The following is a 246,326-nucleotide window of genomic DNA, read 5'->3' as shown; positions in this document are numbered from 1 at the left end:
TGCTGTAATATTTGTTGCATGAATTTTTTCTAACTTTGTTACTTATGTTTTAACTGGTTAAATTATTGCTCAATTGATTTTTTTTGTCAATCAGAAAATATATAATTAAATTAGTTATGTAATTCTTTCATTAGTATGTAATTCTTTTACATTATTTACCCATTTTCTTAACACAATTCTGAATGACTAGGCCTCTTGCTTAAAGAAAAAAAAAACTCAAATTTTTGCCCACTGCTAATCCTGATTTATCAGAACAAATCAGTAAATTGCAACACAAAGCGTGTTTAGTTAGTTGTCTTGGTGGGCTTATACTTTTGTGCATTTACATTTTAGTGTGATAGATCAAATGAAAGCTGAATAACGTTTTATGGGGGGTGCAAAACGTAAAATAAATGTTTTTTATTTAAAACTACCGTATAGAAAATGTTTGAAAACGTCTAGAGTTGTTCAAATTTAGAGTTCCGTTGTGACGTCATGTAAGACTTCAAAATAAAGTACAATTGCGCGACAGCGTGTCTTTTGGATTAGATAAAACTTTATTGTCAAATGTACTGGATATATAACATACGGCACAGATGACATTTCTTTCCTGTCGGCTATTAGTGCTAAATATAACTCATAATAACAACCCTAATATTTGATAAAATCAACATTGTACTCGTCTCTGCCCGAGAGAGCGACAGCCGCTACATTAAGGTAACTTATTTTGAAAAGACCATGACTTGACTTCCCATTCGTTGGCCAGACGCGACCTATAGACTTCCGGTCCTGCGCGTTGTCATCTCGTCCCTCGTCCGGCTCGCTTCGGCGGGGATGCTGCAAGAAGCGATGGAGTTCAAGTCCCCCAAAGACACTCGAGCGTCGGCCGGGGTTTGAGAGATAAAACGCGGACGCCGACCGGATACGAAGCCATTAAGACAATTAAAACAAAGATTTTGGAGATGAAGCTACTGAAGCCGAGCTGGGTCAGCCACAACGGTAAGAAAGCGAATCTCATGGATCAAGTTGGTGCTTTTGTTGTTGTCGGCAGAGGCTTCCTAGGGAAGGAATGGTGTGTTAGGACACAAATGGACGTCGACACCCGGCGCCGTTTCCAAGTTGCAACTGCGGCGTTAATTTTAGGCACCAAACACCTTGGCGGTTTTCCCTCGGAGCACAAATGTTTTCATACCCCAGCTACTAAGCTAGCTACCCCCTTCCCGGCTAGCTTTTGGCGTTAGCCAACATTGCTAAATGCTGTCACTTGGCTTATTTAGCCATTAGCATGCCTAACGGATGACACGTTTGGGTCGTTTTCGGTAAAAAAAAGAAAAGCTTTCATCTATGTGTCATAGACATGGATAGTTTTCTCCTATTGCAAGTGGTATCTCGACAAGTGAAGTACACGTGACACCGCAACTCCCAAAAAGGACAGCATGGATTGCATTTTCCCTAATGGAGGCAGCACTTCATGCTTGTCAATCTGTGCTTTGCCACATGCAGCAGAACTCCATCCCTTAGCAATCAACTTCGGGGCACTCATCATAAGCGAATTCCATTACCCAGATCTTGTCTATGCACACTTTTAGTGTTTTTTTTTAGCCGCTTCCAGGGGGAAAGGCTATTAGGAGCTCCTTTTATTAGCAGTTTCTTAACAAGTGAAGCACAGATGTCCCCAGCCCCAATTCCACCCTCTCCCCAACAAAAACAACAAATGTAGTCAACATAGCTTTGCTACTAATCACTTCCGATTTTTGCGTCGAGCTATGAGTGTTTCTCCTACCTTTAATTAGGGTGTTGCGACTAGGTGAGTAATGTCTTCACCTGCTTGCAGAAGTTGGGTGGGTACGATATGTACATCGAGACAATAAAATCATTTGCAACCATTTCTTGCTTAAATCAAAACTCCTGTTTCGTAAATCACAATATTCTGTGAGCTTGCAAGGGCCAGAATGCTCTAAATTGATTGTTTTGATTGGTTCTCTTTTCGTAAAGTGGCTGGAATTACAGGAGTATTTTCTCCTTTGTGTTTGCTTTGACAGGCAAACCCATCTTTTCTGTTGACATTCATCCGGATGGAACCAAATTTGCAACCGGCGGGCAAGGTAACTTGTCAAACGCGTACATATGAGGCGATTCAGTCCGATCAAGGAATAGTGTCGAAAATCATTTGTGATCACCAGGGGAGGACTCGGGGAAGGTGATGATCTGGAACATGGCGCCTGTCCTCCGCGAGGAAGATGAGAAGAATGAGAACGTCCCCAAAATGCTTTGCCAGATGGACAATCACCTTGGTAATATTTTTATGAAAAGTAATTGGCAATGTTGTTGAATCGCTAAAGACGACAAATACAATATTTGAACTGCAGTCTTCAAACCCAATGATGCGTTCTCGCCTGAAACCACCTTTGGTCCGCTTGTCTGGTCCGGACCTTTGTTCTGGTGGTGGCGCTTTGGGGAAAAAATGGGATTGAAATAAGCATTTCTTTAAAAAAAAAAAAAGGAAAATAACATTGTAACTCATATTTGTGTGCAGCATGCGTGAACTGCGTGCGCTGGTCCAACAACGGGCTGTACCTTGCATCCGGAGGGGACGACAAATTGGTGATGGTGTGGAAACGAGCTGCGTACGTACACACAAACAAAACAAAGTTGACAAAAAAGTGACCTGATTTCTGCCCATTTTAAAATCATCCGGAACCTGGCGTTGATACTGACGTGATGTTTAGGTTCATCGGTCCGAGCACGGTTTTTGGCTCCAGCAGCAAACTGGCCAATGTGGAGCAGTGGAGATGCGTCACCATTTTGAGGAACCACACTGGAGGTGACGCACACAAAAAAAACCACAGCATCTTAAGGAGGACTTCTAGACCAGGGGTGGGCAATTATTTTTTTGCATAGGGCCACGTGAGAACCAGAAAATATTCTGGAGGGCCGGATCAAAAGGGTGAACTAAATTTGACATCATATGAATTGGATTTCTTTATCTAAAAAGCAGTATTTTGCATTTTTTGGCACGTTTTTCAGACTTTAAAAGTACATTATTCCGTCGTATCGAACGGGATTGGCTTGACTCGGCGCTACCGCGGGCTTCCGTATCGTCTCCCGCTTCCTCCCTATGCTCTGCAACTTTAAGTAACTGCGCCACCTGGCGTTGAAATGCCCGTCATTACAAGTCCAAATGAAATGAATGCAGTCGTTGACATCGAACTGTAATTGTGTCGCAATCTTCGGCGGGCCGGATTAGAAAGACCAATGGGCCGGATTTGGCCCGCGGGCGGCAGTTTGCCCACCACTGTTCTAGACGCTATTGTTGGAAACAAAAAGTCTCTTTGGTGTAATCATCGCGGCGTGTGCGCATAGATGTCATGGATGTGGCCTGGTCTCCCCACGACGTGTGGCTGGCGTCGTGCAGCGTGGACAACACCATCGTCATCTGGAATGCGCGCAAATTCCCCGGTGAGAGAAGGCGAATCCGGTGCTGCCAGCGCCACCGGCAATCTCCAAAACCCGCGTCGTTCGAAAGGAACCTCAAAAGTGGCTAACGTTCTCTCCACTGTGCCGCCTCAGAGATGGTGACGTGCCTGCGCGGCCACACGGGCCTGGTCAAGGGCCTGACGTGGGACCCCGTGGGCAAGTACATCGCCTCGCAGGCCGACGACCACAGCCTGAAAGTGTGGCGGACCCTCGACTGGCAGATGGAAGCCAACATCACCAAGCCTTTCAGCGAGGTGGGCGGAAGGACGCTTCCAATCGCCAGGCCAGGCTCCGCCTTTTAAAGCCGTACACGCACTCAAAGTCCTCGCTATTCAGTGTGATTGCGGGTTTGGTATCGTTTGTCCATTCTACAAATATTTCATGTTCCAGTGCGGCGGCACCACCCACGTCCTGCGTCTGTCGTGGTCCCCCGACGGCCAGTACCTGGTGTCGGCGCACGCCATGAACAACTCGGGGCCCACGGCGCAGATCGTCGAGCGCGACGGCTGGAAGACCAACATGGACTTTGTGGGCCACAGGAAAGCTGTCACGGTGGTGGTGAGTCTCGGCATGAACGCAGCATTGTGTGTGTGTGTGTGTGCTGGGGGGGGGGGGCAGATCCGGCCCGCCACGTTGGTCATTTTATACGGTTCGCAAATGAACATTTTTTTTACTAAAATACCCAAATTGCATTTTGTCTTTACTTTCAAAAACATTTCAAACAAACATTTTTTGCTACCAATCTGCCATTTGTGGGCCACGACAAAAATGAGCGTGACACCCCCGATTTCGGTATAGACATCGGCCCACCATGTCAGTCATTTTATACGGTTCGCAAATGAATATTTTTTTTTACTAAAATACCCAAATTGAATTTTGTCTTTACTTTCAAAAACTTTTTAAACAAATATCAACCAACATTTTTTGCTACCAATCGGCCATTTGTGGGCCACGACAAAAATGAGCGTGACACCCCCGATTTCGGTATAGACATCGGCCCGCCACGTCAGTCATTTTATACGGTTCGCAAAGGAATATTTTTTTTACTAAAATACCCAAATTACATTTTGTCTTTACTTTCAAAAACTTTTTAAACAAATATCAACAAACATTTTTTGCTACCAATCGGCCATTTGTGGGCCACGACAAAAATGAGCGTGACACCCCCGATTTCGGTATAGACATCGGCCCACCATGTCATTCATTTTATACGGTTCGCAAATGAATATTTTTTTTACTAAAATACCCAAATTGCATTTTGTCTTTACTTTCAAAAACTTTTTAAACAAATATCAACCAACATTTTTTGCTACCAATCGGCCATTTGTGGGCCACGACAAAAATGAGCGTGACACCCCCGATTTCGGTAGAGACATTGGCCCGCCACGTCAGTCATTATATACGGTTCGCAAATGAATATTTTTTTACTAAAATACCCAAATTACATTTTGTCTTTACTTTCAAAAACTTTTTAAACAAACATTTTTTGCTACCAATCTGCCATTTGTGGGCCACGACAAAAATGAGCGTGACACCCCCGATTTCGGTATAGACACACTCAACGCAAAAAAGTTAGCGATAGCATGTAGCCGAAGCCAGATAACCCTCGCGGCAAGCGACCGCGTGCCGCTTATCGGAAGCCGCGGCCTGTCGTTGCGCAACACGACCGGCCCCGCTCGGCTTTTCGGCTTTTCCTGCATGTCGTCCACTTGAACATGGCGGATCTTCACAAACGCAACATTATTTGCCTACACGATATGCAAATTTTTCTTCTTCTTCACCCGTCCACACGTTTGCTCTTGAGCACATTCGACTTTTTTTCAAAGGCATTTTTGTGCGTGTCTGCGTGTGTGTAGAAATTCAACCCCAAGATCTTCAAGAAGAAGCAGAAGAACGGCAGCTCCTCCAAGCCCAGTTGTCCGTACTGCTGCTGCGCCGTGGGCAGCAAGGACCGCTCGCTCTCTGTCTGGGTCGGTAAAAGTTTGTCTACGCGGGCAGAAGTCGAGCGATACCAACCGATTTGATTTTCTTCCCTCGTGCGCGTCTACCAGCTGACCTCCCTCAAGCGGCCCCTGGTCGTCATCCACGATTTGTTTGACAAATCCATCATGGACATCTCCTGGTGAGTTTTTTTTCCCAAACGTGAAGAATCGGCGACATTCTGTTTTCGCTTCCTCTCATGGCTTTTTTGTTTTGTGCGCCGGGTGAAGGACTCTGACAGGCTTGGGCATGTTGGTGTGTTCCATGGACGGCACGGTGGCCTACTTGGACTTTTCACTGGACGAACTGGGAGACCCCCTGAGCGAGGAGGAGAAGGTCCGATAAAGTGGGCGCCGGCGCTCGTCTGGCGGAGTCGCGCAGACGCGGCCAACGTGCGTCTCCTCTTTCCCTCAGAACACCATCCACCAGAACATCTACGGCAAGAGCCTGGCCATCACCAGCACGCAGGAGCCGCAGCTGGCCACCACCATCATCGAGAACCCCGAGATGCTCAAGTACCAGCAGGAGAGGCAGAACACGGCCCAGAACAACTCGGCGGCGGCCTGCGCCGATTCCTCGGCGCCCAAGCTCAACAGCGTGATGAACGGAGAGTCTCTGGAGGACATCAGGAAGGCGAGTTGCCGAGCGCCCCCCCCCCCCCACCCCCTCGCCAGCTCGGGTCTTGACCGACTTGCCGATGTTCTCGCAGAACCTGCTGAAGAAGCAGGTGGAGACCCGAACCCCCGACGGCAGAAGACGGATCACGCCTCTGTGTATCGCTCAGCTGGACACCGGGTAATTGGCTTTTTTGACGACCCCCAACCCCCCCCCCCCCCCCCCCCCCCCCGCCGCCCCGTGTGGATGACGAGGGAGGAAACGGGGGCTCCTTATTTCCGCCTTGTCTCCGCCAGGGACTTCTCGCCGGCGCTCTTCAACAGCGTCCCCATCCTGCCGTCCTCCTTGTCCAACCAGCTGCCCCCTCAGCTCGGCGCCGACCCCGCCCCGGGACAGGCGGGGCTGCGGCCCGGCCTCGACGCCGCGCTCGCCCTGCCGCCGCCGCCCGCCAACGCGACCCTCAAGGGCCCCGAGGACACCAAGGACCAGGTCCTCCCGTCGGGCGTCAAGGCCGGTCTGCTGCTGGCATCCGCCTCCAAGATCGAGCCCATGAAGGCCTTGGACTCCAGGTTCACGGAAAGATCCAAGACCACGCCGGGCGTCCCCGCCGCCATCTCCTCGACGGTCGGTCTGCCGCCGCTCGACAGGTGATTACCGTCGACCGTAACGCTTGGAAAGAGCAAAGTCTCTGATCAGTGGATCAGAGAAGATTGGCTCACTTCTTCTGTCCCACGCGAATCCGCTTCAATTCCAAGCCACGACTCTGAATTATTTTGGGTGCCGCTTTAAGAATTTCTGGGAAATTGGGAGGAACGTGGGGGAGGATAAGCCAAAATCGTTGCATTTTGAAGCAAATCATTTCAAACCTGTTCCATCGATCAAGTTGTAGGCGAACGGCGATTCACAATTGCATCTCGTAATAACGTTGCGGTCCCGATGGGTCGTTCAGGCCCAAAGACGCGTCGGCGTCCGTCCTGAAGGACGCCAAGGCCAAAGACGACACCAGCAGCGACAGCGAGGACAAGATGGCCTCCATCAACAAGAACCTGGCTCTGTGCAAGCGCAAACCCGAGCCGCTGATGTTGGACGCGGCCGAGGTGGTGGAGAAGCGCAAGAAGGGGCGGCCTCGCAAGGACAAAATGGCGCCGCCCATCATAAGCCAGTCCTTCACGCAGGTACAAAAAAAAAATTGTCATAATATTGCCTAGCGCTAATTCATTTGATCCGCTTTAGATCATTTCTCCTCCTGAGCGGGAGCCCATCAGGGCGCCGTCCGTGGCGGCGCCGCCCACTCCGGCGCCGACGGCCGCCCCCAAGCTGCCGACGCCCGGCTTACAGAAGGCCTTCAACGTGCAGGTGACAAAAAAGGACGCCTCATCCGATGTCTTCTGGTGTGTGTGTGTGCACGCCCGCATGAACGTGTCTGCGCTTGCGTGTGCGCAGGTGAGCGTGGAGCCGGCGGTCTTCCTGGAGGTGGACAACGAGGTGACGTCGGCGGCCGGCTCCAGGCTCAGTCAGCTGCGGTGCTCCCGAGACGGCCGCGAGTGGAACACGCTGCTGCCCGGATCCGTGGTGGCGGCGGCGGGGAGCGGGTAAGGCTTCGGCCCCGCCGGCCGAGCGCTTGGACGTCACGTGACCCGCCTTCCTTTTCCGCGGTGGTCGTCCTCAGCGAGGTTCTGGCCGTGGCGTGCCAGGACGGGATGTTGTCGGTGTTCTCGTCCTGCGGCCGCCGCCTCCTGCCATCCATCCAGTTGCCGTCGGCCGTGTCCGCCCTCAACTGCTCGGCCCACTTCGTCATGGCGCTGACGGCCGCCGCCACGCTTTCTGTCTGGTCAGTGTCCGCCGGATTGAGATGCGGAGGAGGCTCTTTGATGGTCAATGATGTCGTGACACTTGTGGGCCAAGTGTTGTCTGTGTCTCTTTGATCCCACGGAAGTTGATTGCTGTGTTGAGGCCAATGGCTAACAATGTCTTTGCCGTCCCGGTTGGTGTCTCGGATGCGTTCCGTGAGCGAGACGCCCCGCGGTCGAATGAGTCTTGAATCCCGCTCGCCCCATGGGGTCTTTGTGAAGGAGGCACCCGGAGATGGCCCAACTGTAGATGGTCGATGGGATCCTGAAGGCTTTGCCTCGCGTTGTGGTCGTGACGTCTGTTGGTTGAGAACGTCTTGTTTGACGATGTCCCCGTTTTGCGCCGACCCGCAGGGACGTCTACAAGCAGAAGGCTCTGGTCAAAAACGAGTCCCTGACCGCCATCTTGTCTGGTGAGAGCACCCGCTTCTCGTTGTGTGCCCGACGCGCCGCCCGGTTTTGATGAGGCGCGGCCATGTGGGCAGGTTCGGAGGTGACGGTGTCGCAGTCGCTGCTGACTCAGCAGGGCGTCCCGGTCGTCGGCCTGTCCAACGGCAAGTCCTTCTGCTTCAGCTCATCCCTGGAGACGTGGTGAGCCGCAAACGCCGGCCCGGCTCGACGTAGTTAGCCCATTGTGACGCCCCGGCCCGACTGACTCTCGTTTGACCGTCGTCACGCTCAGGACGCTGATCGCCGATCGAGGAGATTGTCTGGTCCAGTGCGCCGATTTCCGCAGTTGCCTCCCTACCCAGGATGGACCCGGCTGCTCCTCGGGGCTTCTGGCCACCCTGCAAGGACGCAATCTCAAGTAAGGGGGCGGCAACCAAAAGAAAAGCCAAAAAAGTCCGAGCGCTAAGTTGTCGTGTCCCTCACCTGTCTGGTGGCAGCGCCGGCCGCATGGCGTCGCGCCTTGCGGCCGCCCCGCACCGCCTGCAGCAGAGCATGACTTTGGCCTTCCTGGAGAACCAGCTGGCGGCGGCTCTCGCGCTGCGCTCGGCGGCCGAGTATCGCTACTGGCTGCTCATCTACGCGCGCTTCCTCGTCAACGAAGGTAAGGAAAACGTTTTCCTTCGGCTGGCGAGCGCCGGCCGGTGTTCTCCGACGGATCTTGGCGCCGGTTCGTCGACGTTTCCAAAATTTTGATTGACTCTTGTCGACGTGTGGCTCGATGAGAAACCGTGCGTCACGAGACGCAGCAAGGCGGCCATTTTGGCTCGGAGCGGCCATTTGAGGCCATTTTGGCAACGCGGTGGAATGATTTGAAATTGTCGTCTCACTGGTTCTCCTTTTGAGGCTCCGACTTTCGGCTGCGGGAACTTTGTAAGGAGCTCCTGGGTCCCGTTCACAAGTCGGCCGCGACGGCCTGGGAGGCCACCACGCTGGTAGGACGCAGCGGGCGCTTCTCGCTCGGCTCCGACGCTTTCTCTTCAAAAGTCAGACAAAGTTGCGATTCGGGCGTCGCCGCCGACGTTGATCGCGTCTCTTCTCCTCCCCACCCCCCCGTCTGGCGTTCAGGGTTTGCACAAGCGGGAGCTGCTGCAGGAGGTCCTGCCCGTCATCGGAGAAAACCTGCGATTCCAAAGACTGTTCACCGAGTATCAGGACCAGCTGGAGCAGCTACGCAACAAATAGCGGGCACCTTTGCGTTTGGCTCTCTCTCCTCCACTTGGGACTCTGCCCCCCCCCCCCCCCCCCCCCCACGAACGGGTGACGTCGGAGCTCGTCGCCCTGTCAAAATCAGCGCTTCGCCGGGAAGCTTCTTCGTCCTCGTCTATGCACCGATCGTCATCTCGAGCGCCACGCGCTTGAGCCAAAAGCGACGATGACTTTTGAGTGTGGAGGGGGCGTCCGCACTTGTGCCAGTCATGAGCGGAACTCTCATTCTCTGAAGACCATTCTCTGAACCCCCCCCCCCTGCCCCCCCCAACTCTTTTCACCCTAATTATGGCGCCTTTTGTCTTTCTCCCCAAGTGTGACTTGTGTCCATATCGGGTGCAGATGCATCTGGAAGCGCTGCGAACTCGTCCCAAGCAAACGCAAGCGCGTCCAAATCGGCTGTTGAATGTCACGCGAACGTATCACAAAGAGTTGACACCCCCACGCCGAGTTTGAACTCTTCATGTCCATGGCGGGTGCGAAGACGCCCCGACGTCCACCCGAAGCCATTTTTTTAAAAAAGTCAAAACGTCCGCCGTGCGCGTCTGTTATCAAGTAGTCGACGAAGGAAGTAAACCGCCGCCACTGACGAGCAGTAACGGCGCGCCCTCCTATCGCCGAAAGTCTGCCCCCCCCCCCTCAATGAAGGACAAGCGCTCTGGAAAATGAACACATTGAGACGGACGGGCTCCTGTTTTAGAGGAGCCGAGTCATCCCGACCTTGTCTTTCTTTTTTTTTTTTGTGTCGACCGTGACAATTGACTTGTTTTGGTGGGTCAGTTCACACGTGACCGGCAATGACACCCCCCCCCCCCCCCCCACTTGCCCCCCGCCCCCCAGTGTACTTGTGTGAATAACACCACCTTTGACTTTTTTTTTTTTGGTGCCTCATCCGTAACAATCGCAACAGTTTGATTTGTTGTGTAGTTTGTGAATGTGTGTGTTTGTAAGGGGGTTGGGGGTTGGGGGGGGGGGGGACAAAGCAAGAGTCCTTTTTAAATGTTTGTACATTTTTTTTTGTATTTGGAACAACAAGCAAAAAAAAAGAATTGAAGTATTGCTTGAAAGGAAAATTAAACTTTTTTTTTGCTACTTTCTGGTGCTTTTATTTTACGGACTCGAGTCGGAACGAGACGTGGTCGTCCGCTTTTATTTGGGTGTAAATCGGGGGGGGGGTTGACAGTAGAAAGGTTTTCTGTTGATGACACGGTTCTTCCCATGTAAGTGCTTCTGGAATATTGAGGTCAAAGTTCACAGGTTGGCAGCCGTGCCGATCCAGTGACGCAGGAGCTGGTGCGCGATGGTCTGCTTGGGCGGGAGGACCAGACCCGATTGGACGGAACCTGGGCGGGATCCTGCGCCCAGCAGCGCCTCCGTCACCTGAGTGCAGAACACCCGGAAAAAAACCAATCGCAAACCACAGGGTAGGGAGGCTCTGCGCGGGCTCGTTTGTTTGTTTGCCTCACCCGTTGCCGCGGAAACCATCCGGCCTCCTCGATTTCGCTGCGGTCCACCGTGATGTCGGTCGCCACGGCGACGCACAGGCAGCCAATCATGAGCTGCGAGGGCATGGGCCACGGCTGACAGCAAACGTAGCGGACGGCGCCCACCAGCACGCCGCTCTCCTCGCGGACCTCGCGCCGCGCCGCCGCTTCCAGCGTCTCGCCTGAGATTTCACTTCCCCGTCAGCGCCGCTTCGCCGCCGCGTGTGCGGTTTTTTGCGCGCCTTACCCGGTTCGATGAAACCGGCCAGGCAGGAGAACATTCCGGCGGGGAAGACGCTCTTCCGGCCCAGGAGGCACTGGTTACCGTCGGGGTGGACCACCAGCATGATGACCACGGGGTCTCCAAGGAAGCAGAGAATGTGAGCATACATGCGTGTCATCGTCCCCCCCCCCTCCCCCTTTTAGCGTGCGGGTGTGTACCAGTACGCGGGTAGCACGTGTTGTGTACCCCCTTGTTGCTGGGGCACTGTTGCTTGCGACAGCTCCTCTTGTGTCCTCCTTCCTCAGAGACGGTGGCGCCGCCGCACGTGGAGCAGAAAGCGTAACGCTGGTGCCAGGCCAGCAGGGCGCGAGCTGGAGCCAGCACGCCTGAAACCACACCAATTTGAGAACTCCGTCGCTCGCCCACCGAGTTCTCGGTAGGACATACCGGCATCTTCGTGGGTGAGGAGAAGCAGGTCCCGGTGCGGCGTGGAGGCGAAGGAGCACTTCTGCTCCCCGTACGGACTGCGGCCGAGCAGCGCGGCCTGGTCCTCGTTGCTGCTGATGGCGAACCAGGCCGGGAGCTCCTCGGAAGGATTTTCCGTTGCCGTTGGGTTCTTCCTCCTCTTCTCCACGCCCAAGAAGACCAGCACGGGCTCGGGCTTTTCCAGGAGATCTTTGACGGCCTCGTAGCCCAGCCGACACAAATGCTGCACGCCCTGCGGGAAGTCCGGAACGGGGGTCAAAAACCACATGGCGGTCAAGAACCAAGCGCCGAAGTAAAACACGTAAGCCCCGCCCCCCAAAAAAATCCCAAAACTCGTTGCAACCTGCTGGTCCTGATGCAGCATGGGGCTGAGATCGGAGAAGAGCAAGAAGACGGAGGCGGGATCTTTCTTCCGGGCCTCCAGCCAAGCGGCGTCGCTACGCTTGGCGCTCAGGCGGTCCAGCGGCTCGCTCCCAAAGTAGTTTTCCACCCCGGCGCCGTCTCGGTCGCCCAGTAAGGCGGAGACGTGCTGGTGACCCCAGAAGGCGGCCACGTCGGACGCGCTCTGACCGCTGCTGTTCACTCGACTCTTGTCGCTCCTCCAAACAAGAAGACGAAGAAGCAGGTGCCCCGTTATCGCAGGGTGTGCGCACTTGCGCAAACACATCACAGGTCACATTCATGGTGGGAAATGTTGGCAAAATGATTTTTTTTCTTCCTTGTACCCGTGTCGGAGCAACGTTTGGACCACGCCGGCGTGTCCGCTCCTGGCGGCGAGCATGAGCGCCGTCCATCCTCTCGGGCCGGTGCGCTCCAGCAGGGACGGGACGGCGGACAGCAGGGACGTCACCTGAGCTTGGTCGCCGCGAGATGAGGCGTCCAGGAACTTGGCCACGACTTCCTCCTCGGGCGCGTCGGACATTTTGCCTGCAGACACACACATTACACCTGGAGCGGCTCTTGAGGTTGACGCCATTCATTCATTCATCTTCCAAACCGCTTGATCCTCACTAGGGTCGCGGGGGGTGCTGGAGCCCATCCCAGCTGTCCCGGGCAGTAGGCGGGGGACACCCTGAATCGGTTGCCAGCCAATCGCAGGGCACACAGAAACGAACAACCATTCGCACTCACACTCACACCTAGGGACAATTTAGAGTGTTCAATCAGCCTGCCATGCATGTTTTTGGAGCACCCGGAGAAAACCCACGCAGGCCCGGGGAGAACATGCAAACTCCACACAGGGAGGCCGGAGCTGGAATCGAACCCGGTACCTCTGCACTGTGAAGCCCACGTGCTAACCACTGGACTACCGGGCCGCGTTGACGCCATTGTCAATCTTAAATATTTTCATTGACGGATTGATTTGAAAATATTTGACCTTCAATTGTGTTTTCATTTGATTTGTCAGATTTTCATACTTTGTACGTTGCACTTTCAATTTCCGTATTTATGGACGAACTGACATTTTGTCTTTTTCATTTTAGAAAATTAAGGAAATGAAAAAAATGCATGGGTGTAATATTTTAATCACGTCATTAAAATATTTATTTTTAAATGATTTGACTCGGGGGAACTGAAAACATGAAAGAAACAGAAAAAAAAGTATTTTCAACTTTTATATTACGACCGCGGCCCGGTAGTTCAGTGGTTAGCGTGTCGACTTCACAGTGCAGAGGTTCAATTCCGGCTCCGGCCTCCCTGTGTGGAGTTTGCATGTTCTCCCCGGGCCTGCGTGGGTTTTCTCCGGGTACTCCGGTTTCCTCCCACGTTCCAAAAACATGCATGGCAGGCTGATTGAACACTCTAAATTGTCCCTAGGTGTGAGTGTGAGTGCGAATGCTTGTTCGTTTCTGTGTGCCCTGCGATTGGCCGGCAACCGATTCGGGGTGTCCCCCGCCTACTGCCTGAAGACAGCCGGGATAGGCTCCAGCACCCCCCGCGACCCTAGTGAGGACCAAGCGGTTCGGAAAACGGATGGATATTACGACCGGGGATTCGAACATCCGCGGTCACCTTGCAACAAACACAACTACGGTGAAAGTTTACCCGGAACAACGAATATTCTGCCAGACATTTCGGACTTGACGAGGTGAAACACAAATCTTCCTCATTTTGTCCTCTTGCACAGGACTGTTTTAAGGAAGGCCAAGCTAACTCGCTCGTTGTCACCGCGTTGAGAAGCTAAAGCCAAGTGAGTGCGTGAAAGCAGAATAACTATTTAATTAAGGTTGTTGATGTTCAATAATTCCTAAGAAAAGTCACCTGAAACCGTCGAACGACAGGACGAACTCGACGATCGCCCTGTTGCATGACGGGTGACGTCACGACGAGGTGCGTTCAAGTGCACAGCCATGAGAAAGGGACACCTCAAAGATAGCTGACTTGAAGATTGTTGATTCATGTAGCGCTCTCGCAACAGCTTTATCCGTAACAGGTACGAGCGGCATTTGGTCCTTGTTTGATGATATTTTTCATGCGTAAAGGATCAGGAGTGACTTTTGTTTTACCTCGACAAATGATTATAACACTATCGGTTTCTTAACTCATATTGACAGTTTTAACTGCACTCTGAAATATCCGAGGTTCACTGAATGCATCGTTGTACTGTTGAACGCAATAAAGTAGGTGTATTTAATCAGATTATTGCTTAAAGTTATTTTTTTTATTCGAAACGTCTACCTTCGACAAGAATATCGGATCAAAAGAGGGATTGGAAGGAAATATGTACGCATGAAAAAGTCTAACCTAGTAACTGATAGTGTATTTTCCGAACAAACGCGATTGCACCGTTACTAACTTCGGTTTTTGAATAATCAATTTTATAATAATTTTATTGCAATTACGTAATAAAAATCTGAAGAGAGGAATAACGGGTGAAAACACAAAATGTCTCGCCATTATTGTTGCATCCCGACCGTTCAGAAATGTTTTCAAATTTAACTAAAGTCAGCCAGACCTTTTGTAGCATGTATCGTTTGTTTTTGCTTTTACTTTAAAAGATTTGACTCCAAGACAACTGTATACTTTGTAGTTTATTTATTCCACAATGTTAAAAATATAACATGACAACATAGGGACACATTCTTTCTCCAATGCAACGTTGATTCATGTAAACAAACCGTTAAATGTAGATTGGGTCAGTTTGTTATTACAAATAAATATTTTTTTTTTTAAAAAGCGGACCAAAACACAGCAAGTAATGCTGAAGTAAAAGTTTTTTGTGTGCGTGTGCCTGTGTGCGTGTGCGTGTGTGTTAGGAGTAGAACGTGAGCACGCTCTGGTGGTTTCCTCGCACCAGCAGAAGAGGAGGAAGTTCCTTGGACAGCGTTTCTAGCCAGCACATGTAGAGGGCGCTAGAAACCACGCCCTTCCTTGCCAGCGGCATCGTCCTGATCAATCGCAAAAGGAGCGGACGCTTGATTAAGGATGCACAATTACAATGACTCAATCAATTATCATCATAATAATGCTGTGACTGACAAGTACTAAGGAGTGACGTCAATTTTCACCCCAAAATAATAATAATAATTAAAAAAAATAATAATAACAGTAATAATAATAATAATAATGACAATGTTTAGAAACAGATGGCTGGATGGAGGGAATTTTTCGAGATCAAAACATTTTTGAAGCAGTCAGATTCTTTTCAGCACATTCAGGGTTTGATCTTTTTGAAAAAGAAAACGACAGACGACATTTTTTTGTTCTCGTTTTGTCGTTTAGATCAGGGGTCCCCAACCGCCTGGCCGCGGACCTCGGGGCATTTGGTACCGGGCCGCACAATAAGAACTTACATGAATTCCGTCCTATTTATTTTGGAATACGAAAGATATTTTATTTTGAAAAATCACCGGATTCCCCGTTACATCCGGCTGTGTCACTTGACACACGTCAAACCACGCTTCTCCGTCACGTGACTGATTACGCTAAAAACAAAACACCAGAGCTTGCTAAATGAGTAAAATAAACTGCTGGAGATCGCAAATGACGGCGGCCTCAAAAGTACGTTCGAGACAACAACTCTGCCGGTGTTCTGGATTCAAGTTATGGCTGAACACTCTGAGATGGCCACAATAGCACTGTTGCCATTTCCGACGTGCTACCTGTGTGAGGCGGGGCTTTTGTGCAGCAACGGCGACTAAAACAAAATGGCGAACGGCGACTAAAACAAAATGGCGAAGTAGACTCGACAAGAAGCACGCATTTCAGGTGTCATTGTCTCCCATTACCCCGAGATGGGACTGCCCGCTTACAGAAAATCAAGCTCGGCGCTCGCGCTGATTCAGCATTATGGTGAGTTGAGATTTTCATACACTTTGAATTTGTGTTGTATCGTATTTTGAAGATATTAGCATATTATTTTGTAGTATTTATCCGCCACACCTTAAATGCCGGTCCGTGAAAATATTGTCTGACATAAACCGGTCTGTGGGGCAAAAAAGCTTGGGGACCCCTGATTTACATGTTTGTAGACATGAAGTTTCCTCACATGACGATGAGCTTGGCGTCGCCGGAGTGTTCCTTGAGGAGCTCGTTGAGTCGAATCTGCCGATTGCTCTGAACACAAACGTCGCCACACGGTTGTCGTCACGAGCAAGGAAGGCCGCGCGTGTCGCGGACGTGCTCGGCCTCACCTTGGCCTTGTAGAGCTCCAGCTCGTTGTCGGTGATCCTCCAGGGCTCCTCGGCCTTCAGACGCTCCGCCGCCTCCTGGTCCATGTCCTCCTCCTTCAACCTGTACGACTCCACCAGGGCCTTGAACCACAATTTACTACGTGCGCGCACACGCGCAGTTAGTGAGGGCGGGTTGGGGGGGGGGGCGTTGTGTACGCGTGTATACGTACGTAGGTGTGCCCATTGTAACTTACTTGTGTTTCTTGGGTTTGGTGTTGATGTCTCCGAGAACGTTGATGTCGGAGAAGTCGATCCGAAACCTGCTGAGGAGCGTCGCCATCCTGTTTGCGCGCACACACACACACACACACGCGTCAGTGTGCTCCCCCCCCCACGAGGTGTCGGACACGTGCGCGCGTGGCTGACATGCGTCTGTCGTGGTCGATGCGGTTGATTTTTCCTCCGATGAAGACTCGAATGCGGCAGTCGGCCCACTTGCTTCGGTTGGTCAGCAGGTAGGGAAGCAGCAGTGTCAACCCTAACCCCAACACACACACACACACACACACACACACACACGATACAATCTTACAAATGATTTGTAGCTACTCGGTATTATTTGCCTCATGTTCTTGGCAATGGCAGCGACATCATTTTCTCTCTAAATAAAATGACTCAAGTCATTTTCGTCTATCGCGGGTGGTTTTGGTCCTCATTAACCGGGATAAACGAGGGATTACTGTAGTAGTATTCAAAAAAAAAACTACACGAACATTCATCTAATATGACATCAACTTTGTTCTCATACGTTTTCTTGTAAAATACCACAATTTTTTCCCCCCACGAAACTGTCATTTACAACTTCGACCACGAGATGGCGCCAAAGTCTAAACTACGGGAATCCCCCAAAGTTAACCGTAGGAGGGCCAACTCACTTTTCTCTTCTCTGACCGGCTGGGGTCAATTAGTCACAAAAAGTGTGACAATGGCACAGGCGTCGAAACGTCAACATTGCTTGTTTTCCAAAAAGCCTGACATAACCACACGTATGAACCCCCCCTCAAAAAAATCAGAAAATAAATAACATTATGAATAACATAAGTACTAACCGATCAAGTTTTCTCTGATTGAATCTTTTCGCAATGATTGCACTTTTTTTGGGTGGGGATGTGCCCAGCTTGGCTTGGCAAAATGTGGAGGCGGGCTGACATTTGGGGACCGTTGAGAGACGCCTTCGAAAATGTCGGCTACATTTCGATAAAAAAATAATAAAAATAAAACAATAAATAAAATGACCTCCGTCGTCAAAGAGCCACCAGACGTCGATGGTTCCTTTCCCTTGTTTCTTCTTGAACTGCTGACTGGACTCTTGGAGGCGCTGGTCGCTCGCACTCAGAGTCGCTTTGCCATCTACACACACACACACACACACACACACACACACACACACACAAATTGATAGACTTGTTCAGTAACCAAGATGGGGACTCGGTCTGCCTTAAAAGTTGTCACTGGTAAGTTATAGTTGCGTTGGGATACTAATCATCACAATAATAACAATAATAATTGGTCCATCACCTCCGATGATGAGCGGGCTGCTCCAGTCGCGAGCCCCCTTGGACGGAGTAGAGTCTGAGTCCGAGTCTTTGGTCAGAGCGAAGGTCACCGGGGTGTCCTTGCTGACCGGAGGCTTCTCATGGGAGCAAGACAGCTCGTCTGCAAGGAACGCAAGTTTTTCGCTCAGTCAAATCGGCAAATACGCCGGCCGGGGTTAGTTCATGACGAATCAATCGGACATGTCGGCGACACTCTGGTTCCAACTGGTGCGCCCGCCCGCGTAGCTCTAAAATGTACCGGAGGACATTGCGATCCGGCGGTCATCACTCTGGCAATGGCATGGAGGTCAACGTGATGACTCTGTGATTGGATGATGAAGCTCTGCTAAATTGGGGACCGATTGATAAGACAGAGATTTGAAATCGGTTGTGTTCAATCGGGCTTCTTTCAGCTAGCGAAAGTCAAGTCAAGTCCGTTCTCAAGAGGCATTTTCAAGCAGCCGTTCGTGCCTTTGCCACATCTGGGCTGCATGACTGTCACGGACTTGGGTTTGGAGTCAGCCAATCCTCCATCGAGCTTCTCCAGTTGGTCCAGAAAGCCGCCGCTCGCCTCTCGAGCCGGACGCTATATTCGAGGTACCGAGCGGACTGAGCGGAGGCTCGGAGGCGATGGCGCTTTCTCAGTTGCCGGCCCTTCTCTTTGGAATGAAGATTAGGCAACTGCCCCCCACCCCCACTCCCCCTAGCACTGCCCATCTTTCAAACTGGCCTTCAAACTCCTTTTAAGTCTTTGGCATTTTGCCTCAGCATGGGACTTGATTTTGACTTGGTCTGTTTTGGCACTTCTTGCCATATTTGTTTTATTGTTTTGGCCCGTGAGTCCGAGGTACCCCAAATCCGTCGCCGGGTGCCGCTGTCTCGGTGCCATCGTTGCCACTGACCTTGTCCTTGGATGTGAGAGACGTCCAGACCCTCGGGAAGCCTCAGGATCACCGTGCCGAACTGCAGGTCAAAGGCGTCACTGCGCAACGACACCCGCGACGCATCGGTGAAGACGACGACGACAGAGAAGATGAACCCGGAGGCGTTTCCTACTGGATGATGTTGATGTACGTCTCCACGTCGTTCATCTGACCCTCCATCCAGTTGTTCTTGAAGCCCAGCACCAGAGTGTTGGGTTTCAGGCGGCCCAGACCCACCGACTGGACAGGGAGACACCGGTGTCACTCAACACTCCAATCCATGAAACAACGAGGGTGGGGGTTGGGGTTGGGGGGGGGATACAGGGAGTGTCGTCAGCCACCTGCAGCAGGAAGTACGCTCCGTGTCTGAGCGTGTCGGAGAAGACGGGAGCGTAGAAAGCTTTGATGCGCTTCTTGTTGAGCCAACGCTGATAGCGCGCGTGCTCCTGAGACGCCTCCTTCGCGTTGGGACGTCGACACCCCTGCAGAGGGGGGGGGCGCGGGGCTCGTCTTTTAACTCATTCAGTACCAGCCAATTCGGAACCAAGTACTGGAAAGACGTTTCAAAACGTCTTTGGGAGGGAACGAGTTTAAAACGGGTGTACGTACGATCCGGACGTGTCCGCACACCATCAGGCCCACGTTCTTGGTGAAGGAATGGACCAGCTGCAGCAGAGCGGGACGAGCGCTCGGGTACCCGGTCAGGACCAAACACTGAGGCCTGCCGGCAGGACAAAGCGTCAACGCCCGACGCGCAAAGACGCTCTGACAAATCGGCCGGCGATGTCTGCGGAAGCGGCCGACGGCGTCTTTGAACGAGCTCACCTGAAGTTCTTGACGTGGTCCTCCACACCGGTCAGGTTGAGACATTGCGTGAGCGCCTGGTTGTAGATGAGAGCCTGAGTGGACGATCCCCAGTTGACGTCTTGCGCACGAGAGCACGGGAAGAAAGCGGCGGCGGTGAGCGGCCGGCGAGGGGCAGCGCAGGCGCGCGTAAGCCGGAGTGCGGCGGACGCTCACCGGGCTTCCTGTAGCTAACGTATATGTAAAGCGCCAGGACCACGAGCAGCGTGACGAGAGCCGCCCACCAGTTGATGACAAACATCACCACGCAGCACAAGATGGCGCCCGCCAGGGACACCCACATGTTGTAGTACTTGAAGCTGGGACGCCACCCTGGAGGGGGGGAACGGGACGGCGAGGCGTTAGCCCCGACCGACGCGCAAGAAGTCAAGAAAAGTCGCTTTTCTTGACTGCATGCTCACCTGGAGAGTTGGCCAGCGAGGCGTGGAAGACGGAAAAATTGATGAGCGCGTAGGACGCCAGGAAAAAATTGGAGATGATCGGAGCGATGATGTTCAACTCGGCTGAGGGGGGGGGAGGAAGAAAAATGAGCCACGAATGGAGCGCCACGTCGCCTGATATCGAGCGTCGGTGGGCTACCGATGAGGATGAAGGCCAGGCCGATGCAGAAGGTGAGCACGTAGCCGCGCAGGGGCTCGTTGTTCTTGCCGTAGCCTTTGGCGAAGACGCGCAGGCCCGGGTAGATGTTGTCCTTGCACAGCGCCTATGACACCCCCACACCACCCCCCCGCGGACACAAACACAACTTGACACATGCCCGCGACGCTCCTGAAAATAATCGGCTCACATATTGGATGGATTGTTCAAAAGAGTGATTTTCATTTTGATTGGGCTTTTTTTCGATCTAATGTCCCTAGCGCCCTCTGTTGGCCGGCTGCCAATTCCAACGTGTTTGATGCAATCTCGTAAATAGCAAAGACTCAATAGAGGGCGTTTCGTGACATTTGCTTCAACGCAGATCAATGCTAATTTTTTTTGTCCTTAAAAAAAATGGAAGCAAGGTGTACACAAACGGTTGAGTGGTTTTGTCGCGGTTTTTCCTACCTGGAAGACTTTTGGAGCGCTGACCAGCGAGGCCAGGGCGGACGACAAGGTGGCCGAGAAAATTCCCGCCGTGATGAGAGGCCCGAAGGCCGATGCCAGACTCATGGCCTGCAAGGCAAAAAACGACGTGACTGCTCATCATTTGAGTGGCGCTTTGCTGAATGGACATTCTACGAGGTCCTCGTGCAAAGACCGTCAACGTTCCTTCAGTCCTTGTCACGTGAAAAACAAGAAGCCAGACAAAAGGCTTGGCAACAATCCCGCCAAATGTGAATGCTTAGAACCTGGTTACTCAAAGCCTCGAACAAAATCGAACAACAGGTTCGTTTTCTTCACTCTGAAAGGTTGCGGTCGTTGAAACCACGCCCCCTCCACGGGAAATCCAATGCCAGTCGTCGCCCAGGGTGGATGCTACTTTGTCTAGCATCTTTCTGATGTCTACGCATGGAATCAACACCAGCTTTTTTTCACGCCGCAACAACGAGGCGCTCTAAAGGCCGTGCCGGCGGACGATCTGAAGGGAGGGTGTATTCTCGGCGGGTTGGTATAGCTAGCTTGCTAAGTGCATGACGCGCTCCCCCAAAATCAAGTCAAGCTTAGATGAGTGCTTCAGTAGCAACGATTATCGTCCTCTGATATATTTTCAAACCAATATCGGAAGTCACTTGACAGGATCTTGAGAGACGTGTGTCAGAATCAAATAGCGGCACGTTAGCTCATCTCACACGGCCAATCAGAAATTTCAGTCGCTTGTGTGTGGGAGTGCCTCAACAATGTGTCGATTCATAACTACGAGAAGCTTGTGACTCACAACAACTGTGACACTGTTGTGGAGACGGGCCCGGGTGGCCATCTTACCTGGAAGTCGTTCATGAGTCCGTACTGGCATCCTCCCTCTTTGCAGATGGAGAAGTCGTACCCCAGCGTACAAGCGGCGGCGTCCGTGCAGTTGACGGTGTCGCTCAGCGTGTCATTGACATCGCCCGTAGCGTCTCTCACCATGCACGAGCCTGAAGGATCGTTGCCAAGCGCCTCGGTTAGCGTAGCGTCGCCATGCTAGATGATGATGATGATGATGTCACAGAGCGGTCGCCTACCTGCAGAGATGGCCACGCCCACGTAGGTGAGGCCCGTGATGAGGATGGCGAGCAGCGTTCCTTTGGGGATGGCGGACTGGGGGTCCTTTCAAGGATCGACAGACACCACATCAACGGTTGGACCCGTGTTCGCTCGAATCGAATCGCTCCCGACCCACTCGATAGTAAACCCAAAGTACACATCGCGGTTCATCGTTTGCGACTCGCCGTCCAGGATTCTGAAGTGATCGTTTGGATGAGTTTTTGTTGGTCACACTTACGCTGAGGTCCCCGGAGATGTTGGCTCCCGCCAGGATCCCGGTGGCTGCCGGGAAGAAGATGGCAAACACGGAGAAGAAGGTCTCGTCGTCCCGGAAGTCTGGGCCCAGGTTTTCCACAAATATAGCCGCTGCGGAAATGACAAGGAGTCTCAGGCGAGTTCAAAGCAGCAGCTGGCGCGACGCAAGACCATTTCAACCAATCGGTAATCGTAAAAGTCAATGACTAAATCTGGGTTCTTCCGATAACGATGTTGAGCTCGGTCGGCAATGTGGCGGTCATCCATCTGGGCTTGACCGATGACATCCGCATGAATCTGAGATGTCAGGAGACATTTTGGGACCGGCTGATGACGTCCACGTGGAACCGGTGTGTCGAGTGAGACGCCGGGATCTGCCGACGATGTTGGTATTTGCTCTGCGACTTGAGCCCGCGGGACTTACTCTGAGATCGGTTGGGGATGGCTGCATGCAACGCATGTGTCGGGACACATTCTGGGACCAGAGAGGTCCCAGAGTGGACCAAGAGTTACTCGATACTCGCTTGACGATGTCTGCGCGGCTTTGTAGCTCGCCGGCAGTGAAGTCCGGGATCCGCTGATGTTGATATGAATTTCAAGTGCAGGGGTTAGGGAACGCCGGTTCCTTGAGAGCCATATCCCGCCCGCCTGGTCGAGATCTCTCTCGACTGATTCTTCAAACGCTTAGCTCAGCGGTGAGGTCTGTAGAACCTCAAAACGGTCACGATCAATGGGATCGGGTGTGTTCCAGGAGGCAGCGATCGAAGACTGGGCGCGCTACGGCTCTCGTGGAACCGCAGTACCTGACCGCTGCTCAAACATTCTGAGATCATCTTTTAAGGATCTCTCACGTGCCAGGAGTTACTCTGCGATCGGCTGCTGGTGTCTGTAAAGAACGCTCAAAGATCGATTGGCGGCGGTTTTGAAATTTGCCTGACTTTGATATCCAAAGAACCCTCTGGGCTTCTTGTCCTGGGCGGCCATCAGGCTTCCGACGAAGTAATTGGCGATGGCGGCCAGCAGGACGATCAGCAGCACGATCTGAGCCTTGGCCTCCCACTCCATCCCGGCCACCGAGATGCCCAGCAGCAGGATGACGGTCAGCGTGCCCACGATGCGGATGTCGTTCAGCTCGTCCGTCATCAGGGCGTCCACGTCCTGGAAACCAGAGGAGAGACGATGAAGAAAAGCGGCCCGAGCGCCACCGTCAAAGGCCTTCCTCACGTTGAGCATCTCCACCACCGTCTCGGCGAAGCCGACCACGTACATGGCCACCGCCACCGCGTTTGCAAAAGCGAAGATGAGGCCGATGGAGCCCCCGAACTCTGGACCCAAGCTCCTGGAGATCAGGTAGTAAGCGCCACCTGCAAACACACAACACACGCTGCGCGGCGTTACGGGGACCGAGGTCGTCCGCCTCTTCGACGAGGCCAAAAATGATTTGGGAGACTTTCACCTCCCCGGACGAAGCCGTTGGTGGCGATGGCGGAGGTGGACAGACCCGTGATGGTGGTCACCAGCGAGGCCATCAGGATGATGGCGATGGTCAGTCCTGCGCACAAAGGGAACGTCGGCTCATCCCGGCGCTGGCGCTTCGGCGACGAGGAAACGCGAGCGACGGTGTACCGATGCCGGCCTGTCCCACAATCCACGACATCCGGATGAAGAGCATCACGCCCCAGATGTTCAGCATGCAGCGCACCTGCAGAAAATGCCGCGTTAGCAACTCCGCCCCGGCCACGCCTTTGCACTCCTGAATTTGGAACACCTTTCATAGGTCACGTTTCGGGCCCGATCAGAGGGACGGCTGCCTCGAAACGCGCCTCACCGCACGGGGAGAGTCTTCTAGGATAATGCTCTGCCATTGGTGGTCTTTCGTAAGGGGAGGGGCAAAACGGCACCAAAAGCGGGCGCATCGTCTTTGCCGTTACCGCGAAATTGAAACTTGAAGGGAAGGATATTATTCTCGTATGGCTGATCGTACCAGGACTCCTTTGACCCAACCGAACTTGATGGCGGCTCCTTTGGTCTCCTTGACCGCCCGGGCCGCCGCCTCCTCAGCCGCCGACGGCTCCTCGCCGTTGGCCACGCCGTCGTCCAGGGGATCCTGAGCAACGCCAGCAGAAAACCGTGTCACAGGGCAAAACGCATTTCGCAGAAGATGGCGCCGGGCCAAAAGCCGAGAGCCGTGCCAGTCCCGCGCTGGACTCGCGTGCCTCGTTGTGCGTGTACAGTGGCGTCATCAGTCGCGCGCATGCTAATGACGTGCGTGTGCGGGGACTGAAAGCACGTTGAGTCACACTGACTCGCTCCTTTGTGCTCCCTTCACTTGGTCCACCCGAGACTTTAGAACAAGGGTGTCAAACTCAAGGCGCAGGGGCCATGTCCGTGATAAGCAAAGTGTAACTAGTAGTACCTTCAAAACAGATTCCAACGTCCTAAACGGAAACCTCGAGAGATCCAATTTTGTTGTAAAATGTGCCGCGGAGTGGCATTTTGCGGCACCGACCTTGTCGAGTTGGTCGTGGAGCTCGGCGAGCGAGGGTCTGTTCATCTTCTCGCCCAGCGTGGCGTCCGTGTGGCGGTAGAAGTCGATGTTGGGCACGGCGTCCACCGTGTTGTGTCCGAAGGTCCTCATGTAGTACGTGTTGGATTGCGTGTCCGACATCTGCGTCTGCCCCGTGCCCGTCGAGTGCAGGCTGACCGAGTCGCCCCGGGGCCCGTCCGGCTCCAGGAAAACATCCGGCGGGAGCCCGATGTCGTCGTGGTCGCACAAGCCCGGCCGGAAGCGGGCCCGCGACTCGTCCTCGCGCACCACGTCCACGTGGAAGCGGCTCTCGGACGGCTCGCCCGCCCCCGCCGTGCGTCCCGACATTCCGGCGAACTGGCCGGCGGACAAATCCCACTGCGGCTCAGGAGTCCGGCGAGGGCCACGGCCTGCGCCGACACGTACGTGGTTAGAGAACGCGGTGCCGAACGTTACGGGAGTGATGGAAACTTTTTGTTCCATAAAAGTACTTGTATGTATGGGGTAAAAGATCGCAATTTTGTTTGAATTCATTTTTCAACATGAGAAATTTAAGATGTTTTTTTTTTCAATAGTGTTCATTTTTATAATATATGAAAATGAATAATATATAAAAATGATGTAGTATGAATATTTTTTTCCCATGACATCGACATAAAATAATGATCGTGTATTCTGATTTTGACAGTATTTTTCCTGTAAATTATGAACCTGTCAAAAAACATATACAATTATTCTAAAATTACAATTCAAACTACTTGAAAAAAGTTTTTGGAGTAATAAATCAAGCTTCAAGCTGCGAGAATGATTTTCTATTTCGGGAGATTTTTCTTTTTTTTGTCATCTAAATAGGCTGTCCTTTGTTTTTGTGGCTTCAAAAATCAAACAATCACAACTTTCAGATATCAAAATGGAAATTGACGGCGTAATGGAAAGCTGGATCTTCTGTGAATTAAATCAAGTTAGTGCAATTGCGCTGGTGGACTCCCTCGAGTCTGCAAGAAAAAAATCTTCGAATTGAATGTATTCCTGTTATATTGTCTTGATTTTTTCCCCCCCAATAATTCAAGACAGTAAATGGATGAAGCAGAGTTCAGTTTTTGTGTGTGCAACTCTGAAATGGGCTCCAATCAGTGTTCCAAATGACTAGTGGTACATGGGCTCCCTCTAGTGGAATGCTAAGGAATCACTGAGTTACATGCTCAACTTGTGCATAATGTTACAGTGGTTTAATTTTTTTTTTAAAATCTAGGAGAGTATACAGTTCAGTTGTATTTATCTTTGAAGAGCTCAAAATCCGTGCCTGCTATGAAGAAATAAGAACTAGCCTAGCTAGCGGCGATTCAACTGCGGTGAGATGGGAGTGTTTGCCGGTTGCCAAAATGCCTTTGGAATGTTCCCACCTGAGGATGACCTTGCGGAATAGCCCCACAGCGAGACGCGCCGGCTCCAATCCCAGCAAACGAGTTTCCCGTCCAGAGGTTTGTCCGATGTCAGTAGACACTGGACTGGCCAGTCCAGCAGATGACACTGGACTGGCCTTCAAGTGGCCTATTGTCATCAGCGACCCCCCCCTACCGGCACCCCCCTCATCGTCCTCAAAGAACAAACCACCGCGCTCCCTCCCATGGACGTCCTTGCCGGCTTTTTGCTTGGGTCGGGGGGATAAAACCAACAAACATGGACTGAATTTACTTTAAAAGAAATTCTCAAATTGAAAGTAATGTCATTTATTTCAAAATGAGTCTGCATTTTTTCATGAAAATGCAGTTTGAAGATGTCCTAAAAAGAATGTAATTAAAATAATTTTTTTGGGGGGGGACCCCCTTTTATTAAAAATATTGGGAACCAGGCTAACATGATTTCACAGGCTGAAATGATTTTCATATCAACCGATTTATTTGTAGTTCATTATATTCTTTGCATCATGTCTAGAGATGGGGGTTGTTTTTAATTGGATTTTTTTTTTTGTATTTGCTCCTGTCTTAGAAAACTTGTCAACCATAAATGAAATGCTATTTAAAATGTGATTTTTTTTAAAATCATTTGATTTGTAGAACATATTTGACATATTTATGTGCTGAAATGAAGATGGGGTCTTTCTGACAAAAAAAATGTCCTAAAACAAAACAACTTTTCAAGAGTCCTAAAGCCAAAACAAATGTGTGTGATAAAATTCCAAAAAAAAAAAAAAAAAAAAAAAATCAAGTAACAAAGTATTTATCAAAAATGTTGTCAAAGGAAATCATTTTTGAAATGTATACTTTCCGTTGTCCCGCCCGTGTTGTGACTCTGCAGGTCACATGCTGTGCTGTCACCGTCAAGCGCTCTATTGTTTGTCGTTCATCCAGCTGCCCCCCCGGCGCCCCCAGCCTCCCTCAGTCCCTCCGCCGCGACGTCCCAGACGAGCATGAAAGATGTCAGTATTCAAATCACATTTTATCTTATTGATATTTTGCTAGCTCGCTGATGTTCACGTACCAACTATGAGCATGTTAGCAATTTTAGCTACTCTTTCACCTTCGTTTTTTTTTTTGTCAGACGGTGGCTAACTTGCTACATATTAGCATACCAACTATTAGCATATTGGTAGAGGGCGCTCAAAAGTGGACCTTTGTTTTCGGGAGGTCAGAGTTTAACATTTGCACTTGACATTACATTTGCAGTCAGCACGTATACATGAGACATCAACAGCAAAGACGACTAATTGTTCTACCGGTGACGTTTTCGTTGTGCGTGTGCGTGCATTAGCATGAGAACAACAGCTGCTTTCAAGCGGACAAGCAGAACCAAACGCACGAGATCATCTTTAGTTTTTCTCCATGCTAACATGGAGTCCTCCTGGCTTCAAATCTCCTGTGCGGGGACCCGAGACTTGAAATTGTCCAGAGAAATTTGAATGTTTTTTTAGAAACTATCTGCCCTCCAATTGGCATGTGACCTGTGTGGGGTTTTTGTTTTGTGCCTTAGCATTAGCTGCTGAGCGGTCCTTTGCGTCCCCCGCTTTCTAATGAGGACAAGTGTCAAGGCCATTGGCTTCAAAAGGTGTGGCAAAAATAAAAAATAAAAAATGTCCCCCACATAGGAATCAGTGGTTTGGGTGCAGTAGCACATGTTCCCAGCAGAGGGTGCCATCCCTGCTCAGTTGAGGATAGTATGCATCTGCTCGGTGTGTCTGCGGTGGAGGTTAGCGGAAGACGATGGAAAACAAATCGGTTTTTGGGTCAGGGCTCGGGGTTGAGTTAAGTCTTTGTGGGGGGGTCGGTTTACTGCTGGTGCAATGTGGGAAATTGCCAACTGGAAAATATCTATGACATCATTGAGAAAAAGGTCTGTGGATGACATCAGTGACAGGAAGTTGACTCTTTTCAAAACGTCACTCAATCTTTTTAAGTGACACGTGACAAACACATCACACAATCCATTATTTAAAACAATTATATCTGCAGCTAAAAGTCACAGTAAAAAAAAATTAAGACCACCGCAAAGTGATCAATTTTGAAGATTTTGCTATTTAAGAGTGAAATCATAATTTTTGTTTTGGAAACTACTCGCAACCTAACTCACAAATTCCAAATACAAATCACACTTTATGAAAATGCTCCAAATTCCCCAAAATGTCCACTGTGTTTTTGGTCTCTTCATCTACATATATTTAAGTATGACATTGTCTAAATATTGACACAATTCTTTAAATAGCCTCGTCCAAAAGTCTCTGAAGATTCTTCTGTACCTGAAACACAACAAAACACAAGCTTTTAGTCTCACATGCTAATGTAGCTACATGCTAGACGTGAAACACAACAAAACACAAGCTTTTAGTCTCACATGCTAATGTAGCTACATGCTAGACGTGCTATTCTCTCAACTCAACTGTATTTATAGAGTGCTTTAAAACAACCACCGCTTTTAAAGTGCTGTACATGGAGCAAATATCATATGTACAACAATAAATTAATAACAAAGACCGTAGAAAGCACAAGCCGTCCATCTGCCAATGGAGCACACACATTTCTAGCCCATTTACACTCTGGGAATGCTAATATGCGTGCCTAGCCACTACTGGATCTACTTTCCACCATAAATGTACAACTGTAGCTAGTTTCTAGCCGCGAGTAGAACTACACATCAACATGCTGCTAATATATACGCTGATGTTAGATCATCACCGTTTATGCTAATAATGCTAATGTAGCTAGCCTCTGGCTGCCAATCCATCTCTGCTCCATATAAGTAGCTGCTAGCCCATCAATTTTAAACCACCAACATTCTAAAGTAGCAACCGTCTAGCAGCTGTTTAATAGTTAATGTTGAGATTAAATGTCCATCAAATTTTAATAAGCGTTAGCTGGCGTACGGTTTCACTGTGTCATGTGACTCTGTGACCAATGCAACACGATCGTCAGCGACCATGTCTCACTAACAACGACAATATGGGGGAAAGCTGATTGATGGATTCAAAGTTGAGACCTTCTCCAGCTTCTTGAGGTTGAGGCTCAGCAGTTCGGCGAGAAGTTCTCTGTTAACGTCGTCAGTGCCTCTCAGGAAGTCGCTGCAGGAAGGGAAAAAAATGTTGTTAACATACTAACGTGGCAAGATGTGAATCCTACTCCATTAAGACATCAATATGCTAGTGTGGCTTGTAGATAATCAAAGCAAAAATGAAATCGGCGAGTACTCTGACTATACTTCATGCTGCTTTAGCTGGCTACTCGCCTATCTACTGCGTACCATTCACAATGCGATATTCGCGTGCAGATGCTAATGCCCATTTGGAAGATGATCAACATGCTAATATAGCGAGCTACTACCCCTCAAGTGGCGCATCGGCGCAACCTAAAATCAAGATGGCCATTTTAATTTGAATTAAGAAAATAACAATAAAATGCGAACACACTGTAGCTAGCTCCCAGATTTGTGCAGAGGGATATTATCCACGTGCTAATGTAGCTAGCTAGCTCACTGGGAAGGCCTACTTTGGGTTCTTTTAATTAATATTAATATAATAAGTTACTAAAAAAAATAATAAGAAAAAGACAAAGAATTTATGAGTAAGACCACAGTGGTAAGATATAGGCAGTAGCCGCTAGCCCTGCATGGGGATATGTATTTTTTTAATATTTCTTAAGTGGAAACAAAATAACAAAAGCCCTCACTCACTTTTTGAGTTGATCTTCAAAAGTAAACAATAGGTTAGCAACGGTAACATCCTGTCACGAGCCGCTAAGCCGGCATTGGCGCATTGAGACGTGATCGACATGCTAACGTAGCTGCTAGCTGCTTGCCGCGTGTGAACTCACTCTGGCTGAGCTAAGTCCGTAATGGAGTCGAGCGCCGTCAGTCGATGCTCCAAGGAAAGCATCTTGACGGTCAGGAAGCAGGACGACATCATCAAGAGGCACACTCTGAATGCGCACAGGGGATGAGCGTGTGTCAGAATGTTGTCTAGTTTTGGGGGCGCGACACACACCGACACACACACCCACTCACAAAAAGAGGTAAACAAACAGCAGAGTGTTGAGGGAGAGCGTTTGTCCGCATCCCGCCTCCTCTCGCTTCACTTCCAAAGCCTGCGGCTTGCTTTCCTGCTTGGGAATCTTCAACGCTTTGGGATGCTTGGGATGAAGAAGATTTTTCACTTGATGCTCAGGAGGTGCTGCCACGTCACTGCACTTGAATGCGTCCAGGTAGGGAGGAACTGCAAAGTCTGCAATGCGGTGGAAGACATGGGAATCATCGAGGGGGAAACCAATAACGAGATTGGGTTCGTTGAGGGCCGCAAAACCATCAGGATCAGGATTCAGACCGAATACCGAGGAGTTCATGACCGGAATTTGCATTGGCGCGTTGGTATGATTGGCGACTGTTATATAAAAATCCAACACAAATAGAATTGCGACGGACTCGTGGCACGATTCCTGTCGGGAATCTGGTTGGAAGAATCGGTAAGAGTTTTTGGTGGGAAATGAAATCGGAAATAATCCTCGAAGTTACGGTTGCAATGGTGACAGGACGTTTTGGTGGGATTCGGACCGAAGAAAAATGAAATCGGAAATGATCCTCGAAGTTACGGTTGCAATGGTGACAGGACGTTTTGGTGGGATTCGGACCGAAGAAAAATGAGATCGGAAATGATCCTCGAAGTTACGGTTGCAATGGTGACAGGACGTTTTGGTGGGATTCGGACCGAAGAAAAATGAAATCGGAAATGATCCTCGAAGTTACGGTTGCAATGGTGACAGGACGTTTTGGTGGGATTCGGACCGAAGAAAAATGAGATCGGAAATAATCCTCGAAGTTACGGTTGCAATGGTGACGGGACGTTTTGGTGGGATTCGGACCGAAGAAAAATGAAATCGGAAATGATCCTCGAAGTTACGGTTGCAATGGTGACAGGACGTTTTGGTGGGATTCGGACCGAAGAAAAATGAAATCGGAAATGATCCTCGAAGTTACGGTTGCAATGGTGACAGGACGTTTTGGTGGGATTCGGACCGAAGAAAAATGAGATCGGAAATAATCCTCGAAGTTACGGTTGCAATGGTGACGGGACGTTTTGGTGGGATTCGGACCGAAGAAAAATGAAATCGGAAATGATCCTCGAAGTTACGGTTGCAATGGTGACAGGACGTTTTGGTGGGATTCGGACCGAAGAAAAATGAGATCGGAAATGATCCTTGAAGTTACGGTTGCAATGGTGACAGGACGTTTTGGTGGGATTCGGACCGAAGAAAAATGAAATCGGAAATGATCCTTGAAGTTACGGTTGCAATGGTGACAGGACGTTTTGGTGGGATTCGGACCGAAGAAAAATGAGATCGGAAATGATCCTCGAAGTTACGGTTGCAATGGTGACAGGACGTTTTGGTGGGATTCGGACCGAAGAAAAATGAAATCGGAAATAATCCTCGAAGTTACGGTTGCAATGGTGACAGGACGTTTTGGTGGGATTCGGACCGAAGAAAAATGAAATCGGAAATAATCCTCGAAGTTACGGTTGCAATGGTGACAGGACGTTTTGGTGGGATAACGATGACAAATGTTTTGATGTAATTGAGATGGACCCCCGATCAAATGGTTCACACGAATTCCGATCACATTTAGTGTGATTACGATTACCACGACGTGAATCCGATCAAGAATGCTGTTTGGAATTGACGCAAATTGTGACAAATTTCGTGAGGTGTGTGACTCCGGACTCGTGATCGGATTGTTGACGGGAATTCTAGTGGCAGAAATTTTGGTAGAATCCTGAAGGAAATTGATCTACGGTATGGATGGAGGCCAAGACGATCCCTTGACTGGATTTTGGGTGGGATTGTGACGGAATTATGCAAATGGGACATTTCAACCAAGATTCCAACAAAATCTGGAGTGGAATTCCGATCGCAAACTGGAAAAATGTGACGAATGAGATGGAAAGCGCCGGAACTTCTCCACAAGCCTTCTTGCCGAGATACCTGCCAACTTGTCGTCATCCGGCGTCTGGGAATCGGAAGTGCTGCTTTCCTCCGTGTCCCGACGACTCTTCCGCCGCGTCGCGTCCAGGTCGGCGAAGTCGACGCGGAAACTCTAACGGGATACAAAGGCTGGTCAAAAACCACGCGTGTCGCGGCGGCGTTTTCTGCGGCCGTGAGACTGACCAGAGGAAAACGCGGCGAACGAGGCGACGTCCGACCTCGGAAGTTGATTTGGGATGACGACGGAATGGGGCTGTTGCACGGACTCTTCTCCTTGGCAAACACACACGGAGTCAATCGATTGAAGTCTTCATGTGTTCGCCTTTTGGGGGCGTGGCCTCGTGGGCGGTACCGGCAGCTGCGATTCTTATGTCTTTAATTGTATGTACTGGCACAGTTGTGTGCCGTTATACTGCCTTATTTTTCGTGTTTTTCTGTACCAGCCAATTCTTGACCAAGTCTGAAAAGACGTTTAAATACGTCTTTGGGAGCGAAAATAGATGTTTTGGGGTTTTTTTTGTCTTTGAGTATGACGGCTAGCTCGCTAACATACGCGCAGAAGCACGCTAACTATCGCGCTGTCCGAAGAGCTAGCCTGCGCCGTTCAACCGGCGGCGGAGGTGATTTTTCTCTCTCACCTCCAAGTGAAGACAGACGGACATGAGGAACCTGTAGGTGTTGTCCCGGGCCAGGAAGGACACAAAGACGTACTGGAAAGAAGAAGAAGAAGAGGAAGGAGCAAAGTCAAGGCGTCAGGGAATTCGGGAACGTCGCTAATGCTAAATTTTCGCCCGCCTCACTCTGTCGTTGGCTGTGGCAATCACCACCGCGTTGGGCACCAAGAGAGCCGTCTTGGTCTTCTTCACGTGGGTCACCGATGTGACCGGGATGGCAATCTGCCAGGAACCGGCATCGGGGTTTTTGTTTTTATTTCAACCAAAGTGTCCGTGAAATCGTCGAGCGGTCACAGGAATGAGGACGGGAACGGAACTTGCGAGCAAAGTCGGGATGCCGGCTAGCGGGAAGCACCTTGGTGTCTTTTCCAAAGACTTTGGAGTGGAAGCAGATCCAGTGGTCGGAGACGAACATGCGGCCCTGGTACAAGATGTCCTTCTGCAGAGCGCACGTGTAACCTGAAAACACAATACGGGCGGGGGGGGGGGGGGGGCAACACCTCCTCAGCTGGCTGCCGGTTGCCGGTCGCCGCGCACGCCCAAGTCGGCTCACTTTGCTTGAGTTGCTCCTCTTTGCTGATCTCCTTGAAGAGTTTATGGTACTGAGAGTCGCCCTTGGACAGCTGGAGGACGAGAAACCACGCGAGGGGGGGAAATTGCGGACGGCGCTGTTTGGATGCGGCACAGGCATCGACGTGTCGCGTGGGTGTGTCACCTGACTGTAGGGAGGCTTCTTCCTCTCCGGCTTTGAGTCCAGCTCGCTTTGCACGGGAGTCAGCTCGGACGCGTCGAACGTCTTTGACCTGACACACACACACACACACACACACACGTATTGTGTGTGTGTGTGTGTGTGTGTGTGATTGTGTTTCGTCATCGCCGTTGTTGTTTACCTGGCCAGCGCCGCTCTCCTGCACGCCGACGCCTCCTGATGTGCCTGATTGGGGTTTTGTTGATTTTGTTGTTGATGCTCCAACTGGCAGTTGTGCGGACGCTCGCCGGTCGCGCGCGCCGGACTTCTTTGGCGCCCCCCGCAGGCCGCGTCCGCCGCGCAACTGAACAAGACGCCTTGTCATTTCATTTCTTGTCATTTTTTTTTTAGCTTGATGCCTCACAGTCTGGAAACGTTATTCTTCATCCACAGACACGTTGTCAGGACGTGGCGCTAACAACCCCCCCCCCCCCCCCCCCCCCCCCGCTCAGAGTGTCGACTCTCTTCTGCATTCAGCCCTGCTCTCTGTAGCAACTTTGTATTTTCGTAACAAAAGATTTTTCATCTTGCGGCTCCTAATTCCGCTCCTCGCCTGACGCGAGCAAAACAACGTATTAACGTAATACCTTCCCAGCTTGCTAACTTACTAACAAAGGAAAACGGATATTTACTTTAGTTTATAGGAAAGTCGTGAACTTGCCTCTAAAAATGGCCGACTTGCCGTCTCGGGAATGAACTAAGCAACATCCGAATAAAATAATGATTCGTTCAACCACGCTAAGATGGAAACCGAGCTCTGACCTGCCCGCCGCATGTTTGTCCTTGTTGTGCGTCCCCGCCGGCGTTCTGCCGCCGCCGTCTTCCTCCAAGGCCGCGCCGGTGTCCGTCATCTCTCGCGCAGCCGCGGCCCCCAAAACCCGCCGCCAGCCACGGGCGCTCCTTCACCTGCACGCTGGCTTGTCGCCCTGCCCCCCCCCCCGCCCACTCACGCCACTGGATGTGTGCGTCTGTCGCTGCGTGTTTGCGGGTGCCGAGAGGGGAGTTGGGGGGGGGGGGGCTTTGCGACCTTCGGCCCGGCCGCGTTCTGTGTGTGCTTTTTTTTTGAATAAATAGAAGATAAAGAGAAGTTTGGGGAGCGCTGCTCAGGACAGCCCGCAGGAGGTCATACGACCCCGGGTGTGTGTGTGTGTGTGTGTGCGTGTGTGTGTGTGTGTGTGTGTCATACGATGCCACCATAGGTGTGTGTGTGTGTGTGTGTGTGTGTGTGTGCGGGCGGGCGCCTGTTTCTGCCCGTGTGCACGTGCGATCTTATTCATTAATTTGCTCAGTGAATTTAATTTAATTCAGTGAATGGAGTCGTTAATAATAAGTTGGCGAGTTAATTAGTTGGCTTGTTAGTAAACCATTGTAATGAGTAAATGTGTCGATTTGATGAACGTTAAAATGTTACACAATGGTCTTTAGAAGGAAAGAAAAAAAAGGTTTCGGGTGACAAGTTGTCATCTTTAGTGGACGTGTTGTAGCCCCGCCCCCCAAGAATCCAATTCATGCTGATTTCTCGAGCAGCGGCTGTTGTGCAGGCGCTTCACCGAACGGTTAACATCAAGTAAAAATCGCAAAGTCGACACGTAACGTAAAAAGACGGGCGGTCTCGTGCAACCTTGGCCACTTTTCCCTCAGGCGCTTTGTTGTTGGAAGCAAAGAAAGAGGAAAGCGTCAAAGTCCTTTCGCCGGTCGATCCAAGACATCACGCTCAAAATGTGCACACGTCGGCCGCAAGCTTAAGTTTCAAAGTCAACAAGCCGTAGCGTCCAACAACAAACGCGGGCGCACCGCAGTTATTTGTTTGCGCGTCAAAGTCCGGAGCGGAATGTTTGACAAAGAGTCAAAAGTCAACAAGCTGACATTTTCCGCAGTAAACACAAACAAGCATCTGTCATTTCCACTCCACCCCTGTAGGTGGTGCTAATGGCAAGAGAAAACGTTTTTTTTTTTTTTTTTTTTGGTCCTGCACTTTTTCTGGAACTGACGCGTCATTGCCCCCACTTGAACCGGAACTAAAAGTCCAAATAGGATCTGAACTACCCGCAGTGTAGGACTGTCCGTGCGGCACGGTGCTCGGCCGTCTGCAAACTTCCTGTGAGGAATCTGCAGGCTCTCCCCCCCCGGGCCGGCGTGGGTTTTCTCCGGGTAGTCCGCTTTCCTCCCACATTCTAAAAACATGCGTTGCAGGTTCATTGGCCGCTCCAAAGTTGTCCCAAGGTCCAAATGTATTGAATGGCGTTCTGATGTTGAACTCTTCCTAACTAGCCAACCGCCCGACTTGCTAACTCGCCAAGCGGCTGAAGAATGAACTGAGCAGCAGATGAAGTGACTCGGAAGTCACCGGAAATGACTGACTTAACCAACTTGCCGACAAACCCTGTCACGAATTGATTGACTGACTGACTGAATTACGAAGCAACCAGTTGACAGACCGAACGACTCACTAACTGCGAGCAACTCGCGGGCAAGCCGCGGGAGTCGCTCATCGACTAACTCGCCGAGTGAAGCGCTAATGAACTCATTCGCTAGCAGCCGATTCTGGACCAAGTCTGAAAAGACGTTTAAAAACGTCTTTGGGAGGGAATGAGTTAAGCCATGACTGACTAAGCAGGTCACTTGCGGACCGACTGAATGACCAACTAACTTACTAGCAAACCACGTAGTAACTGAGCAACCGGATGACTCACTGGCTGACTTCGAACTGACTAAGTGACAGACCGACCACTTGTCTAACTGCACAAAGGAACTCGGCGCAACGACGAACGGAATGACTTACGGACGAGCCCAATGAACTTGCTCGTTTTGTGACATGAGCATCTGAAGGAACGAGCTAGTTAGCGGCATACGCGCTAACTAATAAGCTGTGTCAAGAGCGAAGGAACAGACCGACGAGCCAAGCCAATGTTTGTGATGTTTAAAGTTGACATGATCAATAGGTCAATAGGTCAGCGTGTGTACATCATCCATCGCCCTCTTCCTGTCCCACTTACCTTATCGGCCATCAGTCATTGACGACTACACACACACACACACACACACACACACACACACTAGACGTGATTCGACGCCGTCGCAAATAACGTGAGCGCTAGTTGTATGATGTTGTACCGCGTACGGTAAACCCGGGCGGGACGCGGTGATCGGCGGCTCAGCACGTCCGCCAAGCGGTGCGGCAGTTGCAGGTTCAATTCTCCGGTCCCCCCCGACCCCCCTAATTTTCAAAAACAATGCACGGCAGGTTCGCGAAGCACTAAATTGTCCCGTGGTGTGATTGTCAATGCGACCGTTAAGTTTGTCAGCGCGTGGCCTGCAATCGGCCGACAACCGTCTCAGCATGTACCCGAAGACGCTTGCGGGAGGCTCCGGCACACCCGCGCGTCCCTCTTGAGGCTCAAAGGAGGGATGACAAACGCCGACGAACGCTCACGTGAGCGCCGCCGCAAAGGCGGCTGACGTCGCAGCCCTGCTCGTGCGTTAGTTACGCAGCAGCACCCCCCGGTGGTAGACACTTTCCTGCGCGGGGTGTCCTGACACAATCTGACCATCTGGAGCTGTAAAAACATGTGAGACGGGCGAAACCGGCCATTCTAAATCCGTGTACTGTACGTGAAGAAAAAAACAAAACAACGGTGGTGTTTGCGCTTCATCTCCGAAAAACGTTACTCGCCGCCGCCGACTCACGGCGTCTCGGCTTGAGCCCCCCCCTTTCGAAAGAGAGAGGCCGTTTCAGCCTTCGCGGACGGCGAGATTCGCTTCCATTCGCCAGACATGTTTTGCGGATCGCGTGCGATTGCGCGCTTGGGACGGCAGGAAGTACAACAAGGCACCCAGTCGACTAGCGGTAGCGTTGCCTAGCAACGCAGCCGAATCCCACGCTGTCCCGTTTTGTTGCGGCGGCAGTTGGCTAACCGCGATTCGTTGTCGCCAAGGCCTTTTTTTCACTCTTTGGTCCTTCCAACAAAGTTGACGTTTCGAAAAGTGTTTGTTTGCGCAAATGGAAAATGAAGGACCTGAAAGCGGCGAAAACCTGCCGAAAAACCCGATTGGACTTTTCCGCAGCGAAAGTGGTGAAGAATTCGGACGAGTCCGCTGACGAGCGCTCTCCTTCTCCTCCTCTTTCTCCGCCTCCTCGTCGGTCTCGCTTTCTCCTCGCATCTCCCTCCTCGGCCGAGCGAGCGCGCTGCTCTGAGAGCGTCTGGGAGGGGGGTGGGAGGGGGGCGTGGGGGAGGAAAAAAAAAAGATACACATTCGAAGAAGAAGGCGGAGGAGGGGGGCCGGGGAAGCCGAAGCTGCGCACCAGGACGCCCCGCACCTGCACGACAACATCCATCCGATCCCCCCGCCACCCCACCCCACCCCCCCCCGTCCTTCCTTCCATCCGCGGATTGCGGCTTTTCGACGCTCGGACGGCCGCATGACGACGTCAGCCGCGCGGCCAAGAAGCACCGAGGAGGAGCCCACACGGTCAGTATGAGGGGAGAAGGAAGAAGCCTGAGCTGGGGGGGGCAGGGGGGGGCTATGAAGGCCACGGCGGAGGTGAGGCTTCCTCCTCCTCGTCCTGGTCCTCACACGATGCTGTGCTATTGTTGTTTGGCACGCGCGCTTTGTCTGTATCGAGGAGGCGGCGTTGTCCTTCGCTCTCCTTCCACGCCGCCTTCTTCTTTGCCTCACTTGACATCCTGGCGTGACGTCACGGCTCCAAAAGCACAAGAAGGCGAAGCGGGAGGACGCGCGCGAGAGACGGAAAAGGGGGGTGGGAGGGGGGCAAGGGGACGTCGTTCTTTTCATTCATTGACTGAGCGAGGAAGCAAAGATGGAGGAAGACGCGTGGCGGGAATGACAAGTCGCAATTCGCGCAACAACACGGGACGGGGAAGACGTGTGCCGTTCTGGGGCCGGCTGGGTCCCCGCTACGCATGTGAGCTGGCGCGTGTGTGTGTTTGGTGCTACTGTTTGTTTGTGTCCAGCACAAGTTTGTCTGCGTGTGTTGTCTGCCAGTGGCGGAGGCAGACATTTTTTTTTTGGGTCCCGGGCTTTGGCCAAGGTGAAGCCACGACTCAAATCGGGGTGGCCGAAACGGTCCCGGACGCCGACTGGTGGTCCGCACGAAAGAAAGTTCCAGTTCTGCTTGTTGTCGCAATTGTGCGGGACGTTACTCGGTTTCAAAAGAGCTCGGCATCATCATCATATCTTGTTGCGCCAGTACTGGAATCATTGCTTGGCAGCATCAGTAGTGTCTAAAGAGGTCTTGATCTGTGCAGGTGGGCCCCAGTTCACAATCCCGAAGACTTGGGCTCCACACGGACATTCAGTGCTGAGTGAGAGTCCCCCCATTTATAGGTGTTGTTGTTCCCAGTCTTGCCTACTCTGGTTCTTGCTCGATTTAATGTCACCCAGTTCTTTCTTTGGAGGGCAGTTCCACTTGGAAGATGTTGGTTTTGGGCTTTGGATCGCACCATTTAGTGCAGAGCTGTCCCATTCTCTCCATTTTTCGAGCCTGTGGTTTGTTGACCGCTCAGGATCTAAACTTTGGACGGTCATAAAGCTCTTTCTGGTCTTCTTATCAAGTCACTGTGACCATAGAGGGGGTGTCATTTTCTTGACTATGCTTTTGTGTCCTTACATGAACGTCTCTACGCATGTGTGGTGGTGCGATGGCCGCCAATCTGTAGAGTGCTGGCAGTGGCGTTGGTTTTAGCGTGCCGCTAATTATTCTGCATGTGTTGTTCAGCTCAGGATCTATTTTGTGAGCATGACACCATCTTGCCCATGCTGCCGAGCAATATTCAGCAGTAGTGCTAGAGTTCTTGTTCTCAGAGTTTTAGGATCGGTTCCCCAGTTAGAGTTGGCAAGTTTAGCTAGGAGCTTGTTTCTTGTGGCAACTTTGGACTTGAGTTTCCTTACACGTTCTGCGAAGGAGAGCGTTCGATCTAATGTGACTCCAAGATAGACGGGATAGTCTCTCATTATTCCAGTGGATGCTTCATTTTCTATTTGCCTGCTGGTTATTTAGGTGGAATGCACACACCCGCGTATTTCCTGGATTGGCATTAAATGAGTTTTGTTTATAGTACTCTGTTAGGTGTTGAAATGAGCGCGATTGGGTGGCGAGACACAAATCATCGGCATATATAAATCTTCGGATGTTTTCAAACTCTGGCTGGTCATTTGTATAGATGTTAAAAAAGTACTGGAGCCAGAACAGAGCCTTGTGGGAGACCATTTTTTTTGTGTGTTCGATATCTACTTTTCTTGCCATCCGTTTCGACAAAGAAGCGTCTGTTTGTAAGCGGCGATTGTATGATTTTCGCAATCGTTGTATTATGAACAGCTTTGGCAAGTTTCAGTAGAAGAATTCTGTGATTTCGTATGCGGCGGTCAGGTCTACAAAAACTGCACCGGTAATTTGCTTGGCCTCAAAACCATCCTCAATGTACTGAGTGAGGTTTAATATTTGGCTAGAGCATGATCGCCCTGGACGAAATCCAGCCTGGTCAAAACATAACAAACATAACAAATCCAGACCAGTAGCGGTTTTCAAACTAGGGCTTAGGGGCGTTAAGGCGATCACGGAAAACCCAAACCAGACACGGCAAGGTGCCGTCACCGGTCCGGAACGTTGCAGAAGCCGTACTCGGCTACGCCGCTGGCTCCTCCCGCGGTCGGTTGCGTTCGTCCGTCCGTGAAATGGCTCCGTGTGGAAACGGCGGAACTAAAATTGCGCAAGGTCCACAGCGAGCCGCGTTTGTCTATCATCTCACCTGTCACACCGGCTTGACGGGAGGTGGCCGTCGTGGTGGTGTCGTGGTTTTATTGCGGGTGCGTTCCAGCGGGAATCTTGTATTTGCTCTGACGATTGTGTGTCGTGACCGACGAGGCCTCGCGTTAAGACCGTTGCGATCGTGCCCCGATGGCGGCGGGATCGCGCGTTTCCCGTTGTGCGATCGTGACCTTCATTAAGATGGCGATCGACTCTTGTTTTGTGTTCTGCTCATTGCGTTAGCGTCTATTCCGTCATCCCTTTTATTGCGTTCAAAGTCATTTTCACTTCAGGAAGAAGGTGAATAGTGTGTGCGCGTTTCGCATACCCGCGAGAGGTCGAACGCGGCTATACAGGGAATACGCAAGAAAACACACACGCACACACACACACACACGTCTGGTGTGTGACAATGAAAAGGAAGATGATGGCGGAACAAAAGGGAATGTCAGGACACCGCGCGGGGGGAAAAAAAGAAGAGAGGATGAGGAAGAGGAGGATTTGGGGCTCTGGGGGGTGGGAAGAGGTTGATTGACAGGACAGGAAAGCCGATGAATGCAAAGCGCAAGTGGATGAGAAATACATCGCTGAGCTATTATGTTGCTATGGTTACCGTGGCGGTGGCAATCATGACATTCCGATAACAACCGTTTGTAAACAGATCAACAGCGATAGGTGACGACCCTTTTGGATGAATCTCTTCACCATTTCAAATGGGCACGTTTGGAGAAAATCACAATGGCCCCGTCAAGGGTGACATTATTATTTTAACACTTAAATATCGCCAGATGTTGACATCACAATGCTTGCCCGCACTTGGATATTGTGACGTTTTGATGTCACGGTCATGATGTCACAGTATTTTTTGAATTGAGAATACGTTTATAAACAGTCGTTTGCCTAAACGATATTTTTGTTCGGTTATCACGATACAGCCGCTACATTTTGATATCATGATATTTGGATACCACTATATTTGCTCTCATGATTTGGAATGTCACAGTGATTTGATATCATAATATTTTGCTCCAAGATACTTTTATACCTCGATAATTTGCTACCGCGATGCTTTATATATTGCAATGCACCGCCATGTTTTGATACATTTTCATGCTTGCAATGGAACCTTGATGGCATTTTTACATTGTGATATGATGATCTTGATATTCTGTCTCCATACAAGCCCGGAAACATGAAAAATAATGCTTGACTGTCACACTATCAGTATTTCATAGTATTATGAGTACTATTGTCGAAACATCATGCATGTGTTGCTGTGGCCTGCAGGTGGAGTCCATGTTCACTCCACCTGGCGGGGCCCCCGCTCCGGGCCAAGCAGGGCCTGCCGGACCATCGCTGCCTTTGTCCGCCACTTCCTTTGCACCTGCTGTGGCCCCGCCCATTTGTAACGCCGTGAGGACGCGCTCCGTCGGCACCAACACGCAGGAAGTGGTCCCTCCGTCCGTGGCCAACTCGGACGGCGACTTCTTGGGCCCCTGCCAGCCGGGCACCAGCGTCAACCTGGAGGGCATCGTGTGGCACGAGACCCAAGAAGGTGAGGCAACCCGTGGAACATCTGCGCTTGTGTTAATCAATCTATCAAGCTTTATTTATATAGCACTTTACATACATCACACTGAGCAAACAATACATTTTTGGCATCCTTTCTTGTCACGATAAATGGATATCACGATACATTGATATCTTGACCTTTTGATACCACAATAGCACAACAGCTTCATCTCATGGTTTGATATCACGATATCTTGATTACTCGATTTCATGATCCTTTGTTATGATGACATTTCATATGGATGTACTTTTTTGATATTTTATATCAATATCCTTTCATCTGACCATAATTTGATATCATGATACTTTCATATTGCAAAACTGTGTGTGCGTGTGCGTGTGTGTGTCAGGCGTGTTGGTGGTCAACGTGACGTGGAGGAAGAGAACCTATGTGGGAACATTGTTGGACTGCACCAAACTCGACTGGGCTCCTCCCAGGTGATGATGTCACATGTTTGTCAAAATGAGGTCAATGATTTTTTAAAATGGTCTCCCAATACTTTTGCCCAAACGTCATGATCTGTTCTTTTAATTGCACGTGTCCCTTTTGTTCAGTCAATATTTTCTTTCTTTTCAGGTGTCCCTTTATTTCATTTACGTTCCAAAACCTTTGGCCAACATGCCACTCCCACCATCCCCATTCCTTTTTCATTTCCTTTAGGTGTCCACACATCCTATTGTCCAGACATCACTTTCCGTTGGTGTCCCAATACTTTTGTCCAAAGTCCACACTAATTACTGTCGATATAATTGCCTTTGATTATTTGCGTTGACTGTGAGAAAGGTTAGTGTCTGATCTCAATTGTCACTGGTTGGTTGCTGCCGCCGGTCGGTGGCTGTTGCCATGGCGATGACAAATTCATCCGTGGTCTGAATTGCTTTGTGGACGTGCGGCACATAAATAGCATTACAACTCCACTTTGGTGATTGACGAGCACAATTAAAGTCCAGCGCAATGTCGATGAAAACAAACAACACCGAGATAGGATGAACAACAGTTTCTGCTTCTGTAGGTAGGTCAGAAGGGGGAGGAGTTTGTTGGTAGGTAGGTCTGGGAGCTGGTCAAAAAAAAACTTGGGAGTTAACTAGTTTTTCCCACTTTTGGTTTGGTCAGTAGGAAAAGTCGTTGGGTCGTATTGGTCGCTACTGGAAGCCTGTAATCATCTGGGGAGTATCGAGAGGGTGGGTAGGTAGGAAGGTTAGGGGCATGGGTTGTATTGGTAGCAGGTGGTATAGTAAGGAAGGTTGGAAGGAAGGTAGGTCACGGTTGCATTGGTAGGAGCTGTTAAGTAGGTAGATTAGGGGGCGGTCGGTAGCTAGGTAAGTATGAAGGGGTTGGATAGGTTGGCGTTTGTAGAGTGGTACAATGTCGGTAGGTAGGAGTTGGGTAGTTACGTATGTAGGAAGCTACATTTAGAGGTAAACGGGTTGGTAGGAGTTGTCTAAAAATGTAGCTTGAATGTGTAGAAATGGGTAGGTAGGTAGATATTATATGTAGGTACTTGTTTGCATCGGTCTAAAATAATATGACTGTATGTCCTCCTGTTTCTTCAGGTTCTGCGAGTCTCCGTCCAGCGACCCAGAGATGGCAGGCGGGCGCGGCCGGGGGAAAAGGTTGCGTCTTGCTTTAGCAGAGCGACCCTGCGGTGATGCGCCGCCACCGGTCAAAGTGCGAGGCCTGCCGCAACACCGTAGCCGGGGCGGCGGCGGCGGCATGGCAGCCTCGTCGGTGCACAGCAAAGGTCGGCGTGGAAGCCTAAAACTCCTCGCCACCTGCAGAGCTTCCCCGCCGTTCTTCACCACAGAGGAAAGTAAACCTTCCAACCGAGCCTCCGTCCTCCCATCCGGCAAGCGGAAGAACAAACCGCCCGCCGACTTGGACCTCAGTCTCGTTTCCTCGGCGGACATTAAAAACGGGAATGGGAAGAGGATTCGAGCCAAATCCCGCAGCGCCCCGTGTACACCGCAGGGCAAGTCAGACCCCTCCTTCCTGGACCCAGGGGGTGGATGCACCTCCTCACCTCCACAGATCCTCATCGACTGCCCACACCCCAACTGCACAAAGCGCTACAAGCACATCAATGGCCTGCGCTACCACCAGACGCATGCCCACCTGGAGGCAGAGGAGCAGAGGAATCCCGACACCGAGGAGCGACTGTCGGAGTGCGAGGACGTCATCTATGACCTTGCGGAGTCCAACAACAATGGCACCGCTGCCAACCCCTCGTCCAAAAAAGCCGCCCCGTTGTACAAGGTGACGACGGTGGGCTCGCCCAAGAACCGGCGGCTTCTCCTCAGCACCAAAACCAGAAGGAGCTCCCTACTGAAGGACGGCCTGATGGACGACCTCAGCAACCTCCCCATCATCTCCAATATGACGGTGGTTCTGGAGAACTGCATGGTGCCAGACCGTAGTACCACCGTGGAGATGCCCAAGCTGGAAGCCGAAGGTCTGATCGACAAGAAGATCCTCTCTGATAAGAACAAAAAAGCCAATGGTAAGGTAGATAAGCTATCCAAGTCGCGGGCCAACCGGCTAATTGCTCCAGCCCCCACGCCACCGAAGCTCGTTGCCATACCCGCTGCGGCGTATCCGATGGACAGTGTCCCCTCACAGCAGCCTTCCCCCGTGGCGGCTGTTGGCCTAACGAGCAAGAACTCGTCCTTGAAACCGATCAAGCCCAAGCTCAGCGCAGTCGTGCAACCCAGCCTGGTCAAAGCCACACTGCTGACCAGCAAAGAGACCCGCAAGAAAGAGAAGCGACGACTCAAGGACAAGCACAACCGCGACACAACCTCTCGGACGGCAAACGGTGACACCATTAAGGCGGAAGACGGTGCTTCTAAAATGGCCACCAAGGAGATCCCGGGTAGCCTTCTGAAGGAGCACCTGAGCAAGCAGGACGTGACGAATGGGCACAGCGAGAGCCAGGAAAGCAGAATGGCGAGTATCCGCGCCGAGGCCGACAAGGTCTACACCTTCACAGACAATGCCCCAAGCCCCTCCATAGGAAGTTCATCGCGACTTGATGCCCCCAGCGGTTGTCTGCTGTTGGGGGACAGCAAGGACAACAGCCCCGCCTATTCCGACATCTCGGATGCGGGAGATGATGGCGTGTCCTCCGAAAATCGCCTGGATGGGCTCAGATCCAAGTCTGGCTCCTCCGTATCGTCTGAAGTCAACTTCAATGGTAACCATAGCAGCGCCAGGAAGACGCCGCCCACGGTGCCCGCCCCGCCTTCTACAAAAGAGCCCCTGTCCCCGTACTACCACAGCTTTGAGCCATACTACCTGCCGGGTTGCGTGAAGGCGGACAGGCAGAACATATACCACAAAATTTCCTCTCATGATTCAAAAAGTAAAGATCGAAAGGAGGAGGCTCATGGTGATGTCGACTTTACGGACTGTAAGAAAGGTGACGGGCCGGTTGCGCCTTCTCAACTGCAGCTTGCCATGAGTCAGACCCAGACCGCCTTAGCCCAGTCGCTGTATTATGGACAGTACTCACGAGGACTTTACCTGGACCAGAAACTCCTAATGGGCTCCAAATGCTGTGAGCTAAAGCAGCGTGCCGAGCGGGGGCCAGCCGGGCGAGATAGTGACGGGGACATCAGACACACCGGCGGGGCTAAAGGTCCAGAAGGTGCTAAAGCCTGCTGTCCCAAAGCCATCCTGTCCTACTTGGAGGAGAGGGGGGAAAGAGGGCTGGCTTTGAAGGTGGACCAGCACCACGTCTCGACCAAAGACTGTGAGGACATCAAGTCACCTTCCTCCTCCTCATCGTCCTCTTCCTCCTCCTCCTCTTCATCGCACCACAACCCCAACACTCAGACAGATCTGGACTCAAACATTTCCTATTCCAGCGTAAGTTTTTCCCTCTGTCTCTAACCGCCGTCCATACTGTTGTGCTTTCATGACCAATCGTTCATTCGATGTGTAGAGACGCTCACGCCCAAGCTTGAGACTGACCAACTGGGCCGTTGTTTTGTTGCACGTGTCGTCTGATCACAGGTAAATGTCAAAGGGCAACTTTTTCACGGGTTGCCATGTGCTGCCTGTACAGATTCTTAAGCATCCCTTGGGGGACGTGCCAATGGGCACCCGCCATCATCCTCCTTGCGGTCAAAGCGCCTGACAGGTGGTCTCTGATCACGCAGTGTTTCCTATATAGATCATTTCGAACAGTTTGTCACGGATAAATGCCAGGGTACTTCCAGATGGCAGACAAATGAATGGCTACCGCTGATCTGATCTGACGTAAAAACAGCAAAACCTGTGGGGGGAGGTGATAAATACTGTGGATAACACAACTCTGTTTAAAGGATAACGGCAAGTAGGTCATCATACCAGAGTACATCACTAGACAGCCTTGACTTGGCCAGACCCTCCTTGATCCTACGTCTGTATTTACACCACGTCCATGTTTGATGAAGTATAAGTTACAGATGCGGTTCCGTCTCGCCTTCTGGCACTTTACCTCGACAAACGTCTTTTGGCTGAGGCTTCACAGATTCAAACCAGAGCAATAAACCAGAAGGCAAAATCAAATCATCGCCGAAGCCATTTCCCCTGTTTTCCTAAAGGCTCTGCTTTGATCAAATGACATACACTACACGGTTTTGTTTTGTTTTTTTGTGGGTTTTTTTTGTACTCGTGGCGCTGTCGAAGCTATTGCCGCCTGGAAGTACGAGTGACATTATCATGAAAAGGTCTATAGTAGCAGAGGTGGGCAGAAAACCGGAGGTGCCAACCTGATCCAAAAAACATAGATTTCTGTCTGACCTTGATGAAGGTCTTTGGTTTTTGGTTCGGCTCCCGGACAAACATGTGGACTGACCTCAAATGACTCCCGCCCACCATTGTTAAAGCAGACTTATAGCCTGGCACCAGCACCAACACTTGTCCCCATCAATTTAGCCCCCAGACGGCTCCCTGTGGCCCCACCGCCTGGCTCACAGCAAATTCCCAGAGCTGCAGAGTCCTCTCGGCGAGGCGGCCGACGAAGGGGACACGGAGAGGTCAAAGGAGTGGGGAAGTACTACCGAGTTAGCCGGGCCCAAAGTGACCTCAGCGGGAGGAGGCATCGCTCGCGATGCTAAAAAAGTCCACGGACCGCTCAACCTGCCACCCGCCGCTGACCCAGACGACTCCGATGGCCTGGATGGGCTCCAGGAGGAACCCATGAGGATCCTGTTGGGGGAGTCTCAAAGTGCACGTGCGGCCGTGTCCCCTCCAATGACCCCCCAGAAGCCCTACATGTACCAGCACTGCTCGTACCCGCCCTACCTGGCTATGTGTGAGAGCGGCGGGAGTTCCTACAGGGGGCCGTCACCCACCCTAGTCCACAACTACCCAGGTAAGGAACAAAACTGGACACGTCTGTCCATTTTCTTTCCTACCCGACTTGACCATTTTTCTGGCATCCGGGGTCATGTCAAATGTATAATAAGAACCAAGACGGTCAGCGTGAAGAGTTTAGTTCCCAGCGCTCGTTTTCTCCAACCCTGTTCTTGCTCTACTGTGTCAAAGACACCAAGATCAAATTAGGGGTTGAAGTTGATCTGACTTCGAAGGTAGGATGATATGGTGTCAGTATTGCAGCTGTGTGAAAGGGAATTTTGGAAGTTCGGGACTGGGACTGGGATTGCGGTTTCAAGTTGTACCACCTGACACTTATTTCTGAGGTCGCTGATTCGTCTGAAAGACACCGACACCAAATTGGGGATTGTGGAGTCCGGATTTTCCCGGCTTCCGAGGTGGTATCTCTGGTGTAACAGAGGCAGAAATGTTGGCTGTGAGAAATGGAAAAGCTCGCCTGTGTCATTTTAAACACACAACACTTCACCTGCGGTGGCAGTCCTGTGTGAAAGGCATGATCCATTTTGCGGCGGATGTGTACTGAACCTTGAAATGTGTCCCTGAAGGCTTCCACTACCCTTTGTACGGCAAGACGGCGGGCCGGGAGGAGTCCGAGGTAAGATTTTTTTTTTGTAATTTATTTTTTAGTTATTTAACGCGGTCATGGCAGAACTCTATGTGTGTGTGTGTGTGCGCCTAGCCAAACGATAAAGGTCCCCACGAGGCGGAGCGCGAAGTGGACCAAAGCGACCGAGGCCACACGACGTTGGGCCGACACCTTCACACGCACCATCACACACACCTGGGACTCGCGTACAACCTGGTGGCGGGACAGTACGACATCTACCCGGGTAGGCGCAGCACAACACAACGAAATACACGTCAATAAACAATATTCAATAATTAAGTACACGGCACACTAGGTCGGGTCGCCACCTTGCAGATCTGACTGAGCGACAGAAAAGGTTCTCAGGCGAACTTGACATTTTGTGATACTATTTTGTGCTGTGATCGGTTGATCTCCGTTTCGTGGGTGTAGCTTAGCAATTTTACAATAAGATTGACTTGGTGCCATTTTGTGTTAAAGGTTTAAGCTCCAGGTCGCTGGTGCCTGGTCCACAGGTGGCAGGACGAACTGCGGCTGGTAGGTTTCGCACACGCACACCTTCATCAATTGATTTAATTATTAATCATTAGCTTCTTAGCGCTGGCTAATGATGATTTGACCATAATCACTCCACGGTTGTTAGCATGTTGAACAAAATGCTGATGTACGCAGTGTTCTATAAATCATTTGTTGACCAAAATGCTAAATGTGCTCCCAAGGAAATCCTCATAATGTTGTTTCCTCTTTTGTCAATTAATGTGCGAGGGGAGAGCTCGTGTACATCAAAAAATAAAAGAAAATAAAAAACCTACATTGAGTGTATGCGCTACTCATATATCTGTTGGATTATATAACATACCCTTGTCATGTTTCCACAGAGAGCGAAATGAAGAAGTAGTGACTTGGCAGAAGGAGAAAAAAAACAAGTATCATTTCTTACTAGCGCCACCTACAGTACGTACATTGTTCCGTACCACACCGGAAGTGGACTTTGGAGAAGGACAAGTGTATAGCGGTGTTTGGAAAGGCACATTATTGTACTGACTGAATGTACTGATGATGAAGATGATGACAATTAATGCTCCGTTTGTATCGCTAACCGCTAACTCTACGTGTTGATTATATCGTCCTGCTGTATGTGAGCGTAGCCCTTCTCCTTCACGCCGCTGTACATACGCGTTTCATAGTCATGCGCTCATTAGCATGCACTCACCGCCACTGGATGTGCGGGAGGAGGGGGGCGGGGCTTCCAGGGGATGCTGCGTTCAACAAAAGTGGGAATACTGATTTCCCATTACGAAAAGTGAGCTAATTGAGCGAGGTGGCCTTATGTCACGTTACAAAACAATGCCGATAGTATTTGGAAAAAAAAAACAAAACGATGTATTTGAATTTACCTGATAAATAGAGGTCCTCACCACTGCAATTACAACCGTGCAGTACTTTGAATAAAGCAGTTCGGATTGCGTTAAATGTGACATTTCCGACTTCTCAGCAGCCCGTGAACGCACCATTAGATAGCGTCAGCATATAGGAATAGAGTAAAATAAGCTTTGATAAGTAACTTCAAACAAGGGATCTTTTTTTTTCCAGAGCGACATATTCCACCATAGTTTCAGCAAAGCTCCTGACGCCCATGGAGGAGCGTGCCCGCATTCTGATTGGTCGTTTTTCTTCGGCCGGTGTGGTTTCTTGCAAATCAAATTAGAGCCGAGTGAAATGTTCGGCCTCAGGACTGCATTTATAACAGCACATCTCGAGCAAAAGCGGCACATCTGAACTGGGACTCCCACAATCTTTTGCTGTTGCCCTGATCTCCCCCCCCCTCCCCCCCAACCCCAACCGTAACGTGCACCCACCTCTTCCTCCAGTGAACTACCTGAGCCTGTGATGCTGGATTTCAAGTGGCCAATAGTGATATGAAATACAAGATGTGGTGCTACTCTTTGACTTGAGCCCCCCCACCCCTACCCCCACCCCTCTCCCTTTGCAGCCATACTCCCACGTCAATGATAATCTTTAAAAAGTAGCAAAATGTAATGAATCCAACTTGAAATGATCATGTCATGTGTTATGATGTAATGTGTCCTCCAGCAACAGCTCTGCCTCACTCCATGCAAACGACATGCGTACAAACGATGTCGTAATAATACGTAACGGTACATACATACTACTTGAACATGGTGATACGATGTCTGTTTACAAAATGCTACCACGGGGGGGCACTGTTGTCGTCGTCATCCAGTGGCCGTGGTATATCCACTGAATATAAATTCATATATTATAATTAATATTGCTCTGAAATCAACATACAACCTGCTGTTGCTTTTTTTATACTGTATATGCCTTAATTCATATGTTTGGCAATCACGATTAAAGGATGTTTATGTGTGCGTGTGCATGTGCATGTGTGTGTGTGTGTGTGTGAGTATATATATGTATATATATATATATATATATATATATATATATATATATATATATATATATATTATATATAAAAAGAGAGAGAGGAGTGTTTTTTTCTACTCAAAGCATCTTAATCAAATTTGCGGGTTTTCGCTTGCATCTCATCTAATTACAATAGTTATTGTTGTAATTGATTCCAATGTTTAATTTTAGGATCCTGCAATTGGCTGGCAACCCGTTCAGGCCGTCTCCCACCTGCTGCCCGAACACAGCTGGAACAGGCTCCAGCACTCCCGCGACACTTGTGAGGAGAAGCGGATCACAAAATGGATGGATGAATATTCAGATTAATTCTATTTCAATTATTTGTATTAGACTGATGGGAAATGAAAGATTACGATATGTTAAAATGTTTCTACAAATCCAATAATGTAGAATGTAAAATCTCAACCAAATGAAAATGTCCCACATGGAAAAAAATACTTCAGTAACATTTATTCAGTCATAATCCGAGGCGCTTTTTCCTCACGAGGGATGCTGGCATGCTGGAGCCTCTCCGGGCTGTCTTCAGGCAGTCAACTTGGTTGACGGGCAATCGCAAGGCACACATAGACAAGCCACCATTCACACTCACAGTCACACCTCTGGCCAATTTAAAGCGTTCAAACAACCTACCGTGCGTGTTTTTTGGAAAGTGGGACGAAACCGAAGTACCCAAAGGTAACCCACGTAGGCACAGGGAGCTCATGTCAACGCCACACCGGAAGGCTGGACGCTGGAATCGAACCTTGGACCTCCACACTGTGAGGCGGGTGTGCTAAGCGGTCGAGTCTCGTGTCGCCTACAGTAACTTTTATTTTTCTATTATATTTGTTATATATTTGTATTTATTGTTACTTTTATAAGTCTTATTATTAACATTATTCAATCATTTTCAAAACCTATAATGACTTAAAAGCGACAAAAATAGCGTCAAAATGTCTGACACATATTATGTGTATCCATCGTATTATGTCTGCAGTTCCAACGCCAACCAGTTGAGGTCAACCTAACCCCGAGAGGCTCCACCTCTAACTTCCGTCTCCAAAACCCAAAAGGAGTGGCGCCAAAGCTTGACAACAAGGCGGCTTTTCGCTTTTTGCAACGGGCGATCCCTAGAAGTTTTCTTTTCTTCACAAATCTCATCCTCAACGAGTTGTCCCCCCCCCACCCCTCCCCCGTTTTCTTACACTCCCCTCGACAAATGCGGACTTTATAGCGACAAAGTCTCGCGAGTGTTCCCAATCTTTCTGCCCGTCCAGATGTCAACATGGCTCGGAAGAGCGAGCAACTTCTCATCGTGTTATCCATCCTGGAAGGTGAGCGAGCGGCAATTGTCAGCGCCACTCCAACACTTAACACTTGGACCCTGTTAAGTCACATTTATCTTCTTCTTTTCTTCGTTTTTTTATTAGTCGTGCGTCCTTCGTCGCGCGTCGCTTTAGCAAGCTAACGCGCACAGCTAATAACTTGTTTCGAGTGTTAAAACTCTCATCCTAAAAATAAAAAAAAAAACACGACAGACGGCAATTTATTACGACGAATATTGAATATCGGACAATAAAGTTACAGCATTTTTAAACGGTCTTTAAATCGTCAATATGTTAATACTTAAGAGAGTTACACCGTTTTCAATAAACGACATGAATTTGTTAATATTCAATTAGTTAGCCGCAATTGAGTTGACATCACTTTATCGGCGCGGTCTCCTGGTGGACGGCTCTCCTGCGTCCCCCCCCATTTCAGATTTGGCAACACACAATTGGGCAATGTGCTCATGGTCATGGTCATCAATGTCATGGTCTTCGGCACGGTAAAAATTGGATGTAACTTGGTCTGCATGCCGCAAACAGCCTCTTGGTGTCAAATTCAAACAAGAAGGTCAACACATTGCTGCGTGGTGTTACAAAGTTGTCCGTGGCCGTAATTTTGACCTTGCGGACAGGTCGCGACTTCCCCAAGTGCCCTCGGCTCAGCCTGGAGGTTCAGGCGAGCTTCGACGGCGAGCAGCTCACCACCGACCCTGTGGAGCACCTGGACCAGCCGCGCTTCAGTACCGAGCTGGCCTGGGAGCTGGACCGCAAGATGCTGCACCAGCACAGGTGTGTGTGGCAGTGTCATGATTTGGTCTTGGGGGGGGATAATGGACTTGGTTGGAGATGGAGATTGATGAGGAACAAGGTCGAGAATGAAATAGAGTCAGACCCCCAGATTAAAGTCCTGATCTGAAGCTGACAGTATATTGTGATGGAGGTCTGACGCCATAACGTGACTAATCCCGTGTGCAGACTGCAGAGGACCCCCATCAAGATCCAGTGCTTCGCCGTGGACTCCAGCAGCGACAGCAGGGACAACGTGGGCTACATCGTGCTGGACCTCAGATCCGTTCAGGAAGTCCCGCAGGTTCCGTCAATCGGCCGTGGCGACCCGTCACCGCGCCCCTTTGACGTCGCTTTCGCCGCGTGTGTCGTCAGGACCCTCGCTGGCACACGCTGCTGAGCAGCAAGTACACCAAGAAGAAGCCCTCGCTGCTCCTCAGCATGGTGCTGGAGAACGACGGCAAGGCCACGCCGCCGCCGACCGCTCCCCGAGCGTCCCGAGACAAGAAGGCTGTAAAAGGTGCTACTTCCTGTTTGTTGTCTTTTGTTAAGCCACACCCCTCTTTTCTGTCTTGAAACGTCATTGCGCATCACCTGTCCGCTTTTGTGCGTGAAACGCCTTCAAGTGTGTATCCACTTGAAAAGGATGACGAAGGCGCCGTCGTGTGGCATCTTTGTGCCAATGAACTGTGTTGAAGTTTTTGAGGAGCTCCATTGAATCAACGATAATTGTTTGCAGCACCTCATTTGGGGAGGGGGTGGAGGGGGGGAGTCGGTTGAAGTTAGGAGTGCAATGAAGGATTGTGTTCATCATGGATTCATTTCTTTTGGTTTCGAATGACTTTTGCTCGCCCGTCTATGGCATTTTGTGCATTAGCATTTTAGCATTTAAGCTACGCAAACTTGGATGAGACAAAATGACTCGAAATTGGCAATACGCGAACCGAGAGTGGCACGAAACCACTTGAAGCACTTGCTCGAATCCAAACTTGAGGTGGGACTAGGAATTTTTCGGATGGCCGCAGGGAAGAACGCGGAAATGGACTTTTCAAGGGACAAAAGAAGCCCCTGCTCTCGTGGGGGGGGGTAATACTTTGGGCCAAACCAAGAAAGTTTTTGCCGCAGCCATGAAGGGAACCCGTTTTAGTTCAAGCGCTAAAATGCTTTTGTCATCCCATGTCCCGTCCGCGACCCCCCCAGCGCCCGACTCCGGCCGCCCCCCCGCCCCGCAGCCGCTCCCGGACAAGCTGGAGGCGGTCCTGGTGCCCGAGCGGGGTTACCATCAGGTGGGACCCGACAACGTCGCCAGCGACATGTTTGTGCTGTCCGTCACCGTGGCGTTTGCCGCCAAGTTGGAACAGGTGAGAAGGATCCCGCGCCTGCGGCCGGCAACTTCCTGCCGCGTAATCGTGAGCGCCGTGACCTTTGAACTTTGCCGCGCTTATCCGTTTGGCTCGCTGGTGTTCGCAGTTAATCCCCGGCACGTTCGAGCTGTCATCGGAGGACGCCGGCTTCTTCTTCTTCTACACGTTGCTGGGCAACGACATCACCACCGAGCCCTTCCGGAACATCCTGGCGCCGGACTTCCAGCCCGAGCGCGCCTCGTTGCGCATCCGCAGCAGCGCCGGCGCCGTGCGCGCCTTCCTGTCTCAGCAGCCCCCCCTGCAGATCCACCTGTGCTGCGGCACGCGCTCGCTGGGTGGCGCCGACGTGCCGCTGGCCGCGCTGGCCGGGCTCCCCGTGGACCTGCGGGAGGGGGCAGCCACCGTGGAGGGCGTCTTCCTGCTGCGGCCCCCCGCCGGCGTCGGGCCGCCAACGCCGCTCGCTCACTTGCAGTCCAACGTCAGCGTGGCCGTAACGCTGCGCCGCGAGGACGTGGCGCCGCAGCTCCAGGTGAGCGGCGCTCGCTAACGGATTCTCTTTTTTTTTAAAAAATAATAATGCTGCTCCCGGGTGGAAGGAGCAGCACGATTTTCACTGAATTGAAGCAAAAAATAAAAGATATTTTCTTGATCATTTTTTGGCTGCTGTAAAGTTTGAAAAAAGCAACTTTTCTTCTCTCCAAACACGTTTCCATTCATTTCAGTGACTTTGCTCGTCTTTCCGCCTCCAGAATTTGCCCCCCCAGGAAGGATGCAAGCCAAACTCATTGACGCTCGCCGCGCCCTACGCCAAGGACCAAATGGCCAGTTCCACTCCGATCCGAAAGCCTCCCGACGCGACGGCGTCACAGAACGGCCACGGTGGGTCCCGCTCCATCCGCTGACCTCTCGGCCCCGCGACCCCTCTGACCCCCGAGCGCGTCTCCGGCAGACGCCGAGCCGCTCGCTCCGAGTCAGGCCCGGGGCGACGGCGCCGCTTCCTCCGTCCTGGCCTCGGCCCCCAAAGCGTCCATCCCGCCGTCGGCGCATCGCTTCTGTTTCTCTCTGGATCTGTGCGGGCTCAGGCAGACCGGCCTCCCGCACCCTGTGGCCGCTACCGTCAGGTGAGGGCGCCGCGCGCCTCGCGGTAGTTTCCCCTCGGATCAAGAAATACACGTTTGCGGAACGGCGCCAGTCTCGTGTGTGTCCCGGCCAGGTACTCGTACGAGTTCTTCGGCAGCGCGGCGCCGGTGACGACCGGCCGGCCGGTGGAGCTGCGCAGGAACGCCGACGTGTCTCCGCCGCACTCGTACTGCGCCTTTGACTTTGCCGCCGTGCCGCAGCAGCTGCAGGAAACCTTCCTCAGGTGGTGACGCAAACGCCAGCCGCTAGCGCTTCTGCGAAAGCAAAGCTGCGTTTTTAGCCATCCAAATGTTTGTCCCGCGTCTGCGCCAGAGTGCCTCTGGTGTTGGAGCTCTGGCACAGGGACGGCGACGGCGCGGCGCCTCTCCCGATTGGCCGAGCCTCGCTGCAGCTGTCCCGCCTGCTCGCCGCCGAGAGGACCCGACACCCGGCCGGTGCGAGCGAGGCGGCCTGGCGCAGATCTCACCGGGACCGAGTGCCCTTTTTCTCCACCCTCAGGTGCCTGCGCCACGCGACGTTCAGCGCGTGACCCCCCCCCCCCCCCCCCAACGTGGCCTCCGGCGGGCGTACAACTAAGCGCCGCCGTCTTCTTCCCCGCGGGTTAGTCCCAACGAGAAAGTGGCCGAGTTGAGCTTCGTGGCCACGCTGGACGACTTTGGACTGGTGAACGCCGCCGACCTCCCCGTGTGCGATTCCGCGCCGAAAGAGGACGCGGGCGCGCTGCCCGCGGATGCGCCTGCGCCCGCCGGCCCGCCGCCGGCCCGAGATACCGCCGAGTACCGCGCCGCCCTGGAACTGGAGATGTGGAAGGAGACTCAGGAGGATCTGTTCAATGATCAGGTGCGCAAACCAGAAATCCGTCCGAACCAGAACTTTCTGTCACGCCGCGTAAAAAGACGAACATCTGTCGCCGTCGTTGTGCCCGCGCAGCTTCGGAGGAAAGAGTTCAGCCACATGCAGGCTCTGGCGGAGGAGTGGCTGCGACGGGAGAGCGAGAGAGAAGCCTGGGTGAAAAAAAAGGTACAGGCCACACATTCCAGTGTCGCCAGTCATGGCAAACCCCCCCCCCCCCCCCAAAAAAAACGTCAAACCGCTCACAACTCCGGCGGTCCGAACTTTGGACATGTGGGAACGGAAAGGTGACGGGACAGAGGCCGTCTGGAGAGTCGTTCACGCCTTCCCCCGCTCCCTCGTCCTTTTCGGCACTCGCGTGTTATCATTGAACTAAGTTCATGATGTCATCAGCACCAAACCCCCCCCAACCCCCCCTCCCACTTCTCATGGTGACTTGGTGTGCCGTAGGAAATGGAGTGCAGTCGTTTGGAGGAGCAGCTTCACAAGACTCTGTCCGATCTGGAGACAAAGGAGAAAAATCTGGTGGAAGCCGAGCTGAAGGTGCTCCTTCTCTCTGACGCGTCCTCGGCGATGTTTATGACCCCCCCCCCCCCCCCCCCCCCCCCCCCTGTCCGCGCTGACATCTCGGCCGCCTCCTCAAGACGCAAAGGCTGCAGCGGGACCTGCACGCCGAACACAAGCTGGGCCAGAAGGAGGCGCAGGAGAGCGTCAAGAGGCTGCAGCTGGAGTGCGACCACCGGGTGGCGCTGGAGCGCGACAAAGTGCGCCTGATGGAGGAGGAGCGAACGCGGCTGCTCAAGCAGGTACCGCCAAGAAAACCGGTTTGACACCCCCACGAGATGGTCACGTCCATTATCTGGTTGTTGAGAAAGAAATTGTGTTGGGGGTTGCGTACGTGTTCTTCAGATCACCGACGGCGAGAACCGCTACAAGCAACTGGAAAAAGACTTCCATCACTTCAGGGAGCAGCAGAGCGTCAAGCCCCAAGCGCGCCTCCAATCCGAGATCAACATCCTGACTCTGGAGAAGGTAAGCGGCCGCCGACCAGGACGCCTGAGCGCGGGCGGGCCGGTGTTGACTTGGCGATTCTTGTCCACAAGGTGGAGCTGGAGAGGAAGCTGGAGGCCACCACCAAGTCCAAACTTCACTACAAGCAGCAGTGGGGGCGAGCGCTGAAGGAGCTGGCTCGCTTCAAACAGGTACCACGCGAAGGTTTGCTTTCGTCTCGCTCCTCCGCCCGGACACGCCCCTTTCCCAAAACCTCGGTCAAGTCTATCCTTCCCGCTGTCCCACAACTCAACCGGCCGCCCCCCCCCAAATGTGATAAAAGGTCCACCTCCGTCTGGAGATCTGCACCGCAATTCCGCAACTCACATGAAATATATTTTACTGCCACAAGATGGCGACAACCCCCCCACCACCACCACTCCCCCCCCCCTCCCACAACTGTGCTGGCTTTCACTGTTCCCCCCTTCCCCTCGCTCTCCATTTTTCACGTTGGACGCGTTGTTTTAGTTTTCGTCATCTCGCAGCGCCGTCGCCGAGGTTGCGGCGGCGGGACGAATGTTGCTTTTCCGCGCGGGAGGCGGCGGGATTGAACGCGCGGATGAAAGCCCCCCCCCCCCGGAAAGCTTTTCAATCCCAAATATTGGGACAAGCGGCGCCGGTCCATCTTCCCCGAGCGCAAATATTGGGACAGTAACGAGGTCCGGCATCCATCTTGTTATTGTTCGGGCCCCCGCCCGCTCGTTCGGACTTTTTAACGGGCAGAAAGTGTTGAAAGGAAACGTGTTTAGTCTTCTTTTTATGGAGCCGACGGAGCGCCTGCGCCGGGACCACACAAACATTCCAAAATCGTCCGCTGGCCATTTATCTTCTTCTGAGCGCGTCTCCTTTTTGTTTTGCTGGCGAGTTGACTTCTGGGAAGGGCGCTAACGTCTGGTCGCCGAGACCGCGCGCCATCGCCCGTCCTATTTCGGCGGCCATTTTCGGGATCGACCGCTAGTGGGCTATCAGGGGAGAAGCGAGGCCTTCTCTGCTGGCCCAAACGCGACCGCCAGCGTTTCCCACTTCCAAGCCGACGCGGGGCCGCCTTTGATGCATCGCTGCCATCTACTGGTGGTTGTGGGCCAGTCAAGTTAGCTTGAGGAAAGCCTGAAATTCCAATTGGAGCAGCATCAGACCCGTCGAGTCAAGAAAAAAACAAAATGAAAGAAAATTGGGTTTTGTCACTATTCTTGCCTTCAGCAGTAGTATTTGCCCCCCCCCCCATCGTCTCTGCGTCGGTTGCGGCCATTGAAGGCGCGGCCCGCCACTTGGCTTGACCTCGGTGTCCGACAATGGAAATTAGTCCGTCGGAGGGGGGGGGTCGCCGCTGTGAGATGAATGACTCGATGAGTTTTGGGAGCTTTTGTGCCGGCGGAGGACGTGACCTGGACTTGTCCTTGGCAGCGCGTCTCGCCAGCGTTTGTTATTCCAGCAATTAGCCGTCGGCGCTGGCTAATCCAGACGGCCGCTGGCTCCTCGGGGAGCCGCTTGTGTCAACACGCGTGTGCACGTGAAGCATGTTTTTCCTCCGTTGCCCCCATCCCGCCGAGCTCCACTTTTCCCATCCACCGTCGGGCTGGGGTTTTTTTTTTTTTTCCTCTCCGCCACATGCTGACAAACTTGCTTCTGTCCCACCTTCACTGTCTGGCTGGACCCCGCCCCCCACCCCCCTGAACATTATCAGATTTTTTTTTCTAAATTCAGTCCAGGCGTTTCCATGTCATGCAAAATAATCGCGTGTCGCCGATTGAAATCGCAGTCGTGCTGTTTGAGACGATCAAAAGGAGTCGGTGTGATTTCTGGAAGGCATTGGCGCGCCGCCACGTTGACCGTGGTCAGCCAAAAGCCAACTTGAGGCGCGAGGTCAAACTTTTATGAAAAGGCCGACTTTTGGAATTTATGCGTCGCGTCGGCATTCAAACGCCACGGAGCTTTTTTTTTTGTTTTTGCTCGGGTGATTAACGAGCGACTCGCCGAACGCCGAGCGAGCGAGACGACAGTTATATGGCTTGGAGGCGCACCCCCCCCCCCCCCCCCCCCGGCCCCCTCTCCCCATCTCGTCAGCCGGCGTGAGAATGCCTCGGCTCTCGCTGCATTTTTCTCACGGAGGTTTCCTGAAAAAAAGGGGGGGAAAATTGTGTACGGTGAACCCTCGTTTATCGCAGGGATACATTCCAGACTCGCCCACAATGGATGTACACCACCCCCCCCCCCAAAAAAAAAAAGTGAATCCTACCTGATTTATTCCTAGCGCCTGTTCTCATCCTCCCGATGTCCAGAAAAACTCGCATGACATCACTTTGGAAATCAAGATGAAAAGGTTTCAGAAACTAAAAAAAGCAAACTAAAAGTTGAAGAAATTATAATTCAGTCCGGCGAAACGGTCATTTGTTGTTATTTATTTGTTGTTGTTTTTCCTTCCTGTCAATCGACGGCCACCCCCCGTGTGGACGTTTGCAGCGCGAGCAGGAGAACGCCGTCATGCGTCTGAAGAAGCAGCAGGCCGAGTTGGATGCCGTCCGGCTGCGCTACGTGGCGGCCGAGGAGAAGGAGGCGGTCCGGCAGGAGCGGCGGGAACTGGGAGACATCAGGAACCGCCTCAACGGGTGAGCGCAACTCGCGGCTCGAAAAGCATCGCCGACATCGGTTCTTCATCCGCTGCGGGGCGCCGGCGCCCATTTTTCTTTGGATCAAAATCATTTGGATCAAAAGTGGAGGTGGGAGTTCACCAGGGTTCTGTTCTGAGCCCCTTCTTATTCGCTATGGCGATGGTGGATAAAACTGGGACTTGCTGATTCGCTGTGGCCAAGAATCAGAAGATTTTTCTCCTTTCAAAAATTCCCTTTCCCCAAAATTCACATCCTGCCCCATTTGAAATTCACAACATTCAGTTTGCCTTTTCACCGAGCCAAGAGAACGTAAACATTCACGCAGAATGTTCACTGTGAATAAAATAACCCCCCATTATTTGGGTCGACATTCACGTTTGCAACTTGTTCCTTATTTCTTCGCGCAGGTTGAAGCAGCAGCAGGGCGACGTGGGCCCCGCTTCCTCGGCCCCCCTCCCCGGCGTCAGCCACGGCGCCGAGGAACACCTGAGCCGCCTTCTGGAGGAGCGCGACACGCTGCTCCGGACCGGCGTCTACGGCCACGACGACCGCATCATCGCCGAGCTCGACCGGCAGATCGGCGACGCCATGGCCGACGCCAGCTGACCGCCGGCCGCCGCGCGGGCAAGATCGGAAGCGCAGCGGAAAAAAGTGCCGGCGCGTTTGAGGCAAAGTGTTAGCGGGCTTATGCTAAGCTAGGCTAACCCCATGTCGCGTGTCAATAATGGTGAGAGCTCTTATTTATTTTTAATGATGTGTTTGACTAGCTGTGAATGTGTTTTGAAAGGAGTCGGCGCAATCGGCCGGCGCCGTAGCCCGACCTGAGACATTTTCTGATAAAACGTCACAAAAAGTCACTTTGTCCTCTCAATTTTTAAGAATGAAATAAAAGCAGCATACTGTATGATGCTGAAATACCACTTGTGTGTCTGGCCTCCCATTCACCAAATTGTGGTGTCGCAATTTGACGCCTTCCACTCTTGTCCTGAACCGAGCTCGGTTTTCGATCCACGAATTGACCATTGAATGAATGAAGTACTGTCCCGACCGGCGAAAATACAAGCCAATGTTTGCTGACGCTTGCTTCAACAGGTGTCGGTAAATATGGCAACTTGCCCCACCCCCATTGCCGCGGCAACGACACCAGCGCTCCGCATTTGCACGCCGACGGACGAACCGAGCGATTCCCAGCGCGCCGTCGTTTATCGTGCGTCCATTTTGGACGCGGCGACATCGGAAAGCTTTTGCGACCACGCTGTTGGAAATCTGAAATGACGACGTGACAAACGAAAACGATTCATCTTCACCAGTTGACAAAAATGGACTCCCTTTATTTGAACCTCGTTTTCTTCTTCAGGTCTGGCGCGTTTCATTTTTTTAAATCATGCAAACGTGAATGAGACATTGGGCGGACGCGTTTTGTTTTCCCGCCTCAAGTACACAAAGTCATCCGTCTCGTCTTCGCAGCAGCAAACTTTCTGTCCAAGCTTAAAGCGGGGCGCACACGTTTGCGTTCACTTGCTGGCTGATCACAAACTCAAAATGGGGACCATTATCGGGATGTGTGGAACCTCCGAAGCGGACTTGGATGTCCCACATTATTGTTCATTCCGCGAGTTTGGCACGTAAAACAAAAAAAAAAGAAAGAAAAAGACATTTCAACAAAACAATCCGAAAACTTTGGTACAAAAACCAGCAGTTGCACCCAAAACTTGGGATGATGCCAACGCGTGAAGCCGACGATGCGCTACGTTAAATAACTTCACAAGTCAAAGTGCCGCCGCAAGATAAATATTCTTTTTTTTTTTCTCTCTCATTTTAATTTTCCTTCGTTCATGACGTCCGTGACATTTCTTTTGGTTTCTGCCTCCTTTGGTGTGTGTGTGTGTGTGTTTCTTTGTCCGCTAAATCTCCAACATAAAGTTGGACAGTCTTTGGTTTGCTTGTGTGGTTGTCAAACCTTCCGTCGTCTCGTTTGTGGGGGGGGTTGGAGGGGGAGACAAGTCATAGCTGCAGTGAGCCTCCTTGCCACAGGAGGGCGCTTCTCAAAGTGGTCCTCTCCCCGGACAGACCACAGAAGTTCAAGGAGAACATGAGGGGAACGCTGGTCTTTGGTCTTATTCTGATGCAATCTCGGAAGCACTTTGGGGTCACGCCGGCAAGTCGACTTTGTCGGCAATTTTGCGGAACTTTGGCAAAAGTTGGCTTGACGATTGAGGATAACATTGATGGACCTTTGGTTGGGGCGACTTCAGCACAACTTGGGTAGGATGTGGACAGACATTGATTGGATTCGGGGATCTTGCTGATCTTTGGTAGAACGTCACTCGAAGTTTAGAAGGGTGTTGGGACAACACGGGTAGAAGAAAAATTGGGTGCGACGATTGAGGAAGGACACGGGAAGAGCTTTGAACCCGGCGAGAACGTCAGTAGTGGTTTGCGAGAGCTTTGGTAGAACATCAGTAGAACAGTGGCGGGAAGTTGGGCCAACTCCGTTGGCGCTTTGGTGGGGAGAACTTTGGTCGTGCTTTGGTACGTCGTCGTCAGCGGAGCGGCGGCGGAGGGAGGACGGACGGCGGCTTCCGCCGGCTCGCGTCGGGTTCTAGTCCACCTCGATGGACTCGCCGCCCACCGATCCGTCGCCGTTGGGTTTACATTCGTTGGGTAATCTCTGGTGACGGCTCAGCTGGGTGGCCTGAGTGAAACTGCGCTCGCAACGCTCGCATCTGAACAACGGAGAGAGAAAAAAAAAAAAACATGAGCCGTGTTGAAATACAGTTTGAAACCCGATTCGGATTGCGACTGAGCAACAAGCAGTTAAAATCACAAATACAGTGTTAAAAACAACATCAAATAAGATAAGAAAAAATACAACAAAAATAAATAAAAATAATGGCTTTATGGTCCGAGTGAATAGGCTTGTCAGATGTGTTTTGAGGCTGGATTTGAAATGTGTTGATGAGGCTGTGTTACGAAGGTCAGCTGGGAGTGAGTTCCAAAGCTGGGGAGCAGAGCGACTGAAGGCTCTGTTTCCCATGGTGACGAGGCGAGCAGAAATTTTTAGCCGAAAAAAAAATACCGTGTATACTACGGTGTTTTTGGACGAAAAAAACGACCATGTATAGTAATGAATTTTGGGATGAAATTTTTAGCCGAATAAAATGACCATGTATAGTAAAGCGTTTTTCGACAAAAAAAAGACCATGTATAGTAAGGCGTTTTTAGCCGAAAAAAATGACAATGTATAGTAAAGCGTTTTTCGACAAAAAAAACCAACCATGTATTGTAAGACGTTTTTAGCCAAAAAAAACCCGACCATGTATAGTAAGGCGTTTTTGACCGGAAAAAAAAGACCATGTATAGTAAGGCGTTTTTCGACCAAAAAAAACGACCATGTGTAAGGCGTTTTAACCCAAAAAAACGACCATGTATAGTAAAGTGTTTTTCGACGAAAAAAACGGCCATGTATAGTAAAGCGTTTTTCGACCAAAAAAAACGATCATGTATAGTAAGGCGTTTTTCGACGAAAAAAACGGCCATGCATAGTAAGGCGTTTTTCGACCAAAAAAAACCCACCATGTATAGTAAGGCGTTTTTTGACGAAACAAATGACCATGTATAGTAAGGCGTTTTCGATGAAAAAAAACGACCATGTATAGTAAAGCGTTTTTCGACAAAAAAAAACGACCATGTATAGTAAGGCGTTTTTCGACGAAAAAAAACAACCATGTATTGTATGACGTTTTTAGCCCCAAAAAACGACCATGTATAGTAAGGCGTTTTTAGCCGATAAAAACAACCATGTATAGTAAGACGTTTTTAGCCGATAAAAACGACCATGTATAGTAAGGCATTTTTAGCCCAAAAAAACGACCATGTATAGTAAGGCATTTTTAGCCCAAAAAAACGACCATGTATAGTAAGGCATTTTTAGCCCAAAAAAACGACCATGTATAGTAAGGCATTTTTAGCCCAAAAAAACGACCATGTATAGTAAGGCGTTTTTGACCGAAAAAAAACAAGCATGTATAGTAAGACGTTTTTAGCTGATAAAAACAACCATGTATAGTAAGGCGTTTTTCAACGAAAAAAAACAACAACCATGCATTGTCATTTTAGAGCCGAAAGAAACGACCATGATTAATAAAAAAAACACAAAAACTCCAATGCTCAAAGTGGTACTTTGGCTCAATGGTAGAGTGATGGAGTGCCACACCTGAGGTTGAGTGTTCGATCCCTGGTCGTTGCAACAATGTCTACTCTTTAACCACCATATACAACTTATTTGAGGAAAAACCCAAAACAACCCAAAGACTCATCGCGGTGGTGCGTTAGCTCAGTGGTAGAAAGCTCAAGTCCCAAATCCGGCGATTGGGTGTTTGATTCTCAGTGCTTGCAACAAGGTCACATTTTTCTTTCACCACTATTTGCAGCTTTATTGAAGACAACACAAAACAAACAAGCAGTTATGTGGTGGTGTGGCTCAGGGGTAGAAAAACCATGTCCCAAATTAGCGGTTGAGTGTTCAATCCCCAGAAGTTGCAACCATATCCCTTCTTTCTTTGACCAACATGATAAGTGGGCTTATTGAAGTCGTTTTTGTATATTTGACCATGTATAGTAAGGCGTTTTCAGCCCAAAAAAACGACCATGTATAGTAAGGCGTTTTTCACTATACATTGTCGTTTTTTTCGTAGAAAAACGCCTTACTATATACATGGTCATTTTTTTTTGTCGAAAAACGCTTTACTATACATGGTCGTTTTTTCCGGCTAAAAACGCCTTACTATACATGGTCGTTTTTTTGGGTTAAAACGCCTTACTAAACATGGTCGTTTTTTTTTTGTCGAAAAACGTCTTACTATGCATGGTCGTTTTTTTCCAGCTAAAAACGCCTTACTATACATGATAGTTTTTTTCGGCTAAAAATGCCTTACTATACATGGTCGTTTTTTTGGTCCAAAAACGCTTTACTATCCATGGTCGTTTATTCGGCTAAAAACACCTTACTTCACATGATCGTTTTTTTTCGGTCAAAAACGCCTTACTATACATGGTCGTTTTTTTCGGTCAAAAACGCCTTACTATACATGGTCGTTTTTTTGGTCCAAAAACGCTTTACTATCCATGGTCATTTTTTTGGCTAAAAACGCCTTACTATACATGGCCGTTTTTTTTTGTCTAAAAAAGCCTTACTATAAATGGTAGTTTTTTGGGGGCTAGAAACGCCTTACTTCACATGGTCGTTTTTTTTCGGTCAAAAACGCCTTACTATACATGGTCGTTTTTTTTGTCCAAAAACGCTTTACTATTCATGGTCGTTTTTTTGGCTAAAAACGCCTTACTTCACATGGTCGTTTTTTTGGCTAAAAACGCCTTACTTCACATGGTCGTTTTTTTGGCTAAAAACGCCTTACTTCACATGGTCGTTTTTTTCGGTTAAAAATGCCTTACTATACATGGTCCTTTTTTTTGTCTAAAAACGCCTTACTATCCATGGTCGTTTTTTTTCGGCGAAAAACGCCTTACTAAACATGGTCGTTTTTTTTTTTGTCGAAAAACGTCTTACTATGCATGGTCGTTTTATTTTCCGGCTAAAAACGTCTTATGGAACATGGTCATTTTTTTCGGGCCACTGATTTTCAGCATGACGTCTGTGATCCACTGGTGAAAGGACCCTTCGATCCTCTCCTCTTTCATCTCTAACTGACAACAACAACAAAGCGTATGCAGAAAAGTGGTGAAGATTGCACGACTATGCACGACTATTCTGTCTCTTATGTGTTGTGTTGTGTTATTTTGACTTCAAAATGGTGCCGCGTGAGTGGCTGCCTTTTTTTTTTGTTCTTCTCCTTCTCCATTTCATCACTTTGCTGCTGTGAATCGTGAATTTCTCAATTTTGAGACTAATCAAGGTTTTCTCATCTTCCGTCCTTCCGCAAGGCGTGTGTTGCACGTGCTTCTGTCGCTCGCGTGCCTCGTGATGCAAACGAGCGAGTGGATGGTGACGCTCTTGCCATGACATCATCCCGTCCATTACTCGGGGATTCACACGCGCGTGCACGTCCGCGAGCGCTGTGTCGTCAGGCGTAATCGACGTTGACAGTACAAAGTGCGCGCGCGAGGTCAACGGGAGCAGTCCGCCGAAATTGCCGCTGTGATCTTCACACACACGCCCGCGTGCTCGTCAATAATCTATCAAGCCAGCTGCTGAGGGGAATTCCCATCACACACCCGCGCACGCGCACACCGTGTCACCCCCAATTGAGGGAGACTTTTAAGTCTGACGGGGGTACGTGCGATTTTAGTATTTTTGTTGTTGGAATTGATGAGGTGGGCGGCACGGTGTCCAAGCGCTTCGCATGTGCGCCTCGCAGCGCTGACCTTGAATTTATTTTAAAAAAAGGACGACTCGGCGACGCTTTTTCGCCGACAGAAGTTGATTGACACCTCGCCGCGATCGGTCATCGACGGCGCCTCGCTCGGCGTGACCTCGGCGCCGTCCTCGCTAATTGCATCCGAGCGGCGGCGCCGCGGCGGCCATTAGCACGCCGCTCAATTCGATTTGGCCTGACGAGCGTACGGAAGCCGTTAAGCGGCCGACGCCACCCGTGACGGCGGATCCGCCTCGGCGAAGCTTTCGCCTTGAAATTAGGGAGCGCGCGGTGGCGGTGGGGCGGGGTTTTAAACGAGGCTTTTGAAAATGTGGACTTACTTGAAGGGCTTCTCGCCCGTGTGCGTGCGTATGTGGTTGTTGAGCGTGGTGGCGCCGGCGAAGGCGCGTCCGCAGTAGCCGCACTTGAAGGGCCGGTCGCTGGAGTGCGTCACCACGTGGTTGCGCAACTCCGACGGCTGCGAGAAGGACAGCGAGCAGTGGCCGCACTGGTACGGCCTTCGCCGGGCGGGAACCACCCCAGGAACACAAGAGAATAGAGAAGGAGGCGTTGGTCAGTGACGCCCCATGGCGGCAGCAGCAACAATCACACTTGGGGGGGGGGGGGGTGAAAACCTGGATCGTGGTCAGCTGATTGTGCCGACGAGCTAACGTTGACGAGCTAACATTGTCGCGAGCTACGCAAGCTAAGCAAGCTAGCTTCAAAGGAACGAATTTGATCTTTGGCGCCCCCTTGTGGACACAGCAGCAACACATCCCAACACACGCACTGTAAACACAAACGGACGCGCAGACACACGTCTTTCGCGCAGAAAAAAACGACAAGCTCACACAACGCAAACATTTCCATGCGTTTTAAAGAAAAGAGAAAAAAAAGGAAAGTTCTTTCGCAGCTTGGCGCAGCGCGCGCGCTCGTTTGTCGGGCGGTAGGCGCCGGACGGCTTTATTATTTCTTATTTATTCCTTTGCGCTTTTCTACGAGGCCGCCATCGATCGGGAATACTCGGGAGTGATCAAGGGGGGGCCACTTTTGGATTTATTTCTTCAAACGGGGCGCCGAGATGAAGGCGCGCTTGTTTTATTGCACACCGCCGCGCGACAACGGCTAAGCGGCAAAGTCCCCCCGCCGGGATGTGACAAGAGAGAAAACCGAGGGCCTCAAACGGGGTTTGAAGGCGACGTGTCCGGCGCCGCTCGCCGATGTGCGAGCGGCGCGATGATGACGCGCCGGCGCGCTCGGGAGCGGAGATGATAAATCGGCGCTCGCGCTCGATCGATACGCAATCAATCATCTGTCACATCTTCTTCCCGTCGTCCGCATCCTCGCGTCCGCACGATTGATGAAAGCGAGACTCGCTCACGTGATGGTCACACGACCGACTGCGAGGGGCAGGGGGGGGGGGGGGGGGGGGGGCTCGCATTGATTTTATTTCCCTTTGACTTTTTGGGCCCCGAGACCAAGCGGTGGTCCCAAAGAGGACGACTTGAAGATGTTGCTTGATTTGCCGACGACAATTTTGGGGGTTTCCCGCGGCAACGGGTGTCGAGTTTTGCCGCGTTTGCCACTTTTGCACGTGGGCACAGACTTTTTCCATTTTCTCTCGCATTTATTGAAGCGGCGACTCCGGGTGACTGCGGCAACCGCAGCTCCTCCACCGCCGCCAGCTGTGATTTATCTACACACACGCGTGTCCCCGCTCTGCATGACAAAACTAAAATCGGCGCTTGCGGTATATTGATGTCCGCCGTTGACTGCGTCTCGTCCGGTCAAGTCAATTCCGGTCCAGTCCAGTCCAGTGCAGAGTCGAGGCCGGCCGGGCCCTCGTTCCAGTCCGGTCCGCCATGTTGAGCCTGTTCTGGTCCCGCCTCCCGCCCCATCAAGTCTCTCCGCCGGTCCAGTTCAATGGACTCCAGACGCGTGGAGTCTCACAACGTCCCGTCTGTCCGAGTACATTCAACCATAGTCCGCTCGAGTCTTGTCCTCTCGTGTCCATCTCACCGCGTGCGGTCTCTTCTATTCTAATCCGCTCTGGTCTGGTCCAGTCCGTCGGAGTCTACCGCGGCTCGTGGTCTACGTCAAGTCGACTCCGGTCCAGTCGAGCGGCTCCGGCTCAGGTTTTCAGTCGATGGTCGTCTCGCCCCGTCCGGTCCGGGCTCATCCGGTTCCCCCTCGCGGTCCGCTCGATGGCGACGGCGTTTATCGACAGACCTGTCTGGGTTTTGCGGGCAGACGTGCATCTGCAGCAGGATCCTCTGCGTGAAGGTCTTGAAGCACTGTCCGCACTTCCACAGATGCCAGTCGCTGAACTCGCTGCTGAGCTGGCTGGTGGACGTGGGACTGGCCAGGACCCTTTGGTTCTTGGAGGACAGCTGGCCGAAGGAGGACTCGGACGACGGGAACGGCGCGCCGCTCTTGTCCGCCGCCGAGAAACTTCTGCCGCACGCCATCTGAGGGAAGACCATGGAGCGGGCGGACGACGGCGCTTTGCCGCTTTTGCCGAAGGCTTGTTGCTGCTGCTGCTGCTGCTGCTGCTGCTGCTGCGAGGACTCCTGACGAGACATCGCCTCCGACACCGACGCCGGCACGTTCACTTCACACACAAAAGAGCAACTTTTCAATCTGGGGACCTCGACGCGCCGAGGATCCGCGCGACGAATGAGAGCGCGGCAGAGGAAAGAACGATGAAGTCCCTCACGGTTTTCGTCCTGGGCGACGCACTGCAGCGGAATTCCGAAGAAGGAAGTGTACGAGTCGTTGTACCAAACGAGGAGCTCGCTTCCTCGGGGGATGTCCAGGCACGCCCGGTAGAAGATGCTCGACCTAACAAGGCACAAAAGGAAAATTGTCGAAGGAAAAGCCGCACTTTGGACGCCATCGCTCACGTTGCAAACGCTCAAGCGCTTCGGTTGACCACGGCAGGGGGGCGGGAGTGGGGGGGGGTGCAGGGTCTTTTGATGATCTCTTTGGACCCCCTCCAGCCGCTTTCTGCGGCTGCTCTGTCACTCTCGGATTTGTTTGGAAGAAAAAAGGTGTCGCGGTCAAGAGCGAGCGCGTCCCCCTCCGCAAGGCAGCGGGCGTGTTTCTTTTTCATACCTGACCGCCCGATGAGACGCTTTGATGTGCGACACCAGCCGGCTCGGTGCAGCAGCGAGCGCAGATGAAAAGCGTCAACCCCCCTCCGCCCATCCCCCCCCCGCCCCCCCCCCCCCCACCACCTCATTCTTTCCTTTCATCTGATGTGAGGTCAGGGGGTATGTTTGATTTACAGCCCGGCCCCTCCTGACTATGTTGGCCCCACCCCTCCCGGGTGCCCTGAGACAAAATAAAACACGCTTGACATAAGGCAACTTTTGACACCCTAGGAAAAAAAAAGAAAAAAAAAGTGCTACATTTAGCATTCGCCACGTTAGCGATGAGCTCCAAACAAGTCCTGTCCAAAGTAGCGTAAGCGACGCTAACCTCAACTAAGCTCAACTACGAAGAACATCGAAAGGAAAATGGGAACGCGAGCGATGACATCCCGAGGACGTTGAGAAACGGAAGCGTGTCGACGACCCGGATGCTCAAAAAAAATCTCAATTAATTCTGTTCCGGCACGAGAAGAGGAACGACGCGAGGCCGAGAGCACGAAGCAGCCTCATCCGACGCCAGCTCAAAAAGGCGATCGCGTGTTCAGTCGCTCTTGACGACAAAGCTAAGCGTTAGCATGTAGCACTAGCGGGTTTGTACCTGTACTGAACGACCATCATGTTCTGCTCTCCGCAGTGTCGGGCGCATCGGATGTACCTCATCCAGCTCGATTTGGCCGGATCGTTGCCGTCCAGGAAGTGACACAAGGTTCCCTCGGAGTCGTAAATCTGAAACACACGAGCGGCGACCGTTCATTGGACGCTGCTTTGGCTTGACGCCGGCGTTCGCGGCGATTCCATGCGGCCGCACAGGCCCGCACATCCCCCCCCCCCACCGCCGCAATTATTTGGATCCAACCGGGTTCTCTTTCACAAGTTGTTCACGGCCGATCAAAGCCGCTGGGGACTCGGAGACATCATTTAGCGTACCGTGGCAAGGCAAAGTGTTTAGCGCACTTTCTTCTGTCTTCCTCCATTATCCTTGTTTGACTTCAAAGACCACACAGGCGCGATCCAGGATGACTTTGTTCACGCTAGCCTGCGCCCGTTGGCCCCGTTTATCAAGACGCGCGGGACGTGTGTTTGCGCGGCGAAAGCCACTAATGCAGTCGCCGTTATCGAAAGCCGAGTGCGAGATAGGCGCTCGGTTGCGCTCACCTCGCGCTAAAACGCACTTAGCGCCGGGAGCCCGTCACGCCAGGGATGATAAAAGACGCGCGGGCGCCGCCCGAGATTTTCCGCACTTTGTCCCGCCCGATAACGGCTTTTGATTTCGGGAAGGCCCGAGCGGCGCCGGGCACGACTTTGCACGACGGGCGCCGCTGTCGTGGTGCTTATAGAGTCCAAATGGTGGAAAAGTGTTTGTGAGGGAAGATCGATGATCCCGCGCTTGAGTTGTACACAAAATCAATCCCGGCCGCTAATTCTGCCGTTATCTGCTCTCTTCATCGGCGCAACTCCTCTTCCTCGCCCCGGCCGTCCCCGCTTGGCGTTTTTCCAGATGACTCCCGGTCATCTTCCGTAACGGGAGATGGGAAAAGAACAAAACGAGGCCCGAGCAGTTTGCTCCGCGATCTATTGCCGTTTGCTCCGCGATCGGCGATCGCGAGGCGCTCGCGATTGTTGCGTTCGGCCGGCCTTCGAAACAAAGCAAATGTAAATGCGGCGCGCCAGCCCCCCCCCCCCCCTGCCGCCGCCGCCATCATGCTCTCGGCGAGCCGCCTCATCCATCAGCTCATCGGACGTCCCAAAATATTTGCACAAGCGCTCGCCGTGCTTTCTCACACTACAAGCCCGTGGGGGCGGGGCCTGCACCGGGAAAGCGATCGGATGCCGCCGCACGCACGCACACGTGGACCTCAACCCACTCGCGCACCTCCAATGTCGAATTTTGGACAAAGCGCTCCAAAAATAGGACGGCGAAGGAAGCCATTTTGCGACTGCAAACGAGCCAGCCAGCGCCAAAACTTTGTTTTCGGACCGTCGCGAGCGGCCATAACTAAAATCTCTTTGCAGACGCAGCGACGGCCGCGGCGATGATGTCATTGCGGTCGTTGAGGAACGCGCCGAAAGACGGCCGGCCGGCAAATAAAAGCCTTTTACGACATTCCGACGGGCCCGGCGGGATTGCGGGAATGCTCCTCGCGGGCGTCGCGCTAGCAAAATATTTGGCCGCCTCGCTTTGCTTGGCGGGGCTTTGCTTTCTCTGCCGCCGTGACGGCCTCGTGACCGCGTCATCCCTTTCGGGGGTCTGGAAGCGTGCGGCTTTCCGACGGGAATCTTCCGCTTCTCTGTTGAGCTTCCACTCGGGAAACCTCCGACGTTCTGGGCTAGACATGCATTGAGTTGGCGCCTCGTGTGGATGGGCTTGGAATTGCACCGAATCGGGCATGACCGCCAAGTTCAATGGAAAGAGTTTTTCTCTGGTTCTCTCGGTCTTCGTTCGTCACGTCCGATTTTGACCCGACTAAGCCGCCTCACGTCCAACTCCCGCTGTGGAGTTCGCACAATGCGTTCACACGACGCCCCCCACCCCCCCGATGCCATTTTGTGTGCATCAAATTCGGATGTCAGCATCTTTCAAAACAGCAGCGGGTTACCTCCCACAAGTGCCGCGTGTTCCTGGAGGCTCCGCAACGGACTTTGTCCAGCGTGAGCAGGGTGCCCTGGAAGGGTCCGATCCAGGTACCCTGGGGAATCCTTTGGGCGGCGCAGATTCCGTACCCCAGGCCGGGTAGGGTACTGGTGCAGAGACACACCTACACGTACACACAAGTGATTGATGGATGAAGAGTTTCGAGAAGAAGACAATTGAAGTGGAGCTTTAGTTCGAGGTATCAAATAATCGCATTAATTGTGATTAATTAATCGCATCACATTTAGCATGTTATTTTTTTTAATTGCGTTAATCTATATTTTATTGCCTTTATCGTTTCTGTGGGTGCATTGCTTTTTTTTTCTTTTTACGTGTTGGCTTTCTATGTTCGAGTTGCTGAGGGTGGGGGAACAACTTGGATATCGATTGGCAAGTTCAGTGTTGTTCAGGTCAGTATTGCTCAGAAAATTGTTCTTACTGTTTTTGATATGTTATCCTAAGCACCTTTTAAGTTATTTTTATTTTTTTAATTCTTTGGAGATTTACAAAAACAAACAAAATAGTGATATTCCCCCTCATGGTCGAAACAGGTACGACTTTGTCTAGTCTCAAATACAGCAGTAAATGTAAGTAGATGGCATCGGTGCAAGTCTGCTGAAAAAAACAATCAAATACGTTATAATGCCACCTTTTCTTTTATCTTTTGATCTGCCTCAATAATGTAACGAATTTAAAATGAAAATTGGGGTTTTCTCCGTAATTTTTCGATGAGATTAAAATATAGATTAATTACAGACCCTAATTAATTAATCGCACCAAAATGTTTAATTGCCTGACAGCACTAGTTTTAATTCCCAAATCCTAAAATTGGCAGCTCAAGTCAAGTGACGCTCTCTGTGGGGGGGTTATGCGGGGGGGTCCTCACCTCTCGGGGCAGATCTCTGAGCCAGTCGGGAACGTCGGGAAGGGGGAGGGGCGCCGGGGCGGTGCCGCTGGTGCCCACAAGCCTCCGCAAGGAGTGAAGCGGTCCGTGCATGGGACACTCGCCGTTGCGGTTGTCGGCGCACATGTCGCAGCCTGCAAGAGGACGCTCAACGTGAGGGAGGGAACGTTGGGGAAACGCCGCGCCTCGCTCAGCCGCCGTGCTTTCCCAAAGGATTTGCGTGACCCGTTCCGGGTCGCAAAGGTGACGTCCAATTCATGCGGGGTTGAAACCCGAGTCCCCGCTCACGTCCGCTTCATCTCCATTTCAAAGCCGCTTCGCACCTCATACAAGCCATTTTGTGGAGGTTGACCTTTGACCCGAGTAACACCGAAGCCGCTTCAGACCTGGTTCACATTCTTGGCTGGTCCCGGCTTTCAACCGAGTGTCAAGATTGTGCCCCCCAATGGGTCTCACATTCAGATTCAGACCTGGCAGACGAGGTGCACACCCGATTCCCACTTGAGTCAACAGCCCGTTTACACCGGGGGTCATACCGGGTTCAAACCTGTTCTGGTCAATTTCAGCGTTGCTTTCACAGCGAACTGGCGCCAAATTGGCAACCGGTTCAAAGTCTGAGTCAAAGCCGCTTTCCGCTGCTTTCGGCAGCGCTCGGGTTGCATTTCCAGCTGGCTCGCCACAGTCGCAAAACGGTTTCACTCGAGCTGGTTTCACACACCGCGCTCGCGACTATGCGGCTCAAGTTTTTGCACCTGCGTCAAATCTGCTCACCCCCTCTATTCCCGTCCCGCTGCCTTTTGGGGGAGGGGGGGGGGGCTACCGCTGCTCTCACCGGCAGTTTCCATCAGGTCCACTCTGTGCTCACGGGGCTTCCTGAATGTTCTTTTAAATGAAGCTTGTTTTTTTTCCCCTCGGGGGAGGGAGGGAGGGGGGGTTGTTGTTTTTCTTTAACATTTACAAGGTTGGCTTCGGCCGCACTGAAATCATTCCTGACATATTTGCGTCCCGAGCGCGGCGGGGTGAAACGCGTCAGTCGCAGCCTGACCAAGTGTGACACTAATTGACGTCAATAATGGACACGCCGATGATTATCTGGAGTTAAAAAAAAAAAAACACAACAAAAAAAGTCCCAGCAGGAAGTCTCGCTTGTTTTCTCTCGTCTTTTTCCCAAATCGGAACCATCGGCGGCGCGGGAAGAGTGACGGCCGCTGACGGATGAAGTCGGGAAATACGCGGCCGCTAAACGGGAACCGCGGCAAACAAACATTCCCAACTTTGGGACGCCCGGGAAATTGGCAGAGTCCACGTGGCCCCCGCTCGCTTCTCACGACAATCGGGAGCTTGTCTCCATGTTGCCGAGCAACAACATCACACACACACACACACACACGCATTCTTAGGACATGATAAGAACTGCAAAATGTTACGGCGCACTTTGCGTGCGTGCGTGGTGCCGTCACTGCCCCAAAACGAAAGGAGATTTTTTTGTATGCGATGACAAGAAGATGCGATGTTGTGTTCGTGTGTCGATGGATAAATGATTGATTTTTGGATCCACAAATCAATTCAATTTGTGGAGATTAAAAAGGAAAAAAAAAAAAATAGAGTGCCGTTGACAAATCCGGTTTTGCGCCGACTTGTTTGGCGGAGTGGTTTTCCCTTCCGGAGTCGGCTCCATTTTTGCTCTTTGAAATGACAAAAATTCATTTTGTGGTTTCAAGCGACTCACAAAAAAAAAAAAAAAAAGGGACATTGGCTTTTGAAGAAAACAAGCAAGACAACAAACGAGTCGCATCTGCTCAGTCAGAAAAGAAATCATAAAATGTGAGGCCACCAGGAAAAGGACTTTCAAGGACTTTCAAGGAGTTAACGACAAACGACCTTCGCTCTCCCATTTCTTGGTTCAGAAATGACATTTGTCGATTTTAATTCACAAACTCAAAATTGGTGGGGGGGAAAAAAAAAAAAAACTTCCTCCACATGTTGAGGAAAATAAATTAAAATTTATTGACCGATAAATTGTTCGGTCATGGATTAAATGCATTTTCTTTGTGTAAAAGATAAAGAGTTGTTGATTTAAAAAAAACATTTGATGACGAAGAAACGACATTTCTATCTGTTAAAAAAAAAAACAACGTCTTGATGGGGGGGGGTGAAATGTCAGCGTCGCTGACTAAGTGGAATTTTTTTGTTGAAAAACATGTTTTGAGGGGAAAAAATGACATTTTGGGGTTGTTGAGGAATAAATGCAATTGGGGGGTTAAAATGAGAAAATGAACAAAATTGTTGTGATTCGGGATTGAGGGTTCAGACACCCCCCCTACCCCCCCAAAAAAAATTTGTAGCATATCCAGGTGGAATGTGGCATGTGTCGTTGCTGCGATGAAATTAAAAATTATATATTATATATAAAAAATAATTATATATAGATTTTATACACACACACACACACACAGAGTTGATATATGAATAAGCGCTCCAAATAAAAAGTCTTGCTCATATTTTGCGTCGTGACTTGGTACTTTTTAAATGCCGTCACAATCTTACTTTGCGTAAGTCTTTTTTATTTGTGTGTGTGTGTGTGTGTGTGTGAGAGGGAGAGAAAGCGACCGCTTTATTTACACACACTAAACACTTCACTTTCAGACACACACACACACACACACGCACATGGCCCCCCGGGACCTCCGTACGGTTGTGTTGGGATGATAAATAGCGTTGCGCCGGATCGATCCCCCTCCCTTTTCGACCCCCTCATCTCCCCCAGCCTGCTACCCCCCACCCCCAACACACACACACACACACACACACACACCCCAAAACTATATGCAGCAATTAATTCCCGCTTGTCCCGCCATCCCTCATCGGCCCTGCCGCCGCGTATCGACGCAGATTACTGCTGATGAAGCGTTTTATCGCGCACGCGCGCGCACGCACGCGCCTTCATCACGTCGCTTCCGTGACAACTTTGAACGCGGCCCGAGACGTGAGCGCAAAACACGCGCCGGGAAGAAAATCGTCTCCGTTCGGACACTCGGATTGCAAATTGGAAATGATTTCAATGCGGAGACTTGAAGCCATTCGATTTTCAGCGGGCAAAAGTGATTTGAAAAAGCATTCAATTGTGTGTGTGTGTGTGTGTGTTTTATTTTATTCATTCATTCATTCATTATTTTATTTTATTTTATTTTTTAAATGAATGCACCTGTGCTAAATCCGCACGTTCAATGGAGATCATTCATTTTGCTCATCGATCATTTGAAAGTGAAACGTGATTGCGATCATCCCGGCTGGAGGTCGCTGACCTCTGACAGCCAAAAAGAATGCGCCCTCATTTTAAACATTTGATTTTGTACATTTCATTCTTTTTTTTTTAAAAAGAATTTTCCTCCAGTGATTATGTTTTTCGTTCATTGTTGCTTTGAATAAATATTCAGAGGCTGCAACATTAATTAATTAATTCACATTTGGAATGACCTTTGACATTTTTTGGGACGACGGTATTAAAATGGAAAGATTGTCAATGAAAAAAAAAAAAGACAATTAAAAATATGCAGATATAAAATATGGATGACGCGTGAAGAGTCCATTTGTCAGGGAACGAGGCAAAGCATCGATAATTTGAGGTGTGAAATGTTTTGAAAATGAGAGGGTGATTGTAAAGACAAAAAAAAAAAAAAAAGATTTCACGTTAAAAAGAAACCAAATGCCGGCTAAAAAAGCAGATGTGTCGTTTCACAAAAGTGGTCGTACGTACGGTTGTTGGCGTCGGCGTTGTGGCTGCTGACGGGTATGATCTCCATCCTCTGCTGTCCGTACAGGAAGTAGTCCAACTCCTCGGCGCTCAGCTTGGTCCCGCCCGCCGGCGCCGACGCCGACGCCGACGCGGCGGCCTTCCCGTCTTCCTCGCCGCCGCTCTTGACGCTGGAGGACACCACCCCGACGCCCCCGCAGCGCCGCTCCTTCGCTTGGAGGAGGCGTCCCAGCGCGGGGTTCTCGGCAGGGGGGGCCGCCGCCCCCGCCGCGTCCCCCCCGTGCCCCAACGGAGCCAGGGCCTGCCCGTAGAGCGCCATGTGCTGGGCGAGGGGATGTTGGGCCACCGCGGCGGCGGCGGCGGCGGCCCCCGAGGAGGAGGCGCAGTGCGGGGGTCCCGAGGGCAGCGGCGGCTTGCGCGGGAAAAGCTGCTGCCAGTGATGAAGGTACGCCGACGCGTCCACTTTGAGGAAGGCCGACGCCCCGCTCGCCGATGCCTCGCCCGGCTTCAGCATGGCGCCACGCCGTCTGCACGGGAGGGGGGGGGGGGGACAGCTGTCAATCGTCCGCGTCTCTCACGTCATGCCTTCCTTGGAGAAAAATCCATCTCGTGAATGACGGACGCCTCCCGTTCACCTTCTGACGTCACTGCGCACACTCGTGGCGATTGTATTTCAATTGCATTTGAAATGGCCAACGCGGGCGTCCCCCCCCCCCCCCCCCGTCGACTTTCACCACGTTCATGCGGGACGGCGAAATTTGCACATCAATGAGTCCATTTACCGCACATCATAGCCAGCGAGAAGGAAAAAAAAAAAAACACAACCCCCCCCCACACACACACTTTTCCATAAAAGAGTGAATCATAAAGAGCCCTCGTTTGATTGAGCGCATGGAAAATGTCGGAGAGTTGCTTTAGCGGCGGCAAAGAGGTCGAGTCCAACTTAACGACGGCGTCAGAGCGTCAACGAATTACAGGACGCATCAAAAAAAAAAAAAAAAAAACATCCCGAGCGCAGTTTTGATTGAGGATGGTGAAAATGAGGTACCGGAAAGAGGCGAACTTCAAAAAAACAAAAAAAAGTCAAGGAAATGAAAATTGCTTGAGGGGATGTCATCTTGAATTGAAGAATCAAAAGTTGAGTTTGGTGAAGTGATGGTGAGTGGCAGGTGGGGGAAAAAAAAAAAAAAAAAAAAAGGCCCCATTCTCACGGTCGGGCTGCAATTGATTAAAAAAAAAATGCTGCGGCTCAATTTCTTTTTCAATCAATGGAGACGCTCAATTTGGAATACGTCGAGATTTGAAATATGTCAAGATGAAGATCCGTCGACAGAATATGTTTTGATCATGATTTGAATCATCTCTCGTGTGCTACAAAAGCCGCAAGCCGAGCAGCACGCGTGCCGAGGCGCCGAAAAACATTTTCACACGGGTGCAAATACAATTTTTTTTTTTAAAGGAGCGCACGAGGGTGTCGCACGCGATCCGACGACTTTTTAAGGGTCAACTTGTGAATCGCACGCATGCAAAAAAAAAACAAAAAAAAACAACAACAGCACAAAAAACAAGCAACCAAACAAACAGCAAAACGTCCCAAAAGCACGTCGACGTGTTTGATTATTAAAACGTTGACGTGGTCTTTGAGTCGCGACGCCCGCAAAGTTTTTGCGGATGGAAGCAAAAAAAATATGTGATATTGGCAGTCCCCAAAATAAAAAATGAAGAAATTATGAAAAAGGGAGTTTAAAAAAAAAAGAGAGAAAAAGAAAGAATGCGTGAGAAGAAGAAGAAGAATCATAATCATCCAAATAAGAAGCTTACCGGTGCGGTGAGGCTGCGCGCGGGTGTGCGGCTGAGGAGCGCTGACGGCCAACCTCGATTCTTCTTCTTCATGGACGAACACTCGCGCACACGCACACACACACACACACACACACACACACACACTCCCTCCCTCACTTCTCGACCTTAAAGAAGAGGAGGAGGAGGAGGATGAAGAAGAGGAGGAAGATGATGATGTGTCCTGCTCGCCGCCGCAGCCAAAAAAAGCAGCATGTGACCATGTGCCGCACGCGCCCCCCCCCCACACACACACAGCCCCCCCTCTCTTTCTTCCCTCGGACCTCTGACACACACGTTTTCCCTGGTGACGCGCAAGTCTACATGTGAACTTTGAACTTGCACACTGACACATGAAACAAGCAAACTTGACTTTTTTGGTGCAAAAAAAAAAAAAAAAGTGGCTGGACAATTTTTGAAGTTTAAAAAAAAAATGACAAAGAACTAATTTGCATATCAGATCAGGCCCATCCCACCAGGAGTTAACTGGACGAACGAGTTTAATTCATTCGATGGTCAAGGTCGGAGCTGAAATGACTCAGACATAAATGAAGTTGCTACGTTCGGGTGAGTAGCACCCTCTGGTGGCATCATATGGTAATGATACGTGTTTGTTATTTGACAAGCAGTTGACGCTGACGCTGTCAACCCCCCCTCCACCCCCCATTCCCCAATTCTTCCTGTTTGAGGCACCCTGTTTGCCGTGAAGATTATTACTATTATTACTTGCTGATTGTCATTATTAGCCACACTAGTCTTGATTTCCTTAGCAACGCCCGTGTGTGTGTGCGTGTGCGTGTGTGTGTGTTTGTGTGTGTGTGTGTGCACGCAGACAAGACAGATTACAGCTGAGCTCATTGTGTTTTTGGGTCAGTCTTGTTATCCGCGACCCGTAGCTTGCTAGCCGTCTGCTATTAGGGCATGCAGACACACACACGCACACACACTCACACACACACAAGCGCACACACACACACAGAGCACATCAGTCAGCGAGCGCAGGCGCGGATAAGGACGCGGGCTAAACGGCAGAACACGTAAAGGCATGCGTTGTTATGACTAGCGTCGGCGTGACAGCCGCCATCCGTCATTCTGGCGAGCGGCTCTGGATTGATAAGGAACAAAAACACAAACACGCCAGCGACTCGGCATGAACTCTCGCCGGCCCAAAAGACACTTTTTCACGTTTTTTTTTTTTTTTTTAAAGAAAAATACTGGCGAGCGGACAGGAGAGAGGGAGGGGGGAGGGGGGAGGTCACCCCTGGCGCGTCGCTAGCAAATCACTGGAGCTGTCTCGATTTTAAACATACAAACATGTCACGATTAACACAACATGTGGAATCGTTGGCTGTTTTGAATGCTAATAAAGTAGTCCCCAAAAAAAAAAAAAAATCCAAAGGATAAGTGTACTCGACAGGTTTCCCTGAGGGATGCCATATTCACTAATCACTCAAATAAACACATCTGAAAAGAAGAAAAACAAAATAAAAGAAACTCACCCATTTGTCACTTCATGCGGCTGTTATTTGACGACAATCCTGTGCGGAACAAAAACACGGGTTGTTGTTTCTCAGGTTGATGAAGTTGTGCAGGACTTCAACGGTAAGCGGCCTCCCCGCCAACAACATGATCTTTAGGAAAGGATAGAAATAGCGTAGCAATTAACACAACATGCTAACAGAGAACGAGCCATGTGACACACGTACTGTAACACCATCCATCAATCCCTTTTCTAATTTTTCCTTCGTCTTTTGGCAGAAGGCGAGGGATACCCCAAAATGGTCGCCGGCCGATCGCAGGGAACGCAAAGCCCAACTACGGTTTGCGCTCGCTCAATTAACCTGCCGCGCATGTTTTTGAATGTGAGAGAAAACTCACGCGGGCATGTGCTGCCCCACTTTTGTGACCACTGTGAGATCATTTGACAGCGAGCATTCCAAAATAGTCATCCATTATTATTGGTTTTATTTTTCATTCATTCATTCATTGAATGAATGAATGAATGAATGAATATTATTGGTTTTAAAAATAAGGTGTTGATCATGGTGTCGTTTTTTAATAAATTGGCCGATGGTGATTTTTTTTCTGAAGGAGTAGAAAAAAAATGTTTTAAATTAAATAAATAGATAATTTTTAAAAAGCAAAAAATTAAACAAACAAATAAGGCGTTGCTAATGGTGTCGTTTTTAATAAATTGGCCGATGGTGATTTTTTTTTTTATGAAGGAGCAAAAAAAATGTTTTAAATTAAATAGATAATTTTTAAAAAGCCATCGTGAGTGTGAAACAAACAAAAAATTTAAACAAACAAAATAAGGCGTTGCTAATGGTGTCGTTTTTAATAAATTGTCCGATGGTTGTTTTTTTCTGAAGGAGCCCAAAAAAAAAGACAGCTTGTATGTGTGTGTGTTTATGTGAGTGTGTGTGCATAAAGCATTAAAAAGAGGCATAAATAAAAATAAAACAATAGGGCGTAGCTCATGGTGTAGTTTTTAATAAATTGCCCGATGGATGTTTTGTTTTGTTTTTTTAATGAGCAAAAAAAAATCCCAAAGAAACAAAAATCCCAGAAAAGAAGCCAGCGCACGTGTGTGAAACAATATTTTACAAATAAATAATTCCTGCGGCAGCGTGGGGTGTGTGTGTGTGTTGTGTTGTTTTTGTGTTGTCTCGGAGGAAGCAGCGGGAGGAGAATTAGCTCTTTTCACGCATTGATTAATGACTTTTCCACAGCCCGGCGCATCGGCCGATCGATGAATTAACTGCCCAAATTCATCATTTTCTACAAGGAAAGCTAATTATTTGCACACAAAAAACAACTTATTAACAAGCAAACACACACATACACGCCCGCTCCCATCTCGGTGTCAAGTTGAACGCCCGCGCGCGCGAACTCCGCCTGGAAATAAAAGACCGTAATGCCTCCAAATAAGAACCAAAAACGTGAGATAAGAATGTGGCTTTGAGTGCCACGCGAGTGACAAGAAAACAATTGCCGGAACACAAAGCGTAACGCTCCAACATGTTAGCGCTCAACGAACCAACGTAAAACGACAGACAAAATAAATAGCGTTATGCAACGTAGCGTGTAACTTAATCCGACTAGCATGACAACAACTTGTAAAACATTCGAGAAATAGAAGTGGTACCACTTGCGCTCTCGCCGCTAGCCAAACAAAAGCGGCGCACCCAACTAATGAACTCACGGAAAAAAAAAAAATCAATTCAATTTAAGGCAACGCAAGCTAACGGAAAACAAGCTAACATAAGAAATGTTACGACAGGACAAGTATCTTAAGTAAATGAGCACAACTAATAACATCATAAATAAGATGAGAAACATAAGAACACAAAGTGACAGACAATAAACGTAACGAGTGACAAAATAAATGGTACAAACTCGCAGGAAATGATCCATTTAAGCTAACAGAGAACCGCGACACACAAGCTATCATCCTACTCCCTTGAACATAATAACTGTGTTGAATGAAGGCTGATTTCTTTCTTTTACTTTTTTATCTACCTTATTTTCTGTCAAATTATTACTGTATATGTTTTATGTTCAATAAACAAACAAACCAAACCAAACAAGCAACGTTCAAACGAGTAGCGTAACTTGAGTTCTGGAACACAACTAAACGAAAACAACACAACACGAGTAACACGAGGCAAGTGACGGTCACATAAGTCACGTAACAAACAACAAAAGCAAATGAACATAAGCTAACAGAAAACAATTCAAGTGGCAAGGAAACACAAATAAGGTGACGGAACAAAAGAAAGCAATTCATGTCAGCCAGCTAACCTTAAAACAGCAAACGCAAGTTGCGTCACACGACTCAAGTGAACACGTGTAGCATAATGCAAGTCCCAGAAAACGGCTAACGTGACACGACGACGAACGCGCCACCGTGAACGTAACGCGCAATGGAACAAAACCAACCCGACAAACTAAACAAAAAAACAACTACTGTAATGTTAAAACAACTCAAATAACTCAAGTTATGCAACGCGACTCCCGAAGAAACAATTCGAATAATCGAACTGCAACGTAACTTCATGCAGATAAACGTGACACAAGTAATAGAAAACAATGACCAAAAGACGGCAGCATTGAGATGACGCTTTTGAACGTAAAATGGCAACAAATTTAACGCAGCTAACAGGGACACAATTAACGAGCGCGCACGCGTGTGTACGTGCGCGCGCCTACATCACCAAGCTATGAATAAAGGGTGTGTGCGCGTGCGCGCGTGGTTAAGGTCCTGTTTGACATTCAATTAAAACATTTACATTCCTGCTTAATTAATTCAGTGGACAGCGGCGAGAAAAGACAAATGGACGGGTCGCTTTGACAGGAGACCGATAAAACTACCCGCTCACACACGCACACAGAGAAAGTTGTGCGTGTGCGTGTGTGTGTGCGTGTCCGCCTGTTAAGGTCACCGCAGCCTGACTATTATAATTCATGCACAATGACAGATATTCATCAGGGACTTTTACTCGCTTTTGCAGCTTTGCCTCCCTTTGAATGCATCAAAAAATACATTAAACATAAAATTCATACAAATGCCTTATATTCGCTCATCGTTCAAACAGTATTAACTGCTCAAAAAAAAATACAATTAAACACACCGGTACTGCTTATTTAGAGCACTCTGAATAACCGAACGGTCCATGGCAACAAACGGTCGGAATAAAGCAAGAGTGCACTCAGAGCGCATTTTGAAACACAACCGAAACAAAAAATGTCAACATTTTTTGCTAACGCTATGCTAAGTGCTTTGTGACTGAACAGACCACTGGAAAATCACAATCTCATATTTCAAGCGAGTTTGGTCATAGCCTAATCTCAGACTGTGATTTTACGTACCAAATGTTTCTCAAATGCTCGGCGAAATGTCCGTCGACAAAATGGACATCAGGAAATTATGATATCGGCAACTACAAAAAAGAACCGTGATGATGTTAATCATCATTAATAATGCTATCGCTAAGCTACGTGACTGACGATCCATTGCGCACGGCAGCGTGATGACGTCTACAGCGGGGAAGCTAATGCTAAGCTACCTGATCGCCGACAGAATCAACATGTCAATGTGCTATTTATCATTAACATGAGCAAATGCTTAAGTGTTAGACCGTTTGTTTGGGTTTCAAATTACACCCGTTGAAGTACTTCATAAGAGTTTATGATAACTTTCATGTCAATAATTGTCCGAATCTCCTCACCTTTTTCCTTCTTTCCCTGCCTCACCTCGGTGGGCGGAGCTTCCATTCCGCTCCGCTGAGAGGAGGGGGAGGAGGAGGAGAAGGAGCAGGGGGAGGAGGGGTTGCTTTCTGATGACGTTTCCGCCAATGACGCTGAGATTCTCGGCCATCCTCTCATCTGAACGCCGCCGCAGAGATTCCTCGTCCTCGGTGACCGGAACTAAATGGAGCCTCGCTCGCTGCTGCTCCTGCTGCTTCTGTACGCCTCTTGCCTCCACTCGGTGACGGCTTCACGGAGCGGAGTCAGAGGACCCAAAGTCACGGAGAAGGTACGTGTTAGCATAAGTGTGTTCGTGTTGTTAGCATGCACGGAATTTGTGTGTGTGTATGGGTGCGCGTGCGCGCGCGTATTTATTTTCTCGAGCGTGCGCGTCTTGCGTCACACGAGTGCCGGCAGGCTTTCCCGCCAACTCACGTGCTCTTTGAGTGGGTGGCCTCGCAAGCACTAAATCTAAAAAAAAAAGCTCCCCCCCCCCCAAAAAAACAGTGGTAAATAAAATAAATAACTATTTTTTTATTTTTGCTGCAAAAGGTGTAACACTACACAAATTTATATACACAATTGTGTTTTGACTGTATGTACATTTGGTGCCTATGACAGACGGCATTGATGGATTGACAGCAACTGTGCGCCTGTGCAGGTGTTTTTTGACATCACAGTGGCGGGTCACGAGGTGGGCCGCATCGTCATCGGCCTCTTTGGAGAGGTGGTGCCGCTCACCGTCAATAATTTTGTTGCCCTCGCAACCGGAGAGGTAAGACCGCGGACCACGTTCCTGTTCCTGTTCACTCCAATGTTGTATGTGTGTGTGTGTGTTTGTGCGCATGTGTATTTATTTGCAGAAAGGCTACGGCTACAAAGGCACAAAGTTCCACCGGGTCATCAAAGACTTTATGATCCAAGGAGGTGATTTTACTGCTGGAGACGGAACCGGAGGTACCACTGCCATGCTACGTTGCTGAAACGACCAAAATATTAACATTAGTTCTTGCTTGCAGCATCGATGTACTGTGGGATGATGCTAATGCTACTTGTGGCGAAACACTTGCCCGTATGTGCTGATAACCAGACGACGGTCAAGCTAATGGACGCACTCGTCTTTGTACAGGTCACAGCATCTACGGGGCGACGTTTCCTGATGAGAATTTTAAACTGAAGCACAGTTCGGCGGGATGGGTACGTTATTCGCAAAAAAATTTATTTTTTAAACAATTTTTACAGTATTTCTGGTTTCGCTCAGTCAGCTAACATTTTGGGCTAAAAGACGTCAATAGTGGAGCCACTTTTTAAAAATACAATTTATAAACTACTTATCATTTTGCATATGTATACTGTATATATATATAAAATATTTATGTCTAGGTGAGCATGGCGAATGCCGGCGCAGATACCAATGGCTCGCAGTTCTTCATCTTGGCCACCAAGGCGCCCTGGCTGGATGGGAAACACGTGGTGTTTGGAAAAGTCCTGGACGGCATGGTGCGTCCAAACATATTCTTTACACTACGTCATAGAAATAATTGCAATTAAAAATGTCAAAATGATGTCATTTTGACAGTCTGTGGTACACACCGTCGAACTCCAAGACACCAACGACAGAAACCTGCCGTACACCGACTGCGTCGTGGTCAACAGCGGACGGATCGCCGTCAAACAACCCTTTAGCGTCGACGTGGACGGCTTTTAGATCATCAAGAATATTCGTTCTCTTTGGAAGACTCTTGAAGAAGAAAGAAAGTTGGCACATTATTGGCTTGTTAGCGGGCTAGCAGCAGCATGACGGCAATTGTTTTCGTTTCTAAATCATGCGAGATTTAAACCTTGTAAATGTTTTATTTAATGTTCCATAACATAAACAAAATGTAAAATGGAATATGATCTTAAGAGTGTCCATTTTAAACTAACTTATAAATTGTTCATTTGTTAGCACAATAACAATACGTTGCTCGCACCGGTTTTACTGTGAAAGGACCCAAATTTACACTTGGATCTTGTTAGCGAGCTACCGTTGTAGCAAAAGTTTTTGTCATCAAAATTGTTTGGTTGACCACCCAAAAAAAAATTTTTAATTTGAAAATGATCTTCAAAGTGCCAAATTGACGCATTCTTTATTTGCTAGCGAGCTGGCATGGTAGCAATACTTATGGATTTATCTTTCAACATGATCAATGCACAAAAACGATCTGTCAGTGTACCAAAAAAAAAAAAATGGTCGGGTTGGTGCTATGATGGGGACAGCTGCATGTGCTGTCCTTGCTATGCATTCACAATCTTAAAAAAATGGAAAAACTATGCAAACTGGACCAACCAAAAATGCAGTTCTAAAAGACAAATTCATATCACGTGAAATATGTTTACACCAAATGATGCTAACATGTTAGCATCTCGCTTCACACTGCTGCTTGTCTAACCACTATCAGACTGTGAATATGATGTCATCAATCGATCACATGTTCCAATCTTCCGGCATGCTTTTATTACCAATATTATTGTTTTTGTTTCCAATAAATGTCTAGTGCCAAACTAACCGCTTCCTTGTTGTTTAATGTTATTGTTAAAAGGCTGGTTTTAATGAGGGGGGGGGGGTAGCATTTCTATGGAAACAAAAGGCTGCATATGTTTAGCAAAAAACAAAAAAACAAAAAGCATTTCTACTCCTAATTGACAGACGGTGTTAGCGGCCAGCCGCATTCGTGCTAATGGCAGCGGCGGCGTAAAGGTTTTGGCGCGGGGGTTTGGGTGGTGGGAGGGGGCTGACAGTCAGCGTGACACCGGAAGGCACTAATGAGCACATTTGTTTTGGTGCCGGACAGACAAGACGCTACCCTGCTAGTGCACGTAAGCGAAGGGGGGGGGGGGGGGAGAAAAAAAAGGCAAAAGGTCAAGAAAACAAACAGAAAAGCTCAGGAGGAAACAAGAAAAGACATCGGCACAACTCAAATGTCAACAAGTCCGCAAATCATGAAAGTAGCAACATTTGTACAACTGACACAAAAACAACACACAAGCTAATCACATTCCTTACAGATACAACAGCTCATGTTATTTTTTTTCTTTAGCCGGTTAGCTTTTACATTTCAAGTTAGCATTCAGGAGCAATTGGCAGGTTAGCCGCTACCTCTCAAAAGATGGCATTTATCTGCTAACCATTAGCATCTATGCTGTCATTTAACATTTATTTCATAGGTGAGTTTTTAGTTTTAAGTTAGAGTTTATTATGTGTGCGCTAGCTCTCCGGGGAGCAGTTAGCAGGTGTACATTAGCACTCAAGATGCCTCCTTTCTCATTTTTCAGCTGAGTTTTAGCGCAGGTGTGTTGAGCTGTTCCTTTCAAGCCAGAACGTAGCATAAACTGTCCAGATGTCATTAAAACAGGAGCAATTTGCTTTAGAGGGGCCATTTGTCAGGTTAGCTGTTGAATTAGCATTTGAGCCAGTTGAGCATTAGCTCTGAGGCTAGCCTATTTGAAGTTCTCATGGGAGTATTGAGCATGCTAGCGCTCAAAGTTGCATTTCTAAGATGAGCGTGAGCTAGTAGGGTAGAGTAGAGCTTTTTTTTTTTTTTTTAGCATTCCAGGTATTTTTTTTTTTACCAGCTTAGCTTTAGCTCTCAAAGACCCTGTAAAGTGGATTACGAGATGCCTTGTTCCCATTTTTGTACGCCGGTCGTGTTAGCAGTTCACTGGGGGTTAGCGCTTAGCATTTAACGGCGTTGGCGTGCTGTGTTGATGATGTGTTCTTGTTGACCTTTAGACAACACTGTCCCGACACACACCTGCTCACGTGTGTGTGTGTGTGTGTGTGTGTGTGTGTGTGTGTGGTTAGTTGGTAATGAGTCCTGTCATCCTTGCGCGGATTCTCTGGCGTGCTTCTTCTTTCGCTTCACGGCCATTGATCCTGACATCGCGAAGGAGAAGAAACCTTCATCACCGTCTTCCTCCTCCTCTTCTTCCTGTCGCTCTTTCCGCCATCTCTTTTCTTTCTCCTCCTCTTCGCCACTTCCTCTTTTTTCTCCCCTCTTGTTGCTCTTTGCCTCTTCCTTTCCCGGCTCTTCCGCTTGGTCCTCTTGACCTCTCACTCCACCTCCTTTTCCTCCCCCTTGTCTTCCTTCACGCCTCTTTCTCTTCCTCCTCCGTCTTCATGTCCTCATATTCCTCATTGTTTCCTCTTCTTCCTTCCTCCACCTCTTCTTGGTTTTTCCCCCTCTTCCATTTTTTCTTCCTCATCCTTTCGCTTCTCTCCCTTTTTCTCCCCCTTCACCCACCTCTTGGCTCGTCTTTTCCCTCTACCCCTCCTCTTCCCTTTCTTTCTCCGCTGCCCGCTCCGCTTCTTCCTCCTCCCCACGGACCATTTAAGAAGCTCGCCGTCTCCTTGCTCTCAGCCATCCTTTTCTGTTTCTTGCTCACCGTCTTTGTTAGCACATCTGCCAAAACATCGACACAACTTCCTGTGCGGCGTCGTCCTCCTTCTGCCCGAAGGCGGCCTTTTTTTTATTTTCTTACTTTCTGTCTTTCGTCTTCCTCCCTTTTCTTGTCCTCACCTGCATGTCAATATGAGAAACGTCGAGAACGCGAGAAACGAGTCGGACGGTGCGCTAATAGAAACTTTTAGCGGGGACGGGAAACTGAACCGCTGGCCGTATTCCCACGCATTGACGCCATTAGTCGCCGTTAGCATAACTTGCATTTTGTAAGCAACCACACCATTAGGTGTCACGCCATTAGCATCGGTGCTGGTTTCTAGTCTGCCTCTCCGAGCGGCTACGTTGGCAGCGTCATTAGCGGCTAATGAGGTGCTAATTGCGCAGCTGTCCATTTGCGTTCACGGGCGCATCCCTCACGAGGCAGAGCGTCACCGGCACACGGTTTACCGCCCTTTTCACGATGTGCCAGTAGCTAGCTAATTCTCTGCCTGCTTGCTGTGCCACGGACTCATTTTGCTGTATTTTATACTCCGGGAAGCACAACGTGGCCGCAATGGAAAGTGATTCTTGTGGCTAACTGAGAACAACTAATAAATACAATGTTTTGTTAGTTGTTAACAGACAACGGCGCTTACAAATAGTGACGCAAACAAATGCTAACAGCGAGAAATTGATTGTTGGTGTATTATAATGCTACTGGATAGACATGCTATCAGAGGGTAGCACAAATAGAAAGCGCTGGCTCGCGGCGTTAGTGGCTACTGATACTAACCGCTATTACTAGCGTGAATAACTCGCGATAACTTTGGCGGTTAGCAAAACAGCGAACAATTTAAGATGCCAATAATGTTAGCGGTGCTAAAAGCAAGAGACAATGATGTTAGCGATGCCTGTGGCTCATAGCTACGATTATGAACAGTTAGAGATGAAGCGTTGGGGGCTCGCTGAACGGCTAACGTCTTTAATTGGGGGCCCCCACCAACCTGGTTTCTGGTTCTGTTGACGGTTAGCGAGAGGCTAACAATGCTAGCAGCTACCACTGCAAACAGCTCGTGGTGGCGATTTCTGACAAATCATGATGCTTCTAATGCTAGCAGCTCGAGATAATCATGCTAATGGCGTGATTTAATGCCATTCAATCAGAGGTAAGAAGGGAAACTGATGCTAATGGCTAACTGCTACCATTACAAACAGTTTGTTTGCGTCCATTCTTACACAGACAGCTATAGCCACTCTCTGTGTAACGTTAGCAGTCATCAATTCAGGTAGGGCAATTGGTTCACTTGCGCTTGCGATGCTAGCAGCAAGAAACGATAATACTGATAGCGAGCAGATAGCAAAAGTCGCTCGCCAACAATGACTGATGTTAGCGTTCGCATCCACACTGGTACAAACTGCGCGTTGATAGCCTAACGTCTCTTCGTTAGCGGCTATTTTAGGCGGTAATGCGTGGCTAATTGCGCCACCGTCCGTTTGTGTTTTCGCACGCATCCCTCATGCCGCCGCATGTTTAACGCCGCCTTAACGACATACCATTAGCCTGCTAATTCTCTCTGCTTTTGCTTGGGTGAGGACTAATTTTTCTACATTTTGTGTCATCAGTCGGGCTCCGTTGGGCAGCGGGGTAGGAGGTGCGAGGGCAGGGGGGGGCGGCGGTCGCGGGGGGGGGGGGGGGGGGGGTTGGGGCTATTGGTGCGCCAGGGAAATCGTTAGTGCTCCTTCTCTTTAAATTGGGGAGGTGGACGGCAGGTGAACATCGCATTGATCGGCCTCTCAAGGCCTCCCCACCGCCCCACCCCCCCCCATCCCTCACCGACAATTGCCTGCCCTTTACAGACGCACACACACACTCACACACACACAACAACTTCACCGGCAATTGGCAAAGCGGCGGTGGGAGCGCCCACCGCCTCCTCCTCTGCACATTTACAAGTGCGAGCATTGTAGCTGTCCATCAGGTTAACAGCCAGCATCATGGAGCACAAAACACAAATATTGAGGAGGGGAGAGGGTGTCACCGGCGGTTGGGCGTATTAGGGGGGCTGGGGGGTGTCTCTGGGACATAGTCGGTGGGTGGTGCGGGGGGCGCGGAGTAAACATGCTGATGATTTCCCTGGAGTTTGCTTCAAGAGGGCGAGAGACGGCAGGAGTCGCGGAGAGAGAGAAAGAGAGAGCAGATGCTGTCCTGTCACCGTCGGCAACCGTAACCGCGGTGACGCCTCCTCCGCCTCCTCACAACAACAGCGAGCGGGATGCGAGAGAAAAATCGAAAGTCTGACACGCACACACACACGTTCTCAGAGGGCCTCTCGGACGCCTCTCATCGTCCAATTAGAGTCCTCACGGAGACGACAGCACTTCCTGTCTCGCTCAGCGCCGAATTGTTTGCACTTTTTCATCCCGCTGATCCCGACGGAGGCCAAAACATCTCTCTGTCTGTCTGCAGTACTTTGCAGTACTTTTCATCGCTTCCACACTTCACTGGCATAGTTCACAAAATGCGGGCTTAAATTTGAATGTCCGATACGGTCCAAAATAATTCTGTCGCCGTCACTGCTGGCGTCGGCGTCCACTCAAAACACCCCATTGATGTCAAAAATGATGACAATGGGCGTCATATTTGCTTTTTACGACTTTACAAAATGTGATCATATCAACATTTTCATGTAGTCCACAATGAATGTGTTTGTCGACATATTAGTACAACCTATCTTGTTTCAGATTGACATGTCGTCAGAAAGACCGTTTTGTGTCACGGTGCTCAATGAAATTTGATATATCCAAAGTACGAGTGGTATCGCTACTTGGTAGCGGTGAGGACTGAAAGAGTGAATACTCACTCGTACTGGTATTTGGAAAAAAAAAAGTGGTCTGAAATTTGGAATATAAATACCCTTGATGAGTTTGTCGCAACTTGTTTCTTTCCTGTGACTAACTTAGCGAGGCAGAAACTTAGCAAGCTTATTAGCTATCTGGTGCTAACATGTGCTAGTAGCTTCATCATTGCAGTCTTCTTGCGCCTGCCGCGTCTTCTTCGTCCCTCAGAAACTAATTAAAGGCAAGAAGAGCAGAAGAAGATCGGCAGTAGACGTATTCAGGCCGGGTCAACCTCATTCTGGACAAAAAAAAATCGGGGGGGGGGGAAACACTTCCTACTTCCTGTCACATCTATGAATTTGGGGGCAGGCGGGCTTGTTTGAGCGGGCCAAACATGGATGCCGTCACGATGTTATCGGGATCCAATCAAACGCTTGCGATGTAACCAAGCGACGTTGTGAATGACAACGCAACACAAACAACATCCAAACGGGACATTTCAAGCGGCAAAACAACTGGCTCGGCGCACGACAACAAAACGTAGACCCAAAAAGACGACGAAAAGTAAGAACACAACTAACGTTACAACCGACCGGCGAACCGAAAACAACCACCGCCAAGGTAAGCAACATCACGACAACTGCTCAAATTTGAAAGACGACAATGGTTTGCTGAAACCTTTTTCATAATCGAGAAAAATGCCATTTTTCCATCAAAAAGGAAAGTTTTTGATAAAATACCGGATCCAACCCTCAAGGCATGCCTCAGGGCTCCATCTTGGGGACCCTGATAATGTCCCTTCTCTGCATTGTATAAATTTACAAGTAGGAGGTATCTCATTCAATTATGTTTTGGAAAAAATGTGGCAAGTTTTAAGCATTTTTAAAAAAAATTTGTGCCACAATTATGGCTTTTTAATGTAGATTTCAAACTTTTTTGTTGTAGTACAACGACCTTTGCTTTCGATTGTTGAATATACAGTAAGTCCGTTTTCAATTCTAATCAGAGTCAATCTGCTGAAAATGCTGATGTCAACGAGGGGCCCTGCGAGGATGAATTTGAACTGAGACCCGTTCAAGGTTCTCGCTGCTTCCATGTTGCTTCCCGCGCAAGCCATTTGCGAAGGTGCCGGCCAGATTACATTGACATGGCAACAAAAAAGAGGCTGAAGTCGGAAAAAAATGATTCTTAATGCGTCTCGATCAACATTGAAAGCCTCGCTTGCCTTGACCGCTCACCACTTGTGTCAGTGTGTGTGTGTGTGCATGCGTGTGTGTGTGTTGGTCCCCGCCTGTCAATCAGCCGCTGATGAAGGTCAAGCACACATTCAGCTCTTTTCTTCTTCTTTTTTGCCAACCCCCCCCCCCCCCCCCCCTGCCTCCACTTATGTCGGCGTGCGTGAATGACTTTTGGGGGTTTGCTTGTGTTTGATGTTTAAAACGCTGGCAAATCGATACGTTCACACATGACAAGACGAGGCGGACACCAAACTAATGAACACGTGCGCAGGAAGAGCGAGAGGGAGACAACCGATGCGTCTCCTCCTCTCTTTTTCTCCTCTTCCGCAGAGTTCAGTTCTCTTCTCTTCCCTTCATCTTTTTTTTTCTCCTTCTCTCGGCCTCACTAATAAATAGCTCAAATTATACTTAATATTTGAGGTGATATTTTTGAACAGGATCCCCCCCCACCCCCCCAGCTTGAAACATGAAATGCTTGCATTTTCTATGATTATATAAATGACTTGTATTAATTGTGTATTTTGTTTGGAAAAAAATCTTTTTTTTAATCAGTTTTTGTTGACAATAATTGATACCCAACTATAAAAAAATTACGTTATCTGTTGTTGGCCATGGATAGAATTGAATTCATCAATATCACATAAAACAAACTCCCATGTGAATAATGATGAATTCTTTTATAGATGAAAAAAGATTAAAATATTGTCTTTGCTCATTTGCAGATGACGATTCCCGTATAAGGACTCGGGTTGCCGTCACTTCCGGCAGCCAAATGATGATGGGAGCAATGATTTACAATCACAAAAAAAAAAGGGATCAATAGCATGAAAGAAATGCACATCATTATTGTTCTATTATGAGAGCAAATTTAACGCTCGTAATTTTTTTATTGGACATTTTAAAATGATTTCTCTGTGGTCATCATTCCTCATCAACCCATTTTCTGTCTAACGAGGAAAAAAAAAGCTACCAAAAGTTACTTTTATTTTTCTCATTATGTTTTGAACATGCCACTTCCGGGATTGTGTGCGTCTTATTTTAGTGCGCACGAAATGTCGATGACAAATTGCCCAAGAGCACACACACGTTTGGCCCGTATTGCAGGTGTGTGAGTGCGTGCGGACAAAGGATGTGTCGTGGTCGTCGGAGCTTTTAATTTGGCGGGGAGGGAGGAAGGAAGATACAGAGATGACAAATAGAACAGGAAGTGATGAACTCTTTGACAAATGAACCCAATCAGCTGAATCTATCACACACACACGTGCGCGCTCGCATGGTGAAAAATAACTAGTTTGAGCTAGCAAAGCCACTAGCATGAGTGTGTCATAGGCCACACGCGCACACATCCATCTTGTGTGTGTGTGTGTGTGTGGGGGGGGGGGGGGGGTCAAGTGCACATGGCGTGAAGGGGACATTTGTTGGTTGTTATTTGTTAGCCATGTGGCGCGTTCCATCGTCATCAAACAAGCCAAATCAAGCCACACAACTACAATCACTTCTACTTTGTAGCATTTGGAAGCTAGTTTAAAAAAAAAAAAAAAAACCAACAAAACCAAAACAACCAACCTGATGCTCGTGCCACATCAGATTAAAAAAAATGAAGACAATACACTTAGAGTTTTCTTCAAAATATAACAGTCAGCTACCTGCAGAAAAAAAATTGTGGACATTTGGAAATTGGTGTTGTTCTCACTTTTAAATCGGATTGGGAATCATTCTAATACTCAAAATTGCACGAGAGGTGTGCCCCAGGGCTCCATCTCAGGGCCCCCTGCTGAATTGTACCATTCATATTTTCATTGCCATATTACAACATTCTGACCTTTACATTTTTTAATATACAGTATTCGTTAAAAATAAAAATGTTGGACATAATTAATATTTTACCAAGAATAATCTACTTTTTTTTAAAGCTTGATTATTCTTATCAATTTCCTGTAAATCACAAGATTTTTTTTCAAGCCTTTTTGCTCATTTTGGCCTTTTTTGTTTCAATTTCTGGATCTTTTTTTAATTAATTGACAAAAATGGCATAATACTTCTAAAATCTTTTTTGATCTCTTTTTTGTGTTGTTTTGTTATATAACAAGTGCATCCATCCACCGCTAACAAGCTTGTGCTACACAAGGTCAATTGTTTGACACACACACACACAATTTTTGTTAAAAAAATATTTTCTGACAAGAACAAATAATCATGATTTCATTCAAGTAAAATCACAACTTCTTTTTCTTGGGAAGAAAACATTTTCATATAAAAATGTTGACATGTGGAAGCATTGTTAAAGATCAAGGACAAGAATTATGGAAGTATTCACTATGGGTACACACACACACACTCTCACAGTGCAGATAGGACACAGAACATAGAGAAGAAGAGGAATCAAATGAAGTGGAGCAGATAAAGCTCTGCACACGCACGCACGGGGCAGTGATGGATTCCAGTTATTAGCCAATCAAAAAGATGGATGGCGCGGCGCGGCAGCCAATCAGCATCATCATCGAGATGAGTTGCTGATAGCATGCCGCCGCTAATCAACTTATTAAAGGCGGCGATAGCATCAGCCAGCTTCGTCAGCGCTAGAGCGAGCGAACCAGCCCGGGAACAAGCATGGCGGCTGCGCTAACTCTCGAATGCGGCTTCGTCTCGCTTGGTAGCAGGACCTCGCAAGGTTGTTCACATTGATTATTTTACAGGGGTGGCACCAGAGCTTTGCTAAATTGTTAACTGTGGGGCCTCACGAGTTGCTAATGTGTTTAGCTTAGCATCGGTGGAAGTAAGGCCCGTCTAGGTTATTAGCGTAGTCAAGCTTCGCATCGTCAATGGCTTCAGTATAGCTTACGCCACCACAAGTGGCAGCAGCAGCAGCGCCTTGCTAGGTTGTTAGCATGGCTTATGTTAGCATTCCAATGGCGCGCTGGCTACCATCTCGCATTCCGGTAGCAGTGGCACAGCAACTGTTGGCATGTCAGCATTACATTCGTCCTGCTTCACACAGAAAATCCCATCGATCCGCCTCAGCACGTTTTCGACATCGTTAGCCTTTTAGCGACTCTTCTGACAAAGAAGAACAGCGAGGCAACATTCAAAATCCTTGATGATCTCGTCGAAACGCTTCATGTTAGCATCACAAAAGCTAGCGCTGCTTCAACTGTTAGCTTTTGCTGACTTATTCGGTCAATTAACTTAAATTGCTCGTGGTTACGCGCCGTTACGCTTTGGCCGCTCAGGTTGCGATACGTTAGCGTTTCAAACGGCCTTCCCACTCACCAAACGCCGAGCTGGTCCACCAACCTGCGTCTGGCCTTGATGATGTCACGCAGCAGGGAGGTCCCGGCCGACACGGAGGTCCGGAGGCCTTTTGACGCAGGTGACAAGCGGCTTCGCTGGAAAAAACAGCTGTCACGTCACTTTGGTGTGCGCGTGCGCGGCTTCTTGACCCCTGGGCCGGGATCGATAAGAAAAGTGACAGATGGAAAAGCTGAGAGGGAATTTCTTCCGCTTGCAGACATTGACTGACAGCCCAGAGAAACGAAGACCACCCATCGTTGTCATTGTGATCAGAGATTTGTTTTCATTCGTGGTGGCGTGCAAGAAAAAGAATGACAACGAGGATTCCAAAACGGTCATTTCATCGAAACTCAAAAAAAAAATAAAATAAATAAAAAAAAAATAAGAGTTTATTTTAGAAATATGACCAATATTCTTGTGAAATTATGATTTTTTTGTTTCTGAAAAAAAAATACAGCACGCTTTACGATTGTAAAATGATTGACTTTTATGACAAAATTATGATTTTTGAAATTCCCCCCCCAAAATGTTTTGACGACACGCTTGTGCTAAAAATGAAAAAGCTTTTCAGACTTCGATTTTTGAAATATGAAAAAAAAGAATTACAAATGATGCTTTTGGATGAAAACATTTTCCGTTTGTTGTGAAATGGTGATTTTTCCTCCCCAAATAGAATTTATGATACAAAATCAACGTGCATAGTACAAAAACGTTCTTCTTCCCAGAACAGAAAGTTTTGTTTGTTTTGTTCATGAAATAAATGAACACGCACTTAATAAAACTTTGGCAACGACTTCATATGGGGAACGCGCAGCGCATCACATAAAACCTGCAATGTCAATTCAATAAAAGGATAGACACGCCCCCCCCCCACCCTTCCCAAAAGTGCAAATGATGACCCTGGGCAGGCTTGGCTGACAGTTGAAAGGTCAGAGGTCAACATCTCAGACCGAGACGGATGCCAGCTAATGACGCGCTAGTGCGCCCGCGCGCGCCCCAAGCGTTAGCCGAAGCGCCCGTTTCAAGTCGTCACCATTGCGACGTGGAAGCGCCGTTGGCATCCAATCACGTCTTCTCCTCTGCGTCCTCTCCGCGTCGGCCATTACGCCAGGCCGCCGCCGTAAAAGTACATTTTTTTGCGCGTCGCGAGGCGGCGAGCCATTTATTGACGAGCCGTCAGCTAGCGGCGGCCGGCGCAAAGTGCGCCTGATGCCGCGTGACATCTCCGCAGGAAGAGGCGCAGCTTAACCTTTTCTCCTGATGACTTGAATCAAAATGTAAATGCGTCCGCCCGCATCGATCGCCGCCGACGGGAATTACCCAGAGTTCAACTCGCCCACTAACGGGCCGCGCGGCGTTAATGAGTTCAAAAAAGTTGCCGCTAAATTTAAAAGATGGGGTCGGGGTGGGGGGTGGGGGGGGGCGTCAACACTAAAGATCAAGAGTCAAATCCAACAAGGTGCCAAAGTCAGCAAAGAGGACAGCGGCTCAGCTGGTTTGTTTTTCCGGGCACAACGCGGCGCGGCGGCGAAGATGAAAGCAAGAACGCGAAAGCTCCATCAGCGACGATTGTCACGCGCTATTGGCACGTGTCAGCGCGGCGCCATGGATTTCTGTATGCAAATTGCGCACGCTCGATCGCCGTTCCGACAGCGCCGCTGATCTATGAGCCCTCGCCGAGGCCAAGGAGACCGAGAAGAGGACGGGCCGAGGCCCGGCGGGGCCCGATTTGCGGCCGGGCAGGGCGATGGGCGATTGCGAGCGAGAAATCGTCGACAGCGAAGAGGCTCGGAGGAAAAACTGTCTCGGCTTTTTCCTTTGCTTGCCTCGCACTCCTGACGAAACGTCGGGAAGAGCGGCGGCGGCGCGCACCCCGTCGCCGTGTCACTTGGCCTCCGCCCGCCGGGGGAGGGAGCCGCCCGTCAAACGGAAAGGTTGCGGCCACTTTGCATAATCGTTAAGACGGCGACAGGAAGTCGTTGCGGAGACAATCAATGTTGTTTTAAGAGATTACCCCAAAAAAAAAACAACAACAACAAGGAGGTTGAACGACATGCTCGCTGACAATGACGGCCATTTTAGCCGAATCAGCATCAAGGCGAACCTTTTGGCGTGACTTTTTATTTGGAGCCGATCGATTTGGCGTTTTCAGCATTTTAGTTTGATTTCCGTTCATCTTGGACTTACTGGCTCGGTTTTTATCTTGAACGGCAACACCCGAGCCGCGAGCGCCGAGTCGTTCGGCCAGCGCGGCCGTAGGACGAAGAAGTAAAAATATAAGAAGTGGAAAAAGAATCCCTCACTTGCGGAGGAAAGAGAGAAGGAGATAAGTCGCAGGGACGATTGTTGTTATTGGCCGGCCGGCCGGGCCTTATCTCGCCGCCTCCCTCCCACTTTTCAAAGAAATTTGCTCGGCGCGACAGCGACGGTGACTTGTGGTGTTTGGGTGCCGCGGTTCGTGTCCCCTTCACACACTTGTTGTTCTTTTGGGATCGAGTGGATCCTTTCGGAAGCGAGCGCACTTTGGGACAAAAACCTTGGAACCCGGAGGCGACCTAAAAGAGAGAAAGCTGCCAGACGAGAAACCAAAGGACCCTGAAAGGCGAAGAAGCTCACTCGACAACTTGCAGCTTGCGACGAACCTCAAGTACACTTCAGGACCTTTGGACCCGAGGGCCCTTACGGCAAAAACTCGTTCACAACAAAGCCTTCAGTAACTTCCAGCCCAGAGTCAAAATACAGACGAGTAATTCAGAAGCTTAAGGAAACTGAAAGACTGATATGGCAGAAAAAAAAAACAAAGTCTCCTCGAGGACACTCCAAGATCCGAGAGCCAGAAACACACTTAGAGACGAGGCACCCCGAAGTCGAAGACTCGGACCTAAGCGCAGCTATACACAAGTACACTGAAACGTGCGACCTCAGAACAGTACTTCGGAATCCGTGCGACGCTGAAAGACCGGCATCTTGAACCTTGTAAGACCTTGGAGCCTGGTGATGACTTCCTGTGCGCAGACCCCAAGTTAAGACAAAGAGGGAGCTACACTTTCAACCCCCAGACCACTGAAAAACGTGGACCTTAGAGCCCCAAGGACTCTGAGAACCTTAGAACGTGGATGACCCAGAAAGACTTTCAAACCTAAGGTCCTCCTTGAAGACCTAGAACCCAAAGCCTGGTGATGACTTCCTGTGCGCAGACCCCAAGTTAAGACAAAGAGGGAGCTACAATTTTAACCCCCAGACCGCTGAAAAACGTGGACCTTAGAGCCCCAAGGACTCTGAGAACCTTAGAACTTGGATGACCCAGAAAGACTTTCAAACCTAAGGTCCTCCTTGAAGACCTCGGACCCAAAGCACACTTGAGGACCTTCAAACTTGAAGCAGACTTAAAAGACCGAAGACACGAATACTTCAGAATCTGGAGGAACCCTGAAGTACCATCAGTTCCCGAAGGACGCTTCAAGACACCGAACCCTAAGCAGTCATGAGACTGGCGCAGGTAGTGTCCAAAGACCTCATATTAGTAATCGAGGACCCAAAGGCCATTTAAAGCCCCTACCGGGCCTGTTTCAGATGTCAGCGAATCATTCGGGACCGGATGGGGGCTCTTCAGGACCGGACTTGGACACCCTTGGCCTAAAGCCCAGAAGATTCCTGACAACTCGGACAAGACAATTGAAGACTTGTGTCTTTGGAACTGAAGGACGATTGATTCATTGGAAATACAAGACCAGGACAGTATGTCACAATGTCTTAGAATCTCAGGTATCTTCAAGAGAGGGAAAGTTAAAAAGCCAAAAGCCCCCCCTACCCCCCACCGCCCAAAAAAACCCAATTAATGAGTTGATGTTGGACCGGTGTATCAGCGTCGTGCATGACAAACTGGTCCAATTTCATCGTGGTGGTCTTCTGAGATTTGTCTCCCCCCCCTTTTTCTTTTTTAGCCGGTGTCAGATGTGGATTGAGTGGGGAAGGGGCAGACTAGGGGTGGGGGGCGGGGGGAGGGTACAATATATGTGTGTGTGGTTTGGGGGTCCCCCCCAGTGACAGAGCAGAAATAATTAAAGTTTTCTGTGTTGTTTCTTATCAGCTGCTGGGGGCTCTTGATCATTGGGGAGCGGGAGGGGGTGGGGGGGGGGTCTGTAAGGAGGTTTGTGCTACATCAGCTGATATGATAAACAAACTGAACAAGGTCACAACAACAACAACATCATCATCATCGTCATCTTGGCCATTATCTGCCGCCGCCCGCTTACTCAACACAAAGTGAGAACACCAAAAGGCCAAAAGGCCGACTTTCCGTACGCGGCGCGATGGAGACGCTAGCATGCGGCCCTCGTTTTTCATCCAGAAAAATTATTTTAATTAACAACAAATCACAGAACAAAAATATTCGTCAGTCAGTTCAATGAAAAGCCTTTCAGGAAGCAAAACATTGCGATGGCGCCACGCGTCACTTTCAAAAAGGAAGCATCGTTGAGTTGTGGCGTTCACGGCTTTTCAGGAAACCCAGGAAGTTATCTTTTTTTTTGAGGGGGGGGCGGGGTAGTTGCTTTTAACTTAACCGACAACGACGTCACGTCGCTGGCGAGTTAAAAACAGCGAAAGAAAACAACGGGAAAAAGCAGCTCAAGAAGCAAAACGTCATGATGACATCATCGCTTACGTTGAGAGTGAAAGGTGAGCGCCGCGTTAGCAGTTAGCGGGCTAGCCGCACGAGTCCTCGTGGGGGGACGTCTTCGGCAAAGTATCGAAAAAGGCCGAAGGGAAATACAAACATTAGACGTTCAAATGTGTTGAAATCAAGTCATGAGGATACATTCTTTATTTTTCATCACAGGTCAATGTCATTCCACAGAAAAGTTACAAAATATGAAAAAGTTCATCATCGGCAAAAAAAAAAAAATCAAGAAATCTTCCGATGAAGTCAAATTAAGAGAAAAAGAAAAATCAAGTCATTAGGACAAAGTCGTGAAAAAGTGTTGACGATGTTGTTGACATTTCATTTCATTCCAGTGTGCTCTTCGATTGTCACCTCAAGTTGCTCGTTAGCGTAGCTTTCCAATTGGTTAACAGACAAAAAAGAACCAAAACGTTCCGAGTTTGAGGCTTCGTCTCGGTCAGGATGTGACAAATATGATGCAGCGCTACGGACGGTTTGGCAAACTACTTTTCTCTTTTCACATTTCAGCGGCAATAAATAAGCATTTTGCCATCTCAAACTTGATTAGCGTGTGGCGCTAACTCAGAGAGAACGGAGAAACGTCGTTAGCATGGAGAGGTGTGGCAACCGAACGCCCCGCTGCAAGCTAGTTAGCGCTTAGTTAGCCACCTAACATTGGTGGGTGACCGATTGAGTAGAGGACTTGAATAATACACGTCAAACGTGATTTATCATGCAGCTATCGATTAATCGTCAGCATTTCACGCGTTTTAAAATCACAAGGGCCTCACTCTATTTAGTTGTGAGCTAGCGTAGCATTTAAGCTGTCAAACTGGTGGCGGCTCTCAAAAGTGAAATGCTAACTACGATTAGCATGTGAAGAAGCTGAATCAAAGAGATCGGAGACGAGTCCACTTTACCTTTGCGATTGGAATGATTGGTTGAGCCCGCGGCCAATTGAGCTGCCGCAAAGTGGCCTCGCATGTCACTCGCGCTAGAATCTTTCCGGCCACGAGGTGTGGACGGTGCCCGTTTACCCGCCATTGTTGTTGCTAGCGTTAGCATTTTGTCGGCTGGCTTGTGACACTTGAAAAACAAACCGAGGTCCATTCTGAACCTTGAAAGCGTTTTTTAAGGCGAGTGTGGCCATTTGAGTTACAACAAAAAACAAAAAACACAGCGTGGAGATGGTCTTGGACTTGCGACGTGGTCAAGTGTCGCGAAGGTGTGAAAGCAAGCTGCGCCTCACATGTCAGGTGACCAAGGGGGGGGGGGGGGGGGGGGGAAGGACGAGGAGGAGGAGGATCGGTAAGCGTCCGACAGTGTCCGATGAGCACGTTAGCTTCCGGTTAGCGCGGAAACAAGGAGGCCTGGTGCATTGTGGGTGCTCTATGAGATGGCCTTGGCCTCTGGTAAGAACGCTTCCCAGTACTTTATCAGCTGTTCACACACACACACACACACATAAATAGCATTCTTCTACAGACGTAGAAGATATTTCTAGACTCGATTAAAAGGGACAAATAATGTATTTATGGCGGCCGTTAAGCCGTCACCGGCATCTCCGTCACGTTTTTTAATCCACACAAGTGGAACAAAACATGCGTGCATATGAAGTGTGCTAACAGGTTTGAAATATTCTTGGGGGAGATCCATTCCAGATGACGGATCATAAAAAAATTTTGTTTTGTGCTTTGAAAATATTTTTTTAAAGACATTTGTTGTTTTCATAGATGCAAAAAGTGCAATAAAACAATCACACATGGGCGTGGGTATTAAATCCAGTTACCTGTTGCTGCGTGAGTGCCAGAGCTTCCAAGTAGTTGATGACCAGCATCTTGAAGTCTTTGACGCGTTCCTTCTGCGGCGAGTCAAGACGACGACAAGCGGCGGGTTAACCGGACGCCAATGCCCCCGCGTCCACTCTTGGCCACTTACTTCGAAGCGAGCGACTTCTCGGCGGATGACTCTGGAAATGTGCTCAAAGTCTCGCTCTCCCTGCTGGACTTTGCCCTCCAACTGCAAGAGAGCAACGCAGAGAGCGCGGTCAGCGTCCGCAAAGCTTGGTGGACCTCGAGGACGTCGGCCGTCGTCGAAGCGCGCGATGAAGACGGCCAGCGCGACGCCGGCTCCCTCCGGTGGTACAAGAAAAAACCACAACAACAACAACAAATCGCTGCTGCGGTTCGGTTGTATTTCGCTTTGGAACAAAATGCTCATTTGTGCTAGCGAGCGGCCATTTCACACAATTATGTTCTTTCGGCTCATTTAGGAGGAAAAAGAGAAAGCGGGGCCATGGGGGGGCGACACAGTTACACAAAAGGATGTGAAAAATTGCATGCATGTACAAAAAAAAAAAAAATCTACATTCACTTTACCTGAGGCTAAAATATGAGTTACAATTCCAAACAGGTGTCCATTTTTGTCCGCTTTTCGGACATCCCGTGACCGTAAAATTTGAAAAAGAGACAAAAATGGACATTGGTGTTTTTCACTGGCCGACTTCTGAACGGACGACTTCTTATTCCGATGCCCTTTCAATGCCAAGAAACATAAAATCAACTTTGCAAAGTAAAATATGCAGAAATCAACTCACAAAATGCGTTATCAATATCACAAATTTGAGCACAATACAGATTTTTTTCCCCACAATCAAACTCAGAAAAATAGTCATTTAAAAGAAGAAAAAAGTTTTGAAACTGAGATTTTAAAAAATATAAATAAAAAATATGGCTTTGGGATCAAATGTGGAAATGCCACGTACAAAATAAGAAAGATGGAATAAAAAAATAAAAATAAAAAACAGCCGGCCAAATCCGCTCGATTCTTAGGGAGGGTCGCGAGCGCCGGCTCTGCCCAGTAGGCGGAGCCTATGCCGGCCATATTTGGGCAGGAGGCGGGACACGCTGGTTGCTGGCCAATTGCAAGAAATGATGACGATGACAAGCAAATATGACATCGCCATCAAAAACAAAACGGATGCACAGGAGCAAAAAACTAAAAGGACAAGAAGAGAAAAAAATCAAAATGTACTTGAGACGAATATGATCGAGATGAGACGTGAAAGTGTGATGACAAAAAAAAAAATGGAGGAGTGATTCAAACGTGACTTACGAATGACGAATGAGACAGATCAAAACAACGCGAGTCAAAAGAAAAGGCAAAAGATGACGCGCCCTCAAAATAGGTTTGATGAAAATAAGATCCGACGTGAGCAGGCAGGAAAAATGACAGCCGGATATAAAAAGTCACTGCGACCCACAAAATAAAAGCGAGAAGAGTAACAAAATGGCATCTGATGGAGAAGGATGCTCAAAATATGAGCACAGCACATGGGCGCAGCTCAAGAGTCCTACCTCTTCAATTTCCTGGCGCAGCGAGGCATGACAGGGAGAGGGGTGGGGAGAGGGGCAGGGGGGGGGGACAAAAAAATGAATAAAATCAAGCAACTTTAAAATAAAAAAAATTATCAGTGCCTCAATGTCAGGGTAACAATGAAAACCGCTGCTGCGACAATGCTTTGTGGTTTTTTTGCACGGCCCCCAACCTGGGGGAGATTATCCTTGCTAGCATTTGTGGGGGTTTTTTCTTCTTCTAGATTGTCGGTTAAGTTGAATCGGGCACTTGCCTCCAGACGGGGGGGTAAATCCACGACTGGCTGCCACCTCGTCACAGGGCACACAAAGCCCAAAAACTAAAAAGCAGCCTGCCTGCAGTCCAGACCCGTCTTCCATTGAAAACGAGTGGCGCACGATAAAGCGTCAAATACGCCAACCGATAAAGTTGGATGGCCAATTTTCAGCAATCGGATTGGTCAACTTTCAGTCTCGTGCCCTTAAAATGATGACGATTGTGATCATTCAGATTGCAACCGATCCAAATCAATGAAAACAAAAAGCATCCGCGATTCAAACGAGGCGAAAACAATCGTATCAGCGTGTGTGTGCGTGTGTGTGTGTACTTCCCGAGGCGTCGTACATAAAGGCTTGTTGTAACTCTCTTTACTGGCAAACGTTGACTTCCGAGCCCCCTTTGCCCCCCCCCTCCACTAACAGCGGACCCCCGACAGCGCGTGTGGGCGCGCTTTTTTGACAGACGGCTTGCAGGCTGAATTTGTGGGCTGACAGGCTAATAAAAGTCTTTCTTTTTCTTCTTCTCGGCTGGCTAAAATTCCTCAGGCGCAAAAACAAAAACTTTTCACTTGAGTGAGTAGCAAAGGTAGGTTTGTTTCGCCCCACTGGACGCGCCGGGAGGGGCGGGGCTCGCACTGCCGTCAGGAAGTCTTTGAATGGGGGCGCCTCTTTGATGATGCTCGTGCTACATGTTGGAGGCCACAATATAATCAGCTACTTTTGCCTCGTGGAGGGTGGGGGGTGGGGGGGGGGTCAACTCTTGGCGCTGCGAGCGCTCTCCTCGACGTCGCAATCCGATGGGCGAGTGAGGCTCTTGGGCGTGGCGCTTTTTTATCCGGCCTGGCTAAAACGCTGCGTGTTAGCGCCTTTAGCGTTAGCTCTCTGCTGCCACGGGCGCACGAACGGCGGCCAAGCGCGGGGCGTCACGTGTCCGGCGCTACTTTTTACCTCTTTGATGTCGTCTTTGGCCTGCTGCAACTTGTCGGCTTTGTTTGAAAAGTGCAGTTTGACTTCGGCCTCTCGTTTCCTCTGCAGGATCAGCTGAGTGTCCTGCCACCTCTGCCAGGCCTTCACGCGCTGCTCGAACACGCCCTGCGCACACAGCGGTCACATGGTCAAGACGCATAACGCCAACGCCGTGGCGCCGAACGCTCCCGGGGGGAGAGGCAAAGACGCACCTTGACGGCGGCGAGGAGGCGCACGTAGTCGCCGAGGAGCTCGGCCAGGAGGAAGAAGTCGGCGTTGGCCTGCTGCTGGTATTGCTGCTCCATCTTCTCCTCCACCTCGGCCAGCTGAGACAAAGCTCGCGACAGCGCCGTGTGGTCCTCGCTGTTGCCCAGCATGGCGGCCGACTTTGCGAACTGCGCCGCGTTCTGGGACAACTCTGCGCGGGAGGTGCGCGCACGGCGGCGGCGTTGACGTGACGGGGAAATGGGCGCGCATTCGCCAGCGCTAGCGCACGCGCGGCGAGCTACCTTTCCTGTGGCACACGAGCGACTCCACGCTGGCGTGGACTTTCCGCAGTTGTGCGTCGAGATTCTCAAAGTGTTGCTGCTTCTCCTCGAACCACTGCCCCCCCCACACACACACACAGGCCCGCATGAAGCCGTCCATCACGGTTAGCATTCCCCCCCCACCCACCCCCTCCCCGGGCAACTCACGGCGTCCGACTCGTTCATCTTGATGGTCATCTTGTTGACGGCGTCGGCGGCCTTGTTGACCATCCTGAGCAGGCCGGCGCCGCTCAGAGCTTGCGTGTTGACGGCCCGCGGCAACTGCAACGCACAGGCGCGCAACGAGCCCCCCCCCCCCCAAGTCACTGCTGTTCGGTGTGAAAGGTAGCGGTGCCGTCAAAGGGAATGATTGGAGTGATGGCGGCATGAAAGGGGCTGCGGGTGGCCGCGTGAAATTCAAGTGATGGTGAATGGCGGCCGGGCTATCAGATATTTTCAGACTGGATTTTTTTTCGTGGTTGATCAGATTATTTTTTTGGGAGGGGGGGGGGCTTAACTAAATCAAAAGTTTTGCGTTAAGTTGATTACAAAATGGATATTTATCCGAGTGCTGGCTACGAGACGCCGTCAGTCGGATCCTGCACTCTTATTTTTTTTTTTGCATGTTTGAAAACAAACTTCGCTGGCTTCTGCGTGAAAGGAACAAGGGGATAAATGCCGGCTCTTTTCTGCAACTTACGTCACTTCAAACATAAATGATCTGGCTGCAAGATGCTGGTTTGCGGTGCGAAAACACATGCCGTCAGTTTGGCTGTGCTCTGTGTGAAAAGCACAAGTGTATCAATTCCAGCCCTTCTGATGCTCGGGATATATTTTACTTATGTTGTCCGGCGGCAGGAAAACTGTGTCTCTGTGTGGAAATCCCACCAACGTCTCACCTTGTCTGAGTTCTGCGTGAAAGACACGAGCAGATAAATTCCAGCTCATTTGTTGGGGCTCTGTGGGAAAACGGCGTCTTTGCGTGCGGCGCGAGTGACACGTCTTTGTATATTGAACACAAACAAAGGGAAGTGTTTAAAAACGCATACTGCTGACGCTAAGCTAAGGTGGTAGCATGAGAGCGCCCCCTTATGGTAGAAGCTGGCATGGCGGCGGTCGTGGGTGACACAAAATGACTTGTGACGTTTGTTTCTCCCCATTTAATTAGCCGCCGCCGCCTCGCTTTCGACACAATCGGTTTGTCGCCATCTCAAACACCGCCCCCCCCCCCCCGTGCCCTTCCCGACCCCCTCTTTAATTCGCATCATTCCGCACACCCCCTCAAGGCGATTGGAACGTCGTCGGCATCCCAGATTAAATCCACGCGTCGGCGCGAGAGCTCATTTTTCTTCATTTCGGAAAAGTTTACTTTCGCACGTGGTGGTCCCACCCCAACCCCCCCCCCCCCCCCCCCCCCCCCAATGCCATTTAAGCAGAGGCGGGGTCTCGGGGGTCCTCGTTGATGGAGGCCAAATGAAAGGGGGGTTGAGGGGGGGGTGAGCCACGGGGTGCTTTTCATTTATAGCCGCCTCCCCGCTTGCGTTTCATTAAGTGGGCCGGACGGAACGCCGCACTCGCTCAAGCGTCCCACAATTCATCTGTTAAGTCGCTGACAGAACGCCATTTATTTCCGAGGCCACCTCCCCCACGCGGCCAACGTCCCAGAAGGCAGCGCGGGGTGACGCAGCATCAATATGCGGGATGTGGTTTTTGTTTGTTTGTTTGTTTGTTTACCTCGGAACTCTCCAGAAACTGCACGAGGTCGGGATCCTTGAGCAGGACGGGATGCTGCACCGTGCGCCTCAGGTACCTGCGCCGCAACATCAAAGAGGCGACGCCGGCAACTCAATCCGGCGGCGGCGTCCGAAGGAAGACGTGACAACATCTCGCTCGTACCTCTCCAAGGCCAACCTTCTCTTCTCCACAAAGTCGTTGGACGACGGGTCCTCCTTCCCGACCTTCACCTTGGTCATCCCTGCGCGGGCGACAAGAGCCGTGACGGGCATCGTGCGCGTTAGCAGGCGCGTCCGCGCCGCCGCCGCGGCGACGTACCCACGATGCTCTTCTCCGGCGCGGGCGGCACGATGTAGCCCGCGTGCATGTACTTGGACGCCAGCTTCCCGTGAAGGCCCAGGAAGTCGCTGAAGCGTCGCCGGACCGAGAACTCGGGAAGGCGGAACAACGCCGACGACGGCGGCGGCGCCTTGGTGGTCACCTTGTAGGCCACGTAGGCGTTCATGCCCTCGCCTGGGGACGGCAAAAGCCGCTGGCGTCACGGGGAAAGGACGCCGCCCGGAGTGGCGTGACGGTGAAGCGAGAGGAGGAACTCACCGATTTTCTCGGGCTCCGACACGGAGACCGCAACGGCCGACGCCTCGCCGGACTCTTCTTCTTCTTCCAGCTGAACAGACGCGGCGCGCGACAAACGACCACAAAAGCAGAAAGTACTTTTCGGCGGGACCGCGCGCGTGTACGCGCATCGCGTGTCCGTTCGTCCGAGGGCGGAGGTTCACCTCATCGAAGGAGGAGTGCGTGAACATGTCGTCGTGGACGCGCGCCAAGCGCGGCGTGAGGACGGAGGCGGGCGGCGTGACGGGAGTGATGGCGGGCGACGGACCGTCCGACAGCAGCACGTCTCGCTCCGGGCTGTCCAGCGACACCTCCTCTGTGGCCTCTAGCGCACGCAAACAAAATGGCGGCCGGCGAGTGACCAGACACCCGATGCACTTTCGGCCATCAATTGAACAGCAATAAGAGTCCAACGCGCTAATTCAAAGTCAAGAGCGAGTCCAACGCACTCGGCCACGCCCCTAAAAGGCACACACTCAACACACAAAGGCAGTAGCAACCATCTGGGATTTTTCATGCATTTCATCTTTGATTTCATTCTGCCATTTTGTTATTCCAAATTCAGTTTCAGTTTGGTGTTCTCCGGTGGGTTTGCTAGTTTTGATTTCCTTGGTTTGGCTTCAGGCTTTAGCTTTTGTGCTTGCTTGTTTGTTTTGTTTTTATGCTGTTTTGATTCAGTAAAAATGCAACCAAAAACGGCAGCATTATTTGGGAGCCGGAACGGATTAATAGGCTTTCAATTCATTTCAATAGGGAATCTTGATTTGACACAATTTTTTTTTTTTTAAAGCCCGGGCGCCGCCGTATGACATCACAAAGTGAGCGCTTACCTGCAAACAGGTCGTCTGCGTCGTCGTCAAAGTCAACCTTGGGCCCGTTGGACCTCCCGCCGCTCGAGTCCGCTTCCTGGGGCGGGACAAACAGACAGGAAGTGACGCCGAGACGAGACCTCCAAAGCACCCGGGGCGTGTCTGGCTAACTAACTGTCGGTTAGCGCCTTTCAATATTGACACAGGTGAGGCACCGTGATGACTTTTTGATGTCACTTTGACAGGCAAGGAAGGTGTGGAAACAACAAGGAAGAGAACGCCGACAATATCGGCGAGCTGAACGCTAACATCTAATGGGAAAAGGTCATCGAGAGACTAACGGGAAGCGCCAAGTCCAAATTGGCAAACATTTAAACACATACAACCAAAGAGAATGAAACGCCGTATATTGAGAAAACAAAACTTCCATTTCATGTTGTCGTCCATGTTAGCTTAATGCTAACAAAACAACATTGCCAAGCACATCAGTGAAGAGAATTGCATTTAAACACCCAAATGAGCTAAACAATAAGAGAAGTCTGCGAGCTTCTTGCTCATAGGAATTGGCTCGGTGTTACAGCATTTCGTTGGAATGCAGCGCTGACCGGCGGAGAAGAGGAAATGACAACCGGGAGCTTCTCTCGTCCTGACTCAGCAGAAACACCCAAAAGAGGAAGACACACTCCAGCAGGAAAGAATTCCAAGTGCTGAGCGGCCCAAAAAGTGAGACAAAGGAGCAAACTGTCAATCCCAAGATGGTGTTTCGCAACCTTTGTTGACACCCCCCCCCCCAAAAAAAAAGTCACAAAAAGTGGAGAAAAAGGTTCATTGTCTGCCTTCTGTCATTACAGTGGAAAAGCATCTGATTGTTCCGCCACTGAACCAATGAGGTGAAATTGGATCTTTTTTCTTTTAAAAGCATCAAATGGCCACTATTATGCGTTGTGTGGTTTGTTAAAAAAAAAAAACAGGCTTAGGAGTAAAGGAGCCATTTTCCCCTTGTGCTCGTGAACACGCCATCCTCACCTCCGTGACTGTCACCTGACGCGACGTCACGCGAATGCACCTGAGCATCCTGCTTATAACCGTTAAAAAAAACGGGACAACCTCGGCGGCTTCCGTCGACTCATTTTAATATTTGAAAATCTATTGAGCTATTCCTACAATGTATTTGGCCATTTTAAAACACAGCCTCAAACGGAGGGGTAGACTAGCATTGCTTTGATTTGAATGACTTTCTCGTGTCTCTTTCTGCGTTCGCCTCTAGCTTGACACCTCGTCCAGCCCAACCCTCTCCGATCCCAACTCACCTCGTGAGGGCCGCCCGTCAGTTCCGGGAACAGGTCCTCTGCGTTTTCCACCTCCTGGAAGTCGCTGTGGTTCGCCATGGGGTCCCTGGCCGTGGCCGCCATTGCCTTCGTATGCTGTTCCCGCGGGCTTTGCTCGGAGCTAACAACGTAGCCCTGAAGATGACGGCTAACGGAGCAAGCAGGGAGCTAACCTCCGAGACTGGGTGACTGGCGAGCGGGCGGGGCGGAGGGGTCACGTGGTGTACCCGGCGTGGTCACGTGACAGGAAAAGACTTGGCTAGCGGGGAAGAGCGACGGGGATCCGCAGCCTTATCTTTTCAATACCAAGTTAAACTAACCGCCAAAGTGGACGACACAAGGTTATTTTAAAGAACAAACCAGCCCAACTTGTCGTTAAGTACTCACGTGAGCAAAACAATCCCGTCCAGGAAAACAAGAGTTTTGGTTTCGAGTTGTTAGCATGGATGCTAACATGGAAACGATCGAAGAGTCTGCGTCGTTTGAAAACGAAACCGCGCAAGGTAACGTGTGCACACTCTTCGTGTAACTTTCCTCATACCGGGTTCTTAACCTGCAGGAAGAGCTCAAGTGACTCATTTTACCCAGCTAACCATTTTAGAGTAACGAGCTAAATATAAACAACATTGACCAAACAGCAGGAGCCAAGCAGTTTAAATAGCAACACAAGATAAACACCGGAAGTTACTAAATGCGAACGCTAAACTAAGCACGTGCAATAACTGTCTAAATCATCGGTGTCAAACTCTGGCCGCTGTCATGCATGTTTTCAAAGTCTCCCTGTTTGAATCAGGTGTGTTGCAACAGGGAGACATGCAGGACAGCGACCCTCCAGGACCTGAGTTTGACACTTTTGGTCTAAATGTAAACAAACTAAAGACTGGGAGTCACTGACTAAATGCTCAATGGGACTGATTCAGTGTTAAATGGGGCACTGCCATACGGCAAATGCAATAGAGTCACTAACTGAATGCTAACACAAGCGTTGAGAGCCCCTACTTAAATGCAACACGTTAACGGTGATTAAACACTGGGCGCGACAGGCGCAATGCTAAGACGCTCTCTCAAAACAGGCATCGTCGAGCTTGAAAAATCAGTACAGACGGATGCCGTGGCATCGGATGGCGTCGCAATGACCGACGCCGGCGTCAACGTGGCAGCGGACTGGGAGGAGCAGCTGGCGCTCATGTTGGAGTGCGGTGACGGGCTAGCAGAGGATTACAGCAACATGGTCAAGGAGTGGCAGCGTGACGATGCCGAGCGACAAAAGACGACGGCACAGCTGCAAAAAAAGAAGGCAGAGACCACCCGGCAGCATCAGGTCAGCGGCTGAGTGTTACGTGCTCACGTTAAGCAAGCTAAAATGCTACACGCTAACTCAAGGTAAACAGTAGGAGTCAATGGCTAATAAATGCACCAGACTACATTCAGCTCAACGCTCGTCGGTGGCTAAATGCTAACACAAGCTGAACTCTTTGTTGGTGCAGCTTCTGCTGGAGAAGCTGGACACGCTGCGAGTGAAGCTGCAGCTCAACAACTCCAAAAGCACGCGCAAGAACTACCTGTCCATGAAGGACGACAGGGACAAGTATGTGCTACGCTACTAGCTTTCGAACGTCAACAAAAATCCGCTCAAAGCGAGGTGCTAAATGATAACATTAGCTTAAATGTTCAGCGGACGCCGCATAAGTAGCCGCTTGTCACTCAAACGGCCAGCTGTTTGCCACAGTGACGACGAGCCTTCGCTGCCCGCAGGCTTTCCAGGGATCTGCAGGAGAGCGCCGCCAAGCTATCCGCGCTAACGCGGGAGCAGGAGGAGGAGCAGCGACGCTGGCAGGAGGAGCTGGACGACCTGAAGGAGGAGATGGAGAAAATAAGGCGGGAAGCCAAAGACGCCGAGAGCCGCGCCTTACGAGACCAGGTCGCCGCCGTGGAGGCACAGCGAGACGTCGCCATGGAGCGCATACAGGCCTGGCTCGCAGAGGTAGCTACGCCTTCCGGGGCAAGACCATCTCGAGCTAAAAGCTGACATGTGCAGTCGTCGGCCAAATGCTACATGCTAACGTTTTGCAGGTGTCCGAGTACGTGTCGTCACTGCGACCGCTCCATCACCAGGAGAAGGCGAGCTGGGCGAGCAAAGAGGCGGCGGTGCGAAACAACCAGGCAGAGTTGGAGAAGCGATTCCAGGAGGTTCTGGCACGTTTGCAGGAAGGGCGCGAGTTGGAGTCCCTCCCGCGCATCAATGTTCCGGCACTGCCGCGCATACCCACGGTACCGCCACGCACTTCTCACCGATCTAGCTAATACTTTGCGTCAATGCTTTGGACATTTTCTTATTCCCCACTCCAGGCCGAGCTGAATTTCAGACAGATGATGATGTCCCAAAATCTTGGGCCGCCACCCCAGCGAGCGCCTCAGTACTACATGCCCCCTCAGCCCCACCTGCGTTACTATGCTCCGCCCCCAACACCACCCGCATACCAGGTCGTTCCATCGACGCCGGCCGCCACCTCTTCGGGCCTCCTGGACAAGGTCCTCGACAAGCTGGGGGCGCGTTTCCCACAATGCACCAGGACGCAGCTGACGCATCTGCTGCAGCAGGTGAAGAGCGCCCGCGGGACCCTGGCGGGCATTTCGGTGGAGCAGGTGGGCGATCAGGTGGCCCTGGCGCTGGCGCGGGGCGACGCGCAGAGGCCGCCGCCCGCCCAAGCCGCGGAGCCCCGCAAGTTGTGCCTGATGTGCCAGAAGGCCGTGGACCCCGAAAGCCGCCATCCGTTCACTTGCGCCCACACCATTCACAGGGACTGCATCTGCAGATGGATCCAGTCTAGCGGGAACAACTCGTGCCCCTTCTGTCCCGCTAGGTGAGCGCGCTAATGCTTGTTAGCTTAGCATTGAAATATTACTTGGCGGACATGTTTGTTAAACGTTAAGGGGAAGAAACAATCGGAAGATCAATTTTGATTGTTTTTCATTCATTCATTCATCTTCCGAACCGCTTTATCCTCACTAAGGTCGCGGGGGGGTGCTGGAGCCTATCCCAGCTGTCTTCTGCCCCCCGCCAGCCTGAATTGGTTGCCAGCCAATCGCAGGGCTGATTGTTTTTCCATTAAAATCATTTTAAGGCCACAGTGTCTTTTGTTTTGGTTTCATAGCCAAGTTAGCATTAGCATATGCTATTATGAGTTTTTCTCACCTTCTGCCGACATTCTTGAACAATCTTAACGGCGTCTCCGAGTTGCAGTGGTCGATGTGGCGAGAACGAGTGTATCTCAGCGTAGCTCAGCATCGTCCTGCGGGAGTGGCGGAAAAACACGCTAACAAGGTGTTCTCATGCTCGCCGTCAACCGCAATCGACCGCGTGACGCGACACCCCACAGACCGCATCCCTAAAGGCTTCACCCGGCAACCAAATTACGCTTGTACGCTGCCCCCTGCTGGTATCCGCTGGCCTTTATGCGTCGTTAACGACTTTTACTGAAAGGTTGTTTTGATGCGCATCCATCATGGCCGTGGGTACATCAATTAATGCTGTTGACGGCGGAGGAAGAGGGGGCGCTACCACCACCCCGTCCAGCTCAGTTTGTAGTATCCCCCACCCCCTCCTCCCACCCGGCATTAAAGTCCTGTCATCCCAGCTCAGCCCCCCAGCACAGAGCTGTCAATTAAATGTGATTGACTGGCTAACAGCAGCACATAAATACAAAAAAACAACAGACGGGAAAATCTATATGTGCCTCCCCACCATCTGCCCCCCTTCCCCACCCGACCGTCAAACAAAGTCCCGCCCCTCGCTGAACGTGCAACCAATCAGCAGCATAATAGCCTCTGACCTCATATCATAGTGTTGTCCCGAAAACAAGATGCCATTTTGCACCCGAGTTAAGCCCCCTATTAGCGTTTAGCATGTGTGGCTAGCAGCACTTGGCACAGGGATGTCCAAACTTTTTGCACAAAAGGCCACACCTGGGTCGGGGGGGGGTGGAAACAAGGTTACAGCATGGGCATGTCTTTTTTTGTTTTTCCATTGACATTTTAAAATAAAAATAGTCGAGAGTATCATTTAACATTTTTTAAAAAGGATACAGATATTGTGATAAGTTTTTTAACCATGTACATCAATAATTGTAACCAATACAAAAATTATTCCAAAAATGACACCCTTCAATGTTTTAATGTGTTCTCATAAACTTTTAAATGTTTTACATTCATTTTTTTGAGCACACACCGAGCCAATGAACCCTGGTTAAGCTGTGTATATGCTGCATTATCATGTTTTGTTCCCAAGCAAACAACTTGTCACGTTAGCATGTTTTTAACATGTTTCCAGTTTAGCAGCTAGCCACATTAGCATGCTGTGTGCGTAGTTTATTGAACTTGCGGTCATGTGGTAATGAGTCGTCGTCATCATCCTTTAGCGGCCGGCCAACGATTATCAAGCTAGGCCCTGCTGCTGGATCATAAAATGAAAACTGAACTCAAATCTTTTTGTGCTCAATGTGAAAAATGTTCTCACCGTCACAAATCTTTGAAAAGTCCACCGAGACGTTTGGTTAGCCGCTAAATGCCCGAGATTGATGCTCCAACCGGATTGAGCTCCACGCTCGTTTAAAAGGCGTCAAAAAGGTCCACTTAGCAGGCTCAATTGATGATGTCTGCCTGGCAAATTGGCCTTTGATGCCACCCCCTGACTGAACCCCACCCCCCACTCCCACGAGGGGGTCTAATGGGTGCTGCCCTAATGGCGCCCTCCATCACATGCGAATATGAAACGTGACAATTAGCCAAACGAGCTTTAGCGTTAGGGGATAAAAATAACATGCTAGTTTTCGACATCGACACCTGTGGGGGCTCAGGCGTGGGGGGGGGGGGCTGTTGCTCACAATTCAAGGGGTGATAAATTCAACCTCATCGATTGGACAGCACTTAAGAGACCATGTATTCGGTTAAAGGCTACTTGTGAACTTGTGTGTTAAGAGTGACTAAAATGCTACAGACTGGGATATGCTATGACAATAAAAGAAAAAAAAAACAATCACGAATTAAATGTGAAATTAAATAATGGGAATGAGTCACCCAAGCTAAATGTCAACAAATAACTTACCTGCATGATGCCAACAAGGTAACGTGGGTGTGCTGCCAGCCTGGCTGTTTGAAAGTGCTCTATAAATACTGTTGACTTGATAATGTAAAACAATTTGCAATAAGAGAATAAATCATGAGAAATCAAAATAAACCTTTAATGTATTTTTGGTATTTAAAAAAAGCACTCGCATTTGCTGCAACATTTCACCTCCTTTGCTTCATTTTGATGACCTCAAAACACCTGCGTGACATCTATTCATTTTGTCATACATCCGGTGAGCCATTATCATCGGCGGCACTCACTTGGTTTCACTCCTGCCCCCTAGCGGACTGGCTGCTTTGGAGAAATCATGTAGTGAGTGCGGCGACCACAAGGAGGCGCACGATGGAGACAGGTGTCGCGACAGCCTCGTTTCAAGTTGTGTCCAAAAATATACGTAATGAGGACATCGGGAATAAAGTGTTGTCACCATGGCAACAGATCAAGCAGCAACCTACCTTCATTTTTAAATACCAAAACGGGTGACATCAAGGGAAATACATTTTGCTATAGTGACATAACTTGTGTTTTTCTTGAAATAGTTGATTGAAAGATGTCAAACAAAATGGCACTGTGGTCAGAACGACCTGGTTGAAATTAAATTAAAAATAAGTGACGTCAAAGTGACATGAAAACAAGGTTGCCATAGAGACAGGTCATGTTTATAAAAATGCAGAGGTGAGGAATAATGTGTTGTCGTGGCAACAGGTCAAATGACAGCTTCGTTTCAAATGGAGTTCAATCAAATGTCGCAAGGGAATAAAGTGTTGACAGGGATGGATCATGTGACATCTGATTTAAATAACGGTGTGTTGTTTTTTTTAAAAAATGAGGTTAAAAAATACTGTTTAAAGTTGTGCTGAAAAAAAAAGACGAAGTAGTGAAGAGTAGTGAAGAGTATTGTCGGAAAGTTGAAGGACAGCCTGCTTCAAAAAAAAAAAAAAGTTGTTTTAAAATGGCATCCTGAATTGTATTGTCACAGCAATAGATGTTGCCAGGCAGCTTTAAATAAAGTTTTTAAAAAGGTGACGTCATGAAACAAGTGTGTGATTATTAAAAAAATAAAATAAAATGAGTGTTCACACATTGGTGCTTTTGTTCTTGTTCTTGTGCTGGTTGTGTGACGTGTTGTGCGCGTTGTTGTTGTTGTTGTTGTTGTTTGTGTTTCCACTGAGCGTCTCCATGATGGACCTGAGCGCCCCGAAAGGCCTCTTGGCCTCCGAGCTTCCCGTAGGCGTGGCCTCCTTGGTGGTGGGCGGTACCCTGCTAGGCTCCGCCTCCTGGTGCAGCTGCTCATTGAAAGTGACCCTGAGCTTGAGGCTGTGCGCCGTTTTCCTGCGCGACGACGGAGACTTCAGGGCGCTCTTGGGGCTGGTGGCCGCGACCTTGGGGGGGCCGGCGGCATCCGCGTCGTCGGCCCCCTCGCAGGGGCCGAAGGCCACGCCGTTGACCGGCTTGCATATGGGCTTCCTGTCGGCCGCGGGGAGGTGCTTCGTCATGACCAGGTGGAGGTGCTTGGAGGCGGGCTCCTCGCCGTTGACGGGCAGGTGCGTGGGCCTATCGGGTTTGGGAGGGGCGTCGGAATCCGATTCGCTCAGCGAGCGTTGCATCATCTGCTTCAAACGAGCCAGCTTCTGCTCCCGCTTCTCCGTCGACGCCAGGGCGGCGCTTCGACGGGCGCCCTCCCGGCCCGAACCCCCCGCCGCCGCCGCCGAGACATCGCAGGCGTCTTTCCGCGGCCCCGCCTCCTGACGCACCAGCCAATCGCCATCCGCGGACGTCCCCTCCGCACTCAGCGTCATCTCGGGCCACGCCTCCATGCCGGACGGATGACCGCTGAGGATGAGACACATCGGCTGTACGCGCTACGCTGGATGCGTGTGTGTGTGTGTGTGTGTGTGTGTACGAGATACCTGGTGTCAAGTTTGAGTAGTTGTTTCTGTAGTGTTGCCTTCTCAGCTGCTTGTCTGCAAAACACACACACACACACGCACACACACACATATGGTCAGTGAGTTTCATTAGCTGTGAGTTGCGTGGCAAGTTGTGTTCCTCCCCCCACACCCCCCCTCACTGACTCCGTGAGCTGCTTGGTCAGCTTGACCACCTGCGACGCTAAGGACATGCACGTTTCCACGACGACCAGGTAGCGAGCGCACGGGCTGTGACCTTGACGCTCGGCCAGCTGCGAAGGTCGCTCGCCCTGCTGGTTCAACACCGTCACGTTGGAGCCGTACTCCACCAGCGTCTAGCCACGCACACACACACACACACGGTTTCACACAAGTTCAGGTCAGCGAGCAGCACCAAGCGCGTCGGCGGAACGTGAGCAGGCGCCACTACCTGAACGCAGGTGAGATGGCCGTACTGCGCCGCCACGTGCACGCCCGTGTTGCCGTTGTGGTCGGCCTCATCCAGCGAGATGGCCTGCTCCTGCATAAACTGCAGCAGCCACAGCAACACCTTCTCCTGCGCGCACCAACACGCAAAGGCGCCAAAATGGGTAAATACGGCGGCTCGGGCGGGGGAACGACGGCGAGCGCCTCACCTGTCCGTAGCGAGCGGCGTAGTGGATCAAGCTGGGGTGGTCCCTGGTGCAGCTCAGCTCGGCGATGGCCTCCGTCTCGCTCACCATCCAACGCACGCACTCCAGGTGGCCGTTCTACACACGCGCGTGCGGCGAAGCGCAAAGATTAACGCGCGCAAAGATTAACGCGCGCAAAGTGCGAGACGGGTCGCGCCGGACGGACCTTGACGGCGAGGCCGGCGGGCGTGAGCTGCATGCGGTTGCGCTCGTTCAGCCCGTCCTCCCCCATCAGGGACGTGAGATGCTGGAGACACTCGGCGTGGCCCTGCGACGCCGACACGTGCAGGAGGTTGTTGGCCGCCTCGTCGCGGATCAGCGAAAGGTTGTCGGCGGCCAGGTGAGGCTGACGGAGAAAAACGTTTGGCGCGTCAGCGCGACGCCGGCACGAGGCCGACGACTTCATTTTGGGATTTCCGCCCGGCAACAACGGCACGCCCGCATCGATGAAGACTCACCAGAAGCGAGATTTGACCTTCCCTGACGATGTTGATGATGTTGTGCTGCTTCTTGACTTCCTCGTCCACCTCCGCCGCCGCCCCCGCCCCAACCCTTCCTCCTCCTCCTCCTCCTCCTGCGGGGCTCCACGGCTTGCCGGCGTCCTGCTTGGCCAGCAGTGGAAACAATACGGCGCTGGCGCCCCCTGCTGGAGGCTCCGGGCCCGACCTCTGGTCCTGGTTGTGACTCTGCGCTTCGGGATACACCCTGGCCGACAGCAGCTTGTCTGGGTCAGTTGAGCGCACGTTGATTATGAGCACGCCGGTATGTAAACAAAACAAAACAAAACAAAGCAAAATAAAATAAAATAAAATAAAATAAAAGCTTTCTTCTCCATCCTTCTCTTCAGAAATGACTCTTTCGCAATGACTCCAAAGACAAAATCCGCGATTGGACCCGATTGGGTTCTGACCTCCGTCGGGGAAGGAAGAGAGTGACGAGGAGCCGCTGAGCAGCGAGGAGGAAGAGGAGAGCGCCGCCTCCTGATGGTGAGGATGAAGATGAGGATGATGAAGGGGATGCTGGAAGCCTCCGGAGGACTGAGAGCGAGGAAGGTGCTGCGGCGGCTCCGGATCCAGGGACTTGGACTTCCTCAGGTCCGACCACTTCAAGGGGGACGGGACGCACATCTGACGGAGGGCGGGGAGAAGGAAAAGGACCGGTTGAGGTTGAGGCCCCACCCCACCCCACCAGGCTATCACATGACTGGCCGCGTCACGCACGTGTGCGCCGACGTGGGAGCGTGCGCGTGTGTCCACCTGCGCCGGCGCGTTCATGCCGCCGTCATCCTCCTTCCTGTTTTGCCTTTGTCGTCTCTCCAGCGTGGCCGCGCCCGCGTCGCCCGCGTTGCCCGCCGGCCGTTTGTCCAGCGCCCTCGGCAGCGTCGACATCTGCTGGCCGGACGACTTGATGAACGGCACATCCAGGATCTCGTCCATGTCCAAGTCGTAGTGCTCCAGCTCCCCCAGGACACCCTGGTGGCCCCCCTGGTTCGCACCTGCTGGGGATTCAGAATGAGGCTAACATTTAAGCTAATGTCTGTTAGCACGTCTATGGCATTTGGCTTTACACGTTAGCATGAAGCGAGCGATGGTTTGTTAAGCGCGACGCGGTTCGGCGTTTCAATGTGAAGCCCTCGTTTTGACTTACCCAAACCCGGGCCAGCAGCGTCCACCATTTTGCCTCCCGCCGCATTAGAAGGCAGTCCGTGGTCCTTAGCGGCCGGCCTGGCCTCCCCCGCTCCTCGCTCTTGGACCTTGGCGTCCCAGCCCGGAGGCTCCTCTCTGGTCTCGGGGTGATGCTTGAGAGGAGAAACCCGCTTCACGGGACGGAACTTACTGTGCGCCTCGGTCGCACCCGCGGGTTTGATTCCCAGCATTCCCGCGTGGGACGCCACGCCGCGACTCCAGTTGATGGGCGGCGCTGCGGGAAAAGCGCCAGGATGCCAAGAAACCGGGGGCAAGATGAAGAGGGAACGGGAGACAGCGGAGAAGGGGTTAGCGATCGATGAGAGGCACGCAGAGTTTATATCCGGTTCACGTTAGCTTAGCCGTGGACGCTAAGCTAACACGCTCGACAACGTTACCGGCTCTCTCCTCCGCCTGAGCGTCGTTCCGTCTGGACAATTCCGGAATGTTCTTCAGAGATGAGACGGAATACTGAAAGAACACAACAAGGTGATCAAATCTTGAGCCCAAACAGGCGATTTCGTCGGCTGATTATAACAAAAAATGTTGTCTGGAATGAGACTAAAAGAGAAGTCATTTGATTGATTAAATCCCTTTCAAATTATTCAGCCAATGAATCGCTTGTGGGAATTTTACTTTACCCAAAATTGTAATGGGCCTCCCGAAATCCATATCGGTCAGGTCCTCATAACAAGACCACAAAAAGCAGGACAAGGCTCGGCAAAGTTTTGCGCGCGTGTTACTGACCGCGGCGTCGTCCGAGAAGTCGATCTCGTCCAAGTCCAAATATTCAGGAACCTCCATCTTCACACCTCATCACTTCCACCCTGAACACAACATCTTCAGAATTCATCACGAAAACACAACAAAGAGGGGGGAAAAAAATTATATTGCGCTTTCCAAAACAGTTTCTTATCTTATCTTCTCTTAACATCAACAAAGTCATGAGCATCTCCACCTCCTGAATGCTAATCACTATTAGCAAGCACATTCCCCAGCTAATCACTTGCGAGTCCATGGCCATCATCGCAAGCTAATCACTCGCAACATCGTGCTAATAATTCCCTGGCGAGCAGACAAAAGTCAAAGTGATGTTGCGGTCAGGTTCTTCGTGCTTGAGGTCCTGCACCGGGACCGAGCAAGCGATACTCTCCTCAACTGTATTTATAGAGCACTTTCTAACAAACCGCCCGCTGTAACCAAAGTGCTGTCCACAAACAGCAAAGTCAACAAATCAAATTTGGAATTATAGTTCTCAAACGAAACAGGCATCGTTATCCTCTATTTTGCGTACCATTAAAAACTCGACAAATATAGAAAGAAAGCTTCTTGGGGTTTTTTTTCCAGTTAGTCCTTGAAGGCAACACTTGGCTTGACGTGCTGCCTTCACGGACAGTCCGAAAACATCACACTTCATACTGGACAGACAGAAATCTTTAAATTTAACTCTTAAAAAATATTATTTTCCAACACGTACATCATTATCAGAATTCGAGTTTAGGAGACACATAGTGCAACGCATTGAGAGAAAATTGTCTTTAGAAGATTGAACTTAAATGACACTGCTATTTTTAATACGTATTTTCATGACTTTCGACCTTCGTGACGTATTTAGCGTGATTATTAAAAAGCGAGTTTGTTGTGCTCTTTTAATCGTCTTAATCCAGGTTAATTTGCAAAGCAAGCAGGCTAATTAGCAACCAGCGACGCTAACCGATGACCCCCCTCAGCTAGCCTGCTAATTTACAAGCTAGCCGGACAGCTGGAAAAAGAGGCGACAGGAGAAAGTGGAGGCGGGGGGAAAAAAGTAAGACTTTATAAACGTGCGCAGATGCTAAAGTGTATACATTACCTGGTCGGATGGGCGTGTTGAGAGCAGATAAGCTGACGGGACGCTTCAAATACAAATCTTGTGTTTTTGCCCCTTTTTCTCCCCCCCGCCCCCTCTCTTTTTTTTTCTTCCAGCAAAAGCTGGTCGATGCGAGCAGCACAAAGACTTTGACATCTGTCCTCATCGAGAGACGTGGAAGCGAGGGATCACTCTTCAGTTTTTACCCCCGTCGTTTACGTTCACTTGCCGAGCGCCGGTTTAAGTGTTCAAGTTGATGAAATTCATCTCTTTTCATCGTAAAGCATGTTTAGACGCTGTCAAAAGGCGAATTGGACGAGAACGTGATTGGCCGTTGTTTCGTTGTGGATGTTGGCTACGAAACAGTCATGGTAAAATAATACAAAATGTAAAATCATGTTTTTGTATCAATTTACGTTGAAAACTAATCTCACAATAATCGAATAAAGTACTTTAGATCGATTTTTAAAATTATTTTAACTAGTTTTAGAGCTACATTGTAGCGTTCGCAGAATTGTCCGAGAAGCGCCCTTCTTTCGAAGAGACGATCTTTGAGGTGGGATTCCGCTAGATGGGTTTATTCCCTTTAGAAAGAAAAAAAAACTGTTCCGGTTAGCACATGGAAAATTGTGACTCGTTTATTTAAGTAGTGTACAGTTGTGTCGTTCAATGCAAGCAATAGTTTAATGTGAGTGAATTGAATTGAACGTGTTTGATGCGACGTGCCGGTTGGACTCGTGCCGCGCTGTAAAATTGTGTGATTATAATTATACTTCTAGCTTTATGCAAGTATAATCAAGTTTCTGAAACTATAAATAAACTACATAATGACAGCCTGTCTGCGGCAAAGGCTCTGTGCGCTTATTTCACACAAAAACACGGCAGCAGCGCCCCCTAGGAGTCCATGTGGAAAACAACACTGCCACGAGGCGAGCAAAATCAGACGGCGTTGGTGACGTCATCACCACCAAAGTATTCCAGAAGAGTGCCGTCAAGTTTATTTCATGGTGGCATTTAAAATTCGAGTTAAATACACAGTACACGTTGGCGTTTTTCATATGAAATGTGCAAGTCCACTGTCGATGTTTGAAAAATCATCTCGGTTTCTGAAAGGAAGGTTAGCTGCTTTTTACACTTGTATGGCAGCAAACGTTTCAGACGGCACAAAGGAAGGAAACCACGGCGGATTGAAATGCGCCGGACAACATCCGAAACGCGTGGATGACGCGTCGCTCCTCCCTCACGCTGTGGTCTTGCATGCCGACATGTGGGCGGCGTTTCCCGTGAAGTGGACATCACAGTGGACCACGTTGTTGGCGAAGTTCGATTCCTGAATTTTCTGTTTGGGATTGACGGTCACCTGACAACCCCACAAAAAAAAAAAATAAATAAAAACATTCAACAATAGGAGCTAATTGCTAATGTCAATAGCTCAAGCTAAAGTGACATCGATTTGGTGCTATTGTTTTGACGGTTTTCTGTTCAGAGTGATTGACTTCCTTTCATGGAAATGGTTTGATAGGTCTGAATAAATAACAGTTTGTCTTGAAAGTACTCTACAAATAAAAGTGACTCGAGCTCACGTCTGCATTTTTAAAAACATTCAAAAGCAGAGGAGATTGGGCAAAAACAGACAAAATGGCGCCAGCGTGAGAAGGACTGCCAACCTGAAGTTTGTATTTCCCCGGGGCCACGTCGGTGATGTCGATCCATTGACAGTCGATGTCGGCGTTGTACGTGTCGTAGCAGCCCGGACTCAAACCCTGAAGGGATGAACGGCGGGCGGGTCAGGCTCCACGCTGAGCAAAAGGAGGGGGGCAGGGGGGGCGGCGGTAGGCGAGGTGTTGACCTGCGCGTGGGAGGTGCAGGCGTATCTGCGGTAGTAGCCCGCCTCGCAGGACGTGTCCTCCAGACAGAAGCTGACCTTGTGGCCTTCCGCCACCGCCTGGTTGGTCTCGGCGTCCAGCAGCTCGTACTGACTGAAATCGTCCATGCTGTGAAAGTGACTGACGCGCCGGGCGCAACGTTAATGGACGAGACGAATGCCCTACAAGACTCAACCAACCCCCCCCCCACCCCCCCGCGCCCTCAAGGGGGCTTCCTGTGTTCTTACTTGTGACAGCTGTGCCACTCCCAGGAGTACGGAGCTTTGCTGGGCAGGAAGTCGGCGGTTCCCTGGTTCTTCACACGTTGAGGGAACCTCAGCAGAACTCTGACGTCGTAATCTCCGGCGGACCTCGCGGAACTCAACACCAACAAGACAAGCTCACCGTCAGCTCTTGGACCCCGAGTCGGTTTGGACCGGAGTGAGGTGCGTTCAAAGTAGATTCAAACCGGATTCAAGTCGAGCCAAGTGCAGGAAAGTCAATTTTGCAGCGGAACCGTTTACATGGGGTTTGATTTGGATTCAGACTGGATTTGTACCTGATGAAACTGATTTTAAGTGAATCCAAGTCGATTTACACCGGGTGAAACTGATTTAGAAAATACGACAAATTGGATGTTGCTCGACAGTATTTCACGTCATTGAAGTAGCGCTAGATTTGGATTTAAAGTAGATTCAAGGTTTCTTTCTTCCCAGTGAATTGAAAACAGTTTGAAACTGGATTCAAGCAAAGTCAAATTAGATTCAATTAATTTTCATTGGATGGCAGATTGATTGCGGCCGAATGAAACCAGTTTAGTGTCAATCGGGATAGAAGTAACCACATTTGGACTGGATTGAAGGAGATCTGAATTCCAAATAGATTTCGTGGGTTTGAAGTGGGATGAAAGTAGTTTGAAACCGGATTGTGGAAGTGCTTGGTGTCATGGGTCGTGTGTCTCACGAGGCGAGGCAGTTCTCCTCGGCCGCACAGCGTAAACTGTACATGGGAACTCTGTGGACGTACGAGCCCACTTGGATGTGGTACGCATCGGGAACCAGATCGGGAAGACCTGAGGGTGGTGACATCATCACAATGACATCATCGTTACACATAGTCACATCGTTTTGCTATTCTGGTACAACAAATAGCAAACAAAACAGCCACTAGGGGCACATTTGCATACCACGAAATATAGCAGATATGCACACGTGCAGGTTTGTGGCAATACAAGCTGCAGTATGCCCTCTTGTGGACTGGAGGTCTCATCACAGCATGGATAGTCTTTTTTTTTTTTTTTTTTAAACAACCTTTCCGAGTCATAGTGATTAGTTTTATATAAAGAAGACATTTCTCACCGTTCTGGTGATACCTGGTTCCGTAGCCGTGCCAGTGTCGGGTCCATGCCCTGGGTCTGTAATAGGAGTTGTAGTAGTTGTAGTACGGGTAGTAGTTGGATGCCTTGTACGGGTTGTATGGGTCATCGCCGGCCATTCTTTCCTCTCCAGAATCTGGTCTCCGTTCCGCCCTCGGTGGAGGTCGCTGACGGGTTTTCGCTCGTAACTGTGCGCCGGCATTCGCCGCCGGCATTCGCGGTTCAACCGGGACGGCGGCAGAGGTCTCGTTAGCTCCGGCAAGCGGCGGCGCGGCGCTACCGGACGCGCTCCTGCTCCGGGCCGGAGGCTGCAAGCGGGACCCCCGACTCAGGATGCTGAAGACGCGGCCGTTGTGGCGCCAAGTCAAGCCCCTTGTCAGCCCCCCCGCCGCCGCCTGCGCCACACGCTGCTTCTGCCGAGCGCCGCTTCCACTTCCTGTCAGTAGAGAACAGCAGAAGAACACATAGACGCCTACGGGAAGGTACTTCATCTTCTCCTTGGTTTCCTCCTCTTGTGGCGCAGTAGGCATGAGGTCTGAGGAGCGTGTGAGCGCGCTAGCGTGCGCGTCGTAGGGGCGGGGTTACCTCAACTTCCATGAAACAAGACGACAAGAAGGTGCACAATAAGTGTAGAATAATCATATAAAACGGAGGTGGAAGTCAGGCACATGTGCGAGTTTTAAAGCCTCTGTAAAGTGAACACACGACAAATTTGAGTGATTAAAAAAGTACGTCAAGTGAGGTCACAATCACAAGCAGGAAAATGAGGGCTACACACGTAGGCTACGTTGAATCGCAAAAATATCTCCTCGGCTAACTTTGACTTTGTATGCCGCCACCAGAGTTGCTAGCCAGCAGTTAGCTTGCAAGCTAACAGGTTGCTGGGGCTCCTTCTGGCCGGCGGACTCGTGCGCGGCGTCACCGCCTTCCTTGGAAATTGAAGTCACGGCTGTTCTGTAAATTGGAAGAGCGATGCTGAAAATGCGCTTTTGGCTTTCGGGGCGTAGGCCCTGCTAGCTCGCTAACCGTTTGTCGTCGTTATCGAGCGCCACAGGAGAAGAAGCTGCACATTAGCATGCCTGTTATGCTCATATCAGGCACGTCATTTTGTCATTCTGTTCGTGACGTTCGTATTTTGTGGAACGATCGCCTCGTTTTAGTGGTCGGTTGAAAACAAACTACATGTGGGACTGTTCTGGACCAGTATGGAACCAGTATTAAATCATTTCCCATTCCCTGGTAACAAAACATCCCAGTGCTGCGATGGCGATGCGTCGTTTCTGAAGTGCGGCTGCACACGTTGCACGTGCCACGAGCCCCCACTGATGCAAACTGAAGCTGAAGAGGCAAGCGGCAGGAGTGGCGGCAGTAAAATCACGGGGGGGTTGGGGGGGGGGAATCAGGCTTTCTTTCCCAATTTTCCACACACTGCGCAGTAATCATCTGGCCCTCCTGGTGGGCGAGGAGTCACTGGACGACAAAAATAACGATGATGAAAACGGCTTGTTGTCATGGGGTGTGTGCGGACAAAGAAACCGCAAGAATATAGATCCATATCCATAACATACACATATCCAGTCGTGATAATCCTAAAACTTCCTGATGGCGTTAAGATTTGGCAGTTGGCGCATTTGTGAGCTAGCGTTAGCCACCAGCAGCACACCCCCCGAAAGCCGCCAAGTTTAACGAGCGTCTGGTGAACATGAAAGGCTGAGTGGCTTGTCCAATAAGAAGCAGGTGTGCGGCGCCGTAATGAGGGGGCCCGGCGGGCGAGCGGGCCTACACCCCCCCCCCCCCAGTGTGCCAGGCATGCTAACATCAAACAATGGTCTACGTCAATTTGCTACGTGAAGGAAAACTCGTTACAAGCCACGAAAGCTGATAAAATGTGCGTTGAAGACGATGTTGTCACGACGGCGTTCGGCCAATGACGGAACCGAGCGACAGCGATGTCATGAAAACACAAATATGGACATGTAGGAAACTGCCGGTGGGCAGGGCCACTCGTTTATTTAAGAAGGAAACAAAGAGGGCGGATTACAAAGCTCGGGGTCATATTTTAAGTGTTCTATGTACAAAAAAAATGTGGACCACGTGACGTAAAGCTGTAAATCATCGAAATAGTTAAAAGACAATAAAAAATACTCTGTGTTGACAGGCCGTCTCTCATCACTTCTTGTTGGCATTCACTCAGCTACGCACACTCGCTTAAGCAAAGCATTCCGGGAGATGGACTTGACTTCAGTGGTTTCCTTGCTTCGTGACATTTAGCATGTAGCTTAAAACGTAGCCTCGTTTCGTGAACCAGTGGCATAGCAAAACACACACGTCAAAATAAGACAAAAGCGTGAAGAAATGAAAGAGCAAAAAACAAATACAAATAAAAACAAACAATTGGATCTTTTTTTTTCCCCAACGTCTCGATGATGGTGACGATTAAACGTTAAATAAATGTGTGAACATATTTACTGCACAATGACAAAAAGATATGAAAAAGGCCCCCAAAAGGCTGAAATAAAATCTTAGTCAGCAAGCAAGCTGCAGTTTTGCCAATACAGCTGATGCGACTAAGAACATTTTTTTTTTTTGGTGGTAACAAACTCCAGTAGTCGACTCTTTGAGCTTAAAAGTGGACGCTGACAACTTTTTGTTTTTTTGAATACTGTGGACGTGCGCATAAAATGCAAACAAGCTAGTTGGTGCGCAAACAAGCTAGTTGGTTAAACTCTGAAACAAAAAGAAGACAAAAGGTAAAACTTGACACACATTGAATTTGTCATGACTATCAAGTGCGCCTAAGCGCGCTTAGCATGGAGTCAAAAGAAGACCAACAGGTTAGCGCAACATGGACGACATGTGTCCCAAATGACCAAACGAGGATGGTAGAAATCACCTGGCGTTGAATTTGTGGTGAGTAACCAGCAGGCTATGAAGCTAGTCGCACACCTGAGCTGGCATGTAAGCAACGAAATGATGTCAAAGAAGAACAAAAAGTTAGCGCCATGTGACTGGAGTCGCTGCTAATGCTAACACTCGCAATGAAGCTAGCTGCTATCCTGAGTGTGACTGTGTTCACTAAGACATTGGGAGAAAACAATTTGTCTCTGCCCAGACGTGAGCTGTGAAGCTAACTGCTAGCCTGCGCTAAGAAATGGAGTCACTTACCATTTTGTGTTACACTAAATTTGTCAATGCTCATAAGCTAGCCGCTAGCCACAGCTAGCAACTGCACGAGGAAACGGAAGTAAAAACAACAAAAGGTTGTTGAATTTGTCAGCTCATGAATAAGTTAGTGGCACCTTTGCTTCACTATTGTGTCAAGCGCATGACATTTTGGTGCTTTGAGCTCACCAACGATCAAATTCGCCAAGCACGTAAGCATCCGTGGTCGCGTGTTCGACGTACGTCTGACACGCCGAGAACGAGAAGAGAAAGCGGAATGTGTTGCAACAATGCAAAGATGACACAACAACAACAACAACAACAAAGTGATCAAATCGAACTTAAAACTTTTGACCCTCATCTGAGCTCCAGTGTGCTAAAAACACAAACAGGAAGTACGACTACGACGGGCGGGAAGCGCATTCACACACACACACACACACACACACACACGCACAGTGCTTTTTTTAAATGAAGAAGGACCACAGGGATGAGAAGATGGTTTGTGAAGGCCAAAAAACAAAAAGGCCAAAAAGGTAAAAAAAAATTTTTTTTAAAAAGAATAAAAAGTGATGACAGTTTTGAATAAAGTAAATTGCAAAAGTTTGAAATGTGTTCTCCCCAGACTGTTTGATTGCATTAGTGTCCTCTTGCCTTGGGGGGTGGGGGGGGTGGTCCTCCCGGTCCCGGTCACTGCCTGACGTGGGGCCTGAGGGCCTGGTAGAGCCCCTCGAAAGAGGGTCTGTCCGGGATGTCGCGCCTCCAGCAACGCATCATCAGCTCAAAGAGGGAGGGAGGGCAGAGAGGAGGAGCATACAGGAACACCTATCGTGAGAGGGGGAGGGGGTCAGGTCAGGAGTCAGCCCGACGGACCCGGCGCGCGAGCTGCGATTGCCCCGACCTGTCTGCCCTGGTTCCTGAAGAACTCTCCAGTGTTGGCTATGACCTGTTGGTCCGTCAGCAGGCTGTAAGGTTGCTCTTTGCACAGCGTGAAGATCTCCCACAAGGTCACCCCGAACGCCCACACGTCGCTGGAGGTCGTGAACTTGCCCTGGGTCCAGGTCACAAGAAGGTCACGCGGAGCATAGATGCAATTTGCTTGTTCTGATAATGCCACGCAAGACTCGAACGAGCCAAATTCACTAATATGTCACGTGGGGGTTGCGGGGGGGTTGGGGGGTGGGGCATTCACCAGCAGGATGCTCTCCCAGGCCATCCAGCGGATGGGCAGCACGGCGCGGCCTTGGATGCGGTAGTAGTCGCTGCTGTAGAGGTTGCGGCTCATCCCGAAGTCGGCGATCTTGATGGTGAGGCGGCGGTCCAGCAGGCAGTTGCGGGTGGCCAGGTCGCGGTGCACAAAGTTCAGCGAGGCCAAGTAGCGCATGCCCGACGAGATCTGCGCCGACATGTGCAGCAGGTCGGCCGGGCTGCCGTTGGGAGGGGCGGGGGGGGGGGGGAAGATAATCGTGAATCATTCATCCGTTAAATAGAAGAAAAAAAAAAATAGCGGTCCGACGGAGAGGCCGACCTGACGGAGGGGATGTTGTTAGCGTGCGTGAGCGTGCTCTCCATCTCGCGCTGCGACAGGAACATGTTGAGGTCCCCGTTCTCCATGTACTCCGTCACCATGCAGAGCGGGTCGGACGTCACGCACACGCACAGCAGCCGGATGATGTTGCCGTCGTTCAGCCGCGACATGATCTTGATCTCCTTCAGGAAGTCGTTCCTGTCGGCCCAAAATCCGTCGCCGTTAGCGGGGCTACAAGCTAACTGGTTGAGGCCGGTCGCAAGTACCTGGCCTGGCTCGTGGCATCGGCCCGCAGTTGCTTGACGGCCACCAAAGTGGCCCGCCCATCGCGGTCCCGCCCGGCCGCGTCACCGTCTTCCTCGTCCTCGTCGTCGTCGTCGTCGTCTTCGCCGAGGAAGGCGGCCAGTCCGCGGGCCTCGCACAGGTGCACCTCGCCGAACTGCCCCTCGCCGAGCTTCTCGCGGAAGAGCAGCCGCTGGCGCGGGAACTCGGAGGCGGAGATGTCCTTGCGCGTCAGCGAGTCGACGGTGAGGGCGGGCACGGCGTACATGTTGCTGCCCGTCACCCCTTGCAGACGCACGATGTCCGTCTCGGCGTAGTGCGGCGCGTTGCTATGGAAACACTGGTGCGGCGTGCACTGCGTCACGTCGGGCTCGGCGTAGCCGCCGCCGCACGCTGCCGGGACAAAAAAGGGTCAAAAAGGGCCGTCGGTATCGGAATCAAACGCCGACGTCGTCGCTTCTTTCTCAACTGTGTCACCTGTGGGGGTGCGGCGGGCTGAGGTCATGTGACAGGAGGTCAGCGTTAGGAGACTGGAGAGGAAAAGGCGGGAAAAGAAGAAGAGAAAGAAGAAGAAGAAGGCGGATGCGTTGGGAATCGCTCGCTCACTTCCCACGCTGCTATCGCTGTACGCCGTTCCCCCGCTACGTGCCGCCGAGGTCGGCCATGACCGTCATCGCTTACGTTAGCCCCGCCGCGGTCTTCCGGTAGCATTAAGCTAACGTTTTGATGTTCCAATATTTACTGTATGTGTTGTGACACGTCAACAAGAGCTTGAAGCAGGAATAAATGTGCCCTTTACGCGATCGGAAAAGTCGCCACACGCCCCCCGTTCAAACGGCAGGTTGTTGCGCGGGAGCGACAAGAAGGTAAACAAAACGGTTTCAGCCCAAGAAGTCAAGCCAAGGAGCACGCGGCTGACCTGAGGCTTCCGCGCTCTGCGACAGTTCAGGCAGTTTGTTCCGCAGCGTCTCGGGGTTCTGGTACTGAGGATCCAACAGGAAGACTCGTTCGTAGTGAGGGTCCGACTGAGCCGGGCCTAAGGGGGGGGGACACGTATTGGAACAGCTGAACTTTATCCATCGAAAGCACTTTCAAATGGTTTACGCTCAACAAACAATCTCAGGTCAAATGGCATCTCAGGGGCTGGACTGTGGGCATACCGGAGCGGGGGGGCACAGGCGGGGTCTGCAGGACGATGGTGTCGCTGCAGGACGACAGCCGCACCGTCACCTCCTCGCCCAGGATCCTGCGGGGAGCCTGCGGGAAGGGGGGACGAGCGCAGACGTCGGCGATATCGTACGCGGAAAAGAGAAAAGCGTAGCCGCCACATGCAATGTGGCAGATTTGCCCCGCGTACGAATGCGAGTCAGTGGACTGAATTGCTAGTGAGGGCGCCAAGACACTTAGCAATAAAATATTAAGATGCTAACTCGGAAATGATTGCTATCGCGGGTCTTTGAGGCCGTCGCTTCTTATCCCGCTCACCTTCTCCAGAACTTTACACACGTACTGACACCACAGGATGAGGAAAATGACGATGACCAGCAGCAAGATGATGGTCACCAGGCAGCCAATCAGGATGGGCGCCTTGCTGTCGTCGGGCAGCGCGCTGGCGGACGGCTCGGCGCCTGTCGGGAGATGACAAACAAGATGGCGGCGGCGGCCCGGCGGGAAAGGTGGCGATTTGGAGGAGGGAAAGGGCGATCGGGGCATACCCGAGATGGACGGAGCCGTGCTGGGGTGGCCGACGGGCGGCGGGGTCACCGACATCGATGCGTCTTCTGACGTGGGCCGCAGAATGACCACGACGTGGCGTATATTTGTGCGTTGCCTTGGCAAAATGCGCGTTCGTTACCTGACTGGAAGGAAACCTCGCTGAACATCATCCAGGTGTCGGCGAAGGCAAAGCGGCAGCGCAGCGCCGAGGCGGCCCGGCGCTCCAGCGGCACGGTCACGTAGCGGGCGCTCGGGTTCCGGTCGTCCAGAACCGTACGGAACACCACGGGCTCCGGCTCCCACGCGGACGAGGGACGAGGCTTGAACCAGCACGACACCGACGAGAAGATCTTCACACCCCGGGAGAACATGTTGTTACTGTGGACCTGGCAGGAAGCAAAGAGGCAGGGTTTCAAAATAAGAGAGCGATCATCTTTTCTCACCTCCTTGCCCAAAATGTGCGGTCTACCATCACGTGAATGTGATGAGAATGTTTGTCAAAATAAGAGTGCCGGTGCACAAAGGAAGTCGACAAGTTTTCAAAATAAAGGGAGGTTATACCAAAATAAGAGTGATGGTGCACAAAGGAAGTCGACAAGTTTTCAAAATAAAGGGAGGTTACACCAAAATTAGAGTGATGGTGCACAAAGGAAGTCGGCAAGTTTTCAAAATAAAGTGAGGTTATACCAAAATAAGAGTGATGGTGCACAAAGGAAGTTGACAAGTTTTCAAAATAAAGGGAGGTTATACCAAAATAAGAGTGATGGTGCACAAAGGAAGTCGGCAAGTTTTCAAAATAAAGTGAGGTTACACCAAAATAAGAGTGATGGTGCACAAAGGAAGTTGGCAAGTTTTCAAAATAAAGTGTGGTTATACCAAAATAAGAGTGATGGTGCACAAAGGAAGTCGGCAAGTTTTCAAAATAAAGTGAGGTTACACCAAAATAAGAGTGATGGTGCACAAAGGAAGTCGGCAAGTTTTCAAAATAAAGTGTGGTTATACCAAAATAAGAGTGATGGTGCACAAAGGAAGTCGGCAAGTTTTCAAAATAAAGTGAGGTTATACCAAAATAAGAGTGATGGTGCACAAAGGAAGTTGACAAGTTTTCAAAATAAAGTGAGGTTATACCAAAATAAGAGTGATGGGGCACAAAGGAAGTCGGCAAGTTTTCAAAATAAAGGGAGGTTATACCAAAATAAGAGTGATGGGGCACAAATGAAGTCGGCAAGTTTTCAAAATAAAGGGAGGTTATACCAAAATAAGAGTGATGGTGCACAAAGGAAGTCGGCAAGTTTTCAAAATAAAGGGAGGTTATACCAAAATAAGAGTGATGGTGCACAAAGGAAGTAAACTTCCTGGTAAAAGAATTTGATCCAAAATTCATTGAGCGATTAAAGAGAAGAAACGGTTAAAGTGAGTGATGTTAAGGCACATCGGGAAATGGACATAAAGGCCTTTTTAGAAAGCGATACGCCGCACACAGGAAGGAGACTATTCATGGAGGCTTTCAAAATAAGAGATGCTTCACACAGGAAATCGATCAGGTGAATGCTTATTTTCAAAATAAAAGCGATGCGAAACAGAACCAGGTGCTTCTTTGTCAATGCTAAAAATCATGAAGCAGCCCATAGGAAACCGTGAAAAGTGAAGGTTTTTGAAAAACAAGTGACACCTTTCAAAATAAAAGTGATACTACACACAGGAAAGGAAAAAAGTAAAGTACCGCCAAGTCAAATATAAGTAGGCAATTAGGGTGAATTAGGATTTTTCAAAGTCACGCACAGGGACGCGGGGACAGTAAAAGGAAGGATTTCAAAGTTAGAGCAGACCTTCATTGAGGTGAAGTTCCTTTGTCGATCGAAGACAAAATCCATCTCCACGCTCTGGTCCGCCCCCATGGACATGTTCCTCCAGCCCAAGTAGTCGTACCCTGGCCACGCAGGGTACTGACGCGTCAGTAGGAAGTCATCCAGACCGACCACGCCGTCCGTCAGCTGGCCCAGACCGCCGGACAACTTCCTGTTGGGACGAGAAGCACTCGGTCAAACGGAGCTATTCGTACGTGACCGAGAACACGCGAGCACGGCGGGCGTTTTTTTTTCGTCGTCGTTTTGACCGGCCTCTTTTGGCGGGTGCCGTCGTAGGTGGAGTCGTTGAGGATGGCGGTGGGAAGGCCGGCTTGCGGCATCAGCTGCCCCTCGGGAGCACTGTATGAAATCAGACCGTCTGCGGGCGAAAAAAACGCAAACGTCAGCAACCGTCGACTGCGAGAAAGCGCCGCGTGGGCGTGGCTTACCTTCCCAGTGGCACCCGTACAGCTCCACCCGCATGCAAACGGTGGACAGCTCGGTGCGGGGAATCAAGCGCACCCAGCGCGTCACCACCGGAGGGTGAAGGTCGTTGATGATGGGCGCGTACGCGTTCTTGTTGCCTTCCATTACCTGCGCGGACACACGCGTCAGGCTCCGCCCACAACCGGGGCACGCCAGGAAGCGCTCGTGTTACTTCCTGCGGTGAACATGCGACTTGAGCGCAGGCGTTGCGATTGTTTCTTATTCCTTCCTCGCGTCTATCGCACCATCGCACACTTCCTGTTCAGCCTTTGCGCTTCCTCGGCCCGCGCAAATATTCACAAAATGCCCACCGTGCTCCCCAGACGGTTCTTCCACGACTTCCATGTGACTCCGTCCCGACTGTAGTTGAGGCTGTACGCTCGCGCAAACTCGATGCCGTTGCGTGCGTAGCGTCCCTGAGTGGCCACCACCGTCAGGAAGGTCAGGCGACGCAAGTCCACCTGAACACATGAAGCACGTTAGCATCATAAAAGCGGGTTAAAATGAAGCCTCGACGAAGCACGCTAGCGAGTTAGCAACTTAGCATGAAGCACGTTAGCAATAGTGGTAGAAAGCATTTTTTGTATGAACCATGTTAGCATAATATTAGCACTTCATCAACATAAAACTGCGTGCGCGAAAACCGAGAATTCGAACAGAATCCTGGCTGCGATCAAGCGCAAGCTTCAAACGTCATCCGTCTTGTTTCCCGGCGCTCTTGAACGCATCATCCGCCACTGTCGCAGAGAGAGAAAGGAAGTCCAACCTGAAGGAACTGCAAATCCAAAGCATCCAGTTGGCTTTTGGGGCACCAGGCACCGTCGCCGTCCTCGCGGTTCAACCTGACACGAGCGGCAAACGCAACGGCAACTTTAAAATGCGGGCTTTTTCTCCCCCCCCCCCCCCTCGGAGTTTCAATCATTGGGAGAAGAATGGTCACCTGGCGTACTGCGGTCCTGTGGTCTCGTGCCATTGGCTGGAGGCTGTGATGTCATCGTCCTTGATCCGCCCATCCTCCATGCCCAGGGCATAGCGACAGTGTGCTGGACACAGAGGCACGCGCAAGCCGTCAAGCTCCTTCCTTCCTTGCTCTTTCCCCCCCCCCCCCCCTTTCTTTTCTTTCATTCATTCATTTCCCGTCATTTTCTCTGTCTCATTTTTGTATTGTCTCACCCGCTTTCGTACCTGGGTCGACTTGTGCGACGGCTGCTGCGGCGTGAAGGATGAGCAGCAGGAAGAGGTGCATGATGGGCCACACACACTACATCTCTGGGAACACACAAACACACTGCTCAGTTGATTAGGGACGCTTGCACAACATAACACCCAGCCCCTCCCATCCGGAAAAAAAAAAAATCATTGCTAGACAAAATATTAGGGTCACTATGAACTTCCATTTCAGTATTTGGCCACAAAAAAAGCCAGAAGTACCAAAAACCCCGTTTATGGGACTTCAGGTCGAACCACAAGTACCTTAAAGTTGAGGCGGAAATGTAGCTGTAGTTCCGGGAAGTAAGCAGGAAGTGACTCCAACGTCACATGACGGCTAACAATGTGACGTTGACAAAATGTATCCTGTAATAATCAACACGAAGGGCATTTTGTTGATGGCTCCCGGTGAACAATCAAAATGCTCGCTCAGGTTGTGTCATGTCAACATGCCAAAGTTCCCAGGGTCCCTAAACACAACTGATGAGGCGTCACTTGATGGCTTGCGTGTTGCGTCTCGTTTTGTTGGCGCGAGAGGAATGAGAGGAGCGCCTGAGTTGACATGTCGGAGGCGCACACGCGTGACACACAAACAGTGGTTGGGAAGTAGCGACGTACACGTTGTTACTGTAGTTCAGCAGATTTTTATGTTTATTTTTTAGGCATGTGTGCTTAGATTCATGTATTGACTGTCAGTTTTCTTCAAAGCACAGTTGCCCATATTTATTTTTAGAGATACACAACTGTTTACATGCGCTTCCCATTCACTCCAAGACGGTTAGCTCCAGTTGATGTTCATAACAAAAATGAAAACAAATGTCATCTTTACTTTCTATTCCTAACTTTGTAAAAGAGTCGCGTTGCTCTTTTCAATCTGCGCCGATGACAACGAGACGGTTGAAGAACTTGAACGGGAGGGTAAAGTCAAGCGAGCGTGACATCTTGATCGAGGCGTAGAAATCTGGGGAATTTATATAATATAATTTCAGCGGTGACCAGGGAGCATTAACCATAATGAGTAGTCTGGAAAAGAAAAAAAAAAACCATACAGGTAAGTCTGATTTTTTTTTCAACCGTTCTGATGAAATAAATGTTCTTCAGTCAGTCCTCAAGGTTTGCAAAGCTATGGGAATGTTGTTTCGATAGCATACAAAAGCCTGGGCAGATGTTAGCTTCTTATTACAATACAATACAATACATGCTGATTTATATAGCGCTTTCACAACAGCGGCAGCTGTAATTTGTTATAAAACACACATGCACGCAAGCACGTTCATTTCCTTTGTGCAAAGCATTGGCATTTATAGTCAATAATGTGTATGTATTTACTCAAGTCCATTTTAAGAGTCTGCACATTCTTTTGACCTGGAATTAAAGGGCGAGAATCACTTTTACCAGCCTTGCTCCTACACTGGTACTTTTGTAACTTGGGTAGAAAACACAACTCAAAAGTAACACAAAGTATGTCATTTCTTTTCCTTGCAACTGTGTGAAATCTCAAAGTGGAACTTGGCAAAACTAACTCTATGCTAACAAGTGTTCAGGGTAGACCAGGTGTCACCAACATTTTTGAGGGTGAGAGCAACTTCATGTGTACCGATTGTGTGAAGGGCTACCAAATTGATACACGTCTGAAATAACATATTTGTCCAAAATACCTTCAATAATATGAGGATGTGTTATTTTTAATACTTGATGATTTAAATTGTCAGACTCTGATCGTGTTTCGAAATGTCTCGCAGTACTGCCAATGTTTGCATTTTTAAATCATAATTTCTACTAGCAAATCACAATGTCCAGGTACTGGCGGGCTACTCAAGTGGTCTTCACGGGCTACCTGGTGCCCGCGGGCACCATGTTGGTGACCACTGGGGTAGACGTACGCCATCTAAATGCTAGCATACGAACAACAACGCTGGACCACAATGAGTTTAGAAATTGGACACTAGCAATAATGCGAACATTTCGATGCTAACGCTACCGTGTGATGCTCGCAATATGGCGCCAACAATAGAACACTAGCAATGAAAACGACACGAGTGATATGCCACAAACAGCATAACATAGATAATGAGGGCAACATAAAAGTACTATTATTCTGTACTAAGTGGTACAAAAAAAGTGAGCACCGAGTTCATGATGTTGATGACGACGTGTTCGATTACAAAGATAAAATAAGGTGGTTGCTAAGAGAGCTGGTAACTACTTGTGCTCCTTAAATCACTGTTCTGGGACGCAACCTCTCAATCACACGGGCACGCGCGCGCTCAGGCGTGGACCGTCGCCAACTTCTGACACTCGTCCGTGCCGTTAAAGGATGACAAACGTCGGTGACGCCATGTGGGCTCGGTTTTTAGTTTGATGTCATCACATTTGTCGTTTTGTGTGCGTGTATGTGTGTGTGTGTGTATATATAATTATGTGTTTGTTTTTTACCTGTCCGCGCTCGCCTCGCTCTGTTCGACGTGCGCGCGCCCACCGCGGCCGCTTGCGTGAGCGTCGTCGTCGAGTTACGTGGCGGCAGCCAAGTTCGACAGAGTTGAAGGACAGTTGTTGTGTTCAAGTTTTAGGAGAGTTCGCTTGAAGTTCCCTTCCAAAGTATCATGGAGGACAGACGGGTAGAGGAGAGAAGAAAAAAAAACATACAAATACCTCACTTCCTTTTTCCGAGGCAGAGGCGGAAGAAGAAGAAGAAGCGGAGGGGGCGGGAAGATTGCAACCGCGGTGACGTCACGATGTCACATGACCCTAACGTCAATCAGGACACAAATTACTACGATTTTGATACATTTCAATACATGTCTTAACTTTGTAGACTCGGTTTATTTGGTGGTATATTCATGTTTTGGTTCAATTTGTTCATTTTTTTCAGAAGAAAAAAAAACTTTTAATGTAAGATTAGCTTTTGGACACCAGGTGGCAGCAGAGTGTTACATGAGCTATCTCATGGGTTTTGCCGTTATGACTGAAAACGGTTCACACACAAAACTACAACGGCGTCCCTGTCACCATGGAACACATCACATGCACTGGTTTCATATAGAGATGTTGACTACAGAATCAAAAGTGTCACAGGCTTGCAAAAAAAAAAAAACAGCGACCATGCAAGACCAGCTAAAATGCAAAGAAACGTGACTTGCGACGAACAGTCTTTATGTAGTCGGCTGCTTAGCTTGGTACCTCTACACTGTGAATTTGATGCGCGAACCACTCGACCACTGGGCCGCCCAGATAATAATAATTATTATTATTATTATACCTGCACCTCACATCCACGTTTTGTATTGGTGTTACGCAAAATATTTTTTTTCGATGGGATGCTTGGTATTAGCGATTCTAAGATTAAGATTACGTAATATTCGATACCCCCAGCAGTAATGGAAGTGTTTAAAAGAGTTTGGGAAAGTTTAATAAGAGTGTGAGGAAACATGGAAATAATATGACAAATAGATACAACCTTGAGGGTTTTCATCTGTCACGGGGAGACTGGTCCCCCCCCCCCCCCCACACCCCCTTTCTGCTCATCCTGCTTGTCAGACAAAACAAGGGGGAAAGCGCTGTTTTGGCATGCTGCCGCATGTTTTTAACCACATGAATGTAGTTAGTGAGGAAGAGGAGAATGCGAGCCCCCCCCCCACCCCCACACACACACTATACACAGAGTTGAGTCATGTAGCTCGCTCAGCGCTCTTTGTATTACATCATGTAAACCCCCTTTGCCACTTCCTGTTTCCTGCCAGGTGTTTTTCAACACCCAACGTTTCAACATCAAAAGAATAAGAAGGAAAAAAAAGATGAAAAAGAAAAAAAAAGAAAGAGGATTCCTGTGCGCTTGCTCGCCGGGGCGCGTCCAGGGTGTGTTAATTTCTACACCTGAAACTCTCATTGACTACGGGTAAATGTTGAGCAACAACATACACGCTGGCACAGATGGGCATACCTTGAGATTGGTCACCTCTGTCAATCAAAGTTGTTTGGACTAATGGCACAGATTAGCTCATCGTCGTCATCGTATTTCTGATCGTAAGTCATGTCGGCTGGTTGGTCGCCGTGGCGGGCGACGGCGAGACATTCCTGGCACACTTCACATTCCTCACATGCCCTTCACATGTTCAAAATTCCAAACACGCGTGTGGAAATCACATCGCACATACATGGCATCACCTATGAGCTCATTCATAAAGTATCGTGTGTTAGCTCTCGGTAACATTCATTCATTCATAGGATTGAACGTTTGGGTTATTATTTGTTCGGGTGGGATTGATGTGACAGTTCAGATGTTGGCGGGCCATCGAGTGTAGTTGCGGTACTTCTTTCATGTAAAGATTTCCGTACGAGGCCTCCGGTTTCAGCTCAACTTGTGTCAACCGCTCCGACGCAGCCGGACGACCTCCGCCGCCTCCTCCTGCGCTTTCCGGGGCTCCCCTTTTTTCAACTTGGCTTTTTTTCCTCCCTCCCGCCATAGGCAATGACTCATGGCCCTGGAATGATGATGAGGCGTAGGCGGTGAGCGTTGGCGAGGAAGATTCAACGCGAGAGACATTTTGGTACATAAACCTGCTAGTTTCTCGTGTAAATGCAAAAGACGACATTTATTGTCAAATCTACAGCGGAAGGAAAAAGGTTAGCAGTAAAAAATACTCTTCAAAAGCTCAATTATAAAAAAAAAAAAAAAATCAAGGTAGGACGAATAAAGGATATCTTATCTTATCTTATCTTATCTTATCTTATCTTATCTTATCTCATCTTATCTTATCTTATCTTATCTTATCTTATAGGGTCACATTTTTGCTTTGAAATGGACTCGTTTATGTTCAAGTGATAGTTTCAATGAAATCACAAAACGGATGGATACAAATAAAGAAAAAAAAAAGAAAGTTTATCAACAAGCCGGCAATCTGAGGCTTTTTTTTTTTTTTTACCCAAACATGGCGGCCGTGTGCTGCCACTGAATCCAACTGGACTCACTTCACGGCAAGCGGCAGATTTTTGTTACATGTTGTATATTTCAAACTATCAAGTAACTTTGCCTTCAAAAGATAATTTTTAGCTTCAGGCTAACTGTTTGCGAGTTTGTTTATTGAACATGAAACATATACAGTAATACTTTGACAGAAAATACGGTGGATAAAAAGGTAAAAAGAAAGAAATCAGTCTTCATTCAACACAGTTATAATGTTCAAGAAGTAAAAAAACGTATCTAGTCCTACCCCGTTATGTGTTTATATCTACTAAATCATTTTTATATCAATCAGAAAAGAAAAAAGTCTCCATTAAGGCTCATATTTTACCCTTAAGCATTAAATTTGTACAACTTTTGGTTTGTATCGGGATTCTATACATCCACACCCTGCCACTCTTGTGTCAATTTTCTTTTGTATTCATAATTAATATTTCAATACCTTTCTCTATGTATCAACTTAGTTCTGATTTCTGATTTAGTTCTGATTTATGGCAAAGGAATTCCACCTACAAAGTTCTCAAAGGCGTATCTGGTGTTGTGAAAAGGGAACGCGCCTCTGCTGTCCCCATCAAATACAAAATGAATAAATATTTGCCTCCAGCCCTAAATTTTTTTTTTATTTAATTTTATCAATGTGGACATTAAAAGCACACACTTGACTCTGGGTTTGTGATGTTTTGCTCGGCTGTGATGTGAAAGCATCCATCCATTCACCGTTACGACCAACAACATAAACACAAAGCACTGACGCACACGCTGGTACACGCAACAAGCGGACGAAAGGTCGCGCGCTCTTCCCAGGAAGCGGGACTTTGTGTGTTTGTGTGTTTCCACACAAGCCACGTGTTCTGCAAACACACAACACACACGCGACTTCCCTTTTGTCACGGATTATTCACAACTGACAGTCATTGTGGTGTGGTGGGAAAGTAGCCAATGCCGTTTGCTTCATGCTAACATGCAACGCATCTAAAACTAGCATCAATGTCAACATATTTGGGAGGGGCACGTAGGCCCCCTACAGCGGACACTACTAGTTTAATTCCACACGGTTTGCCTTGTGTTGTGTTGTATTATTTGGTTATTTTATGTCAACTGTGCTCTTTGTGCTGTATGGTGCACAATAAAGTTGACTTGAACTTGAACCTGAACTTTTGATTCACATTGCGCGTTTCCCGTCACCATCAAGCTTCGTTGACCCCACCCAGTTTCACTCAACCCGACTCGGATTCTCATGTGACTACCGCGGCAAATGTTTTGACAATATAAAAATCTCCGGGCATCCACGGCAATCACAACCTGTCTCGTGTGCCCATCGCGCCCCCCCCCCCTGCCGTGGATAGTATTTGTGCCGAGTGCCGCGTCAGTGGTCACCCGAAACTAAATAATTTTACAACAAAGATGTGTGATGTTGCCACCCTGGGCTTGAAAGCCATCCAAGTGTCTCAGCATCCAAAGAATGTCTGCTGAGACATTTGAGGGATGACATCATCAACACGCGACACGACTTTACACCCTTTCCCAAAAGGGCCAGACGCCGCTTTTAAAGTGGAATGTTACATCAAACACGGCACGTATTGTATTTGGATAAGGTTAGATTGTGATGCGCGGTGTATATTTTGTCCTTTCAAGTCTTTTTTGAATGCGCTTCCGTTGAGTCGGCTTCATGTCAATCAAGTGAGTGTTGCAGCGATTAAATGATTCATTTACGCGTTTGAACACGCACCCGCTGACCCAACAAGGCTACATCAGACGACAGAAATGTTCTTTGACTATTTGTTCAAAAAAAAAAAAAACTATTTTGCTATTAAAATAACTCATTCAGGCCAGTATTCCATGTAGAAATTTTGGTCATCAATTTACCATCGTACGTCACAAAATGTGAAATTTCACCATGAAGCGATGCTGTATATTTTGCCATTAAAAATATGAACATTTTTTAAATCCAAACTATGTCCGTTTCATCTCAAAAATAGGATAAGAGGCCATAAAAACAGATTGAAAGATAACGGCTTCAAAAATGCGAAAAGGCTCGACACGTCATTGACTTTTTTTTTTTATTCAAAGTGCTTGATCAATAAATAGAAAATAATAATAATAATGATAAATAAATAACTAAATAAGACAGGACAACAGTCAGTTATGAGGTGCAGTCAATGACAAATTCAAGTTTCGGGTAAAAGTTCACAGTTTTTGTTCTTTCTTGAACTTCCAGGGCCCGAGCGGCCCTCCGGCAAGCACCAGGCCGGCGCGCGGAGCTGCTTCCCCGCCCGCAGTTGAGCGGGCTCGTCGTCGCCGTTCCGCTCGGCTCGGCTCGCTTTCCGCGTCGAACCACCGCGAGAGTCGGCTCGGTTCACTTCAGTTCTCGGCGCCCAGGCGGTGGTACACGAGCAGGGCCACCATGTAGCTGTTGCCCGGCGAGCCGGCGGCGGTGCAGTCGTCGACCGGAGCTTCCGCTTCACATACGCTGGAGGAGGGAGCGGCTAACGGAGACGCGTCGCCACCGGCGGGGAAGGCCTGTCGGTCGTCGTCCGGGCTGCCGGGCTCCTCGGTGTAGACCTGCCACAGGAGGACCAGGACGAGGAGGAGCAGCCAGCGTTTGGCCGCGCTCTTCTCCGGAGGCGGCAGGTGCATGCGGACCTTGGCGGGGTACATGACCCGGGTGCAGCGCTTCTTGGGCCGGGCGGGCGCCTTCGTGAAAGTCGCGGCCGTCGGGATGTGCTCGAACGTGAACACTTCCGGCCGCGTGTTGCGCCGGACTAAACTTTCGCGTCTGTACAGAACCGTCGTGGAGCACATTTTGTCGCTTCTTCTTTCCGTGTTACTTCTTTTTCCTCTTTAGTGTCTAAAAGTGTGTGAAGGCGAGAGACGCTAAAGAGCCTTTTATACTTTCGATCCAATGTGACGTCACAGTAGGACTGAAGGGTCACGCCCCTGGCCTGCACATTCTTACTCAACACCCGACAAGGAAAAAAATGACACATTTGATCATTTTTTTCAGGGTTAAGGTTCAACTTATGGGAAAAAAAACAAATTTATTATTCGGTTGTCTGTACTACTCATTAATTTTAAAAAATGATTACACATTGAATTCAATTTGCTCAAACGTTTGACAGTTTACATCAATTGTTGGCTTGAAGTTTTAAAATCACTTTAAAATACATTGTGTGTACTATCCACGTTATATTCACATTTTTATTCATAGTAAACCTAACATTTATGATTTACACATACATTCCGTACGATTTCATTTATTGACTTGATGTGAAATATTGATGTAGGAATGTTTTCTATATATTTTTAATGGCTTCCTTATGTCCTTAACATTGCGTAAAACGCGCTCTGCTGCGCCATTTCCTGATCATGCCGCTGACTGGAAAGGAGAAGGCGTTTTGTGTCTTTTGAGTTTGCTAACAATAAGTTGTGGACGCGACACGTGCGGATCAGATTTTCGGACAGGATTTGCCAAAGTGGCTAGCTAGAAACGGAACACCCTTTCGATGTATGCCTCGCATTGAAAGTTGGCGGAATGTGTCATAACGCATTTATTTGCCATACTTTTGCGTTGGATTTTCGCGCGTGGTGCCCGCAACCCTTTGCTCGACACAAAACGCCTTCTCGTACGTTCAAAAATGAGGACAGACGAAGAGATGAATCGTTTTGTGTTCCGAGCGAGAGTCGCGTTGACCGTCGAACGCTGGTTTGCCTGCGGTGGTTTTTTTTTTTTTTTCCGCTCTGACTGGAAGCGGGCGGCCTTCGCATGGCGGGAAAAGGGTGTTGTTTTAGTGTTTCACCGTGTCTGGGTCCCTCGTGTGACACACAGCCCGGCTTCTTCCACTCATTATGTAACCGTTTCGACCTCGTTCAAGGCTGCAAATGGACTAAATCATTCCACACAAAAAAAAATGCTGACTATTTGTTTTTATCTCACCACATGGCTGCCCGGTTGCCATGATGGCGGCGGCGGCCTGTATTTGGGTCAGAAACTGTGCGGAAAGCCGCTCAAAGGCTCTTTTGATAGGCCGAGTGTTGGCCGGTTGCCAAGGGAACGGGCCTACGTGCCGAAGCGGGCGGCGTCCGGGTGAGGACCTGCCAGGCCGGGTCACATGTTGCACCCGCACGCGCACGTGTTTTCCGTGAAGGTCGTGCCCCCGAGACCTCAACCGCTCCCTGTTTGTGAGCCATTCTCGATCGTCTCTGCGCAGTTGTCGTGGTTTCCATGGCGACAAAGCAACCAGAACGCATCTCTCCAAGGAAGGACGAGTCAAGATCAAGCGAACGCTTCTCGTGCCTGGCGTACGATCGGATTCAAGAAATGGTGGGACAGAACACGGACAGAACTTAGCGCAAACAAGCTAGCCGCTAGGCTACCGGCTAGCTTGCGCTAAGCTAACCCGAGGTGTTGCATGTTGAAGTCCACCAGTTAAAGGTGGACTCATTTGTGCTTCAGTCGTGCTTTTATTTCTTCTTTGCCGTGATTGGTCCAGCGAGGAAGGGGGGGGGGGCAGTCCCGGTGCCGAGTGGGTCATCCTCCCCCACTTCCAAGCCGGCTGCGGGCAGAGCGGCTGGCCGCTTCCTGATAATAACTCACAAGCACACACACACACACACACACACACACACGCACAAAGCGGGCGTCATAGAGTATGTGAGGTCACTTCCTTTCCCGGAAACTCAGATGGACTCACTCTGACCTGCGGAAAAGCTGCGGCGCACGTGATTGGCTGTCACGAGACTCGGTCCAGATCACAAATCCCCAGGAATGATCGCTGAGCGCCAAAAGGTTTTCCCAAATGGCGCCATCTGGGGAAATGGCGGAGGATGCGAGCGGGGGCCGGCCACGTGCTGCTGCGTAGGTCTGATGAAAGTGGATCCGGGTTCAAAGGTTTCGGGTTCTCTCCCGAGACTTAAGACTGGGGTTCCATCGTAGCTCGGCTCACATCCTCCGCCCTGTCAAGGGTTCCCGAACTGGACCGGGACTCTGTCCATGCGGAGTTGGCACGCGGGGTCTCAGGACGTCAGACTGGATCGGGATTTTGGGTCCGCGGTTGAAAATCCAGACCCGGAAGCAAAAACCGCAGGTGTAAATCTGGACTTGGGGATACTTTCCGTGCGGGGTTGGCATGTTGTCGCGGGGCCTGAGACTCAAGTCCGACCAGATTACGGCACGGCGGCGTACGGAATTACCCTCTCGGACAAAGGTTTTTTTTTTTTCTTTCGATGTGAATTTCCTTGTGGTGCGTGTTTCCTTTGTTAGGCGACTCGATGAGCTCAAATTGGCGCGTCGTGAGGAAACAAAGGAAATTTGCTGTGACATTTGACACAAAGGATCCTTGGGTACACGTGCAGTTTTTCAACAGGATTCCTTCATTCGGACCACGGCAAGCATTGACAAGAGGGTGTGCACAATTACGCAATCTAACCCCGATGTTTATTTGGACTTCAACGTCGGACGCCCGCTTCGGCCCCAAACAGACGCCCACGCCGGAATGCAAATGACATTTATTACAAAGATATGTACAAGTGCGGCGGCGGGGTATCGCCGGACGCCGCGGCGTGGAAATGCTTTCGGAACAGGAAATGAACGTGGCGCCTGCGCCTCCTTCAATGGGGTCGGCCGACCAGAGGGTCCGCCGGCGGCTCCGACGCCGCGGCGGGCTGCCGGGCCGCCCGCGGCGGCTCCCGGGTCAAATCGTGCTCAGGCGTCGCGGGCCGCTCGCCTTGGTCTGCTTCGGCGCCCGCCACATCTTCGGGGAAGGAACAAAGACGGCGTTAGTTACGGGAGGCTCATTGTCGGCACCGCGAGACCTTCACCCGGGACGACGGCGCGCTCTCGGAACAAAAGTCTTCTTCCCAGACACCCGCTGCGTCTCTGCAGACCACCCTCCTGGGTCTAGCACCTTGTCTTGGGTCCTTGGCTAGAATCTTGGCTGAGGACTAGAACCCTACCGGACGACACCCTTCTCTTGGGACTAGTCACTTGGCGTGATGGCACTTGAATTTGGGACTCCAGTCATCTCTCGGGACGAGAAGAGTGAACCTCAACTCGGGACGAAAACCTTCTCTCTGGACCATGAACTGGACTTGGGAGCTACAACCTACTTTCTTGGGACCCGAACCACTTCTCACCACTTCTCTTGGGACGAAAACCTTCTCTCTGGACAATGACTTGGACTTGGGAGCTATAACCTACTTTCTTGGGACCCGAACCACTTCTCAGCACTTCTCTCGGGACGAGAACCTTCTCTCTGGACCATGACTTGGACTTGGGAGCTACAACTTACTTTCTTGGGACCTGAACCACTTCTCACCACTTCTCTCGGGACGAAAACCTTCTCTCTGGACCATGACTTGGACTTGGGAGCTACAACCTACTTTCTTGGGACCCGAACCACTTCTCACCACTTCTCGCAGGATGAAAACCTTCTCTCTTTGGATGATCGTCCTTTTCTCAGCCTGAAAACATTCTCCCCTGGATCAAAACGTTCACTGAACCAGAACTTCTCTGAGGACCACAATCTTCTCTTCTCATCCGTTCAGCCGAGAACCTTTCAAGACTTGAACGTTCGCTTGGGAAGACAACCTCGCCTTCGGACTCGAACCTCTGGCCTAAAAGTGTCGTCTGGGACCGCGGCCCTCTCGAGAGACGGGAACCTCGCGTGAGGTCAAGCGTGTCCCCCTTCTCACCTGGCCCCGAGTCCTCGTTGAAGATCTGCACGAAGAGCAGCGCTCCGAGGAGGCGGACCCAGCGTAGGGCCTGGTCTGGGTCTTCCCTGGGGGTCCAGCGCCGGCAGCGGGACGGCGGGTACAAAACTCTGCAGCGGCGGCGCGGCGCCGGGCGACGCGCAGGAAGCGCGCCGGCGGAGGAACAGGAAGTCATGTCGATCTTCGGCTTCTTTCTTGTCACCCGCACGCGGGCCGCTTAAATATGCGCGCCGTGGGTGTGGCCCGCTCGCCTCGGGGGCCCCGGGATCCATTTTTCTTGTTGTGGCTTTGTGTTATTTTTAGACGCACGCGATCTCCGCCACACTCGGCCCACTTGACTCCTTCCCTCGTCTGCTTTCCTTGATTGCGAGTGCTGCCCTTGACGCTTCGTCTCCTTTGCTTCCTTTTCCTCGATGGCGATGGGCCTTTCTTTGCGTCTCCTCGTCTGGTCATGGCTTAGTCTCGTCTCCTTTCTTTCTTCCTTCGCCTTCTTTCGTTTCCTTTTTTCCGTTTCACGACTCCTCCGCAATCCGCAATCGTGTCTCCCATTTCTTGTCCGTCTCCTTCCTTGTTTCCTTTGTCTCTCGTCCTCGTCTTCTCCTTCCTCTTAGCGGCCGCTCGTCTTTTCTCGTGTCCTCGTGTCCTTCCTTGATGGTGTCTCTCTCGCTTTCGTCATTGCCTTCTTTCCTCGTTTCCAGTCCGTGTTGTTCTTTCCTCCTCAACTCTTCCCCATTTTTTTTGTTTTTGTTTTTTGTCCTGAATCAGCAGCGCCCGCCAGGGCTTCATTTCAATCTCGTTTCCTTTCCGGGACTCGACAAGGCGCTCCCTCGATTCCTTCGGCCTTCGTCTTCTTGCCTTCCTTCCACCGCGTTTCCTTTGTTTGCCTTCTGATTTCCTTTCCTCATCGCTTTTGACTATTTTTCCCGTCGCCGTTTCCTTTCTTGGACCCTTCTCCGTTTCCTTGTTTCCTTCACTCGGTTGCCCCCCGTCTCATTTCGCCTTTTCTTGCTTCCTTCCCTCGTCTTCCTTCCTTGTTGGGTGCGTCGGTAAAAGCACACATCACTTCTTGCAAAAATAAGTCCGCACAGGCCGCAGGTGTGCAAACACTTAAATCGAGTTGTTTTTTTTGTTTGTTTTGGTTTTTTTGATTTCCCCCCCCTTGGAGGGTGGCGTGTTTGTTCCATTCCAAGGCTTTGAGAAAGTGGCCGACGCCCCGCTCTCCCAACCACCAAGAGTTCCCGCGGGATGCCTCACTCGGTGTTTGGATCATATCAAAGACACTTTTTTTGTTGTTGTCGTGCTAACACAAGCGGCTTAACGAGCGGCTGGTTTCTGTTCACCGTTCTTCGCCTTGGAAGTGCAAACACGCTCCTCTCACACACACGCAAAGGAGACAGAGTGGCAGCCCGAGGCCGCATTTTTGTGGCGGGCGTAGCTTAGCGGTCAGGATACTTCAAACTTCGACTAAGATTACATTCGCGCAAAAAAAACGTACTTCAAGGACAAATGGTGTTAATGGCGGTTTGCCAACACGAGGTTGCCAACAGCTAAGATAAGAAAAAACAAAAACGTGAAGTTTTGTGGTTCATTTTCGCAGATAATTGTATCGGTTTGTCGCGGTGAAGAAGACGCAGAGTCGAAATCCGACGCTGTGGCTTAATCTCCCTCACCTCTGGTCACGAGCGGTGGGTCGTGGCCGGAAGAACAACATCCCGGATACGGGTCTGGGCTTTCCCATCCGAGAGGGGCGCAGAGTCGAGCTGCCAAATGATGCGGCTCGGGCATCTGATTAGGATGCCGCCCCGGTGAGGTGTTCCGGGCATGTCCCACCGGCAGCAGGCTCCGGGGACACGCCGGAGAGACCATGTCTCCCGGCCGGCCCGGGAAGGAACGCCTTGGGATCCCCGGGGAAGAGCTGGAAGAAGTGGCTGGGGCATCTGACTAGGACGCCTCCCTGGTGAGGTGTTCCACTGGCAAAAGGCCCAAGGGACAACTCAGGCAGGCCACGCTGGAAAGACCATGTCTCCCGGCGGGCCTGGGAACGGCTCGGGACCCCGCTCCCCCCAGAAAAAGCTGGAAAATGTGGCTGGGGAGCGGCAAGTCTGAGCGTCCCCGCTCAGGCTGTTGCCCCTGTGCCCCAACCCCTGAAGCTTTAGCATCCATTGACCAAAAAAAAAAAAAATTGGTTCGCTTATCCTAGCCCAGGTCAATCCGCTTCGATTCCAAGCGGCGACTCCCAGTTCCAAATACGCATCCGCACTCCGCGTGGACGCTCTTCCCTCCTCGGCTTCAGCGGGCATCCGTCCAGCCGCACGAACGCGGACTCTCCAACGACGCCGCTGAACAAAACAGCATCCCGTTTTGTGGAATCTTCCATCTGATGCTGTGGATGAGAAGGGGAGCATCGGCAGAGTCCTGCTCAGTGGCCTGCCGCTCGCTACTGGGTGGATGAAAGAAAACAAGAAAAAACAGACGCACTTTGTGCCCGTGTGCATCCCGTCACCTGACAACCAAGCGTGCGCTGGTCCTCAACCATAACGTGTGCCATGGGTGTGTGTGTGTGCACGCGCGCATGTTCCTGCAGCAAACACGCCGTCCCCGTGGCAACCATTCATCACTCCTGTTCACCTCCCGTGACCTGCACGAGTGTGCCATGACCGAGGGCGTTGAACCTTGACACATACACACACCATTCTCCCATGATGCTTTGCAGAGGAGAGCAAAACTCAACGGGATTTTTTTTTTGGGGGGGGGGGAATGGGCGTTCAAAGGGTTTCTGTTGACTCTTCAATGTAATCCCCCCACCGCCACCCCCCTTCAGAATGAGGAGCGCTGACCCAAGTTACAAACTATTACAGCGATGAGACTTGTGAACAAAAGGGCTCCTCCCAGGGCCAGAAATTTGTTCTCAGCCTTCCACGAAATTTGGGGACACAGCATTTTTTTTTCCACACCGGTTGGTTGGAGCAGAAGTTGGGACCACGCAAAAGGAAAGGAGGGGGATTTTTTTTATTTTTTTATTTTAGGGTGGCAGCACGTCGCCTGCTCTTTGCGTCATGTGTTTTTGTATCCGTCAGTGCTACAATATCGCCACCTGCTGTTCATTTGAAGTCTTCGCAAGTCGAAAAAAAAAGCAAGGACTCATTCAAAAGACATTTATTCAAGTTTAAACAGGGCAAAAAACAGGCAACGTGCATACATGAGTAAAAATATTTAAAAATTAAGATTTTGCTAGTTCACAGTAAAAGTCTAAAACGTGACCCGACAAAAAAAAAAACAACGATTTGACCGATTTCAGACGCATTGGCGTCGATCAAACGCGCGCGCCGCCGTCGAGGCTCCAATGGCCACCCGTCACCTCGCCGCTCTTTGCGAGTGTCTTGAGACTCACGGTAGCCACGGAGACCACGAGTACGCATCCCGGTCGAGGCGGACGACGTCATCGAATCGGCATCCGACTCCCCCGTGGAATCCACACCGTGATACAATCCGATCGCCGTGACGTCACAAAGACAACCTCTTGCTCGTCATGAACGAGTTACTCGTCATCGGGACGTCGGCGTTGGTCGTCGTGGAAGCAAGCGTCCGGACAACGGGATTCCCGCATTTTTGGTCGCCATGGGGATCGGAGCGAGTGACGGCAAACGAGTCGGCGTGGAGACCGACAAACAAACAGTCACGGGGACCGCCCGCAAGCCGATTGCCACGGCAACCACTCGACGCCCTGGTTTTCCCATCGCCGAGTTAGCAAGCATCCCCGGTTGCCACGGAGACGATGACCGAGCACCGGCACGGACACTTGGCATCCGAGCTAGAAACCGTCGGGGTCGTAGGTCAGCAGGAAGACGACGATGCCGGTGAGCGCGACGGTCGTGGTGAGGAGCAGCGCGAGGAGCAAAGCTCGACACACGGGCCGGCCCGTCAATCGGAACAAGGCTCCGCCCATGCCGCCGCTTCCGCCGGCGTTCCGAGAGGGAGGGCTTGGCAGACCCACGTCCAGCGACCTTACGGTGCACCGCCGCTGACCTTGCGATAACCTTGCGAATACACAGGAGACGCGAGCTCGTCAAGTTCCGGGCACCTGACGCACGACGATTTCCAGGACTCGAACGGCTTTCCGTTGCGCCTCTTACACCAAAAAAAAAATAAAATAGGGAGTTGCTTTTCAATCTCAGTCAGATCAATTCACTCCAAATCAGAACGTAGCAGAATGGGATTTTCAACATCGTATTCAGATTTTTTACAACTTTTTTTTTAATGTCCGACCCAACTTCTTTGGTACTTGTTGGTTTGCAAAAAAAGACAATTTGAATCCCTCTCAAAAATCAAGCCGCACACTCACCTCTTGACCTGCAGCTTGCCCTTGCTACGCTGGAAGCGAACGCTGCAGACGCGTCGCATGGCGGGCGGCAGGCACGCCAGCACGTCGCCGTCGGTGGCGAGCCGAGGGAGGCCGAGGGCGGGCAGCGGCGTCACGCGGCGACACAGCGGGCAGCGGATGGCGGCGGCCTGCGCCGACTTGACGTTGATGCGGGCCAGGCACTCCAGGCAGAACGTGTGCCGGCACTCCAGCAATTTGGGGCAGCGGAAGACGTTATTGAAGTGGCTGTAGCACACCCAGCACTCCAGGTCCGGGGCGCCGTCCTCGGGGAGCGCCGACGGAGGCGGCGGCGGCGGGGACGGGCGCGGGCCGGGCGACGGGACGCCCACGCACACTTGGTGCGACGACGGCGAGGGAAGCGCGGGCGCCGGCCGAGGAGAGGCCGCGGGACGGCGGTTGACCGTTGGGACCGCCGGGGGCGTGTACGGCGGCGGTTCCGGCTCGGTCGAGTTCAAGCAAGGATTCATGCTTGGGATTGAGGGGGAAACGCTTCACTTGTCACCTTAGGGCGGGGCTTCACCTTTGAACTCTGCAAATAGACAACGGCGATCATTGTCGACTTTTGTCATTTAAAATACGTTGAAATCGGCCTTATCCTGACTTTTTTTAATAATCGGAACCCGGTCCACTTCCCCGGTTTTGGGTTCAAGACGTTCGCACTGCGAGCCCAAGGCTGGATGGCGCCCCTTTAATTTCAGGCGACAACAGCAGAGGGCGCCATTGAACAAAACGGCAGCACCCTCGCGTCGCCGATGAATCGCTTTTATTCTTCATCCGCAAACGGAAAACGAATCCAAACGGCGCGCGCCGACACTAGTCGCGGCCACATTGAAAGTAACCGCAACCCTCCTGTGAGTCTGCCTTCAAATTCCGACCAAATCCCAAACGTTACTGTGCGGGTTCCGCACGTCATCGGTCAAATCGTCGCGCTTGCTCGTGGCGTCATCGTCTTGTAAGCTTTTGTTAAATTGTTTAATTATCATCATTTTATATTTGGGAATTATATTATTTTACAGTTACCTAAATTATATTCCGTTTAACAATTTCTGAAAAGTTCTTCTGTTGCTTGCATCTGATTGGCGAAGAAAAGCAGGAAGTGTTTTCGTTACCGGAAAAAGGTGCGTTCGTTCGGGAAGCGCGGAGCAGATGTTGAGAAAAATAAAAGCTACGTTCAAACGAACTCCAACTCTCCTTTTGGCCCAATCTTGACGTCGAGGCATCCATTCAAAAACCTTTACGAGCCCTTCAACTTGCAGTCTATTTAATCGGTATCGTAAAATGACAACAACGCGTACTTCAAGTCGATCGACTCACTATTGCGGAGGGAACAAAAAGCATCGAAGAAAACAAAACAAATGTCACTTTGAGACAGATGCGATCACTTGGGACTGTACCTTTTTCAAAGATGTTGACGGCTTCTTTGGTGGAAGTCGACCATGCCAAATTCGCACAAAACTCTACCGGGCCCTCGCGTCGTGCTCGTGAATCCAGTCCGGCTCTTTGGCCACTCAACAGGGGAGTCGAATCGCGTGTTTGCCGCTGGCCTCTTGTGCGGAAGGAAAGCGGCGGCAAATCAACTCAGCCGTGCACCTGCCGCAGATGCGCACCTGAGTCGGGTCAAGTTGATTGCCCAAAGACGTTTTCTTTTGTTCCGCTGTCGATGAGCATCAAGGAGGTGCTGATGAGTGTGCGAGCTTCCTCCACGTTTTCCATTGCTGGCTCCGGTCGATCCCCCTTGTCCGAACCCTGCGGCTTTGTGACGTCCAGGCCATGCCGGCTTTGGTCCTTCCGTTTCTCCAGCTGACCGCAACCCACTCGCTTTGTGTGTTTACCCACACGTACCGATGTGTGTGTCAAGAACGTGGGAGAGTTTTATCACACCGTGAGCTCCAAAATTCAGCATGAGGTGTTTAGCATCCAAGCTTTAACATCAGGTTGTTGGCATGAAAATGATTTGGCATCAAAACTTTAGAGGGAAGGGCGTTACTGTCAAACCGTTTGCGATAAAATTTGAACATGGAGATTGTTGCCATCAAAACTTTTCGCACCATCAAAATCTTTCGCATCGTAACTATGAAGCACGGCTGTTATTAGCGTCAAAATTGTTCACCACCATGCGTTAAAATGGAAGGAGTTGATGTCAAACCTGTAGGTTTTATTTAACAAAATAAAGGTTGAGCTGACTCGTATTCTTCAAGTCCTGGTGTAATTTGGTTTATTGTGATCAATTTATATATGGTTTTTTTCCACATTTTGACAGCAGGTTTGGATAATCTGTGTTTTAGGTGTCTTACAATAACAGTTATAGTTGGCACGCGTACGTGTATAGTTGGCCACGAAGCTACTGTCCAACTTTTAAGTACCGTTACTTTCCAGGGAGGCGACTTCCACGGCCAACCGTGACGACACAGCCTATGACGTCAAAGGGTTGGTGCCGACCCGCAATGCATCGCGGCGGCTGTCGAAAGTGTTCTTCTCTTTCGTCTTCTTCTCGTGAAACATATTCTCGCCGCTTCCTTGCGAGAGCACGTTTGTTTGGTAATACTTTATTTAACGGTGATGTGACGTCCCAATGACTTTAAACGACACGTACCAATAAGCGCACCGTTACCGTAAAAGATGGGTACGTAGGATAGAAACGTTGCGCGCCATGTTGGAAAGACGATCCTTTCGGTTCATGAATGTGATGAATGGTGCGTTCACGGTCTCTCTGTGAAGGGTACTCCCCTACTCTTGTTACGCATAGTACCGTAAAACCATCTGATCATAAACCGAAGTCACAATCAATATAGTTTCTGAAGTAAAAATCAATCACTACATATGTCTGACAGGCTCGGACGCATGCCTGAAGCATACGGTGCTGTATCTTAGTTTTAAATGTAATTACGGTGCTCGGTCGGTCGACCATACCTGAACATCTCTATTTTGGTTGACGGAAATGACGCAATGCTGACGTTCCCATGAAAATTACACTATCTCGGTGTGATATGTCATTTCTCTCACCCACCAAGCAATAGAACATCGCACTCTTTGCTAGAGTTAAAATTTCCGCAGTGGAGACTTTAAATTTCATGACCCGTGATTGAACGCAGGGTTGTCTCCAAAGATTGATATCGCGATACTTGACAATGTCGCCGTACATATTCCGAAACATCGCGATATCTCAGCGTGTCCGGTCGCCGGCAAACAAAAATGGCAGCTCGCTTTTCGTCCATGTGCTTGGTGTGAGCCGAAACGAATCGCTTTTGTCCGTTAAAATCATTAGGATTTTTTTTTCCTTTCCACCTTGTTTGAGAAGAAGAGTGACGCTTTAAGCGTCGCGGCGAACAAAAAGACAACATGCAACACGACGACGTGAGTGAACCAAAACGAACAGCGAGCATCACGCTCAAGCGAGCCCGATACTCGACATCAAATACTTGTTGTTTTTTGTCTACTTATGGCTTCAAGTTGTAATCGCGACGTTTCGTGTGATGTTGACGTCATTGTTACAAATGTCTATTTTCGTAGCTCCAAATAACGGAGGTCCCCGTGTAACCCGAATTCTCGTGTTTTCTGACCATGCAGGTGATTTGGGACATTATAGGCAACAGGCAGTTCTGTTCGTACAAAGTCAAGTAAGTTTTAAACGCATGTTCATGAATTTGAAGTAGGAAGATGTCAGCGAAAGCTAACTAGAACCGTTTAAATGTGTGTTTGTCTGTGTCTCTCCCCCCCTCACCCAGGACTAAAACGCAAAGTTTCTGTCGCAACGAGTTTAACATCACCGGCCTGTGTAATCGCTCGTCGTGTCCGCTGGCCAACAGTCAATACGCCACCATCCGGGAGGAGAAAGGTGCAAAACGCAGCCAGCTGAAACGCTGCCATGTTGGAACGTGCAGACGATGCGTGTTAACGTGATGTTGTTGTTGTTGTTTTTTTTTTTGCCGCGCAGGGAATTGTTTCCTCTACATGAAGGTGATCGAGCGAGCGGCGTTTCCTGCCAAATTGTGGGAGAAGGTAAGCCCGACACCATCCCCGTGTCCGTTCACAGTTGTTCTTCCAAGTTTCTGATCGAATAGCATTTAATTCGCTAACCTGCTGTCGAGGTCTTTGAAATGCTTTTAATAAAAAAAATGTCGTGCAAGTCGTACGATTTGATCGAAGGAAGTGCGCGCTGAATGCTAACGACGGTTCCTCCGGACGCAGGTGAAGCTAAGCAAGAACTACGAGAAAGCGCTGGAGCAGATCGACGAGAACCTCATCTACTGGCCTCGCTTCATCCGACACAAATGCAAGCAGCGCTTCACCAAGATCACGCAGTACCTGATCCGCATGCGCAAGCTGGTCCTCAAGAGGCAGTGAGTATGCCGGCCGCTTCTCCAAACGCGATGGCTTTCAAGATGGCCGACATTTGATTGAATGAAGTAACGCTTGCTGAAGCAATCAATGAGTCAAACGCGAGCGGTGTCCCGATCCCAACTTCAGGAGGAAGCTGGTTCCCTTGAGCCGTAAGGTGGAGCGTCGGGAGAAGCGCAAGGAGGAAAAGGCTCTGATCGCGGCGCAGCTGGACAACGCCATCGAGAAGGAGCTGCTGGAGAGGCTCAAGCAGGGCACGGTACGTAACGTGTAACGCCGCGTTAACGCCGCGCCGCCTTTTAACGCCGTCCCCCCCCCCGCCCTGACCAGTACGGCGACATTTACAACTTCCCCATCGTGGCCTTTGAGAAAGCCATGCAGCAGCAGGACGAGGAGAGCGAGGCGGAGGAGGAAAGCGAGGAGGAGGAGGAGGTGGAGGTGGAGCGGGATGACGAGGTGAGCGCGGAGAATCGAATGGGGGGGGGGGGGGGGGGCGCAAAAACGCCAAGCGGGGTTTCGAGTTGACGCCGTGGCTTTCCGCGCAGGACGTCGGCGAGAGGGAGTTTGTCGCCGCCGACGAGTTGGAAGAGAGCGATCTCAGCGACTTTGAGGTACGAAAACGTTGACGAGTTCGTTACTCGAATCCGAGCGCAGCTCCGAACGTCGTCACGTCTGCTTTTTTTTTTTTTTTTTTTTCAGGACATGAACAATTTGAGGACGAGCAGCGACGAGGAAATGTCAAGCGAGGACGAGACGGAAGGCGAGAAGAGGACGCGCTGGCGCGACAAAGGCAAATCTCCCGCCAAGGGCTCGGCGGCGCGCAAGAAGCGGGCGTACGTGGAGATCGAGTACGAGCGGGAAACGGAGCAGCCGGCCGCCAAGAGCTTCGCCGCGTAGGAGCCGCCCCGGCCAATCAAATGGAACCGGCGCCATCGTGGCCGCGTCGTCGACGTCGTCGGTCGTCCAAAAGATGCTCGCGAACGTCAACAAAGCAAACGCTTGCTAACGCGACATCATGTGGCAAAAATTTTGCTTTGCGTGTGCAATTCAAAAAGCGAAACGTTGACTTTTCTGTGCAAAGCAACGTACGTCATGATTTTTATTTCACATTTTCTCAAATAAAGAGAACGGGAAAAAAAATGTCTCCAATGTTTAGACATCTCGGGGTGGAAATACTGTCGAAATGATCAAATAAATGACAATTGACCAATAGGAAAGTTGAAAGTAGAAATAACAATTCTTCCGTATGACTTCCTCCTCTCCATTTTTTTTTTTTTTTTTTGCTCATCTTTGTTTTCATGACTAAACAAGCGACGGCTCGCGTCGGGTCGTGTCCCAAAGCAAAATACAAAATCGGGAGGCTTGATGGCAACTTTTTATTGTCCATTAGATCGTAACGAGACGCGACGACATGGCGCAAGACGACTAAACGTGGACTCTGTATTTACTTTATTTACAAAGATGTGAATTCACTGTACTGGTCGCACGCAGGGGGGGGTGGGATGGGGGGGGTAATATGCCTACCGATGTACGACACAGTATAAATAAAATCAAAAGGTCGCATTTTGCTGATGTTTGATGAGAAAACGGCGCCACCTAGAGGCTACTCATTCAGCTCATATAAAAATGGAGGGGGGGCGGGGGCTAGCTTTTCCAGTTCTTTCTGTCGCAGGCGAAAGAAAAGCCGGTTTAGGACCGTGGGCTCCATTTTGGGTCTGGAAACGAGAATCTGGTTGACTTCGGACTTGAAACTGGGGTAAGATCTTCCAGTCCGCCGGAAAGGATACTTTTGACTGCCTGGGCTCTTGAGCTCGTGTCTTCAATCATTCAAGATCTTTTTGACCAGGACGGGCTCTTCGGAGCTAGAAAAATCCACCATGGGAATGAGAGTCGAAGTGGAGTTTTTGGACATAAAAAAAAAATGTTTGGAAGCTCTTTCGGTCCAGAAAAAACCTGATGGAGGACAACAGACTATGGATGACAGAAAGGACCGCTGATGGTTTTTGAGGTTCTGCGTGAGGACCCCCTGGAATGTGACGGGTCCAATTTCACATCCACGTGCAGGAACAACTTTTATTTTGCTTTTGGAGAATTAGCGTACGTGATCGAAATGCAATTCCAGCTGGAGGGTTCCGGAATGAGACGTCGGGGATGGATTCAAGTGAGTTCAGAGACATTCCCGACCAGGAGAGCCGGCAAAGCAACAAAAAAAAAACACAAAAAAAATTAAAAAGCAATGTGTCCATCCTTTGGTCCGTTGGTCGGTTAGCAGCTGCATCCGTCTTTGGGGGGTTGGCTGTCGGCGTTGAGTCGTCCCCCCTGCGGCGCCGACGGCTTGTGCTGCACTCCTGACTCTGCGGCGTTCAGGTCCAAGCTGCCGTCCTGGATGTTCTGGTAGATGCGCTTGGCCGCCTCCAGGAAGGCCTCCTCCACGTTCTCGCCTCTGCACCCCCACAACATCTCAACGTGTGTGTGTGTGTGTGTGTGTGTGTGTGTGTGTGAGAGCGTGTACTCACGTCTTGGCACTGGCCTCCAGGAAGAGCAAACCTAGACCGCAAAAAGTCAAACAGACCAATCAAGCAGTTGCAGTTGTGATGACATCACACAGAGAAGACACGCCCTCTAGATGCTCACCCGTTTAAAACAAATACACTCATCGAAACGTCACCCAAACGGACACGGCGATGGCGGGGGCGGGGGGGGGGGGGTGCTCACCGTTCTCGTCGGCAAACTGTTTGGCTTCCTCGTACGTGACGTCTCTCTGCGCCTCCAGGTCGCCTTTGTTGCCGATCAGGATGATGACCTGCGCGCGCACACGGCAACATGGTGACTTTCGGATACGCACGCCGACAAACTCATTCAGTGGCAGCCCATTCTGGACCAAGTCTGAAAAGACGTTTCAAAACGTCTGTGGGGGTGAACGAGTTATGGAAAGAAAAACACACACCGTTGCCACGCGGCCTTTAACTAGCATCGCTAGCTTTTGCTACAAAACACCCGTCAAACAAAGTCTCAAGAAGGCTCCTAAAACATCAGAGGGCATTTGGACGCCGCCTCACCGTGTTGGGGTTGGTCAGGTTCCTGGCGTCCGTCAACCAGCTGCTGAGATGATTGTAGGTGCTTCTCCTGCGCAAATAGTTTCCCCTCCCGTCACACGAGTCATCAGCTGGTGATGTCATCACAGAACGCCGCCCCCCCTACCTGGTGATGTCATACACCATGAGGGCCCCGGCGGCCCCCCTGTAGTAAGAGCGGGTGACGGCCCTGAAGCGCTCCTGGCCCGCCGTGTCCCAGATCTGCAGCTTCACCTTCTGGCCGTGGACCTCCATGATCCTGGTGCCAAACTCCACGCCGATGGTGTGAGGGCAGTCGGCCATGACTGCGCACGGGGGAGGGCGTCGTCATTTGCCGAGAAAGTTTCATTTTTCGCGCTCTCACCAGATAGTGGATTTGGAAGCAACCGTGTCAGAATTCGGAGTTGTTTGGCTTCATCTACGCTAAATTTCGCTCACCGCATTTCGGGCATTTTGCATCACGGACGGGCCACCGATAAGCGAGCCGACTTTCGTTTGACAAAACGATTTCTAATTGAGTTGAAATTAAACAACGGGTGATTGCCTTTTGCTTTGCGCGTCACTTTTACAGTACGTGTCATCAGGGAATGACAAAGAAAAAGCTTGAAGCAAGCACGCTTGGCCTCTTCTTTGGAAAACTCGTGCAAACGAGAACATCTTTTTGTTTCTCCCATTATTTGATGGCAACATACACACAATTAAGGAATATTTTTAAAAGTGTATTAATGAGCTTAAATCTGGTTCAATAAATTTAAAGGGGAAGTCATCCCTCCCCCTCAATAATTTTCGGAGAAAGAATATGCTCTATGGCGCAGCATTCGGAATAATATCACATCGGTGGAATATGAGTTGACCGGTAAAATCCAAAGGTCCACCTTTCCACCGTGTCGCTCGATGTTGGGCAGGCTAAAGGTTCGATGACGACTGGAAATTGTCCTTCGATGTGAACGTGAGCATGAACGGTTGTTTGACACGTGTACGCACGCGCGTCGTTAGCTTCAACCAATCAGTGTTGACGTAACGGGCGTTACACATCAAAGAGCTTTGATCTACGACAACAGTGAAGTTAGTTGAGACGACACGACGCTCTCTTACATCATCTGTATCTTTATCCTCTTTCTGTCTAAATCTATATTTTTCTACAAACAATAGCCGTCTTGTCCACGACGTCTTGTTTCGTCCCGCCGGGGTTTAGCCAGCGTATTGATAAAGAGACCGGAATCTCTTTACAGGTTTTCACGATTTGTGAAAGAAAAATGTGAAGGACGTACATTTCTTCTCTGTGAACTGGTGCAGTAGACACGACTTGCCCACACCCATGTCACCTTGGAGAATAAGGAAAAACAGATGCAAATAAAATCACCTTGACAAGAAAAGGCGAAAAGAAACTGATGCTGCGCAGGGTGCGGTCTTAACGGCTCACCGATGATGATGTATTTGAAGATGTAGGAATAGTTGTAAGGCGCGGCGGTCATCTTTGCTCCTGTGGAGAAAATTCCGAGTTGAGCAAAAATATCCTCACCAAACTCTGGGACTCTGTTCGACCTTACGTCCGGCATTCACGGGCCATTTCTAAGTGCCAACAAGCTAGGCGGCGAAACCCGAACTCAAGTGGGAGCTCCCAGCTTCCACTTTTATTGCCCATTGAACATAAAAGGCACATCGTTAACGCAACCGAACCTCCCTAACAAGGGGGGTTCTTAGGATTAAGATGTTCTTTTTCGACAATAATGCCAAATTCCCTGTGCTAAATTCGCTAAGCGGCTAGTCGGCTAACAGCTGGAATTCTACGTAGCGAACAGTTGGGAAACCACGATTCACAAAGATAAAACAAGACATAAATGAAACGTCATGACCTGTTTCACAAGATTTTCCTTTACCTTCCTGTCCGGGTGTTCGTTTTGGGCGTAAAAAGGTGACAAAGCAGCAGCTGCTCGGACGGATAATTGGCTTCGTTTGCTAGCTGTCACGAAGAAGCCTCTTCCTCCTCTTCCGCAATACTTCCGATGCGCCCACCAAAACACGTCAGATATCGCGAGACTTCTTCCGAGAACCCCTCGTGACTGCATTCCTTGACGAAATTGCCAATTTTTCTTCTTGAATCGGGAGAAACGTGCTTGGGGCCATTTTGTTGGCGCTGTAGTTGATTCAAATGGTAATATGTGATTTTGGAGTGTGTTCAACAATGTTCGTGTGTTTTGAAGTTTTGTGTGCGCTGCTGTGAGCGGCCCGTGTTGTGACGTCACGGCCGTGACCCCGCCTCTCCTACAACTTCAGAATGAGCAGAGCGGCAAAGCAAGCAGATCGCTGAGGAGGCGACATCATTTCTCGTCTTCTCGTGTTTTCTTCTTCATCATCTTCCTTGTCATCAGTCATGAGCGCGAGGAGCATCATCTGGTGAAAGAGAGAACATGGAAAAACAGAAAGGTAAGCATTTATAAATTTATAAAGGAACACGTAGAAAAAGAACCACCAACATGTTGATTGGTGAGCAGAGAACGTGCCAAAAGTCAGTTGCCATGACAACGCAGATTATTTTTTTAATCCCACTACAGTGGGAATCACTTCTTTCCACTTTGCAGTTGCGTCTTGAGATACAAGTTTGAAATCATTTGTATCTCAAATCATCTTTCCCTACTGAAATGAATGCAAAGGCAAGTAATGCGTTCCAATTGCCGCGGCGGCAAGCCATCCGAACGGTGCATTACCGCCACCAACTGACGACGTTTCGAAGGTTTTTACATTTTCAGACGAGTGTCCTGGAAGAGCTTTTAGTGATTTGGTAAAAGGCTCATGCAGTGTCGTCTTGTGAGTTCAGAGGTTTGTAGAAATGCTCCGGTGAAGTCTCGAGAAGGATTTTCAGGTTGGTTTGAAGGCTGTGGTGCAGTCGCTGAAGATGTAGTGGTCCACTCGCCCGACTATTGGCTCCTACTCAGTGATGCTGTGGATGCCATTGGTCATTTCTCTCAATATGTGCCCCGCGACAGGCTGGCGACCAGTTCGGGCCGTAGTCTGCCTCTTCCGCCCAACGTCAGCTGGGATAGGCTGCGGCTACTCAAGGTTGCGGTGATACTTTTTCTCCAAGATGGCGGAGTGCTTTGGAAGTTTTTTAAGGGTTCCTTGAGATGGGATCCCAGAAAGAGGTTCTGGTATATCATGCGGATGGTTCTATCCCGACAAGACTCTCGGGACCTTTTGAAGGCCATGCTAAAGTGACGTTTGCGCATTTAATGGAAAGATGTATCTGAAGGGGATGCTCCTGACATTTTCAAGATCTTTCTACCCACATTCTTGCTGCTGGAGCCTGTAAAATTCCCCAGTGTGGGACAAATAAATGATATCTTATCTTATCTTATCTCAGCCGGTTTCTCAGAAAATTCTCAGACCTTCTAAGACCAGCGATGAGTGATCTTTCCAAGGACTGTGTAACTTCCACAGATGCTTCTCTGGTCTTAAAAGTCCCGGAGAAGCTTCTTGAGGTCTCTTCAAGGTCCCACTGTAGGCTCACCATGATGAAACCAAGGAACGTGTCAGCTGAAGCACGTTCAAAAATGCCATCCGAATATTATGACCCGTGTCCTAGTGGACCAAGCGTGATGCTGATTGGATGCTGAAAAACATCAATGCACTCTTATTCTTTTCTCCTCCTTTTTTTTTCTTCTTCTTTGCTATATTTAACAAACGCAGGATGAAAGAGAAAGCTGCTCCACACCCTCCGACACGCTCACACACACACACACACACACCATAGAGAGTTGTGGAGGATTTCCATCGTTGTGCTAATTTAAGGCTTTGGTTTTTATGGTAAAGCATCTTAAATCTTACACACACACACTGACACACACACACACACACACTGTATACGCAAGTTGCATCCAGCTTAGCTCTTGTTTGTCTCTGACATTGCTTTTGCGTGTTTGTGGGCTGTTGCATCTAAGCCGCAAACAGGAAGTGATGTTGATGTTCAGATAAGTGTATGTTTGTGCGTGAGATAACGTGTGTGTGTGTGTGTGTGTGTCGTCATCGCGATGGTGAAGTGGGTGTCTGTGTGTGTGTGTGCATGTGTAATGTGCGGCTCTCTGCTTAAAGCGGCAACAGATCACTGATTAGTAAAAATTAGCATCATCTCCCACTCGGACCACTCTCAACACAGTCTGAGTCTGTGTGTGTGTGTGTGTGTGCGTGTGTGTGTGTGTGTGTGTGTGTGTGTGGGTGGGTGGGTGGGAAGGCAGCCATACAACAATGGCCGCCTGTGTTTAACGGTTCGGCGGTAGTTAGTTGTTAGCTAGTTCAGTTAATTGTACTTGTCTTGTTTACATGTGGATAAACACAATTTTAGAAGAGGGAAGATGGCGGAAAGCGGAGACTGCGGAGCAAAACAATCTTGATTTTGCTGTTGCTTTCGGCGAGTCTCCACTTGTTCCCGCTGCCCTCATTTTTGGGCTCCACTTGTCTGTTTTGGTCTCTGCCGGTGATGAGAACGATTTGGTCCACATCTTGTGCAGTGTTGTCCAAGCTGATGTGGGACCTTCAGTCCTTCCTTTCGGTTCTGGACTCGGAGAACCTGAGTTACATCGCTCAGGCCCAGAAGAAGTCCATCTCGGAGCTGGTGTCCTCGCTGCAGCCGCAAGAAGCTCCAGGTGAGCCTCGGGGCCTCGCTCACCCCCGCACCTTGCTCAACCATTCATCGGGTCTCACTTGTGCTGTTTTCTCCTAGTGGAGGACACCGAGTATGTCATCATGAGCTGTCCGTCATCATCGGCGCCTAGCAACCAGGCGTCGAGAGACTCCGCGGTCTGGACCGGAGATGCGGTGAGTCCACCATGACAAAGCCAAGACGCAGAGAAGCGTTTGAAGCGGTCAGAATCCTCACGAAAGACACTGCTATCTGCTAACTATTTAGCTGCTAAATGCTCCACATTTGCCACCTCTTAACTGCTACCTGCTAACCTTTTACCTGCTAAACGCGTCCCCGTTGCCACCTGTTAGCTGGGTAAGTGCCACTTGCCGCATCCTGACGGCATTAAGAGACATTTCCGTCCAGTTTCTAACTGCTAACGAGCTGCTAAATGCTCAACTATCATCACCCGTTAGCTGCTAACCGCTCACTATTTAGCGGCTCGGTTATGGTCTCCTGTTAGCTGCTAACCGCTCACTATTTAGCGGCTCGGTTATGGTCTCCTGTTAGCTGCTAACCGCTCACTATTTAGCGGCTCGGTTATGGTCTCCTGTTAGCTGCTAACCGCTCACTATTTAGCGGCTCGGTTATGGTCTCCTGTTAGCTGCTAACCGCTCACTATTTAGCGGCTCGGTTATGGTCTCCTGTTAGCTGCGCCATTATGACAGCATGCTACGATCCTTAATTAAATTGAGCTTGTGTACGTCCAGTTGTCAACTGCTAACGAGAGACTGAATGCGGTCTAATTTTTTTTCACACATTCACTGCTAACTGCTAATTTGGACATTGCGCGAGCAGCGGGAGTGAATCAAAGCCAAGAAAAGTAAACAAAGGCTGGACCTCAACTGTGTTCTCCTGTTAGCTAGCTAGCTAGCTAGCTAGCTTCACTGTGGTGAGATAGCACCGTCCTCAAGAAGTGGCGTTTATGACCAGCTGCTCACTCCGAACAACCCCGCTAAATTGTCAACTGTGTTCGACCCAGCTACCAACCGCTACCTCGTCTATTTTGAGAGCCGAGAGAGAGTCGAAGCCGAGGAAAGTCAACAAAAGACAATTGCGCTGAGAAGAATCCAACACGGGGTTCATATTTGAGGTTCTGCTGCGCCTACTGAGTTCTTGTCAGATGACAGACATGAATGTAGAAAACTGGACCAGAACCACAACCGTTTTTTCTGCGAACGGAGAAACACAGCAGGCCGCTCTGTGATGTGGTCCGCTAATGACAGAGTCCTCCTGAGGTTTGGGAGGAGACGGTGTGTGTGTGTGTGTGTGTGTGTGTGTGTGCCTGACAGGATGTTTATATATGAGGCCATCTCTCATCTAGCTGCCTTCCTATTGGCTGAACGCTTTGCTGAGACAGGAAGTGGTCACTGATGGCGGCTGATTAGCGTCTGGTCTACGTGATGCACACACACACACACACATTTACTGAACGTGCACACTCCAGTGAGACAGTTGATGTGTTCCTTATTTATTATCTCATCATCATGTTCATCGTATGAGCACCTAGCCACTTGTTTTATCCACCCTCAAGGTCCCTGCGTCACGGCAATGCCCGCCTGGGGGTTCTCAAGCTCCTGGCGGTGATGATGACGAAGATGAAGATACCTACGAAGAGGCACAGCCCTTCCAAGCTGATAGCAACAGTCACATAGGTACGTGCATACACACACACACACACACACACATGCGGTGACAATGACAACTTGGCAACTCCCCAGAGCGAGCTGAGTCGGAGAACAGCTACTACGAGTCGTACGGCGAGGATGCCGAGGATGACGATGACGATGATGACGAGCACATGAAGGACAGAGCTCACTACATCCAGTGGAGTTCCTCTCAGCCTTGTCTCAGGCCCCCTCCCGAGTCTCGCCTGTGTGGGTACCTGTGGAGGAGGAAATGGTTGGGACAATGGACCAAGCAGCTCTTCATCATCAGGAACCACCTCCTGCTGGTGTGTGTGTTTGTGTGTGTGTGTGTGTCTTAGCTTCATTATCACTTTTACTTTTTATTTACACATTCATTTTCACTCGCTTTTTTGTTTTTTTACTTTGAAATTTAATTTTTCATTTTCAAATTTAAATCCTAAATTGTTGTAGTTTTTAAACACCTTTTTATTTTGTAATTTATTAAATATAATGTATGTATAATAATAATAATTTATGTAAATTATTTTTATTATGTGGGCGGCCCGGTAGTCCAGTGGTTAGCACGTCGGCTTCACAGTGCAGAGGTACCGGGTTCGATTCCAGCTCCGGCCTCCCTGTGTGGAGTTTGCATGTTCTCCCCGGGCCTGCGTGGGTTTTCTCCGGGTGCTCCGGTTTCCTCCCACATTCCAAAAACATGCATGGCAGGCTGATTGAACGCTCTAAATTGTCCCTAGGTGTGAGTGTGAGTACAGATGGTTGTTCGTTTCTGTGTGCCCTGCGATTGGCTGGCAACCGATTCAGGGTGTCCCCCGCCTACTGCCCGGAGACAGCTGGGATAGGCTCCAGCACCCCCCGCGACCCTAGTGAGGATCGAGCGGCTTGGAAAATGAATGAATGAATTTTTATGATGTAATATGTGTCATGTTTGGGTGCGCGCGTTTCTTTGACGGTCCGCGTTTTCTGTTTCAGTGCTACAAGTGCGCGCGGGACCTCCTCCCTCATCGACAGTTGAGCCTGCGTGGCTGCCAGCCGCTCTACAAGCTGAAGAGCAACCGGAAGATTCCGCACCAACTCAAGCTTCAGCTGCTGGGGGCCGACACCCTGGTACTGGGGTACAGCAGCTTCCAGCAGGCCGACGAGTGGCGCCGGGTCAGCTCGCGCTTGCAAACGCATCACACGCACAACAGCGCAGACGATGATACCGAGTGCTCGCACGGTCTTGGCCGACGAGGCTCCTTTGAAAAACAAAAAGACGGAGCGCTTTCGCTGTCGGAAACCGTCTACACTCGTGCCTTGATTTGAAAAGGACTTTGAAACTCGCAGTTGAGGTTTACTGTCAAATCAGACAAAGGTAGAATTACTGTAGTACAATAATAATAATAATACATTTACTGCTAGCAAAACACCTTAGACGGGCTAACAAAACTTGCATCAATGTTGCAGTCTTTACGCAACGGATATTTGAACACCAACGTGTGTGTGTGTGTGTGTGCTTGGCAGGTGATCGAGGAGCTGAGCGTTGACGGGGAAATTCAAAGCACCGGCTCAGAACTTTCTCTGTGGTCTCGCCGGGTGAGGAGCACAAAGCACACACACACACACACTATTGTGTGTGCCAGTGCCTGAATAAGTTGTTGATGTCGTAAGATCGGATGGAGTGTTTGTTGGCTTGTGTGTCCAGTCCAGTGCGCTTGTGACACCCCCCCACCAGCCAGAATCTTCACGTCAGCGACACAGGAACAAAGGTAACCATTTTTTATTGTTTCCCAACTTTATGAGTGTTGTGTCAAGCACATAGCTAGCAAATAGCTAGCGCTGTTATTTGAAAGGGACATTTTGCTCTTCCAATATTTCAATCATTCTTTAAAATGTAAACGACACTTTAAATTTTTAGCAACTACGGTTTGATTTGTATTTATTCATGTGTCACGTTGTGCCCGAAGCGATAGAATGATCGCTCCGTGCACAACAAAAATAAGGAAGAGGAAACAACGACGCGTAAATACAGCACAAGGCTAAGAGGCAATGAATAAATGCGAGTAGGAATTGGGCGAGAGAAATTTTGGCATGGCGTGGAATTCTCCGGCAGTGAGTAGACTGCCAGAGCGTCCAAATAAAGGCTGCGCAATTACTCCCTAATGAGTGACAGGTGTGTCAACGACGGGCAGAAAGCCCGCCCTCTGCTGGCAACCACGGGACATGACATCATGTTTGAATGTTGTTTGACCTTTTTTTCAAAAGCTTTTGTCTTCGATATTTTGAATTGTTTACCATAATAATGTCTTGTTGAGTTGAGGGGTTTTAAGTCGTTAGTATTTGTCATGTGTGGGCCTGTGAAGCCCTCCCCCCCACCCCCATCCATCTACCTTCTAGCGTCTACCTTTATTTTAACTCGTCGTGATCTGTGTGTTTGTCAGCCGCGGTGAGTGTGCTGATGAACTGTCAGTGGCAGAGTCTCCTGTGTCAGGTGGAGGTGGGAAATCTCAACATGTTTGCAGAGGACGGCGAAGACGACGACGACGAGAGCCGCGGGGGCCGCCGCCTTCGCTCTCCTCAGTACACGCTGCGGCTGCGAGGCTGCCGTGTGAAAGCCGCGCCCGACGGCGAGCGCCCGCACAGGATCGCGCTCAGCATGCTCGGCGAGCAGCTGGCCGTGTTGGAGGTGAGTGGGGCGGCGGAGGAGGAGGGGGGGGGGGGCAGGAAGTGGGGCGGCGGCGGCGGGGTGACACTTGCCCGACGCGCTCGCAGGTGAGTTCGGTGGACGAGAAGCGTCGATGGACGCGCCTCCTGACGGCCGCGGCGGACGCTGGCGGCGAGACTCCGCAAGATGAACACATCAGGTACGTCGCTCTGTGTCGCCGCGTTCGTGCGGATCGAAGTTATTACTACACGAAGTGTAGTAATAATGTAATAACAGCGTTGAAAGATGCTGATTGCGATGTTTGCGTCCTCAGCGGACACAACCCGAACGCGTACATGGAGCAGCCTTTCCGCTCCAACTCCGCCGCTACCCCCCCGCCGCGGCCCGTCTACTCCAACGCCCCCGTGCTGGAGCACACGGTAGCGGCCGCCTCCCCGTCTCCACGTTCAGCCGGACGCGCTTGGCCTCACCGACTGACGCCTTTTCTTGTGTCGTGCGACAGCTTCAGAGTTCTCAGGACGCCGCGGTGACCTACGCCAACGGCGCCTTCGACGGCCGCAGTGAGTTGGCACGCGGGCAGCTTAGCATCGGCCGGCAACTGCTCTGGAATTCTTTGAGTTCAATTAGCTGAGCATAACTATGCTTTAGCGCAAGCCTTAGCTTAGCATCAGTCGTTAGCAGCGAGTTCTGGCGCGTCTGACTGCTCAGAGGTCAGCGTTGGCGGCGTAGTTAGCATGAACAGAGCGAGCGCGCTAATCCCACACTGACAGCCACAGTGAGTGAGCATGAGGCTAGACACTAGCTTAGCATCGGTGGCATTCGACTTCAAATAGTTAGCCTGAGCTCAGTATCAGTCGCTAGCGCAGCAAAGTGAATTTAGCCACTTAGCCGCAACTTAGCTCCTGAGCCCAAGTGCGTGTGCGTGTGTGTGTGTGTGTGATGTGTTTCAGACAGGAAGTGGTCTGAAGTAGCGCCACGCGGCGTTCAGAAGTTGGAGCTGACGGGCAGGAAAAGCGTCCCCGTGAGGGCGGGCTCCGAGGCTAACCTGCCCTCGGCGACCAATAAGAATAAACGCTCCTCCTTCAGACAATCGCTCACCATGTGCGGCGAGCGGGCGCAGGTGATTGATTTCCGGCCAATCACGAAACATCTTTTCTGAAGGCCCCCCCCCCAGCACGTTCATTTGATGCTTCCCAAGCAGATGCTGATGATTTCTAGATTAGCTGTCATGGAGCTAGCTAGCGGGCTAGCCCTGTTAGCTTAAGCCTGTTTTCAACTCTTTCTACGGGGGAGTTTTACTCATCTCTTGTTTTCCGCTTGTCTCCTGTGATTTTCTCGTTCCTCCTACTTACTCTCTCTGTTGGTTGGTCTTGATCCTGGCTAGCTTCTGGTGGTCTCCATCCTTGCTAGTTTCTAATGCTCTGATCTGGTCTTCCATGGTCCTCGCTGGTCTCCTGATGTTTTTTCCCCCTGGTTGATGCCGGTCCAGGCCAGTCTGCTGAACCCTCTCCTGCGTCGCACGGCATCTGTGAAGACCTCGCTGAGACGAGCCCCATCCACGCTCTTCATCGAGCATGGGAAGGTTTTCCAGAGGAGGAAGGTCAGCGTCCGCGAACAACTTCTTATTGTTCGTTGAATTCATGTCGCTCTTCTCGTCTTAAATCTCACGTAATGATGGTGATTAAGTTCGGAGTGCGTTGCCGCGGTGACGCGTGTTTGTGCTCTCCAACAGGAATGGGAGACCAAAGCCGCTGCCTGAAGCGACGAAGTGACCGCGCGCCCACGCGTCCGTGCGACCACGTGGGCCAAGTGATGTGGCGACGTGACTTCGCCGACGCCCGTTAACTTATTTTTGCTCTTCTACACAACGTAACAGACTTGACTGGTTTGATACTCATGAGGCATGTTGTCACGGTCCCCGTGCATGTCGCGTGTATAATCCAAATTCCATCTTAGACTAACAGCTGGATGAATATAAAGTTTATTGTTTTCATCGTTCACATCACATTCGTCATCCACATGAGCCACGTGAGCAACAAAATCTCTGAGATTGCCTTATAATAGATGAAATTGAGAAGAATAAAACGCCGATGAGCAAAGAGCACACTGTGATGTTTCATTGGGTGCCGATTCGTTTTTGATCCTCTCACATGTTAAGATCACGCATGCGGCAAGCACGTCACAGAAACGTCATCAAAAACATCCAACAAATAGAAATTAAAAAAAAAAAAAAAAAAACATGTCGTTAGTGGCTTGCGTTTACTCCCAAGCTGTCAAAACGGAGCGCTAATCTTGTTGTTTTTACGTCATATCGAAAATGTCATCATCGTTCAAAATGGCGATGACTCGCATGACAGAGGATGCAAAATGGCTGAAGTCACGCGAAGGTGATGTCATCAGTCCGCAAGCTGACGCGTGAATCGTGTTGTTTGAAATGGACTTGTCAGCTGATTTCGCTTTCAGTCCTGGATAGCATGCTAAGCTTCAATGCTAACTGGACAGTAGCCGTTAACAGGTTTAATCAAGGTTCAGTCTTTAGAGCTAACAAGGGAAATATGAGCACATTGCGGGGGGGTACATGGAAACATTTTAAATTTCCAAGATGAGAACTAAATATTTGGAGTCATTTCAGAAGCCCGTCAATAAAAGTGAAGTGTTCCTGATAGTTAGTTAAAACGTATTCAATGGCGCTACATTTTTTGTGTGTGGGGTTTAAAAAAAAAAAAATTGTGGTAAATGTTATCTGAGTTATGTTTGACAAATCTAATGTACCACTTTTCGACCGATGGATAGATTGAGGTTCGACACGTTTTAGCGATCACTGCTATCATTAACTTCCGAAAGCTCCTCGCAATGTAGCTATTAGCATTGTCACGCTAACACTAATATTAGCTACCCTTGTAGCGATCTGACGAGTTGAAAGTCACAAGGTCACAACTGCTCAACATGTTTTAGCAATCCTATTTAGCATTGTTGCGCCAATTCCGACATTAGCATCGGTGACAGCTCCTTCTTTCGGAGTTGAAAGCAACAACGTGATTTAGCAATCCCACCTCATGCTAATGTTAGCGTCTCTCTCTCAGCTGGTTAGCTTGCGTAGAGCGGGCGTGTCTCCAGCGGGCTGTGCGTGGAAGTCAAAAGAGACACGCCCTCTTCTTGAGGTGGTTGCGCCTCCAGAGAGAAAGCTGCTCAAATTCCTCCGGCATCATGGCAAACACGCTGGCGAATTCTTCCCGTGACAGATGTCTCTGGGTGCGCACACAACACTTATTTTGAGCTTTCACTTAGGATCTGCTTACATGGTAGCATTTTAGCAACTGTCGGTAGAGGGAGTATCACAAGACTGGCCAATATTATTGATTCGCTTTAGCGATTTTAGCTCGCTAGCTTGCCGTATGCTAGCATTTGATCAAGTCTCCTTTGAAAGAGTACCTGACTGCTCCGGAGGAAGATCTCAAATACTTGTGAATCGCTTTGAACATTTTCTTTTCGTGGGTTGATGTCGTGCTCCGTGGCGACGTAGTGTGAGTTAGCATTTTAACAATTTTCAGGAATATAAGAGCAACTTAAATCAGTCTCAGATGTATACTCCTCATCCATTTTTTATCGTTCTCTTGCTCTACGCTCATCTAAGTGTTTGTTAGCATCTTATTCATTTAACAATTATCAGAAGAAAAAAAAGCCCAGCTCAAGATGTGAAATCCAAATCAATCTTTCTCGACTTCGGATACTCTCTGGCTAGTTGCTAGCGTCTATTAGCACACATTGATACCGTTACCTCCAATTGCGTCCTGTCGACGCCGGGAGGAACTTGATTCCGTCCTCTGTGGTTGACCACGAGCGTCTCATACGGGTAAATCTGACCAAGAAGAGTGTCGTTACGGCGACCACTCGTGGACAACGTGCACCCGCGTGATGTCATCACAGGGTCGCGTGTTTACCTTGTGCTCCAGCACACTGGGCAGCGAGCGGCCTCGGTCCATGGCGCCGTCTCCGTTCTGACACACAAACGCACACACACATCACCACAACATGGCCGACACACTGCACAAAGATGAAGACGCACTCTACCTGAACACCTGTGGAACACACAAACACACACATTAGGGCTTTTGAACCCACCACGTGGTCCTGGAATCTCCCTGGGGGGGCGGGGGGCGTACCTTGAGCAGGCTTCTCGGCCGGGCTGAATTCTGTCGACTGCAACTGGAATTTACAAGAACACCAGCCCAATGCTCAGCGCCTGAACACCACATCAATGTGTGTCTCACACACACACACACACACACACACTCACTCTGGCTAGGCCTGCACCAGAGGATGCTGGGAAACAAAGTGCGCGGGAAGTGGCGGCGCCTGCATAGGAGACAGGAAGTGACGAGAGGAGTTCAGGTACATCGCCGATGGAGCGAGGTCACTTGCCAAACCATAATTAATGGCAGCCATTTCCACATCCAAGTATGTGTGCAGTCCTCAATAAGACCACCAGAGGTCGCCAGAATTCGAACTTTATGGACCTTTTCATGCGATTCTCTTTGGTTTTGTTTTGGGGTTTTTTCCGACTAGTCAGTAACACTCCAAAGTCGGGGCACTCATTTGCCAAGTTAGCGATGTACGAAGATTGTTTTGAAAGTAAGTTAGCTTGATGACATACGGTACTGAGAAGGCGCCGGTGCGGTACCTGCGTGCTGGCTGCGGTCCGGAAGCGAGCGCGTTTTCCTTCTCAGCGGAGCGGCCGACTTTTCCAGCTCCTCCTTCAGGATGATCCTTCCGATGTTGGAGCGAATCTGAAGGCAAAAAAAGAGGCCATCACAAAGGCGCTCGTGACATCCATCGTCACGGCAGCAAGCCACGCCTCTTCCCACCTTGTTGAGTTCCTGCCTGTGAAGCGCTCGCAAGCCCCAAGTGCTCTCCTCCTCCTCTCGCTCCTCCTCTTCTTCTCGCCTGCCTTCACTCCTGCGACACGCCTTCTCCTTCTCTGAGGGCAGGTGGACAGCCGGAAAGAAGCAATTGATTAAATTGATGTGCACACTCCCGTAACAAGGAGAAGCTCAAGGTTTGGATCGTACCAAAGACGGCGGACGAGGGGGGGCAGGGCCAATGTTCCGTCTCGATCTTGGAGGGAGCGTTGGGATCCGGAGGCTCGGCGGCGGGAAACTTGGATGACTCGATGATGAGATCCTCCAAGTGCTTCCCGGCGGGGAGCGCTGACGACGACGCGCCTACACACACACACACACACATTTGTGTGGCGTCCGGTTAGCTCGCGATGCTACCGGCCGACGATTGACGGCTGATCGACGGACCTCTTCTGTAGATGGGAGGCTTCTTGTAGATGTTACTTCCGTTGTCTGTCAAAATGACAGTTCACATGAAATAGCCACCACGTCAAAAAAAAAAAAAATTCTGGTCACCATCAAAGCCGTATGGAAAATAAGCATCGAGGAAGTTTACCGGGCCTGTGGAAGTGCTGCAGGATCTTGGGAGCTTGCGTGTTTTGCGCATGCGAAGACGGCGTGGCGTCGCCCCCGTTGCGTTTCCGGCCGGCGGAAGCCGGCGAGGAACCGGCAGGAGAGCTTTTCTCCAGCCACATCCTGGACTCCTGGAAAGATTGCCGTGAATCAAGAGCGAGCGGAAACACACACTGGTGAACTTTGGTCTCGGACTGACCTCGGGAGAGGTCGGGGGGGAGAAAGAAGAGCCGGGAGACGGCGACCTCTGCGCCACAGACGGCGATCGTGCGGGTAAGCGTCAGAGTGCAATCAAACATTCAGAACATGGCGAGCGACAGATCATTCGGAAGAAATCTCTACAATTAGCTTACAAGAAAGCATACGGCTACAGCAAGAAAAATAATCGGAGAGCAAATAGATCATCAATAATAGCAAGACGACTCAACAATAACCACTGTAAGGCAACTAACTATCAATCGTTCTCCAAACAAATCAAATCAAATGATTTGACTTGATGTCAATCCCAACAAATGCGGCAGGACGCATGACTCACCGCCACCCCCAGTGGACTGTAGCTGTAGTGCAGCTCGTACGTCATCAGGTCTGGTCTCTCGATGTCCAGGATGGCTTTGTCCCTGGGGAGTGCCGCCAGGTCCTTGTAAACCATCACGCCGTCGTCCACCCGGGCCTGTGCGAAGGGAGGGTCGCAGTTGAAGAGAGGGGGCGGGGGGGGGGGGGGGGGGGCTACAGAAAGTCCAAGCTGGCCACTCACCACGATGGCGGCGGCGGCGGGAGATCCCGGCGCGTTGGCGCCACCTCGCAGAGACAGCACGCTGCCCGGGGACGTCTGAGGCCTCTGCAACACAACGCGTACGTCCCACTCGGCACGCTAACTCTTGAGAGGCTCTCTCACATATTTTGTTTACCTTTGGCGTCATCATCGTGGTCGCGGCTGACTGCTCACAACCTGAAACACACGCGCGAGAAAAAAAAAATAGAGGAAATTAGTGTGTGTGTGTGTGTGTGTGTGTGTGTGTGTGTGTGTGTGAGCCCGTGTGAGCGCTAACATGCTTAGCGCAAAAAAGGTGCGATAAAAGATGACAATCACAAACATGTGATGAACACACACAAACAAACACAAAGTACACAACATCACAATGGACCTCAGCTCCGGAGGCTTCCGTGGAACAGAAAGAGATCATTCTGGAATGTTGTCATGACACAAGAGAACAAATGACAGCTGACTAACTTGTGTATCACGCACACACACACACACACACACACACACACACACGCACAACCGCACACTTGAGTGACAATGTGTGTGTGGGACGACATGAGTTTTGAGAGACGCCCGCACTTTTCTTCATCATCACTTGCGTCATATATCGATCTGTGCTTTCACATTGTTTATTATTCATGAGTCATCATTCATCGGGGGGGGGGGGGGGGTCACTTTCTCCTGCCCGTTTTCCGTCTCTCTGGGCTGCGACGCGCCTGATTCGGTTGATGGCTCGTCAGCCAGCTCGGAAGCAGCATTAGAACAATTCCGATGATTTGAATCGGGGCGTGTCACTCCCGGGAAAGCTGAAAAACAGGGCAGGACGGCGGGACCGCCGGGACCGACTTTGGACGGTAAAGTCGAGAACTGCTAGCATGCAGAGCTAACATTAGCATGTCTGTTTATTTTGATGAGTCATCAAAATGACACATCGTTCTACAAAATGGAGCACTGCGGCAAAGTGGAGACCGTGAGGTGTCATATCAACCACATTTGCAGTGTTCACATGCTAAGCTAACATTAGCGTCAGCGAACTGGAACGTCGCAGGAAAATGTCGTCATATCACCAAAAGAGCGCCACCAATTGATGATGTCAAACATCATTTAAGGAGGCTTGGAATCCGGCCCGCCCGGGCCCCAAATGCTGAAGTACGGACGTTTTATTACTTCAAGGTCACAGAAGGCGCCGGTACTTCCTGTTAGTCTCAAGAGAGAGCTCACTAACAATCAATCAATACGAGAACCGATAAGTATCACGTTGACGTACTCGGACACCTCTGAGTGGTGTCGCCGACATCCCATAATATCACTACGTTCACGGGAATCATTGCTGAGCGACCAGGGCGGTTCGTGCCAAATTCCTCTTTTGCCCCACAGCCCCTGAATGCACCACCGTGAAACAAAAGTCAGTAAAGGTCAAGTTTGGACTTTAGATTAGACGCCCCCACTCTGTGTGTGTGTGTGTGAGGTATAAATCAGTGAAGAAGGTCTGCGTGCTCCCAGGACCTGAGTATGAAGACAATCAGTGACCTCGACTAACAAGCTAAGGAGCTCATTTACATCCAAACAAAGAAGAAAAGGAAAGACATGAAGGCACAATGACAACAGAAAAGGGAAATGTCAACGATTGTTCCGAAATGTGAACAAAAAAAAAAACCAAATTATTTTCTGTACTGATTGTCACACGCCTCAACAGAGTCATCAGGAAAGGTATTCTGGGAAATCTAGGAACGCATCAGTGTGTGTGTGCGTGTGAATGCCGAGGTGTCTATTTTAGGCCAGCAGCACCTTCAGCACATCACCGTCGGCCGATTGGTCTCCTAGCAACCGTTTGCTATCTGCCAGCATTCCGCTGATGTTAGCCGGACGGACAAGCGGGACGCTTCGGAAGCAACGGCAACACGCCGTCGCGTCATCTTCAACTTTGTCGCCTACAAATGACCTCTGACCTCTGACCAGATGCGACTTTTTGCGATGATTTGGGAACGACTGTAAAAAGCTACCAGTCATGAACGTGAACGCTTGAATCGGCACATTACGCCGACCCATTTTGAAGCCAAACACACCCACACACGCGCTCTCACACATCCATACAAACACACAAAACAACAAAAATGTTGGGGGGGGGGGTCGATTTTGGAGTATTTTTCCATTCGTTTCTGGGACGTGCAATCACCTCAACAGACACGGGTGCACATGCCCTTATCATAAGGCGCTCCGGCTGCCATCATTGCCTCTCACACACACACTCTCCTCTCACACATAACACCAAACAGGCGTTTTCCAGCATATGCGATGCATGAGCGCATTTCGGCAGTCGCGTGAATGCAAGAAATTGTGCGTGTGTGTGTGTGTGTGTAGATGAGAGGTAATCGTCAACGTTGTCCCCAACGGCCCCTCATAGCTTATCTGGGCCACACACACACATGTGTGACCGCACCCACACGCCGTCGGCGCGTTAACGGTTGCCGTGAGTGGCCCGGCCCGTCACTCACTCAGTCGCTGTCATTGTGATTGACAGGATGGGGAACCTTCACGGAATCGTACCGACTGTTTTTTTTTTTTTTTACTTTTGTCTTTTAACTTTGTTCCGAAAATAAACACATTTACCCCCCCCCCAAAAAAAGAAAAAAAAGCTCCCACCTGAAAGAGAAACACACGATTACTCATGGCACCGTCGTCATGACAACACTGTGTGTGTGTGTGTGTGTGTGTGTTGTCCATCTGCCAATTCAGTCAGCGACTGAACGTTCCAGCGCTTGAGTCGTTTTGTGTGTCTTGCTGTCTAATTACGCACACGCACGGGCTGCACTTGTGGCCTCGTTCTGACGTCACAACCCCCCCCCCCCACACACACACACAGCCCCCCCCACAGATAATCAGCGAGACATTTCTCAAACTCAGGACGACTTTGGCCCTTCACCGGCTAAGCGACCACATGCTGTTGTGATGGCACGTCACACACACGCACACACACACACACAATCCGCACCTTGTTAGCGCCGCAACGCCGATCCGAATATTCTGACCGCTTCCACCCACACACAGTGGGAAAAGTCACAAAAAAAAAAATCTCCCTCCTCGCTCCACCGCTCCATCAAAAGGTGTCGCGTGGAGGGGTGCGATGCTACCGGGCTAGCGCGCTAACATGATCGGTGATACGGCGGCGACGTCACACATCTTGATGCTAAGCTCGTGCTTTGGGCATTCACGCCCGCGCAATATCGGCGGCGTTCAATGTCACTTTTTTTTTTAACAGGAGTCAGGCACTCCACCACATTTGGGACCGATAAACAACTTGAAGCAAGCACACCTGACCTCTTACTCTGCGAACTGTGCGAGCAAGTATTCGTTCCTTTTCCCCAACTAGGATGTTACACGACGCTCTCCCGTTTCTCGACAGCAAGAGTGAGCGCAGGCGCTAGCGAATACTTCAAAAAGTGTCCGATTGGAAGTACGTCGGGGGAAAAGCTTTGTTTATATGTTACGGCGGGCTCTCGATATGGCGGATTTTCACTTCAGTGGGGGTCGGAATCGTCGCTCCCTCCTGCTTTGCACCTGTGTGTGTGTGTGTGAGTGGGTTACATAAAACCATTCTCTCCTCCTTAATCCCTCCTCCTGTTCCCCGCTCCCCCCCCCCGACATATGCTCTTACGTCACTGCATGATCATCCATACATCAATACATCGCGACGATGATGATGATGATCATGATGAAAAGTGACCGGCTGCCGCCACTCAAAAGCGCGCCTTTCCACGTTGACGCTCACGACTTTTTGAGGGAGTGTTCGCGCGCGCGCGTCGACACACGTACACGCGCGTTTCATCAAGTTCTACTTCGCGCGGCGGGGAGCGCGCAATATCCAAGACGTTTTTATGACTTGGTTTCGTCACGTGACGCACTCAAAGAAAGGTGCTTCTCCTTACCTGCGTGCGCGCGTCTGTGCGTGCGCGTTCCGCGCGTCCTGCGCGTCCTGCGCGCGTGAGCAGCATCCAACGAGCGAGCGAGCGAGCGAGTGAACCTCCGCACTCGCTCCCTCCTCTTCATCTGGCGCGCGTGCCCGTGCGTGCGTGTGCATGGAGCAGTCCATTAGCTCCAGCCCCGGGGGTGTCGGAGAGGTCTTTAAAACATCATCACACACACACACACACACACGCGCGCGCACACGAATCGATTTGACGACCGTGAATGTTTCCTTTTCAAATACACGTTGAACAAATAAAATTCAGATGCTGATTTTTTTTTAATTTGGTTTTACTGATGGAAATAATGCAGGACAGATATAATCGAATGCGTGCGCTGACCTTAATGTGTGTCCATTGAACTTGGCAGGTCAGTCGTACAAAGTCCATTGATGGTGGAAACGCTACTTGAAGGAATCACCAAAGTTTTGCGGCCCGCGTTTGGCACCAGAGGGCAACCGAGCACTTACTTTGGTGGAAATGGAGTTCCTTTGCACCAAGGTGCCACAAGATGGCACCAAAGCTGTACATTTATGGCACAAAAAGCAATTTATGGTTCCAAAAGCGATCTGCCAACTTGGGACTATGCGGTGGTTCAATTGTTCCAGTCCGGATGTACGTGCGTTAGTGCTAGCTTAGTGGGCTTGAGCTACGTTGGCATTTTGACCTCGGGTGACCTCAGGTCAAGATGGAAGGTCACAACTTGGTGACACATTTTAGAATCAGCAGCCCGAACTTCATCACGGCGTCCAGGTGACGACGTTGACCGCCGTCCGAGCGGCGCGCCGAATGTCGGCATCCTCCTCGGGGGGCTCGCTCCTCCCCACCAGCAGGGGGAGCTGCAGCAGCAGGCGGCGACGCCCCTCGGGAGCCTCGGCCAACGAGGTGAGCGCTCGCAGCGAGTACAGGACCAGCGCCTTCCTCCCCCGCTCCTCTTCCACATCCCGCTTGCGTTGCGAGAGAAGCTCCAGCAGGACCGGCAGGACGTCCAGCTCCAGACATTGATGCTTCCCTGCGGGATTGACAAGAGGCGCCGCCGATGGGTCGCCAGGAGGTCACGCGCTTGAGCGGCAAGCTCACCTGTCGTGATGACCACGGTGTTCATGATGGCGCCGGCGGCGTTCGCCTGCACGTCCACGTCCCGGTCGCGCAGGAGGTCCGCCAGAACGGGAAGGACTGCCGCCTCGCACACCTGCCGCTTGCCCTCCACCGGGACGCTGCGGCGGCGCACGCACGGGAGGTCATCGCCGCAATCGGCGCAATGCCTTTCGAGACGCGGGGGGGGGGTTACCGACCTGAGCGCCATCATGGCTCCCGCCGCCTCCCTGCGGATGTTGGAGCAGGCGTGCGACAGCTTGCGTCCGATGAGCGTGACGCCGCGGTGGGACAGCGCCGGGGCGGCGTCCAGGCGCGAGCAGCAGCTGAGCGTGGACAGCAGCAGGGCCTGAACCTCTTCCTCCTTCTCCTCCTGCTCCTCCTGCAGCTTCAGCATCAGCTTGGGAACCAGAGCCTGCAAGGCTTTGGCACCTGCCGGACGAGCGCGGGCGTCAAAAAAAAACAAAAAACAAAAACAACGCGCCCTCTGCCATGTCGCGGGGGGGCCTACCTGCGGGCAGCAGCGCCAGGCTGTTCATCACGCGGTGGGCGCGCGTCCTGCACAGCGGCGACGGGTCGTCCAGCAGCTGAGCGAGACGGGCCAGGAGGGGCGAGGACAGGAGGGCTTGTCTGAGGAGCAACAGCGAGTCGCGTCGCTTGTTATCATGTCAACAAAAATCTGAATAATAGCACTGTCGTGTATCAAAACTCGAAAAATAAACTCGACTGCTTTGACAAAGTGGAATTAATGAAGCGAAGGGAGTTGAGGGGCTCGATCTCATCCTAAGTAGCGATTTGCTGCCCCCTGTGGTACTCTCGTGTACTACGATTCGGTAATCCGCTAAACGGGCATGACTACTCGCGTTGGTCTCTTTCTTTTTTTTTTTCACTCCGGTCATCAAAATTTGGGCTGGCAAGCATGGCGGGGAACTCGGGGAAGTGCTCGCTTTTGCTCGCTGACCCTTCCGACTCCGAACCTAAGTCCAATTGCGAATAAATATTTTTTTTTTCTCCAACTTTCAAAACGGCCGTTTACCTGGCAATGTTGTGGCTGGTGACGAGATGCAGCAGCTCGCAGGTTCTGGTTCTCACCGCCGCATCTCCATCCTTCAACAGAACCTCCAACTGGTCCAGAAAACCTGCAAAACCAGTCAAGTGTAAACCGTGGTGCTATTTGCTCGGAATTGAAAAACCACGTCCGTGTCTCCTCTCTATGTTGGCTCACCAAAAGACAGTGAAGGCGACAAGATGCTCGAATGAAAGCAACTTATTTGACGCAATCGTTACAGTTGGCTCAACACGAGAACATCACTTGCTTATACTTAACGTAACCGAATCTGCTGAAACTTTGGAGAGCGGGCGTACCTTTCGGGAACACGCGTCATATTTCATACGAGTGTTTCGATGGTTATCGTGGCGGTAACCGTGACATACGCAGTCAGGTTTTAAAAATCACCCGATTAAACGTCGTTTTGCCTCGTCGTGTTTCGCCGAATATAGAAGTCGGTGTGACTGAGAGGCCTTGATTTAGCGCCATTTATGCCAATGTGACACATCCAATATGGCGGAGGCGTTGACGCGCCGCAACCACTTCCCCCCAACGCCGCTCGACCTACGCGTACCTTCACTGACCACCTGGTAAAGTCGCTCCGGGTCGTGCGTGAGGTCGCAGAGGGACGCGAGCGCCCGCAGCCTCCTGGCGGCGTCGGGCTCCACCAGCTGGGCGAACAGCTCCGGGATGGCCAGCCGCCCGAAGGCGACCGGGGCCCGGCTCGGGTCGATGTGAACGCCCGTCATTTCGGAGATGTCGAGAGTCCTGCGATCCGTTCGACGGCTTCTGCGGCGCGGGTGGGTGACGTCACTGAGTCGCCTCGGCTTTGGTGCGATTGGTTTTCAGTTGCTCGCCGGGTAACCGTTGCCAAGCGACGGGTGTAAACATACCACGACGCAGTCACGAGCCGCGTTCGTCAAGAAATAAACGTGAATATGAAATCACACGCGCCACTGGATGTATTCTTCCTTAGTTACAGAAATGTTTGGGTACTTGTGTCGCCATCTTGGGAAGATTTTTGAATAATGGGTGGACGTGCTATGTTTGTTTTCATTTATTTGCGTGAATCATAATCCATCGAGAAGCTAATTAATCAATCCAGCGCAAATAGTTTTACTTCTGGTTTTGATTCGGTTCTACTTCCTCTTATTAATCCATGTTTGAATTCCAGTTGCGGTTCCATTAGTTGTAGTCTTGGTTTCAGTTTAAGTTTGATTTCTTGGTCTGACTCTCATTTGGAACGTACCTCTTTCGTCATGATTCCTGTTCAGGTTTTAATGCCGCGTCATATTTTAGTTCCGATTTTTGGCCTGCTGCTCCCGTTTCAGGGTTTAGTTTTGCTTCAAGACTTTCTTCATGGTTCCAGTTCTTCCGGTGGTTCGGGTTTTCCGATATTCTGGCTTTAGAGGCCTGTTAAATGACTGACTTGAGGAAAATGCTTCCCACGCTCCAAGTTCTCAAGCGGAAACACGGCCTCCAGTCGGGACGTTTTGGAAATGCGGCGGACCTCTTTGGAAGGAGATTAACAATTCATTGATGCAGTTCATCAAAACTTTTTAATGTTGTCCTGTAAGAATTGAACCAAAGAAACATTCTTTCAAAAATCTGACGTCACACTCTTGCTCCTTCCGTTTTAAACCAAAGAAAAGTTCTGAGGGGGGAAGGGATGCGGCGCTTCGCGGCACTCGCAAAAGTTTCCAAAATACAACAAAGTGTGGCGAGGAGTTCCGTCCGCTTTGAGGCCGGATGCAAACCATCCGCTCTTGACCAAAAGGGATGTCGGGAGGACAAAACGGAGGCGGCGTCACTTCTTCTTCTTCTTGGTCTTTTTTCCACCGTCGCCCTGTTGCGAGCTGCTCTCGCCTCCGCCGCTCTTTTGCGCGCGACTCTTCAGCTTGGGGATCATCTCGGACACGTACAGCATCACCTCCTTGCCTGCAACATCCGCAAACGGGGTCGTCATACCAGGCGCATTTGTTGCTCCCGTCAACAAATGTCAAAAGTGGCTTCGGATTCCGATCCCAATGCCCGATTTTGCTTGCGATTAGCGCACGTCGCCACGCACAAGCCGTACAATTCCCCTGTGGCTTGACTTACGCGAGGAGAACTTATCGTGACACAAGCTGCCGTCCGCCTCCTTCAGCTGAACTCTGACTCGACCTTTAAATTGTACGTCGCGGTTCCACTCTCTGGGATGCATTTTGTTCTGGACACAAAACCACGACAGAATTAACAGTCAAGCGCCGACCGCCCCCATCCAAAGAGCACCGCCAGACGGAAAGTCGAGTCAAGTCGCCACCTCCACCAGGACGTTCACGCCGGCGGCTGTCAGGACGTCGCGGATCTCCGCGCACGACGGGTTCTCCACTGCCTGCACGCAAACGTCCCGTTTTAGATCATACAACGAAATAAACAAAAAGACACCTTGAATCCTTGAGCTCATTTTAAAATGTCAGACTCGTGTCAATTTGGCACCTTCTCGGCAGGGATTCTTCGTCCTTCGGCCAGAGTCTTCTTACTGTTGATGTAGACGGGATAGACGCAGATGAACCTGGGCAAAAGACATTCCGAGCTGTTAAAAACTAAATTGAACAAAAAAGTGACAAAAGTGTCCACTGTATTTAGGTAGCATCTCGGCGACCTGGGAAATGAGTAACTTTTCAACTAAACAAATATTCAACAGGTTTGTGCCATCGCACAGAACACTTGCACATTTCTGCGTGAACTGGACGACCAAGAGCTCCAGCACAAATATCCAGCGAAGCTAGTTCAGGAAACACAGGTCACAGCAAAAACTAAGAGCGCGAGCTAGCCCAAAAACACAGAACAGCTGCAACTGCAAAACATTCATGTGCCGTCACGGACATGCGTAGTTTTAGTATCGGTACGACGGGTGTTATGTATAATCATTGATTTCTTATTTCTTATTTCACTGCATTTGGTGTGCATCTTGGGTTCCAAGAATTGCTCATATGTCAGTTTAATAAGGGGCCCGTTGACCACGTCATGCTAAAGAGTCGCCTTGTACGGGAACCAAAGAGGCACAAACTGCACTGCAACGCCATTGACATTCACGATTTACAGTCGCTCTCAAATAACTTTTGACTGCCCCAAGACGTTCAGTGATATTCGTGGACTTTTGCCGCAAGCATTAGTTAGCGTTACATTTATGCTGGGGTCAACTACGTTAGCCTTAGCTACAGCAAGCAAGAGCAACAACGCACCGTTCCTTGTCGGCAGGGTTCTTCGTTAAATGGGCCATGTTTGGCAATCGTGTTGGCACCTCCGCGGGTTCTGGGTGTCCACTAAAGGAAAAAGTCTATAAATAAGACTTTGTAGCTTCTTTACGCACGATCATTCGCCGACTATGTGAGGATGTACGGTGGTTCGCTTTCAGCACCGCCAGTACAGTCCCCGGCAGGAAGTGGTCGATTCCTTCTTCTTCGTATAAAGTGTCATGGGGGTTTCAGGTGCATTGCCGCGACCTACTGGTAAGGACCGGGAATCCCTCAATTGTTACCCGGGACAAAACACGCACGCACGAGCAACCCTTCTTCAGAATTGTTATTTTTTCCCCCAACCAAACCCGTAGCCTTTAAATACTGTACTTCGAAAGAAGTGGGCAGCTTTCCCAATTTTTCGATATTTGGACTCGATCCAGTTTGACTCTCCATGACAATTTCCGGTCTGCTTTTTCAATGGTGAACTTGTCACCTCGTTACTGGTCGTAGTCGGAATCGAACCCTACACCTCTGCACTGTGAGGCCGACCTGCTAACCACGCGCCCTCCAGGTCGACCCGTGTTTGATTCAAAACCTCCAAAAAATGGCCACTCGCAAAGCGTTGCAGTTCACCATCCTTCCACCCGATGTCGCTTGTGCACCGCCCACGGCTGCTGGTGAAATGCCCGGATGTTATTGTAGCTAACCCTTTTAGCACATCGGTTAGCCGCTGCCTTCTGCCGCTACGGTCTGCCGCAACGGGGACTTGCTGACCTCCTCACACCCCCCGGGCGATATAAGACGTCTCGTTTCGCCTGTAATTCATCCGTGGTATCTTATCATGATCAAATTTGACCGGACGGCTCGCTAGTTGTCGGTGGAATCGTAGGGTTTGTAACCGGTTTGGCGGGACTGGGTCGGGTTTAACAATACGGCGAGCTAAAGGCTAATTCAGCTAACCTCGAAACGGGCCTCTTTTCTTTTCAAGCGAGCTAACGCAGCTAGTTTAGCGGAGCTACCGCGGCTGTCATGGAAGACAAATCTTTTACGAAGGAGTTAGACCAGTGGATCGAACAGCTAAATGAGTGCAAGCAGCTTTCGGAAAACCAAGTGAGGACACTCTGCGAGAAGGTAAGTTTGGAAAATTCTCTAAATTCCACTTAACATTCCACCGGCCGAGCGTTTGGCCTACATTGCGAAATTGGCTCGGACTAATTTCTGGTTGCCATTGCTTGCTAGCGGTAATTTGCGACGGGCTACGGTCAGGACCGTGTCGAACATGTTCACACAGATTTCCGTTTGAAAGGTATTCTTAGTCATCGGTCGTCCAAATTAATCGTCGTGTCGGGATATCCAAGGCTCCCCGATTGGCATCGTTTTCCCTCGATCCACTCAATAGACGGAGCCGGTTTTACCGCTCGTCTCATTAGCCTTTCATGTCCCGACCCGACAAATGTTTCATATGTGTTTCCCCAATGTCATGGGTGTGTTCTCGTACAGACCCAAGACATACGATGGGTTTGTGCCCGGTGTGCGTTCATTTACGGTGTTGTGCACCGCGCCCCATCGATATCGATCATCTGATTTATTGCATCAAGCTGACATGGCTCGATAAGAGAGAGAGACGTTACCGCGGCTCTAAAACGAACGAGAAGACATAGAAACGTCAAGTCGAATTTATTGCAATCTAAAGTGTGATGCTTGTCATGACGACGGGGTGACACGTGAATCAAAAATCCGTACGACTGACGAGCGTCATTCATTTTCAGTTGTCGGCAGACGTTCGCGTTATTGGCGTTGACGTGTGTTGAACCGCAGTAACCTTGCTTCTTCCATTCATCCTTTTGATTGAGACGTCTCTGACTGTGCACTCTGAAATGTTAGAAGTCTTTCCTTCCATAGCAAAATCTATGCTGTACATTTAGCGAATCGTTCTTTTTGAATTAACAACGAAGGAAATGGGAAAAGGTCAGCTGGGTGTGTGTGAGGTGCTTGGAGATCACATGACCACTCGCATAGCAGCCTGCCTATTTATTACTTTACAGCATGCACTTCTGTTTTTTTTGGGTGGGTAGGAGGGCACAATATGCCTCATGCCCTTTTTTTTCTCCCCCCTTTCACTCGCCAGGCCAAGGAGATTCTAACCAAGGAGTCAAACGTCCAAGAGGTGAGGCTTCTCATCATGCCTTGGTTTGACTTTTTGTAGCTGAGCAGTCAGCATGAAGCGATTGACCCGGGCGCCGTGCTGCCTTCAGGTACGATGCCCGGTGACGGTGTGCGGCGACGTGCACGGCCAGTTCCACGACTTGATGGAGCTTTTTAAGATCGGCGGCAAGTCCCCCGACACCAACTACCTGTTCATGGGGGACTACGTGGACAGAGGCTACTATTCGGTGGAGACGGTCACGCTGCTCGTCACGCTAAAGGTGACTTTTCCTCATAAGATGGCTCGGTACAGAGCATATCAAAAGTATACACCCCCCCTCGTCAAATGACCCGTTCTTGTCATTTTTGTGTATTTGATTGAGTCTGGATGTAATTGCTTAATTCTGAACACAGGTGTGCACACTTGTGCAACCGCTTGGTCGTTGTGTTTTTTTTAAAAAAAATTTTATTTTTATGATTGCCATTTTTTTGAATATGACAAGTATGTGGTGCCGTCTTCTTCCCCCCCCAACATTATTTTAGGGAGGGGAGGATCTGTGAAAAGTAGAAACTACTGTATATTATTATTGATAGTGGTATGTCCTGATGAAATTTGATGACGACAAATTGAGAGGTATATAGGAATCATCAACGGTGCATATGTAAATATGTATCGCCGACCATTTAAGAAGTTTGAAGAGTCTCAAGGAAGTGTACGGTGCGGCGCATTCAGGTGCGTTTCCAGGAGCGGATCACCATCCTGCGAGGGAACCACGAGTCCCGGCAGATTACGCAAGTGTACGGCTTCTATGACGAGTGCCTGAGGAAGTACGGCAACGCCAACGTGTGGAAGTACTTCACAGACCTGTTTGACTACCTGCCGCTCACCGCGCTGGTCGACGGGCAGGTGGGCGTGGCCGCCGCTGTTCCGCCTCTCGAAGTGGCTGGGGGTGCGTGCGTGTTCACGTTTCTTGTTGATTTGCTTGTAGATCTTCTGTCTCCACGGAGGCTTGTCGCCCTCCATAGACACTCTGGACCACATACGAGCTCTGGACCGCTTGCAGGAGGTCCCGCATGAGGTGGGCTTCCTTTCCAAATCGGCGTGAGTGTCAAAACGTGGAAGTAATCGGTGTGCTGGATGGACTCACTCGCAGGGCCCCATGTGTGACCTGCTGTGGTCGGACCCCGACGACCGCGGCGGCTGGGGCATCTCCCCCCGAGGTGCCGGCTACACCTTTGGCCAGGACATCTCCGAAACCTTCAACCATGCCAACGGCCTGACGCTGGTGTCCCGCGCGCATCAGCTGGTCATGGAGGTAATGCGGCACGCTTTAAACGTGTATTTTGCAGCACACGAGTTTTGTTTCAGTGCGTTTTTCGTGGTGACAGTGCCGCGAGCTCTCGAGCGGCCGAGTGCGGGACGTTACGCTTGCGTTGTTCTTGCAGGGCTACAACTGGGGCCACGACAAAAACGTGGTGACCATCTTCAGCGCGCCCAACTACTGCTACCGCTGCGGGAATCAGGCGGCCATTATGGAACTGGACGACACCCTCAAGTACTCTTTGTAAGTGCCATCGGGCGGCGCTGCTCGTCAGTCAATGGACCTGTCGATCGATCGGTTTGTAACCTCTCTTCCTTCTCAGCCTTCAGTTTGACCCCGCCCCTCGCCGCGGCGAGCCCCACGTGACCAGACGCACTCCCGACTACTTCCTGTGAACGTTCGACGCCGTCCCCGTTCGTCGCACAGTTCCTCCCCAAACCTTCATTACTGTACCGAGAAGAGAAGCGATTGGCCGAATCACCTTCCCGAGTTAAAAGTTAATCTGCCCCAGCTTGACCCGCCCCCCCTCCCAAACACTTGTTTCCACTCTGTTGTCGTTAACGCTGTGCTACACGTGCAACTAAGATGTCACCTTTTTTTTCTGTTTATGAAATGTTTTTAAGACATAATAAAACTTCCAAGGTGGACCAAATGTGCCATATTCTTATCCTTTCCCCTCCCTCAGTGATTCCCCCCCCACCTTTTTTCCTTGTTTTTGGAATCCCCATCTGATCACATCTCGCCACACGTTGCCACATTTGTGCTTTTTTTTCTGTTTGGAACAAGAGGAGGACAACTAAAAGAAAAACGGCATTTGCTTCAAGTAGTCCCGCTGTGAGTTGTAGCTGCAGCCCCGCTCATCAAGTCAGCAACTATATTCCTGTTGTCATTTGAGAACACACTACTATCAAATAAAAGTCCTGTTGACAAACTCATCAGTCTCTCCGTCCTTGTTTACCATTATAATACCATTTAGTTGCTCGGTATGATACCGACGGTATCTAACCATGAACCCGACATGCATTCCAAGCTGTTTTATAAGGTAACCAAAGATGACCAGTTCCGTTGAGTGAAGAAGTAAATAGTAGATTTTTCTTCACTAAAATATAGCTCTGATGTTAAGTTGACGTTCACGTTACGTCGTTTAAACCCCAAGTGTCATTTAAGATTTACTTTAGTCTACATGCAATCCGAGACGGTGTCGCTGTGGTTGATTCCGGTACCGTTTTAATTACTCGGCGGTCGACACGAAGCTCGCTACTTTTTGTTTGTATTTACTTAATACACTGCGACCCATTCGAAATATAATTAACACGTTCGGCTGTCATCTTCTGGCTCGAGACTACTGACAAGTTAGCCCCGTTTGACATTCATTTTGTTAAGTAGCTTTGCTCGGCTACTTAACAAGCCGCGGTGGGGAGGAAATCTCGCTGCGGGTTTGATGAAACTATCGCGAGATACTCCGAGATGTCCGCATTGGCTCGCAACAGTCAATTTCACGACGGCCAACGTGAAGGTATTGTACTTGAATGGCGTTTTTGCCTCGTTGTGTTTATCGAGTGAGATGTACGCCCCCATATTTAACTGTTAACGTGTGCCGTTTAAATCTTGACACAGTCCCGAGATGACGTTTGTAACATTTGGTCTGGGACCGACCCGAAACAACCACGTACATAACCGCCGCGATTTCAAATAGAAGTGACGATGTGGATGTGGGGGTCGAGTGGTTGTTTGTCTCAATATGTGCCCTGCGACTGACTGGCGATCAGTCCAAGTCAGCTGGAATCGTCTCCAGCGCCCCGCGATCGTAGACGGGATACGCGGTGTTGAAAATCGATGGGAAGGATGGAGAGTATCGATGATCTCTGTACTTGCTACGTGGTGGTATTTGTGGTATTCAGAGGTGAATTAACTCGCTTACTGAAGCCCCGCGCGCCAAAAGTACGGCCCGGTGCTGCAAGATTGACACCGTTTGAACATTATTGTTGTTTCAGCATGTATGTGATGAAGATGAGGCGTGATGATGGAGGATGTGGTTCTTCACCACCGTCTCGAAGACTCTGACGGGCTGAGCCATTTAATTGCAACCACAGAAAAGCTCCTGGAACCTTTCCCCCGCCGCCCTCCTCCCGTCTTCACGCCGTGGTTCTCGGACCAGTCAGCGCGACGGCCTCCGCCCATCAGACCGGCCAAACGCGCTCCCGTCATCAACGCAGAGGCTTTAAAAGAAGGCGTTGGCGGAACGGCGAACTCGCCGTCCGTTGTTGACGAGAGCGCGTCTGTCGCAGCGGCGGGGGTCAAACGGTCCTGGAGCGTGTTGGCTTCCAAAAGTGTTCGTCGGCGCTCGCCGTCGCTCTCGAAAGGCTTCCGACGCGCCTTGTCTGTGCACGCGCTGCACCTGCGCCAGAGGGCCAAGTGGGTCATCGGTCAGGACAACTGCGGAACCGTACGAGACATCGAACAGGTACAAACATGGCCGCCGTCCGCAAAGCAAATGACGACGACATTATCCGAGACGAGTCGTGCTCGTTTTCCATGTATCCCGGAACGACGTCACTATGTCTCGCTCCCCCCGCCGCAGGTATGGCAAGCTCTGAGCAAAGCCGCCCGGCGCGCCGGCTTGCCCACGTGCAACGCCAACATCCAGCGCGAGCGTGCCGAGATCTGGGTCTTCTGCGACGTGGCGTACTCGGAGCAGGTGGGCCGCTTCCTAAAGGAGCGTCTGCAGCTGGTGGGCAGCATCGGGCTGCACGTGCACAAGCTCGGAGACGTCTTTCGCTTGTAGTGCTGAGTTCTCGCAGCCTTCTCGTCGTGCCGCTGAGCCAAAATCACACTTGGGGATGCGCAACGTGCCTCTTGAGCTCAACATCTGGCCTAGCATTAGACCAGAACCTCGAACTGTTTGGCATGTCACGGATGAAGCACGTGACGCAGGAGTCATCTTGTGTTGAATGTGATGCCGTTGAGGCCGTTCCCACTTGATACTTTCATGCTCACCCAACTTGGATTCCCAAAGTTTGGCTTTATTTTGAAAGGCATGTTTTTCCATGGAAATGTCAATCAAATTGGGACATTTTTAACACGGAAGGTGAAAAACACTTAACGTGGTCTCATATTCCTGATGTCATGAATTAAAACAGGCCATTTTAACGTGGAAGTTATGCAGATCAGCTCCATTGTCAATGAATGTGTATTTTTTATTTTATTTTATTTCAACAATAAAAGAGACTATGAAGTCTTTTTTTTCCACAATTGAAATCTTGATCATGTTCACGTGTGCATGTGTAAAGAAAGGTTTTATTGATTGAAATGAACCCTTTCCTCCGGCGAAGCATCCCAGCGGCATGATCTCGTGATCGTGGCGTCTTCGTGACACCCCCGCGCGCGCTCCTTTGTTGCGACGCAGCCTCGAGCTTGACAGGAGAGATCTGGGTTAGCGGATGTGACGTCAGACACCCTACCCGACTACCGACGCCTCACGAGACAGATCAGACGTGAAACACGGAGTGAATACTCGACACGTTGTTGACAAAAGGACAGATGTTGCCTCGTTTTAAAACGACACATTTTGAAAATAAGACGTGATTGGTGACAGAGCATCAGGCCTCCCGCGTTTGCGCGTTTATTTTTGAAAGTCACAAAAAAATGACAGGCAAACAAATCTCTCTATCCACGTACACATGAGTAATATCGATATGATACATATAGGTACAAAGTTTTGTCACGTATTTAAGTATATTTTATCTTTCTGTTCGTTATACGTAGTCGTATTGTGAAAGTCCCAGCCGGATGTGCTTCGTATCTGCGGTGGTCCGATTCGAATCGCTGTCTTCCAAATCCAGTCGCGACGACCACGAGCGAGCAGTTTTCAAGTGAAAATAAACCCAATTGCCGGACGTTTACGCCCCTTTCGGTCACTTTCTGTCGTGTTCCGCGCTCTCCGTCGTGTCATGAAGTCCACTTTGTGTCCTGCTCGACGCTCGCTGGCGAATTAAAAAGGTGAGGCGAACAGTGGCAGCAGCTAACAGGCTAAGCTAACAGAGGCTGGCATTGTGGTTTCCTGTTTCCCATTTCGTCTACTTTCTCGCTCGTTTTGCGTCGTTTTTCTCTCGAAATAATGATTTCAACCTCCAAATGATCCCACTCACTGGGGTGAATGACGCGGAGCAGTCCGAAAGACATTTAATCATATGTTCGATTTAAGTGAACGTCAAAGTTGGTCAGCTGACGAGTGACGTCAAAATCTTGGCGTCCAGAACACCAATACCAAACAAAGAATAATTCACAATTCGGAATGATTACAACTAAGAATTCAGAGCTACAGTCTATATTATGTAATAAAATCAACATTGTGAAGTTATTCTGTTCTTCAAGGGGGGGGGGGGTGTTCTCTGTTGAAGGGCAAGCACGAATTTGGGATTCTGAGGTGGTTTGGGACAAAAGAAGCAGGTTTCAATGGTCTTCTGATAAAAAAAAAAACATCTAGTAATTGACAACTCTGTATTAAAAAAATTAAAATGGACGTGTTGGAGACATTCTGATACCCGAGGGCAAAGTCTTGTAAGATAAGATAAGATAAGATATCCTTTATTCGTCCCACACTGGGGAAATTTACAGCCTCCAGCAGCAAGAATGTTTGTAGAAAGAGAAAAACAGTCAAACGTTCTGCTTGGAATTCATCAATATTGTTGTAAGCCTGAACGGACCCTCCCCAAAAATATTCTTGAAAATATCAGCGATTATATATTTAATTGACATATTGATCGGCTATCAGACTCTTATTTTGCTGAATATTGAACTTGGCTTGGGCCTCAAATTTTTTTTTTTTTGCGATGAGTGCACTGTCATGACCTGACTTTCGGTCTTGCTGCAGGTGTAGCAGATGTCGCCTCCACCCCAACTGAGACTCCTGTTCATGAACGGAGGCGGAGCTCGCCACCTGGCGCTCAACGGATGACCCGACACTGAGCGGACATGGAGACGGGGGAGACGCCATATTTCCTCCCGCGCCGTTCTCCGCGCTAAAGTCTTCCTCTCAGGCAAAAGCTATTCTCATCATTGGATTCAGGGACTTTTTTTTTTTTCCCCGTCCCCCCATCCCTCGTTTCGCTAAGCCATAGCCGCCCGCTGCCATCATGGCGTCGGAGGGCTTCCAGTACCGCGCGCTGTACGACTACAAGAAAGAGCGCGAGGAGGACATCGACCTGCACGTGGGCGACACGCTGCTGGTCAGCAAGGGGGCGCTGTTGGCGCTCGGCTGCGGCGCCGGCGCCGAGGAGCGACCCTCCGAGATTGGATGGCTGCCCGGCTTCAACGAAACCACGCAGGTAGGGGGGGGCCGGCCGATCCGATTCCACGACGGGCTGACGGGGAGAATCGTTGAGTGTTAAACGATGAATATTTCGAAATGGCTTCATGCGCTTGTGCCCCCGAACAGGAAAAGGGCGACTTCCCGGGCACCTACGTAGAATTCGTAGGCAGGAAGAGGATGTCGCCCCCCACGCCCAAGCCCCGACCGCCCAGGCCGCCGTCGGCCGCGTCGATGAGAACCGACTCGGAGTCTGAGGGTGCCCGCGCACGCACGCCGTCGCCGCCGGGCGTCCGCACCGACACTGACCCCCCCGCGCTCGCTTTGCTCCCTCGCAGGGGTCACGCTGCCAGATCTTCCGGAGCACTTCGGACCGCCCGACACGGCCCCGCCCCTCCTGAGCAGACTGATGGAGGCCGTGGAGAGCAAAGGTGCGCGCGGCGGCGGACTTTCTCCTTCGCCGCGGTTCGCCGAGCGTACGCCGGCCTGCCGGGGTTGCGTCACGTTTACTGATAAACTCAAAAGTTTATTTCTCTCGCTCAGGCGCTCAAAAAGATTTCGGCGCCGGTGTTTTTTGACAGGCGGACGACGAGCCGCGCGGTAGGAAGCGACGTCGTGCGTTTTCAGCGGCCGGCAGACCGCCCGCTAACGATTTCGTCTGGAAAACCTCCCAGACGTCCTCATTTAGGCGTCGCGGGCTCGCGTTCAGCTCGTCGTCGTCTCGTTCTCAACGCGGGCCGTCGACGGAAACGCCGCGTCTTGCTGCAACCCTTCAAACCATGAGACTGTTCTGGCGTGCAGGCGCAGACGCTCCCGGCTTGTACCGGAGCGGCGGCGGAGGAGGAAGTTTGGACGCGAGGCAACTGGCCCAAGCCGGTGAGGAAGCGGCGAGCGGGCGGGAGGAGCTCCGTCTGCCAACTTTGCGCCATGTTTTTTAATTTTTTTTTTGGGGGGGGGGCAGAGCTGGAGCAGATGGAGGCGTCGGCCCTGTGCGACGGGGTGGTCTGCTTCCTGCAGGAGCTTCCCGGGCCCGTCCTGCCGTCTTCGCTGCAGGACGACATGATCCGCGCCGTGCAAGGTGCGTGCGTGCGGCGGCGAGGCCGGATGGGCCGCGCGCTGGGCCCTCGCCCCCCCTCGGTTGCCGTGTTGTTGTCTCGTGGTTGCGGGCTTGTTTTTGGCTCCTTGATGTGATTTTGTCCTGACTTTTGACGTGTTTCTCGAATTTTGGACTGAACTTAGAGATGTTTTTTTTTTTTTTTTTGGTTCCTGTTCCTGAACTTAGAGATGGTTTTTGACTTGTTGGGTTTTTTTTTTGGTCACTATTTGCCGTGCCTTGTCTGGCGTCGGCCCGCACGCTCACGCCGCCGCTGTTGTCCCCCCCCACAGAGGTCCGAGACCCCGAGGAGTGCGCCCGGGTTCTGCTGGGCGTGGCCAGCTCCCCGACGTGCCCCGCCCAGTACGGCCTGACCCTCCTCAGCGTGGTGCGACACCTGGCTCGACTCGCCGCGCATGCCGCCCGCAACCAGCTCAGCGTCAGGGGCCTCGCCGAGACCTTCAGCCCGCTGCTTTTCAGGCAGACCGCCGCCGGGTTAGTCGACACACACACAGACGACAGTTTTTGACTCTCGTTCTGAACCGTTATTGGCCTCGGTTCGGTCTCACAAGGGTTCACCTTTGCACGCCATACGACGCGTTTTCTTTTTGCGTAGAATTTTTTTTTGTCAATGCGCCGCCGAACTGTGCCACAAATGAATGCATCATAATTCATTTATCATAGGTTGGTTTTCAACCAAGTCTTGAAATGTGACTTTCCTTCTTGCCCTTTCAGGTGCGAGTCCGGCCCGGATCCTCTGATTCAAGTTCTGGAGGTTCTGATCAGTAGCGAGCTCAACGTGAACCAGGCTGCTCCAGGTAACATCGGCCGTAACAATACGGCCAATGTTTGTTACCGCCGTAACAAACATTGTAACAATGTTACAATTACCTTGTAATAATAACATTGTAACAATGTTATTACAAGGTAATAACATTGTAACAATGTTATTACCTTACCAAGGTAACCAATCACATTGTTACCATGTAACAATGTTATTGTTACAAGGTAACAATATTGGTCAGAAATGGCGACCCGGGTCAAATGATTGGACGCTTCCCAAATGCTGACGTCATTGTTTTGCCGCGGGGAGGTTGATGTTGCCGTGGCGATATCGCAGGGCTATCAACGCTTTGCCTTGGAGGTCAATCGAGCAGACAACAAATGAAACTTTCAAACATGATAACTTTGAGTTTGTTGAGACTCTACCATGGGGACGATTTGCATTTTTCAACCTCCGGCGTGGCTTCCAAGTTCTCGGAAGACAATTTGAAGGCCGGGTCCTTCGACGCCTTCTCGTCGCTTTGGTGTTTCAACAGCAAAACCGCCGGCGCGGCCGCTCCGTCTTTTGTTTCAGCTTTACCTCCCAAACCCGCCAAGCCGTCGGCATCGGCGTCGGCGTCGGCCGGCGAGTGCGCGTTTAACAACGGCATGGCGCTTCACGACGCCGAGTGGTACTGGGGCGACATCTCCAGGTAAGGCGCGGCGCTGCCCGCCCGCACGGGCGCCGAGAGACGCTCGACCGCCATTGCGCCGCCTCTCGTCGCAGGGAGGAAGTCAACGAGAAGCTGCGGGACACGGCCGACGGGACCTTCCTGGTGCGCGACGCCTCCACCAAGATGCACGGCGATTACACCCTCACGCTCAGGTGGGCCACGGCGGCGGCGGCGCGGCAACGGAGAGCGTGGGGCGAGTCTGACTTGATTGTGCTGCGCCCCCAGGAAGGGGGGCAACAACAAGCTGATCAAGATCTTCCACCGCGAGGGCAAGTACGGCTTCTCGGACCCGCTGACCTTCAGCTCGGTGGTGGAGCTCATCAATCACTACCGGCACGAATCCCTGGCCCAGTACAACCCCAAGCTGGACGTCAAGCTGCTCTACCCGGTCTCCAAGCACCAGCAGGTACGCCTTGGCCGTGCGTCCCGCTGCCCAATCTCCGTATTTGTTTCTCCCCCGCCCCCCCCTTGGGAAAACTGTTCAAAATGTGAACTTTTGCGAATTGCGCAATCACTTGAAACCAAACGGTAAACATCCCGTCCTTCAAGTCTCCACGCACATCAAGTCATCGGCGTCCATCTTGCCACCTCCCGCTCCTGGACCTCGCACCCACGTCGTGTTCTCTTTCAGGACCAGGTCGTGAAGGAGGACAGCATCGAGGCGGTGGGCAAGAAGCTCCACGAGTACCACCTGCAGTACCAAGAGAAAAACCGCGAATACGACAGGCTCTACGAGGAGTACACCAGAACTTCTCAGGTACGCGCACGCCACGGGGGGAGCTTCCCCGTTTTGGCCGAAGGTCCAGATGGTGACCAGCGCCCGCGCCGTCCGCAGGAGATCCAGATGAAGCGCACGGCCATCGAGGCCTTCAACGAGACCATCAAGATCTTCGAGGAGCAGTGTCAGACTCAGGATCGCTTCAGCAAGGAGTACATCGACAAATTCCGCCGCGAGGGCAACGACAAGGAAATCCAGAGGTGGGTCGTTGCCGCGGCAACCGCCGGCGTGGGCCCGAGGGATGTTGCCATAGAAACCTGGCCCCGCGGTCGCGGCCTCGCTCCGCCTCACCCCTCTCGCCGTCCCGTCAGGATCATGGAGAACTACGACAAGTTGCGCTCGCGCATCAGCGAGATCGTGGACAGCAAGCGCCACCTGGAGGTGGACCTGAAGAAGCAGGCGGCCGACTACCGCGAGATCGACAAGAAGATGAACAGCATCAAGCCGGACCTCATCCAACTGCGCAAAACCAGAGACCTGTACCTCATGTGAGCCACCGACTTCAAAACCCGCACGGACGCCGCTACCTGACGCTAAAGCTAACCAACGCGCGCGCGCCTGCGCCTGCGCCTGCGTGTGTATGCAGGTGGTTGACCCAGAAGGGAGTCCGGCAAAGGAAACTGAATGAGTGGCTCGGACTGAAGAACGAGACCACCGAAGAGTAAGTTTCGCTCACAGAGCCACGTACGATGCGCCGCGTCTCTTACGCTGCATCTCTGCGGCGCCGCTGCCCCCTAGCGAGTACAGCACGGTGGAGGACGAGGAGGACCTCCCTCACCACGACGAGCGCCTGTGGCGTCTGGGCAACATCAACCGCGGGCAAGCCGAGTCGCTGCTGAGAGGCAAAAAGGACGGAACCTTCCTGGTCCGCGACAGCAGCAAGCCGGGATGCTACGCCTGCTCCGTCATGTACGCCTCGCTCACGTCATTGAGGACTAGTTTTGGGGCGTGTCTCTTTTTGTGTGCGAGCATGACAGCCCGTGGAGATGCTTCTTTATGTGACCACGTGCGTCTCTCCAGGGTGGAAGGCGAAGTGAAGCACTGCGTGATCAACAAGACGAGCACGGGCTTCGGCTTCGCCGAGCCGTACAACCTGTACGCGTCGCTGAAGGAGCTGGTGCTGCACTACCAGCACACGTCGCTGGTGCAGCACAACGACTCGCTCAACGTCACGCTCGCCTTCCCCGTCTACAGCCAGCAGAGGCGCTGAACCGGACAAACCCCGCCCCTTTTCTTCGGGCCTCGTCGCTCTATCGGGGTTTGAATGGGTCTTTGAAGAGCTCTTTCGGTTAATTCCCGGATGCTGATTCGAGAATGAGTGAACAATTACACCCCCCCCCCCCACCCCGCAGCATGCTCCTTGTGGCAGAAGTTGTGAAATGGCTCGGGACCCCCTTGGTCTCTCCGCTCACGGCTGACTTTCAAAATAAAGGTACCGAAGTGGCAAAGCTGCATCGTGACATGCGGACAGCAGCATTCCAAAGACTTTCCTCCAGGACTCAGGTGCTTGACTCTTCCTCGTTTTCCATTCCCAACCAGGGGGGGGGGGAAGTTGAGGAAGATGAAACATTTCAACTTAACTTCAGTATTTTCCATACGCTCTTATTTTGAAATTATACAAAACACTTTAAAAGTTACAAGTGTTTCCGCACTCGGGATCAATAAAAATAATTTTGTCCATTCGTTTGTCAATTTTGTTGTCCTTATCCCTTTTGCCACTCTTATTTTTTTGATACTCATTTGCTGCTTGAAGGTGTTTTGTCATCCACTTCCTTTTGTTTGCTCATATCCTTTCTTTTTCCTGTTAGCATTTGATACCGGGTCGCACAGAAAGAACTTGCCTTCTTTTATTTTGAAACATTTCCGGATTCTCCATTCCATCCGTCTGTGTCACGCTTGACTCACGTCAAACCACGCCCCTCCGTCACGTGACCGATTACGCTAAAAACAAAACGGAGGTCGCAATGAGTTTTAAAAACTGCCGGAGATCGCAAACGACGGCGGCCTTAAAAGTACGTTCGCGACAACTGGATTCAAGTTATGGCGGAATACTCTGAGATCGCCACAATAGCACCGTTGCTATTTCCGACATCGTACCTGTGTGAGGTGGGAGGGTTTCTGCAGCAACGGCGACTAGAACAAAATGGCGAAGTAGACTCGACATGAAGCACACACTTCAGGTGTCATTGTCTCCTATTACCCCGAGATGGGACCGTCTAGTTGCAGAAAATCAAGCTCGGGCCTGTGGTGAGTCGTCATTTTCTTACACTTTGAATTTGTTTTGTATCCTATTTTGAAGGCATTAAACATGACCATAGCGATCAGTGTTGCGGCCAGATTCGACGCTCCTTGTGTTTATTTATATTTCGAAAACAGCACAGTTTTCTTGCAGATCATACCATATTATTTTGTTGTATTAATCCGCCACATCTTAAATGCCGGTCCCTGAAAATATTGTCCGTGGGGCAAAAAAAGTTGGGGATTCCTGTGTTAGTCTACCGCTTTCTCTTTTTGCGGTCTACTTCCTGTTCGTTGTAGTTGTTTTTTGGTCTTTTACTTCCTCATCGATTTCCTTTTTTCGTGTTTGCTAGTTCTTTTTTTTAATTGTACTTTGTTACCCCCTTCCGGCGTGCCCCTTGTTTACTTTGTTTTAAAAAGTATTTGTCATCCTCTCACTTTATTTTGTGAGTTGACCTGATCGTCAAAAAAAACCTCTCCCGTCCGCCATATCATAATTGTTGTCCACTTCCTGTTGTGGCTGCAATCACCAGTCGGTGCACGTAATGGAAGAGACTCATAAGAATGTTTATTAGGTTTCTTCAACGTAATCGGCTTGAAGATGACATTGGCACAGACTTAAAGGGACGGGACTTGCAAAACAAACTCACGACCATTTTTAGTCCCCAACACATGAAAAAAAAGGCACTTAAAAAAATAGAGCGAGAGAAAACCCCCCCAAGATACAAACATGCAACAACTTAACGTACACAAAACGCACATGCGCCCTCGACACAGGCTTGGATTTCTAACGGCACACGAAACACCAACACGAGGTCCAAGAAACCGAGCGCATCTTCGAGAAGACTGATCAACAGCCGAGCGGAACTTGAGCCGAGAACCTTGGAGAATATCAAGCGACAAAACGATGGCTTTGTCTAACAAGCCGCAAAGGGGAACGTCTGTTCTAGAATGACATCTCACATTCTCGGAGTCTTAGCCTTCAGACGCCAGAAAATCCAACAGCAAAAAGGAACATTCTGGAACACCAACCCAAAAGATGCGAACATCAAGCTCAAGCACGGTCTCGGGCGACCAATCATCACTCCGACGCCAGAGCGCATCTTGTTCTCCAGTCCGAGCTCAGCACGTCGTCGTACGATTGCAAAAGCGCAACAAAAAGCAAAACAAACATTTGAGAATGACACGCGAGAACATCGAGCGGAGGCAGATTCATGTCTGCTCCTTCGGTTCTCCATTTCATTCGTCAGTCGGAGCTCACCGTATTTGTTTTAGAATGTCCAATGAATGCGAAAGGTCCAGAATGTCGTTCAAGAACACGCGGTGAGTGAGACACGTACTGTATTCACAAAGGCCCGATCATCAGCTCAAGGCCAGATGTCGCCGTCGCCGTGTTGTTCTGGGAACGTTTTGGAATGCTACAATGTCAGCAAGTCGAGTGCAGGATGTCACGCCGGCCGTTCCAAGGTTGCCCGACTTTGGCTTTGTCGACCAGTGTGACGCCAGTTGGAGCGCAAGCTGCGCGAGCTAACGACGCGAGCTAACGGTGCTAGCGGTCAAGAGGGAAATTGTTCCGTCAAACAACCGTTAGCTTTCTCTGGGAGGCTCATCGTGAATTTGGACTGCAACTTCAGTGCTCGCTGCTCAAGTTAGCGGTTCAGAGAAAACAAAAAACCCTGCAATTTAATCGATTCCAACTTGAAGGCTAGCCGCGAAGGCTATTGTTGCTGACGGTCAACGGTGACAGAGGAGCCAACACGTTTTCATGAATTTCGGCAGCGATTTCCGTGCTAGCTAGTTAAGCTAGCAGTCCACAGAGCTTTATATGTTGCCAGTTAATAAATGGTATCCGGGTTAGCTTGCTAACAATGCGTTCCCATCAATATCAACTACAACTCGGGCGCTACTATCTGCACATGCTAATAATGCTGACGTCCAGACAATTTTGTCGCCACCAAACCACCCTGAATCTGGGATACAATTTGAGTGCCGGCTAACGATACTGCTGAAGCTAGCAGTCCAGAAATCCATCAATGTTGCAATTTCATCTGGTTAGCATGCGTCCTCACGAATATCAACTCAAACTCGGGCGCTATCTGCGCAAGCTAATGACGCCGGGGATCCAGACGGCTCTTAAATGTGATGTCCGGTGGCATCCGCTGAGCCCGTCAACGGATTAGCATGAATTCGGACAACGATTTGAGTGCTGGCTAACAATACTGCTGAAGGTAGCAGTCCAGAAAATGCATCAATGTTGCAATTCCATCCGGTTAGCATGCGTCCTCACGAATATCAACTCGAACTCGGGTGCTATCTGTTCAAGCTAATGACGCCGGGGATCCAGACGGCTCTTAAATGCGATGTCGGCGGCATCCGCTGAGCCCGTCAACGGATTAGCATGAATTCGGACAACGATTTGCGCGCTGGCTAACGACGCTAGAAGTCCAGCGCGATCCTTAAATGTTGCGACGTCGCCAAGGGTAGATCCAGTTAGCCTGCCGACGAGGGGTTTCCATGAATTTTGACGGCCACACAACCAAAAGATGCAAACGGTCCAGAGAAGTCCAGTCAAGCTCTGCCGACGGCTTGGTCCAAAGCCGACGGCGGCCGGCGTCTTCTCAAAAGGGCGCGTCGGCGGAGGCGGGGCAACGGCCTTAGGTGGTCTTGACCAGGTCGTAGACGTAGATGTGGAAGTCGTCGTCAAACTTGATGAAGTAGACGGAGGGCTTGGCCTCCACCTGATGGATGACCATCCCCGAGCGCTTGCCTCCATCTTCTTTGGCGTACTCCACCTGCTTGCCCACCAGGCTGTCCACCACCTCGCCCGGCTCGCGCTCCGACGCCGCGCTCTCGCCTGCGGGGAACAACGGGGGAGGCAGAATGGAGACGGGGAAGCCGGCCGCGGGCGGCCCCCCGCCCCCCGTGACTCGGCCTTCCCGTTTCACTCACTGGCGTCGGGCATGATGCGCAGATCTCCCTCCTTGTAGTCGTCCAGCAGCTGGTACATGTAGAGCACCGGGTCCTTCTCGTACGTGATGAAGAACCAGGACGTCATGATGGGCGCCCGGGCCAGCACCATCCCCCGCCACTCCTCCTTGGGCCCGTCCTCCGTCTCGAACATGTGCTCCACCGCCTTGCCGATCATGGCGTCGGCCAGCAGCGCGTCCGTCGCGCGGGCCGGCGCTGAAGTCAAAACGGGAAGATTCTAAACGGGTAGCCGCACGCCGCGCTAACTCGGCGCTAACTCGTAAACAAAAGGGCAGCGGGATTAGCTCCCCGTCTACATTTTTTAGAAGGAAACTCGAACGAAGAGGTCAACTTGCTCTCTTTGGGTCGGCCGGGCGCAACCGGCACTTCCTTACCCACTCGGTCGGGCAGCACCTGCAGTCCGAGGACCCGCTGGTCGCTGTGCAGTTCGAGGCCGTAGATGCAGTCGAAGCCGTCGTACTTGATCAGGTAGAGGGACGGGTTGACGGGGACCTGGTCCAGAACGGTGCCCTTCCACTGGGACGACTTACTGCCTTCCTTCCACACGTGCTGGATCCTGCAGCCCACGATGTTGGTCTTGGCCGGGGACAAAGTTCCGCTGGGCCCCACGTCGCTCTTGTGCTTCCTGCCAAAGAGGACGGAGACATTTCGCAAACCTCTCGTAGTTCTTCTTTGCCGGCTTGGTTCTCGGTCTTACTTGTGAGGATTCCTCCTCTTCATCATGTTGACTGACACACCAGAATGTCCTGCAACACAAAGACCCCGCCACCCCCCCGCGTCCGGTCGGTGTGGGCCGCTCAGGGGGAAAAAAATGGCAAAACGGTGGCGGACACTCACCTCCGTCCGCTCGGAGCCGCGGGGCCTCTGGGCTCTTGAAGGGGGTCTTCATTCATCCACCTGGGTGGGGTGGGGCTGGGGGGGGGCGACACCAGAGGGACGGGGCTGGGGAGGGATGGGGGGGGGGGGCAAACGGGGAGGAGGAACACCAGGTATTAGAACAGCCCCTGAAGCATTCACACTCGGGGAGGGGGCGGGGGCTGCCTAATTCCCAGAGACGAAGACCAAACTCTGGCTCCTGTTCAACCTGAAGACAGAAAAAAAAATCATCCTCCCGTTGTTTCGTTTTTTTTTTTTAACCGTTCTAATGGAGCAACACCTAAGATGGACCGGAACCAAACTCAGACCAGTACCAAAACATCCTTAGCTGGGAAAATGTGGATGGGAACCAAAGTGCGACTGAACCAGGAACAAAAGTTCGCTTTAGAACAGAACCACAACTCACTCGGACCGGTGCCACGAACATTTCAATCGTGAACTCAAAGACTGTTAAAAATGAGCGTCGGCGTCATTTTCCTGCGCCAACAAGTTTTCGCTCGGGAGTGACGTCACGACTTCCCCCTCGTGTTTGGAATGCCGAGTCTTAATGGTCGGCACACAAACGGGGCGGGGGGGGGGGGGGGGGGCGGCAACGTGTTTTTGTTCTTTCCTTCGAAACGTCGGAAAGCTAACGTGTTAGCCTGCGCGCGTGCGAGGAATCCGGCTCGCCCGCACGGTCCCACTGCGGAAAACATTTGGGACAAAAAATGCGCATCGCGTGTGCGCGGAACAAAGGAGGCGTCGAGCTGACAACGCGCACGAGCCGTAGCGCCAAACGAGCCGCTGCGCTTTGGCGCAAAGCGCCGAAAAAAATGCGCACAGCTGCTCCGTTTCGTTTTCTTACCGACTCGAACGTTCGGCGTCGCCGCTCAATCGCAGTCGAGCTCCGGGTTCCTATTGATCAGCTTTTTTTTTTCCTCCGCCAGCTTTCCCCGCCGCCACGCCAAGCTAGCCGCGCCAACAACGGAAGCACGGGGGAAGGAGGGACGCGATGCCTTTCAAAGTTGAACATTAGCTACGAACGAGAGGACAGGAAGTGGACCGAAGGTCGCTACGATGGCCTCGCACGCAGAACGGCCGATTAAAAAAAAATCTTTCTGGTGGACGACATGTGATCTTTAAACCCATGAGCCAATCACTCGCACTAACATTTCACTTTTATTTACAAATCCTACCGGAAGTAAGATGTCAAAAATAGTCATCGTGCCGCCTTTTCTTATTTGGCGAAATAGTGACTTTTCCTGCAAAATACTGCGCTATTGCGTTTGCGCGCGCAATCTCTCTTTTTTTTTGTAAACGCCGATTGTTTCGAGGAGAGTCGGGCGGCCCAGGGGTCGAGTGGTTAGCACGTCGACCCCACAGTGCAAAGACACCGGGTTCGATTCCGGCTGCGGTTTCCTCCCACCTGATTGAACACTGGAAATTGTCCCGAGGTGTGAATGTGAGCACGGATGGTTCGTCTGTGTGCCCCGCGATTGGCTGGCAAGCGGTTCAGGGTGTCCCCCGCCTCCGCCCCAAAGACAGCTGGGTTCGTCTCCTGCACCCCCCTCCCCGACCCTTGAGAGGATGAAGCAACAGATGGATGGATGTTTCCAGAGTTTAGTTTTATTTAATAATTCCTGTAACACATTTGCTCGTGGGGGGGGGGGGGGGGGGGTGCACACTATTGCGGCGGAGTACCGCCCGAGGTTTTTTTCCCCCTGTTGTGTCTCCGCATCATGTGCGCAGTCAGCGTCTTCCTCTGGGCGTAGCTTCCGCCGCAAAGCGAGCAACTGTAAGGTCTTTCTCCCGTGTGCGTTCTGGCGTGCGAGACCAGATTTTGCTTCTGGGAGAAGGTTTGCTCGCAAACGGAATGGAACGGAATGTGGATTTTCACGTGCGATTCCACGTGGGACTTGTGAAGGAAGGCCTTGTGGCAAAACGGGCAAGCGAACGGCCTCTCGCCCGTGTGTATTCTCATGTGCTTGACCATATTTGGCTTTTGCGTGAAGCTTTTCCCGCAGAGCGAGCACGGGAAGGGTTTTTCTCCGGTGTGCGTTCTCATGTGGGATTCCACGTGCGTCCTTCGAGAATACGTCTTCCCGCAAATGGAACAGCCAAAGGGATTTTCTCCCGCGTGTGACCTGGCGTGCGCCGTCATGGTCTCCTTGTGCGGGAAGGCTTTACCGCAGGTTGAACAACGAAAGGGTTTCTCCCCGGTGTGTATCCTCACGTGCGCCTGCACGTGTTCCTTTCGATCAAACGTTTTGCCGCAAAACGGGCAAGCGAACGGCTTTTCTTTTTTAGCCCAACGTTTGACGCGGGCCGTCTCCTCGTCGGGGCATCCGGACCGTATCCTGACGCTTTTACAATCTGCGCGGCTCCTCGGAGTTTCTTCCTTGACCTTTTCGTCTGACGGCGGAGCCAAGAGGTCGCCCGCACCCTGACCGCCACGACGAGGCCTCGACCGCTCGGCCGGCTCCTTTCCGTCGTTTTCAACCTTCACGCCAACGACAGTTAACGGAACCGCGCCGACGTCGGCCTCCTCTTCTTCCTCTTTGACGCAGCGGAGCAGCGGCTCGTCTTTCGTCAAACGGGACCTTCCGTCCTGACGATCATTCGATTGCCGGACGCCTGGACGGAGTAGTCAACTTTTCAGACACGCCGGTGGCCCGAGCAACAGTCAGACACTTGGCTTTGTCACTCCCGTTAGCTACATAGAAATGGAAAGTCAACCATTTATTGATTGATTTTATTTTCAACGTGACGCGTACAAAATGAAAAGTTCCATCAATAGTTTTGGGCAACTTTTCAAGGACCCGGATGTGTGCTCTTCAAATAGTTTGGACAAAGCGCTTGTCATGCTGCGGTCCAAAGAGCTTCGGTCGCCCACCTTGGCACCCTGCTGCAACTTTATCAACATCCGAGCACTACCCCCCGCCCCCGACTGCAAACGCGCTTTTCCATACGCTTTGTATTCGACCGTCACTCCAGGACAGTCTCTTTTCTCTACTTTGAAGAGACTGGTGGACTGACCTTGGATCGGGATGGGGCTCTCGGCAACGGCTTCCAGTTGTTTACGCTGTCGTTCGCAATCCTCGTGCGACGACGCCATAATTCGGTGAACTGTTCTCAATATGTACCAAGGATTTCAACCAACCGACTGACTGATCGATTTCGGGTGCTTGCCGTTGTATCTATCACGTTCGTCTCGTCTGTATCCGCACCAACTTCCGGGTTTTTCTTTTTCGGCGGTGCTCCAGGGGAGTGCACGACTGCCATCTTGCGGCGGAATTCAAGACACGTCTTCTCATTTGACTATCCGTTAGCAGAAATGTACACATTTCAAAAGCAACGCCTGATCTGCTGTTACGGGCGATTCCGTCAATAAAGAACGCTCGAAAAAAAAGTCTAAAATTAATAACCCTGAAGAAAAAAAGGCACCAAAACACTCGAAGCCTCAGAAACGTCCTTGGGATTGAGCGATTTCATTTTCGAAGCATGTTGAATCCCGCCGCAAAGCAGCAGCCGAGTCTTGCCGTGGCTGCTCACTTGCCGTAAAAACACCAGCGAAGAAGAAAAAGGCGGAAGTTGGCGCGGCAAATCAACAAAAAAGAAAAAAAAGAGTCCGGAGACCAGGTGAAATCGAGTGCAAGTCGAACGAATTGGTTCCTGCGGTAGCGACTCGCCACGCATTTTCCGCCTTCGACAGAACAATGGCGTCGTGCCGACGACCGGAAGCCGTTGGCGAGAATGTCATCGTCTTGTTGTCCGGCCAAGGTCTGTCCCCGGGTCCGCTGCTCTTCTTCTGCCTTTCCCGTTTGCAATCACGACTCAAATTAAGCGAGTCATTTATTTGAGTATGAAGCGAGTCACCATTCGGAATAAAAGACAATGCCGGTGCGTTGCCGTGTTTGGGTTAAAAAAAAATCCCAAGACGGCCCAACAGTTTTTTTTTACACCTTCCACCCAATTTTTTTTTTTTTTTAAAAGTTCAAAAAACATTTGAGTTCTTGAACCTATTCGAGCATGGATTGAATTTGTTGTCGTGACTGCTGGTCGGGCTACTCGCAGTAGTCATTCCACCACCGTCGAACCTGATCGAGAAAACCACCAAAGGTACAACAGCGCTAAGCTCTGCCAAGCTAACCGATTGTTTTTGTCTTGCAGACGTCCAGCAGCCGAACGGGAGTCGGGATGAGCCGCCCCCTCACTGGCAAGGAGGGAGCTCCGGCTCGGAGCGAGAGGCTCCGCAGCCGCTCGACGTCAAAGAGGAAGCGGCGCGTCCGCGGCCCCCCCGCGTGAAGGAGGAAGAGGAGGAAGCCGACGTCGGCGCGTGGCCGCTGCTCGTCGTCTCTGTGAAAAGCGAAGACGGGGAAGGGGAAGCCTCGGAGCCGTCACGGCTTCATCGGGAGCGTCCCCGTGGAGACGGCCTCTTCGCTCCGCTTTCAGTCAAGGATGGCGATGACTCGGAAGAAAAGCGGCACGCTATCGAACGTGCCAGGACGCCTCTTGACGGGAGACCCTTTTGTGGCCCCGTTTGCAGCCCGACGCCGTCTCCAAGAGGAAGGCTGGAGAAACACCAGGGAGCGCTCACGAGAGAAAAACCCTTTACTTGCGCAACATTTGCTCCCAGCTTCTCGGGAAAGGTCGGCTCGGCCACGCGTGGCGGAGAAAAGCCTTTGAATCGCTCCACATGTGACTTGGAGCTTGAGCAGGAGGATCCGCGGCCCACCCATGTGAAGGAGGAAGAGGGCGAGGGGCCCCCCCGTGTGAAGCCGATGGCTCATATCCAAGCGGAAGAGGAGGAGCCGCAGCCCGCCCGCCCGAAGGAGGAAGGGGCGGAGGACCACATCGGCGCCTTGCCGCTGCTGGTTGTCTCTGTGAAAAGCGAAGATGAGGAAGACGGGGCGCCCGAGCGGTCCCGGCCTCATCGGGGCAGCCCGAGCGGAAACGTCTTCGCACCTCCGTCGGACGGCGACGCCGCGAAAGACCCTTGGAGGGGCGGCGCAAGCTGCGAAGGCGGCGACCAACCCTCAACATGCTCGGAGGCCGAAGAGGCAAAGTCGAAAAGACTTTTCAGCGCCTCGGCTTGCGTCAAAAGCCTCGCTCGCGAAAAACGGACGCCTGGCGCGGAGGCGCGGTCCGGGGAGAAACCCTTCGGTTGCTCGGTGTGCGGCGCGACGTGGTCTCGGAAAGGAAGTCTGGAAAACCACATGCGAACGCACACGGGAGAAAAGCCCTTTTTATGCTCGACTTGTGGTCAGACGTTCTCGCGGAAGGAAAACATGGTGTCGCACATGAAACTGCACTCGGGAGAGAGGCCCTTCGCTTGCTCAAGTTGCGGTCAGACGTTCTCCCGCAGGTCAAACTTGGAGAGACATGTGAGATCGCACAAGAGAGAAGTCGGCGGAGAGAAACCCTTTGGTTGCGCCACCTGCGGCAAGTTCTTCTCCCAAAAGCGCCAACTGGTGGCGCACCAGACGGCGCACACGGGAGAAAGACCCTTCAGTTGCTCAACTTGTGGGCAAACCTTCTCCCGGAAGACAAACCGGGAGAGACACATGAAATCGCACAGAGGAGAAAAACCCTTCAGCTGCTCCGTTTGTTGCAAAACGTTCCCACGAAAGCGCAACCTGGAACGGCACACGAGATCTCACACGGGAGAAAAACCTTTTAGTTGCCCTACTTGCGGTAAAAAACTCTCTGGAAAGCCAAGCCTGCTGACGCACATGAGGTCGCACACGGGGGCAAAACCCTTCAGCTGCTCAACCTGCGGCCAAACTTTCTCTCGGAAAGGCAACATGGAAGCTCACAGGAGGTTACACGCTGGAGAAAAACCCTTCCGCTGTTCCATTTGCTGTAAAAGCGTCTCTCGGAAGTCAAACTTGGAGAGACACGTCAGGTCACATCGGGGAGAAAAGGACCCGGGTGCCTCGGCTCGCGGCCAAACGTTCTCTAGCAAGTCCGAGGCGGCGACGCCCACCCAGGGGTGAAGTGGGCGCTAAACAAGCCGCCGCCGTTCAGCGCGCTGCTTTTTTTTTACTTCAAATATTGCCGCCCACCCGCTGCGAGGCGAGCGGCCCCGTGGCCCGCGCTAAAAAGAGTTTCCCACCAGCGATGGGACATTGCGACTTCCCCGGAATGTCGTCCAAGTGAGACCACGTGTTGAAATTGATCCATTTTTTCAATAGAATTTTCCATCCCCTCATTGGCAAACATGACATCATTTCAATTTTACAGCGCAGTAAATGCGCCGTCGTACGTTCGTCATGATTCAGCTCATGTGTGACTTGAGATTTTGCTTGAGCAAATGTTTCCTGACACCGCGAGCAACTAAAAGTTTTTGCTACTTCATACATCATGTCCTTGATTATCGTAGTCGCTTGTTAATTGATAATACGAGTGTAGCCTGTATGAGCGGAGACAATTTCCTTGTGTGTTCTAATTGGTTGGCCGTTAAAGATGATTCGGATTCTGATGGAGATCCTCTGCCTCCTAAACCCGCTCCGGCTTCAAACCAGAAGTCCGCCACTGCAGCAGAGTCGATGGTTCTGCTGCAGGGAGGAGACCAATCAGCTGCTCAACGCCTACAGGACACAAGGAAAGGCGGATACACAACCACCGATTGGCGGGCCTGTCGAGTTCTGTGGCCCATTTGGCCCCGGGCCGCGTGGAGACACGGACAAAAATATCCCCAAATATCACAATCATTATTTTTTTGCATATCATATCCATGACCTTCCAAAATTAACTGTACAGCGATTGGGTTTTCCACGCCATGATTAGATAAAGGACATCAGAGTCAATATTGAATGGCCATTTTCGACGTGTAGCAAAATCTTAGTGTTGCAAACGGCTTCGAGATGTCGCTCGCTCTCCTCTCTGGCTCGACATTTGTCGTAAGTCGCGATAGTTTTTTTTTTTTCAATCTGGCCGAAGTGTTCTCCCTGACCAACTCTCAACATTTTGAGTGGAACAAGGTCAAAACGTTGCAAATTTCGCCACCCTCCATCCACTAGTAGGCTGCGATGAGCAGGGGCCGCCTTTCTTCCTCGTTGGTGTCACGTGGTGTGCGGAAACGAGCCTCCAGGTCGAACGTGCCACGAAGAAGAAAAAGGCGGAAGTCCGCGTCGCGGCGACGAAGGACAAAGTGCGACGTTCGCGTGTTTTCGTTCGCCGGCTGTACTCTCGACAACAACAGAATGTTGAAAGATTTAGTCAGGGAGCGGTTGGTCGCGGCCGCCGACGAAATCTTCGGCCTTTTTGAGCAAACCGTCGCCGCCTACGAGGAGCAACTGCGTCGCGCCGCGGAGGAGACGGAGCGACACCGACGGCAGCTGGAAGCTCTTTGCCATCCGCAGATGGCGATCGCCGTCGAAGGTAGGCCTGGCCACTCCGCGTCTGCTCGATATTTACATTCGACGCTGTCAAAGACTGACGAGAAGCGGCGCACGCCGGGATAGGTGAGGATGAGGCGAGACCGCCAGTTCATTTCGACGGGCAAGTCGAAATGAACTGACCCCCCCCCCTCCACCCCCCGCGCTGCCCGTCTTTCAAAGTGCTGCTAAGTTGACTTGAGTCGTTTGGACGACACCGGTCTGAATTCCTTTTCGGCTTCAAAGCGGATCATGCGCTTATCTCTTTGTGTTTCCCGCGGTGTCCTGCAGACGCCGAGCAGCCGACGGCCCACGAGAAAGACCCTTTGGGGCAGGAGTGTCCGCGAGCCCTCCTCGTTAAGGAGGAGGAGCCACAGCTGCCCCGAGTGAAAGAGGAAGACGAGGAGGCCCACGTGAGCCGGTTGCCGCTGAGCGGCGTCTCCGTCAAGACCGAAGACGACGGAGAGTCGTCGCAGCCTCATCGCGACAGTCCCGGCGGAGACCGCCGCGGGGGTCCGCCACCGGATGCCCTCTTGGCTCCGCTCTCGGATGGCGACGACTCGGAAGAAAGTTTGAGGAGCGGCGCAGCAGACCGCGCGAGTGACGACGGGCGGCCCGAATGCTCTCGAGAGGAGGCGGCCGGGAACAGCGCAACTGGTCAGGAGCGAATGAAAACCGGCGCCGAGGGAAGTCTTTTCGGTTGCTCGACCTGCGGGAAAATGTTCTCGCTCAGGGAAAATTTGCTCAGGCACATCCGAACGCACACGGGCGAAAAACCCTTCAGCTGCTCAATTTGTGGCAAAAGATTTGCCGTCAAGGGAAACATGGCGGAACACTTGCGAACGCACACGGGAGAAAAACCCTTTAGCTGCTCAACTTGTGGCAAAAACTTTGCTCTCAAGGCAAACATGGTCAAGCACCAGCGAACGCACACGGGAGAGAAACCCTTTGGCTGTTCGACTTGTGGCAAAAGATTCACGCTCAAGGCGATTCTGGACGAGCATCAGAGGACGCACAGCGGAGAAAAACCCTACAGTTGCTCCGCTTGCGGCCAAACCTTCTCTCAAAGGGTCACCCTGGCGAAGCACACGAGAACGCACACGGGAGAAAAACCCTTCACGTGCTCCGCCTGCGGCCGAACCTTCTCCCAAAGGGGAACCATGGTCGCGCACATGAGGACGCACACCGGAGAAAAACCCTTCGCTTGCTCCACTTGCGGCCGAACCTTCTCCCAAAAGGGAACGATGGTCACGCACATGAGAAGGCACACGGGAGAGAAGCCCTACGCTTGCCGAGCGTGCGGCGAGAGCTACGCCCATAAGGTCAGTTTGGCTTTGCACGTGCACTCGCACCACGCCGACAAGTGAACGATGGGGCGAGCGAGGGCGGCTTGATTCCCATTTCGCCTTTGGTACGCGAGGCCTGAGCCTGTTTTGGAACCCGCGTCGATACTTTGCTTCTTTTGGCAGCTTGTTCCATTTGCGTGCAGCGCAACGGCTGAATGCTGCCTCACCATCTTTACTTTCCACTCAGGGCTCCCTTCCCTGAAATCTGCATCAGTGACTGGAAATAGCACCTGAATGCAAAACTTTCGTGAGGCGACCTGAAAGCAACCGAGAGGACTGTGGCCGTGAATTTTCCCCAGCGTGGGACAAATAAAGGATATCTTAATGCTTGCTCAAGCGCCATCAATCTTAGATGCCGATCTGTCATCTTCGGTTGTGATGAGGTGCTTCAACTGGAGTGTCTGATTGTTATTTCTTTTGTCGGTTTAAAAAAAAACACATTTCACGGCTCTGACACAAACTTGTGTCATAAGCAGCAAACGAAAATGTTGATTTTGGATCTGTGACTGTCAAAGTAGGACCTTGCAAATACTGTGCATGCCGTCTGGCGGGAAAACGGTTTTAAAACGCCGGTTTTTCAATAAAAAAACTTGAGAATACGTCCCCGCCTGAATCCTTCTGTTGATTCACGCCGGTCTCAGCTGAGGCTGCCGTGGACACGCCGCGACCACCGTCGTGTTCGCTTTTGAAGCGAAGTGGGGGGGGGGGGGGCTCTTTCTTCTTCTTTCGAGTTCAATGGCGGCCTTTGCGCCCAACTGGTTACATGAGCGCCCCCTCTCTGAGCTACCCCGCTACCACCCATCATACGTGCGCTGTTCGATTCCAACGTGTCTTCGTTGCGTTTCCTCTTTCTTGCCAACCGCGTCTTTCCCACGGTAGTTTAGTTAGTTCCACGCATTCCTACAACTTTGGGCGACGAATGACGCACGAATACTACGTCAGCGCCTTGTCGATTTTTTTTAGATTTCATTTCCCGTTTATTATATTCTTGTATGAATACACATTTAAAAAAAAAACACCGCACGCACGCGCGCGAATGGACGGACAAAAGTCGGTCCCAAAGTGTTTCGCGACGGTCGGTCCGCTCACGGGGCGGATCCGACACATGCAATATGGCGGAGGCGCACACGCGTTCCAGCCGCGGTCAAGCGGCTGAAGGCGGTCTCGGGGGATGCTGGCGCGTAGCAAAGCGACGACGACGCAGAAAGGCCCGAATTAGCCGAGCAGCCGCCACCGCTTCCAGCGAAAGACCGCTCGCGAGCTCGCAGAACAAAATCGATATGTTGAAAGAGTTGGTGAGGGAGCGACTGCTCGCGGCCGCCGACGAAATCTTCGAACTTTTCCAAACAACCGTGGCTTCGTACGAGCAGCAACTCTGTCGAGCGAGGGAGGAGAGCGAGCGACACCGACGGCAACTGGAAGCGATTTGCAAGACTCAAATTGTCATCCGCGTCGAAGGTCTGTCCGTCAAACTTGCGTTGAGCATTCGCGGCGCTTGATTCGGCGGGAAAGGCGTTCCAAACGACACGAATGCTGTCTTTTGTTTGAAACGGCACCCCAGAGTGTTGGACTTTTATTCGGTCTATGCGCGCACATTCCCGGCCCGCGAAGGGCTCCGGGTCAGACTCGGACAAGGCGCCGAACGCCCGACAGAACGTGCCGATCAGATAAACATCGATTAGCCACGCGCTCATTCGAACGGGCAAACACAAGGGTTGGACGGCGGCCATCTTGGATTTTGCTTTCAGCCAATTGGAACGTCGCCTTGGCGTCACGTGGCGGGTGAACCTGACCAGTCTCCCCTTCTCGCGCCGTGGTCTTCATCTCGTCTTCTTTTTTGTTTTGTTTTGTTTTTTCCACATGCTAACAAATGTTTCTTTTGCGGTCGAGAGAAAAACGTCCAACTGTGCCCCCGTATCATTTTCCAGCCGTGTGAATTACGCCCCGCTTGTTGTCCCGCAGACGTGAATCAGCTGATGGGTCATCGGGAAGAACTTCCCGACGTGAAGTTGCGAAGCTCCGCTTCGGAGCAGGAGTATCCGCGGGCCCGCCGCATTAAAGAAGAAGAGGAGGAGGCCGGCGTCAGCGCTTTGCCGCGGGACGGCGACTCCGAGGAGAGTGACCACGAGCGAGATCAACGGCCCGAGTGGTCGCGGCTCCATCCCGGCAGTCCGAGCGAAGACCTCCGCGGGAGCCCACCCGGGGAGAACCTCTTGGCTCTCCTGACGGACCGCGATGACGCACAAGACGTTTTGGGGAGCGCCGCAGATTGTGAAGGTGACGACCGATAGTCGAAAGGCTCGTGAAAAAATTTCCGCAGGGCAAATTCCCTCTCCGTGCGCGCTTTGTTAGCCACTCGCGCGAATGACAAATAGCAGCGTTCGCGCTGCCTTTCGCAAAAGCGGCGCCATTTCACAGCCGCTTGTGTCCCTTGCAGAGCTCGAGCAGACGATTGGCGGTCGGGAAGAACCCCCCTCTCGGCGCACCGGCGTCCGCATGAAAAGCGAAGAGAGTGAAGACGAAGCGCCCGAGCGGTCAGAGTACTGCCGAGGATCGCCGCGAGACGAGCTCTTGGCGCCGATGTCGGACAGCGACGACGCCGACGGGCCTTCGCCGAGCGACGGCGACTGCGAAGGTGAGGACAAAGCGTCCCGAGGCTCCCCGAAAGACAAAAGGTCGCGCAAAGGCAACAAGTGTCGCACGCTGAAGGAACATTTCAGCTGCTCCGTTTGCGCCAAACGTTTTACTTGCAAGTCACACTGGATGAGACACGTGAAAACCCACACGGGGGAAAAATCCTTTTGCTGCTCGGTGTGCGGGAAGACCTTTTCGCGGAAGGAGCACATGCAACTGCACATGAGGACGCACACGGGGGAGAAGCCCTTCCGGTGCTCGGTTTGCGGCGTCGCCTTTTCCGTCAAACAAAGTATGAAAAAACACATGCGAAGGCACACCGGAGAAAAACCCTTCAGCTGCTCCTTTTGCAGAACCACCTTTTCGCGAAAGGAAAGCCTGGATAAGCACATGAGGGTACACACGGGAGAAAAGCCCTTCAGTTGCGCCGTTTGCGGCGGAAGCTTTGCTCAAAGGTCCAATATGACTCGGCACATGCAGATCCACAAGAAGGGGGAGTAAGCGTTGGCGCGCTCGAGCCCATCGGGTGACGATGGGACGGACGGACGGCCGGCGTAATGTCGCAGCGGCGGTTGCGTCCGTCGTGTTTTTATGTGCTAGCTTAGCGTGTCGCTAGTTGAAAGTCCTAGCTCGGGATCGGCAACCTGCGGCTCTTTAGCGCCGCCTTAGTGGCTCCTCTGGAGCGTTTTCAAAAATTATTGAAAAGGGAAAAAGATGAGGGAGGGGGGGGTTTTATTATTATTTTGTTTTAATCTGCCTTCTGTTTCTATTAGCATGACGGGATGCCAGGCACGTGGCTGTTGTTCACAAATTTTCGGGGGATGTACAATTCACCCACGGCACTGGCAAAGAATGGGAATCCGGAAGGCCCAAAGAAGCATTTTTCACCGCTACACGTTAGCTACGATAGCTAACACGCTACAAAAGTGCGTCCCATGCTTCATTCATCTTAGCGGCCATTATGGCTGTTGCTCATTTTGGCGTGTGTGTGTGTTTGTGTGTGTGTGCGGTAACGGGTCGATCGTGGCACGTTGGGTGATCGGAAAAAAGGCAATTTGATAAGTAGGCTAATATAGCGACGACGTGTGTTGCCTTCATTTTTAGGCTTTTAATTTTTTGCCACTCCAGACATTTTTGTTTTTTGGTCGAATGTGGCTCTTTCAACATTTTGGGTTGCCGAGCCCCGTCCTAGCTAGGCTGCAGTAAGTTTTGTCATCAGACGTGATGAGGCACGCATGCATACGTGTGTGTGTGTGTATGTGTGCACAGGGTGGCTCAAATGCAAATCCTACACGGTCACCCGATGAGCCAAAGGTCCTTTCATGGAGGCCGCTCGGGTCACTTGCAATAATCTTCAAAAAACATAACGTCCTTTTTGTTGAAAACAGAAATAAAGAACCCAAATAGGTTTTCTGTACCATGTTGACAAATTCAAATTAAAAGTTGAACAAAAAAAAGAAAAAACAAGACTACTGTGGTGAATTCAAATCAATGTATGTTAGGCTGCTACTGTCAAGGGAGAGGGAGACAGAAAATGTGGGCTGAAACGCTTCGAATCGTAGCAGATTTAAAGTGACATCAGCTGAAATTAGCTTGTAAAATCTGCAACAAGAAAAAAAAATCGTCCCATGATGATTATTTTGTCAGAATAAAATTCCAATAACGGATTCATTGGTCAATTCATTTCAAAAACGGCCATTTTACAAGAGCTTGTCCTTGAGCCATTTTTGTGTGCGTTATCTTCAACTTAAGCTTTGATGTGTTCATTTGTAAAATAAAAAAGCTGGTCAATTGCAAAAGAGTTCACATCGGCTGATTTGATGAAAAAAATATGTCAGTCGACATCATCGATGAATTGACTTTGACTCGACTCGCATAACATTTTACGAGACGACATCAAAATCAGCCTTTCTCCCCCCATGCTGGAAATGAAATGCGTTGTGCGGCATCACAATCATCGCCGCCGAGTTTTTGTATCTGCCTGGTAAGTAAACTACATGAAGAGGAAGTCACAGATTTATCCTCGTTGATGTTTGTGTTTATTTTTTTTACATGTAAATAGATGCATCTTGAAATATTTCACGATTCTTTTGAAAGCATTATTAAAATGTCACTTTGCTTTGAAAAGCAGTATAAAATACCATAAAAGGAATATGAAAATATATATATATTCTTACTTTGGGCGGGGTTGACTCAAGTAAGAATTTTAAAGAGAATTGTCAGCGTGTGCGTGCGTGTTTCGGTGTAGTAGGTTAGCGGCATACGTGGTTCAAACTCCTTACCAGTAGGTGGCGGTCATGCGCATGAAACTTACTTGCCAACCGCCATAAAAAAACAGAAGGAGGAAAAGCGGAAGGCAACCTCTCGTTACCACTGTTTTTTTTTTTTGGTGTGCTCGTGCTGTCCAAAATATCAAAAATGTTGAAAGATTTCGTGAAAGAGCGTCTTCTTGCGGCCGCCGATGAAATCTTCGAAATGTTTGAGCGAACGATGGCGTCGTACGAGGAGCAACTTTGCCGAGCCAGAGAAGAGACGGAGCGGAATCGACGAAAGCTCGAAGCTGTTTACAAGACTCAAATTGTCATACGCATGGACGGTCAGTTCACTACATTTCCACTTCAACACCCGCAAAGGTTTAGTAGCCGATCGGGGCTTTAAAAACGACACAAATTGTCTCCGACAAAATGGCGGGTCCGGCGTTTGAGGAGGTGGCTGAGTTGATTCTAGCCCAATCCCTGTCCAAGAACGAGAAAGAAAAGTCGTGTCAAGCGTTGACGCGTACGTAATACGTGCGAGTCAACTTGATATCATGAGATCATTGTTGCCGCGATTGTAGAAATAACTGATGAGGTTTCAAAAAACCGGAGGCAACCATTTTGGAGCGTCCGATTCAACCAATCGGAACGCTTACTCGGCGTCACGTGACCGCACTGTTGCATCGAAGTCGCCATGAAACGAGACAACGGGATCGCATTCAATTCTGCTTTATTTTTAATCACTTTTATAAGCAAGCGCGGTGCAAAGAAAGGCCAATAATGTAGAAATGAAACCCCAACTAGGAAGGAGCAATAAAATAACGAATACAAATAAGATTAGAAAAATCAGTTGCCGTCTCTCGGGGTGTCCAAGCCCAAGGAGAAGAGATGCGTTTTAAGCAGTGATTTGAAAATGACTCAAGTCTGCCCTGGCGCGAGACAAGAAAAAAAAAAGTAATGTACGTGCTTTCTGACTTTATGCTGTGGTGGGCAGATCATTTCACAGTATATTTCAATAGAACTTAATTCAACTTAAATCGATCTTTTTTTTGTAATTCTGTGAGGAACATTACAGTGGTACTGTGCATGGGACACTAGTTCCTGTATTCCGTATGCGATGATCGGAAGCGATTGACGTTTGCCCCGCAGATACCGTCCGTTCGTTAAGGAGGTCTGCCGCTGATGTCGCCGAGACGTGCGCTATTATTTTCACCACTCTGACTTCAGCCCATACGTGAGCAGAACTCTTTGTGCCGTTTGCATCCCGTAGATGTCCGGAGGGTGATTGCTCATCAGGCGGAACTTCCCGCTCAGCTTCAAGAGCATCCGCAGCCCCCCCGGCAGGACGACGAGGAGGAGGCCGCCGTGAACGCGTCGCCACCGAACAACGGCAAACCCGCGGAGGAGTGTAAAGAGGAACCGGCCGAGCTTCCGAACCGCAGTGCCAGCGAAGACCGGCCTGGCGAAGGGGAGCCGGAAGGCCTCCAAGCTCCACTCGTACAAATCGAAAACATCCAAGGAGAAGGCGAAGGTGAAGGAGAAGCTGCAAAGTGCTCTCAGAAGAGGACGACGGCGCCTCCCGGCAAAAAGAAAAGCTCTCAACCGCGCAAGAGGCGCCGCCGGGTCAGAGAGAGAAAAAAATACAGCTGCCCAATTTGTCACAAAGGATTTGACCGAGGCGAGGCCAGACACATGAGAACGCACACCGGGGAAAAACCCTTCCGGTGTTCCGTTTGTGACAAAGCGTTCTCTCAAAAGACGCACCTGAAAAGGCACACCTGGACCCACACGGGGGAAAAACCCTTTGGCTGTTCGCAATGCGGTAAACATTTCATTGACAAGTCCAAGTTGGGAAGGCACATGAGGACACACGCCGGAGAAAAGCCTTTTCGTTGTCTCGCGTGCGGTCAAAGCTTTGCTCGCAGCAACCGGTTGGCGGTACACATGCACGCCCATCATCGGTGACGACAAATGATGATGTGGGAGGTCTGAGGCCCTTTAGCTGCTGGGACGTAGCGGATGGGGTCCCCCGCGCCGTTTTTGGGGCTACGCATTCCGTCCATGTTTACTACAGAATTTATAGGGGCCAAATTTGACCCCGCGGGTTCTCCGGGGTTCACATTTGCGTCTTAGTTTGTTGGGGTTAGTTTGATTTTGTGAACCCAATGTATTATTTTTTTTTCACTTTGAGTGATGAGGGCAGTCTTTTGTAATCCCTCATAACCTTGCTTTGGATTTAGATGTTTGGAAGAACAATTGCTGTGAAAACCTTTGTCGTACTCCACGGGTGCTCCTTTTCCTTGAGTCTCGAGTCGGGACCGACTTGGCTGTTGCTGTCGATCGTTTGTCAACAGGAAAGAACTCTCAAGCAGGCAACACTTTGGGGATTTTTGGTCTTATATTTGAAACGGTTTTTTTTCTTCACACATTTACAGACGTCAACAGAATTGAACGATGCATTTCCAAAAAAAAAATTAAAAAAAATTTCGGGCCATTTCATTACTAGTCGTTGTGTTTCGAATATTCATTGAGTTATCGCGGTGCATTGTGGGTAGCGGACGCCATGTTTCAGCAGACGAGTCATTCCAGAAAGCCCGACCGTGGTCGTTGCATTTGAGTTCTATTCCTTTCCTTTCGTTTCACCCTCGAAAGCAAATGTCTGTAAGTCTGCTCGTGTTCAGCATGATTTAGAAATGTGTTTCGGATTTGCCTCAATTGTTGTCATTGGAAACTCGCTAGTTCAGTAGTAGTACTGCTAACGACGTAGCGACGATGCTAAATCGGTGCTAACAAGCTAATTAGCAGGCGGAAACGCATTGTTTGTCACACTTTGAGCCGCATTTATGTCCTTTGTTAAACACCTGACGATGTGTGTTGCATTTATGTATACAATATTAATATTGTATACATAAATATATAATATATATATTGTATAATGGTATACAATATTCATGTGTTAAATCTGTTCATTTTCAGTTTCACTCTACAATTCCTTGAGCTGATGTCAACAGTTGTTCACTGTACGCCGTCAAGAAGACCGCAATAAAGGAGCAAGACGCTCACTTTCCTGGCTCACGAATGAGTTTGGCTTGCTGTTCACCTGCGTTAACATACTCGGAGCATCTAAGGCGTAAAATACATGATGCCGTTGCGCTTCCTTCAACAAGAGACCAAAAATGGGGTTTTCCATTTGGGGAATATCAAACCTTTGCTCGAAATGACGGACGGAGGATAAGCGACGGCCGCCACGTCGTTCCCCGGAGGATGAGCGAGGAGCTGCAAAGAAGGGTCCAGCCGCAACGTCGGTTTTGAGGCAAGGCGCAAGAAAAATCCTCCCTATTGGCCACTGGCGTTGTGCTTGCGCATGTGCTCCGTCAAACTGCCCTTGTGAGCGTAGCTTTCGCCGCACAGCGGGCAGCTCAGGGGCCTTCCCGTGTGCGCGCTCATGTGCGCGACCACCTGCGCCATTTGCGAGAAGGCTTTCCCGCAGAGGGAGCATCTCGGCGGTTTCTCTCCTCCCGCGTGCTTCCCCATGTGCGAGCGCAGGCCTCCTTTTTGGGAGAACGACTTGCCGCAAACCGAGCAGCCGAAGAGCTTCTCGCCCGTGTGCGTCCGCGCGTGCGTCGCCAGGTGGGGCTTCTGAGAGAAGCGTTTGCCGCAAGTCGAGCAACCGTAGGGTTTCTCGCCCGTGTGCGTCCGCACGTGCGACACCAGGTGTTGCCTTTGGGAGAAGACTTTGCCGCAGGTCGAGCAAGGGAAGGGTTTCTCTCCGGTGTGCCTGCGCGCGTGCGTCGCCATCGCCGCCCTGTGGGAGAAGGTGCGGCCGCAGGTTGAGCAGCCGAAGGGTTTTTCTCCCGTGTGTTTTCTCGCGTGTGAGAGCAGGCTTCCCTTTTGGCGGAACGTTTGACCGCAAAACGAGCAGCCGAAGGGTTTTTCTCCCGTGTGTCGCCTCACGTGGCCAAGCATGGTTCCCTTCTGGGCAAATACTTTCCCGCAATGCGAGCACTTGAAGGGTTTCTCTCCCGTGTGCATTCTCATGTGGGCCCGCAGGCTTCCTTTTTGGGAGAAGGATTTGCTGCAAAGCGAGCAGCCGAAGGGCTTTTCTCCCGTGTGGATTCTCACGTGTTCCGCCATCGAGCCCCTTTGGGAGAATTCTTTACCGCAGTGTGAGCAGTGAAACTTTTTCCCCCCCGTGCGTGTTCTCACGCGCCGGGCCAATTTGGCTCGGTTGGCTACTCCTTTAGCGCAAACGGAGCGGACGAACTGTGACGTTTTCTCGTCGCCGAGCGCCGCATCCTTCGCAGAGCATTCCCACTGCCCGCCGGCGCCTTGAGAGTCCACGTCGCCCCCCAAAGTTTCTTCCATGTGCTCGCTGTCCGACAGCGGCGCTAAGAGGCTTTCGTCGTCGTCGTCCTCTTCGCTCTTTGCAGAGACACCGGCGAGGGGCAACTTGCTGACATGGGCCTTGTCCTCTTCCTCCTTCATGTGGGAGGGCCGCCGATCCAAACTGGAGCTCGCCCAACGCTGCTGAGGTGGAAGCTCTCCTTCGTCGCATTCGCCCTTCACGACGACAACGGTTGTGACATTGGCGTCCTCCTCTTCCTCTTTAATGCGGGGTGGGAGAGGATCCTCGACTTCCTCCTTAACGCGAGGCGCCGTAGATTCCTCCCGGCATCCGCCGGGCCGCCGGACTTCTGGAACACACAAGACCTTCAATTGTTTTATTTTGCAAACGTGTTCAGACAAATGACCGTTATCCATCCGGTGAGCTTGCAATGTTCTTGTTTTACCGAAAGTGGAATATTCGGGGTCTCATCTCTTAAAAGATAAATAAAGATAAATCCATTCATCTTCGAAATTGAACACGGATAACTTTGCTAACAACGTCGCCGACTCTCATCAGCTCGAATCTCCGAAATTCCCGCTGATCAAGTGGGACCTCCGACCTTTTATTTATTTATTTTTATCCGACCAAAACATTTGTGAAGAGAAGACTAGCAAACGGACCTTGGATGATTTGAGGGGGACAAAATGTTTCCCGTTGGCTCTCGTTCTCCTCTCTTGATGGCCAAAGTTCCCTTTTGGACATTTTCATGCCGTTTGAAGAATTCTTCCTCGCGCTTCGTCTTTGCGCACTTGAGACGACGTCAACTTCCGCTTGTTCTTTTTCGACGGCGGCTAAAGCGTCAACGTCACCGCACGGCCGCCATCTTGCGGCGGTATTTATGGACGACCAAAAGTGTCCGAATGAACGCAAATAAATCAATGCGTCGTGATTTATTAATGATCGTGCGTGGTACTTATTACAGTACATCCTATTAATACAGGTTTGGTTATTTGAATATGTTTTAATTATATTGAATCGAAGCAACAAAGAATCGAAGGAAAATGCTACGCAAAAAACACGCGTGCGATACAGTAGCATCGCACGAAGTATTTGGGAGCGCGGAATTTTTAAGGGTGACGGGGCCAACTCAAATATTTTCAGAATAGAAACTCATTTGCGCGAGGCGGTCATTGTTGCAAATCAAAAGATGGCGGTAATGAAGTTGGCAACCGCCGTGAAACGCACAGAAGAAGATGGCGCGCGTAAGCCCCGCCCTTGTGACACGGCGCATGCGCACATACATACACACCTTCGGTGCAGCAACAGACGAGAGTCGAAGAAACCGAGACGAAAAAAAGAACGAATTGCCTCTTTTTTCCCCCCACAGACTGATTGAAATGATACATTTCCGGTAGGCTGGCCCACGACCACTTGTGGTGAGTTTCCGCTTCTATTATGACGTCCCGTTTGGAATGTTTACGCTGGTCTATGATAGCTCCAGGCTAACGTAACTGGGTGGAGACGACCACGCGGATTGCGTGTCAGGATTTAGTCGTTTCAAGGAGGGGCAGGAAGTTTCAAAGAGGCTGACCTCGTCCCAGACTCATCTCTGTGTGGTGCAGAAGAAGACAAAAAGCGACCCACGTCGTCCCAGCTTCCACCAGGCAAGCTCTCGGCTCGACATGGAAGAAACTCTCAGGAGCAACGCCGAATGGAAAGGTGACGGCACACAATTCAAAAGGAGGCGAGTGCTCGCAACAAGGAAATGTACACACAAAAAAACAAACAAAAACGTGTTATCTGCTCACTTTGTGCTCAAGATTTTGCTACAAAACATTTGACACACAAGAACAGGAGAAACAAACACATTTTCTTGCCCAATTTGGTGTAGAAACGCAGTCCGATTTGGAGCGGAAGGAGTCGCGGTCCGCCCAAGTCAAAGAGGAAGACGAGGAGGCTGCTGTCAGCGAGTTGCCTCTGTCTGATGTCTCGGTGAAGAGCGAAGACGAACGGCCCGAGCAGCCGCGGCTCCCACCGCCGTCAGACCGTCACCGCGCGCAAGAACCCCGGAGCAGCAACGCGGACCGCGAAAGCGACGACAAACTGTCAAGCTGCTCCGAAAAGGAGATGACTCGCGGCAGCGAGAAAAGGTCGCGGGGCCCCGAGAAACGCGTGACCTGCTCACTTTGCGATAAAAGTTACACCAAAAAATCCACGTTGAATCGACACATGAGAACGCACACGGGAGAAAAACCCTTCAGTTGCTCGGATTGCGGCGCCACGTTCTCAAGAAAGCAAAGTTTGGTCACGCACATGCGAACGCACACGGGAGAGACACCCTTCTGCTGCGCCGTTTGCGGCAAAAGCTGTGTTACGAGACAAACTTTGGAAGCGCACGTGCGAATACACACTGGCGAGAAACCCTACGGTTGCTCATTTTGCGGCAAAGAGTTTTCTCGCAGCGGCCCGATGCTCAGACACATGAGAATACACACGGGGGAAAAACCTTTCGGTTGCTCGGTGTGCGGGAAAAGCTTCTCGCAAAAGGGAAGCATGCAGTCGCACATGCGGACGCACACGGGAGAAAAGCCCTTTATTTGCTCGACGTGCGGCAAAACCTTCTCTCAAAAGGAGAACATGATGACGCACATGCGGACGCACACCGGGGAAAAACCTTTCCGTTGCTCGGTTTGCAGCAAAGCGTTCACTCAGAAAGGAAGTATGGAATCGCACGTGAGAGGCCACGCCGGCGTGAAGCCCTTTCGCTGCTCAACTTGTGGGAAATTCTTCTCTAAAAAGCCCCATCTGGTATCTCACATGAGAACGCACACGGGAGAGAAACCCTTCGGTTGCTTAGTGTGTGGTGAAAGCTACGCTCATAGCGCCAGCTTGACGCAACACATGCGGAAACACAACACGGAGAAAGAATAAATGTCTTTTGGGCCCCTTCGTGACATTCAAGCCTGAGTTGAAGTCGATGGAATCAAATTGGGTTTTGTTGTTGTTTTTTGTCTAAAATGTACGCATTTGTTCTCGTAAGTGGTATAAATACTACGCGTGTTGTCAAAAGTCGCGTTTCATGTGGATTTTGTGCTCTTCGCGGCACCCCTTCCGTCCATCGGTCTCCTCACGTTGTCAATACCGTCCCAAGATGGCGACCGTGTGACGTCACGAACGATGCGCTCATAAAGATCTGCAAAATTGCAAGGGAAAAAACGGAACGGAAGTGATCAAAATCAGTGGTCATATTAAAGTACCGGCGGGGGGGGGGATGACTGTCCCGTTGAGAAGATTCGGACCGGGAGAGCGTCGCCGAACCCCGGTAAGACTGCGCACGCGCACCCAACCGAGAGGCAAAAAACTCGACGGGCAGAAAAATGAACGCAATCGTTTCTTTGGCAGACATTGATTCAGAACGTTGAAGTCATAACTTGGCGGTTGCTGAGTAGCAATACCCAGAGACCAAATCAAACGGCAGCAGTTTTGGTGAGTCCACCTTTCCTCTTAGTCCGCTTGTGATAGTTGGACGTGTGTGCATGCTAGCTACATGCTAACGTTGGAGCTGTGCGTACACGACGAAGAATCGAGGGGGGAAAAAAGAACAGCTTGACTGATTTTATTTAGGTGAACAATTTGACGAATTGCTTTTTGGCCTGTCGTGCAGTTTCAGTAGTTTTATTGTTCCCGTTTGAAATTGAGGAGTTGAGTTTGTGTGTGTGTGAGAGAGAGAGAGGCCTCCACGAACCCGTCGAAGAACTTAGCCCTCAACCCCAGGGGAGATCGGGAGGCTCGGGAAGACACTGACTGAGCGGAGCGTGAGGAGCACGAAGGCGAACCAGCCAAGGGGTCCCGCAGCTTCCTGATCGCATTCGGCGACGACATGGAAAGACTTCCGAGGAGCGATGCAGACAGCGAAAGTAACAACGAATATCATGCCTTGCTTTTTATTGTCATCCATTTTGTTGATATTGCGGCGGATGCGACTGACTAGTGGCTAACAAACGCTCGACGCTTGTTGTTGCCGTTGTTTGGAAAATGCCACTTTGACCACATGGCGCGCTTTGGCTCACAGAAGGTCGGGATGTGGCCATCTCAACTGCCTTGGTGTTGTTGCTTGTGTCCCGAAGACACGCGGCGGCTGACTGCTCGGCAGGAAGAACTTGCCCCTGTGAAAAAGGAAGAGGAGGATCCAGCGGCCCCCCGCGTTAAAGAGGAGGATGTCCGACAGAGCCCCCACGTTAAGGAGGAAGAGCAGGAGACCGACATCGGCGAGTTGCCGCCCATCGTCGTCTCTGTGAAAAAAGAAGACGCCCAAGACGTAGCGCTCCGTCCTCAAAGCCCACCGGGCAGCGTCGCTTTGGGGAGGGACGGCGGCGGCAAACGGCGGAAAGGCTCCGGCGACGAGGAAACGTCGCCAAAACGCGTGAGCTGCTCCCTTTGCAGGAAAAACTTTGCCACAAAACAAACTTTGATCACACACATGCGAACGCACACGGGAGAAAAACCCTTCGCTTGCTCGTTCTGCGGCAAGGACTTTTCTCAAAAAGGACCCATGCTCAGGCACTTGAGAGTGCACACCGGAGAAAAACCCTTCGGCTGCTCGGTGTGCGGGAAAACCTTCTCGCAGAAGGGAAGCATCGAATTGCACATGAGGACGCACACGGGAGAAAAACCCTTCCGGTGCCCCACCTGCGGCAAAACCTTCTCTCAGAAAGAAAATATGGCCACGCACATGAGAAAGCACACCGGAGAGAAACCCTTCCGCTGCTCAGATTGCGGCAAGGCCTTCTCGCGCAAGGAGCACGTGCTGACGCACATGAGGACGCACGCCGGAGGAATACCCTTCGCTTGCTCCGTGTGCGGAGAAACGTATGGCCATCGGGCCAGTTTGACTGAGCACATGCGCAAACACGTCGCCGAGAGCGAATAAATGTTTTCGGCCGCTACGGACCGAGCGAGGAGGGGCTCGGCGTGGCCGATCTTCCATCCGGGTCGTTAGACGGAAGACGAACGAATTGAATAGGAGTCGGTTCGCAGTCGGGTTCTCGGCGTGCGATCGTCGTATGCGCCGAGATCACCAAAACGTGGATTGGCGAAGATGGAGACGCCCCCCCCCCCCCCCCGTCCCAGCATCTGCTGCTGTGACGTCAGCGAAGGAGCCGCAGACGATTTTCAAAGGTGTCAAAAAGGATGTTTGTCAATGTTTGTTTTCCACTCGGAAAAAAAAATGGAGCAAATAAATAAAAGGGCTGCTTACCTTCTTTTCTTCTCTCACATAACTTTTTTTCTTTGATAATAGAACGAAATACAGTATGAGATTGACTGAGTGCCCTGCAAGGCACCAAGGGATGCTTTTGTGCCCCCCCGCTCCCCCCAAAAAAAACCAGACTGAGCCATCATCCAAGTCAGGATCACTGACATGATGTCATGATTGGGTTTGTGACCAACAGGTGGCACTGTAGCGTCCTCCTGCAGCTGCACACCTGTTGGTCGTTAGGTGATTAGCGTCTTTAAAAGGACTCCCAGCCCGGGCGCTCGGTGTCGACTCTTCGTTGCTGTTGGCGACTGTCAGGTTTGTTTCGCTCGCGTTTCTCTTATTAAGCTTTTAGCTTCTGCCATGCCATCAAGTACAACTTCCAGCTACGTGACGCGTGATCACCGCAAATTGAACTCCTCTAGTTAAAGCCCAGTGGATGAATTGATCTTGAATTGGTCAACTCCTTTTTATTGGGGACAACGGGTGAACGTAGAGTACAATCAAACGAAGGCATTTTTTCTAAGCTCTTTGACAAAAAAAATAAAAATCTTCCGATAGCTTTCTTAGCACTTTTGGAAAAACTTGATAGCGTGAGGAAAAGAAAATCATTCTTTCCAATTTACAAAGCAAAACATTTTGAGACAGAATAACAACATGACCCCCCCCCCCCCAGGTGTGTATTCATTTGCATGTGCGAATTGGCCTTTGCAGAAAGAGCAACCAAAGGGTTTTTCTCACCAGATGGGTTGACAAAAAAGAAAACGACGCACGGACAAAATGCATGCAGATGTGCAAAATACTCTTTGATGATCGTAGCATTAAAACAACACTGTGGGGGGGGGGGGTTCTGCCCCCCCCCCAATTTTAGACTGCAAATTTCCCCAGTGTGTCAAATAAAGGTCACATCTTATCTTCTGATCATGACGCTAGTTTTGCCACGTTTTAGTTTTTGACCTCGCGGCTCGCGCTCGTCTCCCAGCGGCGGCCATTTTGTTTCTCTGCTGCCGGCGAGTTTGTGGTTTCCTGCCGCCGCCTAGCAGCTTTGCATCCGTTCGCTGTGCAGCTCCAGAAGCTCCTTTGTGCTCAGTTCTTTGCTGCGCTCGTCCGGCTGCTCCTCCAGCAGCTCCTCCACGTCCTGCCCGTCGAGCTCCAAGCCCAGAGCCGTGCCGATGGACACGATGTCCTCCACCAGCGCCGCCGCCGCCGCCTCGACGCCGAGGCCCTCCGAGTCGGCGCCCGGCAGGCAAGCCGGCCAGAGCGTCTTCCAAGCGGAGCGCAGGGCGGGGCGCGGGACTTCCCTCCAGGCCCGGTCCACCATGTGAATGCAGTGGAAGATGTTGAAGTGGTCCCGCCAGAAGCGGCTGAGGGTCAGATCGGTGGCCTCGGTGACCTGAAGGCAGGTGGAGAAAAGCGCCCGGGTGTACAATTTCTTGAAGTGGCTCACCAGCTGCCGGCCCAGCGGCCGCAGCAGGCGCGCCGCCCGCGACGGCAGGAACTGCAGCCGGATGAAGCGGCCTTCGGCGCCGTCCAGCTGCTCCTCCAAGCCGGGCGGGTGCGCCGCCGCCTTGTCCACCACCAGGAGGCAGCGCGGAGGCAAGGCGTTCTCCCGCAGGTAGGTCCTGACGCCCGGCGCGAACACCTCCCTCAGCCACTCGCCGAAGAGCGCCCGCGTGACCCGGATCCCGGCATGGGCCCGCCACATGACGGGCAGCTGGGCCTTGAGCACGCGGTTGCTCTTGAAGGCGCGCGGGTTTTCCGAGTGGTACACCAGAAGCGGCTTCAGCTGGCAGTCGCCGCTGGCGTTGGCGCACAGCAGAAGCGTCAACTTGTCCTTCATGGGCTTGTGGCCGGGCCGCGCCTTCTCCTCTTTGGTCAGCCAGGTTCTTTTGGGCATTTTTCTCCAAAAGAGCCCCGCCTCCCCGCAGTTGAACACCTGACTGGGCAGGTAGCCCCGCGCCAGGCTTTCGAATTGACCCGCGAAGCTCTCGGCGGCCCGCCTGTTCAAGCGCTCCACGTCCTCGTCGTGCCGGACGCTGCGAATTCCGCTGCGCTTGGTGAAGTTGTCGAACCAGCCGCGACTGGCTTTGAAAGTGGCCGCCCCCCCGCCGGTTTCGCCGAGCAGGTCGCCGTGCAGCCTCTTGGCCTTCCTGATGACGGCGCCGGCGCTCACGCCGCCGCCCGCCAGCTCCTGCTCGTTGACCCACAGCAGCAAGAGCTTCTCCACGTCCTCCAGGATTTGAGGCCGCTGCTTGGTGAGGAGCGTGACGCCTTTGGCCACGTCGGCCGCCTTGATGGACGCCTTCTTCTTGAGAATGGTGCAAACGGTGGACTTGGGCAAGCCGAAGCGCGCGGCCAGCTCGGCCAGGCGCGCCCCGGCTTCGTGCTCCGCCACGATCTCCTTCTTTTGTTCCACCGTCAGACGAACGGGCCGCTTCGCTGGCGACGCGGGGAGGGCCGAGCCCCTCGCGTGCTCCCACGCGCTCGGCGACGTGGCGGCCGAGGGCTCCGCGTCCGGAGTTCCGGGCTCCGCGTACGCTCCGCGCTCTCCATCGTCGCCGGCGAGCGCGGCTCTTCCCAAATCGGGTTTTTGAACGAAGCCTTTCGCCCAAGCCGAACAAACGGCGGCTCGCTCGCCGGCGTGCGTCTTGCCGTGTTTCGTCAAGGCGTGCTTGTGAAGGAAGCCCTTAAAACAAGCCGGGCAGCGAAGAATTTCCCCCGTGTGCGTCCTGGCGTGCCTGCTCAGATGCTTTTCTTGAAGAAATCGCTGACCGCAGACGGAGCAGCGGAAAGGCTTGGCTCTGCGCCGTTTGCGCCGCCCTGCGGAACGCCGCTCGGGCTCCCCCTCCGAGTCGCTCGTCGTCCCTTCCACGTCGTCGCTGTCCGACAGCGGAGCCAGGAGGCTGTCCGGGGGGGCTCCCGCAAGGGGGGAGCCGCTCCGGCGACGCCGCGACCGCTCGGGCGGGTCCTCGTCGCGGTTCTCGCTCTTGACCGACGCGCCGGTCTGGGGAAAGTCGCCGATGTCGGCCTCCACCACTTCCACTTTAATGTAGGGGGGCCGCTGGTCCTCCTCTTCCTCGTAGCAAAGCCGCAATTCCTCTGCCTCTTCTTTAATGGGGGGCCGCTGTTCCTGATGACAGATCGCGTGCCTGACATCTGCGGCGCAAAAAACGAGCCACGTGAGTTGATGGAACATCCCCCCCCCCCCCGCCACCCCCCTTGCATCTTTGATATGTTTGCATTAGTTTTCGTGTAGCCCACTCTGGGGTTTTATGGGGTTTGTTGTGAACAGACAAATATGCTCTCAATTATTTCCTGTTTTACTTTGAAGGATGTGTTCCAACTTCCGGTTGGTCCACTATATATGCTGTGTGTGTGTCACACTGGACGCCAACCAATTGTAATAAAGCGAGAGACGCGTCAGATTTTTCACGGACGACGTATTTTCAATGTTTTTAGTCAGTTAAAAAAAAAAAGGAACTCATTGTGGGTTAACCCCCCCCCCCAAAATCCCCCATTCAGTTGAATGGGCGTCACTGAACGCGTCATCCGTCCGTGATGCAAAACGCGACGTGACGACACCGTCCCGAGCTCTTCGACATTCTGGCGGCGTGAAAACAAGTTTTTCAATTTTCAAGCTGGGTGCCGACCCAGTCGGGGCACATCTGTTAAAAAAAAAAACTACAACTGCACGGACAGGAAACCCGCTTATGCGTGCATCGTCGTTTGTCTCCCGTTATTTGGCTAACATGACCATTCCCTTTATTGGTGAACGACAATTGTCAAATGAGAAGCGCAGTGGACAGACCTTTGTGGCACAGCACTTTGGAATTTTCGCCAACGGCTTCCGTTCGCTTCTGCTGGCGCTCGTTCTCCTCGTATGACGTCATGATGCCAAACGGTCACGAACCGTTATTGGTGGCGCGCAAAACAATTACGTCAACTATAAAAAAAGATCGACATAAAAAAGGTATATCCCTCCCACCTCAACCGATGGAGCCCCCCGGTCTTCGCGTCCTTTTTGTCTATCTCGACGCCGCGCAAACGACGGCGCTTCTTCGACGGTGCTTTTACTGACACGTATAGCTCGGCTGCCATCTTGCGGCGGTATTAAAGACGACTCCCAAATAGTTTTTGTGTGCGCTATTTTGACACAGAAAATTTGGGTCTGACTAAATATTGGATGAACCATAAAAATGCACTTGGATTATTTTCATCAAGTATGTAAAAGTTAACTACTGTATCTCTCCAGCCAGAGCCTCGCCATTTGCTTTACTGTACACGTACATACGCAGTTTGTTTGTCGAATCACTTTTTCGAAAATACAGCTTTTATTAAAACGTGTAAATGTAAATAACTTTTGTTGAAAAAAATGATTTGATGCATTTATTCTCATTTTTATTTCTATATTATTTCTTTTCTCCTCGTTTTTTCTTTGTCGGCGCTGAATGTTACCGCCGCAAGATGGCGGACGTGCCGTGACAGACAGCACGCAGGCTGTTAAACCACCACCGAAGAAGAAATGCGGAAGTCGGTGCGGTGTCGCCTGGACAGTTCGAAAAAAAAAACGAAAAGCGACGGCGTTGTCGTGTCATCGCTTCAACAGAAAACATGAAGAAAGATGTCATGGAAGGAACCTTTTTCGAGTAAGAGAAGAGAGCGAGCCACGGCGGGACGCAGTTCGCTCCACTCAAATTGTCTGAAGTGTGCTGCGTCGTCTTCAATTTAGGAAAAGGCGAGTATCTTCGCAGTGCTCGGGAGCGCTTTGCGTATGTCGGGTTACCCACAATGCACTGCGGGTGGCCAAATTGGAAGTCCAGGTCCGATTGCAAAAAGCCTCATTTACCTTTGCTCGGCGTGTTTATTGCCATGCCTACGATATGATATCGCTGGATGTTCGAATTTTCAATTCGTTAGTTGGATTAGGCTTGTTTCAAGATGTAGGAAGGTGATTAAAAAAGAAAAAAACCCGGATGACCAATGTTAATAACGGGACACAACAGTGCAGCGACATCCCTGAAAGCTCGCGTCCACCAGCGGGTTCGAAGATGACTTCCACCCCCCCCCCCCCCCACCACCACCACCACCACCAACCCACCCCTGAGCCACAAAAAAGCGGCCTTTGGAGGAATTTGGACACTCGATTGATCCCATAGTGAAATCACCAGAACTTATCATAAGAAGTCAATCCTAAAGAGTGGCTTACTGCAAGGAAATGTTACAATGTTGACCTTTTATTTCCAGGCAAACCTCACCCTTGGAATGAAAGCCATCCGGACCGGATACGCAGCACCTCCACCTCCAAGCCTGCCCTGCGTCGCAAGAGAGGGACAAAAAGACTGAGAAGACAGTCGCAGGTAGTATCGCCTCCACAATTTTTAAAAATATTCTTTAATGTCCTCCCTGAAGTCTCGATGTACGTCTACAATCTCACAGATTGTCAACGTCGGCTAAAAACGAAGCTTGCGCTCTACTTGGGTGACGCGCTTTTTTTGGACTTCCGCTTTGAGCTGCCGCAGCCCCGCCAAAAGTCCGACTTTTGCTTCAGGTCTCGGGGCAGAGTCCTTTTTGTGTCGCTCGTGTCCTGCAGACATGCAGCAGCTGAGTGGCGGCCGAGAAGAATCGGCGCCTCCTCGGGTTAAAGAGGATCCGCTCGCCTTTCACATCAAGGAGGAACGAGAGGAGGCCCATGTCACCAAGTCCTGCGGTCTGAGTAAGTACTCGACTCAAAGTGCTGCACACGGAGCGAAAGGATTCGTACGCCAACAAACAATAAGTTGACGACAAATAATAGTAGAAAGCACAGAAAGTTGGAGAGTGTCGGCTTGAGAGAAGAAAACTCAAATGAAGCGGAAATACTTCACGGCCAAACTGCGCTTGTGTTCCCGCAGGCCTCCGGCGCGAGCGACTTTGCCGCTCCACCTCGGAGCCGGCGGGTCAACGGCCCTCCCGCATAAAAGAGGAAGAGGAGGAGCCGCGGCCACCCTGCGTGAAAGAGGAAGAGGAGGAGTTGCCGCTGCACGTCGTCGTGATGAAGAGCGAAGATGACGAAGACAAACCGGGCGAGTGGTCGCAGCTTCGCCAGCAAAGTCCAAGTGGAGGAGCGCCACCGGACAACCTCTTCGCTCCGTTGTCGGACAGTGACGACGCGGCATTCCCGTCGAGGAGCGACGCAGACCGCCACGGCGGCGGCGACAAAGCGCCGAAAAGCCCCGGACGCCGCGGGAAGAAAAAGTCGCTAACGACTAAGAAACACGTCATCTGCTCAGTTTGCGGTAAAAACGTGGCCAAAGAAAAAATCATTCGACACACGAGAACGCACACGGGAGAAAAACCCTACAGTTGCTCGATTTGCAGTAAAACCTTCTCGTCGAGGGATTACGTGAGCACACACATGAGAACGCACACCGGAGAAAAACCTTTTGGCTGCACCTTCTGCAGTAAAACATTCTCGCACAAGTCCCACGTGATCACGCACGTGAGGATACACACGGGAGAGAAACCCTACCGCTGCTCGGTTTGCGGGAAAACCTTTGCCTCAAAGGATTACGTCAACCTGCACATGAGGACGCACACGGGAGAAAAACCCTTCGGTTGCTCCATGTGCGAGCGACGGTTCTCTCAAAAGACGCATCTGGCCACCCACATGAGGACGCACACGGGGGAAAAACCCTTTAGCTGCACCGTTTGCGGTAAAAGCTACGCTCATAAGAACAGTTTGACGACACACATGTGGGGACACTGCTGAGTGAGGCCGCATGCTTAACCCGAAGCGGCCCGCGGATTCTTTTGAAGAAATTTGATTCCCGAGAGCTAGGTTGTCCTCTTCCTCGTCCCGATGGTTGCCGCTCAATTTTCGTTCGCTGGTAGTGATTTCCTCCCGTTTGTGAGACAAAAGTCGTGTATGTAGTACATGTGCCCCCCATGATTCATATTTTCAATGCTTTCTTTTCTCTCGGGACGATTCAGCAGCTATTTGTCTTCCTCTACTGTTCTACTTTCGAGTCATCAGCGATATCCCTGCAAAATGGCGCTGGCTCACTGTTGGATGTTTTTTCCCATTCACATAAACCATCCTCTCATGTTCTGCATGAGAGTGTTAACTACCAAGATATGTAACATACCACTGGGCAGACTGTGTCTGTGAAAGTCAGATTGTGATATTTGAATGAGATGAGTGGTTTCCTGAATAAAGAGTTCAAGCTCAGTTCCATTGAAGTGACTCGGATTAGTCCTGTTGACGTTCTGTAGTCATTTAGATGAATTCAAAGGGTGGGGGGCGTGGTATTTTCCCACTTCCTGTCAAGTGAAAAGGACATCACGGGTTGGTCAGGTAATGACCAATCACGCCGCGGCAGTTTTCTGAAGATGAGCCGTGATTGGTGTGTTACCTGAGCAACTGTGACGTCATTTTCAGTCGACAACAAGTGGTAAAGTAGCCGCCTCGTGAGATGGACAAAAACAACAGAATTTTGAAGTTTAACTCATATTTCACCCATGCTACACCAGAATACCTTGTGTAGACATCTTGGGCTGCATAGAATATATTCTAAAGAAATGTTTTGGGTCGAATTCCCCCTTATGGAAAGCTCAATTCTCGTAATATATTTCGCTACATACATAGCGACCGCACAAAGGTTCTGATGCTGGCACCAGTATATAAATCTATACTGTATATATTTTTGGTCATGTACAGCTCTGTTACACGTCGAAGGCGTGTTTTGTAGTGAGGTGTTTGAAGCTAACGCTTCAACGTTTTCGTGTATTTTGTCCCCGAAGGCGTGCCGTAGGTGCTGCCCAAGAGAGCAGTTTGTGTTGTACGCATGCGCAGTGCAGCTTTTCGGCTTTTTTCCCCCACGACGACATGAACAGATGTTTGGCTGATTTCTCTCACTTGTTCTTTTGAGTCAAGTGCGGTGTAGTATTAGGAGAACACCGATTGGCCGTTGAAATGCAACTGGCGTGGCGAAACGTTGTCACGTCATCGGCCAAGCGACGGGAGTGATTTGATACAAGCGGCCAAATCGCGGCGCTTCGGTGTCATTTACCGAGCGATTTGATTCATAACTCCTTCAAAATGTGGAAAGAGTTGGACGACGAAGAACTGTGTGTCCCGAGAGAGGAGAGCGAAGGAAAACAACGACATCCGGAAGCTGTTTCCAAGACTCGAATTGTGCTACGCATCGAAGGTAACCGCGTCTACTTGCCTTCTGCTTCGTCGTTTCACGAGTTTGCCATTTCTTATTCGACGGGTAGAAATATGAACGTTTCACTACTGTGGTGGACATACGAGATTGTACTGTGCAAACGCGCCCGCAATACAATTAGCTACGAGCCGTCGCCGCGCGCACAGAACTTGAAATGACCTCGTCCCGCGTGATTGTATCTGGTCTGCCGAGATTCTATCACGCGGAAAATGCGTGCAAGTCAACAGCAATTGAAGATATTTGCTCCACATGCGAGGCTAACCACAGCGTTCGGGACGGCGGACCACGGTATTCTGCTGGCTTTGGTTTTGGTTTGCAGCACCATGGAGTGTTTTGGGTCCTATTTGTCTGACTGAACATTTTGTGATAGCCTCGGTTGCTCCGAGTCCCGCTCTGGCCCTCTGTGCTACGGTGTTCCACAGGGTTCTCTCTTGGGGCCTCTGCCGTTTTCACTGTATTTGCTGCCCTTTGGTTGCATTCCAAGAAAACGCCGCGTTTGCCTTCCACTGCTATGCGGATGACATTCTATTTCTATTCTATAGCTACTTTCTAGTTGTTCGCAATATTTGGATGCTTTTTTTTTAAACTTGACTTGCTTGTGTGCCGCAGATACCCAGCAGCGGATTGCTTGTCCGGTCAAAGAGGAAGTTGAAGATCCACAGCCCCCTCATGTTAAGGATGGCGAGGCGCGGCCCGCCAATGTCAAAGAGGAAGAGGATGAGTTCCCACTGACCGTGGTGGTGGTGAAGGGTGAAGACAACGAAGACGAACCACCCGAGTCGCCACGGCTCGGTCGCCGCAGCCCGAGCGGCGACCACCGCAGAGGACCCCCGCTGTCTCGTCGCCACATCGAAGAATCCGTCGATCCAGACGAGGACCAGCTCTCGGGCAGGGGGATGGGCAAAGGACGATTCGGCTGCTCCGTCTGCGGCAAGAGCTACGCGTACAAGTGCAGCTTGACGCGCCACGCGCAGACGCACACGGGAGAAAAACCCTTCGCTTGCTCCATCTGCGGCGCCAAATTCGTCCGCAAGGTGGCGCTGATTGCGCACGCCGCCACGCACACCGGGAAGAAGTTGTTTGCGTGCGCCGTGTGCGGCAGGAGCTACTCTTACCAGAGCAGTCTGAACGCGCACATGCAGTCGCACAACACCGAGAAGCCCTTCAGTTGCTCGGTGTGCGGCGAAGGCTTCATTCAGAAAGTGGCTCTGATTGCGCACACGACGACGCACACCGGAGAGAAGTCGTTCCCGTGCTCCGCGTGCGGGAAAACCTTTTCGTATAAGAGCAACTTGAATATACACATGCGCACGCACAAAGAGGAAAAGTCCTTCGGTTGCTCCGTTTGTGACAAGAGATTCTACCTCAAGTCCATTATGGTGTTGCACATGAGAACGCACAGCGGGGAAAAACCTTTCAGCTGCTCCGTTTGTGGTCAGAGGTTCACGCGGAAGGTGAATATGATGAAACATAAGAGATCACACGCGGGACGAAATGACACTGCAGATGTTTTAAATTCAAACTGAAGGTTGTATTTCAAATCGACCGTGGTGCCGTTTGAAGGTATAACACTTTGCCTGCGTGTTTTCGATGTTTATTATTAAAGTTCTCATACATGTTACGCTTCGCAGTTTTGTGTTCCGTCACACGTGTGGTGCCGGTGATTTTTTTTTTTCTGTTGCTTTTTCAGATCTTACTGTTTCATTTTCTTTGATTCTTAACTGTCTGGGGGAGGGGGCGGTTCGCCTCTACATGTACCGTCAAAATTCACATTTTACGTTTGTATTGCTCATTTTTGCAAATACACGCAACAGCTCTCCCTCAGGTTCTTGAACTAGTGGTGATAAGTAATGCCACTAGAGGGCGCGCGTTGCACGCCACGCACACGCGGCAGCGTAAAAACACCACCGAAGAAGAAGAGGGAAAAAGGCGGAAGTGTGGGTCGCCCCGAGACGGAACCAAAATAAGCCAAGCTGACTCGAATGGGAAAAAAAAGCATCAAGATGTTGAAAGATTTGCTTAGGGAGAGACTCGTTGCGGCCGCTGACGACATTTTCACGTTATTTGAAAAAACAATCGCGGCGTACGAGGAGGAACTTTGCCGAAAAAGAGAAGAGAACGAGCGACAACGACGAGAACTGGAGGCTGTTCGCATGACAGGCGTTGTGCTCCCCGGCGATGGTATGTTGTCGAAAAGTGAACCGACCGACCATTCAGCTTTAACCAATAGTTTGTAAAAAAAAAAAACTGTTTGTGCGTCACGAGGCCATACCGCTGCTCATTCTGGCGTGCTCGCCTTGCACAAGTAGCGGTCACTCGCACCAAATCACCCACAAGGAACCAAATGAAGCGACATGACAGGCGGGTTACACCTGAACAAAATGTCACATGAAGCCAAAACGTCTCCATGGGTTGTGAATCACAATGGTGTTAGGTGAAAAAAAAAGATAATCTCAATTCGTCATTGTGTTGTTTGCGACTTGCAGATGTCCAGCAGCTGATTGCTGATCAAGAAGTACTTCAAGGCGTCAGCTCCCGTTTGGAACCGGAAGATCCAAGGTCCCCCCAGGGAAAAGAAGAGGAAAAGGAGGCTCCACAACCCCTCCGCGTGAAGGAGGAGGAGGAGGCACTAACTGTCATTGTCATGAAGAAGGAAAATGACAAAGACGAACCATCCGAGAAATCTCCATTTCATCATCGCGGTCCAAGTGAAGGTCCACCACCAGACAAAGCTTTAGCACCGCCGCCGCCACTCGGCGACAATAGAGAAGAAGCTTCAAGGAGCAAAGCACGCCGCCAAGACGACGGCAAACCTAAAGAACGCTTTGCCTGTTCGCTATGCGGAAACATCTATCCTTACAAGTGCCAGTTGAGCATTCACATGAGAACGCACAGTGGAGAGAAACCCTTCGGTTGCTCGGTGTGCCAGAAACGATTCACCCAAAAGGTCAACATGGTGACGCACATGAGGACGCACAGCGGAGAGAAACCTTTCACATGCTCCGTTTGCGGGAAAAATTACTCCTACAGGAGTAACTTGAACGATCACATGAGCACGCACAAGGAGAAAACCTTTAGTTGCTCCGTTTGCGGGAAGAGGTTCACCCAGAAAGCAAACATGGTGACGCACATGAGAACGCACACGGGTGAAAGACCCTTCACCTGCTCATTTTGCGGCAAAAGCTTTTCACAAAAGCCCACCATGGTGACCCACGTGAGGGTGCACACCGGGGAAAAACCTTTCGGTTGCTCCGTTTGCGGCAAGCGCTTCTCCCACAAGAGCAATTTGAACGTGCACATGCAGTCGCACACGGGAGAAAAACCTTTCAGCTGCTCCGTTTGCGGCGAAGGGTTTGTCCTCAAGGTGGCTTTGATCGCGCACACGGCAGCCCACACCGGAGAGAAATTGTTCACGTGCTCACTTTGCGGGAAAAGCTTTGCGTACAAGAGTAACTTGAACGCACACGCACGGCGACACAAGGAAGAAAGTAGGAGCAGTGGTTGCTCACGTGAGGAGGAATTGACCTGATCACAGGTCATTCATGTTGTTAAAAAAATGTTGCATGTGATGGTATAAAAGTATAAAACGTGTGCAGTATTTTTTTGTTGTATACTGCACATTTTTTGTCCAAGAATGGGCAATTTAATTGCTGGAGGCGGCCACAATTTTTATCCGTGCTAACGGGGGCCAAACTACAGGACTCCTAAATCTGAGATTGGAACCTCTTCTCCAGCAACCTATCATAAGGACCTTAGCGGCGACGCAGGGGACTGTGCTCTCCTTGCTGGGTCAACCACAACGGCCTAGAACATTCCGAGCCTTTTGGGACTCATCCATTCCTGAGTCTCTGCCACTGAGAAGCTTTATGACCATTTTGGCGACTTTGACAACACAGCTCCGAAGATTAAATAAAACAAACAAAAAACAGCCAATTGGACAACTTCAACTTGGCGGCAACCCTCATTGCTGGTTTTGGTGTCTTGTCATGTTATTATTTTACCATTTTAAATCGGATCGGAGAGCCACGCGTCCATCATGCCCATCTGCATAGTCTTTAATACCGCTTCAAGATGGCGGCCGCGTGTGACGTGATCTCCACTCGACGATTGTGGAACCACCACAGAAGAAGAAGGCGTTGAAATAGACGCGTGAGGACGACGAGTCTTGATCGAAGCGGGGAATCAAAAATCGTCCAAATGTTGAAGGATTTGGTGAGGGGGCGACTGCTCGCGGCCGCCGACGAAATCTTCGGCCTGTTCCAAAGCACGATCGCGTCGTACGAGGAGCAACTTCTTCGAGCGAGAGAGGAGAGCGAGCGGCAACGACGACAACTGGAAGCTTTTTCCAAGACGCGACTGGTGTCGCACGTCCCAGGTGTGTTCGCATGCTCACGCGTTTCTCCCGAAGTTGGACGCAATTGAGTTACTTTGAAGCGTTCTTGGAAAGTCATGAACGCTGCGAAATCATTTCAATGAATGTTCAATAATCCTCATCTTGACATCTGCGGGCAATTTGGAGTCTAAAGTGAACCAAAAAAAAAAAAGAATGAAACAAAATGCAACCGAGCCAAAATGTGAACGCCGGAGCCCCGCCGGAGCCCCGCCGGAGCCCCGCCGGAGCCCCGCCGGAGCCCCGCCGGCAAGCCGGAGCCCCGCCGCCTTTGGAGGCCACATGATGACGTCTGTGCCGCATGTTTACACACCCGTTGTCGCACGTGTCCCGCAGACGCGCCGGGGCCGATGGGTCACCAAGCGCAACAAGTTCCCCCACAGCTCCAGGGCGCCCCTGCCGGTTCGGAGCACACGCAGCTCCTCCAAGTGAAAGTGGAGGAGGGGGCGACGGCTGTCCCCACGCAAGGTGAAGAAGCACCCCGTGAGTGGCAACACGTGATGACGGAGACCAAAAGACGCCGCGGCGCCGCTCCGCAAGGAGACCGCCCCTTGGCGCCGCTGTCCGACAGCGACGACGTGGAAGAACTTTTGAGGAGCGGGACGGACAGCGAAGGTGAGACGGGACGCATGAAAACGGATTTTCTTTTCAGCCTATAATTCATATTCCACAAAGCCAATATTAATCCGAACACACAATTGCCGAGCCATTTTTTGGACTTTCAGGCTTGAGATGATGTGACTCACCCCCCCCCCCCCCCCCCCCCGATTGCTCGTATCTCACAGAAGAACTGGAGGGAAGCTCCAGTTTGGTGCATGTCCAGCGTGGCCGCATTAAGCAGGAAGAGGAAGAGGAGGAGGAGGAGTCCAGCATCAGCGAGATGCTGCTGAGCGGCGCCCCGGCGAAGAGCGAAGACGACGACAAATCGCCCGACTGGTCGCCGCTTGAGCATCAGAGCCCGACGCCGCGCGGCCGGTCGCACGCGAGCGCCCGCGCCGGGGAGAAACCCTTGAGCCGCTCTCGACGGATTCACCTGGTGGCCCGCATGAGGAAACGCGGGGGGGCGGGTTCCGAGGCGGCGCAGCGGGTCACGCGCGCCCCCGGCAAACCTCTCGTGCGCCCGCTTTGCGGCAAAATCTCCTCCCGCCAGCAAAACGTCGGCGATGACATGCGTGCGCAGCCAGAAGACTCCTTTCCTCGCTCCGTTTGCCAGAAGCACTTCGCTCACAAGGCCACCCTGGAAGGACACATGAGAGCGCACGCCTTGGAGCCCGCCTTCACCTGCTCCTTTTGCGGCAAAACTTTCTCTCGAGAGGCCTCGCTGGCCGCGCACGCGCAGATCCACGCGGGGGGGAAAGCCTTCGCCTGCGCGCTGTGCGGCAGGAGGTTCTGCGTCCAGGCCAACATGGCGGCGCACGTGAAAACGCACCGCGGCGAGAAACTGCTCTCGTGAAGCCGCGCCCAAACGCGCTGGTCCCATTTGTCGCCGCGGTTGGAGACAAACCTGTACATGGAGCAACTAACATCTACACAACAAGAAAGCCACAAAAATGGTCGAAAACTCCAAACGGGCCTTCATCCAACCCGTTTTCCCGTTGTTGACGACGCAGCTACGCGGTACTCGGTCGGCTTTTGTTGTTCTACCCTGCAGGTGTGGCGCGAGAGCACTAATTGTGAGTTCACGTCCAACGGACAGAACGAGCAATCGAATAACATCAGCGCACCTTCAACAGGGGCGGGGGCGGTGGCCAAAACATTCACACAATAACATCCATTTCATTCATGTTATTTTATTTTCATAAATACGTCAACAAAATTATTCTCTGTATTCTTGACGTCTTATTATTTCCACTTAGTCAATTTTAAATCACATTAAAAGCCACTCGATAAATAATTTATTATGGTAGCGTTTTTAACCAATCATATTTCAGCTAGCTTGTGTTGCCAGGTAAACTAAACTTGCTCGGGCCTTCAGATTAAACGAAGCAGGCCCCCCTGAAAGCTGGAAATGAACGAGCGCAGTCAGCTTGCAATAGCCAATCAGATCACGAGTCTGCGCACCGGGGCCAGCTCGAATGCCTTACGTCATCGAGACTGGACGTGCGCGTTCGGTGATTGGATTAGCGCCTGCTAGAGGGCGCTGTCGCTGCATCTTAACCCCAAATGGCCGAAGAAGAAGACGTTGATTTGGTTGCAGAACTACTTTTTTACTCCACACACTTGTTCAAGACGGACCTTCCACGAAAAGCTGGATATTGTGCGAAGAAGTTACCCAATTCCTGCGCTAGCTAGCCCGTCCCCCCAGCAAGGAAAAGGCTTTGTACGTCATTTTTCAGACGAGCAATTTACGAACGGTACCAGGTGTCTCACAACCTCTGAGAAAAGCTACAAATTGGACTGCTGGGAATGCCGATGGCTTGCAACGGACCGATTTGGTGTTTGGAGCCACACTGGATTGTTTTAGCAAGGCAGCAAGGAAACAATCAGAGCACGGCTGGCCGCTTAACAAGCTACGGTGCGTTTCAAAACGTTCGGGGACACTCGCGTCGATGTGCGGCTCGGTGAACAGGCACTACATCGGTGAGTCAATGAATTTTATTTTACATGTCTTCTTGTCATTTTATTTCGTTCGTATTAAATGAATGCCAACGAAATAAAATGACAAAAATGCATCAAATAAATCTGCTCACCTGCAATTTATAATGTAGTCACCTTCGTGCACGAAAGTTCGTTCCAGCTCAGCTGCTCCGCATCGTCGCTTATTTGCTGTCGTGCAGCCGATTCTCAAACTGCAAATGATCCGCTTGCTTTATTTTCAAAGAATCGTTTGTTTTGTTATTGTTTGCTTGGTTGCTGTCTTATTTGAAACTGCGGCATTTATTGGACAGACTTGTTGAAGATCACGCAGCGTCGTTATTTCGTATTTTTTAAATCATCTTTTTATTTTGGACAATATCCCGCTCTTGATTTGCGAACGCGTACTTGATGCTTTGAAATGCTCCTGAAATGAAGTGCTGCTGCTTGACGAGCATGTACTGTATTGTGTTCATGTCTGTGACGTCACTGAAGGCCTCAGCTTGAAATGCACTGGGCGTGGTGGATGTCAATTCTATTTTCTCCATTTTGCTACTTGGGGAGACTTAAAAAAAGACTTAAAAAATAACTCGTGTGAAGTTGAACTCACTCTTTAAATACATTTGAGTTGAGTTGACAACTTTGGGGAAGGGTGCCGCCACAAGCCGAAAACTACACATGCACCAAAACAGCAAAATAATAACAAATCGGATTATTCTAGGGGAAAAAAAGCCTAAACATTCGACCAAATGATACAAAGGTCCATTTTGAAGAAACTCGACTTTTGCGGCCCTTTGGAGAACAACTCCAATATTGACTTGCTTTCTCACCAAACGCAACTGTTTGCGCAGAGGTCAAACTCGAGCGCAACCCAACGGGACCGGCCAGCCGCTTTCTGTTGTTGCGCGCGCTCGCTTATCGTGGTCGGCGTGACAAAAGTCAACTCGCTCGGGTTCGCCGCGACTTGTCACGCCGGCTCCACCAAAACGCCGGCGCGTCGCCTGCGATTCAGATCCGCGTTGCAAAGTAGCCGCAAGACATTGGCGACTCCTTTGCATACGTTTAAAATCAATGTCGATTTGGAGGAAGTGTGGCGTCGCCGCGCTTGCCAGCCGTTTAGCCCTCGTGAATTGTGAGCACCAAAATAAGGCTGCGGGTAGGTGAGTTTTTCAGTCAAGACTTATTTGTACAGAAAAAAAAATGAATGATTAAGCGCAAATTAGCGTGCGCTGAGAAAATAGCTCACCGCTCTCCAATTGTTTGAGAATTTAATCCAAAAAAATGGGGGGGGGCAATTCTCAATTGTTGGTATGAATGCGTGTGTGTGTGTGTGTGTGTGTAGGGCACCAAGGAACGCTACAAAGGGCTTCCGCTCACTCAATCACAAAGCGAGAAGTGACAAATCAGCCTGTGGTCTCGCAAGGGGGACTTCTGAAGACCTGCAGATGTTTCGGTTTCGCTCGTGCGACCTAAAAAGGAACTTTGAGAGAGTTTGTCGAAAGCAGAAGTTCTGCGGCTTCCTTTGAGTTACCCCCCCCCCCGCCCTCAACATAGACGTCTTAGCGTTAACAGGTCCTTTTACATATCAACCATGTAACCAAAAAAAAAACGATTTTCATTGAAAAGTGAGCCTTTTTCAACGACGCCACACATACTAAACAAAGCTAGTTTGCGTCAAGTTATGGCCGTTCAGGAAAACTAACCAAATAACGAAAACTAGTTCATTGTGTAAAAAAAAAGAAATCAGTGATATGCCAAAATATGTCCCATCAGGGGATGTGTTTGAGCTGAGGTCCTTGCATTCTCCCAGACCGCCACTAGGTGACACTAAATTCAAAGGAACAAAATCCAAAGGAAAATAAAATGCAGCAGTTTACGTGATGAAGCCATTGCGAAAAGCTCCTTTTCATCAACGCTTATCGCAGATCATTGCGTAATAAGTCATTGAAATCATGAATTTGTTGTTTTTAAATATGTTCAAAGAAAATGTACAAAGCTGCTCAAAGAATTTGAACCCGCAGAAATGAATACACTAAAGTCCAATTGAAATGGAAAAACGAGCTCCATTTTCTTTTGTCTTTCAAGCGGAGCGCGTGACGTGGCGCCTTACGCAACACACGCAAGTGGACTGACGCAAGACTGCCAACGTGGACGACGAAATATGAAACAAGATCAACATTGCAATGCAGAAGATTTTTTTTTTAATGCAGTAAGACGACAAGGAAAGCGCTCGACATTTCCATACAGGCGGACGTACAGCGACCCAAAATCAGATGACAAATAAATACTATTTCATATTTAAATGCTACCCCCCCCCCTTTTTCTTCCCATCTTTCCCCAGTCCACTTTTCAATACTCGAAGCCAAGTCCATCGGTCCCACGAGCCGTTGCGGCACGGCGGGCGCTACAGACCTGCTGTAAAGTGAAAGGGTGCCCCATCGTGCGCAACAGGTGAGGCTACGCGTTAGCGCCGATATCGGCGGCGAGCACACTTCCTCAATGCTCACTTTCCAGGACCACCCCCCCCCCCCCAAAAAAAAACAACGGCACATTTGTTTCCCAATCTGCGGTGCATCGTCAAAGAGCGTCGGCCATTTTCAGCACTTTTGATTGGACGACAAACGCACAGAAAAGCGGAAATTCACTCGAGCGTAACGACGGAGCTTCGGGCTCGACTCGATTTTCGGGTTCAAACGCTAATGAGCTGGGGGAAGAGTTCGTTGGCAAACACGTCGTCCCAGGGGCTGTGGGAGCACAGCGGGGACGACATGTTGCTGAAGGGGGACGGGGAGCCCTCGTATCCCGAGTCGCTGTGGCCGTCCGCCGGGCAGGCTTCCTTGTCGGCGCCGCCGAGGGCGGAGGAGGAGGCGGCGGCGGCGGCAACGGCGGGCACGCAGAGGAAGTTGTCCATCTGTCTGGGGATGAGCACTTCCTCCGGCTCGTCTTTGACGCAGACGTCCTCCTCGTCCTCCACCTCCACCTCGGCGACGGGAAGGAAAGCCAGCGCGGCGGCGGCGTCGTCGTCGTCGTCGCTTTCCTCGGCGTCTTCCGCGGCCACCTCTGCCGGCTTGGTGTAAATGTGATCCAAGTGGATCAGTCCATTAAGGGTCTCCAGCTTAATTGATGGGGGCCCCAAAGGCGCAGGGGCGGCGGCAGGTACTGGGTCCCCGCCGCCCACCAGGAGCACCGGCGGCTCCTCGCAGGACTTGAGGAAAAGCTCCGGGTCAAGGATGTCCAGAATGCCCAGCAGCAGATCAGACTAAAAGAAAAAAAGGGGGCGGGGGGGTTAGGTCAATCAGAATTTAGGGGGAACTACCATTCAGCGTTTGGTCGGGTCGGAAGCTTGGACTGCGATGGGGGGGTGCTCGGCGCACTTACCTCATTGTCTGCAGCATCAGGACCATCTGTATCCATTGGGAAGTTTTCAGGTTTTGGGACTGCTGGGTCTGCACCTGCTGCGGAGGCACACGTAGCCTGAGTGCTGCGGACTCAGAAGACCCGAGTCCCAAACCTGCTTCTTTCCCGTTCGACGCCATCACCTGAACGGGGGAGGGGAAGGGGGGGAGGGGTGGGGTCAATTTGCTGTGTGCCAAGCCGCCCCCCCCTCTAAGAAAAGAGTCGCACCTTCTCCTTTGTGTCAAGGCTGTACAGCCGAAGTCTTAGCTTGAGCTCGTCGTTTTCACTCAGCAGCCCATTGTTTTTTTCTCGCAGGAGCCGGTTCTCGATGTGAAGCTTTTTGTTCTGGACACACGCGCGCACGGCAATACAAGTTTATCCTGCTTGCTGCGAACACACCAAAGTCAAGCGGCTAATTAATTAAAGACGGCATTCCGGATAAATACCTCCAGTTCCAACTCCAGGACCTGCTGCTCCAGTTCGCCCATTTTGGCTTTTTTTCTGTCCCTGGCGGTCTGGGCTGCCACTCGGTTTTTCAGTTTCCTGTGAGGTGGGGGCAGGGGGAGGAGGAGGAGGGCGAATAAACGAGGCTAAGTGAGGGCTTTCTTTCCGCGATGCCGCGTAAGCATCTCAGCCGGCCATGTTCCTGCCACGCACGCACGTCCTCGTCCCGCCGGGCGGGTCCAACTCCGGCCCGATAAGCAGGTTTTAAAGTCCAATTCATACAAGCGCTCATTTCCCTTCAAGGCAGCTCCGCTATCTCGGCACATAACGAATCCTTTTTCGCTTCTTTACGCAAATCAAGCAAACGGCCAAATCGCCATTAAAAAGCAACAACGAAGATGAAACAATTACCGACAGTTTATCCACGAAACCACGCAGGAGCTTGAAAGCCAATAACTACAACTGGCTTTCAAGGAAAGTTTTTTTTTGGGGGGGGGGGGCGGTTGCCGCACGAGGGAAGAAATGTAAACGCAAGATTAAAATGCAAGATGGACACGTTTATTACGCTGGAGTTAAACGCCACCGCCATTTTGTGTGATTTAGTGTCAAAAGCAAGAAGATCAACAACTGTTCATATATTCAAGGCCAACCTTCTGAGCGCCTTTTCCTCGGGGCTCAAGTGTGTGAGCCGCTGCCTTTTGCGCACCGGCTGCCCCGCCGAGCTGCTCGACTCGGAGTCCGACGACGCTTGGCCGGGGGAAGGCGGCAGGACCACCGAGATGGGGCGGCCGAAGCTCGCCGTCGAGCCGCTTTGCTTCCCGGAGATCAGGAGCAGTTTCTGGGCGCCCCCGCTCGTTGCCGTTACCATCACCATGTTCGCGCGATATCCTCGGTCTTTGATTACCCCTCCCCACCCCCCCAAGAAAATAAAAATAAATACTAAACTAAAAATACACAAGGGTTGGCGTCCTATGTAGTCGCAATCGCGGAGTTACTTCTTCTGACAGGCGGGCGAAGCGGCGTCGGCAATTTTTCTACCATCGTGGTGATCCCTGATAGGCTGGAAAGGACGTTGCGTCACGGGCCTTGCGGCGTGTGATTGGACAAGGCGCTGACCCTCAAACGCATTACAAGTTTCATCGACTTGTCATTCTTCCCAAAAGCTTTATTTCCTCATCCACCACCCACAAAAAAAGTCAATAACTCATGTTTATTTAATCTTCGGTGTTTCGTTACGCCGGAACAGTTATTGAATGTACTGTAGGGGACTCGCCGAAAAGAACGTGAGGCGAGCTTTCGGAGGGAGGGGGGCTCGAAAGTGTTGCATCATACTTGGGGTTTTCCTGGTCGAGTCACCAAACAGGCTGTGTGCATCCAAAAATGAATTGCTAAAATAGTCAGCACCAAAATGTCACCGAGAAATGTTGCAAACAATAGTCATAAAATCAATGATACACTGTTTGATGTCAAACGTGTGTGTGTGTGTGGGTGGGGGGGGCAATCCTTTACATTGGCAGATCATGACATTTCTACATCATGATACGTAGTATCACACTATCTATATATTGTGATACTATTGATATCATTGGCCAAATATCAGGATCATGCATGGTTTCAAAGAGTGACTCACGTCTTTGAAACTGGAACCAAACTCGCAAATGTCTTGGATGTATCTTCAATCAAGAGAACACATTTTCTCATTGAAAGGTTTTTGTTGTGACACGTTCATGACTGTTTTGCTCCGTGTGATTAGTTTAGCAGGAAATCAAGCCCGTATCAAGTAAGTCAACGTTACACAATCAATGTTCGTGTTCAGGGCAGCATGTTGAAATGCCTGACCTCCTTTTCTAGGTTCCGTCTTCTTTTATGACCTTTTTTTTGTGGGGGGGGGGTCACCCCCTTTGGTTTTTGTTATTTGGGGATATGAGCTAAAAATCCAACGGCAAGTAGGCCATAATATTTTTGTCAAAGCATTGCACTTTTTGTAAGAATCTGTGTCGAGGCGTCCCAGACGAAAAGCATGTGGTATCGGGTGGCGGCCATTAGAAAACACACACTGAAAAACATGCTCGACGGTATGTGCTCCCTCAAACGGCAATCTTGAGTGATTAAATAGAATTTTTTTAAAAACTATAAAAGTTAAACCTGCAAAAAAATCTAACAAAACCCCACAAAAATTGTAAGGAAAAGTAACATTGTAATCATGGCTTAAAATCGACTAATACTGTCCACAAATACAAATAAAATAGCAAAAATAATGCACATTGTCATGTTTCATATGGAAACTGGCCTTTCGGCTGTCATTGGGGGCATTTACATTTTGTTATTGGGGGGAAAAAAAAAGAAATGAGTACAACTTGCAATGAATGATACTAAAACATGATAAATACAAATTGTGCAATGAATACCATGCCCCTAAAAAAACCCCAAAACAAAACAACGACCACAACATATACAGCGTATATAACAACAACAATAGTCAACAATATTAGAATACTAACAGAGACCAAGTAAATTAGAATAGATGCAATTGTATTAAATTAAATCATGGAAAGGGAATAAATAATAATCATGTCAAGTGTTTGTTTCCTAGTAATCCCAACAAAATGTCCCCCAAGTTCGTTTTTTTTTTTTGTTGTTTGTTTTTTTAAGGCCCTTGCATAGTGCACACACTATCTTTCGGTGGAACCGCAAACAAGAAGCAGCTCACACAGGACGACGCACTTGCCCGGGCGCCGTGACGGCTCAAAGTTCACAAAGCCTTCACAGCTTTGCGGGATTGTTGGGACCGCGAATAGCAGCAGAGCATTTACTGGATGCTCTTTGCCATTTGACCGCTTCTATTCAGCACTTTTAAGTTAGTTAGAAAAAAAAATCAACCTTCGATTTGGCGCGTACATCACCGAGGGATAAAATGAACTAGCTAGCACCTTTATCGTTCACTATTTCACTTTAACTTGGTTGAAATTGTTGTTTCACTGTGGGAAAAAGAAGGCAGCGGGATAAAATGCTAACTAGCTAGCGCACTTGAGCAATTGCAGCCCCGTCTTTAACTCGGTGTATTTAAAGAGCTTTGCTAGTTTCATTTTGGAAAAAGAAGGCCCCCCGTCTTTACATTGTGATGGACAGAAGGATAAATAGCAAGCACATTTTAGCGTTTGTGCCTCACCACTTCCATCATCATCAATTTGAAACACTTGTTGTGGGCCGAGGTTGCCTCTTGAGTGAGAAAATGCATCCTAGCTAGCACATTTTATCATTTGTAACTCGCCCTTCGACTTTGTTTAGAGTTTCGGTCGTGTCACTCAGGGGGAAGGGGGCAGCGTGTGTGGAGGGGGGGTTGGGTGAGAAAAAAAGTCCCCTAACTCCCAACAGATGTCAAGTCAAGTCTTCTTCTGACAGTCTGAATGTCTCTGACAGATGAAATGCTAGCCTGGCTAGCACAGGCTTTAGCATTTGTAGCCCACAGTTTGACTCTTTACTTTGTTGAAACTGTTGTTTCAGTTTGGAAAAAAAAATGAGGCCTTTCATTTGTAGTGTCCTTGACTGCTACAACGCTAACTAGCACTCACATTTTAGTATTTGTAGATCACGCTTCATTGCCATTTTTGTTGACGGTTATTTCACGTTGGAAAAGCGGGTCCCCCAGCATTTTGGTCAGAGAGTCCATTTCACTTGAGTTGAGCGTTAAGTGAAGCGCGTTAGCTCGCTCGCACACAGACAAATGCAAATAACAGAGGAGGAGCTCTTCCCTGTGGCTCAAAGTCGGCGTGTATATGATTAA

The 246,326-nt window shown here is 50.6% G+C and overlaps 37 protein-coding genes, 1 long non-coding RNA gene and 1 other non-coding gene across 56 annotated transcripts; 20 read left to right on the top strand and 19 right to left on the bottom strand.

Annotated features, from left to right (window-relative positions):
* The first annotated feature begins 759 nt into the window (after positions 1–759).
* LOC127602635 (protein HIRA) lies at positions 760–10,618 on the top strand. Its single transcript, XM_052068904.1, has 24 exons — positions 760–978; positions 2,022–2,084; positions 2,163–2,273; positions 2,516–2,606; positions 2,709–2,803; positions 3,343–3,438; positions 3,550–3,710; positions 3,847–4,014; positions 5,313–5,426; positions 5,508–5,578; positions 5,667–5,772; positions 5,851–6,069; positions 6,146–6,231; positions 6,348–6,698; positions 7,001–7,226; positions 7,285–7,407; positions 7,495–7,643; positions 7,721–7,882; positions 8,256–8,314; positions 8,387–8,492; positions 8,584–8,709; positions 8,789–8,952; positions 9,195–9,283; positions 9,417–10,618. Exons 1-24 carry the CDS (start codon positions 942–944, stop codon positions 9,531–9,533), a joined length of 3,090 nt encoding a protein of 1,029 aa, XP_051924864.1. The 5' UTR covers positions 760–941; the 3' UTR covers positions 9,534–10,618.
* Positions 10,619–10,678: 60 nt separating this feature from the next.
* On the bottom strand, positions 10,679–14,103 carry nudt12 (nudix (nucleoside diphosphate linked moiety X)-type motif 12). The gene is made up of 8 exons (XM_052068995.1): positions 14,013–14,103; positions 12,476–12,677; positions 12,094–12,349; positions 11,712–11,982; positions 11,483–11,650; positions 11,289–11,402; positions 11,024–11,223; positions 10,679–10,937 (listed from the first exon to the last, which is right to left on the bottom strand). The coding sequence occupies exons 1-8, from the start codon at positions 14,101–14,103 to the stop codon at positions 10,809–10,811; spliced, it is 1,431 nt and encodes a 476-aa protein (XP_051924955.1). The 3' UTR covers positions 10,679–10,808.
* On the top strand, positions 13,740–15,144 carry LOC127602789 (uncharacterized). Its single transcript, XR_007962867.1, has 3 exons — positions 13,740–13,941; positions 14,033–14,184; positions 15,008–15,144. It is a non-coding gene; the product is annotated as an uncharacterized LOC127602789 (long non-coding RNA).
* Positions 14,772–26,245, bottom strand: LOC127602633 (solute carrier family 12 member 2-like). Its single transcript, XM_052068899.1, has 26 exons — positions 26,094–26,245; positions 24,673–25,100; positions 24,148–24,270; positions 23,790–23,865; positions 23,620–23,715; positions 23,388–23,527; positions 23,102–23,321; positions 22,147–22,274; positions 21,887–21,971; positions 21,648–21,799; positions 20,790–20,897; positions 20,325–20,448; positions 20,147–20,248; positions 19,902–20,057; positions 19,707–19,806; positions 19,491–19,602; positions 19,223–19,363; positions 19,015–19,121; positions 18,861–18,940; positions 17,942–18,079; positions 17,660–17,773; positions 16,790–16,901; positions 16,618–16,704; positions 16,385–16,520; positions 16,240–16,307; positions 14,772–15,139 (listed from the first exon to the last, which is right to left on the bottom strand). The coding sequence occupies exons 2-26, from the start codon at positions 25,036–25,038 to the stop codon at positions 15,004–15,006; spliced, it is 3,207 nt and encodes a 1,068-aa protein (XP_051924859.1). The 5' UTR covers positions 25,039–25,100; positions 26,094–26,245; the 3' UTR covers positions 14,772–15,003.
* A 1,676-nt stretch (positions 26,246–27,921) lies between these two features.
* Positions 27,922–34,426, bottom strand: LOC127602097 (GRAM domain-containing protein 2B). The gene is made up of 13 exons (XM_052067948.1): positions 34,338–34,426; positions 33,718–33,879; positions 33,540–33,627; positions 33,378–33,447; positions 33,180–33,283; positions 32,951–33,046; positions 32,789–32,860; positions 32,334–32,423; positions 32,151–32,262; positions 30,181–30,397; positions 29,991–30,095; positions 29,161–29,242; positions 27,922–28,423 (listed from the first exon to the last, which is right to left on the bottom strand). The coding sequence occupies exons 1-13, from the start codon at positions 34,424–34,426 to the stop codon at positions 28,382–28,384; spliced, it is 1,329 nt and encodes a 442-aa protein (XP_051923908.1). The 3' UTR covers positions 27,922–28,381.
* Positions 34,427–37,520: 3,094 nt separating this feature from the next.
* On the top strand, positions 37,521–50,272 carry znf608 (zinc finger protein 608). Its single transcript, XM_052068898.1, has 9 exons — positions 37,521–38,045; positions 41,629–41,896; positions 42,264–42,351; positions 43,468–45,778; positions 46,832–47,270; positions 47,839–47,888; positions 47,973–48,123; positions 48,360–48,416; positions 48,758–50,272. The coding sequence occupies exons 2-9, from the start codon at positions 41,638–41,640 to the stop codon at positions 48,775–48,777; spliced, it is 3,375 nt and encodes a 1,124-aa protein (XP_051924858.1). The 5' UTR covers positions 37,521–38,045; positions 41,629–41,637; the 3' UTR covers positions 48,778–50,272.
* Positions 50,273–51,307: 1,035 nt separating this feature from the next.
* Positions 51,308–60,365, top strand: LOC127602638 (centrosomal protein of 120 kDa). The gene is made up of 18 exons (XM_052068912.1): positions 51,308–51,646; positions 52,273–52,429; positions 52,616–52,730; positions 52,802–52,946; positions 53,627–53,787; positions 53,897–54,319; positions 54,540–54,669; positions 54,740–54,911; positions 55,004–55,153; positions 55,243–55,428; positions 55,536–55,770; positions 55,861–55,950; positions 56,233–56,325; positions 56,427–56,588; positions 56,692–56,814; positions 56,886–56,984; positions 59,293–59,438; positions 59,849–60,365. Exons 1-18 carry the CDS (start codon positions 51,598–51,600, stop codon positions 60,045–60,047), a joined length of 2,835 nt encoding a protein of 944 aa, XP_051924872.1. The 5' UTR covers positions 51,308–51,597; the 3' UTR covers positions 60,048–60,365.
* A 386-nt stretch (positions 60,366–60,751) lies between these two features.
* On the bottom strand, positions 60,752–78,224 carry prdm6 (PR domain containing 6). Of its 2 annotated transcripts, none has more exons than XM_052068952.1 (9): positions 78,079–78,224; positions 76,261–76,784; positions 72,486–72,637; positions 71,565–71,723; positions 69,566–69,693; positions 68,532–68,656; positions 68,045–68,426; positions 66,157–66,333; positions 60,752–62,167 (listed from the first exon to the last, which is right to left on the bottom strand). In XM_052068952.1, the coding sequence occupies exons 2-9, from the start codon at positions 76,769–76,771 to the stop codon at positions 62,044–62,046; spliced, it is 1,758 nt and encodes a 585-aa protein (XP_051924912.1). In that variant the 5' UTR covers positions 76,772–76,784; positions 78,079–78,224; the 3' UTR covers positions 60,752–62,043. The 2 variants fall into 2 exon arrangements, with proteins under 2 accessions (XP_051924912.1, XP_051924913.1); XM_052068953.1 differs by having other exon boundaries at positions 69,623–69,693.
* A 5,254-nt stretch (positions 78,225–83,478) lies between these two features.
* LOC127602766 (peptidyl-prolyl cis-trans isomerase C-like) lies at positions 83,479–85,890 on the top strand. 2 transcript variants are annotated; one of them, XR_007962858.1, is made up of 7 exons: positions 83,479–83,635; positions 84,008–84,121; positions 84,210–84,303; positions 84,476–84,543; positions 84,730–84,846; positions 84,926–85,377; positions 85,503–85,890. XR_007962858.1 is itself a non-coding variant. In XM_052069110.1 (6 exons), exons 1-6 carry the CDS (start codon positions 83,531–83,533, stop codon positions 85,052–85,054), a joined length of 627 nt encoding a protein of 208 aa, XP_051925070.1. In that variant the 5' UTR covers positions 83,479–83,530; the 3' UTR covers positions 85,055–85,890. The 2 variants fall into 2 exon arrangements, 1 of the variants encoding a protein (XP_051925070.1); XM_052069110.1 differs by having other exon boundaries at positions 84,926–85,890.
* A 14,036-nt stretch (positions 85,891–99,926) lies between these two features.
* snx2 (sorting nexin 2) lies at positions 99,927–109,640 on the bottom strand. Its single transcript, XM_052069134.1, has 14 exons — positions 109,391–109,640; positions 108,102–108,177; positions 107,436–107,596; positions 107,254–107,323; positions 106,975–107,169; positions 106,819–106,897; positions 106,657–106,732; positions 105,091–105,204; positions 104,905–104,998; positions 104,608–104,813; positions 104,378–104,521; positions 101,736–101,816; positions 101,587–101,658; positions 99,927–101,237 (listed from the first exon to the last, which is right to left on the bottom strand). The coding sequence occupies exons 1-14, from the start codon at positions 109,490–109,492 to the stop codon at positions 101,187–101,189; spliced, it is 1,521 nt and encodes a 506-aa protein (XP_051925094.1). The 5' UTR covers positions 109,493–109,640; the 3' UTR covers positions 99,927–101,186.
* Positions 109,641–109,643: 3 nt separating this feature from the next.
* rnf214 (ring finger protein 214) lies at positions 109,644–114,776 on the top strand. Its single transcript, XM_052069019.1, has 6 exons — positions 109,644–109,911; positions 110,482–110,729; positions 110,896–110,996; positions 111,164–111,392; positions 111,482–111,679; positions 111,758–114,776. Exons 1-6 carry the CDS (start codon positions 109,851–109,853, stop codon positions 112,274–112,276), a joined length of 1,356 nt encoding a protein of 451 aa, XP_051924979.1. The 5' UTR covers positions 109,644–109,850; the 3' UTR covers positions 112,277–114,776.
* Positions 114,625–120,961, bottom strand: sncaip (synuclein, alpha interacting protein). Of its 3 annotated transcripts, none has more exons than XM_052068924.1 (13): positions 120,655–120,961; positions 119,550–119,629; positions 119,201–119,273; positions 118,765–119,037; positions 118,362–118,615; positions 118,028–118,244; positions 117,576–117,841; positions 117,284–117,463; positions 117,082–117,195; positions 116,877–117,002; positions 116,612–116,781; positions 116,447–116,500; positions 114,625–116,369 (listed from the first exon to the last, which is right to left on the bottom strand). In XM_052068924.1, exons 2-13 carry the CDS (start codon positions 119,604–119,606, stop codon positions 115,613–115,615), a joined length of 2,541 nt encoding a protein of 846 aa, XP_051924884.1. In that variant the 5' UTR covers positions 119,607–119,629; positions 120,655–120,961; the 3' UTR covers positions 114,625–115,612. The 3 variants fall into 3 exon arrangements, with proteins under 3 accessions (XP_051924884.1, XP_051924886.1, XP_051924885.1); XM_052068926.1 differs by having other exon boundaries at positions 118,374–118,615; XM_052068925.1 differs by having other exon boundaries at positions 118,362–118,612.
* Positions 120,962–121,626: 665 nt separating this feature from the next.
* On the bottom strand, positions 121,627–125,302 carry LOC127602716 (protein-lysine 6-oxidase-like). The gene is made up of 7 exons (XM_052069042.1): positions 124,918–125,302; positions 123,875–124,845; positions 123,480–123,588; positions 122,765–122,896; positions 122,501–122,657; positions 122,319–122,414; positions 121,627–122,011 (listed from the first exon to the last, which is right to left on the bottom strand). The coding sequence occupies exons 2-7, from the start codon at positions 124,419–124,421 to the stop codon at positions 121,892–121,894; spliced, it is 1,161 nt and encodes a 386-aa protein (XP_051925002.1). The 5' UTR covers positions 124,422–124,845; positions 124,918–125,302; the 3' UTR covers positions 121,627–121,891.
* A 1,402-nt stretch (positions 125,303–126,704) lies between these two features.
* Positions 126,705–136,815, bottom strand: ddr2l (discoidin domain receptor family, member 2, like). Of its 2 annotated transcripts, none has more exons than XM_052068922.1 (18): positions 136,558–136,815; positions 134,086–134,181; positions 133,853–133,955; positions 133,679–133,754; positions 133,224–133,373; positions 132,876–133,020; positions 132,696–132,805; positions 132,409–132,594; positions 130,719–130,965; positions 130,579–130,644; positions 130,349–130,491; positions 130,024–130,120; positions 129,783–129,899; positions 128,848–129,256; positions 128,582–128,779; positions 128,246–128,480; positions 127,955–128,104; positions 126,705–127,878 (listed from the first exon to the last, which is right to left on the bottom strand). In XM_052068922.1, the coding sequence occupies exons 2-18, from the start codon at positions 134,156–134,158 to the stop codon at positions 127,744–127,746; spliced, it is 2,640 nt and encodes an 879-aa protein (XP_051924882.1). In that variant the 5' UTR covers positions 134,159–134,181; positions 136,558–136,815; the 3' UTR covers positions 126,705–127,743. The 2 variants fall into 2 exon arrangements, with proteins under 2 accessions (XP_051924882.1, XP_051924883.1); XM_052068923.1 differs by having other exon boundaries at positions 134,098–134,181; positions 136,558–136,814.
* Positions 136,816–140,942: 4,127 nt separating this feature from the next.
* On the bottom strand, positions 140,943–141,942 carry ier3 (immediate early response 3). Its single transcript, XM_052069121.1, has one exon. It carries the CDS (start codon positions 141,881–141,883, stop codon positions 141,443–141,445), a length of 441 nt encoding a protein of 146 aa, XP_051925081.1. The 5' UTR covers positions 141,884–141,942; the 3' UTR covers positions 140,943–141,442.
* Positions 141,943–144,571: 2,629 nt separating this feature from the next.
* On the bottom strand, positions 144,572–151,831 carry LOC127602754 (RING finger protein 225-like). 2 transcript variants are annotated; one of them, XM_052069096.1, is made up of 3 exons: positions 151,565–151,831; positions 150,132–150,699; positions 144,572–144,831 (listed from the first exon to the last, which is right to left on the bottom strand). In XM_052069096.1, the coding sequence occupies exons 2-3, from the start codon at positions 150,635–150,637 to the stop codon at positions 144,783–144,785; spliced, it is 555 nt and encodes a 184-aa protein (XP_051925056.1). In that variant the 5' UTR covers positions 150,638–150,699; positions 151,565–151,831; the 3' UTR covers positions 144,572–144,782. The 2 variants fall into 2 exon arrangements, with proteins under 2 accessions (XP_051925056.1, XP_051925054.1); XM_052069094.1 differs by lacking the exon at positions 144,572–144,831 and adding an exon at positions 149,459–149,826 and having other exon boundaries at positions 151,565–151,828.
* Positions 151,832–152,834: 1,003 nt separating this feature from the next.
* On the top strand, positions 152,835–152,936 carry LOC127602929 (small nucleolar RNA U13). The gene has a single exon (XR_007962961.1). It is a non-coding gene; the product is annotated as a small nucleolar RNA U13 (small nucleolar RNA).
* A 322-nt stretch (positions 152,937–153,258) lies between these two features.
* mak16 (MAK16 homolog (S. cerevisiae)) lies at positions 153,259–156,144 on the top strand. The gene is made up of 9 exons (XM_052069084.1): positions 153,259–153,524; positions 153,738–153,787; positions 153,896–154,005; positions 154,105–154,169; positions 154,359–154,510; positions 154,638–154,767; positions 154,839–154,964; positions 155,054–155,119; positions 155,208–156,144. Exons 1-9 carry the CDS (start codon positions 153,510–153,512, stop codon positions 155,403–155,405), a joined length of 912 nt encoding a protein of 303 aa, XP_051925044.1. The 5' UTR covers positions 153,259–153,509; the 3' UTR covers positions 155,406–156,144.
* LOC127602763 (ras-related protein Rab-14-like) lies at positions 155,598–159,626 on the bottom strand. Of its 2 annotated transcripts, none has more exons than XM_052069105.1 (8): positions 159,463–159,626; positions 159,006–159,065; positions 158,854–158,907; positions 157,710–157,887; positions 157,568–157,634; positions 157,224–157,311; positions 157,025–157,055; positions 155,598–156,951 (listed from the first exon to the last, which is right to left on the bottom strand). In XM_052069105.1, exons 2-8 carry the CDS (start codon positions 159,055–159,057, stop codon positions 156,774–156,776), a joined length of 648 nt encoding a protein of 215 aa, XP_051925065.1. In that variant the 5' UTR covers positions 159,058–159,065; positions 159,463–159,626; the 3' UTR covers positions 155,598–156,773. The 2 variants fall into 2 exon arrangements, with proteins under 2 accessions (XP_051925065.1, XP_051925066.1); XM_052069106.1 differs by having other exon boundaries at positions 159,439–159,600.
* A 125-nt stretch (positions 159,627–159,751) lies between these two features.
* Positions 159,752–168,479, top strand: si:dkey-220o5.5 (actin filament-associated protein 1-like 2). The gene is made up of 15 exons (XM_052068956.1): positions 159,752–160,009; positions 162,088–162,222; positions 162,300–162,394; positions 163,795–163,915; positions 163,982–164,214; positions 164,879–165,058; positions 165,410–165,481; positions 165,591–165,654; positions 166,327–166,571; positions 166,658–166,749; positions 166,864–166,969; positions 167,053–167,110; positions 167,501–167,670; positions 168,040–168,150; positions 168,283–168,479. The coding sequence occupies exons 1-15, from the start codon at positions 159,994–159,996 to the stop codon at positions 168,307–168,309; spliced, it is 1,725 nt and encodes a 574-aa protein (XP_051924916.1). The 5' UTR covers positions 159,752–159,993; the 3' UTR covers positions 168,310–168,479.
* Positions 168,480–168,486: 7 nt separating this feature from the next.
* LOC127602695 (dematin-like) lies at positions 168,487–176,865 on the bottom strand. Of its 8 annotated transcripts, XM_052069017.1 has the most exons (16): positions 176,711–176,864; positions 172,930–172,970; positions 172,779–172,859; positions 172,557–172,691; positions 172,221–172,268; positions 172,005–172,152; positions 171,857–171,901; positions 171,620–171,772; positions 171,416–171,528; positions 171,232–171,337; positions 170,848–170,906; positions 170,714–170,756; positions 170,622–170,629; positions 170,492–170,548; positions 170,329–170,409; positions 168,487–169,798 (listed from the first exon to the last, which is right to left on the bottom strand). In XM_052069017.1, the coding sequence occupies exons 1-16, from the start codon at positions 176,829–176,831 to the stop codon at positions 169,685–169,687; spliced, it is 1,353 nt and encodes a 450-aa protein (XP_051924977.1). In that variant the 5' UTR covers positions 176,832–176,864; the 3' UTR covers positions 168,487–169,684. The 8 variants fall into 8 exon arrangements, 6 of the variants coding, with proteins under 6 accessions (XP_051924977.1, XP_051924971.1, XP_051924976.1 ...); XR_007962852.1 differs by having other exon boundaries at positions 170,492–170,629; positions 172,776–172,859; positions 176,711–176,865; XR_007962853.1 differs by lacking the exon at positions 170,622–170,629 and having other exon boundaries at positions 172,776–172,859; positions 176,711–176,865.
* Positions 176,866–177,177: 312 nt separating this feature from the next.
* Positions 177,178–180,304, bottom strand: rsph14 (radial spoke head 14 homolog). Its single transcript, XM_052069035.1, is given in 7 exon segments — positions 177,178–177,758; positions 177,827–177,963; positions 178,042–178,273; positions 178,353–178,471; positions 178,878–178,980; positions 179,464–179,710; positions 179,712–180,304. Coding segments are annotated over 7 exon segments (1,179 nt in total). The 5' UTR covers positions 179,781–180,304; the 3' UTR covers positions 177,178–177,486.
* Positions 180,305–180,429: 125 nt separating this feature from the next.
* Positions 180,430–182,336, bottom strand: srp19 (signal recognition particle 19). The gene is made up of 5 exons (XM_052069122.1): positions 182,117–182,336; positions 181,368–181,443; positions 181,192–181,263; positions 180,990–181,098; positions 180,430–180,827 (listed from the first exon to the last, which is right to left on the bottom strand). The coding sequence occupies exons 1-5, from the start codon at positions 182,152–182,154 to the stop codon at positions 180,697–180,699; spliced, it is 426 nt and encodes a 141-aa protein (XP_051925082.1). The 5' UTR covers positions 182,155–182,336; the 3' UTR covers positions 180,430–180,696.
* A 475-nt stretch (positions 182,337–182,811) lies between these two features.
* Positions 182,812–186,515, top strand: LOC127602742 (serine/threonine-protein phosphatase 2A catalytic subunit beta isoform). Its single transcript, XM_052069081.1, has 8 exons — positions 182,812–183,244; positions 184,242–184,280; positions 184,369–184,539; positions 184,992–185,165; positions 185,248–185,337; positions 185,413–185,574; positions 185,705–185,823; positions 185,903–186,515. The coding sequence occupies exons 1-8, from the start codon at positions 183,143–183,145 to the stop codon at positions 185,973–185,975; spliced, it is 930 nt and encodes a 309-aa protein (XP_051925041.1). The 5' UTR covers positions 182,812–183,142; the 3' UTR covers positions 185,976–186,515.
* A 442-nt stretch (positions 186,516–186,957) lies between these two features.
* Positions 186,958–188,827, top strand: zgc:101664 (uncharacterized protein LOC450064 homolog). Its single transcript, XM_052069108.1, has 3 exons — positions 186,958–187,096; positions 187,575–188,044; positions 188,162–188,827. The coding sequence occupies exons 2-3, from the start codon at positions 187,601–187,603 to the stop codon at positions 188,363–188,365; spliced, it is 648 nt and encodes a 215-aa protein (XP_051925068.1). The 5' UTR covers positions 186,958–187,096; positions 187,575–187,600; the 3' UTR covers positions 188,366–188,827.
* A 218-nt stretch (positions 188,828–189,045) lies between these two features.
* On the top strand, positions 189,046–195,935 carry LOC127602654 (phosphatidylinositol 3-kinase regulatory subunit alpha-like). The gene is made up of 17 exons (XM_052068937.1): positions 189,046–189,579; positions 190,454–190,907; positions 191,018–191,147; positions 191,227–191,319; positions 191,690–191,764; positions 191,850–191,966; positions 192,275–192,476; positions 192,717–192,799; positions 193,339–193,456; positions 193,531–193,629; positions 193,703–193,883; positions 194,109–194,234; positions 194,313–194,455; positions 194,567–194,743; positions 194,842–194,916; positions 194,994–195,164; positions 195,276–195,935. Exons 2-17 carry the CDS (start codon positions 190,716–190,718, stop codon positions 195,463–195,465), a joined length of 2,172 nt encoding a protein of 723 aa, XP_051924897.1. The 5' UTR covers positions 189,046–189,579; positions 190,454–190,715; the 3' UTR covers positions 195,466–195,935.
* A 2,804-nt stretch (positions 195,936–198,739) lies between these two features.
* On the bottom strand, positions 198,740–201,306 carry spinb (spindlin b). Its single transcript, XM_052069092.1, has 6 exons — positions 201,202–201,306; positions 200,319–200,423; positions 200,179–200,227; positions 199,856–200,106; positions 199,443–199,676; positions 198,740–199,347 (listed from the first exon to the last, which is right to left on the bottom strand). The coding sequence occupies exons 2-6, from the start codon at positions 200,368–200,370 to the stop codon at positions 199,148–199,150; spliced, it is 786 nt and encodes a 261-aa protein (XP_051925052.1). The 5' UTR covers positions 200,371–200,423; positions 201,202–201,306; the 3' UTR covers positions 198,740–199,147.
* A 679-nt stretch (positions 201,307–201,985) lies between these two features.
* On the bottom strand, positions 201,986–203,550 carry LOC127602731 (gastrula zinc finger protein XlCGF8.2DB-like). 2 transcript variants are annotated; one of them, XM_052069066.1, is made up of 2 exons: positions 203,373–203,550; positions 201,986–202,970 (listed from the first exon to the last, which is right to left on the bottom strand). In XM_052069066.1, exons 1-2 carry the CDS (start codon positions 203,449–203,451, stop codon positions 202,021–202,023), a joined length of 1,029 nt encoding a protein of 342 aa, XP_051925026.1. In that variant the 5' UTR covers positions 203,452–203,550; the 3' UTR covers positions 201,986–202,020. The 2 variants fall into 2 exon arrangements, 1 of the variants encoding a protein (XP_051925026.1); XR_007962857.1 differs by having other exon boundaries at positions 202,820–203,049; positions 203,373–203,500.
* Positions 203,551–203,806: 256 nt separating this feature from the next.
* LOC127602096 (zinc finger protein 569-like) lies at positions 203,807–209,612 on the top strand. Its single transcript, XM_052067947.1, has 4 exons — positions 203,807–204,116; positions 204,507–206,328; positions 207,430–207,719; positions 208,007–209,612. The coding sequence occupies exons 1-4, from the start codon at positions 204,053–204,055 to the stop codon at positions 209,080–209,082; spliced, it is 3,252 nt and encodes a 1,083-aa protein (XP_051923907.1). The 5' UTR covers positions 203,807–204,052; the 3' UTR covers positions 209,083–209,612.
* Positions 209,613–210,110: 498 nt separating this feature from the next.
* On the top strand, positions 210,111–213,235 carry LOC127602682 (oocyte zinc finger protein XlCOF7.1-like). The gene is made up of 3 exons (XM_052068996.1): positions 210,111–210,519; positions 211,024–211,338; positions 211,499–213,235. The coding sequence occupies exons 1-3, from the start codon at positions 210,174–210,176 to the stop codon at positions 212,194–212,196; spliced, it is 1,359 nt and encodes a 452-aa protein (XP_051924956.1). The 5' UTR covers positions 210,111–210,173; the 3' UTR covers positions 212,197–213,235.
* Positions 213,236–214,007: 772 nt separating this feature from the next.
* On the top strand, positions 214,008–217,029 carry LOC127602746 (zinc finger protein 18-like). Its single transcript, XM_052069086.1, has 2 exons — positions 214,008–214,291; positions 215,221–217,029. The coding sequence occupies exons 1-2, from the start codon at positions 214,114–214,116 to the stop codon at positions 215,913–215,915; spliced, it is 873 nt and encodes a 290-aa protein (XP_051925046.1). The 5' UTR covers positions 214,008–214,113; the 3' UTR covers positions 215,916–217,029.
* On the bottom strand, positions 217,002–219,232 carry LOC127602662 (zinc finger protein OZF-like). Its single transcript, XM_052068949.1, has 2 exons — positions 218,958–219,232; positions 217,002–218,644 (listed from the first exon to the last, which is right to left on the bottom strand). Exons 1-2 carry the CDS (start codon positions 219,043–219,045, stop codon positions 217,287–217,289), a joined length of 1,446 nt encoding a protein of 481 aa, XP_051924909.1. The 5' UTR covers positions 219,046–219,232; the 3' UTR covers positions 217,002–217,286.
* A 365-nt stretch (positions 219,233–219,597) lies between these two features.
* Positions 219,598–221,545, top strand: LOC127602727 (gastrula zinc finger protein XlCGF8.2DB-like). Of its 3 annotated transcripts, none has more exons than XM_052069060.1 (3): positions 219,598–219,713; positions 219,900–219,996; positions 220,169–221,545. In XM_052069060.1, exons 2-3 carry the CDS (start codon positions 219,960–219,962, stop codon positions 221,206–221,208), a joined length of 1,077 nt encoding a protein of 358 aa, XP_051925020.1. In that variant the 5' UTR covers positions 219,598–219,713; positions 219,900–219,959; the 3' UTR covers positions 221,209–221,545. The 3 variants fall into 3 exon arrangements, with proteins under 3 accessions (XP_051925020.1, XP_051925019.1, XP_051925018.1); XM_052069059.1 differs by having other exon boundaries at positions 219,773–219,996; XM_052069058.1 differs by having other exon boundaries at positions 219,604–219,996.
* A 149-nt stretch (positions 221,546–221,694) lies between these two features.
* LOC127602094 (zinc finger and SCAN domain-containing protein 2-like) lies at positions 221,695–230,738 on the top strand. The gene is made up of 10 exons (XM_052067946.1): positions 221,695–222,194; positions 222,350–223,206; positions 224,598–224,843; positions 224,982–225,146; positions 225,246–225,414; positions 225,657–225,786; positions 228,017–228,177; positions 228,822–228,888; positions 229,122–229,244; positions 229,423–230,738. Exons 1-10 carry the CDS (start codon positions 222,180–222,182, stop codon positions 230,277–230,279), a joined length of 2,790 nt encoding a protein of 929 aa, XP_051923906.1. The 5' UTR covers positions 221,695–222,179; the 3' UTR covers positions 230,280–230,738.
* LOC127602652 (tigger transposable element-derived protein 1-like) lies at positions 224,450–227,609 on the bottom strand. Its single transcript, XM_052068936.1, has 2 exons — positions 227,340–227,609; positions 224,450–226,687 (listed from the first exon to the last, which is right to left on the bottom strand). The coding sequence occupies exons 1-2, from the start codon at positions 227,419–227,421 to the stop codon at positions 224,568–224,570; spliced, it is 2,202 nt and encodes a 733-aa protein (XP_051924896.1). The 5' UTR covers positions 227,422–227,609; the 3' UTR covers positions 224,450–224,567.
* A 204-nt stretch (positions 230,739–230,942) lies between the features above and the next one.
* Positions 230,943–233,359, top strand: LOC127602730 (oocyte zinc finger protein XlCOF6.1-like). Its single transcript, XM_052069065.1, has 2 exons — positions 230,943–231,720; positions 232,348–233,359. The coding sequence occupies exons 1-2, from the start codon at positions 231,609–231,611 to the stop codon at positions 233,262–233,264; spliced, it is 1,029 nt and encodes a 342-aa protein (XP_051925025.1). The 5' UTR covers positions 230,943–231,608; the 3' UTR covers positions 233,265–233,359.
* Positions 233,360–233,630: 271 nt separating this feature from the next.
* LOC127602706 (gastrula zinc finger protein XlCGF57.1-like) lies at positions 233,631–235,735 on the top strand. Its single transcript, XM_052069030.1, has 2 exons — positions 233,631–233,919; positions 234,225–235,735. The coding sequence occupies exons 1-2, from the start codon at positions 233,721–233,723 to the stop codon at positions 235,265–235,267; spliced, it is 1,242 nt and encodes a 413-aa protein (XP_051924990.1). The 5' UTR covers positions 233,631–233,720; the 3' UTR covers positions 235,268–235,735.
* A 13-nt stretch (positions 235,736–235,748) lies between these two features.
* On the top strand, positions 235,749–237,994 carry LOC127602721 (zinc finger and BTB domain-containing protein 49-like). Its single transcript, XM_052069047.1, has 3 exons — positions 235,749–236,113; positions 236,465–236,743; positions 236,914–237,994. Exons 1-3 carry the CDS (start codon positions 235,936–235,938, stop codon positions 237,579–237,581), a joined length of 1,125 nt encoding a protein of 374 aa, XP_051925007.1. The 5' UTR covers positions 235,749–235,935; the 3' UTR covers positions 237,582–237,994.
* A 3,328-nt stretch (positions 237,995–241,322) lies between these two features.
* On the bottom strand, positions 241,323–243,573 carry xbp1 (X-box binding protein 1). Its single transcript, XM_052069038.1, is given in 6 exon segments — positions 241,323–241,961; positions 242,081–242,188; positions 242,191–242,241; positions 242,327–242,443; positions 242,545–242,641; positions 243,193–243,573. Coding segments are annotated over 6 exon segments (1,167 nt in total). The 5' UTR covers positions 243,417–243,573; the 3' UTR covers positions 241,323–241,391.
* Positions 243,574–246,326: the final 2,753 nt, after the last annotated feature.

The sequence above is a fragment of the Hippocampus zosterae genome, chromosome 6 (assembly GCF_025434085.1).
Source record: "Hippocampus zosterae strain Florida chromosome 6, ASM2543408v3, whole genome shotgun sequence".
In the NCBI taxonomy this organism is placed as follows: domain Eukaryota; kingdom Metazoa; phylum Chordata; class Actinopteri; order Syngnathiformes; family Syngnathidae; genus Hippocampus; species Hippocampus zosterae.
This window is presented reverse-complemented; position numbering and strand designations above follow the sequence as displayed.

Excerpts from the sequence above, each read along its gene's own strand:
- LOC127602763 (XM_052069105.1), bottom strand. The coding sequence starts at position 159,057 with ATGACCGCCGCGCCTTACAACTATTCCTACATCTTCAAATACATCATC. Across the intron at positions 158,908-159,005 it reads CTTCAAATACATCATCATCG|GTGACATGGGTGTGGGCAAG; the intron begins GTGAGCCGTTAA and ends TTATTCTCCAAG. Across the intron at positions 157,888-158,853 it reads CCAGTTCACAGAGAAGAAAT|TCATGGCCGACTGCCCTCAC; the intron begins GTACGTCCTTCA and ends CCCCGTGCGCAG.
- LOC127602638 (XM_052068912.1), top strand. The coding sequence starts at position 51,598 with ATGGCTCGGAAGAGCGAGCAACTTCTCATCGTGTTATCCATCCTGGAA. Across the intron at positions 52,947-53,626 it reads AGACAAGAAGGCTGTAAAAG|CGCCCGACTCCGGCCGCCCC; the intron begins GTGCTACTTCCT and ends CGACCCCCCCAG. Across the intron at positions 56,815-56,885 it reads ACATCCTGACTCTGGAGAAG|GTGGAGCTGGAGAGGAAGCT; the intron begins GTAAGCGGCCGC and ends CTTGTCCACAAG.
- LOC127602695 (XM_052069011.1), bottom strand. The coding sequence starts at position 176,831 with ATGAAGAGGAGGGAGCGAGTGCGGAGGTTCACTCGCTCGCTCGCTCGC. Across the intron at positions 172,269-172,556 it reads ACAGTCCACTGGGGGTGGCG|AGGTCGCCGTCTCCCGGCTC; the intron begins GTGAGTCATGCG and ends TCTGTGGCGCAG. Across the intron at positions 169,799-170,328 it reads TCGACAGGACGCAATTGGAG|AGACATCTGTCACGGGAAGA; the intron begins GTAACGGTATCA and ends GTGCGCACCCAG.
- zgc:101664 (XM_052069108.1), top strand. The coding sequence starts at position 187,601 with ATGATGGAGGATGTGGTTCTTCACCACCGTCTCGAAGACTCTGACGGG. Across the intron at positions 188,045-188,161 it reads CCGTACGAGACATCGAACAG|GTATGGCAAGCTCTGAGCAA; the intron begins GTACAAACATGG and ends CCCCCGCCGCAG.
- LOC127602716 (XM_052069042.1), bottom strand. The coding sequence starts at position 124,421 with ATGCCTACTGCGCCACAAGAGGAGGAAACCAAGGAGAAGATGAAGTAC. Across the intron at positions 122,897-123,479 it reads GAGGAGAACTGCCTCGCCTC|TTCCGCGAGGTCCGCCGGAG; the intron begins GTGAGACACACG and ends GTTGGTGTTGAG. Across the intron at positions 122,658-122,764 it reads GAGTGGCACAGCTGTCACAA|TCACTTTCACAGCATGGACG; the intron begins GTAAGAACACAG and ends CCGGCGCGTCAG.
- znf608 (XM_052068898.1), top strand. The coding sequence starts at position 41,638 with ATGTTCACTCCACCTGGCGGGGCCCCCGCTCCGGGCCAAGCAGGGCCT. Across the intron at positions 45,779-46,831 it reads CAAACATTTCCTATTCCAGC|CCCCCAGACGGCTCCCTGTG; the intron begins GTAAGTTTTTCC and ends CCATCAATTTAG. Across the intron at positions 47,889-47,972 it reads CGGGCCGGGAGGAGTCCGAG|CCAAACGATAAAGGTCCCCA; the intron begins GTAAGATTTTTT and ends GTGTGCGCCTAG.
- LOC127602730 (XM_052069065.1), top strand. The coding sequence starts at position 231,609 with ATGTGGAAAGAGTTGGACGACGAAGAACTGTGTGTCCCGAGAGAGGAG. Across the intron at positions 231,721-232,347 it reads AATTGTGCTACGCATCGAAG|ATACCCAGCAGCGGATTGCT; the intron begins GTAACCGCGTCT and ends TGTGTGCCGCAG.
- mak16 (XM_052069084.1), top strand. Across the intron at positions 154,965-155,053 it reads AGGTGGAGCGGGATGACGAG|GACGTCGGCGAGAGGGAGTT; the intron begins GTGAGCGCGGAG and ends CTTTCCGCGCAG. Across the intron at positions 155,120-155,207 it reads GCGATCTCAGCGACTTTGAG|GACATGAACAATTTGAGGAC; the intron begins GTACGAAAACGT and ends TTTTTTTTTCAG.
- LOC127602096 (XM_052067947.1), top strand. The coding sequence starts at position 204,053 with ATGGCGTCGTGCCGACGACCGGAAGCCGTTGGCGAGAATGTCATCGTC. Across the intron at positions 206,329-207,429 it reads GCGGCGACGCCCACCCAGGG|GTCGAACGTGCCACGAAGAA; the intron begins GTGAAGTGGGCG and ends ACGAGCCTCCAG. Across the intron at positions 207,720-208,006 it reads GATGGCGATCGCCGTCGAAG|ACGCCGAGCAGCCGACGGCC; the intron begins GTAGGCCTGGCC and ends GGTGTCCTGCAG.
- LOC127602652 (XM_052068936.1), bottom strand. The coding sequence starts at position 227,421 with ATGACGTCATACGAGGAGAACGAGCGCCAGCAGAAGCGAACGGAAGCC. Across the intron at positions 226,688-227,339 it reads CAAAGTGCTGTGCCACAAAG|ATGTCAGGCACGCGATCTGT; the intron begins GTCTGTCCACTG and ends TTTGCGCCGCAG.
- LOC127602662 (XM_052068949.1), bottom strand. The coding sequence starts at position 219,045 with ATGAAAATGTCCAAAAGGGAACTTTGGCCATCAAGAGAGGAGAACGAG. Across the intron at positions 218,645-218,957 it reads TCCCCCTCAAATCATCCAAG|AAGTCCGGCGGCCCGGCGGA; the intron begins GTCCGTTTGCTA and ends TGTGTGTTCCAG.
- ddr2l (XM_052068922.1), bottom strand. The coding sequence starts at position 134,158 with ATGCACCTCTTCCTGCTGCTCATCCTTCACGCCGCAGCAGCCGTCGCA. Across the intron at positions 132,595-132,695 it reads GCACCCGCCAAAAGAGGCCG|TTGTCCGGCGGTCTGGGCCA; the intron begins GTCAAAACGACG and ends CCCAACAGGAAG. Across the intron at positions 129,257-129,782 it reads GCAGAGCGCGGAAGCCTCAG|CGTGCGGCGGCGGCTACGCC; the intron begins GTCAGCCGCGTG and ends TTGTCCCGGCAG.
- prdm6 (XM_052068952.1), bottom strand. The coding sequence starts at position 76,771 with ATGCTGAAGCCGGGCGAGGCATCGGCGAGCGGGGCGTCGGCCTTCCTC. Across the intron at positions 72,638-76,260 it reads CAACGCCGACGCCAACAACC|GCTGCGACATGTGCGCCGAC; the intron begins GTACGTACGACC and ends GTCCTCTTGCAG. Across the intron at positions 62,168-66,156 it reads ACGGGCGAGAAGCCCTTCAA|ATGCGAGCGTTGCGAGCGCA; the intron begins GTAAGTCCACAT and ends TCCGTTGTTCAG.
- LOC127602721 (XM_052069047.1), top strand. The coding sequence starts at position 235,936 with ATGTTGAAGGATTTGGTGAGGGGGCGACTGCTCGCGGCCGCCGACGAA. Across the intron at positions 236,114-236,464 it reads ACTGGTGTCGCACGTCCCAG|ACGCGCCGGGGCCGATGGGT; the intron begins GTGTGTTCGCAT and ends CGTGTCCCGCAG. Across the intron at positions 236,744-236,913 it reads GAGCGGGACGGACAGCGAAG|AAGAACTGGAGGGAAGCTCC; the intron begins GTGAGACGGGAC and ends CGTATCTCACAG.
- rnf214 (XM_052069019.1), top strand. The coding sequence starts at position 109,851 with ATGGATGCTAACATGGAAACGATCGAAGAGTCTGCGTCGTTTGAAAAC. Across the intron at positions 109,912-110,481 it reads TGAAAACGAAACCGCGCAAG|GCATCGTCGAGCTTGAAAAA; the intron begins GTAACGTGTGCA and ends CTCTCAAAACAG. Across the intron at positions 111,680-111,757 it reads CACTGCCGCGCATACCCACG|GCCGAGCTGAATTTCAGACA; the intron begins GTACCGCCACGC and ends TCCCCACTCCAG.
- si:dkey-220o5.5 (XM_052068956.1), top strand. Across the intron at positions 166,572-166,657 it reads AGCAGCTGGCCGTGTTGGAG|GTGAGTTCGGTGGACGAGAA; the intron begins GTGAGTGGGGCG and ends ACGCGCTCGCAG. Across the intron at positions 168,151-168,282 it reads AGGTTTTCCAGAGGAGGAAG|GAATGGGAGACCAAAGCCGC; the intron begins GTCAGCGTCCGC and ends GCTCTCCAACAG.
- LOC127602731 (XM_052069066.1), bottom strand. The coding sequence starts at position 203,451 with ATGGCGTCGTCGCACGAGGATTGCGAACGACAGCGTAAACAACTGGAA. Across the intron at positions 202,971-203,372 it reads GAGCCCCATCCCGATCCAAG|GCGTCCGGCAATCGAATGAT; the intron begins GTCAGTCCACCA and ends TACTCCGTCCAG.
- LOC127602654 (XM_052068937.1), top strand. The coding sequence starts at position 190,716 with ATGGCGTCGGAGGGCTTCCAGTACCGCGCGCTGTACGACTACAAGAAA. Across the intron at positions 191,765-191,849 it reads GAGGCAACTGGCCCAAGCCG|AGCTGGAGCAGATGGAGGCG; the intron begins GTGAGGAAGCGG and ends GGGGGGGGGCAG. Across the intron at positions 192,477-192,716 it reads TTCAGGCAGACCGCCGCCGG|GTGCGAGTCCGGCCCGGATC; the intron begins GTTAGTCGACAC and ends TTGCCCTTTCAG.
- LOC127602633 (XM_052068899.1), bottom strand. The coding sequence starts at position 25,038 with ATGTCGGGACGCACGGCGGGGGCGGGCGAGCCGTCCGAGAGCCGCTTC. Across the intron at positions 20,449-20,789 it reads GCGCTCCAAAAGTCTTCCAG|GCGCTGTGCAAGGACAACAT; the intron begins GTAGGAAAAACC and ends GGGGTGTCATAG. Across the intron at positions 19,364-19,490 it reads TGTGCGGACACGTCCGGATC|GGGTGTCGACGTCCCAACGC; the intron begins GTACGTACACCC and ends CCCCCTCTGCAG.
- LOC127602754 (XM_052069094.1), bottom strand. The coding sequence starts at position 150,637 with ATGAATCCTTGCTTGAACTCGACCGAGCCGGAACCGCCGCCGTACACG. Across the intron at positions 149,827-150,131 it reads GGCAAGCTGCAGGTCAAGAG|GTTATCGCAAGGTCAGCGGC; the intron begins GTGAGTGTGCGG and ends TGTATTCGCAAG.
- spinb (XM_052069092.1), bottom strand. The coding sequence starts at position 200,370 with ATGAAGACCCCCTTCAAGAGCCCAGAGGCCCCGCGGCTCCGAGCGGAC. Across the intron at positions 200,228-200,318 it reads GCGGCTCCGAGCGGACGGAG|GACATTCTGGTGTGTCAGTC; the intron begins GTGAGTGTCCGC and ends TTTGTGTTGCAG. Across the intron at positions 200,107-200,178 it reads AAGAGGAGGAATCCTCACAA|GAAGCACAAGAGCGACGTGG; the intron begins GTAAGACCGAGA and ends CCTCTTTGGCAG.
- LOC127602746 (XM_052069086.1), top strand. The coding sequence starts at position 214,114 with ATGTTGAAAGATTTCGTGAAAGAGCGTCTTCTTGCGGCCGCCGATGAA. Across the intron at positions 214,292-215,220 it reads AATTGTCATACGCATGGACG|ATGTCCGGAGGGTGATTGCT; the intron begins GTCAGTTCACTA and ends TGCATCCCGTAG.
- ier3 (XM_052069121.1), bottom strand. The coding sequence starts at position 141,883 with ATGTGCTCCACGACGGTTCTGTACAGACGCGAAAGTTTAGTCCGGCGC.
- LOC127602097 (XM_052067948.1), bottom strand. The coding sequence starts at position 34,426 with ATGACGGACACCGGCGCGGCCTTGGAGGAAGACGGCGGCGGCAGAACG. Across the intron at positions 32,424-32,788 it reads CCGTCTGTCTTCACTTGGAG|GAGAAGAGTCCGTGCAACAG; the intron begins GTGAGAGAGAAA and ends GTGTTTGCCAAG. Across the intron at positions 28,424-29,160 it reads ACCTCAAGAAGCTGGAGAAG|GTACAGAAGAATCTTCAGAG; the intron begins GTCTCAACTTTG and ends GTTGTGTTTCAG.
- LOC127602742 (XM_052069081.1), top strand. The coding sequence starts at position 183,143 with ATGGAAGACAAATCTTTTACGAAGGAGTTAGACCAGTGGATCGAACAG. Across the intron at positions 185,166-185,247 it reads CCGCGCTGGTCGACGGGCAG|ATCTTCTGTCTCCACGGAGG; the intron begins GTGGGCGTGGCC and ends ATTTGCTTGTAG. Across the intron at positions 185,575-185,704 it reads CGCATCAGCTGGTCATGGAG|GGCTACAACTGGGGCCACGA; the intron begins GTAATGCGGCAC and ends TTGTTCTTGCAG.
- LOC127602766 (XM_052069110.1), top strand. The coding sequence starts at position 83,531 with ATGGAGCCTCGCTCGCTGCTGCTCCTGCTGCTTCTGTACGCCTCTTGC. Across the intron at positions 83,636-84,007 it reads GACCCAAAGTCACGGAGAAG|GTGTTTTTTGACATCACAGT; the intron begins GTACGTGTTAGC and ends GCGCCTGTGCAG. Across the intron at positions 84,122-84,209 it reads TTGCCCTCGCAACCGGAGAG|AAAGGCTACGGCTACAAAGG; the intron begins GTAAGACCGCGG and ends ATTTATTTGCAG.
- sncaip (XM_052068924.1), bottom strand. The coding sequence starts at position 119,606 with ATGGAGGTTCCTGAATATTTGGACTTGGACGAGATCGACTTCTCGGAC. Across the intron at positions 118,616-118,764 it reads CGCTGCTGGCCCGGGTTTGG|CAGGTGCGAACCAGGGGGGC; the intron begins GTAAGTCAAAAC and ends CTGAATCCCCAG. Across the intron at positions 116,501-116,611 it reads CTGACCAAGCAGCTCACGGA|ACAAGCAGCTGAGAAGGCAA; the intron begins GTCAGTGAGGGG and ends TGTGTTTTGCAG.
- LOC127602706 (XM_052069030.1), top strand. The coding sequence starts at position 233,721 with ATGGGAAAAAAAAGCATCAAGATGTTGAAAGATTTGCTTAGGGAGAGA. Across the intron at positions 233,920-234,224 it reads CGTTGTGCTCCCCGGCGATG|ATGTCCAGCAGCTGATTGCT; the intron begins GTATGTTGTCGA and ends TGCGACTTGCAG.
- LOC127602635 (XM_052068904.1), top strand. The coding sequence starts at position 942 with ATGAAGCTACTGAAGCCGAGCTGGGTCAGCCACAACG. Across the intron at positions 7,227-7,284 it reads TAAGCCAGTCCTTCACGCAG|ATCATTTCTCCTCCTGAGCG; the intron begins GTACAAAAAAAA and ends GATCCGCTTTAG. Across the intron at positions 8,315-8,386 it reads CCTGACCGCCATCTTGTCTG|GTTCGGAGGTGACGGTGTCG; the intron begins GTGAGAGCACCC and ends CCATGTGGGCAG.
- nudt12 (XM_052068995.1), bottom strand. The coding sequence starts at position 14,103 with ATGGCTGTGCACTTGAACGCACCTCGTCGTGACGTCACCCGTCATGCA. Across the intron at positions 11,983-12,093 it reads TGCTGCATCAGGACCAGCAG|GGCGTGCAGCATTTGTGTCG; the intron begins GTTGCAACGAGT and ends GACTTCCCGCAG. Across the intron at positions 11,651-11,711 it reads CCTCACCCACGAAGATGCCG|GCGTGCTGGCTCCAGCTCGC; the intron begins GTATGTCCTACC and ends GTGTGGTTTCAG.
- snx2 (XM_052069134.1), bottom strand. The coding sequence starts at position 109,492 with ATGGCGGCCACGGCCAGGGACCCCATGGCGAACCACAGCGACTTCCAG. Across the intron at positions 107,170-107,253 it reads GTCGGAGCCCGAGAAAATCG|GCGAGGGCATGAACGCCTAC; the intron begins GTGAGTTCCTCC and ends TGCCGTCCCCAG. Across the intron at positions 101,817-104,377 it reads CCAAAGACGACATCAAAGAG|TTGGAGGGCAAAGTCCAGCA; the intron begins GTAAAAAGTAGC and ends GCTCTCTTGCAG.
- srp19 (XM_052069122.1), bottom strand. The coding sequence starts at position 182,154 with ATGGCCCATTTAACGAAGAACCCTGCCGACAAGGAACG. Across the intron at positions 181,264-181,367 it reads GAAGAATCCCTGCCGAGAAG|GCAGTGGAGAACCCGTCGTG; the intron begins GTGCCAAATTGA and ends GTTTGCGTGCAG. Across the intron at positions 180,828-180,989 it reads TCACGATAAGTTCTCCTCGC|GCAAGGAGGTGATGCTGTAC; the intron begins GTAAGTCAAGCC and ends CGGATGTTGCAG.
- LOC127602727 (XM_052069060.1), top strand. The coding sequence starts at position 219,960 with ATGGAAGAAACTCTCAGGAGCAACGCCGAATGGAAAG. Across the intron at positions 219,997-220,168 it reads GAGCAACGCCGAATGGAAAG|AAACGCAGTCCGATTTGGAG; the intron begins GTGACGGCACAC and ends AATTTGGTGTAG.
- LOC127602682 (XM_052068996.1), top strand. The coding sequence starts at position 210,174 with ATGGCGGAGGCGCACACGCGTTCCAGCCGCGGTCAAGCGGCTGAAGGC. Across the intron at positions 210,520-211,023 it reads AATTGTCATCCGCGTCGAAG|ACGTGAATCAGCTGATGGGT; the intron begins GTCTGTCCGTCA and ends GTTGTCCCGCAG. Across the intron at positions 211,339-211,498 it reads GAGCGCCGCAGATTGTGAAG|AGCTCGAGCAGACGATTGGC; the intron begins GTGACGACCGAT and ends TGTCCCTTGCAG.
- LOC127602094 (XM_052067946.1), top strand. Across the intron at positions 223,207-224,597 it reads CACGTCGCCGAGAGCGAATA|CTCCAGAAGCTCCTTTGTGC; the intron begins AATGTTTTCGGC and ends TTCGCTGTGCAG. Across the intron at positions 228,178-228,821 it reads ATGGAAGGAACCTTTTTCGA|CACCTCCACCTCCAAGCCTG; the intron begins GTAAGAGAAGAG and ends CCGGATACGCAG.